The sequence below is a fragment of the Homo sapiens genome, chromosome 11 (assembly GCF_000001405.40).
Source record: "Homo sapiens chromosome 11, GRCh38.p14 Primary Assembly".
Taxonomy (NCBI): Eukaryota; Metazoa; Chordata; class Mammalia; order Primates; family Hominidae; genus Homo; species Homo sapiens.
The window spans coordinates 68,696,026-68,974,480 of record NC_000011.10 but is presented as its reverse complement, the minus strand read 5'-3'; the positions used below and the strand labels follow the sequence as shown (position 1 = coordinate 68,974,480).

The window sequence follows — 278,455 nt, the reverse complement described above, 5'->3', positions numbered from 1 at the left end:
CTGCGGAGGGTGTACTGGGTCCCCCAGCAGTGCTATCCCACTGGTGCTGCGCTCAATTTCTCGCTGGGCCTAGCTCAGGGATTGTAAACGCACCAATCAGTGCCCTGTCAAAACAGACCACTTGGCTCTACCAATCAGCAGGATGTGGGTGGTGCCAGATAGGAGAATAAAAGCAGGCTGCCGGAGCCAGCAGTGTCAATCCGCTCAGGTCCCCTTCCACACTGTGGAAGCTTTGTTCCTTCGCTCTTTGCAATACATCTTGCTACTGCTCACTCTTTGGGTCCACACTGCCTTTATGAGCTGTAACACTCACTGCGAAGGTCTGCAGCTTCACTCCTGAAGCCAGTGAGACCACGAACCCACTGGGAGGAACGAACAACTCCAGACATGCCGCCTTCAGAGCTGTAACACTCACCGCGAAGGTCCGCAGCTTCACTCCTGAGCCAGTGAGACCACGAACCCACCAGAAGGAAGAAACTCTGAACACATCCGAACATCAGAAGGAACAAACTCCAGACGCACCACCTTAAGAGCTGTAACGCTCACCGCAAGGGTCCACGGCTTCATTCTTGGAGTCAGTGAGACCAAGAACCCACCAATTCCAGACACACAGCCATGCACTCTGGTGGGCCAGGAGAGGTGATATAGGCAAGTTCTCACTGTCTCAACCAGAGCAGCTCCTGCCTTGTTTGCAAGAAAGGAAAGAAAGGGGCAGAAAAGGACTGCAGGAAAAGCAAGGCACAATCAATACGCCAAAGCATTGCCCCACGATGCAAATTCATGCTGTTTTCTTTTTCCCTAACTCTTCATGTTGCCATTTGTGATACTGTCTAGGAACTGATGCTCTGAAATTAACAGGATGTTAACATAACTTATTCATGCACTGAATAAACATTTCTCAGACCCCTATTATGTGCCTGTCTCTGTTGTGGACCCCAGGTGAATGTCTGAGCTTTTACTTTCTGTCCAGTCTTTGGGGCACACTGGCCAGTTGTCACGACCTGAGGCCTCCTCTCCCTCATCCGTGCACATGAGACAGAACATCATGGTCTGATTTAACCTTCAGGTCACTCCCTGAGGTAGGTGGGAACATTGTCTCCCTTAGATAGTGACAGCTGCCAAGTGGCAGAACCAGCCCTGGAATCAAATTCCTCTGGCCGCTCCTTGACTGTTGGCTCCAGCTCCTTCTGATTGAAGCGACCTTTGCAAAAATTATAACTGTGGAAATTATGACAGTGAAAGAAATCAGACCTAACCAACTCTGTCTTGCTTCGAACCTTTTAGCTGTCCTGTTCATTCCTGGGCATAGGCCCAACTAACTTTGGGAAGGAATTCAGTTCATGGTTTGACTCTGAAACAAAATTGATAACAGCCCTTTCCCAAAAAGACCCCCTTCTTGCCTGGGGACCAGTCTGCCTTTGCAGGACTAACAAATTAGCTACAAGATTAGAAATTACAGTTTAGGGGTCATGCAGTCTCTGGCTCCAAGAGTCTGAACCTCCCCAAATTGCTCCTGAGGATAATATCACTATTGTAAAACCTAAGATCAGTGCTTGAGATATTTTGCAGACCTTGCACTCGATGGACCAGTTGACACCACTCAGACCGGTAGTCTTGTTCAACCAGTTCTGCCATCCCACCCAGGAACAAAAGACGGCAAGAAAAACTTACTTTGATCCCCTGTGATTCCATCTCCAGCCTGACCAATCAGCACTCCCCACTTCCCAAGCCCCTACCCACCAAATGATCTTTAAAAACTCTGATCCCCAAATGCTCAGAGAGACTGATTTGAGAATTATTAAAACTCCAGTCTCCTGCACAGCCAGCTCTGCATGAATTACTCTTTCTCCATTGCAATTCCCGTCTTGATAAATGGGCTCTGTCTAAATGGGCTCTTGTCTAAATGGGCAAGGTGAACCCATTGGGCAGTTAGACTTCTACCATCTCAGGCTGAGAGGGTCAATAATAGGTGTCCACTATATGCTTGGCATGCGGCACAGCACAAGTGTGTCTCAGAGGAGGCATTAAAGTAAAGCCATCCAGCACATTCAACAGGTCATTGCTGCTGCTTTTTTTTATTTTTATTTTTATTTTTATTTTTATTTTTGAGATGGAGTCTTGCTCTGTCGCCCAGGCTGGAGTGCAGTGGAGCAATCTCGGCTCACTGCAGCCTCCACCTCCTGGGTTAAAGTGATTCTCCTGCCTCAGCCTCCCGAGTAGCTGGGATTACAGGCACCCACCATCATGCCCGGGTAATTTTTGTAGTTTTAGTGGAGACGGGTTTTGCCATATTGGCCAAGCTGGTCTCAAACTCCTGACCTTAAGTGATCCGCCCATCTTGACCTCCCAGAGTGCTGGGATTTCAGACGTGAGCCACCATGCCCAGCCATGCCTGCCAGTTTTAACTTGAGCGTGCCTCTTCCCTGTTTTCAGTCCACTGGGCTTAGGTGGGGTGGCTGTCACCCTTTGTTCCCTGTCCCTGCCTCCAGCTCTTATATTAAAAATATTTTTAATACAGGATTTTTAATGGAGATGTATTTTTAATGGAGATGGGGTTTCGCCATGTTGGCCAGGCTGGTTTCAAACTCCTGACCTCAGGTGATCTACCTGCCTCGGCCTCCCAAAGTGTTGGGATTACAGGCGTGAGCCACCGCGCCTGGCCAGGTCATTGCTTATTAAAGATGCACTGCATTTGCAGCAAAGGTGAAAAACAGAAACAGAAACCATGGTCCTAGTTGTCAAAGAGCTCACTGACTAGTTGGGCAGACAAAACCAATCCACTTAAAAAGACAGAACAGAGCTGGGTGTGTCGGTACAAGCCTGTAGTTCCAGCTACCCTGAAGGCTGAGTCAGGAGGATCACTTGAGCCCAGGAGTTCAAGGCTCCAGTGAGCTATGAGTGTGCCAATGCACTCCAGCCTGGGTGACAGAGGTGGACTCCATTTCTTAAAAATTAAAAAAGAACAGTAAGGGCTGTAGATGTGATAAGGGGAATGGAGAGTCTCAGGAGAAGGAAGTGAGGGCTTGAAAGTCTGGGGGACTTCCCGGAGGAGGCAGGCACTGCCTATGCCTTGAAGGATAATAAGGATACACTGGACAAAGAGGAAGGAGAAGGCATCCAGATCAGGGAATCAGATGTACTCCAAATGCCCCTCTCTCAGGGGTGGTCTGATTGCCACTCTTCCTCCAACAGAGTCAGCCTCCACCCTCCTGATCATGCTGCGGGTCCCTCTCCGGCCATGATCAAAGACCTGTATCTGATCTGGCCTACGAGACTGGGCACCAGTGCTCAGGGAGCTTGCCGATGAAATCAGGGAGCCCCAGGGCAGATTGGCTACTGGGTCTCCCTCTGGAAGGCACCAGAACCTTCCAGAAATGGCAGAGGCACAGGAACTCAGGACCACCCTGCCCCCTGCTCTCACCACTTGCCTCTCTGTACATCGGCTCCATCCTTCTGTCTTGCACACGGGCCACCTCTGCCCCTGCATCCTGGAGGAATAGCCAGTTCCAAAGCCCAAGTTCTCCTGCCTCGGATCCAGTCCCACAGAAGCTGCATTTGCCCCTCAGGTCCAATTCTGGATTTCAAGGAGAGAGAATTAGAGTGACAAGTTGAGAAATGAAGAGGACCTTATTTTGTTATCTTTAAATTTATTGATTTCTTAAAGAACTAAGAGAAAGTTCAGGTAAAAATTAACAGGATATGAAACAGATGGGATAAAAGATGAATATTGAAATCAACAGAAATCAGTTTGAAACTGAGAACTGAATTGTAACCAAAAGCAATTCATTAAGAGGAAAAGATCAATTTGGAATAGAAGAAATCAGTAGGCTCCTGGATTTTTGATCGTCCAATTCATGATGAGGAGTACATTTTATGAACATATTGGGAAATATTTAAATTTCTTGCTGGTTTGACATCAAGGAAGACAACTTACATCTTGAAAAACCACTGCAGCACGGACATTGACAATAATGAATTAACGAGTGTTATCGCTTCAAAGACTATTTCAGATTAATCACTGCACAAGAAAAGCTGAAATGCCCTGAAATCTCACCAATCATATATGAAAAACAACTTGAGAGGGGTCTTCAAAATTTGACAACAATCCGAAAAATGTACAGGACATTAGCAATAATCAGTTGTGAAGCTAAGAAACATCTAAAAACAATACAAAACACATTTTGATCACCCATGCTAAAACAAGATTGAATTAGCTTTTGATTCTCACTGTGGAAAATATTCAAAACCGTTGACATCTGAAAAGGATATCAAAGAGTGTCAGCCAAAAAAGGTAAAAAAATTATCACGACTGTTTTTCTGTATTATGTATTACTTGTGATATTTGTCAGCTTTTTAAAATCTGTAATTTGCTGTGATTTCTTTTCTCGTTTTAAATAAGTGTTCAATGTTGTCCCTAATTTTGTATTTATAAATTCATATTCCTTTTTTTTTTTTTTGAAATGGGGGGTCTCACTCTGTCACGCAGGCTGGAGTACAGTGGCACGATTACGGCTCACTGCAGCCTTGACCTCCTGGCCTCTAGTGATCCTTCCACCTCAAGCCTCCTGAGTAGCTGGGACTACAGGCGTGTGCCAGCATGCCAGGCTAATTTTTGTATTTTTTGTAGAGATGGGGTTTTGCCATGTTGCCCAGGCTGGTCTTGAACTCCTGGGCTCAAGCAATCCTCCCGCCTCAGCCTCCCAAAGTACTGGGGTTACAGGCGTGAGTCACCGCGCCCAGCCTGTATTCTTTTTCTTAATAAGCGCCACTCCTTGGATGGATAAGCTTTAGGTCCCACAAAATAATGTGCCCCCTGGATGGAAGGCAGAGAAGTTCCTTTCCAATTCCAGATGGTCAGGAGTTAACCGGGGACAGCTTGAGGGTCGATACTGGGCTTGCAGCTGCTGCCATACACGTTCATGAAAAGCAGGAGAATACTCAGGCCCTGGGCCAGGGTGGCGGCATCTGACTGCCCTGCATACCTTACTCAACATAGTGACAAGTCAGCCTCTAACTTCTTATTTTGAGATTCAGACTGAAGCTGAAGACTTTTTTTTTTTTTTTTTTTTTTTTTTTGAGAGAGAGAGAGAGAGAGTCTCATTCTGTCGCCCAGGCTGGAGTGCAATGGCGTGATCTCGGCTCACTGCAACCTCCACCTCCCAGGTTCAAGCAATTCTCTGCCTCAGCCTCCCGAGTAGCTGGGATTACAGGCACCTGCCACCACACCCTGCTAATTTTTTTTTTATTTTTAGTAGAGACGGGGTTTCACCATTTTGGCCAGGCTGTTCTTGAACTCCTGACTCCTTGATCCACCCGCCTCGGCCTCCTGAAGTGCAAGGACTACAGGCGTGAGCCACCACGCCCGGCCGAAACCTAAGACTTCCTATGCAGTGCTGGAAGAACCACCTCCTCTGCCTGTTTTTGTAGCCTGGGCGCTGATTGATTTGGGAAAAGCAACTCTCACGATGCACTTCTGCAGTTGGCTAGATCAGACGCCTGTGGAATTCACAGCTTCATGGGTCTGTTATTCACTCCACAAACATTTCTGAGCACTCACCATGAGCCAGGCATTCCTTGTAAGAGGCTGCACATCCATCCATGGAAAAGGAGACATTCGGAAATTCCCGGAAGACACAGGACAGATCCTGACCCCAACCAGCCAAACCGTGAAGAACCACCCAGGGGCTTCTTCTGCCTGAAGGAGGTCGTCCTCCCCGATCTGAGGAGGCGGTCCCAGCCTTCCTAGAAGAGTTGCTGCCCTCTCCAGGGAGCTGCTGCCCTCTCCAGGGAGCTGCATTACAGGAAACAAGATTCCCCCCGCCCTACCCTCACAGTCATCCTTACCTTGGATCAGATCCCTGCGTGACCCAGGGTGGCTGGAGAGGAACGCAGGAATTTCATACTCTGCTGTTCAACATCTGGGTGATTTCTGTGGGAATGACATTTTGGGAGCGCTTAACAGAGGAGGGAGTCCGTTATTGAAGATCGAATGGAATGCGTCGATATGCGTGCATTTATAGAGCCCCTGCGTCCCACGGCCAGGCCCACAGGGTTGGATGTGGCCTAAGAATCTGGTTAGCATGGATCTGAAACTCACCCAGGCCAGGGAAGTCAGAGGACAGAAAGCCCGCTGCATAGAATGTAGAGGGAAGAACTCAAATACGTCAGAAAAAAACAGGTGAATCTCCCACGGCAGCCACTCTGCCACTCACCACTCCCCACAGAGGACCCAGAGGATGCTGTCCCCCAGGACTGGGGACATATGTGGCGAAGGATGCGCCAGGACATTCTCGGATGCTCTGGCCATGGGGAGAGGGATATTTGGGAAGTGCATGCACTAGAGAAAGGACGTGTACAGATAGGTGGCCCTATTGCCTGCGGTGGGTCCAACGTCCAATCCCCTTTCTAAAGCATCCAGAACACCCTTGGTAGGAATGGCCACCCTGACTTGATGAGAGGGTAAATCCAGTACCTTGTGCCCTGGAAGCATAAGGAACCCCTTGCTGAAAATCCTCCTCATCGTCTCATACAACCAGGGACAGGCGTGGCCTGCACTGGGTGAAAGGGTGTATCCCAAAATGCCGCACTCACCAGAATCTCAGAATGTGGCCTGATTTGGAAATGGGGTCTTTGCAGATGTACTTAGCTAGGATGAGGTCATATGGAGAAGTGAGGGCCCCAATCCAATATGGCAGGTGTCCTTATCAGAAAGCCATGTGAACAGACAGAGATGGAAAGGAGAACACTGCCTGATGAAGGAGGCAGAGGCTGGAGTGAGGCAGTTACAAGGCAAGGAACGCCAGGGTTGTAGGAGCCACCAGAAGCTGGGAAAGGGGCAAAGAGCGGATCCTCCCCTAGAGCATCCAGAGGGAGCCAACCTGACCCTGCTTTCATCTCAGACTTCTGGCCTCCAACACTGTGAGAGAATGAATTCCAGTTGTGTTAAGCCACCAAGTTTCTGGTATTTATGGCAGCACGGAAAACCAATACACAGCCTAGGGCTGCCCACTGACACCTACACTCCCAGAGAACTGAAGCTCGACACAAGTAAACCAACAAGAGAAGGCGCCCTGGCCACTTCTGGCCCTTGAGTAGCTCCTGTACTTCTCCAGCCTGTTCTCTAGGCAACAGTCAATTCAGCAGCTCCTTCACAGGCTTCCAATGAATGTCTATCTTTTTTATTTTTTCCTTAAGTCAGACAGGGCTGATAATAGCTGTCTCAACCAAGGAACCCAGACACACTTAATTGTCATTTGGGTAACTGCATAAGTGGAGATGTTTTGGGCAGCAAGAGAATGAAACTGAGGTCAAACTGGATCAAAGGGAAAGGAATGTATTTGCTTTAGTAACTAAAAGCTCCAAAATATCACGGCTTCAGGCATGGGTCGATCCAGGTGACCTAACAGTGTCATCAGGAACCTGTTTCTCTCTCTCCATCAGCTCTGCTCTCCACTGTGACCTTTTTCTCAGGCAGGCACTCCCCCTTAGTTGGCATAATGGGTTCCCACTGTGCAGACTTCCTTCCGTCCCACCAGCTCCGTGACTCCAGAAGGAGGAGAGTTCCTTTTCCACAGTACTTCCCAGAAAACTTCTGGGACTGACTCTTGTTGGATAAATTGCAATTGAGTCTTCTTGGACTAGAGACTGATGTACTTTTCCCAAAACGAATTATGGAGCCAATGGGGTGGAATAGGCTGATTGTCCAAGTCTGGAGCATGTTAAACTCAAGTGAAGCCAGAAGTGAGGTCACAATCCCCCACCGAACAACATCGGGGCCATGGACGTCATGGCCATTGGCTGGCCAGGTTTGGGATTTGGCTGGCCTCCAACTCTCTTAAAAGCATGGTTGTCTTGTGGAATATGTGCGTCCCATCAACTCCCATAATCAAAGCCAAGGCCTTGCAGAGTCACGGTCCTTCAATTGGCACCAGGGCCAAGATGTTCCTCTGATTTTCCCCAGCTCTTCCTGGTCTGCAACCTGGCTCTGTCAGTCATGCAATATCTGCGGGGTTGGGGGGACACTGCAAGGAACTGAACTGAATTTAATCCTCCTGAAGAATGTCAAAAACTGTGACTATAGGAGCACTGCCAGGACAGCCATGGGAGGAACTGATAAAAGAGGTAGGAAAATCAGGACATCACCCCGCGTCAATGTAACTACCAACACAAGCTGGAATAACAGCCAACTGTAGCTTTCGTTCCATAGAAACAGAGCGCAGATCCACTGTAGCTTTGTAGCCATGTGGGGCTACCTCCCCACATCCTGGGCTGGGCTGTTGTTTGCTGTTGCTGCTCACTGATAAAATCTGCTACTTTTGTGTTTATGAGTCTGTGTGTTCCTTTAGGTCTTGATTTCTATTTCCCCAACATGGTTCATCTGCTCTGCCCCCATCCCCAGGTCACAGCTGAGGGGACAGATGGCTCTCACAGTTGGGATGACATCCAGCTTCTCAGGCAGGAAGCGTGCCCTGGAGGGACTTTCTCAGGTTGGCTGGCAGGACCCCTGCCTTTGCCGGGACTTCAGTGTGGAGTGGGGCATTCGTCGCTGCCTACAAGTTTAGCTCACTTGACTCTTGCTATAGTTTTGAGTGTATGTGTCCCTTCAAAATTCATATGTTAAAATTTAACCACCAGTGTGATAATATTAAGAGGTGAGAACTTTAGGAGGTGACTGGTGCCCTTATGAGAGGGATCGGGGAAACTAGCCAGCCCCTTTTGCCCTTCAGCCATGTGAGGACATAGGAAAAGGTGCCACTATGAAGGCAAGACTGGGCCTTCACCAGATACCAAGTCTGCTGGCACCTTGATCTTGGACTTCCCAGCCTCCAGAACTGAGAGAAATAAATTTCTTTCTTCTTCTTTTTTTTTTTTTTTTTTACTTTTTGAGACAGGGTCTCACTATGTTACCCAAGCTGGAGTACAGTGGCACAATCATAGCTCACTGCAGACTTGAACTCCTGGGCTCAAGTGATCCTCCTGCCTCAGCCTCCTGAGTAGCTGGGACTACAGGTGCAAGCCGCCACCCCTAGCTATTTTTTATTTTTTGTAGAGATGGGGTCTTGGTATGTTGCCCAGGCTGATCTTAAAGCCCTGGGCTCAAGCAATCCTCTTGCCTAGAAAGAAATTTCTACTCATCATAAGTATAAGTACCAGGTATAAGGTATTTTGTTATAGCAGCAGGAACTAACTATGACAACTGTCAACCTCCTTGAATTGCTAATCCCTGTTGGAAGGGACCTCTCTGCACAGATCAGTTATTCCCATTTTCAGGTAATTCAGCCCCCAGAATACTGATTTTGTTGGATAGGACCCCCTACATTCTTTAGGGGGGTGATTAAGTTAACATGAGGTCATTAGGGTAGACCCTAATCCCACATGACTGGTGTATTAGTCTGTTTTCATGTTGCTATGAATACATACCACACATTGGGTAATTTATAAAGAAAAGAGGTTTAACTGACTCACAGTTCTGCATGGCTAGGGAGGCCTCAGGAAACTTACAATCATGGAAGGCAAAACAGGCACGTCTTACCTGGTGGCAGGCAAGAGAAGTGTGTGCCAAGCAAAGGGGGAAGCCCCTTATAAAACCATCAGATCACACGAGTACCCACGCACTATCATGAGAACAGCATGAGCGTAACCACCCCCATGATTCAATTACCTCCTACCGAGTTCCTCCTGATGGGAACTACAATTCAAGATGAATTGTACACAGCCAAACGATATCAACTGGTGTCCTTATAAGAAGTGGAGATGAAGACACAGACACACACAGAAGGATAACCTTGTGACTCAGGGAGAAGGTAGCAGAGTCTGCCAGCCAAGGAGAGAGGCCTCAGGAGGAACCAGCCCTGCTGACACCTTGATCTCAGACCTCCACCCTCCAGGACTGTGGGAGAATCAATGTCTGTTGTGTAAGCCGCCTGGCCTGCAGCTTTGTAATAGCAGTCCCAGCAAATGCATGTCAGGCCTTCCTCAGCAGACACACACAGTCTGAGCACAACATCAGAGTTTACACAAAGTAGAACTTGCATAACAACTTGCCACCTTCCCGCCAGCATCACAAATGGCACAGCTGGGCATTGAGAAGAAGCTCACTGTCCCCCTCCATACCCCACGCAGACCCCACCAATCCCACACATTAGTTTGCCATATGCAACACCCCACTCCCCGCTTGCTGTTTCCCCATCAGCAAGGAATCCTGCAGTTTTGAGAGATGGAAACCTTGTAACCTACATTAAGCATGCTCCTTCTCAGAGGTTATGGCATGCACAATTAGAACATCCATGGCATGGTCTTGTGTCAGGCATGGCTGGATCCTGGTGTGATGTCGCATCAGACATAGCTGGATCCTGGTGTGATCCTTCCTCAGGCATGGCTGGATCCTGGTGTGATCCTGCCTCAGGCATGGCTGAATCCTGATGTGATCTCACCTCAGGCATGGCTGGATCCTGGTGTGATCCTGCCTCAGGCATGGCTGGATCCTGGTGTGATCCTTCATGAGGAATACCTGGATCCTGGTATGATCAGCAGCCTGGCTCTCCCCAGCTCCCAGCTTTGGCTTCCTTTGTTAAGTCCTTTTCAGGCCGGCTCCAGCCTGTGAGGGCAAGCGTGCTGCCAGCAAGACCTGCTGGTCCTCTCCTCTCCAGCTGAGAGCTCAACACTTCTCCAAAACCCCAGAAGAAGGTGGGCCAGGAGTGATGACAATTAGACCAGCTGGAGCCCTGTGCCCATTCCTGAAACAATGACCTTGGTCAGGAGGTAGACTATGCTGTGGCTGGCCTGGGCCAAATGTGAACCCACAGAACCCCACCTGGAACCCAGAGATAGGGGAAACCCAAGAGGTCTCCACAGAGGAAGAGCAAATTTGTTCTGTGCAGGAAAAATAACCATATTTCCCTACAGTGTCTGGGGTTGACTGAAGCACATTAGTCTCTGTATTAATTCATCCTCACACTGCTATAAAAGAATACCCAGTGGGGCACAGTGGCTCACGCCTGTAATCCCAGCACTTTGGGAGGCCGAGGCAGGTGGACTGCTGGAGCTCAGGAGTTCAACCCGAGCCTGGACAACATGGTAAAACCCCATCTCTCCAAAAATCAAAAAATTTGTTTTAAATTTGCCAAGTGTGGTGGTGTGTGCCTGTAGTCCCAGCTACTCAGGAGGCTGAGGTGGAAGGATGGCTTGAGCCTGGGAGGTGGAGGTTGCAGTGAACTGTGATCATGGCACCACACTCTACCCTGGATAACAAGAGAGCTCAGGCACTGTCTCAAAAAAAAAAAGAAAAAGAAAAAGAAACACCTGGGACTGGGTAATTGATAAAGAAAAAGGTTGAATTGGCTCACCGTTCTGCAGGCTGCACAGGAAGCGTGGCGGCGTCTGCTCAGCTTCCGGGGAGGCCTCCAGAAACAGTTACGGTGGAAGGCGAATGGGGAACAGGTACATCTCATCTGGTGGGAGCAGGAGGAAGAGAGAGACAGGGGCGGTGCCTCACACTGTCAACCCGATTCCGTGAGAACTCTATCACGAGAACAGCACCACGGGGGAAATCCACCCCCAGGATCCAATCACCTTCCACCAGGCCACACATCCTACAATGGGGATTACAATTCAACATGAGATTTAGGCAGGGACACAGATCCAAATCATATCAGTCTCCAAGCACATGGACTACCAGTATCTCGGTATCTGGAGTCCTGGCTCTTCCCTTTTCTGCCACCTGGTGCCAGCATGCTCCCTGCTCTCCCATGCCTGCCCTTCTCCAGCTGCGGGCCAGGACCGTGAGAACTCACATCCACAGCCTTCAAGATTCTCCATCACCAGCCAGCCCATGACATCAGGACTTTGAGCCTTTTATTCATTTCCTGTGGCTGCTGGAACAAATTGATGACATGCTTAGTGGCTAAGAAAGACACAATTTCTATTTTTTTTTTTTTTTTGAGACGGAATCTCTGTCACCCAGGCTGGAGTGCAGTGGTACGATCTCGGCTTACTGCAACCTCCGCCTCCCGGGTTCAAGCGATTCTCCTGTCTCAGCCTCCTGAGTAGCTGGGATTACAGGCACCTGCCACCACGCCCGTCTAATTTTTGCATTTTTAGTAGAGACGAGCTTTCACCATGTTGGTCAGGTTGGTCTCGAACTCCTAACCTCAAGTGATCCACCCACCTCAGCCTCCCAAAGTGCTGGGATTATAGGCGTGAGCCACTGCGCCCGGCCCACCCAATTTTTCATCTTACAGTTCTGGAGGTCAGAGGTCTCAAGCGGGGCTTTGGGGCTACAATCAAAGGCCGTGCTCCTTCCAGAGGCTGTAGGAGGGAACCCACTTCCCTGTCTTTCCCAGCTTCTAGAGGCAGCCCCTGTTCTGTGGCTCAGGGCCCTGCGTCCTTCCAACCTCCACTCTAACTCCACTTCCACGCTGACCCTCCTGCTTCCCCTTATAAGGACGCTGTGATTACATGCAGGGCCCACCCGGATCACCTCCCAGCTCAGGATCCTTTACTCAATCACTTCCACAGAGAACCTTTTGCCACATAAGGAATTAGAAATCAGGGCACTATATTTGTTGCCTGGGGCTGCCATAACAAAGTCCTACAATCTTCTTTGCTTAAAGAAGCAGTCATTTCGGCAGGGCGCGGTGGTTCACACCTGTAATCCCAGCACTTTGGGAGGCAGAGGTGGGTGGATCACCTGAGGTCAGAAGTTCAAGACCAGCCTGGCCAACATAGTGAAACCCCATCTCTACTAAAAACACAAAAATTAGCTGGGCATGGTGGCACGTGCCTGTAATCCCAGCTACTCAGGAGGCTGAGACAGAAGAATCACTTGAACCTGGGAGGCAGAGGTTGCAGTGAGCCAAGATTGTGCCACTGCACTCCAGAGCCTGGGCGACAGAGCAAGACTCCATCTCAAACAAACAAAAAAAAAGGAGTGGGCTCCAACTGGGGACAGCAATCCGGGGAGCCTCGCCCACCTGGCACTTGGCCACCAGGCACTTGGACACCCCTGTGGCCAGGAAGGGAAATGGGCCTGGCCTGCCCCAAAGGCCTGGGAGTGAAGGGAGTGGCCGGGGGTGGTCAGTGACAGCCCCAAGGAGAGAAGAGGAGTAGAACCCGATGGCATGGGGTGACGTCAGGGAGTGGTCTGGACAAGGAGCAGGGAGCCCCCGACCTCGCACCTGGGCTAGGAGGACTATGGTCAGAAAACTAAGCAATGTTCCAGAAGGGTCCTCAGCAGAGGGACCGGCTTAGTTAGGGCAAGAAGGGGTAGGGGCCACTCAGAGCAGAGGGCAGCATGAGAGGTTTTGCTGTTTGTCATCACCTCGGGATTAAAAGGATCCAGCCTGACTCTGGTGGAGGAGGAGGCAAATCTGCACATACCAGCTACCTAGAGGTGTCTTCACTCTCTGACCACACAAGGCTGTGCCCGAGCCCTTCCATCCTGGCGTCGTCACCCTGTGCATGCAGGATGCGGGAGACAGAGGCCGGTGCTCCTTGTGGGTGCCCTGACCCTCGGCGTCTCCAGGTTTGTCCTCTGCTGGGTGGACCTGCCCCAACAGACACAGACGCATTTCAGCAAGGCTGGGCACCTCAACTCGTCGGTCAGCAGCAGCACCAGCCGGTCACCTGCTTCCCTGTGGGCAGTCAGAGGAGGCAGAGGCTGCGGGAGCCCCTGGGGGCCCGGATCTGCCAGGCGGGGCAGAAAGAGTCCAAGCTGGAGGGGAGAGAAACACCCACCACAGGCACCAAGAAGATGGCGGTCTGTGAGCGGTGCCTCCGAAACCCCAGCCCTGAGCCGCCCACCCCTGCCTCCTGCCCAGGCCTGAGGCCGTGGCCAGCCATGCACAGCCCTGCCCCTGGCTCCCTGCTTTTCCTGACCCCAGCGTCCAGCGGTCACTTAACTGGCAGGTAGTTAGTGTGGGTCAGGCACGGAGGTGGATGAGAGCAAGACCTAGTGAGGAGAATGAGCTATGCAGGCCTGGCCATATGAAAATTCTAACCACCAGCAAGGCACAGGGACTGAGCAGCTGGCACAGACACCCATGGCCTCGGACAGCTGCTGGGGCCCTGCTGTGCCAGGTGCCCACCCTTTAGTTCCTGAGTCACTGAAAGAGAGGTCACAGGGGTCCTGGGGAAGAGGCTGGGGCAACGAGGGCCACGGGAAGGGGGATTCAGGGAGCTCAGGGAAGGGCTAGTTATCACCGGTACAGACATGGTCCCTATTCTAATGGTCTGCAGGGCCTTCCTGTACGTGTAGCCACTGAATAGCAGTGTGGGTGAAGCGTCCAGAGCTGGCAGCCTGTGCTCAGCCATCTGAGCAGCACAGATGGCCCTGGACAGGGGGCGTGTTGGAGGGGCCTGTGGGGGGCCGCGGGCAACAAGCAAAGCTGTACCAGCTGCCTCTCCCGGCCTTGAATGGCAGCCGGGGAGACAGGTCGAGATCTAGGAGACCCGGTCAGGAGGTGGGGCAGGTTGATAGCGGAGGGGCACTCAGGGGCCATGGGATCCATCGGGACCACAGGTCTCTGCCAGCCCTGTTCACCCAGAGGCCTGCAGACCAGGAACAGGGCAGCTGGGGTGGGCACCCCCCCCTCCCAGGTTACTGTCAGCCCACTGGCTCAGTGCCCCCCCAGGAGACATGCCCTAACCCCAGTGGGCCCCTAGCACCCTGCACAGAGCATGCGTACAGCAGGCCTTTAACACATGCTTGATGGAGTAAGAACGGCGCTCCCTCGTGTGGGGTCCGACGGCTCTCCGCGCACTTGCACACCCAGTGGTCCGTCAGGTCACCCTCGCCTTTGCGCCTTTTGCCTCCTGCGTGGATCTGGGACAGCAGTGGTCAAGCCATGTGATCAGCACCTTCAGGCCGCGGGCCCTCATCTCCCAACCACTCCTCACCCTCACTCCTGCCCGCCAGCCCTCATCTCCCAACCACTCCGCACCCTCACTCCAGGCCGCCGGCCCTCATCTCCCAACCACTCCGCACCCTCACTCCAGGCTGCCAAGCCTCAGGGCCTCCACACTTGCTCTTCCCTCTGCCCAGAGCACCCTGCTCCCGCTGTGTGCAGGGCTCTACCCCTCACTTTATTTTTTTATCCCCAAGACAGAGGCTCACTCTGTCTCCCCAGGATGGAGTGCAGTGGTGCAATCTCAGCTCACCGCAACCTCCACCTCCCGTGTTCAAGCAATTCTCCTGCCTCAGCCTCCCTAGTAGCTGGGACTACAGATGCCTGCCACCACGCCTGGCTAATTTTTGTATTTTTAGTAGAGATGGGGTTTCACCATGTTGGCCAGGATGGTCTCAAACTGACCTCAGGTGATCTGCCTGCCTCAGCCTCCCAAAGTGCTGGGATTATAGGTGTGAGCCACCGCACCCAGCCTCTACCCCTTCCTTTCTTCAGGTCACTGCTCAATGCCACCTCTTCAGAGAGGCCTTTGCCAACTACCTTTTATGAAATAATACAGCATGGCCAGGCGCAGTGGCCCAACCTGTAATCTCAGCACTTTGGGAGGCCGAGGCAGGTGGATCATGAGGTCAGGAGATCGAGACCGTCCTGGCTAACACAGTGAAACCCCGTCTCTACTAAAAGTACAAAAAATTAGCCAGGCGTGGTGGCGGGCACCTGTAGTCCCAGCTACTCGGGAGGCTGAGGCAGGAGAATGGTGTGAACCCGGGAGGCAGAGCTTGCAGTGAGCCAAGATCGCGCCACTGCACTCCAGCCTGGGTGACAGAGCGAGACTCCGTCTCAAAAAAAAAAAAAAAAAAAAAAAGAAAGAAAAAAAGAAAGAATGCAGCAGCACGCACCCCCTCCCTCAATCCCCCCACCTCGCTTCATTTCTCCCCGGTGCAGTTATCACTGTCTGATATGTGACATGCATACACATCCACCAGGAGGACAGGGACCATGTCTGCTTTGGTCACTGCTGTGCCCCAGGCCTGGGGCCTTGCCTGGCACAGAGACATTTGCGGAAGGATACGTTTGGGGAAGGCTCCCACTTGGCAGGCCAGCCCTGGGCATCCGGGCAAAGATGGGGGTGGCAGCCTCGAGGGTGGAGTGGGAGTGGTAAACCAGGCGGCTGAAGCTCACACTCATCTCCAAGAGAGCCCCCTTTGAACAACATAACCCCATGGTGACTCTCCCCCCAATCCGGGTGGGAGCACCAGTGTTCATGTGGACACGCATGTGTGTGACTGTATGAATGAATGAAGGCGGGTGATAGGTGCCTGCCTGCCAGTGTGAGTGCCTACAATACCCGACCCACACCCTCTTTGGCTGGTGCTGGCCACTGGTCCCCACTAGCTGTTTCCCGCATCCGTGGTTTTCTCTCCCTGCTGCAGGGAAAACTCCCTGAGAGGAAGGCCTGACTCTCTGACTTTGCCCAAGGCTGATGGCAAAGCTGACAGTCAGTCAACAAAATCTGACTTCGGAATAAAAAAAGGCAGGTTGTGCAGGAGCTGCTGCTTTGCTTTATTTATTTTGAGGCTATGTTATTAGGAGCATACAAACACATAAGTGTTATATCTTCCTGGGAACTGGAGCTTTCTTGATAACTTATGATATTATCCTCCTTAATCCTAGTCATGTTATTTTCCTAACGGTCTGTTTTTGTTTGTTTGTTTGTTTGTTTGTTTTTGAGATGGAGTCTCGCTCTGTCGCTCAGGTTGGAGTGCAGTGGCGCGATCTCAGCTCATTGCACCCTCCATGTCCCAGGTTCAAGTGATTCTCCTGCCTCAGCCTCCTGAGCAACTGGCACCCGCCACCATGCCCAGCTAGCTTTTGTATTTTTAGTAGAGACGGGGTTTCACCATCTCGGCCAGGCTGGTCTTGAACTCCTGACCTTGTGATCCACCAGCCTCGGCCTTCCAAAGTGCTGGGATTACAGGCGTGACCCACCGCGCCCAGCCAACAGTCTGTTTTGTCTGGTATTCGCAGAGCTCACCAGCTTTCAACTGGCTGGCGCTTGCACGGTTCATCTGCTCACCTCCTTTGACTTTGCTCTTTCTGTATCCTTATCTGTTAGACGCGTCACTTGTACACAATTTGGAATTGGGTTAAGCTGTGACTTCAAAAATTAAACCCACCATGGCAGTAAGCGGGTCTTTGGTGACTCCCCTGTTGCACCCTGGAGTCTACCCTCTGGTTGTGCAGGTGGGCAGGGGGAGGGTCAGCCCTCCCTGAGGGGCCACAGTGATTGAGGGAAAGGACCAGCTCAGGACTGGCTCTAGCTCCACCACTGCCTCCCATCAGGTGCCCTCCTTGAGCCTCTGTTTTCTCATCTGTGCAACAGGGATACATCCCCCTCCCACCTCCAGCTGCTGTGAAGAAGGGATGTGCAGGTCCTGGGTCCATCTGTCACTGTCACTGGGCAGTGTTATCCCTAAGGTGGAACCCTGGGCCCTTTCAGCAAGAGGGCTTGCAGTAGGTGAGAGCTATCTGGGCACACCCTGCGGGTCAGCATGTGGCCACAGCCACCCTTTCGGGACCCAGTCCAGCCCAGCCTAAGCGGTCCCCCTCTGTCTTGTCCCTGGGCCCACCGAGGGTCAGCTGAAAGATGTCAACCCCACGAGGTACTGCAGGCTCTCAGAGGATGAGCCTTCATCCCAAATAAGGCCATGGTGTATTTGGCTCTCGAACCTAACTACATTTCATTTCCCATAGCAGGACTACTCCTGGAGTCCACATCAAACTTGGAGCATCCAGGTCACCACATGCCAGAGACAACCAGGCACAGGAGCCAAGGGAGGTCCGGGTGACCGGGGGAGGCTGGGGTGATGGAGGAGGCTAGGGTGACAATGGCCCTGGCCTGGCAGCCTCCCCTGCTCTGCTGCAAGACCGCCCACCTCCACCCCCACCCCAGCAGCCCCTCTTGGCCCCTCTGCCGAGGGGAGTGCTGGCCTTTTCCAGACCCGCTCGCTGCAGTCTGACCTGGGGAGCCAGGAGCACACGGGAGAGGGAAGCATAGAGAGAAAACAGAAGTGGCTGTCACGGCTTCCTCCACCCCGAAATTCTTCTTTAAGCAGACATAGAGGAGGGGAAGGTGGGGGGCCACTAAGAGCCCAAGAGACACCACCATCGGGATGGATAAGCTGGCTGCCCCTCCCACTCACAGAGCAGGTGCATGGGCCGTCCCAACACCCCCCCCCCACCACAGCGACCCCCAGTGGCGTGCCAGGGGCTCTAAGAGTGACTCGAGGCTGGCCCTCCACCGGGCAGGCAGCTCCTCCAGCTCGTAAACAAAATGGGCCATCCGGAAGAGGCAGCAAAGCAGGACCTCGGGATACACCACCCCCACCCTGCCCCCACCCCACCCCCAGGCCCCTACCCTGCCCCCACCCCACCCCCAGGCCACCACCCTGCCCCCCAACCCCCAGCCCCCCACCCTACCCCACCCCAACCCTCCATCCTGCCCCCACCCTGCCCCGCCCCACCCCCAGACCCCTACTCTGCCCCAGCACCCCCATCCTGCCCCCGCCCCACCCCAGCCCCCCCACCCTACCCCCACCCTGGTCCCCACCCTCGCCAATTCCCAAAGAATTGCTCCCCAGCGAGGCCCTGTGCAGATGGGCTGTGTGTGGCTGGGAAGGAGGGGGCCATGTACTGAGGGCCCTGAAACTCAAAAGCCTCCCACGAGACCCCCTGCCCCAATCTCAGATCCCCCTCATGCAAATTGCTTCCAGCCATCATGTCCCCACCCAACCGGCTCCCACAGCCCCAGAGTGGCCTGAGACCGGGGGCCTCCACCATCCAGCCTGGACAGGGAGGCCCCTGCTGGATGAGGACCCCACTGCAGTAAGCAATTGGGGACCCCGGGCCATTGAAAGCTGCAGAAGTGAGCTGGCACTCCCTGTTCCCAGGAATTTCTCCCAGGGAAAAGATTTCACTGAAACGACCCCATAGAGCTGCCATGAAGATGAAAGGACACAGTGCAGGTGCAGGACTCGGCGTAACGCCCGGCACGCAACACAAACTCGAACGTGACTTCGCTAATAAAGACTTGGGTGCCGCCCTCCCTCAGGCCAGGGCGGTTCCTGGCGTCATAAGGAAGTTAATCATTCAGGCCCCCACAGCACCGGATACTACTGTTCCCAGCACTATCCTCGTTTTACAGGCGAGGCCACCGAGGTCTGGAGGGGTTTGAGTGGCTTGTCACAAAGCCAGGAGGCAGCAGAAGTGGACTCTGCAGCCAGATGTTGGGGCTCCAGAGCCGTGAGCGAGCATAACCAACGTGCTCTTCTCGCTCTCAGGGGTGGGTACTCGGGGGAAAGTGCGTCTCCTCCCCCGTCTCATGCTCTCCAGCCAACCCCAAGCCCAGCATGGAGCCTGCATCCAAAAACACGGGCGGATGCTTAGTATCCTCCATCGCCAACAAAGCTCAGGCCTGCAACCGGGGCACCAGGTGGGACCAGGACAGGGATGAGGCGCCATTCTGAACACTGGAGGAAAAATCAAAGCGCACACTGGTTGGGGGAGACCCCAGCTCCCTGGGCAGAAAGTTAGAGGATTCTTTACTGGGTGCATTAGTTACCTGGAGAGTAACTATGGCTGCTGGAACAAATGACTGCCAATTTCACGGCTTAAAACAACACAAATGTGTTATTTTACAGTTCTGGAGGCCCAAAGTCTAACACAGGTTGGCAGGGCTGCATTCCTTCTGTAGTCTGTAGGAGAGAATCTGTTCCTTGCCTTTTCTTTCTTTTCTTTCTTTCTTTTTTTTTTTTTTTTTTTTTTTGAGACAGAGTCTCACTCTGATGCCCAGGCTGGAGTGAAATGGCGTGACCTCAGCTCACCGCAACCTCCACCTCCCAGGTTCAAGCGATTCTCCTGCCTCAGCCTCCCAAGTAGCTGGGATTACAAGCACACGCCACCACGCCTGGATAATTTTTGTATTTTTAGTAGAGATGGTGTTTCACCATGTTGGCCAGGCTGGTCTCTAACTCCTGACCTCAGGTGATCTGCCCGCCTTGGCCTCCCAAAGTGCTCAGATTATAGGCGTGAGCCACCACACCCCGCCTGTTCCTTGCCTTTTCTAGCTTCTAGAGGCCACCTGTCAACCTTGGTTGGTGGGCCCTCCCCCATCGTCAAAGCCAGCAGGGTAGCATCTCCAATCTCTCTCTTCCATCACCACATCACCGTGTCTGTCTCTTACATTCATGCCTCTCTCTTTTCAGGACTCTTGTGATTTGATTACACTGGGCCCACCACGATAATTCAGAACAATTTCTTTTCTTTCTTTTCTGTTTTTTGAGACAGGGTCTTGTTCTGTCACCCAGGCTGGAGTGCAGTGGTGCAAGCACAGCTCACTGCAGCCTCCACCTCCTGGGCTCAAGCCATCCTCCCACCTCATCCTCCCAAGTAGCTGAGACTACAGGCATGCATCACCACACTCAGATAATTATTTATTTTTTGTAGAGACGGGGGTCTCACTATGTTGCCCTGGTTGTTCTCAGTTCTCCTGCTGCAGCTTCAGTGCTGGGATTACAGGCGCCAGCCACCACATCTGGCCTCCTAAGAGTTTCTGAGTCTCAAGATTCTTAATCATACCTGCAAAGTCTCCTTTGCCATTTAAGGTAACAAATTCACAGATCCTAGGGATTATGACATGGACAGACAACGCTGGGGAGCTATTATTCTACCACACTGGGGAAAATGGCCTGCCCAAGAGGCAAGAACTCCAGACAGTGATATGAAAGGTTTTCCCCAACGAAATCACTAATGTCCTTGTAAGCTGACAATGAAACCACTAATCAACTCACCCTTCCCCCATCCGCACACCTAGAGCTTTCTGTGAGCTATTAGTGCTGTACTCTTAAATAAAAAGGGAGTTGGTTGGGCGTGGTGGCTCACGCCTGTAATCCCAGCATTTTTCGAGGCCAAGGTGAGCAGATCACGAGGTCAAGAGATTGAGAGGATCCTGGCCAACATGGTGAAACCCTGTCTCTACTAAAAATACAAAAATTAGCTGGGCATGGTGGCATGTGCCTGTAGTCCCAGCTACTCCGGAGGCTGAGGCAGGAAAATCACTTGAACCTGGGAAGTGGAGGTTGCAGTGAGCCAAGATCACGCCACTGCACTCTAGCCTGGAGACAGAGCAAGACTCCGTCTCAAAAAAAAAAAAAAAAAAAAGAGTCTGGCCGGACGCAGTAGGTCATGCCTATAATCCCAGCACTTTGGTAGGCCGAGGCAGGCAGATCACCTGAGGTCAGTGTTCGAGACCAGCCTGGCCAACATGGTGAAATCCCGTCTCTACTAAAAATACAGAAATTAGCCAGGCGTGGTGGCTCATGCCTATAATCCCAGCACTTTGGGAGGCCGAGGCAGGCAGATCACCTGAGGTCAGGGTTCAAGAACAGCCTGGCCAACATGGTGAAACCCCGTCTCTACTAAAAATACAGAAATTAGCCAGGCGTGGTGGCTCATGCCTATAATCCCAGCACTTTGGGAGGCCGAGGCAGGCAGATCACCTGAGGTCAGGGTTCAAGAACAGCCTGGCCAACATGGTGAAACCCTGTCTCTACTAAAAATACAAAAATTAGCCAGGCGTGGTGGCTCATGCCTATAATCCCAACTATTCAGGAGGCTGAGACAGGAGAATCACTTGAACCCAGGAGGCGGAGGTTGCAGTGAGGGCCGGCAAGTCTCCCCGCTGCCCTGCACCTCTGTTTCCTCACCTGAAAACACAGACAGAACATCCACACCTCCCTCCCAGGGGGAGAGTGAGGGCCAAAGGAGACAGTTTTATAAAGAGTCTGGTTCAGAGGCTCGCTGCAAAGGCCTAAATCACTGCTGGCTTTTCAAGACATCCAGAGGACAGACTACCATGAAACCCCACATTTGCACTCCTAAGTAAGTAACCAGGAGAAGGAAAAAGACGTCCACATTAAAACTTGAACACAAATGTTCATAGCAGCATTATTCACAATAGCCAGAAAGTGGAAAAATCGAAATGCCTACCCTGATGAATGGATCAACAAAAAGTGGTGTGCCCACACAGCAGAATGTTATTCTGTCTTAAAAAGAAATGGCGAGGCCGGGCGCGGTGGCTCACGCCTGTGATCCCAGCACTTTGGGAGGCCAAGGTGGGTGGATCACCAGAGTTCAGGAGTTCAAGAGCAGCCCAGCCAACATGGTAAAACCCCGTCTCTACTAAAAATACAAAACAATTAGCTGGGCGTGGTGGTGCACACCTGTAGTCCCAGCTACTTGGGAGGCTGAGGCAGAAGAATCGCTTGAACCTGGGAGGCGGAGGTTGCAGTGAGCTGAGGTCACACCACTGCACTCCAGCCTGGGCGATAGAGCGAGACTCTATTAAAAAAAAAAAAAAAAGGAATGGTGAGCTGACACGCTGCAGCACCAATGAAGCCGAAAGACATGCTCAGTGAAGGAAGCCAGTCACAGAAGGCCGCATGTTGAACAACTCTATGACAGGAAATGTCCAGAAGTGGCAAATCCACTGAGATAAAGTAAATCAGGCCAGGTGTGGTGGTTCATGCCTGTAATCCCAGCACTTTGGGAGACCGAGGCGGGTGGGTTGCTTGAGCTCAGGAGTTTGAGACCAGCCTGGGCAACATGGTGAAACCCCATCTCTACAACAAATACAAAAATTAGCTGGGTGTATTTTTTAGCTGGGTGGCACATGCCTGCAGTCCCAGCTACTCAGGAGGGTGAGATGGGAGGATCACTTCAAGCCAGGAGGTGGAGGCTGCATGCAGTCAGCTGTGATTGTGCCACCGCACTCCAGCCTGGGTGACAGAGTGAAACCTTAAAAACAGAGCTGCCACGGTGGCTCACACCTGTAATCCCAGCACTTCAGGAGGCCAAGGCAGGTAAATTGCTTCAGCCCAGGAGTTTGAGCAGCCTGGGCAACATGGTGAAACCCCATTTCTACAAAAAATACAAAAATTAGCTAGATATTGGTGGCGCATGCCTGTAGTCTCAGCTACAGGGGAGAATGAGGTAGGAAGATCGCTTGAGCCCAGAAGGTTGAAGCTGCAGTGAGCCATGATTGCACCACTGTACTCCAGCCTGGGCAACAGAGCGAGACCCTGCCTCAAAAAAGAAAGAAAATGTAAATCAGATCTTTCCCAGAGGCCCCCAGCCTCTGGGGGCCTCTCTCCTCTGTCCTCCTCTCCGCTGTTCATTAAACAGAACCAGGTTCCCAGGTCCCCCTGGAATCAGGCTCCCAGGTCCACCTAGAATAGGCACAGGTCAAGGGGATAGGCTTGCCGTGACTGGCTGAAACCCCCAAAGGCCATTCCCTGGAGCCACACACCACACCTGGAACCACAGCTGGGTTCTCCTGGCCGGGCTGATGTCAGATGTCTCCCCCAGCAACCAAGGTGCAGAATGTACCAAGGTGTCATGACCTCTGTCAGAGAATCACACAGTTCTCCCAGCAGACAAGCGGGTACTGACACCTGTCATGAGACAGAGCGGGCCTGTGAGAGGAGGAGCTCGGCCCCTGTCCGGCTGACCCAAGTGACAGGAGGAACTCCGACCCTATCCGGCTGACTTTGAAAGGGCCAGGCTGAGAGCTGCATCCACCGCTGCTACAATGAGGACAAAGAGCTCCTACCCCAGGGGGGCTGCAGCCTTCCCTGCTTCTGCTCATGGCGAGGGGCCCCAGGTCTCAGTAGAACTGTCTGGTAGATGCCAATCAGCCTGACATCACTAGAAAACCCGGAATTCTGCATATACATGCATTTCCAGGAGTGTGGGACTTCTGGGTAGCATATGTGCATTAAACAAGAAAGAAATACAATTCTTATTATTAAGAACATTTGGACAGTGCTTTGTGAGCCATTAAAGTCACTCGTCCCCCAAGCCGGAAGCGTGGGGATCTTCCCAGCCCCTCACCCCTGCAGGAGGCCAGTCTGCAAGTTCTGATGACTGAGCCCATGCATAGTCAGCAGATGCGCCCCTGTGTACCCCACCTGACTCTGACTTCTCCAGACTATAGCTGCTGGCAGGTTTTCCACCTCAGACACCTCCTCAAGGCAGCCACCAGAGGGACTTTTCTAAGACACAAACTGGGCCAATTTCCCTCTCCTCACTGCCCAACTCTGGCTCACCCCAGCCCACAGCCACCGAGACCACACAGGCCTGGGATGGAGAAAGAATGTGGAGGACCCCAGACCCACTGGAAATCTGGCCTTTCCTTGGCACTTGCTGAAAAATGGGAGCAGCTGCGACCCCATCAGCTGCCTAACTGGAAAACCAGCAGGAATTGTCCTGTTCTGATTATAGAACCAACATTCATCATTGGAGAAACTTTTTTTTTTTTTAGCTATAAACGAGAGACCAAGAATCACACCAAATCCCAAAGATCAGAGGTGTTTACAATGGCCATATGCCTTTGTATCTTTTCTTTTTCTTTTTTTAATTTTAGAGCCAAGGTCTCACTATGTTTACCCAGGCTGGCCTGGGACTCCTGGGCTCAAGCGATCCTCCTGCCTTGGCTTCCTGAGTAGCTCGGACTACAGGTGTGCGCCACCACACCCAGCTCCATCTTTTCTATGCATATATGTGTGTTTGGCGTACGTTGAGCATGCTGATTTTGTAGTTTTATATCCAACTTTTGTCATTAAGCACTAACATTAAATGATTATGTAATATAATGTGATTATAAAATGATTCTACTGGTTGTTTACAAAGTATCTGCAAAGGGCCAGGTGTGGTGACTCACGCCTGTAACCCCAACACTTTGGGAGGCTGAGGTGAGAGAATCACTTAGCCCAGCAGACCAGTCTGGGCAACAAAGACCCTATCTCTACTAAAAATTTTTTTAAAAAATTATCTGGGCATGGTGGCATGTGTCTGTAGTCCCAGCTACTCAGGAAGCTGAGGTGGGAGGATCTCTGGAGCCCAGGAGGTCGAGGCTACAATGAACCGTGATTGTGCCACTGCACTCCAGCCTGGCCAACAGAGCAAGACCCTGTCTCAAAAAACAAAGTCTCTGCAAAAGATAACTTAAATATTATAGAGCAACAGTCTCCAGCCTTTTTGGCACCAGAGACCGGTTTCGTGGAAGATAATTTCTCCATGGGCCAGGCCGTGGGGCGGCAGGGGGAATGATTTCAGGATGACCCAAGCGCATGACATTTATTGCACACTTTATTTCTATTATTGACATTGTAATATATAATAAAATAATTCTACAATTCACCATAATGTAGAATCAGTGGGAGCCCTGAGCTTCTTTCCCTGCAACTAGACAGTCCCATCTTAGGGTGATGGGAGACAGTGACAGATCATCAGGCATCAGAGTCTCATAAAGGAGCACGCAGCCTGGATCCCTCGCATGCGCAGTTCACAATAGGGTTCGCGCTCCTATGAGAATCTAACGCCGCCGCTGATCTGACGGGAGGCGGAGCTCGGGCGGTGACGCGAGCAGTGAGGAGTGGCTGTAAATACAGATGAAGCTTCACGGGTGCACCCACCACTCACCTCCTGCTGTGAGGCCCAGTTCCTAACAGGTCATGGACCCGTACCCCTGGGACCCCCTGATCTAGAGAAACATCCATGTAAAGTTAGCGGATTGAACACACACATCTACATAAGGCCACTAAATAAATTGATGCCACAGAATCACCTAAAGGCTCAGGAACTGGGGGCCTTGGGAGCCCAAGAAGTGGGGTGGGAAGGAGCTAAAATAAGGCGGGTGGATGGAAGTCTTTAAAAGAAGCAATCAGTCATGGAGACAGAAAATGAACAGAGATTCCAGGGGCTGGGGGGTTGGTATTTGATGGGGATGGAGTTTCCATGTGGGAAGATGAGAAAGTTCTGGAGACAGATGGTGGTGATGGTTGCACAATGCTGGGAATGTAAGGGATGCCGCTGAGTTGTACACTTGCTTACACAATGGTTAAAATGTTAAATTTCATGTTATAGATATTTTACAATTTTTATGAAAGCAGCAGCAATCAGATCTTCTAATCCCATCTGCTACTCAGAGAAGCCTCCTCCTCTACTCTGAGAAAAGACCAAATACCCGACTAGGCTCTGCAGTGGGTAAAACAGAATGAGTCTGCCTGAGGGTCCCAAGGCATAGCTGGGCGGGGGAACCCCGTACTGAGTGGAGGGTGAGTAAGCAGGTGTATGAACAGAGACTGTGATTGCAACCTGGCACATCCAGGGGGAAAGACTTCTGGTCCCTGGCTCAACGGCCGGGCAGCTGATGCCTCAGTGAAGCCCACAGTCAGCGAGCCCTCCGCACGGTCTTGGAGAGTCAGTCCCTGGCTGATAGGAGGGGACAACTACCAGAATCTGCAGAAAGCCACGATGCGAAAGGCAGACGGAAGCCATTTGTAATCGAAACACTGCAGGAAAAAGAAAGCAGCAAACAATACAAAACCACACCCACAGACAGAAAAGAGAAGACGCAGCCCCACAGGGAGAGCACTGCAAAAAGGGACATGAGGGAAGGGCTCTTCGATGCTGAAAGGAAAATGGTGTGAATTTTTAAAACCTAAACAAAAATAAAATGGTTGGAAAATAAGGCTGAGGAACATCTCATTGTTTAAAAAAGGAAGAGATGGAGAGATAGAAAACAGGAAAAAAGATGTAAGAAGGCCAGAGGCAGTGGCGCACGCCTGTAATCCCAGCCCTTTGGAAGGCTGAGGCAGGTGGATCACTTGAACCCTGGAGGCTGAAGCTTCAGTGAGCTATAATCGCACCAGTGCACTCCAGCCTGGGTCACACACTGAGACCCTGACTCAAAAGCAGCGACGGCCTGGTGCGGTGGCTCACGCCTGTAATCCTAGCAGTTTGGGAGGCCGAGGCGGGTGGATCACTTGAGGTCAGGAGTTCGAAATTAGCCTGGCCACATGGCAAAAACCTGTCTCTACTAAAAGTATAAAAACATTAGCTGGGTGTGGTGGCGGGCACCTGTCATTCCAGGTGTAATTCCAGCTACTCGGGAGGCTGAGGCAGGAGAATCGCTTGAACCCAGGAGGCGGAGGTTGCAGTGAGCTGAGATTGCGACACTGCACTCCAGCCTGGGCAACAAGAGCAAAACTCCATCTCAAAAAACAGCAACAACAACAAACCCAGAAACTGATTCTCTCTCTTCAAGATAAAATCTCGAGGGGCGGCCCTGTCCTGCCACTTCCAGCTTCTGGGGGCTCCACGTTCCTTGGCCTGTGGCTGCACCACGCCAGCCTCTGCCTGTGTTTGCAGGCAGCCTCCTTCTCTTCTCACATGTCTCTTAGACGGACACCTGTCATTGGATTTAGGGACCATCCAGGTAACCCGGGATGATCTCCTCTCAAGAACCTTTACTTAATTACATCTGCGAAGACTCTTTTCCCAGATAAGGTCACATTCGCAGGTTTGGGGATTAGCATATGGATTTACCTGTGGGGAGGGAAGCGCTCAGTCCACTCCCCGGGGCAGACCAGGCACTGGATTCTGGAGGCGCTGCACTCACCTGCCTACTAAACATCCCAGGAGAAATGTGAGTGGTATTTGGAGTGTGGGGAGGGATCAAAGCTGGAGATAATCAGCACATGACTGGCACCTAGGGCTGCGAGGCTGGGGACTGACGCTCAAGTCCGGTGCCCAGAAGGCAGCCTGAGCCGGGGGCATGCGACTCACTGGGCGACTCTCAGGGTGGGTGCTGGGGAGCTAAGCAAACATGGGGTCTCAGCAGGGGACAAGGTCGGCCTGACCCTACCGCAGCCCCAGGGCCAAATTTCACCTCAGGGTCGGTGCCACCTTGAGACAAGCACCGGCCTCTCGAATCTCCATGTTCACTGTGCTCTGTCCAAATTCTTGAGCCACAGAACCCATGAATGTGATAAATGGCTGTTTTGGGTAGATGTGTTATGCAGCCATAGTAACTGGAACAGCTTTTTTTTTTTTTCCTCTGATGAATCAGAAAGCCTGCCTTACCATCTAGTTTCATAGTGAGAGCCTGGCTCAGATCCCACTTCGTAACTGGCCGTTTTTGTTCCTTTGGCCCACAGGAAAAAAGGCTCCAGGCCGCCCCTGCTCCTGACCAGACGAGGACCCTAGCAGGTCCACAGCGTCCCCTCCTCGGCCAGCTGTTTCTTTTTCTTTCTTTTTTTTTTTTTGAGACAGAGTCTCGCTCTGTCGCCCAGGTTGGAGTGCAGTGGCGCGATCTGGGCTCACTGCAACCTCCGCCTCCCAGGTTCAAGCAATTCTCCTGCCTCAGCCTCCCGAGTAGCTGGGATTACAGGCATGTGCCACCATGCCCGGCTAATTTTGTATTTTTAGTAGAGACGGGGTTTCACCATGTTGGGCCAGGCTGGTCTCAAATTCCTGACCTCAGGTGATCCGCCCGTCTCGGCCTCCCAAAGTGCTGGGATTACAGATGTGAACCATCGCACCCAGCCAGCCCTGTTTCTCTCTGTGGTCTGGAACACGGGGGTGTTTATCTTGAGTGTGGCTATATGTTTTCAAAACTCTTTCCATTTTCGCTGAGTCAGAGACGGGTTGTGGGGGCCGTGCCTCTAAGTGTAAACTTGCAATGTCTCCATGACCAGAAGGCTGCCCTCATGATGGGGACGGGAGGAGCCTGTGGTATTAGCGTAAGGATGGACAGATGAATGGCACAGAATTGAGAACCCAGAAATGAACCCCTCCATTTATGCTCAAACAATATTTAACACGATGCCAAGGAAATTCCGTGAAGAAACAGGAGTCTTTCAACAATTGCTGAGACAACTGGAGATCCGCATGCAACAACCAACCAACCAAACCAACCAACCTTTGGCCCTTGCCTTATACCAATACCATACATGAAAATGAACTCAAGATGGATCACAGACCTGAACAGAAGAACTAAATCTGTACAATGTCTAAAAGAAAACATAGGAAAAACCTCTGTGATCTCAATTTAGGTAAAGAGATGTTAGACATGACACAGAAAGCACAGCCATAAAAGAAAAAAAATCGATAAACTGGACTTTAAAAAATTAAAACTTTTGCACTTCCAAAGACAATATTAAGGAAATGTTGAAAGAATCCAAAGACTGGGAGATAATATTTGCATATCATACATCTGATAAAAGACTTCTATCCAGGCTATATAAAGTTTTGTTTTGTTTTGTTTTGTTTTTTTGAGACAGGGTCTCCCTCTGTCGCCCAGGCTGGAGTGCAGTGGCATGATCTGGGCTCACTACAACCTCTGCCTCCCAGGTTCAAGCGATTCTCCTGCCTCAGCCTCCTGAGTAGCTGGGATTACAGGTGCACACCACCATGCCCCCGCTAATTTTTGTATATTTAGTAGAGATGGCCTTTCACCATGTTGGCCAGGATGGTCTTGATCTCTTGACCTCGTGATCCGCCTGCCTTGGCCTCCCAAAGTGCTGGGATTACAGGCATGAGCCACCATGCCCGGCCTAAAGATATCTTATATCTCAATAATAGGACACTTCAATTTATCTTAAAAATGAGCAAAAGATTTGAACAGAAATTTCACCAAAGGGCCAGGCACGGTAACTCACACCTATAATCCCAGAGCTGCCCAGAGGGATCCCAGAGTGGGCTGAAGGGCACCACGCTGCTTTGGGAGGTTTTAGGCCCACATTATAGCCCTGGCACTTAAAAGGAATTGTGGTCACTGCTGGGAGCTTAGCAAAAGCTATATTCCCAGTATTTTGGGAGGCTGAGGCAGGAGGATGGCTTAAGCCCAGGAGTTCAAGACCAACCCAGGCAAAAAAGCAAGACCCTGTCTCTATGAAAATAATAATAATAAAAGAGGCCAGGTGTGGTGGCTCACGCCCGTAATCCCAGCACTTTGGGAGGCCAAGGTGGGCAAATCACTTGAGCCCAGGAGTTTGAGATCAGCCTGGGCAACATGGCGAAACCCCATCTTTACAAAAAAAAAAAATAGCCAGGTGTGGTGGCACGCGTCTGTAGTCCCAGTTACTCGGGGATGCTGAGGTTGGAGGATCCCTTGAGCCTGGAGATCCCTTGAGCCCAGGAGGTCGAGATTGTAGTGAGCCCTGTTTGTGCCACTGCACTCCAGCCTGAGCTACAAACTAAGACCTGTCTCAAAAAAAAAAAAAGAAAAAAAAAAGAAAAATTTACCAAAGGAGATATCTACATGTCCCGTAAGCGCAGGAAAAGGGTGCTCAGCTTCCTTAGTCTTTAAGAAAATGCAAATTAAAACTACAATGAGATCATAGTATATACCCACCAACATGGTGGTAATAGTAATAATAATCAGACAATACCAAATGTTGGCAAGAACAGAAAAACTAGAACCCGCATACATAGCTGGCAGGAATGTAAAATGGTGTAACCTCTCTGGAAAAGCCTGGTAGTTTCTTAAATGAATAAACTAACTTATGACCCAGCAATTCCACTTCTAAGAATCTACCCAAGAAAAATGAGAATGCATGTTTTCACAGAAGGACTTGAACGATGAATATTCATAGCAGCCTCATGGGTCAAAACAGCCAAAAAGTGGAAGCAATCTGAATATCCGATAGATGAGTGGATACACTAAATGGGTGTATCCATACAATGGGACATTGTTTGACAATAAAAAGAACTGAAACACTGATACACACCACCACATGGGCAAACCTCAAAAACATCAGGTGAAGTAAAAGAACGCAGATGCACGGGGCTGGATACGGATGTTCCTCGACTTATGATGGGAATATGTTCCCCACAAATCCATGGGGAATTGAAAACATTGCAGATTGAAAATGCTTTCAATACACCTGACCTCCTGGGCATCGTAGCTTAGCCTAGCCTACCCTACACATGCTCAGAACGCTTACTGAGCACACTTATCTAACACAGAACCTATTTGATAATATAAAGTGTTGAATTTCTCATGTCATTTACTGAATACTGTACTGAACATGAACACAGAATGGTGGTTTCTACTGAATGCATACAAGCCTTTGCACCATTGTAAAGTCAAAAAATCGTTACGTCAAAACCACGGGGAGTTGGGGACAGTCTATATTTATATGAAGTTTCCAGAAAAGGCAAATTTATAGGGACAGAAAGCTGACTGGTGACTGCCTGGGGCTGAGGGCAGGAGCAGAGATTAACTGCAGACCAGCACCCAGCAGTAGGGACGGGTAGGGGTATGTGGCCCAGCCCCATGTTTACTAACATCATCGAATCTGAATCGTATATTTACAACGAGTGCATTCTATGGCATGACAATTACACCTCAATAAAGCTGCACAACAGAACAGCTCATTGGCAGCTGAGGGCTGGGGGAGATTGTGAGCTGCAGCTTCAGTGGAGAAGGCCAGAAGCCAAAACCAGAGCCAAGTGAGGTAGCAAAGTAATTCATATCCCTGGGTAATGAAGAACTGGCCCCAATCTGCCCACCCACACGAGAGCCTGCTTCCCCATTCTGCTTTTCCTGCAAGCAAAGAAGTTTCCAGACCAAATAAGGCTGCAGCTTTTGCTATGCTCCCAGTGGTGACCACAATTCCTTTTAAGTGCCAGGGCTATAACGTGGGCCTAAAACCTCCCAAAGCAGCGTGGTGCCCTTCAGCCCACTCTGGGATCCCTCTGGGCAGCTCCAAACAAACCAAGGTAAACAGAGCAGGCCTGCCCTAGGCCCGCCCTTGGCCCACCCTTGGCCTGCTCGGCACAGGGCGGGGGCGAGCTGTGTTGGGTGCAAGGAAGCCAGGCAGACCCACACTGGGGGACCTGCGACTTCCACCAGCAGCTGACCGGTGGGCCCTTGGGACCTGGGCACTCTTGCCTCTGTCTCTGGTAGGAAAGGCCATTTGCTGAAACCCTTCTATAGCGGCATGTGCCGTCTCGTTCCTCTCCACTGCTGCTTTGCAAGATGACGAGGAGGAGGGCAATACATTTATTAGAAGCCAGGCGCCGTACCCAAGGCCTTGTGTGTTTGATCATTTCATCTTCACAGCTACCCTGAGACAGGTCTTGTTACTTCCCCATGTTACAGAGGAGGAAACTGAGGCCCCAAGGCACGCAGCACATCCCAAGTAAACTCAGGAGCAAAGCCCAGAGCTGGCAGGGGCTCCTGCCTGTGCCCACTGCCCTGCCCGGCACCCCCGGAAAGGAGCACATGGCAGGGCTACCTCAGGGGAGCCGCACGGGTGGAGGTGGGCAGTTCTCCTTAGAAGGGAGTCCTCTACTCTCTTCCACCCGGTTCCGGCCCGGGTGGGCTACAGCCTGCAGCTACTGTCAGCAAGACCACACTCCAGCTGGCCAGGGAGACGTTTGGCTTGGGAAATTTTTTTCCTTTTCTTGGGTTACCCTATCCAGGCCAAACTGTAGGGTACTTTTCAAACAACCAGCTACAAATATTTTCCTAACAAGGCCTCTCTGGGATGAGAAATGGAAACTTTTTATGTTGCAACCTTGGGTTCTGGCATTTTAACAATGCATCACCAAGGGCCGCGGTGGTCAGTGCTGAAGGGGAGAAGGCTCCATGCAGGAGGCTGGGGGGCACAGCCAGGGAGACGACAAACCCGGAGCCAGGTCCCGCAAGGACATGATGCTGCACTTCATGTCTTCCACTTAGCACAGCTGGCGCGGCAGCAACTGTTCCCGTCCTGCTTCATAGATGACAAACAGGCTCAGAGAGGAGAGGTGACTTGCTGAGGCCACACCTCAGTGGACGGTGGTGCTGGCTGGCGTTCAGACTCAGGTCCCTCCGATTCCAGAAGCTTCCACCCCCCACCCGCCCGGCCCGCCGCTGATGCTGGCTGCCTTCCTCTACTTCAAGCTCCTCCTGGTGGGACGGCCCACAGAAGAACACCTGGATAAAGGTACAGGGCTTGGATTCCAATCGTGCCTTCTCTAATGAGTGGGGCGACACTAATTCCATACTGCCTCCATGCTGGGAGGGGTATGCCCAATAAGATAAACAGATGTGGGCATGACTGGGTCAGCAAAGATTCTTTGGCAGCAAGTGACAAAAACCCAAGGCAGACTTCTTCAGCTAAAAAAGGGGATTTACTAGCTCAGGACACCAGGAAGAATGGGGTGGAGGTCAGGCATGGCTACATCCAGGTGCTCAAACAGTGTCATCAGGTCACTCTCCCACCCCCATTTTTGGGTCTGTTTCTCTTTGGCCTCCTTCTCTCCTGCAGACAGGCTACCTAGGAGGCAGGGAGTGTGGCTGTCGGCTGTCTCCCACCCAAGAGCCAACATCTTTCAGCATCCGTGTCAACCCCAGGGCAGGACTCTTATCAGCTGTTTGGATTCTGGGAAGTTGGGGAGCTTAAGCAGGCACCCCCGCCCCCGCCCCTGCAGGAAGAACACCTGTCCCTGTGTGCTGTGTCAACCGGGAGATGCTTCCAATGGTGCCCTCATCCCCCAAGAGCATCATTACACAAATGCCTCCCACAGCCACGGGTCCTCAAAGAGCATGAGAACTGCAGCCTTCTGTGCATGGTGCTCAGCACTTATGGAAGCAACCAGATTAACTCTGCCGCACTTGACACAAAATGCAGTAGAGTCCTGGTCCCCTTCCCAAACAATTCAGTCCAAAAGCCACTTGACGGGAACAGACAAGGACAGGACAGGGGGAGGAGGAGGGGCTCTAGTGGCCCAGGGTGGGGCGTCAGTCCGGGTAGGAAGGGAGAGTCGCCCAGGACCAGCAAGAACACGGCAGTCAAAGCGTGCAGGCCTGGCCTGAGGACACATTAGCCGAATGCGCTGCGTAAATGGCCTCTGGGGGACAGCCACCCTAGGTGCAGGTCAGGGAAGCTCAACCTCACTCAGAACCATCGGGGACATAAAAGGACATGAATGGGATTTAAGGAGAGAGGAGCCTGCACCGGGAGAGTCTGCCGCAGAGAGGTCAGAAGGAGAGGGGGCTTGAGAGACGCGGCGGGGAGGGCACAGCAGCTGAGCAGAACAGGCAAAGGGCGCGCCCCTTAGACCCGCAGCAGACACACTGGGGCAGTGTGCAACGTTTTCATTTAATTTTTAAATAATTTATATCCCTCTGAAACAAAACCCTGAGGCTCAGGTACATCATCTGAGGTTCTCTTAAATAGAAGAGTTGGTACAGGACACCGGAGAAGGCCGGGAGGCTCTGGATCGGTAAGTGCTGAAGATGCTGAGGCTGTGGGGCAGCTTTCCCGGGACAACCACGTGGGAGAGCCGGCTCACCTGGTCCCCACGGTGAGGCGCAACAAGGAGGGGCTGGCACAGGCCAGGCACCTTTATAAGCCAGAGAGAGGTGCACAGGCCAGAAAGAGGTGCCCCCCAGACTCACAGGAGCCCCGTGGTGAGGAGGAGGGGGAACACTGCAGTCACCAGCAGACAGAAGGAAAGTGGCCCCAGCATCTGGCCACATGGGAACGTGCAAGCCAAACGCCACTCCCTGCTCCCTGCCTGAGCGCCATTCGCAGTCTTGTTTCCTGTTTCCTCTCAGCACCCTCATCCTAACGGGCTGAGCTGGCAAGTCCCAGACATTGGAGGAGTGACTTCAAGTTTGAGGCCCTGGGTATTCTCCAGGGACTGGAACCTTCCCCAGGATCCAGAGGCTGGGATGTGGGTTTTGGCGGGGAGTAAGGGGAAGGGACGTGCATTTCCCAAGCCCCACCTGCACGAGCACTGTTGTCCCCCAGGTGCTTTCCTCCACATTGTGACATCGGAAAAGCTTATCCCTGGGGTCCAAAAACCCAACCTTCCCCAACAGGGCCCTCCGCTCCTCCCCCATAGGCCCCTCCGCTCCTCTGTGGCCCTGGTGGAGGCGGAGCATGGTCTGCCAGCGCCCTGGGCTACCATGGAGAGAGCTCCGCGGGGCGTGCAAGGATGCGGCCGGTCACGTCCCCCTCTCCTTCCTCCGGCTGGTCCTCTGGTTGCTGAGCTCACTCAGCTTCTTATCCAGCCTCCTCTGCAGCTGGGCCCTCTTGGCTGGGTCCAGGGATCCGTTCTTGGTCCCGCTGCCGGCATAGAGGACCCCTTCCCGGCTGATTCTCTGCCGGGCATGGGCGCGAGCCCTCTCACCGCAGCCATGGATCTGGGGAGGACACAAGAATCACTGCTGGGCTCACAGGGGCAAGGAGGCAGATCCTGCAGCTCTGCCTATCAAAGAGCTGGGGGGCCACAGGCGCCCCAACAGAGAAGGCCACTCCTCCCGCCATGTCAGTCCTTCACCCTGCAGGCTGCCTGGCGGGAGAGCGGCGGGGTGGTCTGCACCCTGGTGTGGCGGGAGCCCCCGAGTGTGCACACAGGAAATGGCACCACCCTGACTGACCACACGGTCCCTGCGGCCACTTCCCACTGCCTCCCAGCCTCCGCCTACCTAATCCACACTGCAGCCAAGACTGGTGACATCACAGCCCTGCTGACACCCTAGAGGGTACCCCACTGCCTTCAGATCAGGCCTGACTCCTCCAGGCAGCTCGCCAGGACATGCCCAGCCTCAACTCTAGCCATCTGCCTCACACTCTACTCCCAACTCTCTGACTGGGCCTGGGGCTTTATGCATGTTCTAAGGGTGGATAGCCTGCCTGCCCACCCGCCATCGGCCCTGTCCTTCCCAGCCCAGCTCCCACCTTCTGTCCCACAGGTCTCAGCTCCAGTGTTACTTCCTCCAGGAAGCCCACCCTGACTGCTGCATCTGGGTGGGTGACCCTGCTGCCACCCTGGCCCTGGGTTTTCTTCCTCAGAGCACTCAACACCTGGTACTGTATGCTGGTCTCTTACCCAGGTCCCCCACCAGGCCCAGCATCCTCCAGGGTAGAGACAAGGCTGGTTCAGACCTCGGCTTTCCACAGGCGCCCACACCTGGCCCAGGGGGTTCTCATCAACCCCGGCTCAAGGAATGAATGACACAGCAGCCGGGCCATGGCCAGCTCAGATGACGGGCTGGAGGCTCTGCCTCCCACCTCCCCTATGCCAAACAGACCAGATTAGGCCACTGACAGAACCCAAGGACACTGGGACAAAATTCCCTCTGCCCAGAATTCCCACTAACGTGGCTGCAGCTCAGCAAATAAGGCATTTTGTTTGCTTGTGCCCTGATGTGCTGAAAACCGATCATGAGTCAGTGTCTGATTTCTGTTTCTGAAGGTATCTGGAGATTGTAAGGAGCTAACTGTTCCGACTGGAACAAGTCTGCCCAGGGTCTGCTTCCTGGAGACGGAACCCACCACCCCTCCCCACTGTTTGATCGCAGGAGGGGAGGCCGACATACCTCGGGCAGGTGGTGGCTGAGGCAGTAGCGGCGGCTGCAGAGCTGGCAGAACTGGCCCAGGGTTGTGACGCCGGCTGTGCACTTGGCAAAGCCGCAGGTGTTATCAGCCTTAACGGCGGCAGAAACCAGGGCCTCAAAGTCCTCCTCCGTGGGCAGATCTGTGGCCGGATGTCCTGGAGAAGACCCGCGTCACTCAGGCAAACGGAAAGACAACACCTGGCCCCTCATTTAAGGTTTTAAAATCAATTCATGGCTAAGCACGGTGGCTCACACCTGTAATCCCAGCATTTTGGGAGGCTGAGGTAGGAGGACTGCTTGCGGCCAGGAGTTCAAAACTAGCCTGGGCAACATAGTGACAGAGTGAGACCCCGTCTCTATTAATTCTAAAAAAAATTAAAAAGCAGCTCATGTGTCTTCCCTCTGCTACCCTGTCAGTGCCTGGGGGCAGGGGTGGCATCAGTCCTGTCCTCTAGCACAAAGCGTGGCATACAGTAGCTGCTCAACAAAGGTTTGGGGAGTGAATTCCTCTGGAGCCCCAGGCTCTGGGAGGCCCCTTTCAAAGCCACCCATGTGCTGGTGTAGCTTCGCTTCAGGAATTCAATGAATCAATGCAAGCTGGAACTCCTGCATGCTCTTGCTGAGGAAAATGGCAGTAGCAGGAGTTCCCCAAGACCGCTACACGCTCTGCCAGCGTATGCCTGGCCAACTCCCACTGCACGCCTAGCCAGCTCCTGCGGGGTGGGCACAATGCAGGATGTGGCAAACGGGGCAGAGCCCACCCAGGGACTCCACATGGCCCAAGGGCAAGAATGGTTTTGCGCTCAGCCAGCCCCTGTGGTTCTGAGCATTTTGCCCAGGACAACTTCCAGGCAGAGTGCACCCTTTCGCTGTGCAAGACCTCCACCCTCCAGGGCCACATGTTGCATGGGACCCCGTGATCGCTCCATTCCCGAGGGGCTCCAGGGAGCCATCCATGTTTGCTCTTCCAGGCCCCTCCTGCTGCTGCAGACATGCTCTGAGTGCTGCCTACTTGCCGAGTCCCACACAGGGTCTGGGAAAAGAAGGTGCCCGTGACCTGATCACCGACCTAGGGGAGCCCAGACGGAGCTGGGAGTGGCATGACTGAAAATAAAGCTAAAATGACACGGGCACGGTGCCACCAGGAGGAAGCCCTTCCTTCTGTTGATGGTGGCAGGTGGGCTCCAAGTGGGGCCAGCACCCCAGTGAGGGGACACTGCCCCAAGTTCTTATTAGTTGACTTACCTTTGGCTTTTTTCTTTTTCTTTTCTGGAAGTTTCTGCTGCCCTGAGGCCTGCTGCTCCTTGCTGGCGGGCTGCCCCTGCGCGCTCCTGACCCTCTGCAGTCTCTCCAGGTGCAGCGTCCTCAGATCAGGCTGGTCTGGGCCACGCTGCTCCCTGGGAGGCTGCTCTGTCTGCGCAGGGGTAGGGGGCACTGGCTGGAGAGGGGCTGGGCCACCGGTCCCTGCTGGGGGTCCCAGGGCTGCTCGGGGTCGCGGGGCCCTCTTGCTCACAGTGATGAACCTCCTCTTCCCTTCCCCGGAACTGTCGTGCCTCAGCCCGTGCTCCTCGGCTATTTGGTGGACCCGCAGCCTGTCGTGGGAATTGAGGGAAGGAGGAAACTCCAACTGCATCTTCTTGCTGGCCATGAACTCCACTATCATGGCCCGGAAGTGGTCCACGCCATCTTGGCTCTCCACTCCCTCTGGGCTGCCTCCGTTGAGGCTGGGCTGAGATGGAGCTTCAGAGGCCAGAGACTTCCCAGCCGGCTTCTTCCGGCCCTGTCTGGCAGGTGCTGCAGCCTCCTGGCCTCCCTCCTGCCGCTGGCTTCCGGTCCTGGTGGACGTAGCAGGTCCCTGGGGCTTGGTGGCAGCGTGGCTGGAACCCTGGGAGTTCTCATGGGAATAGTTTTCTGGGACAATATCGTCAAGATACTCAAAGGCCGTGCGTACTTCCCCATGCTGTGTGAAATACTCCACCAGGGTCTTCAAAAATGCATGGTTGTTGACAGTACGGGAGTCACAGATGACCGCCACGTGGCGTCGGGCACGGGTGACAGCCACGTTGATCCTCCGGTCCTCAGCAAGAAAACCAACTTCACCTACAAAAGGCCAGAGGGGAGTGAGAAGCAGGTTTCAGACTAAGAAACACAGTCAGGCTCCTACGCCCTTATCAGTAACCACCACCAAAAGTGTAGTCCCCTGCGCGTGGCCCACCATCCACACGGGTGCCCGGCCACGCGTGGCACCGTGATGCCACACCTGCCCTGGCATCTGGCTGCCACGGCTGACTGAGTGGGGCTCTGGGGAACCCGACTGGGTTCTGTCGCTCCTTTCCTTCTAAGCCCAGCCTCAGGGGCCGCCTGGGGTGTGGCTGCAGCTGGCACCAGGGAGAAAGCACAAGAAACCTTCCAGGACCTTCCCTTCTTTCCCCCATAGCTTCTAGCCAGGCCTCACCTGCTTTCTGCCTTCTGAGAATGTCTCACAAAGCCCGTTCACTAAACCTGCTTCTGGGAACAATGCTCATCCCAAATGGGAAAGCCCACACACCACAGCAGCACAGAAACCACAGCCACGACCACCACACCCCGCGGCTCCGTGCATGGAGGCTAAAGGCCAGCTCTGGGCTGCAGGGGGCTTCACCTCCTCGGCAGGATGTCCTGATCATTCCCAGCCCACCCTGCGCCCCCAGCTGCCACCCCAGCCACCTGCTCCCTGACAGCACACTCACGCCTCTGAGCCTCTGCAGACTCTCTTGCCTGTGCTTTGCCTGACGTGAACTTACTAAGGACAGAAGGTGCACCATGAGCACACTGCCAGAAACCAGTGTGGCACCCAGCAGACACCCAATATGCCCCTCAATCAATAAATTCACTTCTGTGCTGTCCCCAAAGGACTCTGGCGAGGGCTCCGTACCTTTCCTGTTGGATCTGACGAAGGACAGTATCACGGCCTCCTTCTCTCGGCCTTGGAAGCCATCGACAGACTTGATTTCAAGCTCAGGGTGCCTGTGCACAAGGCTCTGTCTGAGCAGGTCCACCTGAAACACCAGCCGGGCTGTGGTTTCCTCACCCACCCATGCCAGCGCAGCAAGACCCTGCCCTTCAGCTCAGCAGAGGGCCTCACGCTGTGAAACAGCCAGGACCTGGGAAGCGGAGCCTGCAGGAGCCCCATGGGGAAAGGCTTCCCGTTCGCCCTCCTCACGGGCACGCATGCACGCCAATACCACACCCTGTCCCTGGCATTTGATCATTTCTTTTGGCTTATGACAGCCGCCAGCCTCAGACAGCCCTATGTGTGATGCCTGCACACCAGGAAGGTATGATGGCCACTTCCACAGATCCTCCCGATACTCCAGAAGGTACATTTTTCCTACCAAATGAGATACGCATGGGAACACGACCTGAGCCAGACCAGCAAGGCTCAAGGCTGAGACTCCTGTGGGAAATGCCAGAAAAGGACAGGCTGTTCCGCCAGGGCTGCCCGTGGAAGGACTGTGTCAGCCTGAGGCTGCCGGGGTCACCCAGCAAATCTGGCCAGAACACAAGCCAGTGCAGAAGGCTGGGGCACCGGGCAGGGCGGGGCAAGGTGGGGCGGGCAGACGAACACGCAGAGGGGCCCCTGACGACATCATTTGGGCCCTGGATCCAGTCACAATAAGGTCAGCCCTACCCCTGAACTTTTCGGTCACCACAGCCAACAAATCACCCTTTTTCTTTCACCCTCTAGGTTGTGTGAGCCCCAGCTGCTCTGTAGAGGGACAAAAGGAAACCCTCGTACCTGGAGGTTGTATGGCGAGACCACAGCAATGTCACGGGCTGGAACACCAGCGTCCACCAGAGCCTGGATGTGCAAACTGACGAGGCGGACTTCGCCTGGAGGGAAAGAAAGAACGGGTGAGCAGCACAAGGTCGCCCCAAGTGGGCATCCACCACCAACACGTGTTTCGGGCACGTTTCTGTCTATCATGGCCAGCTGATCCTCCACTCAGGTGGCTTCCTGGGAGCTAATCATCTGTGTCCCAGGGCCCCAGGACCAGCCATGCCCAGCTAACTTGAATTTCACATCAGCAATGAAGGCCTTTTGACTCCTATGGCCGTGCATCCTGTTCAACGTGGAACTGGGGAGATGGTGGTGTCAGCTGAGCAATGACAGTTCCCATCACCAGACCAGCCAGGCAGAGCTGGGCCACCATTCAGGAGAAGGCCGTAAAATGCTGCCAGGCCCATCTCACCCAGGAGCGGTCTGCTCACCCTGGAGAAAACGATGCTGCTCAGCCTCTTGCAGTGTGGGGCTCCGTTTTTTCACGGCCATCAACAACTGCTCTCAGCTCCTCCCGGAATTAGGCAATTAAAGTGCCTTTTATTTTTAAAGAGCTGGAGGTATGTTTAAACAAAAAAGCTGGCCATCTGCAAGCAAGCTCACCAGGGTTCCCTTTCGACTGTTCGTCCTCCTCCTCCAGCTCAAACAGCCCGCAGCCGGCGGTGTCCACCAAGAGCAGGGGCACACCCGTCTCTTCTGTGGCAGCCACACCTGGGAGGTCCCTGGCACACAGGCAGAGAGGGAGCACATCAGGGGGCCACAGTGCAGCACTGAGGCCCCACCCAACAGAACCGACCCCTCCCACGAGGAAAAGGCTTAGGTAGGGGAGGACAATGAGCACATCAGGACATCAGAAGGGAGGGAGCGGGCCTGACCCAGCTCTCCAGGGCAAGGCCACCCTCTCTTCCAAAAAGCTAGCCTCAGAGTCGACTTTCATGCAGAAAGCTTCACTTTAGCTTGCTGCGTAGAAACAGGTGACGCAGAGGATTAGCCAGGGCAGAAGGATGGGGCGGCGGGTGGTGCCGAGCTACTCACCTCAGGAGGTGCCTTGCCACGGAAGAGTGGGCTGTGAGCTGCCCAAGGTACATGGTGTCTGAGGCCCAGCGCATGATAGCCTGGTGCATGCGGTACTGCACCGTCAGTGTCCGCACCACCCTCGCGCCGTACTCCTCAGCCAGGCGTTCCATCAGGCTGAGTGACAGTCCTGCCAGCGCAGCCCTGCGCCCAGGAGGGAGAAAGGGGGAAGGCAGGCCTGAGCCCCAGAGTCCAGGTGTGAACCACAGCAAGTGAGGAGGACAGGCCCCAAACCTCAGGACCCAACTCTCCCCTGGATTCTGACCCAGAAGTAACCAAGGGGCGGGTTTGGCTGAATCACAGCCCCAAAGGCACCTACATCCAATCGCCAAGGCCCGTGAATGTTCCCTTACAGGACAACAGGGACGCTGCAGCTGAGATGAAGTTAAGGATCCTGGGATGGGGAGGCGACCCTGGATGACCCAGGTGATAACCCAAGGGTCTTATAAGGGGGCATGCGAGGGTCAGTCAGAGAAGGTCACCGAGGGGAGAGATTTGAAGACGTAACACGGCTGGCTTCATAGACAGAGGAAAGGGCAACAAGTCAAGCAGTGGCCTCTAGGAGCCGGAAAAGACCAGGAGATGGGTTTTCCCCTGGATCCTCCAGAAGAAGCAACCCCACCCACACCTTGATTTTAAGCCGGTGAGTCTGATTTTGGACATCTGACCCCCAGATTGTCGTTTCTGGAGGTCAGAAAATCTGTTGTTGTCAGCCACTAAGCTTGTGGTCATTTGTCACAGCCATAACAGGGAACGAACACACTCCAACATGCTCCAACTGTGAGCAGTCAAGTCCACTCCCACCAAGAACGGCTGCAGCGGCTGAGCACTGCCCAGGCGCCAGGCACTGCTGGGTGTGCCAGATGTGGATTAACTCCCTTCATCCTTATAACAACCTCATGAGGTGGCTACTGTTATGACTCCCATATTACATGTAAGAAGGGTGAGACAGAGGAGGCTGCCAGCCCACAGCTGCCCGGGTGAGCTGCAGAGCCAGGACCTGCCCGGGCCACCTGGTGCCAGAGCCCACCCTCTGCACCACTACGGCTCACCAACCCCACCAAAACCCTGGGGCAGTACCCAGCTCCACTTCAGAGACCTTCCCTCTGGAAACTTACCAGACCTCTGTGATTAACGTATTTTTAATTCCAACAAAATGAGGACAGGACGCGATGATCAGTACCAACTGCAAACCCAAAACACTCAGCGCAACGTCACCCAACGTCCTCCCCCAAAAACCATCCTACTCTCTGCAGGGAACGCCACCCAACGTCTTCCCCCGAAACCATTCTACTCTCTCCAGGGAATGCCACCCAACGTCTTCCCCCGAAACCATCCTACTCTCTCCAGGGAACGCCACCCAATGTTTTCCCCGAAACCATCCTACTGTCTCCAGGGAATGCCACCCAATGTTTTCCCCGAAACCATCCTACTCTCTCCAGGGAACACCACCCAACGTCTTCCCCCAAAACCATCCTACTCTCTCCAGGGAACGCCACCCAACGTCTTCCCCCAAAACCATCCTACTCTCTGCAGGGAACGCCACCCAACGTCTTCCCCCGAAACCATCCTACTCCCTCCTACACAACAGGGTCCCTGCTCAAGGGCACAGTTCCAAACTTCCTCCACCCAAAGGCTTTCCAGAGGATGAAGACCTCCTTTAAGGACATCTCGAGAACCTCTCCCTGGAAGAAGCCACTGAATAAGCGTCCTCCCACGCCTGTCCTCCCTGCTCCCAGGGAGGTTCTGATGGCAGTGGCTGCTGCCATCATGCCGGCTGCAGCAGGGAACCCTGGCTGTGGCTGCACACTCCATGAAGCCAGTGGGAGCCCCGCCCCTTCTGAGGTAGAGTGGCCGCTGCAGCCCAGACACAGGGTCACAGCTACAGACCCAGGCCTCCTGCTCCAGAAGGGCGGGGCTACAGCCGCCCAAACTGCAGCTGTGGATCTGCGTCTCCCGGTGCTCTTAGGGGAGCCGGGAACAGGTAGGATCTGCCTTTCCGCGTGCAGCTGCAGCCGCCAGATCTGTGGCTGCAGACCTGGGCTTCCTGCTCCACGAAGCAGGCAGGAGCCGGGAACAAGCAGGAGCCTGGCCTCTTCTGAGGTGGTGGGTCGGGAGCTCTTGGGTGCAGCTGTAGCTGCCCTCCCACTCTGCAGCCTGCACCCTCAGGCGCCCCAGGAAGGACAACCCCCACACCATCCCTGCAGGGTCATGGGTGTCTGCTTCCACTGCCTGGCCTCTCTCAGCTCCCAGCACCCACTCGGATCTCAGAGTGGGATTGGAGCCAAGCCCCAGGGCCATGAATGGCAGCGGGAGGCAGACAGAGTCCTGAGTGGAAGGGGACAGTGGAAGGCCAGGAAGGGCCTGAAGGCTGGCAGCTGGGCTGCCAGTCCTGTGGACCAGAGTGAGGACTCATGGTACCTATTCCAGGCCCGCCCATGGCCACCCATGGACCAATTGGCACATCCTTCCTTCCCTCTTGAGGTCCATAAAAGCCCTGGGCTCAGTCAGAGAAGGCGAGAGGACAGCCAGAGGACGGAGAGGGCAGAGAGGATCTATGCTCTCTGCTGAGAGCTTCAGAGACCTGCAGAGATGTCCAAGTGACTTGCCTGCAGAGAGGAGCCACCCTCTCCAGGGCCTCCTCTGCTGACAGCTGAACACTCGACGGATGACCTGCCTACAGAGAGGAGCTACCCACTACTCTGAGCTGTTCTAACACTAAATAAAACTGTTCTTCACCCTTCACTAATCTGCGTACCTCATTCTTCCTGGATGCAGGACAAGAACTGAGGCAAAGGTGCTGCGGCCGCAGAGGTTTCCAGCCAGAAAAATCAACACCCCAGAGATCCCGTAACATTTCCACTCTAGATCCCCATGTGTCTCCCACCAGGACGATCTTTCAGAGCACCTTTCCTCAGCACTCCTCTTTCTTCCACCATCTTTATTTCCAACATCTTCCTCCCAAAGCTCACTCTCAATTACTATTTTTGACACCTCTCTCTACATACCCGCCAACTCCTGGGCTGCCCACGCCCCTGTGATGAGATTCTACTCGACAGGATTTCTTGCACATCTTCTTCCGGTCCTCGGAAAACAACGAAAGTTCCGAGTTCATAGCTTCTACACACCCACAGTGAAACAGAGAAGTGTTTCAAAAGGCAACCGAAATCTGAAGAAATCAATCTTCCCCCGGTGGAAGTGAGGGCCAGGATGCAGGAGTCTCAGAAGTGTTTCATTCCTCAGGGACAACTTTCTGAACAGGGACTTGTCCAAGGACAGCCCACGTGCCAGGCCCTGTTCACAGGCCTCGTGTAAGGGCAGTCAAGGGATACCATGCAGAGGGTTCATCTGGAGAGAGGGCACGCCCGCCACACCCAGGCAGGAGTGGTCCAGGCAGAGGGGCCAGCGAGGCCTGTGTGGCTGAAGCAGTGAGTGCTGGGTAGTATGGGGAGAGGTGAGAGGGGGGCTGGGGGGGCGGGCAGCACTTTCTCCACCAAGACAGCCTGGGCCAGGCCACTGCATCAGGGCTCCAGTGTCTCCACCAGGACAGCCTGGGCCAGGCCACCGCATCAGGACTCCAGTGTCTCCACCAGGACAGCCTGGGCCAGGCCACTGCATCAGGGCTCCGGTGTCTCCGCACGGCAGAACCATGGTTTGCTGAGTCTCTGCCCAGTGCCCTCCATCCAGGGATGTGTCTACAGATTGAAGACTAAAGAACCCACATCCACCCAGAGGCCAGTTAGCCCAGCCCAAGGCTCTCACGGCACTCTACCATCAAACCTGCCTGGTTCATGAGGGGATATTCAACTCAACAAGCAGGGACGGAACACCAGAAACGTGCCAGGCCCTGTGTCCAGTTCTGAAGCTACAAAGATGAAGGTGATGCGACCCCACCCTCGGGGAGTACATGATCTCACAGATGCGACGTTGAGATGAATGAATGCTGTAAGACGGGGTAGGAGCTGTGCCGAGAAACCGAGGAGGCACCGCAGGGGCTCCTGGTGAGCCTGGGGCTCCTGGCTGAGCGTGGAAGGACCGCAGGAGGGCGGGGGCAGAGAAGGGCATGTGAGGCAAAGGGGTCTTACTTGTGAGAGACTGTGGTGGGGGGCAGCTGCTTGTGATCGCCCGCCAGGATGCACTTTCTGGCCTTCAGCAGGGGGATCCAGCAGCTCGCCTCGAGGGCCTGGGCACACTCGTCAATGACCACCACGTCGAAGTAGCTCTCGGGCAGCAACTTCAGGGGGCCATCGGCAGACGCACCTGGTGGAAACAGGGAGCCGGGAGTCTCCAGGGGCACAGCTGCTTCCCAACAGCGCAGCCACACCAGAGGAGACACCATCAAGCTGGGGTTTCATCAAGGCTTGCATTGCAACTGTGTGGGATAAATTTGTATCTTGTAATAAAAACTTGGCCAAGACATTTTAAAACTCATGGTTCCAGCTCACCTGTGTCTTAAGCAGTGGGTACTCTGGCCACAGGCCCCTCTGATCTTCAATTGGCAAAATTAATCACCCCTTCGGGGCTGTGACCCCAAGCCCAAGGGATGCTGTCTGAGTTCTAAATATTGTAACTCAATTATTTTCTAAATTTAGAACCTAATTCTTTTCTAAGGTGACTTTCTTGGACATACAGAACAATCAACTGCTGGGCACTCACCCAGAAAAAAGCCTCCATGTATTTGGCAACACAAACCCACTGCAGCAGCTTTTCCTTCCTGGGACGCGGAGCAGCAGAGTGCAGCGTTCAGGCTGTGAGCAAGACTCAGGCCCCACGCTGTCTCCAGCCAACAGTGTGGGGCCTCAGGCGAGCCTCCCACCCCTAAGCCTGTTTCCTCACCCACAAACATGGACAATGACTGCATGTCATGAGATTGCACCACAAAGGGAGATAACATATATAAAGTGCCCAGCACGAGAAGGCAGGTTTCCATAAATGTGATCAATGTTAGTTCCCACCCTTTCTGCCTTCCATCTGAGTGAATTATGCTAATGATATGTACATAATGCCATGATGAAGACATACTGAGAAATTTCTCAAGATTGACTCTTCAGAGATGGCTAGAAAAAGCACCCACAGAGGAGACAGAACTTGGCTGGGCTTTGGATAATTAAGAGACATGTTTAGGTCACAGATGTGACTTCACAGTACAGAGAGAAACCAGACTTCATGATGGAGAAGCACTTCCAGGAACTCACTCTAGTTCCCCAACAACCAGCAGGGAACAGAAAGGCCACAAAGGCCACAAGCTGACCTTGTGGGGCTCAGGGGATGCCTCCTGATTTCCAGCAAGTGCTGTCCTTGAAGCCAGAGAAGGATGTCAGCAAAGAGACTCTCACAAGCTCTGAGAATTCTCTCCTCCACGAAAGCAACAAGACATCGGCAAATGGTCAGAATCAACTTTCTCAGAACTCTGGAAACTCGCCAAAGGCTGCAGCAATCAGGGAAGTGTTCATTCCAGAAAAGCATCTGAATCCCCGTCAGCACGGGAGCTCGGTGGCACTGAAACCTGCCCTATTCCCAGCCATCCCTATGGCAGCCTTGAAACCCTCAGCCTGAAGTCAGGGTGAAAACCAGCACCTGCCAGCCCCGGGGGGTGCAGAACAGGGTTGGCATTCCTGAAAAGCCCCACTCCAGAAACTGTGCTTATCTCATCTGTCTGGGAATCCTCTGGTAGACCACACTCAAAAGACTTTATCTGAGCTCATGTAATACAAACAGCCTTTTCCCTGGTGGTGTCTGTCAAAAACAATCAGAGGTAATTGTTGAACATCACAGTTTTCTAAGACAGAGAATAATGGTCGGAGCAAATGATAGGATAACCAAAGTTTTAAGCTGGGGAATGAGATATCCTCAGGGGGCTTTGAAAAGCTCCAACATATTCCTGGGAATCTAGAAGGCCACACACATGTACAGGGCTCAGGAAAGACCTCGGGAGGCCCTCAGCTCTCATCTGTGGCTCAGCTCAACGCACTGCACAAACGGGAAGTGAAAGCTGAGAGTCACAAACAGCCTGGCTCTGTGTTGGAGGTGTGCCCAAGCACACACACAGAGCCACTCAGCAAAGACTGGGGCATTTATGGCTCCAGGAGTTCAGGGGGATTTCTGTCTAATCACTAGCTGGCCACTAAGTTGTATTAGACTTTAGTGGCCACGCAAGACAAAAAATACAGATTTTACAGAATTAGTCCAGAAAAGTCACTAAACAAACAACAAGTGGCAACAACAACAAACCCCGGGGTGGGAAGAGAACCTGACTTCCAGAGTTGCTACATTCTATTATTTAAAATCATCCATTTTCAACAAAAAACTACAAGGCACGTAGAGAGTCAGGAAAATATGGCCAATATTCAGGGGAAAAAAGGCAATCAACAGATACTTGAGGCCAGGAGCAGTGGCTTACGCCTGTAATCCCAACACTTTGGGAGGCCAAGGTTGGTAGATCACCTGAGTCAGGAGTTCGACACCTGCCTGGCCAACATGGTGACCCCATCTCTACTAAAAATACAAAAATCAGCCAGGCGTGGTGGTGGACGCCTGTAATCCCAGCTACTCAGGAGGCTAAGGCAGGAGAATCGCTTGAACCTAGGAGACGGAGGTTGCAGCAGGCCGAGATCACGCTACGGCACTCCAGCCTGAGCAACAGAGTGAGACTCCATCTCCAAAAAATTAAATAAATAAATAAATAAACTGGATACTAGAGAAAGCCCAGATGCTGATCTTACTAGACAAAGACTTGAAATATCAGCGATTCTAAGTATGTTCAAACAGCAAAAGGGAAACAAGTCTAAAGAAATAAAATATGAGAATAATGTCTCACCAAATAAGAGAATATCAATAAAGAGACAGGAATAATTTTTTAAAAAGTACCACACAGAGGCTGGCATGGTGGTTCATGCCTGTAATCCCAGCACTTTGGGAGGCTGAGGCAGGCAGATCATGAGGTCAAGAGATAGAGACCATCCTGGCTAACATGGTAAAACCCAGTCTCTACTAAAAATACAAAAATTAGCTGGGCGTGGTGGCAGACGCCTGTAGACCCAGCTACTCGGGAGGCTGAGGCAGGAGAATTGCTTGAACCTGGGAGGCAGAGGTCGCGGTGGGCCGAGATCACACCACTGCACTCCAGTCTGGCGATAGAGCGAGACTCCATCTAAAAAAAAAAAAAAAAAAAAAAAAGCACCACACAGAAATTCTGGAGTTGAAAAGTACAATAACTGAAATTCACTAGAAGGATTCAACAGGAGAGAATGATCAGCAAACTTGAAGAGAGGTCCATTGAGAAGATCCAGCCTGAAGATCAGAAAGAAAAAAATGGAGGAAAATGAACAGAGCTTCAGAGATCTGTGGGGCATTATCAAGTGAATCAACTGATTCATAATGGGAGTTGTAGATGGAGACGAGAGTAGAATAAGGGCAGAAAGAATACCTGAAAAAATAATGGCTGAAAACTCCCCAAATTTGATGAAAAACACGAATCTAAACATCCAAGAAGGTCCACAAACTCCATGTAATTTACTCACAGAGATCCACACCTAACACATGATAATCACACACTCAAAAGACAAAAGACGACACTTGAAAGCAGCAATAGAGTAGCAACTTGTCACATATAAGGAGCCCTCAATGAGATCAATAGCTGCTTTCCCATCAGAAAGTATGCAGGCAATGGAATGACACGTCCAAAGGGCTGAAAGACTGTCAACCAAGAATTCTATACCCAGCAAGACTATCCTTCAAAAAATGAAGGAGAAACTAAGACATGCCCAGATAAAGATGAGCTTAGAGAATCTGTCACAGCAAACCTGCCCTTCAAGAAATACCAAAGGGAGTCCTTTGGAGAGAGTAACTCAAATCTACATGAAGAAATAAAGGCAACTACATGGGTAGATATAAAAGACCCCATAAATGTATTTTCTGCTTGTGACCCTTTTTTTCTCCTGTCTGATTTAAAACACAACTGGATAAAGCAATAACTACAAAGCCAATTAGAATCTAGCCAGGTGTGGTGGCTCACTCCTGTAATCCTAGCACTTTGGGAGGCCAAGGTGGGCACATCATTTGAGGTCAGAAGTTCGAGACCAGCCTGGCCAACATGGTGAAATCCAGTCTCTACAAAATATACAAAAAAAATTAGCTGGGCCTGGTGGCATGCGCCTGCAATCCCAGCTACTCAGGAGGCTGAGGCACAAGAATCACTTGAACCCGGGAGGAGGAGGCTGCAGTGAATCAAGATTGTGCCACTGCACTACAGCCTGGGCAACAGAGTGAGATGCTGTCTCAAAAAAAAAAAAAAAAAAAAAGAACCTGGACTCTGTTCCTTAGAGCAGCCCACCAGCTGAGAGGTTGTGGCAAACAGACTCTAAGGCAGGGATGTGCAATCTTTTGGCTTCCCAGGGCCATATTAAAAGAAGAAGAATTGTCTTGGGCCACACATAAAATATGCTAACATTGACAATAGCTGATGAGCTTAAAAAAAAAACACAGAGACAAAAATCTCATAATGTTTTAAGAAAGTTTATAAATTTGTGTTGGGCCACATTCAAAGTATCCTGGGCTACATGTGGCCTGCAGGCCTTTAGTTAGACAAACTTGCTTTAAGGTATGCCCCAGGATCCTGGCCACTGGTATTCACATCTTGCATAATCCCTTCCCCTCAAATGTGGGTGGGGCCTGAGACTTGCTTCTAATCCACAGAACAGGGGAAAGGTGATGAGATGTGACACCCTTGATAACATTACATAAGACGATAACCCATTGTGCTAGGAGACTATGTCTCTTGCTGGCTTTTAGGAAGCAAGCAGCCATGTTGGCAAGGCCTAAGGGCAAACAGCTAAGAGCGGCCTCCAGCCAACACCCAGCAAGAACCCACAGGGAACTGAATGCTGCCAACAACCACGTGAGCCTGAAGAAAGATCCTTTCCAGGCAAGTTTCAGATGAGACTGCAGCCCCCACTGACACCTCGATCGCAGCCTTGTGAGATCCTGAGCACAGCACCTTGTTCAGCCGGGCCTGGGCTCTCCGCCCAGATAAACTGTAGAATAATAAACGTGGGTTGTTTTCAGCTGCTACCTTTGTGGTACTATTATCACACAGGAACAAACCAGAGGTCTCACAAACACATTCCTAAACCCCAAAAGAGTGGTTGACAAGATTCCCACAACAGTCACAAGGTACACAGCTCTGTAACGGGAGTGCTCTCTCCTGGCTACAAGAGAGAATGTGCGTCCTCCACCTCTGCCCAAGATGGAATAGCAGGGACTGCATTTACTCTCCCATCTCAAATAACAACCCCCCCAGCCAGTTATTTAAAATTTTTTTAAAATAACTGAAACCACACTCTTCAGGACACTAGACAACAGGTAACAAAGAAAAGTAACCCCTGAATAACGAGAGACAAAGGAGGTGAGCCCTGGGGTTACCCCAGCTTTCTGCCTTGAGAGTTTCCAGGAGAGAGTACAGAGAAGGGGCAGCCAGGTAGAACCTAGAAGGCTCCCTGAGTTGAGGAGACAAGGCTGAGAATCTGTGGCGACCAATGCAGGCAGAGTTTCCAGGACAAAATGCCAAAGAGACTGCTACACAGAGAGAAAAAACCCCAGAGATCTGCTGCGAGATTCCCTTGGGTATTGTGATTAGCACATGCTTAGGAGAAAACTACTCCAGGCCTGGGAAAAATACCATCCAAAACAATGAGAGAAAAGTGCCCAGTGCTCACACAAGGCCGGGAACAGCACCTAATCCCACCAGTCAAACTCAAAAATCTCATGATACAGGGTGCATTGGGTAGAAAGCTCAAAGGGTCTTACCTCAGTACAGGGGAATATTAACCCTGGACTAAGCACTGATCCAGACCCTAACACATCTCAAAAGCAAGACTCAAAAGGATTAAACTGTTTACAAGTAACTTTACTGCTTCCCAAAACCAAGCACAAGAATATTATAGGAGACTGGGCGTGGTGGCTCACACCAATCCCAGCACTCTGGGAGGCCGAGGCAGGCAGATCACTTGAGGTCAGGAGTTTGAGACCAGCCTGGCCAACATGGTGAAACCTCGCCTCTACTAAAAATACAAAAATTAGCCGGGCATGGTAGCGCATGCCTGTAGTCCCAGCTACTCGGGAGACTGAGTCAAAAGAATCACTTGAATCCAGGAGGCAGAGGTTGCAGTGAGCCAAGATCGCACCACTGCACTCCAGCATGGGTGACAGAGCAAGACGCTGTCTCAAAAAAACAAAACAAAAAAACAAAAAAAAAGATTATAGGAATACAAAAATATTCAATATTCAGCATGCAACAACGTAAAATCCTCAATGTCCGGTATCCAAACAAACATTAGCAGGCCTACAAAAAGGTAGGAAAACACAACCACTCAAGGGGAACAGTTCATCGAAAGAGACCAAAAATGACACAGGTGATAGAGAAATAATAGTCTAGAATATTCAAAACAGTTATTATAGTTGTATTCCAAATGTTAAAAAAATTAAATAAGAACATCAAAGATATAAAAAGACTCTTATTTCTGGATGTCAGATGAAAGTTACACTGGATGGGACAGATGTGAGATTAGGCATGAAAGAAGGAAATTAGTGAACTCAGCAATAAGCAAGTATAAAGGTTCAGCTGTGCAAGATAAATTCTATAGATCTGCTGCACAACACGACGTCTATAGTTAACAATATTATATAGTACACTTAAACATTTAAGAGGGTAGATCTCATGTTGTGTTCTCACCACAATGTTAAAAAACATGAGGCCGGGTGCGGTGGCTCACACCTGTAATCCCACCACTCTGGGAGGCCAAGGCAGGCGGATCACGAGGTCAGGAGTTCGAGAGCAGCCTGGCCAATGTGGTGAAACCCCGTCTCTACTAAAAATACAAAAATTAGCCAGGCGTGGTGGTGTGCATCTGTACTCCCAGCTATTCCAGAGGCTGAGACAGAAGAATCGCTTGAACCCAGGAGGCAGAGGTTGCAGTGAGCCAAGATTGCGCCACGGCACTCCAGTCTGGGTGACAGAGTGAGACTCTGTCTCAAAAAAAAACATGAAGCAAATAGCACCAGGGCAAATCATAGTCAAATTGCTTAAAACCAGTGATAAAGAAAGCATCATTTTCTTTCTTTTTTTTTTTGAGACGGAGTCTGGCTCTGTCGTCCAGGTTGGAGTACAGTGGTGCAATCTCAGCTCACTGCAATCTCCGCCTCCGGGTTCAAGCGAGTCTCCTGCCTCAGCCTCCTGAGCATCTGGGATTACAGGTGCCCACCACCACACCCTGCTAATTTTTTTGTATTTTTAGTACATGTGGGCCAGGCTGGTCTCGGACTCCTGACCTCAGGTGATCCACTCGCCTTAAGCCTCCCAAAGTGCTGAGATTACAGGCATGAGCCACCACACCTGGCTGAAAAAATCTTAAATGCAGACAGAAGAAAAAAGACACGTTACATACAAAGGAACAAGGATAAGGATGACCAATTTCTCTTCAGAAATACTCAGGCAGATGACAGTGGACAACATCTTTAAAATATTGCAAGGAAAAGTGTTAATCTAGAATTCTCACGCAGCAAAAATATCTTTCAAAACTGCAGGTGAAACAAGATATTTTCAGACATACAAAAGCTACTGGACTGCATCACCGGCTGACCCACACTACAAGAAATGATCATGGATGCCTTTCAGGTGGAAGGAAAATGATGCCACGTGGAAATACACGACCTAAACCAAAAGAAAACAAAGCGCCAAAAGTGGTAACTACACGGGCAAATACGAAGACATTTTTCTTATTATTTAGATCTCTTTAAAGATAATTCACCATTAAAACAAGAACAAGCATTGTAAGTCTTAGAATATGCGTATAAGAAAAATATATGACAAAAGCATAAATGCTAAGAGGAGAGAAATGTCAGCTTGCAATCATAAAGCCCTTATGCTATATGTGAGGTGGCATATGAACAGACTATGATGAGTTGAAGACACATACTGTAAGGCCTAAAGTAACCACTGAAAGAATCAAATACAGATATATAGCTAACAAGCCAACAAAAACAAAAATAGGCCAGGAGTGATGGTTCATGCCTATAATCCCAGCACCAAGGTGGCCAAGGTGGGAGGATCCCCTGAGTCCAGGAGTTCGAGACCAGCCTGGGCAAAACAGCAAGACCTTGTCTCTATAAATTATCTTTTAAAAATAAATAAATAAATAAAAATAAATTCCTAAGAAATCTTCAATCATGGGGCATAGTGAGAACTTATGTAAAAAAAAAAAGAAATGTTCAATTAATTAATTAAAAGAAAGCAGAAGAGGAGGAAAATATAACAAAGAACAAACGGCAGAAACTGTCAAACTGGATAATAAAGCAAGGCCCAGCTATATGCTATCTACAAAAAAATTCACTTTAGGCCAAAGTGGGAGGATCACTTGAGGCCAGGAGTTTGAGACCAGCCTGGGCAACATTGCAAGACCCCATCTCTAAAAGGAAAAAAGAAAAGAACATTTTTAAAATTAGCCAGGTGTAATGGCTCATGCCTACAGTACTAGCTACTCGGGAAGCTGAGGTGGGAGGATTACTTGAGCCAAAGAATGCAAGGCTACAGCAAGTTATGATCACGCCTCTGCACTCCAGTCTGAGCAACAGAGCAAGACTCTCTCTTTAAAAAGAAATAAACAGGCCAGGCACAGTGGCTTACACTTGTAATCCTAGCACTGTGGGAGGCAGAGGTGGAAGGACTACTTGAGTCCAGGAACTCCAGACCAGCCTGGGCAACACAGTGAGATCTTGTCTCTATTAAAAATCAAAAAAATGAGCAGGGTGTGATAGCACGTGTCTGTTGTCCCAGCTACTCAGGAGGCTGAGGTGGGAGAATCACTTCAGCCCAGGAGGTTGAGGCTGCAGGGAGCCATGATTGCACCACTGCAACTCCAGTTAGGGGTAACACAGTGAGACCGTGTCTCAAATATTTTTTAAAAGATCACTTTAAACATAAAGACACAAATAGGTTCTAAGAAAAAGGATAAAGATAGATCACACTAACACTAGTTGAAAGAAAGGTGGGGGCTGGGTGCAATGGCTCACGCCTGTTAATCCCAGCAACTCAGGAGGTCAATGTGGGAGGATTGCTGGAGGTCCCACATTCATGGTTAAGGCTGGAGTACAGCTTTGACCGCACCACTGTACTCCAGCCTAGGTGACAGATTGGGACCCTGTCTCTTAAAAATAAAAAGAAAGCTGGACAACATGGATGAACCATGAGGGCATTACACTAAATAAAACAAGCCAGTCACAAGACGACAAATCCTGCATGGTTCCACTTACTTGAGGTATGTAAAATAATAAAATTCTTAGAAACAGACAGGAGAATGGTGACTGCCAGGATCTGGGACAGGGAAAAAGGGAATTGCTGTTCAACAGATCCAGAGCTTCAGGTCTGCAAGATGAAAATGTTCTAGAGATCTGCTGTACAACAACATGCATACAATTAATGCTACTGTACTACAGACTTAAAAAGGGTTACGATGGTAAATTTTACAGGTTTTTGACCATAATGAAAAGAAAAGCAAGCTGAAATGCTGAAATGATTATTTTAATGTCAGACAAAGTAGATTTCAAAAAAAGAATATTATCAGGGATAAAGAAGGTCATTTCATAATGATAAATTTGTTAATTAATCAAGAAAACATAGCCCCACATTTATGACCCCAGTAAAAGAGTTTCCAAAGATATGAAGCAAAAACCAATAGAACTGCAGGAAAAACAGACATGTCCAGTTATATTCAGAGATTTCAACGTCCCTCTCTCAATACAGCAGACTTGAACCACATCATCAACCATCATGATCTGACTACTTACAGAACACTCAATAAAATCAGAACACACGTTCTATCAAGTGTGCATGGAACACTCACAAAGACAGAGACCAGATTCTGGACCATAAAGTAAGTCTCGATGAACTATCCAAGTCATGAGAGTATGTCCTCTGACCACATGGAACTAAATTAGAAACCAATAACAGAAAGTAAGCCAGGTGCAGTGGCACATGCAGGGAGCCCCAGCTCCTCAGGAGGCTGAGCTGGGAGAATCACCTGAGCCCAGGAGTTTGAGTCCAGCCTGGGCAACATAGTGAGATCCCATATGGGGATGGGGATAGGGAAGGCGACGGGGATGGGGATGGGGACAGGGATGAGGAGAGGAGAGAAGAAGAGAGGAGAGGAGAGGAGAGGAGCAACACAGTGAGATCCCACACAGGACGGGGACGGGGACGGGGAGGGGAGGGGAGAGGAGAGGAGAGATCAACAACAGAAAGATATCTGGACATTTCCCAACTATCTAGAAACTATATAACACTTCTAAAAAACCAAAAGGCAAATGAGATAGCATTTTGAAATGAATGAAATATAACAGATCAGAATTTGTGGGATGCCACAAAAGCAGTACTTAGGGAGACATTTATGGAGCTAAATGCTCGTATCAGAAAAAAAGAAAGGTCTCAAATCAATGATCTCAGCTTCTACATTAAGAAGCAAGAAAAAGAACAAGCCCAAGAAAACAGAAAACGATAAAGATCAATGTGGAAATACATGAAACAGAAAAACAATAGAGAAAAAGCAAAAGCTGGTTCTTTGGGAAGATCAATTGAAACCTGCAGCCAGGCCGGGCGCGGTGGGTCCACCTGTAATCCTAGCACTTTAGGAGGCTGAGGCAGGGGGATCCCTTGAGCCCAGGAGTTTGAGACCAGCCTGGGCAACATAGTGAGACCCTGTCTCTTTTTTTGTTTTGCTTTGTTTTTTTGGTTTTGGGGTTTTTATTTTTTTGAGGCGGAGTCTTGCTCTGTCACCCAGGCTGGAGTGCAGTGGCGCGATCTTGGTTCACTGCAACCTCCACCTCCAGGATTCAAGCAATTCTCCTACCTCAGCCTCCCAAGTAGCTGGAATTACAGGTGCATACCACAACTCCTGGCTAATTTTTGTATTTTTAGTAGAGATGGGGTTTCACCATGTTGGCTAGGCAGGTCTCAAACTCCTGACCTCAGGTGATCCACCCGCATTGGCATCCCAAAATGCTGGGATTACAGGTGTGAGCCACTGCGCCTGGCAGAGACCCTGTCTCTTAAAATATATATGTATGTATATATAAAATCTAAATTTAAAAAAAAAAACCCTCCAGCCAGAAGAGCAGGAAAAAAAAGAGCACACAAACCAGTATCAGGAATAATACAGGTTATATCATGACAGATCCTGCAGACAGTAAAAGAAGAATAAGGGCATATTAGGAACCACTTCATGCCTCTAAATTCAACCGTTTAGATAAAATGGACAAACTTCTTGAAAGCTACAAGCTCATGGAAGAAAAACAACCTGAACAGCCCTTTATCTATTGAAGAAGTTGAATTTGTAGTTCAAAACCTCTCCATGAAGAAAACTGCAGGTACGGAGGCCTTCCCTAGTGAACCCTACCCAACTTTTAAGAAAGAAATACCAATTCTAAACAAACTCTTCCAGAAAACAGAAGAGGGAACACACCCCAACTCCTTCTTCGAGGCCACACAGGCAGGATGGAGACGCCCCCTCACCTGTGTTTGTTGCAAGGACCACGTTTGCCGAAGTGAGGCTCTCGAGCATAGCTGCTTCTTCCCTCTCCTTCAGTTCTTTTCTTAACAGCTTAATTTCATTTCGAAAATTACTTTTCTCTCTCTTATCCTGGGTCTTTTTGTTTTTCACCTATAAAGAAAAACAAAGGAGATACACTTACTTCAGTCCAACTTTGTACTTCTTCAACTCTATTTATGAAGTGCTTCTATCATTCAGTCCAGTTCAATAAACTCCGTAAAAAACACTCAGAAATCTTCCTTGAAAGAGACACAGATACACACACGCAACTAAGCACCTTACATCCTCACTTGCCTTGAAGTCACAGGAAGAGACATTTTAAGTCCTGGAAAGAGACCACGTTTTTAACTCAGAGGAGACCAGAAATTGGACCAGCCCTGCCCTGCACACAGGCATTTGATCTTGGGGAAGAAAAAGCGCTTGCCCGCCCCAGGATTTGGGTTGTAGGAGCTTACGAATAGAGAGACTGAGCTTCACATATTATTCTACATTTTTCAAGAGATTAAAAAAAATTTTTTCAACCCATAATCAAAACCTCAACTTACTTTAATATCTCAAAAAGATGGAACTGGTCAGGCGCGGTGGCTCATGCCTGTAATCCCAGCACTTTGGGAGCCCGAGGCAGGCAGATCACGAGCTCAGGAAATCGAGACCAGCCTGGCCAACACAGTGAAACGCTGTCTCTACTAAAAATACAAAAAATTAGCTGGGCATGGTGTGTGCCTGTAATCCCAGCTACTCGGGAGGCTGAGGCAGGAGAATTGCTTGAACCCAGGAGGCGGAGGTTGCAGTGAGCCGAGATTGCACCACTGCACTCCAGCCTGGGCGACAGAGCAAGATTCTTTAAAAAAAAAAAAAAAAAAAAAAAAAAGATGTAACCTTTCCTTATTTGTGATTTCTACTTTGGGGGATGGAGTTTTAGCAGGGGTGACAGGAGGTATTTTACTGTGTATAATTTACAGAGAAAGAAAATCCTCAAAAGCACCAATTTCAACAGGAAATGAAATCACCCACATTTGTGATGAGCAAACATCATGCATATTCCTCCACCACCTCGAACCTGCATGACATGCATCTATCCTTCCTCCCCCTCCCAGCAGGCGGCCCATCCCCACGCTGCCATGCAAGCAGCCACGCAAGCAGCCTCGATGCCACGGGCCCATAGCAAAGACTGGCTCCCAGCACCCTCTCTGCTGCCGCCACTCCTCCGAGGTTAGGACACCGAGGGTGCAGGTGCTGACCGTAAGCACACAGGACAAGATGTGAGCACAGACATTAGAGCAAAGACTGGCTCCAGCACCCTCCCTGCTGCCATCACTCCTCTGAGACTAAGACACCAAGGAGTACCAGTACCGACAGTGAGCACACAGGACAGGACGTGAGCACAGACACTACAACAAAGCGTCCACGGGAGAACCAAAGAGCTCAAAAGTGTCGGAGTGTCGGGCTGGGGGGAAAAGGCCCTCTCAAATGGAAGAAACCTACCACCACCCTACTTCTCCAGCCGACTGGTGTCCTCTTTCACAAGGAGAAGGTGGAATGGACGGAAAGCTCTAGGAGGATGCCAATTTTTTCAATGTTTATGTTCAGGCTACTTTTCTCCCATTGCCACTACTAGCAAGACAACAGGACCAGACAGAAAGACACCCAGGAAAATGTTTGGTTTTTTTTTTGAGACGGAGTCTTGCTTTGTCACCGAGGCTGGAGTGCAGTGGAGTGACCATGGCTCACTGCAACCTCCACCTCCCAGGTTCAAGAGATTCTCCTGCCTCAGCCTCCCAAGTGGCTGGGAATACAGGTGCCCGCCACCATGCTCAGCTAATTTTTGTATTTTTAGTAGAGACGGGGTTTCACCATGTGGGCCAGGCTGGTCTCGAACTCCTGACCTCAACTGTTCCGCCCACCTCGGCCTCCCAAAGTGCTGGGATTGCACGTGTGAGCCACTGTATCCGGCCGGAAAATGTTTTCTTTACAATTCCTCACACCTACTAACCAAGTGCTCTGAAGACAGTTGAGACTCTGTTAAATGCTAAGTATAGTTCTCTATCAAAAATGGGCAGCCCTGGCTGGGTACAGTAGCTCACACCTGTAATCCAGCACTTTGGGAGGCTGAGGCGGGTGGATCACTTGAGGTTAGGAGTTCGAGACCAGCCTGGCCCACATGGCGAAACCCCCGTCTCTACTAAAAATAAAAAAATTGGTTGGGTGTGGTGGCACATGCCTGTAGTCCTAGCTACTTGGGAGGGTGAGGCACAAGAATCACTTGACCCCGGGAGGCGGAGCCTGCAGTGAGCCAAGACAGCAGCACTACACTCCGGCCTGGGTGACAGAGCGAGACTCCATCTCAAAAAAAAAAACAAAAACAAAGGCCAGGCATGGTGGCTCACGCCTGTAATCCCAGCACTTTGAGAGGCCGAGGCGGGCAGAGCACCTGAGGTCAGGAATTCAAGACCAGCCTGACCAGTATGATGAAACCCTGTCTCAACTAAAAATAGAAAAATTAGCCAGGCGTGGTGACACGCACCTGCAGTCCCAGCTACTAGGGAGGCTGAGGCAGGAGAATCGCTTGAACCCAGGAGGCAGAGGTTGCAGTGAGCCGAGATTGCACCACTGCACTCCAGCCTGAGCAATGAGAGCAAAACTCTGTCACAAAAAAAAAAAAAAAAAAAAAAAAAAAAAAGGGCAGCCCAATTTTTAAAATTATTAAAGGAATCGACAGAAGCAAGAGAAGGTCAAGAGGAATGCAGACAGATAAATTTGCTCCTTAAAAAGACTGCAGATCAGAAGCCCACGCCCCACATGGACACTGGCCATGACACCTACAAAGACCTGGTCGATGTCCTTCCTGATATCTGCAACAATCTGGGCACTGTCGCTCCGCGCTAAAACCGCATCCAGGGAGTGCTGCTGAATGGACTCCAGGAGGCGGGCAGGGTGTCCCAGGCGCAGAATCCGCTGCTTACACAGAGCCAGGCGCTCCACCAGATTGTCCACGGCGATGTTGGAGGGGGCGCAGCACAGAACCTGGGAACCGCAAGTTAGGATCTGGTCATTTACTTTGTAATCAAACCACTGAAGTTGACACTAAAACAACAAAAAGCCTTAAAGGTAGAAAGAAGCACAAGGCATGTACACACGTGCTCTCAATCAAATCTTGCATTCATTTTCCAAGCCCACGTGTGATCCGATTCTTCCGGTACCCCAAGGCAAGAACCCAGGATACAGAAAGCCCTCTGTCCTTGTGACAAGGAAGGGGATCTAATTGAGTTGGTTAACATAAGCCACCTATAGACGGCAAACTAAGAGAGCACCCTGTAACTCACAGAGCTGTAAACATTCACCCCTAGACACTGCCATGAGGTCAGAGCCCACAGCCTGCCCATCTGTATGCTCCCCTGCAGGTCTGAGCAGCAGGACACTGAAGAAGCGAGCCACTCCCCCATCCCACGCCCTGCGAGGGGGACAAGGGAACCCTTCCCGTTTCAAATGGACTCACAGTTGTCTCCCGAACACTGTAGCTCCACTATATTTTTCTTTCTTTCTTTTTTTTTTTTGAAACAAATTGCTCTATGGCCCAGGCTGGAGCGCAGTGGCAGGATCATGGAGAAACCGGCTCAATAGTCCCATGGACAGTTGTTTTTGGATAAAGAGAAATTGACCATCTGCTGTTAAAGCTTCAAACTTATTTATGTGAGTTTCTTCCTCAGAAAAGGACATTGAGGCCTCTCAAAAAAATATCAAAGATCTGAAAATCACCAGACCACTACAGGTGCCTCCTTGCCCTCCCTAGTTCCTGTTTTTTACACATTGCTACATTTCTTCCCTGTTATATAAACCCCTAGTTTTAGTCAGGGAGATGGGTTTGAGGATGAGCTCTCATCTCCTCGGCTGCACCATCTGATTATAAAGCCTCTTCCTTGGCAATACTTGTCCTCAGTAACTGGCTTTCTGTGTGGCGAGCAGCAAGACCTAGACCACACTCCTGGTGTTTCGTGACTTTCTGGGCTCAAGCTATCTTCCTGGCTCAGCCTCCCAAGTAGCTGAGACTGCAGGCATGCATCACCATGCCCAGCTAATTTCTTCTATTTTTTGTAGAGACTGGGTCTTGCTATGTTGCCCAGACTGACCTCAAACTCCTGGGTTCAAGTGATCCTCCCCCCTTGGCCTCCCAAAGCGCTAGGATAACAGACATGAGCCGCTGCACCCAGCCACAGCTCCACTATTAAAAGTGAGACGCTGGCCAAGTACGGTGGCTCATGCCTGTAATCCCAGCACTTTGGGAGGCCAAGGTGCGAGGTCAGGAGTTTAAGACCACCCTGGACAACATAGTGAGACCCCATCTCTGAGGAAAAAAAAAAGAGGAGGTGGCAACCAGCAGAGGAGGCAGAGTCTCTACAGGCCCTTAAGCTCAAAACAAACAGCAGCTCAGGAAGGAGGCTCAGCCACCCACTCTCTATGCCCAGCATCGCCTCCAACCCCACTGGCATGTCCAAAGGCATATCTCCACCAAAGCGTGCACACAGGTGTGTCTTGGCTCACTTTTAGTGAATAGTCGGCACCCAATTAAAACCACCAATCTGCTCCCTTCCAATAAGTCATCTTTTCTTACCAGTTTTCAAACATGTGCAAAGACACTCACACATTGGAAAACCGCTGGACGTAATCTTTTAAGCAAGTGACAGGCTTCCCTGCGCTCTGCCCGAGTTCCATTGCTGGCTCTGCCACTCTGAGTGCTGGGCATTTGACCTTGTTTCTCAGTTTCCTCGTGGTTTTTTTGGTTTTTTTTTTTTTTTTTTTTTTTTTGGAGATGGAGTTTTGCTCTTATTGCCCAGGCTGGAGTGCAATGGTGCGATCTCAGTTCACTGCAACCTCCACCTCCCAGGTTCAAGCAATTCTCCTGCCTCAGCCTCCCAAGTAGCTGGGATTGCAGGTGTGTGCCACCACACCCGGCTAATTGTTTTGTATTTTTAGTAGAGACGGGGTTTCACCATGTTAGCCAGGCTGGTCTCGAACTCCTGACCTCAGGTGACCCACCCGCCTCAGCCTCCCAAAGTACTGAGAATACAGGTGTGAGCCACCACACCCGGCTTCCTTGTCTACAAACTGGGGCCACTAACCACCTGCCTTGGCACAGGGTTTCAGTGAGGATTAAATGGGTGCTCAGAACGATGCCTGGTGGTAGGCAGCACCCAGTAAACATCAAACTACAAAACTGGCCATTATTCCAATTCTCATCATTATCCAACATTTTTATAAACCAGAAAGTTTTTTCAAAAAGCTCTAGAACTTAAAGTATAATTAAAAATAAATAAATAAATTAAAAAAAAAAAAACTCTCCATGTGCCAAGATCCACAATGACTCAAGCTGATGCAGATGATGATAAAAGATCCTTTTTCAGCCATTAAAAATGTAACTGGGCCGGGCACAGTGGCTCATGCCTGTAATCGTAGCACTTTGGGAGGCTGAGGCAGGCAGATCAACTGAAGTCAGGAGTGAGACCAGACTGGCCAATGTGGTGAAACTCCATCTCTACTAAAAATACAAAAATTAGCCAGGCATGGTGGCGCACGCCTATAATCCCAGCTGTTCGGGAGGCTGAGGTAGGAGAATCACTTAAACCCGGGAGGCGGAGGTTGCAGGGAGCCAAGATCCCGCCCCTGCACTCCAGACTCTAGCCTGGGTGACAGAGTGAGGCTCCGTCTCCAAAAAATAAAAATAAAAAAAATTTAAAATGTAAGTGAATAATAATGTACAATGTTATATTCCACATCTCAGAAAATCATTCATCTGTGCACTGGACATGTGCATCGTATCCATTAACCAGACTATCTGATTAGCTGTTAACACCTCAACCAGACGCTGAGCTCCTGACGGGCACAGACCGGGCCCAGGCCAACTCCAGGCCCCTGCACGGGCGTGCACACGGAGGAGCACGAGCACAGCAAGCGTGGTGAACAAATAAACCCTGACCCAGGGCCTGGCCGACACGAAGGCTGCCACGCCTCAAAGGGCTCCAGGAGCCTTCCTCAACAACCCAGGCTACGGCTCCTGCGCGTGCTCCCCAAGACTCACGGGGATGCTGGAAATCAAACAGGGGCAGTCCAAGGCTCAATCAATAAATGCTCAGTAATGTTCCTGACCCATCCCACCAGAACTGAGGCTGAAAGGTCGCTGAGCACCCACTGAACACAACAGACCAGGAGCGGACGGGCTCTGACAGGGAAGTGGCATGCACTGCCCACCTTTAAGCCTTGTTTCACAGCTTGAAGAATGATCTCAACCACAGTCGTGGTTTTCCCAGTGCCAGGAGGTCCATGGATGATGGCAAGTTCTTTCTGAGACAGCGCAAATAAAACCGCTTCTTTCTGGGAGGTGTCCAGGCAGGTGTTGAAGAATGTCAGCGGGTCTGTGGAAGAAGCAGCAGCGTGAGGCTCAGGTGCTCTGGGGAGCTCTGTGGGTGTTCCTCCTCAGAGAGTGTGTGCCCCGGGGGATGAGTGATGCCTGTCAGGAACACGCCGGACCTCCCCAGGGGCAACCCAATCAACACAAAATTAAGTCTGCTTTATTTTCACAAGGTTTCTCCTTGAACAGGAATCGGCAAACTGTGGGCCACATCCAGTCAGCTGCCGGTTTTGGTGAGTTTTACTGGAGCACAGCCACACCCATTGATTTACATACCGTCTACAGCAGGCAGCTGTAGACGGTACGTATGATATGGCCCACAGAGTCAAAACATTCACAATCCATCCCTTTACAGGAAAAACCCCTGCTCTAGAGTAACAGGAATGAAGGAAATGTTTCCTAGAGCATATTCCTTTCTAACATAATGTCCCTCTTTAAAGTGCCCATAAAATGATAAAGACAAATGACAAAAACAATGATTAACAAATTCTAGGATCGTGTTTCTATTTTGAATCTTCCACGACCAAGACTAAAGATCTGCTTCTTTTTTTTTTTTTTTTTTGAGATGGAGTCTTGCTTGTCACCCAGGCTGGAGTGCAATGGCATGATCTCAGCTCACTGCAACATCCGCCTCCTGGGTTCAAGCGATTCTCCTGCCTCAGCCTCCAGAGTAGCTGGGACTACAGGTGAGTGCCACCATGCCCAGCTAATTTTTTGTGTTGTTAGTAGAGACGGGGATTCACCGTGTTGGCCAGGATGGTCTTGATCTCCTGACCTCATGATCTGCCGGCCTCAGCCTCCCAAAGTGCTGGGACTAAAGGTGTGAGCCACCGCGCCTGGCCAAGACCTGCTTCTTATGCTGTGCTCTTGAGAGCAGGTGGTGCTGTGCTCAGCCCTGCAGCCATGGCATTCGCTACATGGTGCCCACTACACAGAGACGCCTATCGGATAAGGAGCAGCTCATAAGCAAAGGGTGTTTGCTGACCCTGACTTGTGAGACTGAAGCCAACATGGAAGACGGCAGGGTGTGCAGCTAGTAACAGGCCATTGAACCCCACGTTCCCGTGCTCTAGCCAAGCCATTCCAGAGTCCCTAAGACACAGTAAATACATTTCTAATTCAGTTTGTGACGCATAGGAGCCCTTCAGTAAATATTTCATAGAAATAAAGCATTACTGAAATGTGACTGCATTTAGAATTTCCAAAGGAAAATGCAGAAAGAAAATGAGTATTTAAAAACAACACATCTTGAGGGACTGCATGCTGAAAGAGTGCTACAAAGTCGTCCTGTGTGTTTGAAGCTAACACAACACTGGCTTGCCTAGCACAGTATGATAGAAAATAGCTGTGGGGTAACCCTTGCATGAGGCTTGGCCAAAGCCACCGCTTTACAAATGGGCCAAGTCCAATACTCACAGGACTGTTAAATCATGGGCAGTGACTGGATGAGACAACAAACTCCTCCCAAAAATGACGTTCTCCAAGAACAGCAAAGGACATAAAAAGTGCACAGACCGGGCACGGTGGCTCACGCCTGTAATCCCAGCACTTTGGGAGGCCGAGGCAGGTAGATCACCTGAGGTCAGGAGTTCAAGACCGGCCCGACCAACATGGTGAAACCATGTTGTCTCTACTAAAAAATACAAAAATTAGCCGGGCATGGTGGCGGGCACCTGTAATCCCAACTACTTGGGAGGCTGAGGCAGGAGAGTCACTTGAACCCAGGAGGCGGAGGTTGCAGTGAGCCGAGGTCGCACCACTGCACCCCACTCTTGGTGACAGAGCAAGTCTCCGTCTCAAAAAAAAAAAAAAAAGATTTTTCCAACCTAAAATTGCTATCAAGCATAAAGTATGATCAGCTTTCCTCTATTTTCACAAAGTACTAAGCTAAAAGAAATATCATTACATTTCAAAATAAAAGATTTATATACACTAAAAAGAACATTATTTTAAAACTCAATGGAGGCTAGGCACGGTAGCTCATGCCTGTAATCCCAACACTTTGGGAGGCTGAGGTGAGTAGATCACTTGAGATCAGGAGTTTGAGAACAGCCTGGCCAAGATGGCAAAACCCTGTCTCCACTAAAAATACAAAAATTAGCCAGGCGTGGTGGCGTGTGCCTGTAATCCCAGCTATTCAGGAGGCTGAGGCATGAGAATCACTTGAGCCCGGGAGGCGGAGGTTGCAGTGAGCCAAGATCATGCCACTATACTCCAGTCTGGGTGACAGAGCGAGACTCCATCCGCCCCCCCCCTCCACCCCCCCCGCCAAAAAAAAATTTTTTTAACTAAAAACTCAATGGGGCCAGGCGCACGGTGGCTCACGCCTGTAATCCCAGCACTTTGGGAGGCCAAGGCGGGTGGATCATGAGGTCAGGAGTTCGAGACCAGCCTGGTCAATATGGTGAAACCTCATCTCTACTAAAAGTACAGAAATTAGCCAGGCGTGGTGGTGCATGCCTGTAGTCCCAGCTACTTGGGAGGTTGAGGCAAAAGAATCACTTGAACCCGGGAGGCGGAGTTTGCAATGAGCTGAGATCGCGCCACTGCACTCCAGCCTGGGCAACAGAGCAAGATTCTGTCTCAAAAAAAAAAAAAAAACCTCAATGGAACGAGCCAGTTCATTAGGACTGAGTACAAGGAGGACGGTCCAGTTCATGCAAGGCCCTCCGAGACACTCCTACAAAGATGTTCAGGGAGACTTCTTCTAGTCATACTTTCTCAAACTCTTATTAAAACGGCCCAAGGTCACACTGTTCTCTATACTTTCAGTAGTGATTTCAACCAAAAAAGAAAACTCAGAAGTTCTTACGTATTTCACTGGCAGGACTGGGAGCAGATCTGCCAAAGAGCACTTCTATGAGTGAGGAGGCTGGGCCAGAATGATACTTCTTTAGAGCAATCAGGGCTCTGCCAAGGGAGAAAACTAAAATTAGAACACCTGCAATTCAGTGCCCGAGCCTCTGCCCCAATGCTGCCACCAACTCCCATGAGGGCCACACCCACACCATGACTTGTTGCTCTCTTTTGTGCGACAGGCATGTAAGAATGGATTAGCTGTGTTGAAGGAAGATGGTACTTAGGATTTCCAGTCCCATCCACTTACTTTTTCAGTCGCCTGTAAGTGACATCATTGGCAAGTTTTAACAGTCTGTAGGAATTCTCTCGGTCCAAGCTCAACTGGAAATCGTGGGACTCATCAAAGGCCACCGTGACCGACTTCTGGGTGACCCGGGTCAAGATCCCAGTGGCCAGCTGACTGCCCTCATTAGCAGCATCGTACAGGCCCACGATATCACCTGCAAAAACAAAGACTCAGTGACACAAGACACTGGGGAAAGCTTCAATATCATTTTCTGTAATAAAATCCACTATACTTCAAATATTTTATCTTTGTTACTTTCTTTAGTAAATGCAATCAGTAACAGTTAAAAAAAAAAAAAGAAAGTAAGTTAGGCCGGGCACGGTGGCTCACGCCTGTAATCCCAGTACTTTGGGAGGCAGAGGTGGGCAGATCACGAGGTCAGGAGATTGAGACCATCCTGGCTAACACAGTGAAAGCCCGTCTCTACTAAAAATACAAAAAATTAGCCAGGCGTGGTGGCGGGCACCTGTGGTCCCAGCTACTCGGGAGGCTGAGGCTGCAGTGAGCCAAGATTGCACCACTGCACTCCGGCCTGAGCGACAGAGTGAGACTCCATCTCAGAAAAAAAAAATCTCAAACTCTGCTCAGGTCTGACTCCAACCTACAGGTTCCCCTCCTGGCCCTCTCCTCTCTCAATACCCTCATCTCATCTTCTCCAAATCCAGCCAGTATTCCAGTAATTGTTGGGCTAAAGTCTACGAAATCAAAATATGAAATTTAAAACTCCGTCACCACCAAAACAAGGCAGAGACACTTCCATAGTAAAAAGTACAGCCCTGGCAACGCTGCTTCCTCCAGGCTTCCAAGGCTGTGGTTGTCTAACACAAGCATCCCAGGCGTGTGGTTAAGAAGCTTCTTCTAACTGTCCCTCCTTTCCAACCAGGCTGGCACAAGTTTAGCCAAAGCATGCTTGGCACAAGAAAGGGTTGGGAATACAGAAGTACACATCCTGCATGTTTACCAGCTGGACCAAGGCTGCCCATTACATAGAAACATAAAGAGAGTCACATGTAGTTTTTCTTTTGTTTTTGTCTGTTTTGAGAGAGGGTCTCACTTTGCCCCCAAGCTAGAGTGCAGTGGCGTGATTTCAGCTCACTGCAGCCTCAACCTCCCAGGTTCAAGCGATCCTCCTGCCTCAGCCCATCAAGTAGCAGGAACTACAGGCACACACCACCACATCTGGCTAATTTTTCTATTTTTTTGCAGAGATGGGGTTTTGCCACGTTGCCCAGGCTGGTCTCGAACTCCTGAGATCAAGTGATCCACCCACCTCGGCCTCCCAAAGTGCTAGGATTACAGGCACCCAGTCACGTGTAGTTTTAAGTTTTCTAGTAGCCATATTAAGAAATTTAAAAGAGGCTGGGTGCACTGGCTCACACCTGTAATCCCAGCACTTTGGGAGGCCAAAGCAGGCGGATCACCTGAAGTTGGGAGTTCGAGACCAGCCTGAACAACATGGAGAAACCCCGTCTCTACTAAAAATACAAAATTAGCCAGGCACGGTGGCGCATGCCTCTAATCCCAGCTACTCGGGAGGCTGAGGCAGGAGAATCACTTGAACCCCGGAGGCGGAGGTTGCAGTGAGCCGAGATCATGCCACTGCACTCCAGACTGGGCAATAAGAGCGAAACTCTGTCTCAAAAAAAAAAAAAAAAAAAGAAAAGAAATGGGTAAATTATTTTAATAAGATATTTTTTATTTAACCCAATATATGAAAAATATTATTTCAACATGTAATCAGTATTCAGAAAAATTACTCAAGATATTCCCAATTGTTTTTTTAACATAATCTTCCAAATTTGGTGTGTATTCTGTATCTGCGGCAATTACAAGCCACACTTCAAACATTTGATGACCACGCATGGCTAATGGCTACCATTTTGGACAACGCTGATCTAGACAACTAAAACCCACATCAATTGTTGGACTTCTGATTAAGAGTTCTTCATTGCAACGCTTTATTCTCCAACTGGTCATTTTAATCCAGTCTTTACGAGGGTACAAGTCACGGTCTGAATGCCAGTAAATTTCAATGTCTGTCTAGGTCAATACGCACACACCAGAAGTAAAGCTGTTACTGGGAAGAGCTGCCGCGGACCCGTATCGCCTGGGCTCAAAGGTGACCAGCAGCCGTCCGTACAGCCCAGTGCGCTGGCTGGATACCTGCAGCTTCAGCAAACACACGCCTCGGCTCTGGAGCTCTTTCAGAGAGATGTTCTCCTGCCAGGACCTGGAAGACACCCGGTATTGATGCTTCAGGATTTTTACTAGTTTCTACTTCCACCCACCCAGGAAAAGTAAAAGAGAAAGAAACATAGATAAAGATCTACTCACAGGCACTAAATATGTCCCAATGGAACTCCGAATTGGCTCCACTCCCAATCCCGCTCCTCCTACATCCCCCTAGGGCAGTTAATGCCACAACCCTTCTCTCAGTTACCTGAGACAGATCTTTCAATCAGCATTCCCCTCTCTCCTCCCATCTGTCACTAAGTCCTATCAGGCCCCTCCCATTTCTACCTGGACTTCTCTGCCTCTCATCCTGGCTGCCACAGCCCCGGTTCAAATCCACATCACTGCTCACCTGGACTAAACAGAGCCTCTCAACTACCTTACCTCTGGCCTCTCCACGTCCAATCAAAAGCAGGAGACCCAAGAAATCCTCCTAAAATGCAAAGCTATTCGCCTCCCTCACCTGCTTAACCCCGCTGATGGCCCATCCTTCATACACAGAACAGAAGACTAGCTCCTTAGCCAGGCCCTTCCCAGGCTCGCCCTGCCAGTCTGCTCAGCATCCTCAGAAAGAGCCACTGCCATGGGGGCTGACTCTGTCCTTGGCACCACGCTGAGCACCTGACTGACAGGGGATCGTTTCATTCTCAGAGCAAGCCTGTGAGGTGGGAATCATCCCAGTTTTACAGATGAAGTAAGTAAGGCTCAGAGACAGAACCTGCAAAGTCACACAGCCATAAATGAAACAGCTGGGATTCTAAGAAACTCAACATAACTGCAAAAGCTCTCCATTGCCATGATCAAAAGCATCTCAGACAAATCCTACCCACATATGGCTGACTGCAAACTCTGGAAGCAGACTGCCTGACAGCAAATCGGGCTACACTGTGTCACCCCGGGGCAAGTTACTTAACCCCTCTCTGTCTCCATCTCCTTAGACGGAAAATGACAGTAACAGAAACCTACACTGCGGCCGGGCACGGTGGCTCACGCCTGTAATCCCAACACTTTGGGAGGCCAAGGCGGGCAGACCACGAGGTCAGGAGATCGAGACCATCCTGGCCAACATGGTGAAACCCTGTCTCTACTAAAAATACAAAAAATTAGCAGGACGTGGTGGCGCGCCTGTAGTCCCAGCCACTCAGGAGGCTGAGGCAGGAGAATCGCTTGAACCCGGGAGATGGAAGCTGCAGTAAGCCGAGATCGTGCCACTGCACTCCAGCCTGGGCGACAGAGAGAGACTCTGTCTAAAAAAAAAAAAAAGAAAAAGAAAAAAAAGAAACTTACACTGTAGGGTTGGCATGGGATGAGGTGTAAAAGAATTAACGCATGGAAAGTACGTAAGTGTTAGCTCTGATTGTTTTGGACAAGTAAATAGTCCCATTCGGAAACAAGCCCGGCTCTCACATGGCTCCCCACACCTCTCAGGACGGCTCCCCACCCTACTCCGCACCCACCAGCTTAACTCCAATTTTCCTTCAGGCACCACTCCCTCCTTGAAGCCACCATGACCCTCCCCAGGGAAGGGCCTTCCTCCTCCAGGCTCTTTCCCCGCGACACGCACGCAGCCGGCCCTGGACGCACTGGAGGGGAAGGGACTCTCTGCTTATGCCCAGCCCGCCGCTGGCCGGATCGGGGGCAGCCAGTGCACCTGACTCATGCTGCCGGGGCCTGACTGAGAATGGGCGCAAACCATGTTTACTGAATGAATAAGGGAAAGGGCTGCTAACTCGCTGCGGGTGGAACTGGGGTCGGGGCCAGGGCCCAGGAGTGTAAGCTTAGTGGGGGGTCTCGGGTCGGGAAATCAAAGTGCTTCTTAAGGGTCCCCAAACGGAACGCGCTGCCCAGGAAGTGATGAGACTGACAACTCGGGAGGTGGCCAAGCAGGGGACGGACGATCCCTGCCCCTGACTCGAAGGGTCGGAGACGAAATTCCCGCCCCAGACTATGAGGCCGAGCCCCTCGGAGACTCTGCCCGGGACACGGCGGGACCGACCGCGAGGGAGCGGCGCCGGCGGCCTCCCGTACCTGCGCTCCTCCACCTCCGCGTCTCTCTCAAGCTCCAGCAGGTCCAGTTGCTTGGTCACGAAGCTCTCCACAGCTGCCGAGGCCATCGCCGCCGCCGGCCTGGGCCCCTAGAAGCCGACGTCCCGCTTCTGCGCCGGGCCGGTGTTACAGCGGACCGGTGTTCCCCGCCGGGCCCGTGCGTTACGCACGCGGTTCGCGTCGTTTCCGTTTCCGGCCGAGGCTGCGGCCATGGCAGCATCTTCCCTGACGGTCACCTTAGGGCGGCTGGCGTCCGCGTGCAGCCACAGCATCCTGAGACCTTCGGGGCCCGGAGCAGGTGAGACCTGGGATATGGGAGGAAGGGAGGACGCAGAGCGAGCGCTGCTCCCTGCGGTCTCGCCACGTATGTGCCTGGGTCCGACCTGGTGCCTTGTGTGTTGATCGCATTTGTGGTGAATATAGCACGGGTTTTGGAGTCGGGGGAACCCAGGTTCAGATTTTGATTCCTTCAGTTAGTAGCCTGAATACTGACAATAGCCCTTGAACTTTGGTATAGGCCCTATGTTATGGGGGAGAAGAGTGAGGCTCAGAGGAGCTAGGTAACGTGCCCAGGGTCACACAGCGGGGAAGTGGAAGAAGAGTACTTCAGGCGCAGTCATTTCGGCTCCAAAGCCTGTGCTTGAACCACTGCCCCCAGGCTGCGAGCTGGTCTGAAAAATGGTGATGGATATCCTCGCCTAATCTGAACTCATTCTGCAAAAGAAACAGCCGTATTTAAGGCGCTGGGCTGATACGAGGCTCCAAAAAGGTTATGTCCGTTAAAAACTCTATAAATCTCTGCTTGAAAATGGTTGGAGTGTGTATTTGTGTGCATGAGTGTTTATGTATGTTTTAAACCTGGGTTTCATGTCTCACCATGACCCCCAAAAATGGAAAACTGGATCTAACTCTATATTGGACGATATTAAAAGAATAGTACCATAATTCCCAAAACTTGGAAGCAACCCAGATGTCCTTCAGGAGATGAATGGTTACATAAACTGTAGGACATCCATACAGTAGAATATTATGCAGCAATAAAAAGAAATGAGTCATGAAGAGACATGGAGGAAACTTACATACATGTTACTAAGTAAAAGAAGCCAACCTGAAAAGGGGACATCTTGTATGTTTCCCACTATGACATTCTGGAAAAGGCAAATCTAAGGAGACAGTAAAAAGTTACATGGGGGGTAAGAGGATTGGGGGAGAAAAGGATAAATAGGTGGAGCTCAGAGGATTTTTAGGGCAGTGAAACTATTCTGTATGATATAATGGTAGATACATGTCATTATAAGTTTGTCCAAATCCATAGAATGTACACTACCAAGGGTGAACCCCTAATGTAGACTATGGACTTTGGATAACAATGATGTGTCAATGTAGGTTCATCAATTGTAAAGATTGTACCACTCTGGTGAGGGATGTTGATAGGAAGCTGTGGGCACATGGACAGGGGACATATGGGAACTCTCTGTACCTTCCACTCAATTTTGGTGTGAAACTAAAACTGTGCTAAAAAATAAAGTCTATTAAGAAATTAATAATAATCACAGAGTTGGGCCAGAGGCAATGTAGATGCCAAAATTGGCCATGAGTTGGTAACTGTTGAACCTGGAAAGGGATAATTGAGAGAGTTCACTATTCTGTTCTCTTTACTTTTGTATGCTTGACATTTTCCATAATAAAACTTAGGTTTAAGTAGGCAGGAAAGTTTTTACAAAAGCAGTGGGACTTACTCCATTCTACCTACCTACATGAAACCACCCCTCCAATGCTATGTTCAAGTACAGACTCACGCATTAGGAGAGAAAGACACACAGTGAAGCGAGTAGAGACAAGGTGACCAAAACAGTGAGCAGCTGGGGCCTTGAAGAGTGAGCAAAGGAGACGTGATGGAAGTACACAGTCACAGTCTCTAGGACTACCTAAAGGAAATCCTGTGGGAGAGGAAGGAGACTGTTTGTTCCCTGGGGACCCAAAAACAAAGCTAGAAGCAAATTAGGTACAGAAGCCTGCTAAGTTTTTAATAGTGGGATGGATTTGCCAATGGGTTGACTGAGTAGTGTGCGAGAGAAGAGTCAAAACTGATGGAGGTTTGGGGCCTGAGCAACTGGGAGGATGAAGTTGCCCTCATGTGAGAGGGAGGAGTGTGGGAGAAGCAGGCATGGGAAGAAATGAGGAGCCTCTGGAGGTGTGAGGTGCTCGTCAGACACGAGTGGCTAAGGCAGATAGATAGGTGGGTATGCAAAACCAGGAGAGAAGCCCTGGCTGGAGGTGTAAACTTGGGAGTCACCAGCACATTGGGGGTGTTTAAATCCATCGGACTGGATGCAGTCACCAGAGGAATGGCCATGGGCGGAGAGGAGGTCAAGGCCAAGGGTTGAGCCCCGGATGCCCAAATGGGAGAGGAGAGGAGAAAGCAGCCGAGGAGATGCAAATGGGGAGCTGGTGCTAATGGGTGAACTTTAAAAAGGTGGTTTTTATGGTGTGTAAATTATAGCTGAGTTTCTTTAAAAGTGGTTATTGAGAAACTGTTCTCTGCTTTTTACACCTAAGCACTTATTTTGATCCCCTGTCTTCTCAGTAGATTGAATGTCTTTGTTTCCTGGTGTATTCCTGGTGTATGCGTTATCTACGGTTACATCAGAAATTACCCCAAAACTTAGCAGCTTAAAACATTTATTAACTCACACCAGTTCTGAGAGCCAGGAACACAGAAGCAGCTTAAGTGGCTGGTTCTGGCTCAGGGTCTTAGCTTGCAGCAAGCAAGTCTGCAGGGGCTGTAGTTATCTCAAGACTCCACTGCGCCAGCGGCTGGAGAATCTACCTGCAAGGTCGTTCCCATGGGTGTTGGCGATAGGCCTAGTTCCCCGCCATGTGGACCTCTAGGTAGGGCTGCTCACAGCAGGGCAGCCCTAAGGCCAGAGATCAGAAAGGGTGAGCACAGGCATCCAAGATGGAAGTCCCAGTTGGTTATCACCTCATCCCAGAAGCCACGTGCTAGCATGTCTGTCACTAGCTGTTGGACACACAGGCCACTCCCAGGGGGCTAACAGGGGTAAGAATAGCAGGAGGCGGGGCCCAGCAGGGCCATCTTGGAGGCTGCTCCCACGCTTGGGCACAGATCAGAGTCTGAACCTACCAGGCACTTAGTCAAGGCATGAGTTAGTGGACGGGTGGTTCTGGTCTCAGGCGCTTGTAGATGATGTGGCTAACTGATCTCAACACATATAACCAGTAGCTGTAAGTGACGTTCTTGTAGTTTTGCTCACCTAGGTGTTTCTGTGGGCAGGCTGTCATGCAGTGGTTCATACCATGTACCAGGAGCAGCAGCTGTGCATTTAGCATCATAAAGGGCAGTTTGCATTTGTAGTATTAATGGTAATGATCTGTGTTTCTCTTCTTCCCTCAGCCTCCCTTTGGTCTGCTTCTCGAAGGTTCAATTCACAGAGCACTTCATATCTACCAGGGTAATATCAAAATGTGGGTTTTGGTGCCTCTTTTCCTTTCATTTGTAGAACCATCTTTCTAAAGTCAAAACTTCCTACCTTTTGGTTCTCAATAATATTTAAATTTCCTCTTTTGTTTTTAAGAGACAGAGTTTCACTATGTTTCCCAGACTGGTTTTGAACTCCTGGCCTAAAGTGGTCCTCCCGCCTCAGCCTCCTGAGTAGCTGGGATTACAGGCATGCACCACCACTTTCAGCTTTAACTTTTTTGACGGTATTTTTCTGAGACCCTTAAAAGAAGACGTAACTGCAAGAGACCAAAGAGAAATTCTGTATGTGTTTGCTCTCTTTTATTATGGAGGAGCTTGAAGTCTTAACTCAAGATTTCTGATGAGGAAGTTTGTATCAGAGTCTCTAAGAGAAACTCATTATTTGAAAAAGCACATTCAGTGTTAAAATTTTATACTTGAGAAAACATTTTTAGGTATCATAAACTGCAGAAAACATTCGACAAAGTTCCACTCACTGGTGGGAGACACAGGAGCAGTGCAGGGATAGCAGTTACTGTAGGGACCCCCCCGGGGTGCAGTTCCGGCTGCCCCTCACAGCCTGGGACGCCAGGCTTCTGCAAGATGGAAGTAATGTTCATTTCTATCTGCATGGGTGTTGGAGAGGATTAAGTAAATGTATACATTTAAAGCTCTTAGAACAGTGCCTGGCATACAGTCAGCACTCACAAAACATTGGCTGCTGGAACTGCTGCTGGGACTCCAGGGATCCTCTGCAGTGGGGAGATGTGGGAGTCTTTCTTGCTTCTCAAAGAAGCGGCAAAACATTCTGAGCATAGGAAGAAGTTGTAAGTGAGCATGTGGGTAGGTTGTGCCTACTACCCCTGTGTCCTGTGTGAGAGGTTAGCACCTTCCTGCCAGCGTGTTCTTCTCACACTGGGCACTGCTGAACCCGTATGGGGAGACTAGACATCAAACAGGTCAAAGACGTTTTGTAGAGAGCAGCACCTTCCTTGTCCTCCTTGTCTCTCAAGGTCATTGACCAACCACAGATCACGGAGTTCATGTCTCTAGGAGCTCCAAGCCCTACCCCACTGGGAAAGCATTCATTCCTCTCCCAGATTGGTGTGGAGCCCCTCCTGCGCGCCAGCCAACAGGACGGGTGGGCCTGGTCTTTGGTGTGGAGGCCGGTGCATTTTGCATATGGAGCAAGTCGTTTTCTTCCTCCTAATGCAACCCTGGAGTAGAAAGACTGAAATTTTACTTTGCAGTGGCAGCAGCAATAAAAGCTTAAAAACGGTTCTGAATAATTCGGTTTGGGATCTACCTACCCTCCCTCTTTGTAGACTACAGAAAGAAAGACCCCACCTCCTTTTGAATCTAGGCCCCCCTCTTTCTTTCCTCCCTTCCTCTCCCCTCCACCTACCTGAGGCTGAGCAGGCAGGGGAGAGTTAGGAAATGAAGAAGATCTTGGGCTGGGCACGGTGGCTCATGCCTGTAATCCCAGAATTTTGGGAGGCCGAGGTGGGCGGATCACTTGAGGCCAGGAGTTCGAGACCAGCCTGGCCAATGTGGCGAAACCCCATCTCTACTAAAAATACAAAAATTAGCCAGATGTGGTGGCATGTGCCTGTAATCCCAGCTACTAAGGTGACTGAGGCAGGAGAATCGCTGGAACCCTGGAGGCAGAGGTTGCAGTGAGCTGAGATCATGCCACCGCACTCTAGCCTGGGTGACAGAGCGAGACTCCGTCTCAAAAAAAAAAGGCATTGCCCGCACCAAGCTTGGCATCCTGAGGGTGGGGAGGGGAAGTGGCTGGGGACCGCAGTGCTATAGCTGCTGAGACTGAGCACTCCTAACACCCGACCCTCACTGGCCATGCTGGGACCGGCTGTGAACAGTAGCCATCTAATACCTAACACAGCCCTTTCAGGCGGGTGCTTGTTTTCCCATTTGCTCAGTTGTAGACACCAGGACACAGAATTGTCTGGGGTTCCGAGCCAGTTCTGCCTGGCACTCACCTGGGTGTGAAGGAAGAGCAGGCACCTACCTAGGAGGAGGTGGAGGTGGAGCAGGGAACGTCATGGTCCTGTTTGAGCAGGATGTGGTGAAGGGTCATTGGAGCTGCCATTCCAGGGCCACTGGATGCCAAGGGAGGCGGGAGAGCTGCTGGCCCTGTGTCCTGGGTTGTGGGGAAAGTAGAGGCAGCCTGTGCCTCCAAGATAAATGTGCCCCAAGACACCACAAGCCCAGCCTTCTTGGATGGGCACCCTTCCAGCACTGAGAAGTACCCAAGTGAGGGCTCTTTTGCAGAACAATGAGAGTTCCTGCTTTGATTATTGAATGATGAGCCATTGTTCCCTGTGGTTCTAAAAGGATACAGGGAGCCTGTCCTCGGGGTTACCCCAGAGGGGCGGGGCCTGTCCGAAAGAGCGAGCCTTTTGTTGCCGGGGATCCCTTCCTAACATTTGTGTGTGGCCATTTCTTAGAGGATTTGAGCTGCCTTTTCAGGTGCTTGTGACATTTGTCTACGAAATGTGTTTTACAGATATGTTCCTAAAACATCCCTGAGTTCACCACCTTGGCCAGAAGTTGTTCTGCCAGACCCAGTTGAGGAGACCAGACACCATGCAGGTAAGACCTCCCTGGGAGACAGAAGCTAGAGGGCACCACCTAGACCCTGCTCCAGTCAGCCACAGAGGTTGTCACCAGGCCACAGAACGAGGCTTCATGTTTCCAGATGCTCCCAGACACAGCACAGTGCCAGCACTCATGTCCATTTTCACCAGTTAACACCAGAATTTCAGATGTTTTTCATTAACTACTCCTTGAACACCTGCCACACTGCAGGCAGGTGGCATAATTGAGGGCAGGGGGCCCCTGCTCCATCTCGTCTGCTTCTGTTGGTGGGTGCAGCGACAGCTCTCCCCAGTTAGCACAGTTAAGCACAATTACTGGAAGCCGGTGCCACCCGGGCTGTTGGAGAAACATGCAGAGGTATCAGGACTCATGTCGACCTGGAGCCCGTGTCAGAAGGGACAGGATCATTAGCCACTCTTGCCATGATCCTCGCTTTCCAGAACACTGGAAATCAAGATCCTCGAGTGGAATCTTCTTATATGTTAAATACCGTTTGAGATTCCGTGCGAGTGAAACAAGTCTGCCAAGAGTTTCACCCTCGGTGCTGGTGCTTCTGGTGTTGACAGTGTTTCCAGGGCAGGCACTCTGTCGTCCCTTCTGTGTGTCTCGCCCTCGGTCAGGCCGGGGGGTCGGTGCCCATTAAATGCTTGTTCAGAGTAAACGGTGCAGAAGAGAGGGGACTGTGACCTGGGTCAGAGCAGAGATAACAGGAACTGAGCACGGAGCCCCTCTGGGCACAGGCGTGCAGGGGGAACGCGTCCTGCCCCAGGGGTGGGATATGGGGTTGGGATACGGGGGGCTCCTCATTGCAAAGTCCTCTCCTTTCGCTTCCTGGGGTTTGCACACTTCTGGTCTGCTGGCTCCTCATTCTCATGAGAATGAACCAGGTGGAGGGTTTCGCCCACCCTAGAGTTGTAGAAACCTAGCCAGGCGTGCCGAGTGCTTAGGCGAGGGAGTTGCATGAGGCGGTTTGGGCGTTCTCTGCAGTCTTGGGGAGCTTCCTTCTGTGAAAGCCCCATGTGCCACAGTGCTGGTGCTCCTGAAGCAGCAGACTGACCCTGTGCCTGCCCTTGTGCCTGCAGGGGGTGGAGCAGGGGCTGGGCCGCCAGCAGTGAGGTGCTCACAAGGGGTGCTGGCTGTCAGGTCCACCCTAGGGCCCCACCACCAGGAGCTGCACATCACACTGCAGCGCGTGGGGGAGCAGGTGAGGGTGACTGCCCACCCACCCGCCTTCCCCTGCAGAGGTCGTGAAGAAGGTGAATGAGATGATCGTCACGGGGCAGTATGGCAGGCTCTTTGCCGTGGTGCACTTTGCCAGCCGCCAGTGGAAGGTGACCTCTGAAGACCTGATCTTAATTGGAAATGAACTAGACCTTGCGTGTGGAGAGAGAATTCGACTGGAGAAGGTGAGACCACCGAGCTTCTCTGGATATTCAGGGACTCAGCCACCAAGTATGTAATCTCCACGCCCCAGCTCACACGGAGGAGGGACCCTCGCCGACCCCGTCTCAGGTGGAGGCCAACAAAGCTGAGGCTCAGAAGGGACTTTGGGGGGCGCCCACGGCGGGGCTGGGGTCCAAGGGCAGGGCAGGCTTCCACTGCTCTGAGGGCGGTGCCTGGCCCAGCAGGTCTGCTCCCTGGAGGAAGGGAGACAGCACATAAAACAGTGCTGAGGGCAGAAACATGTCTTTATTGTGTTCCAGTCTTATTAGTATATTCCCATAGAAAAATGCTTGATTGCAAAGATAATAAAAATCCCGGTTAAGGATGTAGTGCACTTTATAGCCCCTGTCTATGAGGAAAAAACTGTTAAGTTTCTGCTAAGACAGTACTCTGTCATTAGCTTTGACAGCTGCTGCTGTTTTTAAATAGTAAACACTGGTTGACAGGCATTTCCCTGGGTGCTAATTTACCTCACCGACCATTCAAAACTGCATGGTCTAGGCCAGGCATGGTGGCTCACACTGGTGACCCACCACATTGGGAGGCCAAGGTGGGGGATTGCTTGAACTCAGGAGTTCAAGACTAGCCTGGGCAACATGGTGAGACCTCAGAGACCTCATCTCTACTAAAATTCCAAACAATTAGGTGGGCATGGTGGCACACACATGTAGTCCCAGCTATTTGTGGGGCTGAAGTAGAAGGATCATTTGAGCCTGGGAAGTTGAGGCTGCAGTGAGCCGTGATTGGCCACTGCACTCGAGCCTGGGCAACACAGCGAGACCCTGTCTCAAAAAAAACTGCATGGTTTGTCTGTTTATTATTATTTTTCAGACTCAGTCTCGCTCTGTCACCCAGGCTGGAGTGCAATGGCGCAGTCTTGGCTCACTGCAACCCCCACCTCCTGGGTTCAAGTGATTCTCCTGCCTCAGCCTCCCGAGTAGCTAGGATTACAGGTGCATGCCACCACGCCCTGCTAATTTTTATATTTTTAGTTGAGATGGGGTTTCACCATATTGGTCAGGCTGGTCTCGAACTCCTGACCTCAGGTGATCCACCTGCCTTGGCCTCCCAAAGCGCTGGGATTATAGGCATGAGCCAACGTGCCTGGCCAGTCTGTTTATTTAGCTAGGCATTTCTAGCCTTCAGCTATGATTCTATTTGCTGGGGGCGTCTATTTGATTTTTGCCTACTCTTTTTTTTTGTTTGTTTGTTTGAGAAGGAGTTTTGCTCTTGTTGTCCAGGCTGGAGTACAGTGGCACAATCTCGGCTCACTGCAACCTCTGCCTTCCGGGTTCAAGTGATTCTCCTGCCTCAGCCTCCTGAGTAGCTGGGATTACAGGCATGCACTACCATGCCTGGCTAATTTTGTATTTTTAGTAGAGATGGGGTTTCTCCATGTTGGTCAGGCTGGTCTTGAACTCCCAACCTCAGGCAGTCTGCCCGCCTCGGCCTCCCACAGTGTTGGGATTACAGGCGTGAGCCACCACGCCCGGCCTGCCCACTCTTTTTATAAAATTATAATTACCTCTGCAACAGGTAATTTTTCTGGGATGCTTAATTATCAATATAAGTTACATGGTTTTCTTTATGAATTAAAGCTCCTCCTCTGAAGGCAGATGTTTGCATATTTGAAACATTTCACATTAACAAAAAATTCTAGAAAGCCCCTCCTAAGCAGATTGTTTTTTATAACAGGAAACCCAGTGGGAGTGCACATGTCATGCTGAAACAAACTCTAAAAATACTTATTTTATTATTTGTCACTATCTAACATGCGTGTCCGCTGAGTTTGTTATATGATATACTTTGTCTCTAGACATTTAAGTTGAGTATGATTGGATTTTTTCTTATCAGTAAAATTTAAGATGATCTCCAACATCTAATAAAAACACTGTAGGCCGTGCGTGGTGGCTCACGCCTGTTATCCCAGCACTTTGGGAAGCCGAGGCGGGCAGATCACCTGAGGTCAGTTTGAGACCAGCCTAGCCAACATGGTGAAACCCCATCTCTAATAAAAATACCAAAAAAAATTAGCCGGGGTTTGTGGTGGGCGCCTGTAGTCCCAGCTACTCAGGGGGCTGAGGCAGGAGAATCACTTGAACCTGGGAGGCAGAGGTTGCAGCAAGCCAAGATCACGCCACTGCACTCCAGCCTGGGTGACAGAGCGAGACTCTGGGTCACAAAAAGAAGAAAGAACACTGTTGCATTTGGAAGCAAAGATGTCTTCATCTGCAGCCACACTTGGTGTCGTGATTTCCCGGCATTGAGAATGGTTGCCTGGCTCTTGAGAATTTTGCAGTCGTTAAAAGAATACAGGAGAGCCTCAATCATTGCAATATTAGTAGAACTGTAAACTGCGCCAAGAGACACAATGGTATGATTTGTGCTTTTTCTCTCTATGTTATGCTTTGATAGAAAGGGTTTTGTTTTTTTTTGTTTATTTGTTTTCTTTGAGACAGAGTCTCGCTCTGTCGCCCAGGCTGGAGTGCAGTGGTGCAATCTCAGCCTCCTGAGTAGCTGGGACTACAGGTGCATGCCGCCACGCCCAGCTAAGTTTTTGTATTTTTTTAGTAGAGACTAATTTCACCGTGTTAGCCAGGATGGTCTCCATCTCCTGACCTTGTGATCCACCCACCTCGGCCTCCCAAAGTGCTGGGATTACAGGCATGAGCCACCGCACCTGGCCGGAGATAGAAAGGGTTTTTGAAGTCACCGTTGGTATGAGGATTACAGCAGCTATCTGGATGCATATCCATGGTATCTAATAATCAAATTGTGCGTCTCCTCTGAGGGTTGGAGCATTTCCCTTAGGCAGCCCCACGGCTGTGCAGTGCTGCCACTTGTCAGCTCACAGCCCCGGTTGTAGATATTAAAGAGATCATTAGACAGCAGATGAAATTCATGTCACAATGTTTTCAGTCTTTCTCATTTTGTGTGGTGTTGACATCACTACCTGTTATTAGCAACTGTTCTTACTCATCGTAATGAGCCACTGATGAAACACACCTGTTGAATTTTTCAGGTCCTGCTGGTTGGGGCAGACAACTTCACGCTGCTTGGCAAGCCACTCCTCGGGTAATGGCTGTGAAGTGCTGGGCTTTGTCTGGGGCTCCAGGGCTGGACATGCAGACAGTGGTCACAGTGCAATTAGGCCAGGTGGGGAGTTGCATTCATATTCTTTGTTGACACCAAACACAACATTTATACTTAATAATAGTGGACATTTAGGGCCCATGAGAACATCCAGACCAAATTATTGGTCTCTTGCTGTTTCATGACAGTGTGGTCCTCTGAAGATTTGTTCAGACTCCCTGGAACTGTTCTTTGTGGTCCTTTTTCGTGGTTTTCAAAATGTTTCCATTGAGGGCGTATTACTTTTATAATCAACAAAAGAGAAAGTATAACTTCATTTTAGAAATTCTCACCTAAGGCATTTGAAAAATAATCCAAAAGGTACATTATTGTTGATTTTTCTTCCTTCTAGAAAGGATCTTGTTCGAGTAGAAGCCACAGTCATTGAAAAGACAGAATCATGGCCAAGAATCATTATGAGATTCAGGAAAAGGAAAAACTTCAAGAAGAAAAGAAGTAAGTTAGAGAAAGTACCGCTGGGCCCTGTTGCACGGTGCTGGTTGCCCAGGCGCATGCGGACGGAGGGTGTGGGGCACGTGGGTCTCGGGACAGGAAGCCCAGGCAGGTCTCAACCTGGCTGCCACTGCCCACTTGCCACCCTCATCCTAGAGGGAGCACCCAGAGGGTCCAGCCTCGCTCCCCTTCTCCTCCACGCTCCACGCGTGACCCCACCTCGCTCCCCTTCTCCTCCACGCTCCGCACGTGACCCCACCTCGCTCCCCTTCTCCTCCACCCTCCGCGCGTGACCCCACCTCGCTCCCCTTCTCCTCCACCCTCCGCGCATGACCCCACCTCGCTCCCCTTCTCCTCCACCCTCCGCGCGTGACCCCACCTCGCTCCCCTTCTCCTCCACCCTCCGCGCGTGACCCCACCTCGCTCCCCTTCTCCTCCACCCTCCGCGCGTGACCCCACCTCGCTCCCCTTCTCCTCCACCCTCCGCGCGTGACCCCACCTCGCTCCCCTTCTCCTCCACCCTCCGCGCGTGACCCCACCTCGCTCCCCTTCTCCTCCACCCTCCGCGCGTGACCCCACCTCGCTCCCCTTCTCCTCCACCCTCCGCGCGTGACCCCACCTCGCTCCCCTTCTCCTCCACCCTCCGCGCGTGACCCCACCTCGCTCCCCTTCTCCTCCACCCTCCGCGCGTGACCCACCTCGCTCCCCTTCTCCTCCACCCTCCGCGCGTGAACCCACCTCGCTCCCCTTCTCCTCCACCCTCCGCGCGTGAACCCACCTCGCTCCCCTTCTCCACCCTCCACGCGTGACCCCACCTCGCTCCCCTTCTCCTCCACCCTCCACGCATGACCCCACTTTGTTCCAACCCATGACGCCTAGCACTGTCCCCAAAGCAGCAGTGAATCCGCAAGCAGGTGTAGGGCTGTCCTAGCAGGTCTGCACTGAGGACATCCCCCATAGTGGGCATCCTGAGGGATGGCACCCACGGGGCATGGGCCACATAGCTGAGCGGCTGCAGAATTCTGTCCCTCACAGCTCTTGCTATAACTGCAGTTGCCGGCCTAAACCACCAACAGTGGGCATAGTTAAATATACCCAGAATACTGGTATTGGCTGTCACCTTAGAGTCATCTGGGTAGGGGAGCCTCTCATGTACCTTCTGACACTTCCAGGTAGCCTCAAGGTCACTCAGGTGGGGCCATCCTCCCACGCACTCCAGAAGTCACAGCATAGACAGTGTGGGAGGAGAGGTGAGGTGCCAGCGCAGGGCACTCCTGGCCATGAGGCGTCTGGTGTCCCAGCCTCTGCACCTGCCAACAGAGTGAACGAACAAGCTAGCGAGGCAGTCAGTGCACACCTGGAGATAAACACGGCCATGTGCAGCAGGGGACGTTGCCGGGGTCGCGCTGGCTGGGGAGGGCTGTGTGCAGAGCCCCTGCTGTAACTGATGACAACAGTCAGGGTCTGTGGTCAAGCCTGTGACATCCTTTCTTTCAGTCGTCACGACCCCGCAGACTGTCCTCCGGATAAACAGCATTGAGATTGCTCCGTGTTTGTTGTGATTACCGAGTTAATACTTACAAAAGGATAAAAATAAACTCCTGCTTCCCAAGGAGACCAGGTTTCTGTGTTCTGGTTTAAAGCCGTGCATGCCTGTTGTAGATAGTTTAACTGGAGCAGCATGTCTGTAAGCACCAGGCCCCCGAGCCAGAGAAAACAGGAACTCGGGGAGAATGACAAGCATGGCCCTCCCAGGGCTGGATAAATAGTATTCTTGGCAGCCCTCCACCCCATGTGGCGGCGGCAGGGCCCAGGGGAGTGGGGCGGGGACGCAGCTGGGACTTGGAGCTGACATCAAGAGAGGCGCAACCTAGATTCCACGAGATGGACAAGAACAGCAAATTCCATCTGAGTAATCGAAACAGATCTGTCGCCAGCGGGGCTTTTGTAAGGCTGGGGTTCAGAGCAGGTGGCCTCGGGTCCCTGCTCCTGGCCCTTCTGCCTCACACAGTCGAGCAGGGGCAGGGATCACAGTGCAGGGGGAGTGACACAGCGCAGCAGGGATCCAGGAGGGCTGGGCAGGACAGGAGGAGGGACAGCTGGGGAGTGGGCACAGCACATTCTGGGAGCTGACAACAGCAGGGACAGAGCAGAGGCCCAGGCTGTGCTGAACTCAGTCTTGGAAGTAGCAGGCAGACCCAGAGGGCTTGGGCTGCTGGGATCGATAGGGGTGGCTGAGGCAGGCAGCAGGGCCTGCTGGGAGCTACCCAGGTGAGAAGGGACAGGGTCCTGGAGCCAGAGTAGCGAAGGAACCAGCAAAGGGAAGGGCCTGGGCGTGGGGATGAGGGGCTCTCAGATGATGCCAGGCCCCTGGTTTGGTTCATTCACAAAGACAGAGCCATCCTCCAAAAGAAGAGTTAGGGCTTCAAGTGACAAGATACAAACCTGTAATCCGACCCGGCTAAGTATTTTCCCCAGGAGTCCTACAGGGAGTCGCTCTGAGATCTGGAGATAAGAAAACCCCTCAGGTGCCCAGCGCCCTGGTAGGTGCTGGCCCAGCTCCCCCATCGTGTTCTCCGCGTGCAGCAGGGGGCGCCAGCCCAGTGGGCTGAGCGCTCCTGGTCCCGCCCATCCCGGGCATCCTGAATTTGGAGACGTGAGAACCCAGAGAGTCAGGCCTCCAGGGCTCCACATGGGTTGGAGCGAAGCTGGGGGTGGTGGGAGGGACCTGGGGCTGTGGTGTGCTTGCGTCTTTAATGCAGCCACATCTGGAAGTAATAAATTTCTAAATGCGGTAGCTCATGCTATCTCCATCTGAAAGTGATGTCTCTAGAATCATGAGGCCTCGCATCCTTTCCCCTTACCCACCCCCTCTCTAGGTTCTCTCCCAGCCAGCCCAGCAGCGTCTCGTGTGGTCTCTGTTCTATGTGGAGGTTATAGGATGTTTAAGACGGGAATCGTTGGCCTATTCCATATTCTTTGACATAAGCACATCTCCATTTCTTACTATGCTTGAAATAAAAAACAGGTTCTGGAGACTCCTGCTGCAGTCAGGCAGTTCAGCTTGGTGGTGGGGTGGGGTGTAAGCATGGGTTCTGCAGCTAGAGAGCTGAGTGTGAATCCCAGACCCACCGCAGTGAGCTGGGTGTGATCTTGAGCAAGTTACCCAGCCCCTGTCTCATCTGTCAAATGGGGGTCATCCTAGCACCAAACCTAATGCGTTGCTGTGAGGAATCCAGCAGTTAGCAAGCCACCCACAGCAAGTGCTCAGTCAGTGTTCACTATTTGTATTACCTACAGCCACTGCCGTCTGGGGAACTGTTTGGTGACATGCCTATAAAATATTACCAATATTGGCTGGGTGTGGTGGCTCACGCCTATAATCCCAGCACTTTGGGAGGCTGAGGCGGGCAGATCACTTGAAGTCAGGAGTTTGAGACCAGCCTGGCCAACATGGTGAAACCCTGTCTCTACTAAAAATACAAAAATTAGCCAGGTATGGTGGCGTGCACCTGAAATCCCAGCTACTGGGGAGGCTGAGGCAAGAGAATCGCTTGAGCCCCAGAGGCAAAGGCTGCAGTGAGCAGAGATAACGCCACTGCACTCCAGCCTGGGAGACAGAGTGAGACTCTGTCTCAATAAATAAATAAATATATATATATATAAATATATAAAATATTATCAATATCAAACTGGTGAAAGTTAACTCCTTTTAAAAACTAGACAAGTTTCCTCAAATTATCACACGATCCAGCAGTTCCACTTCTGGGGCTATACACAAAGGAATTGACAACAGGGTCTTTTTTTTTTAAGATGGAATTTTGCTCTTGTTGCCCAGGCTGGAGTGCAGTGGTGTGATCTCGACCCACTGCAACCTCCACCTCCTGGGTTCAAGTGATTGTCGTGCCTCAGCCTCCTGAGTAGCTGGGATTACAGGCGTGCACCACCACACCCGGCTAATTTTTTGTATTTTTAGTAGAGACGGGTTTTCACCATGTTGGCCAGGCTGGTCTCAAACTCCTGGCCTTAAGCAATCCTCCCACCTTGGCCTCTCAAAGTGCTGGAATTACAGGCATGAGCCACCGTGCCTGGCCACAAGTTAACTATATAAATGCAATAGTCTCTATAAAATCCTGTAGTGAAATCCTATGATTTTGTGTTATCTTGGCATTCATTTTTAATCTTCCTCTAACACACCTGAGCTCCTTTTAAAATGCTTACTTTCTCTCGTTGTGCTTTGAATGAAATATAAATTTGCTACCCTGGTTTCTCAAAAACTCTGTAAGGGCTTCAGCTATAACTTGTTCCATTTACAGTGGCATAATTTAGTCTAACTGTCCTTTTAAACCAGTGAGTTTTGCCTATCTTGTGGCTAAAATTTAAAAATCAAAGCTATAAGATTTGTATTTATGTTTGTTTGTATTTGTATTAATACATGTGTATACATGTCTGTTGGTATACTGTCTACTTGGTACCAAACTGACTTACAAATAAGCAAGTCCTCATTATTAATAAGCCAAAGGCTGGGCGTGGTGGCTCATGCCTGTAATCCCAGCACTTTGGGAGGCCGAGGCATGTGGATCAGCCAAGGTCAGGAGTTCGTGACCAGCCTGACCAACATGGTGAAACCCCATCTCTACTAAATACAAAAAATTAGCCAGGCGTGGTGGCATGCGCCTGTAATCCCAGCTACTTGGGAGGCTGAGGTAGGAGAATCGCTTGAACCTGAGAGGCGGGGGTTGCAGTGAGCCAAGATCACGCCATTGTTACACTCCAGCCTGGGTGACGAGCGAAACTCCGTCTCAAAAAAAAAAAAAAAAAAAAAAAAAAAAAAGCCTAAATGCTTTTCAAGTTCACATGACTTTAGTAATCTTTGATAAATGAAACTAGTTTTAAAACTGTTGGTGCCCAGGCATGGTGGTTCACACCTGTAATCCCAGCACTTTGGGAGGCCGAAGTGGGAGGATCGCTTGAAGCCAGGAGTTTGAGACCAGCCTGGGCAACACAAGACCCTACCTCTATTTAAAATTTTAAAAACTCACAGAAAGTAGTTAGATGAAAAATAAAAGGCTAAAAAATAAAATGAAATAAACTTAATAACTTCTGGTAAAATAAGATAAAAATATCTGCAGAATTTCAAACATTTCTGCCTGGGTCTATAGGTCAGAGTAATTTATACAATCTTGGTTAGATGTTTTAAGGTCATAAAACTGTTGCTTCTGTGATTTTTGTTTCTTGTTTTTTTTTCTTTTTGTGAGAGAGTCTTGTTCTGTCGCCCAGGCTGGAGTGCAGTGGCAGGATCTCAGCTCACTGCAACCTCTGCCTCCCAGGTGCAAGCAATTCTCCTGTCTCCGCCTCCCAAGTAGCTGGGATTACAGGTGTGCACCACCATGCCAGTTAATTTTTTTTTTTTTTTTTTTTGTATTTTTAGTAGAGATGGGGTTTCACCATATTGGTCAGGCTGGTCCCAAACTCCTGATCTCAGGTGATCCACCCACCTCAGCCTCCCAAAGTGCTGGGATTACAGGTGTGAGCCACCATGCGTGGCCACTTCTGTGATATTTTTAATACTTGTTTGTCTGTGACGTCATGTCTTTGGTTTTGAGCTTTTAGATTCTAGGCTTTAGGCAGGTGGCCATGGTAAGTCCTGGTGACATATGCGTGTCCTCAGTGCCTAGGCCAGCAGCTGCTGAGCAGAGCTAAGCCCAATATCGTCCCATCCTCCCTGGCCCAGCTCTGCCTCCTGACCATGCTGGGAGGGGTTGGACCCTCCAGCCATGTCCTCACAGCTCTGTCTCTGTCTTGGGCTATGAACCTGGTACATAACAATTAAAATTGCTTACCCCCTAGGTTTTTCACTGGAAATCAGAGTTACTAAGAGTTAAAACTATAGTTAATACATGTAATTAAAACTACTGGCAGGGCATAGTGGCTCATGCCTGTGATCCTAGCACTTTGGGAGGCTGAGGCAGGCGGATTTCTTGAGCCCAGGAGTTCAAGACCAGCCTGTGCAACATGGCAAAATCCCATCTCTACAAAAAAATACAAAAATTAGATGGGTGTAGTGGTGCATACCTGTAGTCCTAGCTAGTAGGGAGACTGAGGCAAGAGGATGGCTTGAGCCTGAGAGGTTGAGGCTGAGGTGAGCTGTGATTATACCACTGCACTCCAGCCTGGGCAGCAGAGTAAGACCCTGTTAAAAAAACACACACACAACCCAATAAGAAAAACCAGATAAAAGAAAAACAAATTCTGTATGCAAAGTGTACAGAGAAAATAGGGTGTGTTTTTGGTAAGGAGGGTTACAAAAAAACATGAGAATGCAGTTTTGTTAAAGGAAAAGTAATTTTGTCTAGTTTACAGGTTATTTAAAGGTTGTTTTAAATTGAAAAAGTGAAAAATAAAACAATAGATATAGAAAGTTGGAGAAACAGACTCAAAAAGGTTTTTGTAAGAGGTTATAAAAGGTTTGTGGAAATCTTGTGTGGTCAAAGCTGATTAAGATTGGATGAATCTATTTTTGTTTTGTTTTGTTTTGTTTGAGACGGAATCTCGTTCTGTCACCCAGGCTGGAATGCAGTGGCACAATCTCAGCTCACTGCAACTTCTGCCTCCTGGGTTCAAGTGATTCTCCTGCCTCAGCCTCCCGGGTAGCTGGGACTACAGGTGTGCACCACCTTGTTCAGCTGATTTTTTGTATTTTTAGGAGAGACAGGGTTTTGCCATGTTGGCCAGGCTGGTCTTGAACTCCCAGCCTCAAGTGATCTGCCAGCCTCAGCCTCCCAAAGTGCTAGGATTACAGGCATGAGCCACCGTGCCTGGCCTGGACAGATCTATTTTTAAGCTGTTATTAAAATTAGCTTTAGGCCGGGAGCTGTGGCTCACGCCTGTAATCCCAGCACTTTGGCAACAAGAGTGAAACTCTGTGTCAAAAAAATAAAATAAAATGCAATAAAATAAAATCAGCTTTAACATACAGTAATATACCGATGCAAGGATAGAACTTGTTTTCTTTTGAACAAGATTTTCATGTGGTATTAATAAGAAATAGTAAATTTTGTCTTCACCTTTTGAGTAAACCGACAAAAAAAAAGGCAGGGGGGTCAGCATGTCCCTCTTGCTGTCTTTGTTAGGTCTTTTGATTGTTTAGAAAACTCAATCTCCTCTCTATCAAAAAGTAAAGATTTTGCTTTCTGACATCTTTTAATTGTCATTTTGGCTAAATGAATGACTATTGTTTTACCATGACCCGTAATCCTATTTTGATCAAGTGTTTTTTTGTTTTTTGTTTTGTTTTGTTTTGTTTTTTGAGACGGAGTCTTGCTCTGTCACCCAGGCTGGAGTGCAGTGGCGCAGTCTCGGCTCACTGCAAGCTCCGCCTCCCGGGTTCACGCCATTCTCCTGCCTCAGCCTCCCGAGTAGCTGGGACTACAGGCGCCCGCCACCACACCCAGCTAATTTTTTGTATTTTTAGTAGAGACGGGCTTTCACCGTGTTAGCCAGGATTGTCTCCATCTCCTGACCTTGTGATCCGCCCGCCTCAGCCTCCCAAAGTGCTGGGATTACAGGCGTGAGCCACTGCGCCCGGCCTGATCAAGTGTTTTAAACCTTTCTTATTTTGATATCAAGTGTTTCAAACCTTTTATACGTAACAAACTTCCCAAAATCAAATTTCAAATTCTAAATGCAGTCTGGTTTTGACCTCAAACTAACTTTTGGACGTTCCAAATAGGGCCCCTCCTACCCCCTCCCTGTTAAGTCATTGTGACAGACGAGGTCTGAAGATGCAACCGCACTTAGAAAGTCTTTTCCCCCAGATCGGCCGGGCGCAGTGGCTCATGCCTATAATCCCAGCATTTTGGGAGGCCGAGGCTGGTGGATCACGGGTCAGGAGTTCAAGACCATCCTGGGCAACATGGTGAAACCCTATCTCTATTAAAAATACAAAAAATTAGCCAGGCGCGGTGGCGCATGCCTGTAATCCCAGCTACTTGGGAGGCTGAGGCGGGAGAATCACTTGAACTCGAAGGGCAGAGGTTGCAGTGAGCTGAGATCGCGCCACTGCACTCCAGCCTGGGGGACAGAGTAAGACTCTGTCTCAGAAAAAAAAAAAAAAAGATTTTTCCCCCAGATCATGCCTGCCTCTTGGGCTCGTTCAGACTCCAGAGAGAATCATTTACAAGTTAATTTCTGTCTCCTGGGTCCGTTCTTTTTCCCTAATAACCATTTGCTGCCCCTCAGAAGAATCGTCCATATTCCCCATCTCCTCCCTCCTCTAGGAAAAGAGGGGGTATAATCTCCTATACCCCATTGCGGGGTTATGGTAATCATGGCATGAGTCTCCCTCACCCACATAATAAATTTGTATGCCTTTTCTCCTATTAATCTGTCTTTTGACATTTGATTTTCAGCAAATCTTCAGAGGGTGGAAGGCAGTCTTCCCCTTCCAAAGGGACATTCAAAGCATAGCAAGTCTTCATGGGATAAGATGCGTCCTGTGGTCCCAGCCACTCAGGAGGCTACGGCAGCAGGATCACTTGAGCCCAGGAGTTTTGAGTCCAGCTGGGGCAACACTGCAAGACCCTGTCTCTAAAAATAATAATAATAAAATTAAGTTAGAGGCCGGGTGTGGTAGCACACGCCTGTAATCCCAGCACTTTGGGAAGCTGAGGCAGGCAGATCACCTGAGGTCAGGAGTTCAAGACCAGCCTGGCCAACATGGCAAAACCCCATCTCTACTAAAAATACAAAAAAAAAAAAAAAAAAAGCTGGGCATGCTGGTGTGTGCCTGTAATCTCAGCTACTCAGGAGGCTGAGGCAAAAGAATTGCTTAAACCTGGGAGATGGAAGTTGCAGTAAGCTGAGATGGTGCCACTGCACTCCAGAGCAGGACTCCGTCTCAAAAAAATAAATAAAATTAATTAATTAAGTTAGAATATTTTTTTGAATATGAAATAAGTGTTTTGGTTTTTTTTGACAGAATCTCGCTCTGTTGCTCAGGCTGGAGTGCGATCTCAGCTCACTGAAATGTCTGCCTCCTGGGTTCAAGCAATTCTCATACCTAAGCCTCCCAAGTAGCTGGGATTACAGGCATGCGCCACCATGCCCAGCTAATTTTTGTGGTTTTAGTAGAGATGGGGTTTCACCATATTGCCCAGACTGGTCTCGAACTCCTGGCCTCAAGTGATCCGCCCACCTCGGCCTCCCAAAGTTCTGGGATTACAGGCGTGAGCCACCACGCCCTGCTGAAATAAGTGTGTAGCTGCTATAGATCCTCCTCTCTAGCTTGGATGGGGCCCAGACCATTCCATCTCAGTAGGTGCCTCCCCAGGTCACTGTCTGCTCGCTGTCTGTCCCTTCCTGGGTCAGCAAATGTTATTCATATGTTCACAGGCTTCCCATCTTCCTCCCTGCCCTGCTAGGCTGTCAGCTCTGGCAGGGGGCATCTATCCATTTTATTCACTCCTGTTTGCTCAGCATCAACTACCACCCTGGGTATGCAGTTAGCACTCTGTGAATGAATGAATTCTCTCTCAGAATCCCTAATTCCTCGCAGCTGATGAGCCAGAGGTTGGTTCCCAAGGTGGGCTGGTATTGCCTCTTCAGTGAGGTGCAGATGTCGGTGGGATCCTGGGCCAACTCAGGAAGGTCAGTGTCAGGCAAGACTGATGCCCCAGGAGCTTTGCAGAAGAGACCAAGTCCCAGACAGGCCAGACATAGCTCTGGAGGCATCAAGCATGTCATTGTACTGCAATGCGTGCGGGGGGCTTGGTGTTATCTAAAAGATCCAGGAAGGGGCTGCATCAGGGGCCCAGGAGGGACAGCAGCTGCTTGTGATTCTCTCCCAGCATCTCCACACCCTGGGGGCCTCAGACTCCTGGGGCCTTAGCCACTTCCAAGGCAGGCCACAAGCTTGTGGTGGCTCACAGAGATAAGAGAAGCACACCTGGGGCTGGGAGCGGGGGCTCATGCCTGTAATCCCAGAACTTTAGGAGGCCAAGGTGGGTGGATCACCTGAGGTCAGGAGTTCGAGACCAGCCTGGCCAACGTGGTGAAACCCCATCTCTACTAAAAATACAAAAAATTAGCTGGGTGTGGTGGTGGGCGCCTGTAATCCCAGCTGCTCGGGAGGCTGAGGCAGGAGAATCGCTTGAACTCAGGAGCGCAGGTTGCAGTGAGCCAAGATCGCACCATTGCACTCCAGCCTGAGCAACAAGAGCGAGACTCTGTCTCAAAAAAAAAAAAGAGAGAGAAGCACACCTGGAAGGCTGGGTGCTCTCCGACCCACTTCCTGCACGGACACCTCTTCCCGTGACTGGGCTCTGCAGAGTCGAGGCCCTGGCTCCCGGGGCATAGACCAGGAATGGTGCAGAAACCCTGGCTGACTTGTGTTCCTGAAAGGCGCCATCTTGCTTCCTTCTTTTCTTCTTCCGGGTGATGCTACCAGGAGACACAGAGGTCCTCCCTCCAGAACCAACACTCAAAGGAACTGATGGATGGAATACAGTTGTGTAAAATAAAATCATATGGCACGAGGGCTGCCATGACTCAGCAGGACAAAGAAGAAATGGACAAAGGGTGAGAAGATGCAGTCCTTTCCCTGAGTAGACAAAGGAACATGGAAAGCCGGGCACAGTGGCTCACACCTGTAATCCCAGCACTTCAGGAGGCCGAGATGGGTGGATTGCTTCAGCTGAGGGGTTCAAGACCAGCCTGGGCAACATGAAGAAACCCCATATCTACAAAAAATATGAAAGTTAGCCTGGCATGGTGGCACATGCCTGTAGTCCCAGCTACTTGGGAGGCTGAGGAGGGAGGATCGCTTGAGCCAGGGAGGTCGAGGCTGCAATGAGCTTGTGTTCACCCCACTGCACTCCAGCCTGGGAGACAAAGTAAGAACTTGTTTGTTTCAAAAAATAAAAGAGAAACAGGCCAGGCACGGTGGCTTACACCTGTAATCCCAGCACTTTAGGAGGCTGAGGCATGTGGATCTCTTGAGCTCAGGAGTTCGAGACTAGCCTGAACAACTTAGGGAGACTTCTTCTCTAAAAAAAAAAAAATTAACTAGCCAGGTGTGGTGGTGCACACGTGTAGTTCCATCTACTTGGGAGGCTGAGGAGGGAGGATCCCTTGAGCCTCGGGGATGGAGTGAACCAAGATTGCACCACTGCACTCCAGCCTGGGTGACAGAGTGAGACACTGTCCAAAAAAAAAAAAAAAAAGAAAGAAAGAAAGAAAGAAAAAGAAAGAAGAAAGGAAAAAATAAAAGAGGAACAGAGAGTGTGGTGCCCAGTGCTTCTGGGTCCAGTGGAGTAGGAAGGTCCCTGACTGCTGAAGGAGCTCACAGTGATGTTTGTTGAGCGTTTCTATGTGCAGAGCACTGGACCAGGCACAACCTGTGCAATTCACCTAACCCCCTTCCTAGGAAGGGCCTTGTGACAGAGGCTCTGGGACTTTTCACATCTTACACATGAAGAAACTGAACGGCACAGAGGTTCTGGTGAGTCTCACCCCTGGCTGCACTTTATTTTTATTTATTTTATTTTAGAGATGGGGTCTTGCTCTGTCACCCAGGCTGGAGTGCAGTGGCACAATCATAGCTCACCGTTAACCTCCAACTCCTGGGCTCAAGTGACCCTCTCACCTCAGCCTCCCGAGTAGCTGGGACCACAGGTGTGTGCCACCAGGCCCAGCTAATTTTTGTATTTTTTTTGTAGAGATGGGTCCTTACTATGTTGCCCAGGCTTGTCTCAAACTCCTAGCCTCAAGCAGTCCTCCCTCCTGGGCCACCTAAAGTGCTGGGATGACAGGCATGGGCCACCACACCAGGTCCCTGACGGCGCTTTAGAATCCCCTGGTGTGTTTGTCAGCACAGGGTACATTCTGCAACCATAACAAATAAGCCCTAGCCCTTGGGGGCTTTACTCTAAGATTTTATCACTTGCTCACAAAAATAAAACCGGCTCACATCAGACAACCGTGGAATACTGTGAAATATACTGGGTCTTTGTCCCCTGTTCTGGGCATAGAACACCTAAAACCCTTGGAATTTCCAGAGTCATGGGATTGTCTTTTGTGATTCATACGTGCCCTTTTGATCACAGCTGAGTTTATGCTAATGAGATAAATTAGGGTAGGGCCCCCAAATAACCTCAGATTGGGGAGGGTTTGCAGTCACCAGAAAGACCAAAGGACTCCAGGGCTGGAACTTTCAACACCTCCTGCTAACCTCCAGGAAGGAGGGACGTGGTGACTAGAGATTAACCTCTTTGAAAACTTTTTTTTGGCCGAGTACGGTGGCTCAAGCCTGTAACCCCAGCACTTTGGAGGCCGAGGCGGGTGGGTCACCTGAGGTCAGCCTGGACAACATGGTGAAACCCCATCTCTAGTAATAACACAAAAAAATTAGCTGGGCGTGGTGGCAGGCACCTGTAATCCCAGCTACTCAGGAGGCTGAGGCAGGAGAATCGCTTGAACCCGGGAGGCAGAGGTTGCAATGAGCAAATTCGGCACCATTGCACTCCAGTCTGGGCAACAGAGCGAGACCCTGTCTCATTTTTTTTTTTTTTTAATTTTTGTCACCCAGGCCCACCACCTCACCTGACTAATTTTTAAATTTTTTGTAGAGAAGAGGTCTCCCTGCGCTGTCCAGGCTGGTTTGGAACTCCTGAATTGAAGGGATCTTCCTGCCTTGGCCTCTTCCAAAGTGCTGGGATTGCAGGCGTGAGCCACTGCCCTCAGCACTAAAAAACCTCTTGAACAACTAGATCTGATGAGCTTCCAGGATGCTGAACAGGTGGAGATGCTGGGCAGGTGGCATGTTCAGAAAGGGGATGGAAGCTCCGTCCCAGCCCCACCCCAGCACACCCTGCCCTGTGCATCTCTTCCATGTGCCTGTTCCTGAGTTTGTGTCCTTTCTAATAAATCGGTGAAGTGTTTCCAAGTTCTGTGAGCTGCTCTAGCAAATAACGGACCGTTAGGAGAGTGTCGTGAGAACCCCCAACTGACAGGCAATGGGTTAGAAGTGCTGGAGGCCTGAGCTTGGACTTGGGATTGACATCCGAACTGGAGGCAGTCTGTGGGACTGGGCGCTTAACCTGTGGGGTCTGTGCCAACACCAGGTCGACAGAGGCAGCATTGGATTACATTGCAGGACTGCCCAGCTGGTATTTGGAGAACTGCTTGGTGTGGAAAAAAACACCCACATCTGGTGTCAGAAGTAGAAAAACACAGTGTGTTTTCCCCCAGTTGGTGTCAGAATTGTGAAAGGAAAATAAAATCTGGAGACCCCAAACCTGCTATGCCAAAGGGAAGGGCTAAGCTGGGAAGCCAAGTGACACAAATCCTGCCTTTCCTTTTGTTCCTAAACACAGAGCAACAAGATAAGAGGCCACCCGTGAAGAGAGGCCACCCTGACAATGTCAATTAACAGCTTATCTTCACAGGCATGGAACAAGAGGAGACTAGAAATGGTTCCCACTGGCCGGGCGCAGTGGCTCACGCCTGTAATCCCAGCACTTTGGGAGGCTGAGGCAGGCAGATCACCTGAGGTTGGAGTTCGAAACCAGCCTGACTAACATGGAGAAACCCCATCTCTACTAAAAGTACAAAATTAGCCAGGCGTGGTGGCACATGCCTGTAATCCCAGCTACTCAGGAGGCTGAGGCAGAAGAATCGCTTGAACCCGGGAGGCAGAGGTTGCGGTGAGTCGAGATTGGAAAGAAAGAGAGAGAGAGAGAGGGAGGGAGGAGGGGAGGAAGGGAAGGGAAGGAAAGAAAGGAAAGAAGGAAGGAAGGAAGGAAAGAAAGAAAAGATACCTGCCATCACCACCCACCTCAATGCATATTTGACTTCTTTCTCATAAAAATGTAGTTTTATTGAGCTCGAGAAGAATACATAATGGACTGTTCCTCTGCCTCCTTTTCACATGCAACGTGTGGATTCAGTAGGTTTAACCAAGACCTCAAAACAATGTGACTGTACCCTCCCTCTTTTTTTGTTTTGTTTTGTTTCGTTTTGTTTCGTTTCATTTTGTTTCTGAGATGGTGGCTCTGTGGGCCAGGCTGGAGGGCCATGGCATGATCTTGGCTCACTGCAAGCTCCACCTCCCAGGTTCAAGCTATTCTCCTGCCTCAGCCTCCTGAGGAGCTGGGACTACAGGTGCCCACCACCACACCCAGCTAATTTTTGTATTTTTAGTAGAAATGGGGCTTCACCATGTTGGCCAGGCTGGTGTCAAACTCCCAACCTCAAATGATCTGCCCACCTTGGCCTCCCAAAGTGTTGGGATTACAGACATGAGCCACCGTGCCCAGCCCTGCCCTTTTTCTTTTTAATTTTTTTAATTTTTTTTTTGTAGAGACAGGGTTTTGTTATGTTGCCCAGGTCGGTCTTGAACTCCTGGCCTCAAGCAGTCCTCCCACCTCAGCCTTCCAAAGTGTTGGAATTACAGGCGTGAGCCACCACACCCAGCCTTATAGCTCACATTTTGATGAAAAGAGCCACATTCCACCTCATTTTAAAGCCAGAGCCCCACCCCAAAGTGAACATGGAATGTATGTTACATGCATGTTTACCCATCGCACGTGCACTCAACCCCCATTATGAACAAATATAGCTTTTCCTCCAAACCTGCTGAATACGTGTGACTCTGCTGTGTGATACGGGCCCTGTGAGTCATCAACCTCACCTGCCCTTTCCCTCTTGGAAGACAGCAAACCTTCAGTCCACACCGGAGATGACCTCTCCCTGATTTGCAAGCTGAAATCACCAGTCCAGCTCTTTCTACTATCTGGCCATCCTGGTGGCCTTTTGGACGACAGGCTGCTAGCCTCAGAGCTGACTCCCAAGGGCAAAATGACGCAGGAATAACAGAAAGTGCCTCTGAGAACTCTGGTCACCAACAAGGTGGTCCACAGCAGGGAGGACAGAACCAAGCGACTGCCAAAGCCAGGCCGTGGAGTGTGACGGAAGGGTTTCATTTTGTAGCTCCATGTTTTCTGCTTCCTGGGGCGCCTTTAGGAAAATGGATTCTGGCAGTAGCTGATTTAGGATCAGTGTCTTCAGTTTTAAATGCTGCAGGGTGGAAGAGTGTGTTTGGGTTGACACAGCACCCGCAGCTCACCATGGGACAATCACGGGGAGCTGTCCCTGATTCAGACACGCAGGAGGTGACTCCCAAGGGGACAGCTGGACTGCTGGACTGGGTAAAAGTCACTGTAGGGTCTGTGTACCCTGAGAAAGGTCCCTGTTCCTTTCCTCGTCTACATGCCAAGTCAAATGTCTCAGACGGAGCAGCTCATCAGATTTGAACACAAGCCATTTGATGTTGGCTTTGTGATGAACAGAATGTGTTTCTACTGGACATGCCCATTACCCAGGTCATGGAAAACGCTGTGTGTAAGGGTGCTTGTTTGTTTGTTTTGTTTTGTTTTGTTTTGTTTTGTTTGAGACAGAGTCTCTCTCTGTTGCCCAGGCTAGAGTGCAGTGGCATGATCTCAGCTCACTGCAACCTCTGCCTCCCGGGTTCTAGCGATTCTCCTGCCTCAGCCTCCTGAGTAGCTGGGACTACAGGCACACACCACCATGCCCAGCTAATTTTTGTATTTGTAGTAGAGATAGGGTTTAATCATATTGCCCAGGCTGGTCTCAAACTCCTAGACTCAGGCAATCCTCTCACTATGGCCTCCCAAAGTGCTGGGATTACAGGCATGAGCCATCACACCCAGTCTACCTGGGACTTTGGACTAGAAAATTTCCATTGGAGGGGCATTTACTAACTTGCTGTTAGACATTAATTGAAGCTACCTCATGACTGAAGGACATAAAATAATCTTGAAACCTGAAATACCTACAATACCTTGGGTGACATCACAGAAACCCTCTAATGGAGATGACAGCGCCAAGAAAAGTTCCGTAACAACACGAAAATGGTTCATATAGGATGGTGAACCATCCTATATGAAGGCAAGGATGGGGACTCCTTGCTGGGGAAGGCAAGGAGGAGACTCACAAGCAGGGAGAATCCCCTGGGACTGACTCTGGAACTGTGTGAGGAGCTGCTGGATGTTTTTTTTAACTTTTATTTTAGGTTCAGGGATACATGTGAAGGTTTGTTACATAGATAAACTCATGTCGCAGGGGTTTGTTGTACAGATTTTTTTTTTTTTTGAGACAGAGTCTCGTTCTATCCCCCAGGCCAGAGTTCAGTGGCATGATCTTGGTTCACTGCAACCTCTGCCTCCTAGGTTCAAGTGATTCTCCTGCCTCAGCCTCCCAGGTAGCTGGAATTACAGGCACCTGTCACCGCGCCCAGCTAATTTTTGTATTTTTAGTAGAGATGGGGTCTTGTCATGTTGGCCAGACTGGTCTTGAACTCCTGACCTCAGGTGATCCTCCCACCTCCGCCTCTCAAAGTGCTGGGATTACAGGCTTGAGCCACCACATCCGGCCTGTTGTACAGATTATTTTATCACCCAGGTATTAAGCCCAGTACCCATGTATCTCACGTTGCTAATAAAGACATACCCCAGACTGGGTTATTTATTTATTTATTTAGAGATGAAGTCTCACTCTGTCACCCAGGCTGGAGTGCAGTGACATGATCTCAGCTCACTGCAACCTCTACCTCCTAGGGTCAAGTGAGTCTCATGCCTCAGCCTCCCGAGTAGCTGGGATTATGGGCATGTGCCACCACATCTGGCTACTTTTTGTATTTTTAGTAGAGATGGGGTTTCACCATGTTGGACCGGCTGGTCTTGAACTCCTGACCTCATGTGATCCACCTGCCTCAGCCTCCTAAAGTGCTGGGATTACAGGCTTGAGCCACCGTGTCCCAGGAGACTGAGTACTTTATTTTAAAAAGAGGTTTAATTGACTCACAGTTCAGCATGGCTGGGGAGGCCTCAGGAAACTTACAATCATGGCGGAAGGGGAAGCAAGCATGTTCTTCTTCTTATGGCATCAGATAGGAGAAGTGCCAAGCAAAAGGGAGAAAAGCTTTTTATAAAACCATCAGATCTTGTGAGAACTCACTCACTATCATGAGAACAGCAGCATGGGGACAACCTGCCCCATGATTCAATTACCTCCCACTGGGTCCCTTCCACAACACGTGGGGATTGTGGGAACTACAATTCAAGATGAGATTTGGGTGGGGACACACCCAAACCGCATTAACCCGATAGTTATCTTTTCTGCTCCTCTCCCTCCTCCCACCCTCCACCCTCAAGTAGACCACCCTCAAGTAGGTCTGTTGTTTGCTTCTTTGTGTTCATAAATTCTCATTTGAGCTGCCGGATTTTATCATCGCTTGGGGAATGCCCCATACACAGCTGTCAACTGGCCAGGAAAGAGCTGCCTGGTTAGTGGTGAATAGGAAACATCCGGTCTGGAGGGATGCCACTGTGATCAAAGAAGGGTGGAAACAAATCAGCTTGGTGGGCTGAACTGCACACTGTTTTCCTGGCAGTGGTGGAAGAATTGAAAGGTAGGCCGGGCCCAGTGGCTCACGCCTGTAATCCCAGCACTTTGGGAGGCCAAAGTGGGCAGATCACTGGAGGTCAGGAGCTTGACAGCAGCCTGGGCAACACGGCGAAACCCCATCTCTACTAAAAAATACAAAAATTAGGCAGGCGTGGTGGCAGGTGCCTGTAATCCCAGCTACTCGGGAGGCTGAGGCAGGAGAATTGCTTGAACCTGGGAGGCAGAGGTTGCAGTGAGCCGAGATTTCACCACTCCACCCCACTCCCTGGGTGACAGAGCAAAACTCCATCTCAAAAATAAAATAAATAACATAACATAACATAACATAACATAACATAACAAAACAAAATAAAATTGAACAGTGGTGGGAGCCCCTGTGTTTAGGTTTTTACTGGCTCCTGGGCAGCGGCCGCATGGTCAGGCAGGAGGGTGGTAGAAACCTGGCTTATTGAAGGGGTGGCCACGTGGGGCGCGGCCCTGTGGAAATGTGGGGGTTCCTTCAAGTAGGACACATCGATGCCCATCAGAAGAACTTGTGCGTACTGGCTTAACGTGGCCACCACTTGGGACCGCGAAATGAATGGGTGTGGGGGGAACTGCCGCAGTGCAGGGATGGGCTGAACTGAACCCTGCTGATGAGTAGGTTTCCTTCCCCAGGTGGCACCATCCTGTACAAACCATTTCCATGTTGTTAGGAAACTCTTCTTGGCACTGCCATCCCCACTAGGGGGTTTCTCTGATGGCACCCAAGATATTTGTAGGTATTTCAGGTTTCAAGATGATTTTATGTCCTTCAGTCATGGGGTAGCTTCAATCAATGTATGACTGTTGCGATAAACTGAGGAACAGAGGAACCAATACAGAGTACAGGAGGATTTGTTTATTTTAGGTACGCACCGGCTCAGAGGATTCACATCCGAAAGCTGAGCCCTGAACAAAGAGCAGGGTTTTTATAAGCGGTCTTACAGAAGCAAAATAAAAACAGTAGCAAAATAAAAGCAGTTAATCATACAGTAACAGGTCACGTAATCTATAGCATAACATAATTTGTGACCTAGCCAGTGGCCTTGTAGCTGCATTAAAAGAAAAATAAGAACTGGCTAAATACAGACATTTGTAAAACATAATCATGCTAATCATGCTTAAGAAGCCTGGGAAAAGAGTAACAGTAAAAGAACCTGTCTTTCTTTTTTTTCTTTCAAGCTTGCTCTGGAAGGGAGGGGGGTGTCTGGAGCCCATTCCTTTGGCCTTGGCTATTTGGACAGCGTTATCTTCTAACTTTCCTTAAAGTGAGCTGCTAGGCAAGAGGAAAACTTGTTCTTTTCTTTTTAGCCTTTGCCTTGCCATATTCTGGGCCTTAGCTTTTACTTTTCTTGGAGTGAAGAAATGCAGTATTTATTATTATTATTATTTAAATTTCTGCCTCAGTTTCTCCCCTTTGATGCCTTTTATGAAATAAGTTTAATAAAAGGCATCACTATTACTTAGTTCTGCCTGAAGAGACAAGTTTTCTTCTTTAGACAAAGGTTGATATTTACACAGAGCTATTAGCTGAGTTGTAGTTTGCCTGGCTACTATTGCCTCTATAGTTGATTGAATACTTCTAACAAGGAAAGGTAAGAGACAATGGAGTATTATGCAGCTTCCCAGTGTGGCCAGCACTACTCCTATTAAAGTCTTGAACTCTCCAAAAAATGAAAACCAGTCTCCAAAGAGAGAATCTGGGGATCACCTTTTCTAAGTTTGAACTGGAACACTGGCTAATTTTCTCATTCTTGCAGTTATTTCTATAATTGCTTTTCCGCTGTCATCGATGTCCAGGCAACAATTAGTTAGACTGAACTTTCCACATACTCCTCCTTCCTGGGCTAGGAGGTAGTCTAAAGCTAATCTGTTCTGATAGGTAGCGTTTCTCAATGTTGTGGTTTGCTGGGCCAGTACATCTAATGCATTTGTTGTTTCATTGGTGATGATTTCAAGTTCTGCCTGCAATCTTATGATACGGTTAAGCATGTAGATAGGAGTGCGGTCTCCCTATGACCTATCTTGTGCCCAGGTAGCTGGCCTATAGTATGGAATTATTTTTTCAGGGGGCTAATTTGTGCCTTTTCAATCTCTTATTTTTATACCTCTTTGTGTCTGCATCTCTTTTGTTTCTTCTTCTAACTTCATCATAGACAGGGTACCTTGAAGTTTTTCCCTGTTGCAGTGGGAGTAGGAAGAAAGATGGTCTAATCGTTCTAAGCACACCTCTGTCCATTTAACTGGCAACTGTCAATATGCCTGTAGCCTACAGATCCAATAAAGACGGGGGGTGCTTGCCAAGTATTTGGAGCTTCAAGTTGATACCAAGTGTGGTTTAGAGAAGAGAAACAGGAGAACAGATTTGGATGAGGTGCTTTGTAGTCATCTCTGCCCTGCCACAAAGTTTTCCTTAATGTTTCATTATAATATTGCTGTCTTAAGCAGGTTAGTTCTCCTACTGGGTCTGTAAAAACTTTTCCCTAGGGAGCAACACAGTATCTGCTAATAATAGAAGTTTTTAAGAGCTAGACGCTTGAACTTGTGCGTGTCTGTTTGGGGAAAGAGAGAGTCAGAGTAAAGTTATCTTGAGGCATTAACTCTTTTGCTTCCTGAGGCTATTAGTCTCCCATGTTAGTCCTTCTACAAACATAACATGAGGAAATGCCTAGGCTGCATGCAATGTTTTTAGCCAGCTGAGCAAATAGGTTTTTGGCTAAAGGAGGAGGCTCTGGTAACTTTTGGTTTATATGCTCAAAGAATGACTTAAAGACTCGGAATTGCTGCTGAGCTGACCGCTTGGTTTGAGTCCTCTTTAGAATATACAAAGTTATTTTAGTTTTTTGACTGTAGCTTTGTAATGCCATGGAGTAACCTGCAGTCTATATAGGTAGATCTGGCTTTAAGATAGTAAGATTTACAGGATTGCAAGTGCTTGTCTTACAATCCGGTTTTGCTGGCACTTTGATGAGCAAGATTGGCTTTAGCCTCGGTGATGATCGGTCAGTGAACTGCGTTGTGCGGTTCCAGCAAGCTATCGCTAGGGCCTCGGAGGGGCAAACGGGGTGCACATGCAATTTTGTACTGGCAGTTTGTATAGTACCCTGTAGGACCAGAGATTGTGAGATAGTTCACAATCTCTGGTTCATGGATGTTAACTGACAAATATCAAAGTATATGGATATAGCCACCCCACCCCCCGCCCCCGGGAAGAGAGGCTTGGGTTCAACTTACAAAACTTCCTCCCTTTGACTCGGTATGAATCTCAAACCAAGTCCCAGGTAAACACTTAGGGTCATAGCATATATAAGGCTGGCCATTTCCTGGGTCACAGGTTGAATAGGTGGTTTGATTATAAGTACAAGTTCCTAAGCGAGTCCCTGTACACTCATAATAAGTATAGTGCAATAGGGTTCTAGTTATACTGTTCCCTGACCAAGTAGTATGTGTACAGTGGGGACACCTTCTGTAGGTGTTTCTTCTACATGGTTAAGGGGGGTAACAACAAAACAATGTACAGCATATTCATATCCAGCAAGGACAAAAAAGGTCCTTACCTGGGAAAAAGGTTGAGCACAGCGACAGAACAATAGTAAAACAGTTAGTGTACACGAAAACCACTAGTCTTAAGATTTTAGCTACATTACTTGCTTGACAAGTCCTCAAGTTTCAGCCGTGCGTAGACTAGTCAGCCTCCAGAGTGACTAGAGCAGGGCTGTTGTCCTCAGCAGCAACTCGGTCTCATCTAAGGATCAGCCAGGTTGGATGATCTGGGTCCTGCTGGCTGGTTCACTTGTCCTGAGCTGCCAGTGTTAGCCGACTGTGGTGGATCCAAGACATAACACCTGCAAGTTAAACAGCAGTGGGAATGGACAAGATTACGATATAGGACCCATCCTATATGGATCCTAGAGAAATTAGGTTTTACTTTCTAACCTAAACAGCGTCACTAGATTTAAAAGGGTGTCGGGCTTATAGGCATTTTCATGTACCTAATTATGAACACTTTGGCTGTTTCAAAAACCTGCATTTGCTTTCTTAAAGTTAATTCCCCTAGTTCCTGGAGGTCACCTTTAATTTGACCTATGATGTAGGAGTGGCCGACCAAAAAAAATCTTATAGGGCAAATACCCAGTTTGTTTGGTGGGGGTGCACCTGACTCAGAGGAGGACCATAGCCAAAAACCTGATTCTATCTTAAATGAATTTCCTGGCAATATTTCTTCAGTAGCTGCTCGAGTGTCCGGTTCACGCCTTCCACCTTCTCCTGAACTTTGCAGCCAGTAGGCCGTGTGTAACTTCCATTTTATTTTTAACAGTCTTGTTAAATCTCGCACTATTTCAGCTACAAATGCTGGCCTATTGTCTGACTTTAAAGTTAGAGGCAGTCTAAACCTGGGAATAATGTCTTTTAACAGTACTTTAGTCACTTCTTGTACTTTTTCTGTCCTGGTGGGGAAAGCTTTAACTTACCCTGAAAAGGTGCAAACAAGCACTAGCATGAACCAATAACCTCCGGCACGGGGAGGTTCTGTGAAGTCTATAAGCAAGTTTTCACCAGGCAGGGCTCCTTCTCCTGCTGTTTCCCAGAGGAGGGGTTCTTTTTCTTCCCCTTTTGTAACTCCATCTAGTGGCTTAGCCATCAGTGAGAAATTGGAATCCAGATACAGCAGAATCCTGCTGCCTTTAACTTCTAATGTGACCATGGGCCCCTGGGTGCCTAATGAGAAGGTTCCCGGTCTGTCCTGTTCCTTACGTCCTTCGGCTCCTGCCAGCCTGATCAGATCAGTATTTGGTTCCCCAAGGTGCGGCAGCCCTTGGCCGATGGCCTCTTTGTCTCGTGGTCTTGGCTATTTCCCTCATTGCCTTCTGAACACTCATCCTTCCAGTGTCCTTTCTTTTTGCATCGCGCACATTAATCTCTTTCTTTTTCTTTTTCTTTTCTTTTTTTTTTTTTTGAGACGGAGTCTCGCTGTGTCTCCCAGGCTGGAGTGCAGTGGCGCGATCTCGGCTCACTGCAAACTCCGCCTCCCGGGTTCACGCCATTCCCCTGCCTCAGCCTCCCGAGTAGCTGGGATCACAGGCGCCCACCTTGTCTGGCTCTTGAATCCATTCCTAACTTGACTTTTTTCCACGTCTACGTCCGCATCCACGTCCTCTCACATTGCTAATCTCCCTTTCCATAAGAGCTGTTGACAACAGATTGGCCTTTTTCTTAAGCCTTCAATTTACTTTCCTTTTTCTTTCCTGAGTTCTGCTCTTGCGGCCAGCCGGTGGGGCCGGACAACGGCACGGGCCCCGCCCCCGTGCACTGCCGCCTGTCTCTCCTGTTTTTTTCTGATTTCCTTTTTACTTTCTTCTTTCCCTTCTCACACTTACTGTTACTTTCTCCTTTCCTTTTCCTTTGCTCTTCTCCTGGCGCCAAGTCCCTGGCCCCTTCTTTTTCCAGATAGAGCCGGGCTGGGGAGAGGAACTTAATGGTGGGCGTGCTTAGCTGCCGCGCTTGTGGCTTTTGCTCTTTCCCGTTTTGTTCCTTGGTCACAGTTAACATACACCGTGGTGGCCACTTTTATGGACTGGGTGGTATTCATGCCTGCAGCTTCCACTTGATGTCACCCTGGGCTTGCCCTACGAATGAAGTATTCCCCATAGGCTGATGTTCAGCAGCCTCACAGTTAAATGGGGTACAAAGCCGGAATGCTTCACAGAGTCTCTTATAAAACTGACTTAGGCTCTCATCAGCTCCTTGAAGCACTTCTGAAATCTTCTTTATATTCATTGCTTTCCTTCTACCAACTCGTAGCCCCTGCAGAAGTGCCTCTTGGTACCTCTGCAAACGCTGAAGCTGAGTTTCATCCTCTGGGTCCTAGTTGGGATCCTGGTCATCATAATAGATAGGTCCTCGTGTCCCCCTGAGAGGCATTTGCATAGCTCCAGCACGGCCAGATCTGAGATGGCCCACTTGACTATCTTGACCTCCTTCCTGGCCTCTCAAGGCTCTGATCCTCCCCTTCGAGGTGAGACCTGGGGCATGTTAGCTCCTGAATCTGGTTCCTGGGGGGGCTGTCGGCCTCGGTAAAGCGGGGGTAGGCTGGGATATATGGAGGAAGAATTTCTGTTACCTTTGGTGGCTCCTGTAAAACTGGCTTCTCTTGCTGTCTCTGGGATTCCCTTTTAACTCTGTGTCTGCCGGCAAAGCTGCTCTTATTTTCACTTTTGGTTTTTTTTGCAATAAGCTGTTAAACAGGCCTGGATCAATGCTGGGTTTGGCTATATTATATTTAACTATGAGTCAATATAAAGAAATTGATCCAGGTACACTGGCTGTTCTCCAACCCTTGTCACCACCTTAAATACATGGCCAATTGTTCCCTGTCTGTAGTTCCTTCGGTCAGCCATCCAACACCAGAAGAGGGCAATTCTAATTCACCCAGAGTTCTCAACCTCTGAGGGGGTTAACTCTATAATCCCCTGCAAAACCTTTCTTAAGGTTCCGTAACATGCACTCCCACAGAGTAAGTTTTGATGTTTTGATGACTTTCCTCCCATTCCTCCCTTTACAACGCAGCACATTCACTCTTGCCTACTCACTCTTCCTCTCGTTTCGACCAACCACACTGTCTCCTATTATGGGGGTTTTCAGATGCTGCTTGGCTTTGGAGAGGTCCTTATTCCTGCTGCAACTCTGAGCTGTAGGGCAGCTCCTATTAGCCATATGCAGATCACCACTAGTCTTAGTCGGCCCCACCCTTTCTCGGAGCACACAGTCTACACTAAGGGATCTGTGACTCTTCACTTCGCAGCTGATGCGCCTAATGAGGCCTTTTCATTCACACACTTCCACACACCTTCAGTTCCCATGTTTGTAACTGGGGTGGCAAGCCACTCTCGCCCCCTCTAGTTCCCAGTTGGGGTGGCGAGCCACTCTTGCCACCTCCAGTTCCCTAGCCGACTTGGCGAGCCACTCTTGCATCCTGTGTCGGCGGGGTGTGAGTTTCATCCAAATTGACAAGCCACTCCAGTCACCCCCAGCCCCTCTGGTTCGGACTATTTGGCACACCCCGGGAGATGATCAGGCTCCCTTCTGTCCAAGGGACGGGTCCTGCCTTGAGCCCCCAAAACCTTACTGTGGTTCCTGAAGCGCGTTGTTTCTGAAATCATCCTGTAGTCCCTCTTTAGGTTCCGTTTCGCTGCTGGGTAGGGGTGCCAGGTCACAGGAGAGCTGATCTCCCCCCCAGGCTGAAGTTCTCCCGGTGGCACCTGGGGTCACAGGTTTCCTGAGACCCTCGCTCCAGCCCCCAGAGGCAAAGGAGACAGTAAGCCTGCCGTCTCCAGTCCCTTCGTGGTTGCCAAAAATGTTGCGGTAAACTGAGGAACGGAAAAACCAATTTGCAGTACAGAAGGATTTGTTTATTTTAGGTACGCACCGGCTCAGAGGATTCACATCCAAAAGCTGAGCCCTGAACAAAGAGCAGTGTTTTTATAAACAGCCTTACAGGAGCAAAATAAAAGCAGTAGCAAAATAAAAGCAGTTAATCATACAGTAACAGGTCACGTAATCTATAGCATAACATAATTTGTGACCTAGCCAGTGGCCTTGTAGCTGCATTGAAAGAAAAACAAGAACTGGCTAAATACAGACATTTGTAAAACATAATCATGCTAATCATGCTTAAGAAGCCTGGGAAAAGAGTAACAGTAAAAGAACCTGTCTTTCTTTTTTTTCTTTCAAGCTTGCTCTGGAAGGGAGGGGGGTGTCTGGAGCCCATTCCTTTGGCCTTGGCTATTTGGACAGCGTTATCTTCTAACTGTCCTTAAAGTGAGCTGCTAGGCAAGAGGAAAACTTGTTCTTTTCTTTTTAGCCTTTGCCTTGCCATATTCTGGGCCTTAGCTTTTACTTTTCTTGGCGTGAATAAATGCAGTACTGATTATTATTATTATTATTATTTAAATTTCTGCCTCATGATAGCAAGTGAGTAAATGCCCCTAGTCAGTGTCTCTCTTGCACCGTCTGAGGCATAAAATGCCAATAAGGACAGTGCTGTCAGCCAGCAACAGAGACAGACATTGCTGCTGGCTGTGTGGCCAATTCCCTGGGGTAGGCCCTGGACACAGCTGCAAGTCAGGCTGATGCCGGAGCCCTGGGTGTCGGCTCGGGACTGGGCTTGGCTTGCCTGGTGGTGGATGCAAATGCTCAGAGTGCATAAAAGAAGGAGAACAGAAGACACTGCACCAATTTGGATGGTGGGGTCACATTTCCTCAGCCCGAGGAACATCCTGTGCACCCCATCATGTCCAACGATGGGCAGAGAGTTATCCTCAGGGGAATAGTTGGGCAAAAAATTGGAATGGGCAATTGAACTGAAACATGGGTTGTCTAAAACACGGGGAGATAGGCCAGGCGCAGTGGCTCATGCCTGTAATCCCAGCACTTTGGGAGGCCAAGGCAGGCAGATCATGAGGTCAGGAGATTGAGACCGTCTTGGTTAATGCAGTGAAACCCCGTCTCTACTAAAAATACAAAAAACAAATTAGCCATGCGTGGTGGCAGGTGCCTGTAGTCCCAGCTACTCGGGAGGCTGAGGCAGGAGAATCGCGTGAACCCGGGAGGCAGAGCTTGCAGTGAGCCGAGATTGGGCCACTGCACTCCAGCCTGGGAGACAGAGCGAAACTCTGTCTCAAAAACAAAAAAACAAAAAACACACACACAAAAAAAAACACGGGGAGATAAAGCCATAAAGGGCTGGCCTACATGCCTTCACGGGTGTGTGTGTGCCTGTGCGTGTGTGCGCATGTGTGTGCATATGTGTGCATGCGTGTGCTCACACTCAACATGAATGGGGCTAGAGGAGAGTCCCCACTAGACATTCCTCTAGTGGAATCTGGGGAGGAGAAGGCAGGGGCGATGCTGGAATGATGACTCTCTCTTTATATATATATATATATATATATATTTTTTTTTTTTTTTTTTTTTTTTTTTTTTTTGAGACGAAGTTTTGTTCTCGTTGCCCAGGCTGGAGTGCAATGGCACGATCTCGGCACACAGCAACCTCCGCCTCCCGGGTTCAAGCCATTCCCCTGCCTCAGCCTCCGGAGTAGCTGGGATTACAGGCATGCGCCACCACGCCCAGCTAATTTTGTATTTTTAGTAGAGGCAGGGTTTCTCCGTGTTGGTCAGGCTGGTCTCCAACTCCGGACCTCAGGTGATCCACCCACCTCGGTCTCCCAAAGTGCTGGGATTACAGGCGTGAGCCACTGCACCCGGCTACTTTTTTTCTTTTAAAGAGTAAGAAATCAAAATGAAAATAGGGCCCAATGGTGTGAGAACAGCAACAAAAAGGTAGAGAGTAACTGACCAAATGCAGACAGAAGGGAAGGAAGGAAGGAGAGGAGAGGAGAGGAGAGGAGAGGAGAGGAGAGGAGAGGAGAAGGGGAGGAGAAGGGGAGGAGAAGGGGAGGAAAGGAAAGAGGAAAGGAGGGAGGGGAAAGGGGAGGGACAGAGGGAAGGTAGGAAAGGAGGGAAGATAGGAAAGGAGGGAAAGAAGGAAGCAAAAGGCATGGGAATTGTGGTACAGGATGTACAGTGTAGAACAGGCGAAAGGAAACTACCGTATTGGTAATCCTCCGGAGCAGTTTACAGGTAAAGCAGCCTGGCGGGCTGTTGGCAGTGCCCAGTGCCGGTAGCAGTGGGAGGCTTTCGGGAAGGCCCAGAGCTCCCACAGGCCAGGGTGGTCAGAAGGCTGGGGCCGAGGAGGGCCTGCTGGTGTTGCTGTGACAAGGCACGGGCCCGGAGTCCTGTCCTTCATCCTGGCATCCTCTCAAGACAAAGCCCACCAGTGTTGACCCACCTGGACGTGGGGGATAGAGCACCTAAGGGCCTCTAAACACCCTGTCACCCCTAGAGACTCCTCCCCAGCCCTGCCTCCTTCTTGTCACGTCCCCAGCCTTCCACGTGGCCACGTGCACCTGGCACCTGGGACCAGTGGTCATTATCTTTCCCTGGAGCGTGGGGAGAAGCTCAGGTCAGGTGTAGGGCTGGAGAGGAGGCCTGTTTTGCGGCCTCTGCAGTGTGTGCCCCTGCATGCGTATGCGCGTGTGTGAGGATGGGGCACCTGCAAGCCCAGGACTGCCACCTGCAGCCACCCATCTTACCTGGTGTCTTTGCAAGGGGGAAGGGCTTGCCCGAGTCAAGGTGGAGCAGTGAGGCCCCTGCCTATTTTCACTGTTTCTGGACTCTTTTGCGGTAGCCTATGACCACGGGTGTGATCATTTCACACTTCTTTCATTTCTTTCACTTTTTTTTTTTTCGAGATGGAGTCTCACTCTGTGCCCCAGGGTGGAGTGCAGTGGTGCGATCTCGGCTCACTGCAACCTTTGCCACCCAGGTTCAAGCGATTCTCCTGCCTCAGCCTTCCGAGTAGCTGGGATTACTGCATGCCCAGCTAATTTTTGTATTTTTTTTTTTTTAGACGGAGTCTTGCTCTGTCGCTAGGCTGCAGTGGCGCAATCTCGGCTCATTGCAACCTCCACCTCCCAGGTTCAAGTGATTCCCCTGCCTCAGCCTCCCAAGTAGCTGGGACTACAGGCATGTGCCACCACACCTGGCTAATTTTTTGTATTTTAGTAGAGACAGGGTTTCACCACGTTGGCCAGGATGGTCTTGATCTCCTGACCTCATGATCCTTCTGCCTTGGTCTCCCAAAGTGCTGGGATCACAGGTGTGAGCCACCACACCCGGCCTTTGTATTTTTTTAGTAGAGACAGGGTTGCACCATGTCGGCCAAGCTGGTCTCTAACTCCTGACCTCAGGGGATCCACCCGCCTTGGCCTCCCAAAGTGCTAGGATTAGAGGTGTGAACCCAGCCTCATTTCTTTCACTTTTTAGCTTAAATCCCTCCTTTAACCTTGTCATACATCACTGCAGCTGTGAAATCGTAGCCTCGATGTCACAGCTACTTATTGATACACATTAAAATAAATACCTGGCTGTGGATATAAAGCCCATGTGTTCATATCTCACCTGAGTCACATCTGGTGTCCCCAGCACCACTCAGACCACCTGCTGGGCTGTTGTGGCCGTCAGAGTGGAGCAGAGCTGGGTTGGGTTCCAGTTCTGTTGCTCATCTGCTATGGGATTTTTCAGCCAGTCCTCACCCTTCTCTAAGCCTCAGTTTCCACACCTGGGAAGTGGAGGGCCCCTGGCAGGTAAGGTTACAGAGAGGCCAGTTCTCCCACTCCGCCTGCCTTGGAACTACTGTCAGTCACTCTGGAGGTCCCTGCCTCCACCAGAGAAGCCTGCAGAGTTGAAGGGGGTTGAACTATCCTTGCTGCAGAAGCCTCCTGAATTCTGCAGGAAGGGAAATGGCTGAGGGCAGGCTATTGGGTGCTCCCACAGCAAACTCCACAAAGGTACTGAGTACTTTAGGATCTGAAGGAAGAGGGAATATTTGTTTCCTTCACAGCCACAAAAGGACCTTTCCAAAAATAGCCACCTCTTAGGTCCAAGCAGAAATATCTGAGCCACGCTTGGAGGGTTAGTATTTTTTTTTTGGCATTATGATGATTCAACTTTTCAGAAAGAAAATCAAATGGAAAGTGCATGTCATACCTAGCAAGCCTTGTGAACAAGATTGGGCAAATTGCTTCCAAATTCTTAACATTCATAACCTTTGGTCTGGAGATACCAGTTCTAGAATTTGTTGTAAGGAAATAGTCAAGTATATGAAGATATCTGTATGTATGAGAATGCTCTTCCTAGCCGAAGTAGCAAAAATGGGATAAACATGGATGTCTAACAGTAGAGGAATGCTCAAATAATTACAAGGCAGCCATATGGTGAGAAGCACCAGGCAATCATTACCAAAAAGCAGAAGGGCTGCTGCCTGGGGAGGGGGTGGCAGGAGGGAAACACCCCAATGGGGTACGAGGAACTTTTGGGGGCGATGGATGTGTTCACTATGTTGGTTGTGGTCATGGTTTCCCAGGTATATACAGATGTCAAAACTTATCAAACTGTACACTCTAAATATGTATAGTTTACTATATATCAACTATATCTCAATAAATATGTTTTTTAAGAAACCATGCAGTTATTAAAAACCATGCTTCAGAAATATTTAATAAAATAGCAAATGATACGGAAATAACATCAAGTGAAAGGTGAGGGAAAATAATACAGGTTTTTGGAGAACAATTCGTCAATTTGCAGCAAATTTTTTTTTTTTTTGAGATGGAGTTTCACTCTGTCACCAGGCTGGAGTACAGTCCCACGATATTGGCTCACTGCAACCTCCACCACCTGGGTTCAAGTGATTCTCCTGCCTCAGCCTCCCAAGTAGCTGGGATTATAGGTGCCCGCCACCACACCTGGCTAATTTTTGTATTTTTAGTAGAGACTGGGTTTCACCATGTTGGTCAGGCTGGTCTCAAACTCCTGACCTCAGGTGATCCACATGCCTCAGCCTCCCAAAGTGCTGGGATTATAGGTGTGAGCCACCACGCCCAGCCAATTTGCAGCAAAATTTGAACTGTCCATAACCTTAGGCCCCCCAGTTTCCCGTCTGGGTCTTATCTTATCAAGTGAACAGTTTTAAAGATCTTGCCTGCAGCTCCTCGGTACCATTAGAGCCCAAATCCAAGCCAGACTCCACAGTTACCTACTAGGTCCTACCTGGGCTGGCCCCTCCAGGAACCCATCCCTGTCCTCCTTGCTTCCCCAGCACCTACAGCCGCACTGGCCTTGCTGTTCTGGGAATGAGCCAAGCTTCCTCCCACCTTGAGACCTTTGCACATGCAGCTCTCTCCGTCTGTGGTCTCTGTGTATGGAGGAGACTGTGCCTCCTGTCTTCAGTCTCTGCAAATGTCACCTCCCCACACTGGGCTAACTGCCCGACCAAATCCTTTCCTCCAGGTTGCCAGGGACACACACGGCACAACCTTGGGAAAAATCGAAGAAAGTTATGCATATTTCACGTCCGACACCAGAATAAAATCCACGTGGATCCAAGTTTTCTTTTTCTTCTTTCTTTTTATTTATTTATTTATTTTTTATTGATCATTCTTGGGTGTTTCTCGCAGAGGGGGATTTGGCAGGGTCATAGGACAATAATGGAGGGAAGGTCAGCAGATAAACAAGTGAACAAAGGTCTCTGGTTTTCCTAGGCAGAGGACCCTGAGGCCTTCCGCAGTGTTTGTGTCCCTGGGTACTTGAGATTAGGGAGTGGTGATGACTCTTAACGAGCATGCTGCCTTCAAGCATCTGTTTAACAAAGCACATCTTGCACCGCCCTTAATCCATTTAACCCTGAGTGGACACAGCACTCGTTTCAGAGAGCACAGGGTTGGGGGTAAGGTCACAGATCAACAGGATCCCAGGGCATAAGAATTTTTCTTAGTACAGAACAAAATGAAAAGTCTCCCATGTATACTTCTTTATACACAGACACGGCAACCATCCGATTTCTCAATCTTTTCCCCACCTTTCCCCCTTTTCTATTCCACAAAACCGCCATCGTCATCATGGCCCATTCTCAATGAGCTGTTGGGTACACCTCCCAGACGGGGTGGTGGCCTGGCAGAGGGGCTCCTCACTTCCCAGTAGGGGCGGCCGGGCAGAGGCGCCCCTCACCTCCCGGACGGGGCGGCTGGCCGGGCGGGGGGCTGACCCCGCCACCTCCCTCCCGGACGGGGTGGCTGCCCGGCGGAGAGGCTCCTCACTTCCCAAACGGGGTGGCTGCCGGGCGGAGGGGCTCCTCACTTCTCAGACGGGGCGGTTGCCAGGCAGAGGGTCTCCTCACTTCTCAGACGGGGCGGCCGGGCAGAGACGCTCCTCACCTCCCAGACGGGGTCGCGGCCGGGCAGAGGCGCTCCTCACATCCCAGATGGGGCGGCGGGGCAGAGGCGGTCCCCACATCTCAGACGATGGGCGGCCGGGCAGAGACGCTCTTCACTTCCTAGATGTGATGGCGGCCGGGAAGAGGTGTTCCTCACTTCCTAGATGGGATGGCGGCCGGGCTGAGACGCTCCTCACTTTCCAGACTGGGCAGCCAGGCAGAGGGGCTCCTCACATCCCAGACGATGGGCGGCCAGGCAGAGACGCTCCTCACTTCCCAGATGGGGTGGCGGCCGGGCAGAGGCTGCAATCTCCGCATTTTGGGAGGCCAAGGCAGGCGGCTGGGAGGTGGAGGTTGTAGCGAGCCGAGATCACGCCACTGCACTCCAGCCTGGGCACCATTGAGCACTGAGTGAACGAGACTCCCGTCTGCAATCCCGGCACCTCGGGAGGCCGAGGCTGGCGGATCACTCGCGGTTAGGAGCTGGAGACCGGCCCGGCCAACACAGCGAAATCCCGTCTCCACCAAAAAAAATACGAAAACCAGTCAGGCGTGCAGCGCGTGCCTGCAATCGCAGGCACTCGGCAGGCTGAGGCAGGAGAATCAGGCAGGGAGGTTGCAGTGAGCAGAGATGGCAGCAGTACAGTCCAGCTTCAGCTCAGCATCAGAGGGAGACCGTGGAAAGAGAGGCAGAGGGAGACCGTGGGGAGAGGGAGATGGGAGACGGGAGACGGGAGACGGGAGACGGGAGACGGGAGACGGGAGAGGGACTTTTTTTTTTTTTTTTGAGACAGAGTTTCACTCTTGTTTGCCCAGGCGGGAGTGCAATGGCATGATCTTGGCTCATGGCAACCTCCGCCTACCTGGTTCAAGCAATTCTCCTGCCTCAGCCTCCTGCGTAGCTGGGATTACAGGCATGTTCTACCATGCCTGGCTAATTTTGGGTTTTTTTTTTTTTTTTTTTTTTGTCTCGCTCTGTCCCCCATGCTGGAGTGCAATGGCGCAATCTCGGCTCACTGCAAGCTCCGCCTCCCGGGTTCACGTCATTCTCCTGCCTCAGCCTCCCGAGTAGCTGGGACTACAGGTGCCCACCACCACGCCCGGCTAATTTTCTGTATTTTTAGTAGAGACGGGGTTTCACTGTGTTAGCCAGGATGGTCTCGATCTCCTGACCTCGTGATATGCCCATCTCGGCCTCCCAAAGTGCTGGGATTACAGGCGTGAGCCACCGCGCCCGGCCTAGTTTTGTATTTTTAAGAGATGGGGTTTCTCCATGTTGGTCAGGCTGGTCTTGAACTCCCGACCTCAGTTGATCCACCCACCTCGGCCTCCCAAAGTGTTGGGATTACAGGCGTGAGCCACTGCACCTGGCCGGATCCAAGTTTTCAATGGAAAGCCTGAAAGCATAACAGTCCTAGAAGAGAATATGGGGAAGTTTGTTTTGAATCTTAGAGCAGGGACAATTTTATCTATGACTCAAAACTCAGACACCATAAAAGAATAAAGTGTTTGACTACAGAAAAAGTCTACATTAAAAAAAGCAAATGGGCTGAGCGTGGTGGCTCACACCTGTAATCTCAGCATTTTGGGAGGCTGAGGTGGATGGATCACTTGAGGTCAGGAGTTTGAGACCAGTCTGGCCAACATGGTGAAACCCGTCTCTACTAAAAATAACAAAAATTAGACAGGCGTGGTGGTGCATGCTTGTAGTTCCAGCCACTCAGGAGGCTGAGGCAGGAGAATCGCTTGAACCTGGGAAGTGGAGGTTACAGTGAGCTGAGATAATACCGCTGCACTCCAGCCTAGGTGACAAGAGTGAGACTCCATCTCAAAAAATAAATTAAATAATTTTAGAAAAAGCAAATAAAAAGACAAACTGGTTAGTTATTGGGGAAATGCAACTTGAAAGCATAATGAAACCCCCTTCACACCCACGAGGGTGGCTATAATCAAAGTTCCAGGTAATAAGTGTTGGTGAGGACGTGGAGGAAGTGGGGCCCTCATAGTGGCCCTGCTTTTGCTGGCGGGAATGTAAAATAGTACAGCCACTTTGGAAAACACTCTGGCAATTCCTGAAACAGGTTCCAGCAATTCCATTCCAAGAGAATTGGAAACACATGTCCCACAAAAAAACGTGTGCACAGACGTGTACAGCATCATTACTCATAATAACCAGAGTGGAAACAACCCAAACATCCATCCATAGCTGAAAGGAGACCTGAAATGTGGTCCGTCCACACAGTGGAATATTATTCAGCCATGAAAAGGAATGAAGTTCCGATACATACCACAACCTGGACGGAAGCATTACGCAGAGAAACCAGACACAAAAGATCCCATACTGTATGATTCCATCTGTATGAAATGTCCAGAATAGACAAATCGTTAGAGACTGAAAGTATATTAGTGGTTGCCCGGGGCTGGGAGAGTTGGGGGAAATGAGAAGTGATTTTGCTAATGGTACAGGGTTTCTTTTGGGGTAAGGAAAATTTTCTAAAATTGATTGTGATCATGTTGCACAATTATTTGAATATACTAAAAACAATTGAAATATACTTTAGAGGGTGAACTGTATCTCAATACTGTTGTTTTTAGGACACACTGGTAATAAATTTTTTTTAGCTCAATCTATAAAAAGAGCAACAGCCTAATAGAAAACTGGGCAAAGCATATGAGCAGTATACTGAAAAAGAAATACAAATGGCCCCCACATTTGTAAAAAGATGCTCAGTGATTGAGCCACTGCAATCCAGCCTGGCAACAGAGCAAGACTCCGTCTAAAAAAAAAAAAAAAGAAGATGCTCACCTTATTTATTTATTTATTTTTTTTGAGACAAGTTCTTGCTCTGTTGCCCAGGCTGGAGTGCAGTGGCACGATCACGGCTCACTGCAGCTTCAACCTCCAGGGCTCAGGTGATTCTCCTACCTCAGCCTCCCAGGTAGCTGAGACTACAAGTGCACACCACCACACCCAGCTAATTTTCGTAGAGATGGGGTCTTGCTATGTTGCCCAGGCTGGTCTCAAACTCCTGGGCTCAAGAGGACCTCCCGCCTCACCCACCCAAAGTGCTGGGATTACAGGTGAGAGCCACCGCGCCCGGCCTCAGGTTTACTTACAATGAAAATAATGCGCGTGCAAACTGCCCCCAAGATACCACTTTTCACTTCTCAGACAGAGGAATGTCCACATTTCGGCAGGCACTCTGGTCAGGCCTGTGCAAACCCTCACACCTGGGCAAGGGGACTACGGAACAGGACAATCCCCACGAGGAGATGTGATGGTTACTCTGATGTGTCAGCCTGATGGGGCGACAGGGTGCCGAGATATTTGGTCAAACATGATCCTGGGTGTGCCTGTGAGGCTGTTTCTGAATGAGATGAACATTGAAATCCACAGACTGAGGAGAGCAGAGGGCCCTGCTACCTCGGATGGGCTCCATCCAGTCAGTTGACGGTCTAAGTGGAACCAAAGGCTGATCTTCCCCCAAGCAAGAGGGAATTCCTGCTGCCTGACTGCTTTGGAAGGGGGACATGGCTCTTTCCCTGCATCTGCTCTCCTGGGTTTCTAGCAGCCAACTGCAGATCTTGGGACTGTCAGCCTGCATAATTTAGGGAGTCATTTCTCAATTCCTTACCATAAATCTCAGTCTCTCTCTCCCCACCTTCCCATCTCGTGTGTGTGTGTGTGTGTGTGTGTGTGTGTGTGTGTGTGTGTGCATATGTACACATATATCCCATAGGATTTGTTTCTCTTGAGGTCTTCACTAATACAGAGGGCAACTCGGTGAAGGACGTCAACACTGTCTGTACACATGGCCTTGACTCAGCAATCACAATTCTGGGAATCCACCCAAGGGATGAGGCCTACAGGTGAAAACATGACCTTTGTACAGTTATTCATTGCAACAATGTTTATAGGAGCAAAAGACTGGGAAGACTCTTGTGTCACAGGGAACAAATGATTGTGGTAAGATAAATCCTTATGATGGAGCACTTTGTCCCTTTAGGCAGCATATATAAATAAAGTTAATGAACCTTAATGGAAATGAGCACCCAGACACAGAAGTAGATTCTAAAATGCAAGCACAGAGCACGGGTGATAGCGTGCTCCCTTTACCATAAGAAAAGAAGCAAACACATACAGGCACTCGTTTTTGCTTATATTTTCATAAGTAAATTCTGATGGATACACGAGAGACCATGTGTCATACAGGCCAGGGATGGGAGTAAGACTTTTCTCTAGATACTTTTTTCTTTCTTTTTTCTTTTTGAGACAGACTTGCTCTGCCACCCAGGCTGGAGTATAATAGCGCCACCTCGCCTTACTGCAACCTCTGCTGCCTGAGTTCAAGCTATCCTCACACCTCATCCTCCTGAGTAGTTAGGACTACAGGACTACAGGCGAGCACCACTACGCCCAGCTAACTTTTGTAATTTTTTGTGGAGATGGGGTTTTGCCATGTTGCCCAGGCTGGTATCCAACTGCTGCTCAAGTGATCTGTCCACCTTGGTGTCCCAAAGTGCTGGGATTACAGACGTGAGCCACCGCACGTGGCCTCTAGATACTTTTTAATTTTGATCTGGTATTTGAACCATAGTAATGATCCCAATATATCCTCTTCTCAGAAAATAAAATATCCCCTCCTCACCCACCTCCGGTGTATTGGTTCATTGCCCTTGCAGGCCCAAGCCCCGCGATGGTGGAATGTGTCTGTTTGTTCCCGACTGCACACACTCCCTGCACCTAGGAGAGGCCTGGAGTTTAGCAGGTGCACACAGGGGCTGAAGGGTTGGATAGAGAAAAGCTGGAATCAAACTAAAAACAACAGAGAATGCTTGAAATAAACGAAGGCGCATTCCAGCTGTGAGTGGTACATCTATTATGCAGTCAGGAAGGAAGCAGGTCCCTTCCAGGCGCGGTGGCTTACGCCTGTAATCCCAGCACTTTGGGAGGCCAAGGTGGGCGGATTACGTGAGGTCGGGAGTTCAAGACCAGCCTGACTAACATGGCGAAACCCCATCTCTACTAAAAATACGAAATTAGCCGGGTGTGGTGGCGCATGCCTGTACTCCCAGCTACTTGGGAGGCTGAGGCAGGAGAATCGTTTGAACCTGGGAGGCGGAGGTTTCAGTGAGCTGAGATCGTGCCACTGCACTCTAGCCTGGGCAACAAGAGACTCCGTCTCAAGAAAAAAAAAAAAAAAAAGAAACAAGCAGGTCTAGGCCAAGCAATTTCCAAACTCACTGTTAAGTGGGGGAAAGCCCGTTCTAGAACTGTATCTACAACCCCATCTGCTTTACATTAAAGCGACTCCTAAATAAAACTATGTATTTCTAGATATATATACGGTACATAAAATGCGAAAAAGACTGGGAGAATACACAGCCGACTCACAACTGTGCTTACTTCCAGAGGGGGAGTGGAAGGGTGTGGGAGGGAGAGGGGCCACGGGGCTTCGCTGTTCAGTTTCGGTGTCTTCTCAAGAGATTGTATTTATTACTCGAGGAAAACAACGTTTATAAATATAAATGTTAAAAAATAACGAGCAGAAACGCTTATATACCAAGTGACTTCCATTTTGTTAGCGCGCACAAAAAGAGTTGAGAAAACTATATGGAAAGTAGCACAGACCAAAAACAGGAAGCAGAGCGGCATGCTAATCAGGCAACAAGATTCCAGGCGATTTTAATAAGCGTTTTGTTTTACAGGTCAGTGTTTCCTGTTTTTCCACAAGGAATGCTTCTAATAAAGGGGGCTTGGAGCAGTCAGCCCGGGGAGTGAACTCTCGCTCCAGAACGGACGGGGTGGGCCGGGAGCCCCTGGGGACGCTGGGCCGGGCCGGGGGCGGGTCCGCCGGGGCTGGGCTGCAGGGTGGACCGAGAACACCCGGAGCAGGAAAAAGTGCTCGGTGCTGAGCGCCGGCAGGCGACCGGGGGTGCTCGCGCAGCGCGCTCGGTCCTCCCTCCGGGTCTCGGGGCTCTGCGCAGCTCCGGGAAGCGCACCGGGCAGCGGGCGGCCATCCCTGCTCCGTCTCTCCCCACCCCCAGTCCCAGCCCGGCGTCGGGCAAAGAGGCAATTTCACACTCTGGAGGGGCGACTGAGGGGTTCACGCCAATGCCCGCTGGTCCCTCCTGCAGTCTAACTTCTTCCACCCGGGCGCAGCCTGGGTCAACCTCCACCTTCAGCTATCGCCCCGGCCGTGGGGGGCCTCTCCTGCCAGCCGCCGCCGACCCAGCTGACTCAGGAGGGTATTCGCGCGCTCACCGAGGACGCCCTCCCCACTCGCCCCTGCGCCTCCTCGTCTGCAAAAGAGGAGCCGAGGATCCCAGCACTTTGGGAAGCCGAGGCGGGCGGATCACGAGGTCAGGAGTTCGAGACCAGCCTGGCCAATATGGTGAAACCCCGTCTCTACTAAAAATACAAACATTAGCCGGGTGTAGTGGCGAGCGTCTGTAATCCCAGCTACTCAGGAGGCTGAGGCAGGAGATTCGCTTGAACCGGGGAGGCAGAGGTTGCAGTGAGCCGAGATCATGCCATTGTGCTCCAGCCTGGGCGACAGAGCGAGACTCCATCATAAATAAATAAACAAACAAACAAATAAATAAATAAATAAAAAGAGGAGCCGAGGGAGAGCCTGGGACGGAACTGGGGCTCTCCATGGGCGCTTAGAGGAGCTGAGGAAGGCGGGGGACACCCGCACGCCCCCTCCCTAGCCTCCGCCAGCTCCTTCCCAGAGGGAAGGACCCGCGGCTGCGCGGGCGCCCTGGAACTAGACTGCGCCCTGGACCCCCAGCCCCTCTGCGGTCCTGCGCGGGCGCCGGGGCCGGCAGGGGAGGGGGCTGCAGCGCCTGGACTGGCCATGGAATTATGTTGCATGAAAAACAAAGAAAGCAGCGCTATTCGGCCGGTCGGCCGCTCCCTCCCCACCTCCCCCGACCCTGGGCCTTAGAGGAGGGTCACTTCCTCCTCCCCACCGGTCCCTACCGCCAGAATACCCCAACTCTTCTTTCCTCCGTCCGAAACCTGTGACTTCAAGGAAACAATTAGCTTCTCCGGCAGCCAATGAGCGCCCAGCCAATTCCCCATTTTTCCAATGCACAAACGTTTTGGGGGGTTGGAGACGCCCAGGACCCCAGAAACAGGACAATCGCAGTTTCGGACTGGAGCGGCGAGGGGGGAGAGACGGGTGGGTCTTAGACAAGGAAGAAGCCTCACTGCAAGCACAGCGGAGGAAGGCATTATGTCTATTTGGGGTAATGGGGGGACGCAAGTGACCTCCGAGTGGACCTTGAAGGCTGAGTGGGAATCTTCCAGAAGGGAAAGGAGACAGCCATTGGGTTATATTTCAGGATCAAGGTCAGCGTGGGAGGTCCGGGCACCCACACCCACCTCCCAGGCAGACTGAAAGTGCTGTACTGTGCGCATCTGTCCTATCATGAATGGACGCATCCAATGTGGTCTGTCCGGACAAACAGAGTACTATTCAGCTATACAAAGGAGTGAAACACCGACCCAGGCTACAACATTGGTGAACCCTGAAGACATGATACTCAGTGAAAAAAGGCAGTCACCAACGACCACATGTTGTAGGATCCCATTCCTATGAAATGTGCAAAATAGGCAAATCCATATGTGAATTTGACAAAAAGTGGACTGGTGGCTGCCCCGGGTGGGGAACATGGGGAGAAAGGCTGCTAATGGGTTGAGTGTTTTGTTTAGGGGAAAATGTTTAGGAAATTAGATTGTGGTGGTGGTTGCACAACCCTGTGTATATACCAAAATCGATTGAATTGTACACTTGAAAACAGTGAACTTTATGGTATGTGAGTCAAATCTCAGTAGATTAAAAAAAAGAGAGCTTAGCAGGGCCAGGCGCAGTGGCTCACACCTGCAATCCCAGCACTTTGGGAGGCCGAGGCGGGTGGATCACCTGAGGTCAGGAGTTCGAGACCAGCTTAGCTAAAATGGCAAAACCTCATCTCCACTAAAAATACACAAATGGCCAGACACAGTGGCTCACACCTGTAATCCCAGCACTTTAGGAGGCCAAGGTGGGTGGATCACCTGAGGTTGGGAGTTCGAGACCAGCCTGACCAACATGGAGAAACCCCTTCTCTACTAAAAATACAAAATTAGCCAGGCATGGTGATACATACCTGTTATCCCAGTTACTCGGGAGGCTGAGGCAGAAGAATCACTTGAACCCGGGAGGCAGAGGTGGCCGTGAGCCAAGATCGCACCATTGCACTCCAGCCTGGGCAACAAGAGCAAAAACTCCATCTCAAAAAACAAAACAAAACAAAACAAAAAAAACAAAACAACAACAAAAATTAGCAGGACGTGGTGGCGCCCACCTGTAATCCAGCTACTTGGGAGGCTGAGGCAGGAGAATCGCTTGAACCCGGGAGGCGGAGTTGCAGTGAGCCGAGATCTCAACACTGCACTCCAGTCTGTGCGACAGAGCAAGAGATCAAGACTTCATCTAAAAAAAAAAAAAAAAGACAGAGAGCTTAGCAGAGTTGCACCTCAGATCCTGCATCGTGGTTCTTATGGCTGCTCCATTTTGCAGCAGAGGAAGCTTCTGCTTGAGCCTTGCAGTGGAGCAAGGCTGCAGCTGCCCTCTGAGAGTGTCTTCTCTGGAGAGCTGACTGGCCCTGCTTTGCCTCCGTCTCCTCTCCTGGCACCTGATCCATGGCTGTGCACAAAAACAAGAAGAAGTGAGTGGAAAGGCACGCTGGGCAGAGGGAACAGCGAGAACAGATGCTCAGAGGCAGGAGGTGGGGTGAGGTTTTCAGTGGAGAGAGCACAGAGCCCAGTGAGGTTTGTGAGCCCAGGTTGGAAAGGTCGTTTGGGCACAGATCTCTAGGAGGTCTTTCCGGCCTGCCTGAGAGGAAGGGCCAGCTTCCGGGAAATGCAACTCGCACAGTCACACAAGGGGAGAACTTAACAGGGCTTCGTGGTTAGTTTCATGCTCTGCAGTCACTGGCTTGAAATTCCTTTCTTGTTTTTTAAAATTTTTTTCAATTTTATGTATTTATTTATTTTGGAGACTGAGTCTCGAGAGCTCTGTCACCCAGGCTGGAGTGCAGTGGTGCGATCATAGCTCACTGCAGCCTCGAACTCCTGGGCTCAAGCTGAAGCCATTCTCTTACCTCAGCCTCTCAAGTAGCTGGGACTACAGGCACACCACCAGGTAATTTTTTATTTTTGGTAGAGACAAGGTCTGGCTTTGTTGCCCAGGCTGGTCTCAAACTCCTGGTTTCAAGCGATCTTCCCACCTCAGCTTGAAATTCTTCATAGTTTTTGATCAAAGGTCTCAGCCTTCATTTCACTTTGCTTGACAAATTTTGAAGCCTGTTCTGCCTGGAGGCCACAGATTGCCTCAAAGATGTTGGGGCACAGAAGGTGACCGCGAAGAAGGGCACACATGGGGACAGTTTAGAGGTTCCTGTGGGAGACATGGAAATGGGGTGAGGGCCTGGAAGGGAAGGGCCAGATGGAGGGGCACCAGGCAGCTAAGCCTGCAGAGCCCCAACCCTCCACCCGTCCATCCCAACCATCACTCAGTCATTCAGCTAACATTTCTGAAACCCAAGTTATGTATCTGGTTCTGGTTTCCAGGGTTTCCAGCCCTAGGGGGCTTATGGTCTATCAAATCTGTAAGCTAGTCCCCACCCACCCCATGCCAGAGCCACACTCTGCCCGACTCCCTGGTTTGTTTTTCTCCTTTGCTTTTTATTTTTTTATTTTTTATTTTTATTTTTATTTTTAGATGGAGTCTTGCTCTTGTCGCCCAGGCTGGAGTGCAATGGCACGATCTCAGCTCACTGCACCCTCCGCCTCCCAGGTTCAAGCGATTCTCCTGCTTCAGGGTCCCGAGTAGTTGGGATTACAGGCACCTGCCATCATGCCTGGCTAATTTTTGTATTTTTAGTAGAGACAGGGGTTTCGCCATGTTGGCCAGGCTGGTCTCGAACTCCTGACCTCGTGGTCCACCCACCTCTGTCTCCCAAAGTATTGGGATTACAGGCTTAAGCCACCGCATCTGGCCTCCTTTGCACTTTTCACATGAATCTGTTTCTTGACCACCTCTCTCACTAGAATTTGTAGCTTGGTTAAAATGCTCTGTTCACTCCCTGAGAGTCCCAGTGTCTAGAATAGTGCTGGCACAAGTATGGGGGCTCAATACATATTTGCAGAATGCATGAATGCATGATCCAATGAGTGAATATGGGTAAGACCAGGGCCAGATTTAGATCTTTCCTCTTTCCAGGACCTACAGACTGGGCAACATGGTGAAATCCTGTCTCTACTAAAAATATAAAACTTAGCCAGGTGTGGCATTCACCTATAGTCCCAGCTACTGGGGAGGCTGAGGCAGGAGGATCACTTGAGCCCAGGAAGTCGAGGCTGCAGGGAACTGAGATTGTGCCACTGCACCACTGCACTCCAGCCTGGGTGACAAAGGGAGACCCTGTCTCAAAAAACAAACAACAAAAAATCGTTCCAGGTCCTAACTGCTAAAAGGATTATGGCAACCTCTTCATATGTAATTTGAAAGGTGTCGACTAAAGAAAAAAAAAATCAAGCTTTTGAAGCTTTAGTTTATTCAGAGATCTTGCTGAGGACTATTGACTGAGGCCTCTAGCCCAGAAGCAGTTCCATCATATTGCTCCGCCACGGTGTTTCAGGTCACACCTTATATACCTGTGGTGGAGGTTCCCTGTGTGCAAAATCACATCAAGCTTTCTCAGAAGTTACATTGACGCAGAATCACATCAGAAGTTGGGTTTGGCTATATTTGGTTATAGATTACAGAGGCATAATCACTAACCTTGTTAAATGTTATTTATTTTTATTTCTTTTGAGACAGAGTTTCGGTCTTATTGCCCAGGCTGGAGTGCAATGGCGTGATCTCGACTCACTGCAACCTCCGCCTCCCGGGTTCAAGCAATTCTCCTGCCTCAGCCTCCCGAGTAGCAGGGATTACAGGCGTTCGCCACCACGCCCGGCTAACTTTGTATTTTTAGTAGAGATAGGGTTTCTCCATGTTGGCCAGGCTGGTCTCCAACTTCCGACCTCAGATGATCGGCTGGCCTCGGCCTCCCAAATTGCTGGGATTACAGGCCTGAGCCACTGCGCCCAGCTGACGTCATCTTATGTGCAGGAAAAGGCAAGAAGTAGGGTCACTTATCGTTTAAGAAATATAGTAACTCAGGCAAGAGGCATGGGGGCCATGGACTCTGTCCTGTTTTGTCTTCAAAGCATCCTTCTGGAGAGCTGCAAGTCAGAATCAGGGTCTTTGTGAAATGACGCTGCAAACAGAAATGAGTAAACGCGGTTTCTTACATTTGCTGCTTTGTCTCATAAAGATGTGTGCTAAACTGTTAAATAAGCATAAGAAAGTCCATTGGCCAGGTGCGGTGGCTCACGCCTGTAATCCCAGCACTTTGGGAGGCCGAGGCGGGCAGATCACGAGGTCAGGAGATCGAGACCATCCTGGCTAACACGGTGAAACTCCGTCTCTACTAAAAATACAAAAAAAATTAGCTGGGCATGACGGCGGGAGCCTGTAGTCCCAGCTACTCGGGAGGCTGAGGCAGGAGAATGGCGTGAACCCGGGAGGCGGAGCTTGCAGTGAGCCGAGATTGCGCCACTGCACTCCAGCCTGGGTGACAGAGCGAGACTCCGCCTCAAAAAAAAAAGAGGTCCACCGAGGTTCTGATAGGTATTTGCTGCTTTCTTTTTTTTTCTTTTTTCTCTTTTCTTTTTTCTTTCTTTTTTTCTTTTTTCTTTTTTTTTTTTTTTTTTTTGAGACAGATTCTCACTCTTGCCCAGGCTGGAGTGCAGTGGCATGATCTCGGCTCACTGCAACCTCTGCCTCCCAGGTTCAAGCGATTCTCCTGCCTCAGCCTCCCAGGTAGCTAGGACTACAGGTGTGTGCCACCACACCCAGCTATTTTTTTTTTTTTTTTGTAATTTTGGTAGAGATGGGGTTTCATCATGTTGGCCAGGCTGGCCTTGAACTCCTGACCTCAAGTGATCCACCCACATCAACCTCCCAAAGTGCTGGGATTATAGGCTTCAGCCACCGTGCCCTATTTGCTGCTTTGACATAGAAAACACATACACACACACACCCACACACCCTAATTTTTCTTTTCTTTGTGGTCCTGCTTTGCTGGCAACCGAGACTTGACTTCTCCCGGTGGGTAACTTGGCCCCAGGGAACAAGTGAATGAAGTCATTTCTCTGGGGGTGGCAGTAGGGATGGGGGGTAAGGGTGGGCTCTAGTGAGGATTTAAGGGGATCAGAAAGGTGATGCCAGAGTGGCAGGGTGGGAGCTCAAAGGAGAGCCAGGCTGGAGACAGAGCCACTGAGCAGGCGGGCACCTGTAGTCCCAGCTACTCAGGAGGCTGAGGCAGGAAAAATGCTTGAACCCAGGAGGTGGAGGTTGTAGTGAGCCCAGATCACACCACTGCACTCCATTCTGGGTGACAGAGTGAAACTCCATCTTAAGAATAAAAGGGAAAGAAAACAAAGCTGCCATAAGATTGCTACAAAACTGGTTAATGTCCTGCAGGCAATAAAATCATAACCTTGGGGAATTCTTTTTTCTATCAACTGGAAATCCTTTGAATTTCTGTTGGGCAAAAATCTACCAGCTCACATGTAACTTCACAGACTCTGGGGCCTTGTCCAAGTTACTGTTCCCTAGAAAATAAGCGAATCCTTGAATGGGACGGTTAGGCAATGATCAAGTGTGACACTGAAATCACATTCAGACATGCTTTTGCCTCATTTCCAAGTTTTGGATATTTTTTCTTAACCTGTGTGGGGCAGGAGGCTATAGACACGTCTTGGAAGGGTCACGACTGGAGTGATTTACTGTATGTGTGTGCATGTGTGTGCGCGTGTGTGCGTGTGCGTGTGTGCGTGCGCGTGTGTGCGTGCATGCATGTGTGCGTGTGTGTGCATGTGTGCATGTGTGTGTTTCCAGGGATAGCATTTGTAGCCATCATCAGGTTTTCCAAGGGTCAGTGACTCCCCGTTTCAAATTTTTTTTTTGAGACGGAATTTTGTTCTTGTCGCCCAGGCTGAAGTGCAATGGCACAATCTCAGCTCACTGCAACCTCTGCCTCCCAGGTTCAAGCAATTCTCCTGCCTCAGCCTCCGAAGTAGCTGGAACTATAGGCGTCTGCCATTATGCCTGGCTAATTTTTGTATTTTTAGTAGAGACAGGATTTCACCATGTTGGCCAGGCTAGTCTCGAACTCCTGAACTCAGGTGATCCACCCACCTTAGCCTGCCAAAGTGCTGGGTTTACAGGCGTGAGCCACTGTGCCCGGCTCTTCCAAATTTAAAAACTATAAAGACTCAAGTTATTACCTGCCTCTCTCGTTCTCCTTCTACCTCTACCTCCACCTCCAAAGGGGAGGATTTATGTCCTTAACATAGAAGACCTTTTGCCAATGCTCTCATTTAAAAACTCAGGTGTCTGCTAAAATGAGCTACAGGAGGGTCACCTCCTCCCTGTGCATGAAGTCCCAGTGTCTGGGCTGCCAGCACAGCGGTCAGGAGCAAGACTGCCCTGGCCCTGGTGTTGGGCAAGTCGAGATACCAACTTCGATAGCATCCATTAAGGCATTGCCTGCACTGGGCCCAGCACGCTGCTCTGATCCCATGAAGAAGCTCAGGTCCTGGCCTGAACGCATACTCTCTAAGTAGGCTAGGTAGATGGGGGCCTCAGAGATGACTGGGGAAACTGAGGAGGGAGTAATAGTGACCTTTGAACTATTCTGACCACTTCAAATGGCCTTAAAGAGGCCCCTCATCTATCTGAAATTAACCTGTATAGATCAAAATGCCCAGCTTTTTGGTTCTTGGCTGGCAGTACACGGTGTCCTGGCAGCCACTGTGCTTATTGATAAGCATCTTTTAAAGGAATGAGCAAATTTTATGCTGGTTGTAGGCTCCAGGTGGCAGTTTTGCATATTTCTGCTGTATGCTCAGGGAAATTATTTATTCCCCCATTAAACGTACTGTTTATAGGCAACAGTGTTTTTGTTTATTCGTTTAGACATTTTTTCCTTTTTTTCCAGCATTCTCTGATCTGGGAGGGCAACAGCTTTTAAAACATGGACTCATGACAGGATGCGGGGGAATAATAATCACAGCTAAAGCTTATGTGGCACCTACTGTGTACCAGGGAATGCTCTAAGCACTCCCGGCAGTTACTCATCTTCATTACAACTCTCCAAGGCAGCTTCCATTTCTTTCCCATGTTACAGATGAGGAAACTGAGGTGCAGGGAGGTTTAAGATCACTCGGCTAGTAAGTGGCAGAGACAGGATTTGAACCCAGGCTGAGTGGTTCTGGAGTTCACACTCCCAACACCAGAATATGACTGCTTCTCCAAATAAATGAACTAATCAGAATAATATTAGAAAGAAAAGAGTGATGAAAAGGTTGCTTATTAGTGCCCAGGGTCAATGTCCTCTCTTTTTTTTGAGATGGATTCTCACTCTGTTGCCCAGGCTGGAGTGCAGTGGTACAATCTTGGCTCACTGCAACCTCTGCCTTTTGGGTTCAAGTGATTCTCCCACCTCAGCCTCCCAAGTAGCTGGGATTACAGGCGCCAACCACTATGCCTGGCAAATTTTTTTTTTTTGTATTTTTAGTAGAGATGGGGTTTCACCATGTTGGCCAGGCTGGTCTCGAACTCCTGACCTCAAGAGGTCCACCCGCCTCAGCCTCTCAAAGTGCTAGGATTAAGGTGTGAGCCACCGCACCTGGCCATCCTCTTTTTTTGAAGTGAGGAAACTGAGGCCAGATGAGCAGTGAGGCACCCATGCAGCCAGCCAGACTCAGCTCTGTGCCCTGTGGCCTGCTGCACCCTCTCCTGACCTCCATTCTTGCTTCTTCACTGTGCTGCCTCCCCACAAGGCAACCCCCTGCCGACCTTCCTTGTGCCTCAATGGGCCAACCAGGTGCCAGGGACTGAGAGGTGCAGAAGAAACAGAGCGGAGTCCGGCTCTGAAGGGACGACGGAGAGTGGTGAAAGGTTTGCTCATTAGTGCCCTGGGTCAAGGTCCTCTTTTTTGTTGTTGTTTTGTTTTTTTGTTTTTAGACTGAGTTTCAATCTTGTTGCCCAGGCTGGAGTGCAGTGACGCGATCTCGGCTCACTGCGACCTCTGCCTCCCAGGTTCAAGCGATTCTCCTGCCTCAGCCTCCAGAGTAGCTGGGATTATAGGCACCTGCCACCACGCCCAGCTAATTATTGTATTTTTTGTAGAGATGGGGTTTCACCACGTTGGTCAGGCTGGTCTCCAACTCCTGACCTCAGGTGATCCACCCGCCTCAGCCCCGAAGTGCTAGGTTTACAGGCGTGAGCCTCTGCACCCAGCTGGTCCTCTTTTAAGTGAGGAAACTGAGGCACAGATGGGCAGCAAAGCGTCCAGGAGCAGTGGGATAGAACGTGTTCTGGGCTGGGTGCAGTGGCTCATGTTTGTAATCCCAGCACTTTGAAAGGCTGAGGCGGGCAGATCACTTGAGGTCAGGAGTTTGAGATCAGCCTGGCCAACCTGGTGAAACCCTGTCTCTAGTAAAAATACAAAAATCAGCCGTGGTGGCACGTGCCTGTAATCCCAGCTACTCGGGAGGCAGAGGCAGGAGAATCGCTTGAACCTGGGAGGCAGACGTTGCAGTGAGCCGAGATCACGCCATTGCACTCCAGACTGGGTGACGAAGAGAGACTCTATCTCAAACAAACAACAACAAAAGAATGTGTTCTGATCCCGTGTTCAGAGCAGACGTGTTCCATTAAGAAAACAGTGCACTTGTTGCTCTGAGTCCTTTCCGTGCACGTCCTCTTGCTGCGTGCAGGTGCTTTCGTCTGCATCACCCTGTTCTGTCCTCATGAAACCCTGGTGATGCAGGCTCAGCAAAGTGGAACTGACCATATTTACTCAACACCTAGAGGCCCAAGGTGCAAGGTCAGAGGGACTACAGGCTTCGGAGAGGAGAGGGAAGCACACCACACTGAGATTTCAACACTGTTTCCTATGGGGATACCAGAGCTGAGTTCCAAAAAAGTCGTACACACTTCTGGATCAGAATCTGCTGGGAGCTGCCAGCAAGAAATGAGGCTGGCGAGATCGAGTGGGGACTCAGCTGTGCTCTTGGCAGGCAACAGGGTTTACCATTTTCTGTAACAATTGTTCATCTATTTTAGGTGGGACAATGATAGTATGGTCATATTTTTTAGTTAAGAATATTTATCTTTTAGAGGTTTGTACTCGAGAATTTGAGGGCTGGGCGCAGTGGCTCACACCCGTAATCCCAGCACTTTGGGAGGCTGAGGCAGATGGATCACCAGAGATCAGGAGTTGGAGACTAGCCTGGCCCAACATGGTGAAACCCTGTCTCTACTAAAAATACAAAAATTACCGAGCATGGTGATGCACGTCTGTAATCTCAGCTACTCGGGAGGCTGAGGTATGAGAATCGCTTGAGCCCTGGAGGCAGAGGTTGCAGTGAGGTGAGATTGCGCCACTGCACTCCAACCTGGGGGACAGAGCAAGACTCCATGTCAAAAAAAAAAAAAGGAATTTGTGGACATAACGGTAGGATTTCTGAATTTGCTTTAAAATAAACAGTAGGACTGGGCAGGAGTGGGTAGGAACACAGGCATACACCTTGGCCCTAGCTCCATAATGGTTGATGTTGAGTTTTGGTTGTATAGGCCTTTATTATACTATTCTGGTTAATTTTTTTCAAAGGTTTGGATTTTTCAAAATATTAGCCAGGCATGGCGGGACTTGCCTGTGGTCCCAGCTACTCAGGAAGCTGGGGTAGGAGGATTGCTTGAGCCTAGGATGTCAACACTGCAGTGAGCTGTCATTTTGCTACTGCCCTGCAGCATGGGCAACAGAGAGAGATCCTGTTTCAAAAATGAATGAATGAATGAACGAATGAATAAAAAGGTTTGGATTTTTCCATAAAAAAGTATTTTTTGAGTAAAAAGAGAAATCTTAGCGGTAAATAAAAACATTACCTGCATTAAAAAGAAAATTTTTCTTGTAGCTATGGTAGGCAATTGCTACAGTATTCAAACTGGGGCAGAATCTGTAAAAAACAAGGCTTGAGAAAGATTACTCTAGTTTCAGAGGCAGACATGGAGACGTTTTTGGCCCCAGGGAACTGAGGCTCAGGCCCGGAGCTCCCCGGGAGGCCTCGTTCTCTGCTTCTTTATTAATAGACTCAGCTACGCAGCCGCGGGAGCCGCAGACCCGGGCAGGAGAGCTGCAGCGTGGTCGGCGGGAGGGGAATAAGGCCTCCCCAGTGCGGCTGCAGTTGCAGGCCGGCGCGGGCTCGTTGCAGCTGCCGAGAGCCCGGCCACCATGGCACAGGTGAGCGTGGCGCCTCGGCGTCCCCACAGACTGGGTCCCTGTCCCTGCCCCGCCCGGCCTGCAGGTGGCACCTAGGCGGCGCGCAGGGAAGGGCGCACGGTCAAGGCCGAAGAGCCCTGGGAACAGACAGGGCGCGGGGCCAATCCCAGCTGGGCGCGCACCGGGGCGCTGAGCGAGGGAGGAAATGACCTTGGAGCGGGGACCTGTCGGTGGCTGAGGTTCCAGGGAAAGGAGGGAAGGGCATTTGCGGTGAGAATGACAGTCCAGCTTCCGTAGTGCAAACCGCGAAGGCCCACGTGCAAGGAGAGCCTCACGCGCGAGAGCCGCCCGGGCTCGTGGGGTGCAGCCGCGCGTCAGGAACGTGTGCCCTGGCCCAGCCCACTGGCCTCTTGGGGCGGTGAAATCTGCGGGGGTCGAGTGCCTGGGCTCACTGGTGGTCCAGACAAGCGCAAGCAGGGGGACAAACCCCCAACTTCTAACCTCAAAGAAATGCAAATTAAAAGGAGAGATGAGAGATTCTTCCCTCCCCCACCCCTCCTTTTAGGATTGGCAAAGATTAAAATAATCCATAATCGGAGACAGGGCCCCGCTTGCACGCGCGGGTGGCAGTGGAAGTTGGTAAACTTTTCGGCATGGTAGCTTGGCCTGTGTCACCAAAATGTCGCACGTGCCTGGTTGCTTCCCCTCCAGGGATCTATCCTACAGGATAATCAGGAGCTCCAGGAGGTACATCGACGGCCAACGCAGCTTTTATTTATACCTGCAATGGTGGGGTGGGGGGCGGGGAGGAGGCCCTAATTGTCCAATGGGGGCCGCGTAAATGGATCACAGCATAGTCAAAGGAAATCTTATGCAGCCTTGGGAAGGCCGGTGGTCATCTCCGTCCCCCAGCAGAGACCTGTCTACGACGTAAGCCAAGTGAAAACAAAACAGCCTTACAGACAGCTTGCATCCTAGCCTTCCTTTAAAACAGCGAGCCCGGGAACCGCAGGGAGAGTTAACTGCAGCGGTGGTGGGGGGCGGGATCAAAGGAGAACTTTCATTTTCTCTTCTAAATTCTTCTGCGGTAACAACTAAATGATACAGAAAGAAGGATGGTTGCAAACATGGATTTTTTCATAACTAGAAGAAGTGGTCGAACTTAAAAAGAGCAGGGTTCATAAAAGAGGTTTAAAAGAGTCTTTGTTCATAACATCGGTGCATTTATGGAGCACCTGCTGTATGCAGAGCCGCCAGCTCGCGCCTGGAAGCATTGCGGGCAAAGATAGGGGAGGGGTGGCTCCCGGTCAGGAAGACCCCCTTGGCCCTCCTGTTACGCTTGGGGCCCCTCTCCCTCCCCCTCAACCCCCTGGGTCCCCTGCAGCTGCGCTCGCCCTAGACTCCTGGGACCGGTGGATGTTCAGTTCCCGCTCCCGGCCCCTCTCCCGAGCTCCAGCACAAGGGTCTCTCGGTCGCTCTGCCCTGGCCTCCAGCTACTCCTCTCCCAGCACCTATTATGTTCTTGACGCTGGAAGAATTATTTTAGTAAATCTCACCAAAGCCCCCCAAGTGAGGCATTTTTATCCTAGCTAGATGAGGAGGAGCCACGCTGCCTCTGGATCGCGATGACTGCCACTCGTGGTATAAGGTCTGATTTGGGGCATGGGCTGTGGAATCAGATCTGGACCCAATGTCCGATCTATCACTTCCCCGCGCTTTTTTTTTTAGAGACGGGGTCTCGCTACGTTGCCCAGGCTGGCCTCGAACTCCTGGCTTCAAGCGACTTCCCGCCTCCCGAGTAGCTGGGATTACAGGCGCGCCCCACCACTCCCTGTGGATCGGTTGCTTCTCAGCTCGGTGATGTGGGGTAACTTATTTCCTGGCCCGCGACCCTTGTCTGCATGAAAGAGTCAGGGGTGAATACCATCAGGGGGTGCCTGGAGCATTACACGGGGCAATGCCGATAGATAAGTCGCGAGGATCAGCCAGGCACGGAGCTAAGCGATTTTATGCGCACGGCCTCCACGAGATGGCTCGTTTTACGGATGAGGAAACTGAGGCTCGGAGGGTGAGGAATCTCGTCCTAGACCCCATTCCGGCAGAGGTCGAGGACGCGAGCACCCGCTCGAGCCTCAGTTTCCCTCCCCTCCTAGCCCCGCGGACGCCCCGCCCCGCCGAGGCCCCGGGCCCGCCCTCCGCGCGCCGGGAGTCACCCGCCTGCAGGCGCCGCAGCCGGACCCGCCTCAGCCAATCCGCTGCTGCCGGCGTCGGGTGCGCTCGGCCTCGCCCGCGGCCCTCCTTCCCCGGCTCCCGCTCGCCGCTCGTTCACTCCACCGCCGCCGCCGCCGCCGCCGCTGCCGCTGCCGCTGCCGCACCTCCGTAGCTGACTCGGTGAGGCCCGGTCGCCCGCGGTGGGGAGGGTGGCGGGGCGGCCCTGCGGGCTGCGGGGGCCGGGGACGGGCGGGGCGCGGGGCTGCCGGGAACCGGACCGGGTGGGGGACGCCGCCGGAACCGGGGCGCCGAGAGGAACCCCGGTATTCCCCCCGGACGGCGGGGTTGTGGAGATCCTGAACCCAGAAAGAGGCCGGGGCTCCCCATGTTCCCCAGGGGATTGGGTCTGAGGGTCCACCGGGGGTCGGTCCATCCGCAGGCGGGTCCCGTGCGGCCGCGGGAGGGATGCTCGGCCCTCCGGACTTGGCTGGACGCCTCCGGCCCGGGGCCAGCGGGGCCACCGGCTCCCTTGTCTCCCACTCCTTAATCCGCCCTGGACTGGATTGAGTCTGAGGGTCTGCCCAGGGGTCGGTCAGCCTGCGGGTGGCCGCGGGAGGGATGCTGGACGCTCTGGATGCTTTCCAGGATGCCTTCGCCCGGGGCCAGTAGGGCCTCCGGCTCCTGTCCCTGCCCATCCCACCCTGGCTCTGGAGAGGATTGGGTCTGGGGGTCCGCCCGTGGGTTGGTCACCTACGGGCAGGTGCAGTGCGGCTGAGGGAGGGGTGCTCGGCCCTCGGGATTCGGCAGGGCGCCGCTGACCCCATCCCAGCGTCCGTCTCCCCGGTCCCCCTCCCCATGCCCGCCCTCGCGGTGCAGCCGTCGGGACACGCCCTTGGCGCAGGGACTCCAGGCGCGGTCCGAGCGCTGCCGTGAGCAGGATGAGGGTGCCGGGCCCAGTGCCTGCTTGGGAGCGCCCCGCAGCCTCTCCCGTGCAGCGCTGGGTCAAGGGCGGGTGGGCGCGGAGCATGTGCCCAAGGTCGTGCCGGGCTGGGAGCGGCGGGGCCGCGGGAGGGTGGGGGTGTCACGTGGCCGTGCCCTGGCGAACTTGGCCTGCGAGCCCGACGGTGCGGTCAGGGCCACGCGGGGCAGCCCCTTCTCGGAGCCACCGCCGCGGCCAGCCAACAGCCGGCTTCTTTCGGTTTGTCAGGAGAGGCCATGGGTCAGCGTCTTTATAATGTAAATCCGCCCTTGGCTTTCGTTAAAGCCGCAGAACTCAAAGATGAGGGCCGATCTTACTTTAAAAAAAGAAAACAACTCAGAGAGTTAAAAATCCCAACTACCTACCAGGTTAAATACATAACAAAGTTAATATTCCCAACTCGGCACAGGCTTTCGGTTCCTCTCGGCTCCGTGTGTTATAAAATATTTAAGGGCAGATTTTAGTAGGAAGCTGGTAACTTTGTAAGTTACCGAATAAAATGAAAATCGGTTTTACCTTTTGCAACGTTGTATTTTGTTACACCATTTTCTTCCACAGGTGTCCGGTTTCTGGTCATTCCAGATATGCAAGCATGTTTATTTCATTCTAAGCCACAAACCAAGTGAATAAAAAATGGCTGAGCACTGGTCTTCTATTTATGCCAGGAAGCACCCCCACCCCCGGGCCTTTCCAAATTCTTTAAGGCGACTCTGACCGAGTGAACGTAGCAATAAATTGAGGACATAAGTGTCGCTGAGAATGCACACCGCTGAGGCCAGCGAACATCCAGCTGTCAGTTGGTCTGGGGACTATCAGCATTCGCAGCTGGTTCTTTGGATTGGTTTTGCCTCAATACCAAGAGCCTGTGGACTGCTTTTCGCATGTAAATTACTGGTTTCCTTCCTGTGAAGCATTGCTAGCCTAGACCTTGCACTTGAACCCTATCTTAACAGTTGGAATCAAACAATAAAAAGGGCCAGGTTTGGGAGTGCACACACTTTGTTTCAAAGTGGCAGAAGTTGGCATCATGCACAGGCCAAAATAACGTTTCGAGTTGGTACTAAAAACAAGCCGCCTACCCTGGAGGGGAAGAGAATTAAACTGGGTCCCTTCCGATACTGCTGCGGCTGCTGCGTTTGGCCCCGGCCCCGGACCAGTGGTCACCGAGCGGTCAAGTTGGGCCTCCGGGGAGCCCTGGAACGAGGGCCTGCCCTTACCCAACCCTGGCCCCGAGTGCTCATTCATAAAAACACCGTCAGTTTTCACTGAGGCTTCACAGTGAGCCCCTTTTAGACGCGCCCTGGGCTCTTGAGCGCGGTGCCTGCGTTTCTGGCTCGTTGGATGCAGCATCTGTCATCAGAAGCACTGAGCACCGAGCTGTCCCCACAGCTGGGCACCGCAGGGCTCGACCTTCCCACGGAGAGGTGCGTTGCATTTCTCCCGCTGTCGCTGGGGTGGCCACAGGGACGCGCGCCAACTCGCTCCGGAAGGTCTCTGTGGGCACGGCGGGTGGAACAGGATCCGAGCGCCTGGGACGCGCCAGCCTGGGGGCGGGGCTGCTGCTGACCTTTCCCCTACTTTTCTCAGCCGTCACGTGACGCCGCCCGGGGCTTGGGGGAAGGGGCGGGGCGCGAAGCCGCAGTTGCTGGCGGTGCCCTTCCGAGGACGCTTTCCAAGCGAGCAATTAAACTTGCTGCCCGAAATCTAAAGGCGCAGGGGCGGTGGCAGCGGCGGCGGGAGGCGGAAACCGGAGCCTGCGCGGGCCAAGGGCTGCTTCTGCACTTTGATCGTTTGCATTTTTTCCTTTGTTGGAAAAAATGTTTAGTCACTCTGCATGGTTATTATTGGCAGGCCAGAATTCTGTTGCTGGTGGAAGCCTGAACTTGAATTCCGGAAGAATTGGTGCTTTAAGAATTAAAATGGCTGTTCGAGATTGTTTGTTTAAAGTGTGTTGGAGAGAATCTCTCGAGAATCTCTCCAACACACTTTAAAGAGGCCTCACTTGTCTTCTGCCAGTCTTGAGCTTTTCTTGTGAAGACTTTTGTTTTGTTTTGTTTTTACAAATAAGCGATATAAGCATACGATGCAAAGTTAAAGAGGCACAGATGGGCCCGGCCCCGTGGCTCACGCCTGTAATCTCAATGCTTTGGGAGGCCAAGGTGGGAGGATTGCTTTGAGGCCAGGAATTCGAGACCAACCTGGGCAACAGAGCCAGACCCCTGTCTCTACAAACAATTAGTAGGGCCTGGTGGAGTGCATCTGTGGTCCCAGCTACTCAGGAGGCTGAGGTGGGAGGATGGCTTCAGCCCAGGAGGTGGAGACTGCAGTGAGCTATGATTGCACCACTGCGCTCCAGCCTCGGTGACAGCCAGACCCTGTCTCTGTTTTTTTTTTTTTTTTTTTAAAAAGGTGCAGATACAGAGTAGAGTCCTTCTCACTTGGTTCCCCTCTCCAGATGCCACCACTATTACCAGTTTCTTTGACGACATGTACAGGATATGTTTTTTAAACAAATTGATTGCTTAACACAAGTAAGGACTTTTTTCTGCTTGCTAGCTTCAAATATTTGTTACCTTGTGTAAATTTCAACTTTTACCCCATCCAAATGTCAGGTGAAGGTTGGATCTCCAGCAGGCCCTGGGCTGAGGCCAGCTACCCTATTTGGGTATCTTGACGGCCTCAGAAGTGTCTGCCTTTGCCTTTTTTTTGGTGAGGATTGTTCTTCGGTCCAGGAACGTCTTTGGAAGTTAACAGTGAAAGAAATCATGCTGCTGAGTGAGGCGTGCCCTCTCCAGGGTGTGCAGGAGGGTCACCGTCACCTTGGAGGGTTGGGCAGTAGGGTGGGTACCGCTCTGCTTCCTGAGGGATATAGGTTAGGCATTGGACACCAAGTCCTTTATGTTAAGAAAGGAAGGCTTCATACTCCTGATGCGGGTGGTTTGTGGTACCCAGCCCAGGAGCCGGAGAGCCAGCCTGCATTCTTCCTGTTCCCTAAGCCCCCACATGCAGCCGGGGCTAAGTGCTGCTACTTCTTCCTAACTCACCCTTACATTCACCTTCCTCATTATTTCAGTGGCCCAGAGCAGACATTCAGATATGTGTTGAAGGAATGACAGAACATTTGAGACATCCTTTCTTTTTTTTTCTTTAGTGACAAGGTCTTGCTCTGTTGTCCAGGCTGGAGTGCCGTGGCGCAATCATAGTGCACTCTTGGCCTCAAGCGATCCTCCCACCTCAGCCTCCCAAAGCACTGGGATTACAGGCATAAGCCCCCTCGCCCTGCCCGAAGCACCCTTTTTCCACTCTGGATTGCCATAACCGCCTGACGAGGGGCACTGTTATTCCTGTTTGTGTTATGGGAAGTTCCTGTGAGGGAGGCAGGGAGCAGAGGAGCATTTGGGTCCCCCCTCAATGCACCTTCCTTCATGCTGCTACTGTGGCTGAGGACATCTGGACCCGAGACCACGTCCCTATTCTCTCCCCACAGCAAGCTGCTAGCTCTCTGCAGTGATGTCTGCTTCGCCCACCAGCCCTGGCTCACTCAGGGGGTCCTGTGGTCATCAGGTCACATTGAGTCACCACAGACAGCTTTCCTAACGCTGTGTTCTGATGCCCTGGAGAAACTGTCAGCTAAGCGCAGTGGCTCACGCCTGTAATCCCAGCACTTCTGGAGGCCACGATGGGCGGAACATGAGGTCAGGAGATCGAGACCAGCCTGGCCAACACAGTGAAACCTCGTCTTTACTAAAATACAAAAAGGTAGCTGGGCATGGTGATGCACGCCTGTAATCCCAGCTACTCGGGAGGCTGAGGCAGGGGAATCGCTTGAACCCAGGAGTTGGAGGTTGCAGTGAGCTGAGATCACACCACTGCACTCCAGCCTGGTTGACAGAGCAAGACTCCGTCTCAAAAAAGAAAAGAAAAGAGAAGAGAAGAGACAAAACTGTCATATGCTATCACTGAAATTTGACTTTTTATAAAATGATTCTTCATTTATAAAAGCATTTATCCCTGATTTGCCAACTGTCATCTCCTCTGGTGCCCTGAAAAAGATTTAATACATGGAGGTTTGCTTTCCTTTTTCTTTATTTCCTTCATTCCTTCCTTCCTTCCTTCCTTCCTTCCCTTTCTTTTCTTGGAGATTTTGTTTCATTTTTCTTTCTTTCTCTCTTTTCTTTTCTTATTTTCTTTTCTTTTCTTTCTTTTGAGGAAATCTCACTCTGTTGCCCAGGCTGGAGTGTAGCGGTATGATCTCGGCTCACTGCAGCCTCTGCCTTCTGGGTTCAAGTGATTCTCCTGCCTCAGCCTCCCAAGCAGCTGGGACTACAGGGGCATGCCACCATGCCTGCCTAATTTTTGTATTTTTAGTAGAGATGAGTTTCACCATGTTGGCCAGGCTGGTCTTGAATTCCTGACCTCAGGTGATCTGCCTGACTCACCCTCCCAAAGTGCGGGGATTACAGGCATGAGCCACTGCGCCAGGAGTTTTTTTTTCCGAGGCAGGATCTTGCCTTGGTGCCCAAGCTGGAGTGCAGTGCCGTGGTGCCATCATAGCTCAACGTAATCTCCCATTTGGGCTCAAGGGATCCTCCTTCTTCAGCCTCTTACATAGCTAGGACCACAGGCATATGCCACCACACCTAGCTAATTTTTTATATTTTTTTGTAGAGACAGGCCTCACTATGTTGCCCAGGCTGGTCTTGAACTCCTGGCCTTAAGTGACCCTTTCACCTTGGCCTTGCAAAGCGTTGGGATTCCAGGCATGAGCCACCACGCCGGGCTTCCTGGTTTCTTTATACTTCTTCAAATACACACAGTGGCTCAATGTGATGTCCAGTACAGTTTGCACAAAATACAACCACAGATTGCTAAAAGGTATACATCGAAGTCAGAAGGTATCAAATGCTGGCATTGAGATTTGGCATGGGGTGGGGGTGCAACAGGTAGGAAGAGAAATCCACATTCCTAGAGGGTTTGCATTGGCACCACAGGGCTACAGTTGGAAAGGGACAAAGAACGTGTTCCTGCAGTAAAGACCTAACAGGTGTCAGAGCTGGCTGCCACGTCCTCCTGCAGTTTGCCGGAGGAGGTAAGGGCATCCTGCATACTTTATGTGAGGCAAATACTTGCTCAAGGTCACAGGTCTGAGTAATTGGTAGAGCTGGGATTTGAACCCAGATCTGTGTGTTTTCTTTCCCTTTCCCAGGCTGCTTCCCAGACCACTGGGCAGCCAGAGGGCCTGGGTTTTGGAGGCCCCCACTCCCTACCCCATGCAGACTGGGTGTGGCACTGAATCCGCCTCTAGGGTTTCTGGGTTTCCATTTCCTCATCTGTAAGGTGGTGGGTCTGAACCTGTCATTCCATGTCACACGAGTTTTGTGAGGATCCAATCAGAGGTCAGATGTGAAGAGAGTTTTGAGTGTGTAAAGTAAATACAGGCTCTAGCAAACAATGTCCTGGCTGCAGGCGGCATTTAGGGACACCAATGTATTTTGCAGTCCCCACATTAGAAGTTCAGTTCAAGTTCAGTTTGAATTAGAAGTTCAAGTTGTTATATTCTGTGCAAAGGTGAAGAATATGCATGGGAGATACAGGGGACACCGCTCCTGTTGTCTTAGGGACATTTGTGGGAACAATATACTGGTACGAAGAGGAGGTTTAGGATGTCCTTTGGGCAGGTGCAGGTCTCCTCCTTGCAGTCTGAGCTCCTGCCCGAGTGCCGATGCTGGCTAGAGGCAGGGCAGGCACAGTGGGAAAGAAGTAGCAGCTGTTAAACTTCTGGTGGGCTTCTGAATAGCTAGGTCAGATAACTGGGTCTGTCAATACGTTGGCTATCTTCTTTATAAAATTGTGAATCTTTGTGGCTTTTCCAAATTTTTTTTCTAAGATCATATTTGTCTGTATTTATCTAACCATTACTTATTGACGTGGTGCACTATAAGGTCTAAATTTGAATTGGCTTAATTTTTTTTTTTTTGAGATGGAGTCTCGCCCTATCGCCCGGGCTGGAGTGCAGTGGCGCAATCATGGCTCACTGCAACCTCCGCCTCCCCAGTTCAAGCAATTCTCCTGCCTCAGCCTCCCGAGTAGCTGAGATTACAGGCATGCACCACCATGCCCAGGTAGTTTTTGTTTGTTAGTAGAGACAGGGTTTCATCATGTTGGCCAGGCTGGTCTCAAACTCCTGACCTCAAGTGATCCACCCAGAATTGGCTTAATTTTTACAGTACTTGGTAAGACAGGGTCTCGCTCTGTCATCCAGGCTAGAGTGCAGTGGCGTGATCATAGCTCACTATAACCTCAAACTCCTGGGCTCGAGTGATACTCGCAAGTAGCTGGGACCACAGGCATGCACTACCCACACCTTGGCTAATTTTTGTATTTTTTGTAGAGATGGGGTCTTGCTACATTGCCCAGATTGGTCTCAAATACCTGGGCTCAAGCGAACTTCCTGCCTTCGCCTGCCAAAGTATTGGGATTACAGGCATGAGCCACCATACCCAGTCCAGAATTCCTTTTATTTTATTATTTTTATTTTTTGAGACGAAGTCTCCCTCTGTCACCCAGGCTGGGGTGCAGTGGCATGATCTCGGCTCACTGCAACCTCTGCCTCCCGGGTTCAAGCGATTCTCCTGCCTCAGCCTCCCGAATAGCTGGATTACAAGTGCCCACCACCACACCTGGCTAATTTTTGTATTTTTACTAGAGATGAGGTTTTGCCACGTTGGCCAGGCTGGTCTTGAACTCCTGACCTCAGGTGATCCACACGCCTCAGCCTCCCAAAGTGCTGGGATTATAGGCATGAGCCACCGTGCCCAGCCCAGAATTCCTTTTATAACCTGACGACCCATTATATTGACCCCATAAATGTGAATAGTCCATTATGATAAACTTCAGTACAGGAAATCCACTGTGTGGCCAATTTAAATAATGTGAATATTGAATGATCAGTCATGAATTCAAGACGCAACCTTTCATAATGAAAGCTCCAGGCTGGGTGTAGTGGAGCACACCTGTAGTCCCAGCTTAGGCTGAGGCAAGATGATCTCTTGAGCCAGGAGTTCAAGGTCACGCTCGGCAACAGAACAAGACCCTGTCTTATAAAAAAAAAATAATAATGAAAATCCTTCACCTTTCTTGTACATGAAACCCTCCGAAAAACATAAGGTGAGTCTTACATTCTCACTTCTAAGGTGCTTCCATCAGGTTTGGGAAACAATTTCTTTTTTTTTTTCTTTTTTGAGATGGAGTTTCGCTCTTGTTGCCCAGGCTGGAGTGCGGTGGTGGGACCTTGGCTCACTGCAACCTCCACCAACCAGGTTCAAGCAATTCTCCTGCTACAGGTGCCCACCACCACACCCAGCTAATGTTTTGTATTTTTAGTAGAGATGGGGTTTCACCATGTTGGCCAGGCTGGTTTTGAACTCCTGGCCTCAGGTGATCCGCCCACCTTGGCCTCCCAAAGTGCTGGGATTACAGGCGTGAGCCAACACGCCCAGCCAAGTTTGGGAAACAACTTCTGTTTGTGTGTATACACATTTACTGGAAAAGTACAAGGGCACCATTACAGATGTGCATATCTGCAATTGAATAACGATGTGGCTCATACAGTGCAGAGAGCGCACACCCACACTTGCCTGGAGAAGAGGAGCTGCTGCTTTTCTTCCTTCCCATTATTGCTAATTTTTGCCTGCATCTCAGTTCAGAAGAGCCATGAACTTTACTGCACATGTGTGCTAGTTCTAGGGAACCCCCTGGGCTGCTGCTGTCCTTCCAGAGCCTTCCTGGTACTTCCCTTGAAGTTCTTTGGGCAGCAGTGAGGAGGCCAGGCCAGATTTTTGCCACCTTGGACATCATGCATGTTGTGAAGGTGGTTTCCCCGAGCTGGAGCCAGTCCCGGAGGCTGGCACTAGCTTTCTAGCGAAGCAGAATCTTCCCAGGCATTGGTCACCCGGGCATCCAAGAATGTGTTGTAGATGATGAGATAACTGCCCTGCCCTTCGCCAGAGACACTGCTTCTGACCCTGCCTACAGCGCCTTCTCCAGTTTTTCCAGGGATGAGGCCCATGTCATCCAGCCTCACACTTTCTCTGTTCCTAGAGGCCCTGCCTGGTATTCCTGCTGAGCTAAGCTGTCGCTTCCCATGGGTAACATTTTCTCAGAGGATTTCCAACATAGTTGTTTACCGCTGGAGGAGATGGGCAGCTGTTAGCTAGGTTTGAATAGAAAGCAGAGCCTGCTCCTGTGTGCATGGGCACTGTGCAATGCTAGTGGGAAGACTGCAGCATGTGAATAATTTTACAGTTGGCACTGATGGTGTTTATACTTACTGGAGTTTTATTGCTGGCTGCAATCTCATCATTTTGGTTACAACAGTGACCTAATTTTATATCTGTGTTGTAACTTTAGGAATCCTAAGTAGAACTTTTTGTGTAGTACCTACCACTTTACTTTGGGAGTTAAGAGTATAAGTTTTGGAGTTGGACCTGGGTTTTTGTTTGTTTGTTTGTTTGTTTGTTTGTTTTTGAGACAGAGTCTCGCTCTGTCACCCAGGCTGGAGTGCAGTGGTGCAATCTTGGCTCACTGCAACCTCCACCTGCCAGGTTCAAGAAATTCTCCTGTCTCAGTTTCCCTAGTATCTGGGACTACGGGTGCATGCCACCAAGCCCAGCTAATTTTTTGTATTTTTAGTAGAGACAGGGTTTCACCATATTGGTCAGGCTGGTCTCGAACTCTTGAGCTCAGGTGATCTGTCCGCCTTGGCCTGCCAAAGTGCTGGGATTAGAGGCGTGAGCCACCGCACCTGGCCTGGGCCTGGGTTTGATTTCCAGCCCTGCTATTTGCTGGCTGTGACACTGGGCAAGTTTCTTGACATCTAAGCCCTGGTTTTCTCATTAGTACATGGAGATAGCCCTAGTACCCATTTCCTAGGGTGCTAGTGGGAATTAAATGATCTAATGCTAGTCAAATACATCAATATAAAAATATATATGGGTCACATTGTCTAGCATATGCCAAAGGGTTTGGTAAAAAGAATGTTCTGGGTCGGGCACAGTGGCTCATGCCTGTAATCCCAGCACTTTAGGAGGCCAAGGCAGACGGATCGCTTGGGGTCAGGAGTTCGAGACCAGCCTGGTCAACATGGTAAAAACCCATCTCTACTAAAAATACAAAATTAGCCAGGCGTGGTGGTGCGTGCCTGTAATTCCAGCTCCTGGGAAGGCTGAGGCAGGAGAATCACTTGAACCCAGGAGGCAGAGGTTGCTGTGAGCCGAGATCATGTCATTGCACTCCAGCCTGGGTGATGGAGCAAAACTTCGTCTCAAAAAAAAAAAAAAGGAATGTGCTGTAACTTCATTATTAAAAGCACAAAAAGGAATCTTTATGTCTTACCTACCTACCTTCCCACACACCTATCTATTAGTATCTCCATACGTGTTGATTGCAAGGCTGTGTTGAAAGACTTCTGCCCCACTCAGAAATTATTTACATATTTCAGTTGCTATAAAGACCATTTTCTTGGAAGTCCGTTGTCACGTATCAAGTTTTATTGTTTGTTTTATATTACAGAGGCAAGTCCCATATCTCCATTTTCCTTGGGCGTGTTTTGAAACCTGGCAATGCACGGTGCATCAAGCTGACCTTTCACCTGCTTTCCTCAGCCACCTGCCTGTCTCAGCTCTGCAGGACTGGGGGTGCAGGAGTGGGGAGGTTTGCTCAAAGGGCATAGGGACCTGTGTTGAGTGTCTTCTTGATTACATGGCCAGTGTTAGGATTCATAGGCCAATGACTTCGAAAGAGGTGAAAGGTTTTGGTTAAAAGGAATTGATTATGGAGAAAGGGAACAAAGTGAACACTTTCAAAAAACAAAGTACCAGAGCAGTTTATTGGCCAAGGATTTGGGGGATATTGAGCAAAGTTGTTAAAATGAAGTTAATCGTAAGCAAAATTGAAGATGTGTTATCACCTTCCCCCCCACGATTGTTGATGTAGCATTCAGCGTTGGAGAACTGTCCATAGTCTTCAGGATTCAATTCGGATGACACAAGGATTCATGTCCTTGAGAAGTGTATTTGGAAGACTGGACACATAACTCACAAGTGAAGGTCATTTGCCAGCTGGTGCAGGTGACATTGCTAAATGTCTCTTGTAGAATTTCTTGGGGAGTTTGGATTCGTGGGCTGCCCCCTAAAGTGCTGGGAGCTTTAAGCTAAGTATGAAGAAAGGAGAAAACAGAAATGGAAAAAGAGCTGAAGACTTCCCAGCTGCGAGCCAGTTAGTGGCATAGGTCAAGGCTGGTGGGCCTGGCGGAGGGGCAGGTGACAGGGAGAGCTGAGCTTGGAAGGTGGTAGGAACAACCATGGAATAGGTGAGCTGGAGACGGGACAGCGGATTTGTGACAATTGTGATGAAGGGGTTGCAGCCTTGGCTGGGGCCTCTTATTCTGCATCTCTGTGTGGTTCCGAGAGCAGATTAGCATAAGGTGCTTAAGTGCTATGGCACAGACCTCAGTGATGAGTCCCATCATAGCCTCCAGGATGGCATGTGGCCTGGCTCCCATGCTCCACCTGGGAGTTGGTGGGCACCCCGTGTGCTCCGGGCAAGGAGGTCTGTGTGAGCTCCCAGCAGGTGGGCTCCAGGTGGGCGATCTCCACCCCCAATCCCCCAACCCCACTCAGCCTTTCTTTTATTTTTTTTGAGACAGGGTCTCACTCTGTTGCCCAGGCTGGAGTGCAGTGGCACAGTCCGGGCTTGCTGCAGCCTCGACCTCCCAGACACAAGAAATCTTCCCACCTCAGCCCCCAGAATGGCTAGGACCACCGGTGTGCGCCACCACATCCAGCTAATTTTTTGTATTTTTGGCAGAGAAGGAGTTTTGCCACGTTGGCCAGGCTGGTCTTGAACTCCTGGACTCAAGCAATCTTCCCATCTTGCCCTCCCAAAGTGCTGGGATTTCAGGTGTGAGCCACTGCACCTGGCCTCCCACTCAGCCTTTCAGGGCTCGTGTCCACTTGGGGCAGAGGTACAGGCCAGGCCCCAGCCACCATGCCAGCTTCTCAGAAGTGATTTCTGTACTTTCAGTGAAAATAGACACATCCGCGGCCCCATGACAATGCCAGACGATGTGTTGTTTTTGGTGTGGTGGAGGCCGCCGGGGTGTTGCCGCCACCTCCGATTTACTCCATAGCTGGCCCAGGGGCACACAGCAAGGAGGGGTCTTAGCTCAGGAACAGCACCCAAGGGTCCTCCTGTTTTACTTACCCAGAGCTGCCTCCTCCACGAGTCCATTCCCAGGGCTAGTTCGGGATTCCCGTCCGAGGGCTCCGCGATGATTTGTGGGAACGAGTGAGTGACAGGGGAGAGGTTAAGTTCCCTTTTCATCCATCTGTATTTTTCTGTATTTTCTCATTTCTTCCTTTTAACTTTTCTTCCTCCTCTTTTCTGCCTTTCCAGTAAAAGCGTTCTCTCCTCTAGCCATCCTTGAACTTGGGGCACAGGTGCACGCCCTGCTGTGCAGCTTGGATCCCAATGGTCACGCTGTGTAAACTTTGTCCCCCGGGACACCACCTTTTCCCACCAGGGCTGTGATATGTCTCCGATACCTGGGCATGGAAGAAAATCACAGAAGGAGAGGGGCTGCAGATAGGCCGGCCCCTGGGGTGACGTGGATTAAAGAGCCGTTGGGCAGGTCTCTCTGGGAAGTCTCTGTATGGGGGTGGCTTGGAGAAAGGAAGGCTGGGCTGTAGAGCAGACGTGTTGCTGGTGGGACACGCGGCCCGGGGACCTTCACATCAGCAGGTTCTGGGGACTGGAGTGAACACCCCTAGTCCATCCCTGCTTCTTCCCAGGCAGGGCAGGTGCCGGCGTTCTCAGTAAGAGAAACCCTGGGGAGGATGCGGGCACGTGGACAGGTGGTGAGATTCATTGTCAGCTGGTGAAGTTTTGGCTGGGTGAAGACGTGCTTGGAAGGTCAGGTGCAGTGTGCTCAGGTTGAAGCTAAAGTCCTGGGGGGCTGGCTGACTCCCAGGGTGCAGGGGGAGCCACCTACTAGTTCAGAAGCCAGAGGGGCCCAAGGCAGCAGCAGATGGACCGGGGCCAGCTTGCGTGCCTGGTGGCCTCCCCCAGGAGGAAGAAGGAACGGGAAGTGGGGCTGGCCCACAGAGACTAACGGTTTAGTTGTACACCGTGAGTGGGATGTGGCAGAGCCCCCACCAGCCAGAGGAGGCGGACGCTTGCCCAAGCCTCAGGCCATGCCATGCCCCTGCCACCCTCCTCACTACAGCCTCAGGAAGGCTGAAGGGGTGAGCAAAGAGGCTGCCCAGTGTTGGTGGCCTGGATCCAGACGCAGGCCTGGCTGCCAGCTGGCCTAAGGGCCCTTCTCCCAGCGTGCTGGGGCTCCCAGCCACAGTGCCCAGTCTGGCAGGGTGTGCCCAAGACCCCAGGGAAGGCTTCCGGGAAGGGGAGTTGTAACACATGGGTGCCCTGGCCTCCTGCCCTCGATGAAAGGTGCTGGGGAGGGGAAGACGCAGTGAGCCTGGTGAGGGACTCCCACGCAGGTGGGAGGTGGGGGGCCCTGACCCAGGCCTGGCTGTAGCGGACAGGTGGCCCATTCTGGACACACAGAAGCGGAAGGAACACAGGCTGCAAAGTGGTGGAGTATGCCCCCCTCTCCAAGAAGCCCCTGGCTGGGGCCGATGTGGCAGCGATGGCGAGGTGGGCAGGGCACTCAGACGCCTTGGGAAAGCTGACTTGGGAGACACAGGGAGATGGGGTGTCGAGCAGCTGGTGGGACTTCAGCAAGGGCAAAGAGGGCAGGATGACCACATCAAGAAGGAGCTGGAACTTTGGTAGAGCAGGCAGGGCAGGGCAGGCATAAGGAAGTCTGCCCCAGAGGCCAGGGGTGCCCACGAACACTATGCTCTTTTTCTACTCCCATTAAAATACGATGCTGCAACATGGACAAGGCCACTGTCTGCTTCTTTGTTTGCAACAGTGAAAAAGTGAACAGAGAAGTTCCCTGAGCCCCAGCAGGGACACAAGAGCAGACTGGTTCCTGCCAGCAGGGGGGTGCAGGACAGCAGGGCCAGGGCTGTGTAGGTGGGCATGGGGCAGCTTGGAACTCAATGTGGACGAGAAGCAAGTTGCAGGACCGCGCACAGAGTAGGCAGCATTTGTGTGTGCCTCGCACGTGTATGGTGGCACTGTATGCACTTGTAGATACTCAAATACGTAGGGAAAGATGAGCCCCGCATTCTGGGGACAGGGAGAGGAGGTTGTATCTATTGCATCTTAGAAATTTTTGCAGGGCTGGGCACCTGTAATCTCAGCAGCTTGGGAGGCCAAAGAGGAAGGACTGCTTGAGTCCAGGAGTTCAAGACCAGCCTGGGCAACATAGTGAGATCCCATCTCTACAAAAACAAAAATAAACAAACAAACTGGTGGGGGTGGGGTGGGGTAGGGGGGACATTCTAAATCAATACAGCAAAATGTTAAATTTGTTGATTCCAGGAGGGTACACAGGTGTTATTCTCTGCTTGCCTGTGTGTTTGCGGTTATCTTATGATTTAAAGCATTTAAGACAGAAAACAGTCTTGCTGTATAATATAGTAAAGTTCACTGGAGCTTGTGTATGTGTATGTTTTGAGACAAGATCTCGTTCTGTCGCCCAGGCTGGAGTGCAGTGGTGTGATCATGGCTCACTGTAGCCTCAACCTCCCGGGCTTGTGTGAGCCTCGCCCTTCAGCCTCCCAAGTAGCTGGGACTACAGGTGCTCACCACCGCGCCTGGTTTATTTTTGTATTTTTAGTAGAGATGAGATTTTCCACATTGCTCAGGCTGGTCTCAAACTCCTGGGCTCAAGCGATCTGCCCGCCTTGGCCTCCCAAAGTTTTTGTGAGGCTTATCTGAGGTCCAGGAATTTATTAGTGACTGGCGTTCTTCCACCTGGACACCCCACCTCACCCCCACTCCTCCTCCCTAAGCACCAGGTCCTTGGAAGAGCTTTGCGCCCTTGGCCCTGGGCTTGTCGTCTGCCCATCCCAGTCTCAGCTGCTCACCTGCCTCACCTGGCTGCTGTCTGTTTCCAGGAAGGTGAGGTTAGCCACCTGTAGTCCCAGTCCTGTTTATGCCAGTGTGGTGAGGCCGCAGACCCGATTTACTTTGAGGAATCCCGTTTGTGCTAAGTAAAGTATGTTACAGAAAGTCACGCTGAGGGCCAGGTTGGTTTTCTTTTTTTTTTTTTGACAGGGAGTCTCACTCTCTCACCCAGTAGTGCAGTAGCCTGATCTCAGCTCACTGCAAGCTCCGGCTCCCGGGTTCACGCCATTCTCCTCCCTCAGCCTCCCGAGTAGCTGGGACTACAGGCGCCCGCCACCACGCCCGGCTAATTTTTTTTTTGTATTTTTAGTAGAGATGGGGTTTCACCGTGTTAGCGACGATGGTCTCTACCTCCTGACCTCATGATCTGCCCCCCTCGGCCTCCCAAAGTGCTGGGATTACAGGCGTGAGCCACCGCGCCTGACCTTTTTTTTTTTGAGACGGAGTCTCACTCTCTCACCTAGGAGTGCAGTGGCCTGGTCTCGGCTCACTGCAACCTCTGCCTCCCGGGTTCAAGCAATTCTCCTGCCTCAGCCTCCCAGTTAGCTGGGAATACAGGCGTGCACCACCAGATCCGGCTAATTTTTGTATTTTTAGTAGTGACAGGGTTTCACCATGTTGGCCAGGCTGGTCTCGAACTCCTGACCTACAGTGATCCTCCCACCTTGGCCTCCCAAAGTGCTGGGATTACAGGCCTGAGCCACAGTGCCCGGCCTCAGGTTGGCTTTCAGTGCGGGGGTACATCAAGGCAGGAAACGTGCTGACCACTCTCAGACTCTGGTCTGGGGCCCTCTACTCTCCAGGGCCAGGGAGGGAAGGCGGGTGTGGTGCGAATGGCTTTATCTGGTTACCATTCTTATGAGTTCCTCGGTTTTAGAGACATTAGGAACCCTCTGCCCTGTGTCTGGAGTGAGTGAGGCTGGCCCAGGAGCTGGGTGGCACTCACTGGGGTGGGTTGGCCTCTGTGAAGCCATGGTGCCCGTGTCTTCTGCAGTCCCCCGGCTTTGTTTCCGGTGACTCAGAGGTGGGAGAAGCTGCCACTCTGCATCCACTCCCAGCTGGGTGAAAGGCAGGGAGCAGGTGTGCCCTCTTCTGGGGAGAGGTGAAGTCCCTGCGTGGGCCAGGAGTGTGGCCTCCTGCCTGAAGAGGAAGCACCTGGAAGAGGCTGGCTGGGTGAGGTGGGGGGCAGGCACTGGAGGGAGGCGGGCACTCGGGGAGGCGGGCACTGGGGGGAGGCCCTGCTTTTCCTTTCTCATCCTTTTTACACCAGGGTCATAAAAATCCTGTTGGGTTGGGCAAGCAGGTGGTGACTGTTCAGGTATTTCCAGATTGTGGGTAGTGGGGACGGGGTAAGGGGGCTTGGGCATGGCCAACTTTCCACATGCTCTGGCCCCGGAAACCTTTGCTCCTCCTGGTTTTATCTTCCCTGGCTCCGGATGGGTTACGCCGTTTCTCTGCTGCCAGCCCTGTTGTATTGGGTGGGCTATGGGGTGAGAAGTGTGTGCTTCCCTTCCTGGGAGGTGGGCACCTGGGGCACTTGGAGTATCTGAGGAGCTCTCCAAACATGAGATTTTTGAGCTCCAATTGCAGCAGATGAATGTTTCATTTCATTCAACACATTCTAAAACATCAGGAGATCTCAAATGTGCGTAGAAGAGACACTTACCTACCGGGCTTGCACAGCCCTGCCCTTCACCCGTTCTCACACATGGCTCCTTCCTACCCGTCCCTCCATTTTTCCCACCCCAAGTGATTTTGAAGCAAGTCCCAGATATGATAAAAGATAAAATTAGGCTGGGCACAGTGGCTCACAGCACTTTGGGAGGCCGAGTTGGGCAGATCACCTGAGGTCAGGAGTTCAAGACCAGCCTGGCCAACACGGTGTAATCTGGGCTATATTGAAAATACAAAAATCAGCTGGGTGCAGTGTCGGGTGTCTGTAGTCTCAGCTACTGGGGAGGCTGAGGCAGGAGAATTGCTTGAACCCGGGAGGCAAAGGTTAACGTGAGCCTAGATCGTGCTACTGCATTCCAGCCTAGGCGACAGAGCAAGACTCAACAGTCTCAAAAAAAAAAAAAAAAAAAGATACAATTGCATGTAGCAATATGTTAGGATGTATCAATAAAAGATGGGAACCCTTTTTAAAAATAACCACTGCCTGAGTGCCATGGCTCACACCCACGGTCTCAACTACTCAGGAGGCTGAGGCAGGAGGATTGCTTGAACCCAGAGCTGCAGTGAGCTGTGATTGTGCCACTGCACTCCAGCCTGGGCAGCAGAGCGAGACTCTGTCTCTTAAAAAACATAACCACAATATCTTGTAATACCTAAAAGATAATTCACAGAAATTCCTTAATGCCATGAGGTAACAGTTGTTTTGAATGAGTCTTTTTTTAAATTTAATTTAATTTTAGATTTGGGGGTACACGTGCCTGTTTGTTACACAGGCATTTTGCATACTGGTGGGGTTGGGTTTCTGGTGTACCCAGAGTGCCCTCCATGAAAGGGAAGAGAGTGAACATTGTACCTGATAGGTAATTTTTCAGCCCTTGCCCTGCTGCCTCCCTTCCCTTTTGGAATCCCCAATGTCTGTTATTTCCATCTTTTTTCTCTTTTTTTTTTTTTTTTTTGAGATGGAGCTTTGCTCTTGTCCCCCAGGCTGGAGTGCAGTGGCCCGATCTCAGCTCACTGCAACCTCCGCCTCCCAGGTTCAAGCGATTCTCCTGCTTCAGCCTCCCAAGTAGCTGGGATTACAGGCGTCTGCCACCGCGCCTGGCTAATTTTTGGTATTTTTAGTAGAGATGGGGTTTCACCATGTTGTCCAGGCTGGTCTCAAACTCCTGACCTCAGGTGATCTGCCCACCTCGGCCTCCCAAAGTGCTGGGATTACAGGCGTGAGCCACCGCACCCGGCCTGTCACTTCCATCTTTATGTCTATGGGTACCCATTGTTTAGCTGCCACTTATAGGTGAGAACATGCGGTATTTGGTTTTCTGTTTCTGAGTGAGTTCACTTAGGATAAAGGCCTCCAGTTGCATCCATATTACTGCAAGGGACATGATTTCTTTCTTTCTTTCTTTCTTTCTTTTGAGACAGAGTTTTGTTCTTGTTGCCCAGGCTGGAGTGCAATGGCATGATCTCAGCTCACTGCAACCTCTGCCTCCTGGGTTCAAGTGATTCTCCTGCCTTGGCCTCCCGAGTAGCTGGGATTACAGGCATGCACCACCATGCCCGGCTAATTTTGTATTTTTTAGGAGAGATGGGGTTTCTCCATGTCGGTCAGGCTGTTCTCGAACTCCTGACCTCAGTTGATCCTCCCGCCTCGGCCTCCCAAAGTGCTGGGATTACAGGCGTGAACCACCGTGCCCGGCCAATTTCATTCTTTTTTATGGCTGCTGAATGAGTCCTTAATGTGACCAGAGCATTATGGTGGACAGGATATGGAAGAAAATAATAACATATCCACCCCCACCATCATATATTTGAGGAGAGAATGGTTAGGTGCATAGACATTAAATAGATAACACTTCTTCAGACAGTATTTTTTGGTAACAGCTTTATTGAGAGATTCATATACCATAAAATTCACCCATCTAAAATGTACACTTCGGTGAGTTTGGGTTTTTTTTGAGACAGGGTCTTGCTCTGTTGCCCAGGCTGGAATGCAGTGGTGCAGTCACGGCTCACTGCAGCTTCGAACTTCCAGGCTCAAGTGATCCTCCCACCTCAGCCTCCTTAGTAGCTGGGACTACAGGCACACATCACCGCACCCATCTAATTTTTGTAGTTTTTGCAGAGACAGGGTTTCGCCATGTTGCCCAGGCTTTCAGTGGTTTTTAGTATATTCACAGAGTTGTGCAACTATCACCACAATCAATTTTGGAATGTTTTCATCACCCTAAGAAGATACCCCCAACTCCTTACCCATGACCTCCCTATCTTCCCATCTGCTCCAAGCCCCCGGCAACCACTAGTGTACTTTCTGTCTCTGTAGATTTGCTTGTTCCAGACATTTAGAATAAATAGAATCAGCAATATATGACCTTCTGTATGGCTTCTTTCACTCAGCATCACGTCTTCAGGGTCCATCCATGTTGCAGCAGGTGTCGGAGGTCCATTCCTTTTCATTGCTGAATACTATTCCACAGTATGGATGGACCACATTATATTTATCCATTCATCAGCAGAATGTATTGCCACTTTTTGGCTATCATGAATGATGTTGTGAGTGTTCGTGTGCAGACTTTTGTATGGACATGTTTTCAGTTCTCTTGGGTATATATGTAGAAATGGAATTGCTGGGTCGTATGGTAAGTCTATTTTTCTACAATTTTCTTTTTTTTTTTTAAGACAGGATCTCCCCTGTTGCCCAGGCTGGAGTGCAGTGGTGCAATCACAGCTCATTGCAGCCTCCACTTCCTGGGCTCAAGCGATCCTCCTGCCTCAGCCTCCCAAGTTGCTAGGGTTACAGCAATGCACTACCATGCCTGGGTAATTTCTTTGATTTTTAATAGAGATGAGGTCTTGCCATGTTCCCCAGGCTGGTCTCGAACTCCTGAGCCAAAGCAATCCTCCTGTCTTGGCCTTGCGAAGTGCTGGGATTACAGGGGTGAGCCACTGCACCTGGCCCAATTTTTATTTTTTTTTTTATTTTTGTTTATTATACAGAGACAGGGGCTTGCCATGTTGCGCAGGCTGGTCTGGAACTCCTGGCCTAAAGCAGTCTTTCTGCTTTGGCCTCCCAAAATGCTGGGATTGCAGGTGTGAGCCACGGTGCCAGGCCAGTAACTCTGTATTTAAGCTTTTGAGGAACGGACAGACTGTTTGCCAACGTGGCTGCACCATTTGACCAGCCATGCATGAGAATTCTGATTTCTCCACATCCTCACCAACACTTGCTATCATCCATCTTTGTGATACTAGCCATCCTCCTGAGTGTGAAGTGGTGTTTTCCTATGGTTTAGATCTGCACTCCCTATTGGCCACAGGAGGCAGTCTTACACTTGCAGTGGTCCCCCCTTATCCTTGGGGGGATACATTCCAAGACCCCTGGTGGGTGCCTGAATTTGCGGACAGAACCAAACCTATACGGTCAGCTTTGTATCCTCAGGCTCTGCTTCTGTGGATTTAACCAACCAAGGATTGAAAACATTTGGGGAAAAAGAAAAAACCTAAATAATAACAAAAAATAATACAAAATAAAAATACAGCATAACAACTGTTTACATAGCATTTATAAGGTATTCATTATTGTAAGTAATCTAGAGATGACTTAAAGTATACAGGAGGGTTGGGCGCGGTGGCTCACACCTGTTAATCCCAGCACTTTGGGAGGCCGAGGTGGGTGGATCACCTAAAGTCAGGAGTTTGAGACCAGCCTGGCCAACGTGGGGAAACCAGGTCTCTACTCAAAATACAAAAATGTAGGCCGGGCGCGGTGGCTCACGCCTGTAATCCCAGCACTTTGGGAGGCTGAGGCGGGTGGATCACCTGAGGTCAGGAGTTCAAGGCCAGCCTGGCCAACGTACTGAAACCCTGTCTCTACTAAAAATACAAAAATTAGCCAGTCGTGGTGGTGGGGGCCTGTAATCCCAGCTACTCAGGAGGCTGAGGCAGGAGAATCACTTGAACCCAGGAGGCAGAGGGTGCAGTGAGCCGAGACTGTGCCATTGCACTCCAACCTGGGCAACAAGAGCAAAACTCCGTCTCAAAAATAAATAAATAAAATAAAAATACAAAAATTAGCCAGACATGGTGGCACATGCCTGTAGTCCCAGCTACTCTAGAGGTTAAGGCAGGAGAATCACTTGAACCCGAGATTGCACCACTGAACTCCCACCTGGGGGACAGAGCGAGACTGTGTCTCAAAAAAATATATATACAGGAGGATGTGTGTAGGTTATTTGCAAATACTACACTATTTTCTATAAGGGACTGCACATTCATGGGTTTTGGTAAGCATGGGGGTCCTGCAACTAGTCCCCCTCAGATTCCGGGGGACAGATGTGTATACGAGGTGTTTTCCTGTGTAGTACTACTGTGTAGTAACTCCCTGTAGGCAGGGAGTGTTGACAGCATGGGTAGCCTGGGCAAAGGGGTGATTCACGTCCCTGGAAGGAGGGAGTGGGACGGTGGGAGTTTTCATCATACTGCTCAGAATGCTGCACAATCGAAAACTATGATTTTTTTTCTTTTTTGAGATGGAGTCTCACTCTGTACCCCAGGCTGAAGTGCAGTGGTGCAATCTCAGCTCACTGAAACCTCTGCCTCCCAGTTCAGGCAATTCTCCTGCCTCAGCTTCCCAAGTAGCTGGGATTACAGGCATGCACCACCATGCCCAGCTAATTTTTGTATTTTTAGTAAAGACAGGGTTTCGCCATGTTGGCCAGGCTGGTCTCGAACCCCTGACCTCAAGTGATCCACCCACCTGGGCCTCCCAAAGTGCTGGGATTACAGGCATGAGCCACCGCACCAAGCCTGGAGTTTTCCATTTAATATTTTCAGATGGTGGTTGACCATGGATAACTGAGACTTCAAAAAGCAAAATCACTAGACATGGTGGCTCACACCTGTAATCCCGGTACTTTGGGAGGCTGAGATGGGTGGATCACTTGAGTCCAGGAGTTCGAGACCAGTCTGGGCAAGGTGGTGAAACGCTGTCTCTACAAAAAAATACATAAATTAGCTGAGCATGGTGGTGCATGCCTATTAGTCCCAGCTACTCAGGAGGCTGAGGTGGGAGGATCACCTGAGCTTGGGGAGTAGAGGCTGCAGTGAGCCATGATCGTGCCACTGCACTCCAGCCTGGGCAATACAGCGAGACCCTGTCTCAAACAAACAAACAAACAAACAAACAAACAAACGTGCAAACTGTAGCTGAGAGGGGACTGCTGTAGGTGCGGCTATATCAGTGTTTTTAAGCATAAGGCCACTGATCCAGGCCAGAACCCAGGGTGGGATTTGCGCTCATTACATTTGCACAGGGAGCTCCTCTGGCCCTTGTTGGATTCACTCATTTCTGCTCATGGCTCAAAGAGGGAGAGGCTAGGTCAGGACAGCCCATCTCAGCTCCTGCAGAAGTAGAAAAACAAATTGTGCACCTTAGGGGCATTTAGAACTCTTAGGGTTACCCTGAACCAGTCCAAATAAACAAGTCCTTCATTAAACTCAGATCGCTCTGCGAGGGCGTTTCACTCCTAGAAAGGACACTATAATTACCTCCAGTCTGACTCTTCCTATCAGAGGTTAGATTTCTGAGCAAGTGTTGGATACATAACTTTGGAGGGACTTGGCTACAGACGCTATATTTAATCCACTGCCATGAATAATGCCTTTGTGTTCTGTATGAAGCCCAGGAGATCTTATCAATCGTGCAGAGGTAGCCAGTCACGTCACTTTATTTGCCACGGTGCATGCTTTGCAGAGTCCTCTTCTGGGATGCCTTCCTCATGGTTACTGCGAAGGCTTTGATGGGGAAGGGGGCTAAGAGTTAACCTTGAGGCGGGGCGTGGTGGCTCATAGCAGTAATCCCGGCACTTTGGGAGGCCGAGGTGGGCGGATCATTTGAGCTCAGCAGTTCGGGAACAGCCTGGCCAACATGGTGAAACCCTGTCTCCACTAAAAATAGAAAAAATTAGCCAGGCGTGGTGGCAGGCACTTGTAAGCCCAGCTACTCGGGAGGCTGAAGCATGAGAATCGCTTGAACCCGGGAGGTGGAAGTTGCAGTGAGCTGAGATGGCGCCGCTGCACTCCAGCCTGGGCGACAGAGTGAGACTCCGTCTCAAAAAAAAAGTTAACCTTGAGACTCCACGGGAGTCTTACAGCTGCTTAGATAGCTTTTTGAGAAATGGTTCAGAGCTGCTTGCTTTGATGCCCTCTTCAACCCATGGCAAACATCTGCTTGGTGATCTTGCTGCTTTCAAAAATGGGATCCATTCCTTTAAAACTGGCCAGGCCGTGGGAGTTGGCTGCGTGCCTACTAAATAATATGTAAATACTGTTGTTTTGTTGTTGTTGTTGTTGAGATAGGGTCTCACTCTGTCGCCCTGGCTGGAGTATAATGGCGTGATCATGGCTCACTGTAGCCTCTACCTCCTGAGCTCAAGGGATCCTCCTGCCTCAGCTTCCCAAGTAGCTGGGACTACAGGCCCATGCCACCACACCTGGCTAATTTTTTATTTTTTTCAGAGACGGGGTTTCGCCATGTTGCCCAGGCTGGTCTTGAGTTCCTGGACTCAAGCGATCCTCCCACGTCAGCCTCCCAAAGTGCTGGGATTACAGGTATGAGCCATCGTGCCTGGCCCATACATATTGTCGATTGCTTTGCAAATTGCTCTAAGCTGAAGTTATAGCTGGTGGAAGGTAGTTTTGCCAAATTACTCTTTCCGAGTCATTGAGGCAGAGCTGGCAGGTTCTGTGCTGATACCTCCCGGGTGTGTCGTCTTGCCCAGCTCCTCCCTTGCTCTGGCGATGTGGGGCATCTCCACCCGGATGTCCTGGTGACATTTCACATGTGGCAGGTCCAGGCATGAATTCTCAGCTTCTGCCCCAGCCTGCCTCCTTCCCTCCCTGAGACTGTCCCTTGTCAGTACCTGGCTTCACTGAGTGGGTGGCTCAAGACAGGAGCCCGAGGGCCCATTTCACCAGCAAGTGCAGCTCAAGGTGCCTCTGCAGACTGTCTTGTGTGGGTCATTGTCCACACTGTCACTGTCCCTGTCACTGACAGAGTGGGCCAGGCCCATGCACCTTCCTGGAAGACAGCCTCAGCTTCTTAACTGGTCCTGCTTCCCCATCCCCATCCATACTCCATACAGCAGCCAGAGTGGTCTTTAGAAAAGAAACAGTGGCAGGTTCCCCTTTCTCTGGGCCCTTGGATGCTTCTCCATTGCTAGCACAAAACCCTGCCACCTCCCACCGGCTGCCTCTGCCTTCCTCTCCAAACTAGGCCCCCTGTCCTTGAACCCAGACACCCTGTCGACCCCAGCCACCTGTGCTTGACCCCAGACACCCTACCCTTGACCCCAGCTACCCTGCCTTTGACCCCAGACACCTGCTTTTGACCCGACACCCTGCCCTTGACCCCGCTGGCCTGCTCTTGACCTTAGCTGTCCCGCCACTGACCCCCCCCCAACAGCCTGTCCTTGACCCCCAGCCACCCTGCCCTTGACCCCAGCCACCTGCCCTTGACCCCAGACACCTGCCCTTGACCCCCAGCCTCCTGCCCTTGACCCCAGCTTCCTGCCCTTGACCCCATCCTCCTGCCCTTCCTGCCTCCAGCTCTTGCCTGCTCTTCCCATGGTTGCTCCTTCTCCTGGCTTCCCTGTCTCCTGAGAGGTCCCCTCGGCTTCTCCCCTTCCTGCACCAGAGCACTGCTCCTGCGTTGCTTGTTAGCCCGGTCTAAGCTGTGGGAGGGCAGAGGGACCTTTTCTGCTGGTGTGCAGCTCTTCTCCTCGGCTGGCACGTTGGAGGCAGTCAACAAATATTTGTAATATGGACAGATGTCTGAAGTCGGGTGCCTTTCTAGGGCCTGCCAGCGGATGGTTCTGTGTTTTGGCTGGTGGAGGACTGAGTCAGGCTGATTTCTGTAACAGGGGATCTTTGAAACTGTGATAGCCACTGATTTTGATCTCACCTTCAGAGGGCATCAGTGGGCGAAAACAGGAAAATCATCCTGTGGTGAGAACACGCACACACACCCACACACACACACCACACACACACACACAGACACACACACCCCCACACAACCACACATCACCACACACCCACACACACACACCACACACACACAACCACACACACGCACCCACACACACCCACCCCCCACACAACCACACATCACCACACACCCACACACACACCCACCCCCCACACATACCACACACACACCCACGCACCCCCCCACACCACACACACACCATACACACCACACACACTCACCCCACACACACACCCACACACACACCACACACACACCCACACACACCACACACACATATACACATGTACACCACACACACACACCACACACGCACACACCACACACATACACCACACACACCACACACACATACCACACACACGTATACACACACACACCACACACACACACACACACACACACGAGTTTTTGGATTTTTATTATGGTCCTTGAAAGTTTTTTCCTCTTAGCTTCTCTTTTATCCATTTAGTACTTTGTGGCAGGCAGCTTGGGAGGAGGTGGAGGAGGCACCGTGAGAAGGGCAGGAGCCACCACCCCGGGGGGTCCAGGAGGGGATGGGGGTGGGCTGTGTTGTGCTGAGCGGCTGTGCCAAGGAGCCTGAAGGAAGGCGGCCGGAGCCAGGATGAAGGGTACAGGAAGAATGTAGCAGATCCGGAAGCAGTTTTCTGCAGCCGGCCAGGGGATGCTCTCCCCAGGGGCTGTGCTTGGGTCTGGACTGCAGCGCCCCGGGATCCGTTTAGCCCGTGGGGCCGCCAAGGCACGTTCCGTTTCAGCCGCTGCCTCCAAGGAAGAAGGCCCGCTCCGTCTGTGGACACCCATTCTTGAGGTGTCTGCGCATATGACTCATGGAGTCTTCGTGGGTCTCTCCGAAACCCTAGAACAGTTTCTCGAAAGAGCAGCCACACAGACACCAGAGGCAGAGGCATTTGGGATTGATCTGCGCTCGAAGTTCAGAGTCTAGGGCTGTCGTGGGCTCCTTCGTGGACTCCTGCGTGGACACTCTGGGCCTCTTCTAATGCCAGCCTCCAAGGGCCTGGCTGCAAGATTGAGATTTGTCTGTGCTGTGCGAGTTGCTGAAGCGCCGTGGGCTTTACGTCAGTAGGTGTGGCCTGGATGCTGGCTTGGAGGCGTGGTTCCGGGGGACGTCCAGGGCCAGGGTTGGGGTACCACGGGCCTGGATGCTGGCTTGGAGGCGTGGTTCCCGGGAATGTCCAGGGCCAGGGTTGGGGTACCACGGGCCTGGATGCTGGCTTGGAGGCATGGTTCCGGGGGACGTCCAGGGCCAGGGTTGGGGTACCACGGGCCTGGATGCTGGCTTGGAGGCGTGGTTCTGGGGGACGTCCAGGGCCAGAGTTGAGGTACCACGGGCCTGGATGCTGGCTTGGAGGCGTGGTTCCAGGGAATGTCCAGGGCCAGGGTTGGGGTACCACGGGCCTGACTCCTGATGATCATCTTGGGGCTCTAAGCAGAGGTGGCGACTGTCTTTGTAGCGGTGGACAGGCAAGGGGGTGCCAGCTGTGGTGATGGAATTGGTCTGTTGATGAAAAGTATTAAATCTGTTAAGTGGCGAGGAAGAACTTAAGTTCAGAAGGAATGGCACTTCTGTATGAGGGTTTTTTAGTGTCTGGTCACACGTTCCACTGTGTTACATTTTCTCCTTCTCCTTCCAGGTACTCTCTGAAGATGGCAGAAGCTCACCAAGCTGTGGCCTTTCAGTTCACGGTCACTCCGGACGGGATTGACCTGCGGCTGAGCCATGAAGCTCTTAGACAAATCTATCTCTCTGGACTTCATTCCTGGAAAAAGAAGTTCATCAGATTCAAGGTTTTCTGAGATTTGTTGAAATCTACACAGTATGCCTTTTAATATCTAAGAACGGGGCTCTGGCTGCTATTGAGGTCTACGTGTTTCAGACTGGCGACTGCATATCACTTACCTGTTTCCATGGTACTTAAGGCTTGGGGACACCGTCACATAGACTTTAGCTCACTGGATGCTTGGAGCAGTTCCATTAGGCAGGTGGAGGGACTTGGCATGCGTTAAAGCAGGCTGGGAAATCGAGGCTTAAAGGGCCAGCGACCTACTTAATAGGAGGCAGAGTAAAGACTAGAATTCACATCTTCTGCTCTGAGTCAGAATCCTTTACACCTTGTTCAAATAGGATTTTTCCAGGCCAGGTGCAGTGGCTCACACCTATAATCCCTGCACTTTGGGAAGCTGAGGTGGGCGGATTGCTTGAGCTCAGGAGTTTAAGACCAGCCTGGGTGACACGACAAAACCCCATCTCTACAAAAAATAGAAAAATTAGGCAGGTATGTTGGCATGCACCTGTAGTCCCAGCTACTCAGGAGGCTGAGGTGGGAGGATCACTTGAACCTGGGAGGCAGAGACTGCAGTGAGCCATGATTGAGCCACCACACTCCAGCCTGGGCAACAGAGCGAGACTTTGTCTCAAAAAAACAAAAAAATATTTTTTCCAAACTTCAGCAAGTGGATGTAATAACTACTTTGTTTATAAAACATTCACACATTAGAAACTCTCTGCATAAGGTCCGGGTGCAGTGGCTCACACCTGTAATCCCAGCACTTTGGGAGGCCGAGGCGGGTGGATCACGAGGTCAGGAGATCGAGACCATCCTGGCTAACATGGTGAAACCCCCGTCTCTACTAAAAAATACAAAAAATTAGCCGGGCGTGGTGGCGGGCGCCTGCAGTCCCAGCTACTCGGGAGGCTGAGGCAGGAGAATGGCACGAACCCGGGAGGCGGAGCTTGCAGTGAGCCGAGATCGCGCCACTGCACTCCAGCCTGGGTGAGAGAGCGAGACTCTGTCTCAAAAAAAACAAACAAAAAAAAAGAAACTCTCCACAAGTTCAAATACAGTTGAGTCCACATGTTCTCAATTCTGTTTATCTAAAGAAGTAGAACTTTGTTCTTTTTTAAGTAAGTGTCTTGTTTTTCCATGTATTTTAATTTATTTTAAACATCATAGAAGGAACAAGTGCATGTTTGAAAACATGCAAACTAGGTGAAAGTTCATCAAGTCAAAAGTGGAAATCCCCCCCCGCTGACCCCCCTGCCAGCCCCAGCGGTAACTCAGTTCAGTTTGTGCACTTCCCGGTGCTCCTTCTCCGAGGGCGGCACTGAAGTGGGCCACTGAGAAAGGCCTAAGCTCAAGAGCAGGTGGCAGCAGGGACAGCATGGCGGGCAAGCCCCTGGGAGCCAGTACAGCTGCACGGGTGTCCCTGGGGCTCAGCCTGTGGGTTCTTGGGCCCAGATAAATAACCCACCAAGGTGACATCCGAGATTTCACTGAGGCACTAGCTCGGCTCGCCGAGAGCTGCTCTTTTTCACCTTGGAATCTGGGAAAATAGAAACTTGGATGCAGAGGCTTGGCCATCATATTCAACCCAGTGGGAATGTTGTTCTCCCTCTCCCCTCCCCTCCCCTCTTTTTTTTTTTTGAGACAGGGTCTTGCTCTGTTGCTCAGGGTGGAGTGCAGTGGTGCGATCACGGCTCACTGTAGCCTCACTGGGCTCAGGCAATCCTCCTGTCTCATCCACCCAAGTAGTTGGGACCATAGGTGCACACCACAATGCCCGGCTAATTTTTTTTTTTTTTTTTTTTTTTGGACAGAGCCTCACTCTGTTGCCCAGGTTGGAGTGCAATGGCACAACCTTGGCTCACTGCAACCTCCGCCTCCTGGGCTCAGTGATTCTTCTGCTTCAGCCTCCTGAGTAGCTGGGACTATAGGCGCCCACCACCACACCTGGCTAATTTTTTGTATTTTTAGTAGAAACAGGATTTCACCATGTTGGTCAGGCTGGTTTCAAACTCCTTACCTCAAGTGATCGGCCTGCCTCAGCCTCCCAAAGTGCTGGGGTTACAGGTGTGAGCCACCGCACCTGGCCTGCTTTGGTCATTTTTAATCCATTATCTTGGTGAAATCAATATCTTATTAGGATGGTTTAGGAAGAATTTTTTTTAATTGGAGTTGTCAAACATACACAAGAGTGAAGAGGACTGATTAAAGATCCCCACCATTCCCTTCCTTGTTTCAACAATTTTGCCAATTTTGTTTGATATAATCCTTTTTTTTTTTTGGCTGGAGTATTTTACAGCAAATTCTCGACATGGGGTGAGGTCTCCCATGAAATCTTCAGGGTTAAGCAGCCCTTCTGACACAGGGGCGGCAAGAGGAGCAGTTTTGGAACCGGGGTCTCGGGGCATTCTAGACAGTAGCAGGCTGGGGACAGGACGTCATGGTGGCTCAGTGACGTCCTTCACCAGCTAAACTAGTGCCTGGGCTGATTATCATGGCCCGGGGCGTCGACTCTTGGGGAAGCTTTCAGGGTGGGTTTTGGCTCGGAAGTAGTGGAAGGGAGGAAACTGGAATCACTGCAGGCTGTAAACTCTGGGGAGAGTCCCAGCTAGTGGGGTGTGGTTTCTCAGTGCACGCACGCTGTCCACACCCTCTTCTCACTGCCTGCTGTCCCAGCAGCCCTGCTGCCAGGGGCCATGAAGCGTCATTGCCCTGTGGGTTGTGGGAGGACACCGCTCACGGCCCGGGTGTCTGTCTTTAGAACGGCATCATCACTGGCGTGTACCCGGCAAGCCCCTCCAGTTGGCTTATCGTGGTGGTGGGCGTGATGACAACGATGTACGCCAAGATCGACCCCTCGTTAGGAATAATTGCAAAAATCAATCGGACTCTGGAAACGGCGTAAGTAATCCTGTGAAATCTCCAATTGTCTGGGAAGTTACCGATTTTATTGCTGTTTTTATGTCTCTTCAAATGTGATGATTGTCACTGTTCTGGATTCCATATGAAGCTCCTGATGCTGTTCTCACGTCAGCTTTCTTCCTGTCTCCTGGGTGCTGTTAAGGTCCCCCTAGGAGTTTGCGGTCCCCTGCGGCCTTTCCTCTGTAGACCAGGGTGAGAAGAGTGGTAGTGGCCCTGGGGCACCCCTTGGAAGGTGTCAGGGCCCGAGGGTTTGGTCAATAATGACAGTGCCCTTAGCCTGGCCAATAGGGCTCTGAAATGGAATTTCTGCTCAAAGGGCTGATTCCCCATGTAGTCATTTCTTTGCACTTGGAGTCTGTTCATTCCAGAGTTCTGTGACCCTTGAACTGACTGCTGTGGGGTCCTCTGCAGGGACCTCACCCACTTAACTCTGTCAGAATGGTTTAGAAATCTCCAGGGACCCCCCCGTCCCTCCTACCTCTAGGGTTTTGGATTTTCCTGGGGCTTATTTCTTGCTACCAAGAGATAAGCCCAGAGACACCTTAGGTAACATTCAGCACATGTTCATTTTATTTTTTTTTTCTAACCACCTGCCGCCTGTTGATAGCACATGTTTATTGCACACCTGTGATGTCTGTTATTCCATCCAGTTCTGGAGATGGCCCAGACTCCCATCTAGGAAGGTCAGAGCCTGCACTGCAGTGACCTCTCATTAGGGTCCCTTTTACCAGTGAGAAAGCATTCAGACAGGTGCAGGTGTCTGCCCAAGTCACAGGAAGAGGGAGCGGGGAAGCTAGAGTTCAAACCCAGCTCTGCGCAGCTCTGAAATCTGTGCTTTCTTCAGTGTAGCACTGAGGTCCCCCCACCCCCTGCCCCAGAAGCTTCTGTGAGACAAATGCGAGTGAACACCGCTGCTTTACCACCATTTGAACGTCCAGACAGTGGAACGCAGGGCAACTCAGCTTCCTCGTGCAGCCGTGACCCTTGGGCTTGGACACACATTTTACTTTCGGGTCTGAAAGCTCCACAGTGTCTCGGAAGTGTCCCTGCTGCCCCGTGCCAGACGTTTGATTCGATTTCTGTGCTGCTTGTTTACACCAATGGCATTTTTGCCATTTGGACACGGTGGTTCACACCTGTAATCCCAGGACTTTGGGAGACCGAGGTGGGTCGATCACCTGAGGTCAATAATAGCCACCAACTCCTCATAATTGGGCTTTGTTTTGGGGCCAGGAATTGCAGGTGGAAGGCACAATGCCGGGTCTGGGCTAAGCTAAAAAACGAAGCTCTGGATCTTTATAGTCACGCCTTCCAGGTTGTTTGCATATAAATATTGTTTAATCAGAAAGAAATAAGAAAATAAACCGGCAGAAAAAGAGACGTAAACGAAAACTCACTCACAGTTAACGGCTGAATTTGATTTTTTTTTGGAAATGGAGTTTTTGCTCCGTTGCCCAGGCTGGAGTGCGATGGTGCGATCTCGGCTCACTGCAACCTCCGCCTCCCGGGTTCAAGCAATTCTCCTGCCTCAGCCTCCTGAGTAGCTGGGATTACAGGTGTCCGCCACCATGCCTGGCTAATTTTTGTATGTTTTGTAGAGATGAGGTTTCACCATGTTGGCCAGGCTGATCTCGAACTATTGACCTCAGGTGGTCCACTCGCCTCGGCCTCCCAAAGTCCTGGGATTACAGGTGTGAGCCACCATGCCCAGCCTTGATTCTGATGACTAGAAATAAAAGATTAAGCAGATTAATGGTCTGAGTCTCCTGATGACAGCTTGAGCAAGTGCCCTGATTCCTGAACCTCTTTTTGCGAAGGGTCTGCAGAGGACCCCTCCACATCCTGTTCCTTCTCCAGGAAGCCCCTGGACCCTCCAGAGTCATCGAGCGTCCAGCTGAGTTGCTTGCAACCTTGAGGTAGCTCAGGAACGCTGGCTCAGGCCTCTATAAGAGTCTGCAAGAAACATAATAAAAGTTCCCAGTCATTTTAGCAGAAGCATGCCTGGCTGGGACGCCTGCCAGGTTCCTTGTCTGCCTGGGTACTGCTGTCATTGCTGTCACTCAGAAAGCAGCTGGCAGACCTGGGTGCTCAGGGCAGGCCTGGCTGCTCTCTTCCTTGAGGTCCCAGGACCCACAGGCCTGCGGTGGGTAGCTGCCTCCGAGCCTTGTGTCTGGAGCTGTTCCTACGTACTTTTCATTCTCTCATGGGGCTAATGAATATCTTCTTTTTTTTCTTTTTGAGATAGAGTCTCACTCTGTCACCCAGGCTGGAGTGCAGTGGTGCGATCTCGGCACACTGCAAGCTCCGCTTCCCAGGTTCAAGTGATTCTCCTGCCTCAGCCTCTTGAGTACCTGGGACTGCAGGCACATGCCACCATGCCCAACCAATTTTTGTATTTTTGATAGAGATGGGGTTTCGCCGTGTTGGCCAGGCTGGTCTTGAACTCCTGACCTCAAGTGATCCACCCGCCTTGTCCTCCCAAAGTGCTGGGATTACAGGCGTGAGCCACTGCACCCAGGCCAGTTCTTTAATTTACTCTCTAGTGTAGGCGCTCTCTTAAAACTGGATTATATATAGAAGTGTTGACTGTTTAAAGCCCTTAATAATCTGGGTCTTTGTAAGATTTGTTTCTTTGTACCTCTTAAACCTATTTTGGTAAACTGGGCCATCCCTGGCCTAAATTTAGAAAGGCCGGGTTAAGGGCCAACGTCTTCCAGCCTCATGGGCCATTTCCTGTCCTGGAGGGGATCTGCAGTATCTCTGGGCTGCTGCCTTCAAAAGTGGAGTCAGGCTGGGTGCGGTGGCCTGTAATTCCAGCACTTTGGGAGGCCGAGGCAGGAGGATTGCTTGAGCCCAGGAGTTCAAGATCAGCCTGAGCAACATAGTGAGACCCTATCTCTTAAAAAAAAGAAAGAATAAAAAAGTGGAGTCATCCGTGTCATGTGAGGTTTGTCTCTGAGTTTGTCCCCGACAGCCTTGTAAGGAGCATGTCCTTTCAAAGAAAGCTTTTTGCTAACGTTTTTTATCTGAGTGCCTCTATGTCTATACTTTTAAAAATCTTGAATGTGTCATTTATTTGTTTATGCTAAAATATTTTTATTTTTGCAAATCAAGTAAGTATATAGGTCTTTTTCTTTCAGTAATCTAAAATGTAGATTATCTAAAAGATAGCTTCTTAAATCCCTAAACCCAAGTTTGTTTATAGGTTAGATGACCAGAAAAGAGTGTATAGGTTTAAAGAAGAGACTACAGTGAAACTCCAGTGCTAGATTTCACGGGTTATAGAAAGATATACATTTTGGAGCAAAGAGTATATAACCTTGAAGATAATTTGTTTTTGTCCACTTAAATATTATGCAGTGTTAAATTAGTGGTTTTCTTTTTTTATTTCTTATTTTGAAGAAATATTTATTATTTTTTATTTTTATTATTTTTTATTTCTTATTTTATTTTCTTTTTTAAATTTTATTTTTGTATTGATGGGGTTTTGCCATGTTGTCCAGGCTGGTCTCGAACTCCTGGACCCAAGTGATCCACCCATCTCAGCCTCCCAAAGTGCTGGGATTATAGACTTGAGCCACTGCACCTGGCCAAATTAGTGCTTTTCAAATATTAGGGACACCTTTAGGTTATATATATTGGTGTTTTAATCATTTGAAGCATGCTTAAATAGTTTTCATTTAAAAAATATTTTGCAGTTCCCAAAACAACCAAAACTAAAACAAACCACAAAATAGCTGCATTTCTGGCCAGGCACAGTGGCACACACCTATAATCCCAGCACTTTGGGAGGCCGAGGCGGGTGGATCACCTGACAGGAGTTTGAAACCAGCCTGGGCAACATGGCAAGACCCCATCTCTACAAAAAATACAAAAATTAGTTGGATGTGGTGGTGCGCACCTGTAATCCCAGCTACTCAGGAGGCTGAGATGGGAGAATCATTTAAACCTGGGAGGCGGAGGTTGCAGTGAACCAAGGTCACACCATTGCACTCCAGCCTGGGCAGCAGAGCGAGACTCTTGTCTCGAAAAAAAAAAAAAAGCTGAATTTCATCTCATTTTTAAAGTCCCATCTTTACCATAATATATACTACCTTCCTTCACAAACAAAAACATTTCCTGTATTTAAGTTGAATATTTACATGACCGTTTTACACAGTCCGTTTCTTTATTTGTGTTAAATACACCTAAGTCAAAAACAAGCTCTTTTGATATAAATACTGGAGGTAACAGTTGTAACAAATAATTTGAGATTACGATTACATCTAAAAGTAAGTTTGAGAGAAAAAAATTCATCAAGAGCTGAAGAAAGTGGCCCAGAATCTCCTGCGCACCTGCCGGGGACGCACAGGTCGGCAGGGCATGGCTCTCACGGTGGCCAGGTCCTGGCCTCACAGCATCCCCTCTGCCGTTGGTCCTGAGGTCCTGGAGGAAGCTGTATCTTTTTCCAGAAGACACAAATTAGCCCTGGTTGGTTTCGAGGCCACCCGAGCAGATCGGGCTGAAGGGACCTCTGGGAAGAGAGCAAACAGGCCCGCCCCGGGCGCCTGGGTCTGCCAGCTACTTTCGGCGTGATTGGTTTTGGGGTGAGGAGGAGAGTGCCCGTGAGTGTTTTAAGAGCTCAGTTCCTGCAAGTGCTCTCCCTCTGACTTTCCCGGCTGTACCTGGGGCAGGCTGCTGGACCCTGCAGCACGTGGTGTCTGTGGCGTCACCGGTGGTGTTGGTGGCACCGTGTGGCCTCACGCACAGCCTCCCTTGTCTGGGTCTGTCTCCACAGCAACTGCATGTCCAGCCAGACGAAGAACGTGGTCAGCGGCGTGCTGTTTGGCACCGGCCTGTGGGTGGCCCTCATCGTCACCATGCGCTACTCCCTGAAAGTGCTGCTCTCCTACCACGGGTGGATGTTCACTGAGCACGGCAAGATGAGTCGTGCCACCAAGATCTGGATGGTAATTGCGTGTCCCTCTGGCTGTGGAGGGGGTGGACAGTTTGGGCTTTGGGAAGAAGGACACCCCTGCGGAAGGACACCCCTGCGACCTTTTCTCCCTCTATGCTTGGTTGGTGACTTGGGCCTCAACCTTGAATGGCTGGAGAGGTTTGAGTCACCATGACACAAAAGCAGGGGCCAAAGAGTGCTTCTCTTTTGTGACATTAGTGAGACCTGCAGCATTTTATATTGAGGTCTGCTCGGTTTGTAGTTCAGGTCATTCATCAAATAAAAGTGCTGTCCATCCGGTTCTTTGTAGTGTTCTTGACTCACTTGTTGTCAGGCATTAAATGGTTACCTTAGCTGACCCCTCAGACAGGCTCCCGTGACTCAGACTTAGCTTCTGGAATGTTCCTCCAGCTTGCTTTGGCCCTCAGCCCAAGGGTCCCTTATTTAAGGTAATGGCTTTGCCATATATGTGGATGCTTGTCCAAATTTCATGATTTAAATGTTTTTCTTTTTTATTTATATTTATATTTTTTCATTTTAGTTTTTTTTGAGATGGAGTTTCACTCTTGTTGCCCAGACTGGAGTGCAGTGGTGTGATCTCAGCTCACTGCAAACTCTGCCCTTCCAGGTTCAAGCAATTCTTTTGCCTCAGCCTCCCAAGTTTCTGGGATTACAGGCATGCACCACCATGCCTGGCTAGTTTTGTATTTTTAGTAGAGACGGGGTTTTACCATGTTGGTCAGGCTGGTCTTGAACTCCTGACATCAGGTGATCCTGCCTTGGCCTCTCAAAGTGCTGGGATTACAGGTGTGAACCACTGTACCCAGCTTTTTTTTTTTTTTTTTTCTTTTTGAGACAGGGTCTTGTTCCATTGCCCAGGCTGGAGTATAGTGGCACCATCACGGCTCACTGCAGCCTCGACTTCCTAGGCTCAAGTGATTTTCCCACCTGAGCATCCTGAGTAGCTGGAACTATAGGTGTACACCACCATGGCTGACTAATTTTTATATTTTTAATAGAGACGGGGTTTTGTTGGCCAGGCTGGTCTCAAACTTTTGAGCTCAAGTGATCGGCCCACCTTGACCTCCCAAAGTGTTGGGATTACAGGCATGAGCCATCACACCCGGTCTCAATTTAAATGTTTTTATGGGGGCTGGGCATGGCTACTCATGGCTGTAATCCCAGCACTTTGGGAGGCCAAGCCCAGTGAACCACCTGAGCTCAGGAGTTTGAGACCAGCCTGGGGAACATGGCAAAAAGACGTCTCTACTAAAAATACAAAAATTAGCCAGGCAAATTAGCCAGGCGTGGTGGTGCATGCCTGTAATCCTAGCTACTTGAGAGGCTGAGGTGGGAGGAATGCTTGAGCCCAGGAGGTCAAGGCTGCAGTGAGCTGTGGTTGTGTCACTGCACTCCTAGGGGACAGAGCCAGACCCTGTCTCAAAAAAAAAAAAAAAAAAATTTATGGGCTTAGTTTTTCTGAAAATCAACCCTCCAAGATGGGCATCGTCTCTGGACTTTCGAGGCCTCCGTCTGGGGGGCTGGGGCCCCTGTGACCCCCTGCAGGCGGGTGTGTGCCCCGTGTACCATCTGCCCATTGTAGTCATGGCCCTGGGCCTTGGGCTTTGCTCGGCACCTCAAGCCCAACCTGGGTTTCTGGGGCCAGATGTGTGTAAAGAAACATCTGCTTTATTCACCCCTGTCTTGCCAAGTGGCCTAAATGGTTGTAATGGACCAGGTCATCATGGAAACATTTTCTGCAGAATCTTTCTCGAATGGGGCTGATCCGTGGGTCTGCCGGTGTATACGAAGCCGTGGGTCTGCTTTGGTTTCTTGTCTGCCCCGACCTTGGCCCCGGTGCCCTTCTGCTTGGTCGCCTCGGGATGGCCCCCACAGTGGTGCCTGCCTGGACTGGGCTGCTGTCCCAACCTCTGGGGGAGCCTGCTTGTGAGAGAAGCATGGGAGTCACTGCAGTGCCCACCACACACCGGGACTCCACTCTTTGCCAAACAAATTTTTTTTTTTTTTTGAGACAGCATCTTGCTCTGTCACCCAGGCTGGAGTGCAGTGGTGCAATCTCGGCTCATTACAACCTCCGCCTCCCGGGCTCAAGCGATTCTCTCACCTCAGCCTCCACAGTAGCTGGGACCACAGGCACACACCACCACGCCCAGCTAATTTTTTGTATTTTTAATAGAGACAGGGTTTCGCCATGTTGGCCAGGTGGTCTCGAGCTCCTGGGCTCAAACGATCCACCCTCCTCGGCCTCCCAAAGTGCTGGGATCAACAGGCGTGAGCCACCACACCCAGCCAAACCAATTTTTTCTCTCAAATCAATTTTCTACCATTTGGATATAAAATTTCTGATTTCTAGAGAAGCAGAATTTAACACCTAGAAGAGACTCAGGGGTGGCTCCCACACTTGGCAAAGCAGGCTAAAGGGCACTCCCTCCAGTGGGTTCACAGCTGAGGTTCAGCTGAGTCCCAATGCCCTGCAGTACCAAGACTCCCCGCCTGGGCCCAAGGACTGCCTTTGTTTTGGTTGCCATTGAGGTGACTGGTTATTATACAGGCTTGATCATCCAGCCTAAAACCAAGGGCCACAGATGTGTCCTTTGGGAGACTTGGCAATGACTGAAGGAAAGAAACTGCTTCCCCTCGGCTTGGCTCAGGGCCAGGCACGTTGACCCTCCTCACTGTTCCTAGAGCCTGGAGCCCATCCCGAAACTAAGGGCCTTGCGGAAGGAGGTGGGGTGAGACTCACCCTAGGTGCAGAAGCACGGTCAGGGTCCTGGCCAGTCACGACGCTGGCAGCGACATCTCACGGCCTCTGTCAGGCTTGGCTTTGATTCTACCTGGTTTTTTGGTTTGTTTGTTTTTGTTTTGCTTTTTGACATAGGGTCTCACTATGTTGCCCAGGCTGGAGTGCAGTGGTATGATCATGGCTCACTGCAGCATCACCCTCCCAGGCTCAATCAATCCTTTCACCTCAGCCTCCCAAGTAGCTGAGACAACAGGCACATGCCACCATGCCTGGCTAATTTTTTGTAGAGGTGGGGTTTTGCCATGTTGCCCAGGCTTTTATTGGCATGGAGGGCAGGGTTATATGCTTATTTGCTAGAACCTGTAAGTATGGGGCGGGTAAAAGATGGACCAGATGAAAAATAAATCGACACAGAAAATCAGTAAGTGGTTGGCACATTGTGCGCACGGGAAAAGTGGCTTCGGATCTTTAACATAGCCTTGTCTTTGAAATGGTCATTCTCCCATCCAAGTACTAACCAGGACTGACCCTGCTTAGCTTCACGAGATCAGACGAGAACAGGTGCCTTCAGAGTAGTATGGCAGTAGTCTGAAAATATAATTCTCTCTCTTCAGGGTATGGTCAAGATCTTTTCAGGCCGAAAACCCATGTTGTACAGCTTCCAGACATCGCTGCCTCGCCTGCCGGTCCCGGCTGTCAAAGACACTGTGAACAGGGTAGGTGTGGCTTAGGCCTCACACTGAAATGCCAGCCATCTGTGGATTAAGGCTTAGGTCTTAATTATGATGAACTAGGTCACCGCCATTTGGCTCAAGTAGCCTTCAGCGGTGTGCCTGGTAGGGTTCTCATAGGAACTCTTTTTTTTTTTTTTCTCCAATGCATCACTGCTGCATCTTAGGTGTTTTTTAAAAAGTGTCAGGTTTCATAGAGAAACTGCTTGTGAATTTTTTAAAGCTTTATTTTATTTTATTTTATTTTATTTTATTTTATTTTATTTTATTTTTTGTGATGGACTCTCCCTCTGTCACCCAGGCTAGAATGCAGTGGTGCAATCTCAGCTCACTGCAACCTCCGCCTCCCAGGTTCAAGTGATTCTCCTGCCCCAGCCTCCCGAGTAGCTGGGATTACAGGCACCTGCCACCACGCCCGGCTAATTTTTGTATTTTTAGTAGAGACAGGGTTTCACCATGTTGGCCAGGCTGGTCTCGAACTCCTGACCTCAAGTGATCCACCCGCCTCAGCCTCCCAAAGTTCTGGGATTACAGGCATGAGCCACTGCACCAGGCCAGTTTTTGCTACTTTACATAATTACTAAATACAACATTGTATTAAATGATTGCAGTCATTCCCCATTCTTCCCTCCCCCCACCTAGTAACTTCTCTTCTACTTTCTGCCTCTGGATTTGCCAATCTGAGGGACCTCATATAAGTGGCATCATATCATATTTGTCCTTTTGTGACTGGCTTCTTTCACTCAGCAAAATGTCTTCAAAGTTCATACACATAGCAGCCTGTGTCAGAATTTCCCTCCTTCTTATGGCTGAATAGTATTCCATTGCATGGCTAGACCATATTTTATTTATCCGTTCATCTGTTGCTGGGTGGCGAATGTTTTTGATCTGATTGGTGAGGGTCACCAGCTGAGGGTGGGGTGATAGTCAGCTTCTAGCCGGTCTGAGGACAGGGTGCTTCTTGACACAGCAGCCGCACTTCAAAGCCAGGCCCCCAGGGGCAAGGCACTACCTAGAAAGCCTGTCATTTCATCCTCAAAGCTACTCATTTCTTTTTCATTTTCTTTTTTTTTTTTTTTTTTTTTTTTGAGACAGGGTCTCACCCTGTTGTTCAGGCTAGAGTGCAGTGGCGCGATCTTGGCTCACCACAGCCTCAACTTCCTGGGCTCAAATGATCCTCCCACTTCAGCCTCCTGAGTAGCTGGGACTACAGGTGCATGCCACTACATATGGCAATATTTTTTTTTTTTTGAGACAGAATCTCGCTCTGTCACCCAGGCTGGAGTGCAGTGGCGTGATCTTGGCTCACTGCAAGCTCCACCTCCTGGGTTCACACCATTCTCCTGCCTCAGCCTCCTGAGTAGCTAAGACTACAGGCCCCTGCCACCACGCCTGGCTAATATTTTTTTTTTGTATTTTTAGTGGAGACGGGGTTTCACTGTAGCCAGGATGGTCTCCATCGCCTGACCTCGTGATCTGCCTGCCTCGGCCTCCGAAAGTACTGGGATTACAGGTGTGAGCCACCACGCCTGGCCCTATTTTTTTTTTTTTTTTCCAGAGACGGAGTTTCACTGTCTTGTCCAGGCTCGTGTTGAACCCCTGAGCTCAAGTGATCTACCTGCTTCGGTCTTTTTTTTTCTTTAATTGAACAAAAGGAGAGGGAGCAGCTCCATTTCTTTGTTTTTAAAAAAATTATGGTAAAATGTACACAACATGAATTGTACTGTTAACCATTTTCAAGTGTACAGTTCAGGGGCACTAAGTACATTTATAATGTTGCGCAGCCCTCACTGCTGTCTCGTTCCAGGACATTTCATCCCCCAAAAGCTCATAGCCACTAAGCAGTCACTCCCCATCCTTCTACCTCCCTCTCCCAGCCCCTCAGAACCACTAATCTCCTGTCTGTCTGTATGGATTTGCCTCTTCTGGACATTTCGCATAAATGGAATCACGTGGCCTTTTGTGACTAGCATGTCTTTAGAGTTCACCCGTGTTGTAGGATGGATGAACTTCATCCCTTTTTGTGGCTGAATAGTGTTCCATTGTATGGAAGGACCACAGTTTATCCACCTGTTCATCCGCTGTTGGGGACGTATCCAGGAGTGGAATTGCTGGCTCATGGGAATTCCGTGGTAACTCATTGAGGAACCATGAGACTCTCACGCAGCTGCACCATTTTGCATTCTAACCAGCAGTGCATGGGTGCTTTAGTTTTTCCACATCCTGGGACTCCAATTTTAAAACTATAATAATAAGCAAAAACTTCTCGGGTTAAGGGTTTGAATCCAGGCTTGGTTACTGAGTCCCTGTTGGCCTTGGTAAGGTCTTCCCATCTCTGCTCTTTTTTTTTTTTTTCAGACAGAGTCTTGCTCTGTCACCCAGGCTAGGGTGCAGTGGCATGATCTCAGCTCACTGCAGCCTCTATCTCCCAAGTTCAAACAATTATCTTGCCTCAGCCTCCTGAGTAGCTGGGATTACAGATGTGCACCACCACACCCGGCTAATTTTTGTATTTTTAGTAGAGACAGGATTTTACTATGTTGGCCAGGCTGGTCTCGAGCTCCTGACCTCAAGTGATCTGCCCACCTTGGCCTCCCAAAGTACTGGGATTACAGGCACAAGCTACCATACCTGGCCCACCCCATCTCTCCTCTTCTGTGCCCACGCTTGCAAATCAGGGCTGATGACGGCCCCTGTTCCACTGGCAGGATGGGGTGAGCAAGAGATGCTTGACCTTCAGTGACCTCTGTCTGTGTTGCGTAGCTCGGGGTTCCACTTCAGCTCATTCAGGGCATGATTTTCTGTCTCATTCACGGGCATTTTACTTTGAATAAGCCTCAAGATGCTTGACACCTGCCCCCTCCCCCTTTTTTTTGGAGACAGAGTCTCACTCTCTTGCCCAGGCTGGAATGCAGTGGCACCGTCCTAGCTCACTGCAACCTTGAATTCCTGGGCCCGAGTGATCCTCCTGCCTTAGCCTCCCAAGTAGTTGGGGCCACAGGTGTGCACCACTATGCCTGCAAATACTTTCTTGTAGAGACAGGGTCTTGCCATGTTGCCCAGGCTGGTCTTGAACTCCTGGGCTCAAGCAGTCCTCCTGATTCAGCCTCCCAAAGTGCTGGGGTTACAGGCATAAGCCACCGTGCCCAGCTACAGCTGGCCCTTTTAAGGGAGTGGGGTCTTACTTTTCAATGTACAGGGAGGGACTATAGAGAGATTACTGTTGCACCAAGCTTTGTTTTTTACAGCAGACAAACAACTTGTCGGATTAAAATATGTCATGACAAATTGTGGGGTTAGCAACAGTTTTACTTTTTGTTGCTGGGGGAAACAGCATCTCACCCAGGCTGGAATGCAGTGGTGTGATCATGGCTCACTGCAGCTTTGAACTCCTGGGCCCAAGTGATCCTCACACCTCAACCTTCCAAGTAGCTGGGATCACAGGCACATGCCACCGCACCCAGCTAATTTTTGTATTTTTTTTTTTTTTTTTTGCAGAGATGGGGGGTCTCACTCTGTTGCCCAGGGTGGTCTTGAACTGGTCAAGATTGCTTGGGCTCAAGCACTCTTCATACCTCAGCCTCTCAAAGTGCTGGGATTACAGGTGTGAGCTACCACACCTGACCACTGTTACTTTCTGTAAGAGCTTGCTTAGGTGTGTAGCAGAAGCTTTTGAGTGTCTTTTTAAACAATTGCTCTCTGTGTTTCCACCTCTGAGCATTTGTTCAACCAAAGTAGCACATGTAAAAGGACGAGGCGGGGTGGGGGCTGGAAACCCTGAACCTGGGGCACTGGCCTTAGCCTGGTTCCGTGACCTATTCCAGCCCCTCGTTCCCATCCTGCTGCCTGAGCACCTGCCCAGCCCCAGCACCCAGCTCTCAGCATGACTCTGCCCCATCTCATGGTCACCATCGCAGGTCATCAAAACTTACTTAGGTCAGAACAGATCTTTTATTAAGGGCCAAATAATAGATAAGAGACATTCTTGAAATTTCCTTGTTAACTTTTCTTGTCAACTCTAGAATTTATTTTAAATTCTAAAAATTTAATGGTGATTTTCTGGTGATGCAGGATTTGGGACACTTTTAAAGCTAATAAAGGAAGAAAAAGTTTAATTGTTAAATTATCATTACCCTATGACACCATTTAGCATTGAAGGGAGTTTACCTGTCTAAGGACTGCCAAGACCAACTTGGGGGAAGAGTCTAAACTTTTTCTTTTTTTTTTTTGAGATAGGGTCTCACTCTGTTGCCCAGGCTGGGTTGCAGTGGCATGATCATGGCTCACTGCAGCCGCAACCTTCTGGGCTCAAGCGATCCTCCCAACCTCAGCCCCCCAGGTAGCTGGGACCACAGACATGCACCACCATGTCCAGCTAATTTTTGTCTTGTTTTTTTTTGTAGAGATGGGGTTTCACCATGTTGTTTAGGCTGGTCTTGAACTCCTGAGCTCAAGCAATCCACTGGCCTTGACCTCCCAAAGTGCTGGGATTACAAGCATGAGCCACCATGCCCAGCCTAAAACCTTTTCAATGTGTTAGAACTTTTCCTAAGGCACAAGTGAGGCAAACATAGGCTTTGATTAATATGTTTTAACTTGGGTGATTTTTTTTTCCCCCAATAATCCCAGTATCTACAGTCGGTGAGGCCTCTTATGAAGGAAGAAGACTTCAAACGGATGACAGCACTTGCTCAAGATTTTGCTGTCGGTCTTGGACCAAGATTACAGTGGTATTTGAAGTTAAAATCCTGGTGGGCTACAAATTACGTAAGTCTGTATACACAGTTTTTCTTGATGAAATTTTTCCGTATGAAGACGCTAATTTTGAGGGGCAGGGATAACAGGGCTGAAATGACAGTTTGGATTAGCCAAAATCACACCCTAGGAAGTTCCAGCTATAGTTTTACCTCTGTGCAGAGTGGAGTGTGTGTGTGTTAGGACTGACGTGTAGTTACAGTGACAGTTTCTTGGTTTTTGGATTTTTTTGTAGAGACAGAGTCTCACTATGTTGACCAGGCTGGTCTCAAACTCCTGGGCTCAAGTGATCCTCCCACCTCGGCCTCCCAAAGTGCTGGGATCATAGGCATGAGCCACCACACCCAGCCTACAGTGACAGTTTTACCCTGAGTGCAGGTACACCAGCACGATGCTGTGTTTTGCACGCAGGAGGCTTCTCCCTCTCCCTCTTCCCCGGAGAGTCCTCCCGTGAGCTGTTTCTCCTGCAGCAGTGCCATGCTGCCCCAGAGACCTGCTCCCATCCTCCTCTTTGGTTTATCTTGATTCCAAGGGCATCCTTCCCGAGCTCGCTGGTGGATGCAGGGATGGTGTGGGATAGGGCGGTGCTGATCGCCCCTCCCTGGGGTTGAGTGTGGCTCGGTGGTCCCAGGAGCATCTCCTCCAACGAAGCGTCTTAGCTGGCACCCTGTGTGCGGGGAGCTGGCTGGGCTTCCACGTACTGGGAGGGCAAGAGCAGGCCTCCGGCAGACAAAGCAAGGGAGGGAGTCTAGCTTTGAGGAACAACTAACACGGAAGAGAAGGTGTCCAAAGCGACCCTGACAGAACCAGCAGGTGGCGCTAGACGTGGCATGGTGGGTGGATGGGCAGTGCCTGGAGGGGTCTCTCTAGCCTCAGGGGGCCGGGCATATTCGCTGGCTGCACCGGTGTGCTGGACTGGTAAACGTCAGCTCTCTGCACAGCTCTCCGCACACGAGGCCCTTGCATGGGCACTGTTCTGTAGGTACGTGTGTTTCAGCACAAAGCTGAAAGGAAGCGATCCCTGGGTCCAGCAGGCTGTGAAGGGACAGCAGCTGTGAGGTGGTTGGGGGGCACTGCCTCTGGGTGGCCTCAGGACACATGTGCCAGGGAATAGAGACAACACCTGCGGAACACCAGGTTAGTGCCACGGACTGGGACGGTGGCTTCTTCAGGCAGACCTGGGAAGCAGTCTGTGGAGCAATTTTGCATAACATTGGTTTTTTCTTTGTTTTCTTTTATTTTCTTTAGTTTCTGAGACAAAGTCTCGCTCGTCACCCAGGCTGGAGTGCAGTGGAGCGATCTCGGCTCACTGCAAGCTCTGCCTCCCAGGTTCAAGCAATTCTCCTGCCTCAGCCTCCTGAGTAGCTGGGATTACAGGCACCCGCCACCACACCCGGCTAATTTTTGCATTTTTAGTACAGACGGGGTTTCATCATGTTGGCCAGGCAGGTCCGGAACTCCTAACCTCAAGTGATCAGCCCGCCTCAGTCTCCCAAAGTGCTGGGATGACAGGCGTGAGCCACCGCTCCTGGCCTTTGTTTCTGTTTTCTTTTATTTGAGAAAGGGTCTTGCTCTGTTGCCCAGGTGGGAATGCAGTGGCACGATCATAGCTCACTGTTGCCTGGAACCCCTGGGCTCAAGTAACCCTCCTGTCTTAGCCTCCCAAGTAGCTGAGACTACAGGCGTGAGCCACCACACCTGGCTAATTTCTTAAAATTTTTTGGAGAGATGGAACCTTGCTATGTTGCCCAGGCTGGCTTCAAACTCCTGGCATCAAGCGATCTTCCTGTCTCAACCTCCCAAAGTGCTGAGATTACAGGTGTGAGCCACCATGGCCAGCCCATAGTTTTGGTTTTTAAAACATGTTAGCAGTCAGACATTTATGATTTACTTTCCATTTGGTCTCTTAAACATTTTTAAATTTTTATTTTATTTATTATTTTTATTTTTAATGTAGGGCTAGAGCCTTGCTATGTTGCCTAGCCTGGTCTCGAACTCCTGGTCTCAAGCAATCCTCCCACTTCGGCTTTTTATTTCCCTTTTGAACCATCTACAAAATGAAGGTGATGTACCTTCTTTCTGCCTGTCTCAACTTAAAAAGAACACTTTTCATTTCCCACGGTGTCGCATTCCATCTAGTTAGGACTGCGTTCCCTGTTCTGGAATGGCCCCTGTTAGACGCCGAAATGTCTGCCAAAAGCACTGCCTGCCCTTCCCCGCGGCTCTGGGCTGCTGCCAGGGAGCCTGCCTGGCCCCTGCTGAGCCTGCGGGTTTGTCTGGTGTTTGCGCCCACTAGGTGAGCGACTGGTGGGAGGAGTACATCTACCTCCGAGGACGAGGGCCGCTCATGGTGAACAGCAACTATTATGCCATGGTGAGTCCACCCGCCCGGGCTGCTGTCTGACGAGGACGGTGGGGCGGCGGGTCTGTCCACAGAGGTGGCGTCTTCACAGGCCTGTGGACGGCCTGGGAAAACTCTGGGGATTGGCTCATGCTCCTCTCTGTCCTGCTTCCAGGCCGGAGAACCCTATGAGTACCCTTCAGTGTTAGCCTAGTAGCCCAGGGTGCTCTGCTACTGCAGGGGGATTTGGGTTGCAAAAATAAGTTTCTGGCAAACAGGAATTCCTCACTGTGCTGTACCTGTCCTGCTGTTTTTTTGTTTTGTTTTGTTTTGAGATGGAGCTTTGCTCTTGTCCCCCAGGCTGGAGTGCAATGGCACGATCTCGGCTCACTGCAGCCTCCGCCTCCCAGGTTCAAGTGATTCTCCTGCCTCAGCCTCCAAAGTAGCTGGGATTACAGGTGCCCACCACCACGCCCAGCTAATTTTTGTATTTTAGTAGAGACGGGGTTTGACCATGTTATCCAGGCTGGTCTCGAACTCCTGACCTCAGGTGATCCACTTGCCTCAGCCTCCCTAAGTGCTGGGATTACAGGTGTGAGCCACCGTGCCCGGCCTGTCCTGCTGTTTTTATGGCTTAGCACTGGAACTTGGTGCCACAGCGGCCTTAAGATCCCTGCAGAACCCCTAGAGCTCAGGGACAGTGGGTTGGCCAAGATCCTGCCACCAGTGCGCTGCGCTTCACCCTACTGTTTTCTGAGACGCCAGAGGGGTGTGCATCGACGGTAGTTTCTGGTTTCCTGGGCTTTGTCTTTCAAAGCATGGATGGTTAGAAGGCCTCTCAGTTTGTGTTCTTGACCACTGCTTTAATAACTGGCAAATAGAACTCTTCTCTTTCCTTTTCCTTCCATTCCTTCACTTCCTTTTATTTTTTTCCCTCGTTTATTTTTTAATCATTTACTTTTTCTTTTCTTTTTTTTTTTGAGATAGAGTCTTGCTCTGTCGCTGAGGCTGGAGTGCACTGGTGCAATTCATCTCACTGCAGCCTCTGCCTCCTGGGTTCCAGCAATTCTCCTGCCTCAGCCTCCCGAGTAGCTGGGATTACAGGCACCTGCCACAACGCCCGGCTAATTTTTGTATTTTTAGTAGAAACGGGGTTTCACCATGTTGGCCAGGCTAGTCTCAAACTCCTGACTTCAGGTGATCCGTGCGCCTCGGTCTCCCAAAGTGCTGGATTACAGACATGAGCACCTGGCCTATCATTTGCTTTTTCTTTCTGTTTTTCTTCGTTTCAAAATTGTCCTTTCTTTTTCTCTTAACTTTTTTTTTCCCATCTGAAATAATCTCAAACTGAAAGAAAAACCGTTAGTGTAGTCCATAGAACTTCTTTTCCTGCTCTATTTGGAAGTGAGCTATTTATCTGATGCCCTTCCCGCCAGGAGACCTTTGTTTATTTCCCACAAACAGAGGCACTTTCTACATCAATGGGGACATGGTGTGTACATAGACTCTTCCAAAATGTAGGTTAGACCTGTGTTCCTTGGCCTTTTCTTCCAATTGTGGAAAATGCAGACATTTGGAACAGGGTCTCAAAATTTAGAAAGCTGCAGGCACAGCTCTATATAAACAACTATTTTAACCTTTCATTGTGTCTCATCCAGAAAACTTCCTGATTGTCTAATTGCTCCCCGACTAATTTTTGCTTTCCTTTCTCTGTGTTACGTGAGGGTATTTGGTGCAAATAGTTATCTTTAATAGCGCAGAAGTTTTAGAGGACTTATGTTCTCATAAAACATTTACAAAGTCAAAGTGGAGAAAATCAAATTACCATTTATTTTGTAGCATTGCAGATGTAACCGAATATGTATGTATATTGATGCATCTCTAGAAATATTGTGACAGTGTGCAGGATGTGCTGTGATTATTTAAATTTGCTTATCTTTCCCTATGCAAATTCTCTCCACCTTTGTCGCTTTTCAGGATCTGCTGTATATCCTTCCAACTCACATTCAGGCAGCAAGAGCCGGCAACGCCATCCATGCCATCCTGCTTTACAGGCGCAAACTGGACCGGGAGGAAATCAAACCAGTAGGCAAACAAATTGCTTTAAAAAAATTATTTTCAAACAGCTTTACAGAGGTATAATTGACATATTGCACATGTTTAAAATATACAGTTTGTGGCCGGGCACAGGGTCTCACGCCTGTAATCTTGGCACTTTGGGAGGCCAAAGCAGGCGGATCATCTGAGGTTAGCAGTTCAAGACCAGCCTGGCCAACATAGTGAAACCCTGTCTCTACTAAAAATAGAAAAATTAGCTGGGCGTGCTGGCACGCGCCTGTAATCCCAGCTACTCGGGAGGCCGATGCAGGAGAATCACTTGAACCCAGGAGGTGGAGGTTGCAGCGAGCCAAGATAACACCATTGCACTCTAGCCTGGGTTATAAGAGCAAAACTCCATCTCAAAAAAAAAAATTAAAAAATAAAGTGTAGAGTTTGCTAACTTCTGATGTGTATATATTGATGCATCTGAGAAACCATCATCACTGCAGTCAGGATGGTGAATACATCAGTCAACCCGAAAACCCCTCTGCCCTTTGTCATCTCTCCCTCCCACCTGGTCCTGGACCCCCTGGTCTACTATCTGTCACTCTAGATTAGTTTGCAATTTTTAAAGCTTTGTGTAAGTGGAATCATAACAGTATGCACTCTTTTTTTCGGAATTCTAGTTTCTTTCACCCAGCCTAATTATTCTGAGATGTAATTCTCCTTGTGTCTCCTAAATGAATATACATCTGTTGTACTTTAATTCTGTAATCTGCCCTTTGGAGAAGCCCTTGATGTTTTTGAACTAATACTAGCTGCTTAGTTGCTCATAAGAAACAAGACTTTTCTTCCTGGAATATTTCTTTGGTTGTAAGTGTCAGTTATCAATAATCAATTAGAATGTGTTATTTAGGATTTAACTGTGCAGGAAGTTGCACCCTGGCATGGTTTAATGAGTCCCCCAACGAATCATTCCAGTGAGCCACTGGAAAAGAGGAAGTCAAACGAAGCAATTCGCACAGAAAACACATTCAGCATTTCCATGTGGTCTTAACTTGCTTGCTGCTTGCTGCTTTTGTTTTCTTTTTTTTTTTTTTTTTGAGACAGAGTCTCGCTCTGTTGCCGAGGCTGGAGTGTAGTGGCACGATCTCAGCTCACTGCAGGCTCTGCCTCCCGGGTTCATGCCATTCTCCTGCCTCAACCTCCCAAGTAGCTGGGACTACAGGCACCCGACACCATGCCCGGCTAATTTTTTTGTATTTTTAGTAGAGACGGGGTTTCACTGTGTTAGCCAGGATGGTCTCCATCTACTGACCTCGTGATCCGCCCGCCTCAGCCTCCCAAAGTGTTGGGATTACAGGCGTGAGCCACCGCACCCGGCCAACTTGCTGCTTTTCTTCTGTGGGATTTTCGTTGTTGGTTTGAAATATATTTTTGTTACAGATTCGTCTTTTGGGATCCACGATTCCACTCTGCTCCGCTCAGTGGGAGCGGATGTTTAATACTTCCCGGATCCCAGGAGAGGAGACAGGTGAGTCAAGCTTCTTCAGGGCCCCCTGGAGAATCGGCACTTTCCATCCCTATGCTCAGAATTAGGAAGTGTCAAAGGGGCCAAATTGATTTTTGCTGACCCTTCCTGAGATTGTAGGCTGGTGAACATTCCTTCTGCTGAATTTCCTTTGTCTGTCTTAGGCCTGGACACTGTTGTTGACTTATTTCCAGATTTTAATTTCTCTTTGGTTGAAGACTGCCAACTGTCTCATAGAGTGTTTGATTTATTTATTTATTTATTTATTTTGACATGAGGTCTCTCTCTGCCACCCAGGCTGGAGTGCAGTGACATGATCACGGCTCACTTCAGCCTCCACCTCCTGAGCTCAAGGAATCCTCCCATCTTAGCCTCCCCAGTAGCTGAGACCACAGGCACATGCATCATGCCTGGCTAATTTTTGCATTTTTTATAGAGATGAGGTTTTGCCGTGTTGCCCAGGCTGATCTCAAACTCCTGGACTCAAGTGATCCGCCCGCTTCGGCCTCCCGAAGTGCTGGGATTACAGGCGTGAGTCACACACAGCTGAGTGTTTTTTTCCTGAGTCTGGATTCCTCAGGGGCATTTTACTCCGGCTCACAGTCAGCGTTTGTGATGGAACGCACACTGGGTCGTGCTCGGAAAGGTGGATTTGTGTTCCAGCCACTCCTTTATCAGCTGCCTGACCTGGGCAGGGTGGCCACGTAAGCCACCGTCCAAACCAGGACGTCCTTGAGAATGACAGGGAGGGAGAACAGGCACCGTGGGGAACATCCAGGCCAGGCCCAGGCCCAGGCTGTGCTGTCCATGGCCTCCATTTCCCCAGGTGCCTGTGGATGGGGAACTACCCAGAGACACTTGGTGAGCTAGAGCCCAAGACCATCATGGCAGGCCTGTATGACGGGCGGGCCTCGGGGCTGCTTGGGAAGCTGGCTGGAAAGGGCCAGAGCTGACCTGCAATTTTATTTATTTATTTTTTTTTAGAGGGAGTCTCGCTCTGTTGCCCAGGCTGGAGTGCAGTGGCGCGATCTCGGCTCACTGCAACCTCCACCTCCCGAGTTCACGCCATTCTCCTGCCTCAGCCTCCCGAGTAGCTGGGACTATAGGTGTCTGCCACCACGCCCGGCTAATTTTTTATATTTTTAGTAGAGACGGAGTTTCACCGTGTTAGCCAGGATGGTCTCATCTCCTGACCTCGTGATCGTCCCACCTCGGCCTTCCAAAGTGCTGGAATTACAGATGTGAGCCACCATGCCTGGCCTGACCTGCAGTTTTGAGTGTCTTGTTGCAGCCCGGTCCTTCCAGACCAAGCCCTAGTCAATATTCCAGACCAAGCCCTAGTCAGTAGTGTGCACTGTGGTGGTCATTGGGGAGCCTTTGCTGTATCCTTGCACAAAAGCTGGCCTCTGAGTGGGCTTTCCTAAGCAGATTCTCCCCTTTCCTCTGATCCTGCCTTCAGAGGTTCTCTAAAAACCCATTCTGGCCAGGCGCGGTGGCTCACGCCTGTAATCCCAGCATTTTGGGAGGCCGAAGTGGGCAGATCACCTGAGGTCAGGAGTTCAAGACCAGCCTACTACTGGTCTACAAAACCCCATCTCTACTAAAAATACAAAATTAGCCAGGTATGGTGGTGGGCACCCGTAATCCCAGCTACTTGGGAGGCTAAGGCAGACGAATCACTTGAACATGGGAGGTGGAGGTTGCAGTGAACTGAGATTGTGCCACTGCACTCCAGCCCGGGCAACAAGAGTGAAACTTCATCTCAAAAAAACAAAAAAGAACCCACTCCATGTGTGTTCACGGATTTCACAGTGTTTCTGGCTAAACCCCTCCTCTCTTCCTGCCACACACTGTCGTCCATTGTACTGTAGCTCAACATGTGAAAAACAGATGTGTTGGCCAACAGCAGTCCTGGGGCAGTTGGGCAACGAGGTGGAGGAAAGTGAAGTTGGTTCTCTCCATCCTCTCACAGTGTCTCCCTGATTGGAGGGGCAGTTGCCCCTTCACTGACCAGGGCAGGCAGTGTCCCCAAAGGGAAGTGGGTCAGGGTGTCCTGGGGAGGCTGTCACCTGCTGTCAGTCAGCACCGTGGTATGGGGACATCCTTAAGATCATTTAAGTTTGAGACATGCGGCCTACACTGACAGTGATTCCAGGAGGTAAATATGTATGTGTTTAAAAAAATAAACAAGGGAGGCCAGGCACAAAGGCTCATTCCTGTAATCCCAGCACTTTGGGAGGCCAAGGCAGGTGGATCACCTGAGGTCAGGAGTTCGACACCAGCCTGGCCAACATGGTGAAACCCCATCTCTACTGAAAATACAAAAATTAGCCAGGTGTGGTGGTGCATACCTGTAATCCCGGCTACTCAGGAGGCAGAGGTAGGAGGATTGCTTGAACCTGGGAGGTGGAGGTTGCAGTGAGCCAAGATCATGCCACTGCACTCCAGCTTGAGTGACAGAGTGAGACTCCATCTCAAAAAAATATGTATATGAAATAAAAATAAAATAAATCAATAAACAAGGGAAATGCTGGGATAAAACCTAGTTACTTAGTGTACCTGGACAGCCATTCTGAGCATGATACCTGAGTCAGTTTCCTGGGGCTGCTGGAATAAATGACCACAAACTGGATGTCTTAAGACAAAAGAAGTTTCTTCTGCCACAGCTCTGGAGGCCAGAGTCCGAGATCAAGGTGTCAGCAGGGCCGTGCTCTTTTCAAAGGCTCTGGGGGAGGCCTTTATGCCTCTTCCAGCTTCTGGGGGGGTCCAGGTGCTCCTTGGCTTGTAGGCATATCACTCTGATCTCTGCCTCCATGTCACCTTGGCTCTCACCTCTGTGTGTGTGTGTCTCTCTTACAAGGACAACAGTCATTGGATTTGGGGTCCACCCTAGTCCAGTATGACCTCATCTTAATATTGAATTATATCAGCAAAGACCCTATTTCCAGGCCAGATGTGGTGGCTCATGCCTGTAATCCCAGCACATTGGGAGGCTGAGGTGGGTGGATCACCTGAGCCCAGGAGTTTGAGAGCAGCCTGGGCAACATGGCAAAACCCCATCTCTACAAAAAATACAAAAATTAGTCGGACATAGTGGTGTGTACCTGTGGTCCCAGCTACTCAGGAGGCTGAGGAGGGAGGATCACTTGAGCCTGGGAGGTGGAGACTGTAGTGAGCTGAGCTGTGATCACACCACTGCACTTAGCCTGGGTGACAGAATGAGACCCTGTCTCAAAAAAAGAAAAAAAAGACCCTACTTCCGATTAAGAAATAAGGTTTTCACAGGTACCAGGGCTAGAACATGGACATATCTTTTGGGTAGAAACAGCTCAACTCATTACAACAACGGAAAAATCCAAATATTGTCATGTAAAGATTTTAGTTTTCTATATTTCAAAAATACTTCAAACTGTTTTAAAAGGTAGATAACAAATTGAGGGTAAGTGCTCACAACAGAGAACAGGGTTAATATGTAAAGAGTTCTTATAAATCTGCCAGAAAACCATGAAGATCCTAATTGGAAAGGAAATGATGGGCACCCCTGGAAGGAGAAATGTTTAAGGAGTTATAGAAAAGCATTCAACATCACTGGGAATGAAAGAAATGTAAATACAAAGCCTGGGAGTGGTGGCTCACGCCTGTAATCCCAGCACTTTGGGAGGCCGAGGCGGGTGGATCACTTGAGGTCAGGAGTTCGAGACCATCCTGGCCAACATGGTGAAACCCCACCTCTACTAAAAGAAACCCACAAAAATTAACCAGGCGTGATAGCAGATGTCTGTAATCCCTGCTACTCAGGAGGCTGAGGCAGGAGAATCACTTGAACCTGGGAGGAGGAGCTTGCAGTAAGCTGAGATCGCACCACTGCACTCCAGCCTGGGTGACAGAGCAAGACCCTGTCAAAAAAAAAAAATAAAGAAAGGTAAATGTATATGAGCACGTGCAATGCCATTCGTTGGTGATCATCGGGCAAAGCCCCACCCACTTTCTCAGACATCCCCACCGGAGGATCCCATCAGTCACAATCCTCACTAATTAGACCATTCAAATTCCCCAAAATAAAAAAAGGGAAAGAGGTATAGACTTATCTTAAGGGTCTTAAGTTCTGGCATTTTTCTATTTAATAATATATATTGCTATAAAATGGAATTACTACCAAAATTTAGAAAATCTTTTAGCAGAAGATACAGCCCTAATCTTACCACTCCAGTACAATCATTATTGACATTTATGATGTACTTCGTTATAGTATCAAAACAATTCCAGTATGTGAACGCTTTTCTTTCTTTCCTGTTTTCCTTTCTAAGTGACGCTCAGTGAATTCTGTGTATGTTTCTCCCCTGCATGCATTGGTCAAACAGTCTGTAGAGCAGGCACCTAGAATTGGCTTGCCGGCTGCCCTGGTTGACATTTCCAGTCTTACTGGCATGGACAAATTACCCTCAAAGTGATTTTACCAACTTTCACGTCCCCAGCAATCTATAAAATACCCTTTTCCCTTCATTTTTGCCAAAAGGGTTAGCAACTTTTAAAATGTTAACTGGACATTTGGGTTTCTTCTGTTGAGAATATTGTTCTTATATTTTGTATATTTTTTAAAAATGGATGTGTATCTTTTCCTTATTGATTTGTAGAAAGTATTTATATATTCCAGACATTCTGCTTTTTTTTTTTTTTTTTTTTTTTTACTTTTGTTTGTTTGTTTGTTTTTGTTTTTTTGAAACTGAGTCTCACTCTGTTGCCGAGGCTGGAGTGCAGTGGTGCAATCTTGGCTCACTGCAAACCGCACCTTCCAGTTTCAAGCGATTGTCCTGCCTCAGCCTCCCTAGTAGCTGGGATTACAGGCATGCACCACCACACCCAGCTTACTTTTGTATTTTTAATAGAGACGGGGTTTTGCCATGTTGGCCAGGCTGATCTCAAACTCTTGGCCTCAAGTGATCCGCCCGCCTCGGCCTCCCAAAGTGCTGGGATTACAGGCATGAGCCACTGTGCCTGGCCCCTTTTTTGTTTTTTAGGCGATTTTAATAAAATGTCATACTTTTCTCCATGAAGTCCTTGCAGCACATCATTTGTTCGAGCTGTTTCTAAGCACTTTTATTGTTTTGTTCCTTTTCAAGAATATTTTCAAGGTGTTGGTTATGCAGCGTGTAAGTTTGCCCAGGCCACCATAACAAATACCACAGACTGCACGGCTTAAGCAAGACAGCGATTTTCTCACAATTCTGCAGGCTGGAACTCCAACATCAAGGTGTTGGCAGAGGTGGTTCCTTCTGTAGGCCCCTCTCCTTGGATAACCATCTCTTCCCTGTGTCCTTACGTGGTCATCCCTCTGTGCGTGTCCTAAAGTCTCCCTTTTTTTTTTTTTTTTTTTTGAGACTGAGTCTCATTCTGTCACCCAGGCTGGAATGCAGTGCACAATCTCGGCTCACTGCAACCTCCACCTCCTGGGTTCAAGTGATTCTCCTGCTCCAGACTCCCAAGTAGCTGGGACTACAGGTGTCCGCCACCACGCCTGGCTAATTTTTGTAATTTTTTAGTAGAGACGAGTTTTCACCATGTAGGCCAGGCTGGCCTCGAACTCCTGACCTCAGGCGATCTGCCCACCTCGGCCTCCCAAAGTGCTGGGATTATAGACGTGAGCCACCGCACCCAACCCTAAACTCCTCTTCTTAAAAGGACACAGTCACATAGGATTAGGGCCCACCCTAATGACCTCATTAAAGACCCCATCTCCAAATGAGGCCACATTCTGAGGTGCTGGGGGTTAGGATTTCAATATATGAATGGGGGGACACAGTTCAGCCTGTGCCCTGGGGTATAGGAACATGAAAGGTTTTTATAAACTGTGTTTCTACCCAGCTGTATTCTTTTTTTTTTTTTTTTGAGACAGAGTCTTGCTGTCGCCCAGGCTGGAGTGCAGTGGCAGGATCTCAGCTTACTGCAACCTCTGCCTCCCGGGTTCAAGCTTCTCCTGCCTCAGCATCCTGAGTAGCTGGGACTACAGGCACATGCCACCATGCCCGGCTAATTTTTTGTATTTTTAGTAGAGATGGGGTTTCACCATATTAGCTAGGATGGTCTTGATCTCCTGACCTCGTGATCCGCCTTCCTCGGCCTCCCAAAGTGCTGGGTTTACAGGTGTGAGTCACTGCACCCAGCCACTACCCAGCTGTATTCTTATTGGCTTAAACAGCTGATAGGTTTTCTTGGATTTTCCACATGCTAATCATAGCTGCAAATGACACCTTTGATATTTCCCTTTCAATCCTTTATCTTTTACTTGTTTCTTATTTTATTGCCCGGCCAGCATCCTGAGTGTAATGTGGAATATACATAGTCATGGTGTGCATTCTTGTCTTGTTTGTGACTTTAAAGCGAAGGCTTCAAATGCCGTTTGGTCCAAGTTTCTGGTAGGAACCCTTCAGCAAACCAAAGCAGGTCTCCTGCATCCTTGGTTTGGTAAACATTTTAAAAATCAGAGCAGGAGGCCAGGTGCAGTGTCTCATGCCTGTAATCCCAGCACTTTGGGAGGCCGAGGCGGGTGGATCACCTGAGGTCAGGAGTTTGAGACCAGCCTGGCCAACACGGTGAAACCCCATCTCTACTAAAAGTACAAAAATTAGCCAGGTGTGGTGGCAGGTGCCTGTAATGCCACCTACTTAGGAAGCTGAGGCAGGAGAAGCTTGAACCCGGGAGGCGGAGGTTGCAGTGAGCCGAGATCGCGCCACTGCACTCCAGCCTGGGCAATAAGAGCGAGACTCCGTCTCAAAAAAAACATGAGATCGGGCATAATATTGATTAATTCTGTTCTTCATCTGGCCGGGTTCTTCTTAAACATCACTTCCTTAGTGGGGGTGGAAGGGCTTTCTCACATCTCCAGGCTAGGTTGGTCCTAGTCCTACACTTTCTAGCCTTTTGTGACACTTGTCCTATTTTGTTTTTGTTTGTTTGTTTGAGATAGGATCTTGCTCTGTCACCCAGGCTGGAGTGCAGTGGTGCAATTTCAGTTCACTGCAGCCTCTGCTCCCCAGGCTCAAGTGATCCTCCCATCTCAGCTCCAGAATAACTGGGACTACAGGTGCACACCACCACACCCAGCTAATTTTTGTATTTTTTGTAGAGATAGGGTTTTGCCATGTTGCCCAGGCTGATCCCAAACTCCTGGGCTCAAGCAATCCTCCCTCCTTGGCCTCCTGAAGTGCTGGGAATACAGGGTGAGCCACTGCTCCTGGTAGCTTGTCCTATTTTTAATCATGCATTTATTTGTCTTCCTCACTAGACGATCTGCCTTGATCAGCTGTCACTGTGCATCCCCACTGAGCAGTGCTTAAGAGGACTTGATAAATATTCGTGGAGTGAACGTACTTCATCACATTTCTGTGATGTTTAAGCTTACTGAGGAGCTTAAATTACTCTGTTTTAGTAGTTTTTACGGAATGGCTTGGTTTCGTAATTTTCCACTTTCTTTCTCAGAACATTTCTCGGGTTCTCAGAAACAATTATCGGAATGTTTCTCAGCATATTTTCTAAGTTGCCCTATTGTCATTAATTAATAAAAAGTTACTATACGGATCGAATGCCTATTTACATGGGCTTTACGGATATCGTCTCTTAATTCTTGCACAGTGCATATGGGGAACATATGACCTCCATTTTACTGAGGAGAGGCTTAGGGAGGGTTGGGTAATTTGTTTTTTTTTTTTTAATGATAATATTCCATTTTGCTAAGCATGCTTTTTTTTTTTTTTTTTCCTGAGATGGAGTATCACTCTGTTACCCAGGCTGGAGTGCAGTGGGGTGATCTCGGCTCACTGCAACCTCCACCTCCTGGTTTCAAGCGATTCTCCTGCCTCAGCCTCCCGAGTAGCTGGGACTAGAGGTGCATGTCACCACACCTGGCTAATTTTTGTATTTTTAGTAGAGGCAAGATTTCACCATGTTGACCAGGCTGGTCTCGAACTCCTGACCTCAAACGATCCTCTCACCTCACCCAATGTGCTGGGATTACAGGCGTGAGCCACCACTCCCAGCCTCCCACTGCGCCTGGCCTCGGGTAATTTGTTTGAGGTCATAATCTAATGAGTGACTAAGCTGAGCTCAGAAGTCAGGCCTCTCCGATCCAGAGCTTTAACTCCAAGCTGTCCTTAATCATTTAAAACGTCTTGAGGAATAGGTTCCTGAGGCTGCCTGGAGAGACGCAGAGCAGGGACTCCCATGCCCTTTGCAGAGTCAGGGTACGGTCGTCTCAGCACGTGCTGAACTTGGGACTCTTGGTTTTGTGTCTCCAACCTGCGGCCGGCTCAGACACCATCCAGCACATGAGAGACAGCAAGCACATCGTCGTGTACCATCGAGGACGCTACTTCAAGGTCTGGCTCTACCATGATGGGCGGCTGCTGAAGCCCCGGGAGATGGAGCAGCAGATGCAGAGGATCCTGGACAATACCTCGGAGCCTCAGCCCGGGGAGGCCAGGCTGGCAGCCCTCACCGCAGGAGACAGGTGCGCAGCCTAGGTCCCTTGTCCTGTTTTGGGGGGTGGTGGAGGCGCTCTTCCTCACTGGGGCCCATCCCCACCAGGGCCTGTGGGAATCCTGGCACGGGACTCCCCACCTCGGCTCTGTTTTTCTCTGGGGTCTCCCGGCTTGGCAGGTCTCAAGAGCAATGGGGACATGGTGGGGGGTCCCTGGCCACCCCTGTGTGTGTGTCAGGCAAATGTGTGTGGAAACACTCCAGAGTCCAGGACAGGGAGAAGTGAGGATTAGAATTAGGCTTTTTTTTTTTGAGACGAAGTCTCGCTCTGTCACCCAGGCTGGAATGCAATGGCACTGTCTCAGCTCACAGCAACCTCCGCCTCCCAGGTTCAAGCAGTTCTCCTGCCTCAACCTCTCCAGTAGCTGGGAGTGCGCCACCATGCCTAGTAGAGACAGGGTTTCACCATGTTGGCCAGGCTGGTCTCAAACTCCTGACCTCAAGTGATCCACCCACCTTGGCCTCCCAAAGTTCTGGGATTACAGGCATGAACCATATGCCTGGCCAGGATTAGCCTTTCTTACGGGGCTGTGGGCATATTTATTAATTTAGGAAACAGAACAAATGGAAACCAAGGCCCCTGTGTTAGGGTTACATTTCCTTGCCTCAGTGAAAAAGAATCAGGCCGGGCGCAGTGGCTCACGCCTATAATTCCATTGCTTTAGGAGACCAAGGCAGGAGGGTCACTTGAGCCTAGGGGTTTGAGATGTGCCTGGGCAACAGAGTGAGACCCCATCTCTACCAAAAAATTAGCCAGGCTTGGTGGTGCGTGCCTGTAGTCCAAGCTATTCAGGAGGCTAAGGCAGGAGGATTGCTTGAGCCCAGGAAGTTGAGGTTGCAGTAAGCCATGATCAAGGCACTGCACTCCAGCCTGGGTGACAGAGTGAGACTGTGTCTCAAAACATAAAAAAGAAAGCGAATCAGCCCGAGCTTGGTTTTCTCGCAGGTGTGGTGTGTATTGTATAGGAGGGTTTCTCACCTCAGAGCTGTGCACACTCAGGGCCGGGTACCTCTTTGTGGGGGGCACTGCCCTGTGTAGCGTTGGATGCTGAGCAGCAGCCCTGGCCTCTGCCCACCGACTGCCAGCAGCAACCTGTGTGACAACCAGAAGTGTCGCAGACATTGCCCAGCATCAGGGGGACACTGTTGTCCCCAGCTGAGAGCTGCTGCGTTCCAGCAGTGTGACAACTGCTACGCTATCGCTGGGAGTAAGGCGGGAGGGGCAGGTGTTGGGGCCCCTTCTGCAAAGATCAGGAGAGGTTCTGTGCTGCGTGGAGGGGCCGCAGGTGGGCTGTGTCTTGCAGAGGGTGGGAGCAGACCAGGAGGACAGTGGGTGTCCAGGGGGTGGAGCCGCATGCCCCGGGGTAGCAGAGCAGGCAGGAGCCGTGGAGTGGGCTGGGCAGCTGGGCCACGGTGCCAAGCTGGGGAGGGTCCCAGGCACCCAATCATATTTGAGCTTGATTCTGCAACTGGGTGCCGCTTCAGGTGGTGTAGGGTGGGGTGGGGCCGGGGGTGCATGAGTAGGTTAATGTGGGAGATTCTTCTGGTTGGGCAGGGAGGAGGGGCCCTGGACACAGGGATGCTTTTCGGTGGCCCAAGTAGTGAGGGCCTGAAAGAGGGCCAGGCCTGGGAGCAGGAGCGGGATGGAGGAGGATGTGTGCGGGCAAGCCGGCGTTGTTCGGTATCTGCTGTGGTGTTGACAAGGCTGGAAAGAGCGGCGGCAGGAGATGCATCTCGGGTGAAGATGCGCTCATCCGATGCCCTCCTCTCAGAGCCTGGAATCCCCAGCGGAGGAGACGTGGGGAGCCTGAGCCGGCGCCGCGGGGCCTGGGCTCCCTGTGGGTCTGTAGGCGCCTCGGTCCCGATGCCCCCTCTGGATAGGGCCAGATCAGCATCTTACCCATGGGAGTCATTCACAGGAAGGGCTCCGTACGTGCCGGCCACCGTCAGCGTCACCTTTGTTCCCCGAGCGGGGTGCACTGAGGCCTAGCGTGTTTCTAGGCTTATTCGCCCTGCGGGCCGCCATAGCCAAGCACTCCTAGAGAGAAGAAGGTGGGGAGAGAGCCAGATGGCCCCGATCTGGAAGGGTGGGCAGTGGCAGAGGGTCCTGGAGGAGCTGGAGTGAGAGGGACCCGGGAGCACTCGAGGAAGCCCAGCTGGTGGGTCTTCCAAGAAGGAAGTGGGCATCACACCAGTTCTGTGTATTCAAATAAGACGGGCACGGAGACCTCCTTGTGGAGGGGTCACATGGGCATCTGTGGAATGCACCTGGGGGCTGATGGCCTGGGTTCCGACTCTGCCTCAAAATAGCTGTGACCTAATCTTTCCGTGCTTCAGTTTTCTCATCTGAAAAATAGGTACAGTAGCATTGAGAAGATCAGTAAGTTGGTACACAGAAAAGGTTTGGAGCAGAGCCTGGCATGAGGGACGCACTCTTACGCACTTACTGTGACCTGGGCTGCCGGAACTTACCTAGGGTGGTTCCTGTAGAGGGGAGGGAGGGTGTGTCAGGGAGCGTGGAACAGGGTGATCTGGGTCTGCTGCTTCCTGGCGGCTTTGCCCACGGGGCCAGCCTGCAATCTGGCCGTTCATTTAGTCAGCATTTATTGAACAAAAAATACCCACCGCTCCCCATGCTGTGGTCTGGAGACCAGGAGCAGGTGAGAGTCCTTCCAGCAAACAGTCTCAGATGGGGAACATCATCAACATGGAGTTTTCCTTCGAGAAATTCTGAAAAACTGCAAAGGTTTGATTGTGTCATTTCAAACATCACGCTCCATCGCTGCAGGTCGGGCTGCCTTTAATCGTATTTCATCTTCACTGCAGAGTTCCCTGGGCCAGGTGTCGTCAGGCCTATTTTGGACGTGGGAAAAATAAGCAGTCTCTTGATGCTGTGGAGAAAGCAGCGTTCTTTGTGACGTTAGATGAAACTGAAGAAGGATACAGAAGTGAAGACCCGGATACGTCAATGGACAGCTACGCCAAATCTCTACTACACGGCCGATGTTACGACAGGTACCGTCCTTACCTTCTGAGAGACAGGAGTTTGCCCATGAGCTTGGAAGAAATACCCTGTGTGCCTGACACTCACCCCTAAGTATCTATAATGCTAAGAAAGAAGGTGGCATAAAAATATAACCTTCAGTTTTATTTTATTTTATTTTTTGAAATGGAGTCTTGCTCTGTCACCCAGGCTGGAGTGCAGTGGCTTGATCTCGGCTCACTGCAACCTCCACCTCCCAGGTTCAAGCGATTCTCCTCCTTCAGCCTCCCAAGTAGCTGGGATTACAGGCGTGTGCCACCACGCCTGGCTAATTTTTGTATTTTTAGTAGAGACAGGATTTCACCATGTTGGCCAGGCTGGTTATGAACTCCTGATCTCAAGTGATCCACCCACCTCAGCCTCTCAAAGTGCTGAGATTACAGATGTGAGCCACTGCGCCTGGCCAACCTTCAGTTTTCTTCCCTCTGCCAAAACTATCACACATACACAGCCTGAGCTGCAAATCTGAGATTCTTCCCTCCTCTGTGCATGACCACCTTTGTTTGGAGATGCTCATGAGATGCAGGGCTGCCAGGTCCCTGGACTCAGGCAGGGGAGAGTGGCAAACAGGGCTAGGCACAGGGTTAGGCCAGGGTGTTGGCATGTGGCTATCTCAAGTCCTCTTTTTCTTATCTGTAAAGTGTTGGCCAGCCCCGCCCCCTGCAGGGTGGAGCCAAGGATTGGCTGATGAAGGGGTCATGTGCCCACGGGAAGAGCCTCCCACCTCTCCCCAGTTGCCTTGCGATAACAACAGGTCCTGACTTCAGGCTGCCAGGATATAAGCGCTCATCTTTGTGTCTGGGACAGGGAAGAAATGAGTGATTCAGTGTCCTGTTTGTACTTTCACCCTCACTCCACAGAGACTGAGTGTCTGCTCACTGTTAGAGGGACAGGTGCAAAGTGAATTAGTCCATCCAGGATGAAGCAGAGAGGTGCAATGTCTCCTCATTGTTGCCTCTTTAAACACTTAAGTTCCACACATGTGTGTTTCACGTAGGTGGTTTGACAAGTCGTTCACGTTTGTTGTCTTCAAAAACGGGAAGATGGGCCTCAACGCTGAACACTCCTGGGCAGATGCGCCGATCGTGGCCCACCTTTGGGAGGTGAGTTTTCACACTTTTCACTTGAATGTGGAAGTTGCTTTTGAAAATCCAAACCTGGCCAGGCGCAGTGGCGCACACCTGTAATCCCAGCACTTTGGGAGGCCGAGGCGGGCAGATCACCTGAGGTCAGGAGTTCAAGACCAGCCTGGCCAACATGGTGAAACCCCGTCTCTACTAAAAATACAAAAATTAGCCGGGCATGGTGGTGCATGCCTGTAGCCCCAGCTACTTGGGAGGCTGAGGCAGAAGAAATCGATTGAACCCGGGAGACAGAGGTTGCAGTGAGCCGAGATCGTGCCACTGCACTCCGGCCTGGGCGACAGAGCGAGACTCTGTCTCAAAAAGAAAAAACAAAAAAGATAATCCAAACCCCACAGTCAATTTAGTTTTGTAATATTTGCGTGATTATAGAATATGAATTTTTCACTTGTACTAGTAATGCACATGAAGTTAAATCACTAGATTAAAGGCATCCCTGTCTTCCTTTCCCATAACTTAGGTCCCTTGAACAGCAGTGCATCTCCTGCCATCTCCTTAGGGAACAAAAGAGTGAAATGGCAGTTGACTCTCAGGCCGCAGCTTCACAGCAGAAGTGAAGCTCGGTTTTTCCTGGAATAAACTATCCCTTATGTGCTGGATTTCCTAGTGTTTCCTACCTACCGCATTTTTTAGGCCAAATAGAAGCAAGCATGTGAAAATCTGGGTTTATAAACATGCAGCGTGTCTTTTACCTAAGACATCATTTTAATTCTTAAAATTACCAGGTTATTTGAAAACCACAAACCCCTGTCCCCCTGCCTGCACCTGTGGATTGGCCTCTACCATTGTTTTTTTTTTTTTTTTTGAGACAGGGTCTTACTCTGTCACCCAGACTGGAGTGCAGTGGCACAATCATAGCTCACTGTAGCCTTGACCGCCCAGGCTCAAGACATTCTCCCACCCCAGCCTCCCAAGTAGCTGGGACTACAGGTGTGTGCCACCATGCCCAGCTAATTTTTGTATTTTTTGTAGAAACAAGGTTTCCCCATGTTGCCCAGGCTGGTCTTGAACTCCTGGGCACAGGGGATCTGCCTGCCTGGGCCTCCCAAAGTGCTGGGATTACAGATGGGAGCCACCACACTCAGCCTTTTTTTTTTTTTTTTTTTTTTAATAATTCGTTACTCTGAACTGTTTGACCTGTTCCGTGTTTGGCATGAGAAATTAAATGAAAGTTTTGTTTCCTTAACTCACCGGTCAGGTTCTTGTTTAAAGTTGCTAAATTCTAGGATCATCATCCGTAGACTTGACACAGAAAATACTGTGGTCACTTGTTGTGATGAGACTTGAGATCTTTTTCTTTTAAAGCAACAAGCCCCTTTGAGATTCACATTGACTATAAAGACCATCTTTTTGCAGTGTTTTAAATTTTCCTGCTGGCCTAATAAATGAAGTGGAATAAAATGACCTGAAAGTCACGGCGTGTGTGGGAGACAGGGCCCAGCTGCAGGCTGAGCACCTCGCTGTTCTTGATAGGGCATGGAGCCGGGTTTGTGTGTCTGAAATTAGAAATTAGTAGTGGCCAGGCGCGGTGGCTCACGCCTGTAATCCCAGCCCTTTGGGAGGCCGAGGCAGGCGGATCACGAGGTCAGGAGAACGAGACCATCCTGGCTAACACGGTGAAACCCCGTCTCTACTAAAAATACAAAAATTAGCCGGGCGTGGTGGCTGGCACCTGTAGTCCCAGCTACTCAGGAGGCTGAGGCAGGAGAATGGCGTGAACCCGGGAGGCAGAGCTTGCAGTGAGCCGAGATCACGCCACTGCACTCCAGCCTGGACGAAAGAGTGAGACTCCATCTCAAAAAAAAAAGAAAGAAATTAGTAGTAAACTTGTGAAGACATCATAATGTATGACCTTCTTTTTTCTTTAAACTTCTGTGAATGTTTTGAATTTTGACTTTTTTTTTTGAGATGGCGTCTTGTTCTGTCACCCAGGCTGGTGTGCAGTGGTGCGATTTCAGCTCACTGCCACCTCTGCCTCCCCGGTTCAAGTGATTCTCCTGCCTCAGCCTCCCGAGTAGCTGGGATTATAGGCACATGCCACCATGCCCGGATAATTTTTATATATATATAAACCTGACCTCAAGTGATCCACCCGCCTTGGCCTCTCAAAGTGCTGGGATTATGGCATGAGCCACCACGCCTGGCCTTGACGTTTCTTTTTATAATATTGTGTCTGTCTATTTTTCCCCCAAGAGATAAACAAATTCTGGTGCCAGTTTTTTCTTGCAAAGTCTTCGCACTCACTCTCCTCTCTGCCTGGAAGGCTTTTCCCCCTGGCTTCCCCTGGCTCCTGGCCCCGTCAGGTCTTCCTTAGGTCTCAGCTGACCTCACTTCCCCTAGGAATGGCACTGCCCTGCTACCCTCTCCCAAGACTAGGTTAGGGGCTCCTGTCTCATCTTCCTCTACCTCTTTTAATTGTCTTACTTCTGGTTGGAGTCTTGGCAAAACCTCCAGCCACTCCTTCAGCCAAGGGAGGTTTTCTATGTAGGAAAAAGGATAAAAAGGAAAAAAAAAAACATAGTGCTCTAGGCTTTAAGACACCAGTATGACCCTAGGACATTAATACCTGATAAAAAGCAGCCAATATTAAAAGGGCTTTTCACCACCACCAGGGTTCTTTGGCGATGTCGACAAAAGCTGAGAGAGCCTTTTAGCTACAGAGCGCATTGAAGATCAAGCTGCCTTCAGTGTCTCTGGACGTAGCAAGAAGGCACGCTTTAATAAATCTCTGCACAGCATAATAGCCCGGGCTTGTTATACCCCAGGCCAAGGACTTCCCGAGTCCTATATGCCTAAGAGCTGTTGTTTGGCAAAAGAAAAAGAGTCGGGACCATAGGCAGCTGGATCACACAGGGTACATTTATCAAGTAGAGAAATCTACTGGATATTTACAAGATCAGGCTTGTTTTTTAAAGTTCTCTGGATAAGGATAAAGGGATTTTATCTTAGACCAGGGTGGGCACGTAGAAGTAGTGGTGTTTAGTTGTTAGCGTCCAGCAGACAGGATGGCCTGACTCCAGGGACCCCTGGCTGGGGGCTTATGTGATCCATACACAGATGGGGACTGACCTAGTCTCACATGGGGGCCCAGTGCAGTCCCTTAAAGACAGATCTAGTCAAACTTGAGTCTGTTTGTTCTTGTTCTTGTTCTATTTTTATTTTTTATTTTTTGAGACAGGGTCTTGCTCTGCCACCCAGGCTGGAGGGCAGTGGTGCAATCTCAGCTCACTGCAACCTCCAACTCCTGGGTTCAAGTAATTTTCCCACCTCAGCCTCCCGAGTAGCTGGGACCACAGGTGTGCGCCACCACGCCCAGCTGATTTTTGTATTTTTTGTAGAGACGGGGTTTTGCCACATTGCCCAGGCTGGTCTCGAACTCCTGGCTTCAAACAATCTGCCTGCCTCAGCCTCCCAACATGCTGGGATTACTAACATGAGCCACCACACCCGGTCTTGCTCTTGATTTATTTCTGATGTTTCTGTGTCAGGCTCTTCTGGAGCTCTGACCCAGAGCAGGTGGAACCTGATCAAGTCTGTTCGTTCGCTGGCTCAGGTCAGCCTGGATTGTGACCCCCACGTATTAGCGGCACCTTCCACCCGCCCCGCCGCCTCGCCAGCCGACAGTCACCCCGACCTTGTGTTGTTGTTTTTACCTCCCTCACTAGAATGTAAGCTTCCTGAGCACAGGGATTCCTCTTTTAAAAAAACTTAATTTTTTTAGTTGAGATATAAGTCACATACCTTAAAATCCACCCTTTAAAAGTGTACAATTCAGTGGTTTTTAGTATATTCACGAGGTGCTTGTGCAACAGTCACTGCTTAGCCTCCCGAGTAGCTGGGATTACAGGCGTGCATCGCCACACCCACCTAATTTTTGTATTTTTGGTAGAGGCGGGGTTTCCCCTTGTTGGCCAGCTTGGTCTCGAACTCCTGACCTAAAGTGATCTACCCGCCTTGGCCTCCCAAAGTGCTAGGATTACAGTCGTGAGTCACAGAGCCCAGCCTAATTCTGTACTATTTTTATCACCTCCAAAAGAAATCCCTCATTCCTTTCTCCCCCAGGTTCCTGATGACCACTAATCTTTCTGTGTGTATGTATGTGCCTATTTTGGACATCTTATATAGATAGAATCATACAATATGTGGTCTTCTATGTCTGGCTTCTTTTTTCTTTTCTTTCGCTTTCTTTTCTTTCTTTTCTAGAGACAGGGTCTTGCTCTGTCGCTCAGGCTGGAGTGCAGTGGCACAGTCATGACTCATTGAAACCATGACCTCCTGGGCTCAGGTGATCTTCCCACCTCAGCCTCCTCAGTAACTGGGACTACAGCCATGTGCCACCACACCTGGCTAATTTTTAAAATTTCTTGTAGAGATAAGATCTCACTATGTTGCCCAGCTGGTTTGGAACTCCTGGCCTCCAGCAATCCTCCCACCTTGGCCTCCCAAAGTGCTGGGATTACTGAAGTGAGGCACCGCGCCTGCCTGCTTCTTTTCACTCAGCATAATGTTTTCAAGGTTCAGTACGTTGTAACACATACCTGGAATTCATTCCTTTCTAGGGCTGGATAATATCTCATTGTATGGATTGACCACACTTTGTTTATCTCTTCATCAGTTGATGGGCATTTGTGTTGTTTCCACTCTTTGGCTATTATGAATAATGCTGCTCTGAACATTCTGTACAAGTTTTTGTGTGAGCATCTATTCATTTCATTTCAGTGAGTATGTACCTAGGAGTGGAACTGCTGGGTCATACAGGTATATTTCACTTTTTAAGGAAGGGCAAGAATTCTTGTCTGTTTTGTTCACAAAACACAGTTCTTGTCTGCGCTGTCACCAGGGCTTGGATGCCGCTGATGCTACAGTGGTTCCAACCCATAGTAGGTGCCCAATAAACACCGTTGAATAAATTGGCTTAGGTTTACTTGCCAGTGAAAGGAGAGCGTCACAAACTTGAGCAAGCCCTTAGCCCTCGTCTGTCCTCTCTCTGTCACATCTGACATGGAGATCAGATCCACCTCATTAGGTGCTGAGCATACTGGAAGCCTTAACAGCTGTGATTCAAACTTTGTAACATCTCTGCAAAGAACAACCCTCTCTTCATGTTGGAGGTTAATGTGTTTTATGTACCACTGTTAGTTTTAATAATTTTGTTCTATTTTTGACAGTACGTCATGTCCATTGACAGCCTCCAGCTGGGCTATGCGGAGGATGGGCACTGCAAAGGCGACATCAATCCGAACATTCCGTACCCCACCAGGCTGCAGTGGGACATCCCGGGGGAAGTAAGTCCGGATTATCCAACCATTGTTACTTACCTGGGATGGGAAACACATTTGAAGTCTTACAGATGAATTTTCCAACCGTAGTTCCTGCCCTATCATGAGCTCAGTTGAAGACCACTGAGGCTGAAAGTTGTTTGCTCAGGGAGTTCCGTGGGTCTGCGGGGCTGTCACAGCTCCTGTTGCCTCGGAAGCCTCGGTAAATATTTCTTCTTCTGTTTGAAGCTCCTGGCTAAGACTGTCAGCGCTATTTCCAGCTTAAACTTAACTAGACATCTACAGAATGCTCATAATCAAAAACTAAAAGCCAAAATCACATAGGTTAGAGCTGAAAGCCTCTAAATTGCTCATTTATACTTCTCAAAGTTTAATTCATTTTGGCACCTCTTAAACATGCTCAGAGGCAGCCCATTCACAGGAGCCCTTTTGGGAAGGAATTTTAGGGTTGCAAATACCAAATCCTAGTTCACTTAATCCAAGGAGAAATTCCCTGGAGTCCAAGATACCATTTTCTTTTTCTTTTTTTTTTTTTTTTTTGAGATGTAGTCTCGCACTGTCACCCAGGCTGGAGTGCAATGGCGCGATCTCAGCTCACTGCAACCTCTGCCTCCCAGGTTCAAACGATTCTCCTGCTTCAGCCTCCCAAGTAGCTAGGATTACAGGTGCCTGCCACCATGGTGAAACCCCGTCTCTACTAAAAATACAAAAATTAGCCGGGCATAGTGGTAAGTGCCTGTAGTCCCAGCTACTCCGGAGGCTGAGGCAGGAGAATGGCTTGAACCAGGGAGGCAGAAGGTGCAGTGAGCAGCGATGGTGCCACTGCACTCCAGCCTGGGCAACAGAGGGACACCCTATCTCAAATAAATAAAAATTAATAATAAAAAGTAAAAAAATGTGTTTCTTGATTGCCACTGTGTGATGACGTCATCATAAGATGACGTGTGACTATTTGAAACACCCTTTGGGGTCTCACTGGAAGCCAGGGTGCCCCCGTCCCCTACCCATGTTCCTGTTAGCGTCAGAACATATCTGTACGGGTCTGCAGCAACCTCAATTCTTGCCTTCTCAGAACGAATTTGACTGTGGGGCAGAAGGCAGGAGAGACCAAGTTTAAAAGCGGGAAAGTTTATTTTAAAAACTTTAGGAACGAAAGGAAGGAAAGTACATTTGGAAGAGGGCCAAGCGGCCAACTTGGGAGATTAAGTGCGAGGTTTGACCTCTTGACTTGAGGTTTTATACATTGGCATGCGTCCAGGGTCTTGTGTTACTTCTCCCAATTCCTCCCTTGTTGTGGGCTGTCCGCATGCACAGTGGCTCCAGCGCTTGGGAAGGGAGCATGCGCAGTATGTTTACTGGAGTTGTGCGCATGCTCACTTGAGGTGTTCTGCCCTTGCCTGTCTAGCACTGCTGGAGGAAGCTCATAGTCCAGTTAGACGCCGCCATTTTGCCTCTCAGTGCGCATGCTTCAGCCCACTCGCCCAACGCTTGAGATCTTATCGGGAAGCTGCTGGTCACCAGCTCCATTTCTATCTACTGAGAGACTGCCTTTCCCTGGCACCGGCTGTGACCTATTATTATTTTAGAGAGACAGTTCACAACCACCTGACCATCACTGATGGTCGCGTGATATTCCCAGTGTGTGTCGGAGGAAGCCCTCTCCTGGCCTGCTCATGTCAGACCCGCTACCTGCTATAACATTGCAGCTGCTCCTCCGGGGTCAGGGAGCCATGCCCCTAACTTACTAGGGCTTCTGGGTCAGGAAAACGTTTGTGTACTTCCCAGTACCGAGTTTATAGCTGCACTAAAAACCAGCCTCCAATTTCCTTCTGGGTGTGCGTCAGTACTTTTCTCCCCTCGTTCCGTAAAACCTTTTTCTTCTTTCTCTCAAGTGTCAAGAGGTTATAGAGACCTCCCTGAACACCGCAAATCTTCTGGCAAACGACGTGGATTTCCATTCCTTCCCATTCGTAGCCTTTGGTAAAGGAATCATCAAGAAATGTCGCACGAGCCCAGACGCCTTTGTGCAGCTGGCCCTCCAGCTGGCGCACTACAAGGTAAGAACTGACCGCCTAGGGTTTTGTCGTGAGCACTTTGGGGGTTCCTACACCTGCCCAAGACTGTTCACCCAGTGGGGAGGGAAGGCCCGAAACCCGGCATAGGAGAAGCACAGCTCCCCCCGACCCCGGTCTCCGGGGGCCGGGTGGCGTTGGGTGTTTCACCACGCACGCGGGCAAAGTTCGCAAATCCCCCTCCAGCAGGCGTAGATTCCCAGCTGACACGGGAGAGGGAGAGTCTGGGGGATGAGGACAAAGTGAGATCTCATCACTCTACAGAGGGAGAGTTAAGCCCCATAATAAGCCCCGAATCCTAGCATTTGCTAAAGTGGAAATAGTGTGGGCAGGTAGGGGAATAGTCAGTTACGTATTCGTCTGGCGCTCGGTAAATCTGCACTTCACACAGGTCAGGTGAACATGGTCCACGTTTCATCTGTCGCTCTCTGCTTGGGAACAAAATAAAAAGCTTCTTGCATGACTTAGCTTTCAGCTTAATCCTTTCCTTTTGGCAGAGTAAATCTTCCTTTCACCATACTAAATTAAATTTTGGTATTTTCATACAGTGGAATATTATATAGCTATTAAGTGATGTCTTTGGGCAAATTACTTAACGTCTCTGGCCTTTGACATCTCCTTCCATAAAAGGAGAAACTCCAGCCACTTGGAGGTGCCATGGGCTGGATCCCCTGTATACACATGGCATTTCCATCTCCCTTTTCTGAGCACTGGCCATATTTTGGCTTGCACCTGGCAACCCCTGTTGGAGGAGCAGCCTGCACCCCTAGCAGGGACATAAATGGGTCTTCTTGTCCATTGGAGGGAGCATTCCATCCCAGACAGGGGGCCCTTGGTTTCTGGGGGCAGCACAAGTCATCGTGGCATTGGCTTGAGATATTCCCAACTTTTTTTTTGAGACAGAATCTCACTCTTGTTACCCAGGCTGGAGTGTAATGGCATGATCTCGGCTCACTGCAACCTCCACCTCCCGGGTTCAAGCAGTTCTCCTGCCTCAGCCTCCCGAGTAGCTGGGATTACAGGTGTGCGCCCCCATGCCCAGCTAATTTTTTGTATTTTTAGTAGAGATGGGGTTTCACCATGTTGAGCAGGCTGGTCTCGAGCTCCTGGCTTCAGGTGATCCACCCGCCTTGGCCTCCCAAAGTGCTGGGATTATAGGCGTGAGCCACCGTGCCCAGCCTTGTATTAAAACTTGAGTGCTGTACACATATGCAGCGTGTGGCACTGCCCCCCCAACCTTGGTAACGATTGTGCCATTGTTGAATTTTGCTTGGTGCATCATGTACCTCATGCTTCACTGTCTCTGCACCTGGGAGGCACTCTTGTTATCCCATTTTTAAAAATTTACAAGTCCCCATTATGCCTCAGAAAATCTTGTTTTCCCATTTTACAGGTGAGGAAACAGGTGCAGAGAGGCCAGGTGCTTGCCAGGGTGGCACTAGGCAGGGATAAAGCGGGCCAGCGGCTCCAGAGTCTATGCTCTCTCCACCTAAAGTTAAGAAAACAGTTACAGAGAAGTAAGAGGCAGTGTTAATATCAGATGAACTGGAATGAATGGGCCAAAATCGTATTTAAAATGCATGCTAATACAGTCTGTAAAGACTGTCACAGTTATGAAGCCTTGCTTTCCCAAGTAACATGCTCACTATGCGTAAACCAGAAGCAGCTGGGCAGAGTACCAGGAGCACAGTGACAAGCTCCTGTCTGTGACAGATCATTGACTAAAGATCATGTGATTAAAAGGTGACATGGAATAGAGGCATCGCATCTCAGAATCAGTGAGCTGGATTTTGAGAATTGATGAGCAGATTTTGCCCGTAAACGTGCAGTATGAGGGCATGCAAGCAGTTGATACCTTACCTACAGAAAGGATGTTATTTTATCTTTTTAAATTTTTTTCTTTTTTAAAAGAATTCCCTGCAAGTAAGCGCAGGACTTAGGAGTTTAGTAAGGAAATGCCACGCTCCAGTTTAGTACATTTTGAAACATGCTGAAATGACTATTCTGCAAGCAGTACAAATTGGTGACGTTGACTCAAGGTAGAAAACCTGAAAAGGCCTCTGGTCCAGGGACCAAAGTGAGAGGTTGTCAGGGAGCCACCCTTGTGACTCCAAAGAGCTTGCAGCTCAGAGACTCCACAAAGGAAGCCACCCCATCTGCTCCCCAGAACCCACGTGGCCCAGGTGTGGGAATGAGCTGCAAGGGGCACCAGCCACTGTGCCATGTACTTGGCAGGAGCGAGCGAAACTTCAGGACGGCCCCGAGGAAGGCATCTCTTCATCTCTGCCCTCCACACTCGGAGGTGAAGCATCTTGCCTGAGGGCTCCAGCTCGTACGCAGCAGGACTGAGATCGGAAGCAGGCAGGCTTGTTCGAGAACCTGTGGCTCTCATCACTGTGCTGCAGCTAAACGCAGAAAAAGGAAGCACAGACCAGCTTCCCGCATGAATGGAAGTGCAGAGACCCTCCATAAAATCTTAGCAACTAGAATCCAGCACTGTAGGAAAAGAATAGTCACCCACAGTGGCGTACACCAGCGGTGAGAGGCTGGTTTTGTGTCAGTAAATCCAGTCATACACTAAACCATACTGTTGGGTCAGAGAAGAGCCTAGATAGTGAGTTTCACAGATCCTAAGAAGACGTTTCACGTTTAACATCCATTCCTGATAAGAGCTCTTGGTCAAGGGGCTTAGTAATAGGGCTCTTTCCTTAACAGGATAAGTGGCATCGTGTATTAATAGCTAGCTACTGCTTCAAAGTAAAAGTGTGGGAGGCAGTCCCCTTAAAACAAGAAAGATGAGGATGCCTCTAGCAGATGACAGGGTAATTGGGCAGGAAGAACATTTATGTCTGTTCAGGAGATGGAACAGCAGAAAGGCTTTGACGATTAAGAGGCACACCCAGTGAGCCGGCCCAGCGCAGAGTTGCACAAAGACCACCAGCTTTCTTGCACAAGGATGATGGCCAAGTGGGAAATATAATAAGAGAATGTAATAGAAACGAGAATCTGGGGCCCCACCTTCCAGGCATACGTGTATAAAGCAGACTGGACTCTGGGAAGAAGGCCGAGGAGCACTCGCCCCCCAACTCCTCCCCAGGGAGAGGGAGAAAAAGCCATGATTTTGGATGAAAAAAAACTTCAGAACCATAGAGGAAGGGATGTTCCCAGTTCACACTGTTTTTTTTTTTTTGAGACGGAGCCTTACTCTGTTGCCCAGGCTGGAGTGCAGTGGCACGATCTCGGCTCACTGCAGCCTCGGCTGCTCACTCGGCTCCCAGGTTCAAGTGATTCTCCTGCCTCAGCCCCTCGAGTAGCTGAAACTACAGGTGCCTGCCACCACACCTGGCTAATTTTTGTATCTTTAGTAGAGACGGAGTTTCACCACGTTGGCCAGGCTGGTCTCGAGCTCCTGACCTCAAGTGATCCGCCTGCCTCAGCCTCCCAAAGTGCTGGGATTACAAGCCTGAGCCACCATGCCTGGCTTAGTTCACACATTTAATATGAACACAGTGAGAGGTCAGGCAGGGGCTTCAGGAGAGGAGCTTGCCCAGTTGATCTTGAGGCTTGAAAAGGCTAACATTTGAGAGTCACCTGTAACATTTTTGAAAAGAAAAGCAATCAGGCGGAGGCAGGACACGGGGAGGTGGACATGTACTTTTTCAAATCCTAAAACTTAAAGTGTAGGAGTTAGAAGACTGTTGTGATTAAAGTGGTCTCAGTCCTATAATCCTAGCACTTTGGGTGGCTGAGGCAGGTGGATCACTTGAGTCCAGGAGTTTGAGACCAGACTGGGCAATATGGGGAGACTCTATCTGTACAAAAAATACAAAAAAAAAAAAAAAAAAATTAGCCCAGCATGGTGGCGCATGCCTGTAGTCCAAGGTACTCCGGAGGCTAAGGTGGGAGGATCACTTGAGCCCCGGAGGTGGAGGCTGCAGTGAGCCGTGATCGTGCCACTGCACTACAGCCTGGATGACAGTGAGACCCTATCTTTAAAAAAATTGTTTTTAATAAAAATAAAATGCTGCAGTCCTCGTACAAAAGCAGGCCTGGGAAATAACGTGTAATGGAGGGAGCATTTGACATCAGTAGGGGACGGGGAGCTGGTGAGTAAATGGAGCTGGGAAATCTGGCTAAGTGGTTGCCTTTGGAAAAAAATAATCCAAGAGAAATAAGGAGTCAGACCAGAAACTGTGGTTCACAAGAGAGGAAAAATACGGTCAATGAGTGTAGGTAATAAGCTTAATCTTACCAAGAATCTAACAAGTACAACTTAAACAAGACTAGATTTTTGCCTACGGGGTTGGTAAAGGCTTTTTTTCATGTTGGTGAGGGTGGACTGAGGCAGGGATGTTCATAGAGCAGCTGGGAATAGTTTTAATAAATTTAGGGGCCCCATGGCAGGACTGGGAGCAGCACAGACCACACAGTTGGAAACATGCATCGGGGAAGAATAACTTTGACCCTGCACATGATCCATGAAAAAGGGTAGGTACACAAAAAACACGTGTGAGCAAGCTTACTGTAAAAATGTGAGGAAATCTGGCCAGGCGCAGTGGCTCGTGCCTGTAAACCCAGCACTTTGGGAGGCCTAGGCAGGTGGATCACTTGAGGTCAGGAGTTCGAGACCAGCCTGGACAACATGGTAAAACCCCATCTCTGCTAAAAATACAAGATTAGCTGGGTGGTGGTGCACACCTGTAATCCCAGCTACTTGAGAGGCTGAGGCGGGAGAATCACTTGAACGTGGGAGGTGGAGGTTGCAGTGAGCCGCCAAGACCACGCCACTGCACTCCAACCTGAGCAATAAGAACAAAACTCCGTCTCAAAAAATAAAAAAAGAAGAAGAAGAAATCTTAAAAGTTAATGCTGGCAGGCCGGGCACAGTGGGTCATGCCTGTAATCCCAGCACTTTGGGAGGCTGAGGTGGGCGGATCATGAGGTCAGAAGATCGAGACCATCCTGGCTAACACGATGAAACCCCGTCTCTACTAAAAATACAAAAAATTAGCCGGGCGCGGTGGCGGGCGCCTGTACTCCCAGCTACTCGGGAGGCTGAGGCAGGAGAATGGCGTGAACCCGGGAGGCGGAGCTTCCAGTGAGCCGAGATCGCACCACTGCACTCCAGCCTGGGTGACAGTGCGAGACTCCCTCTCAAAAAAAAAAAAAAAAAAAAAAAAAAAGACTGGAAACTAGAAAGTGTCTGAGACAGGTCTCAATTTATTTAGAAGTTGATTTTGCCAAGGTTAAAGATGCGTGCCTGGGAGACAGGCCTGTGCCTTCCTCCAAAGGTGGTTTTGAGGGCTTCAGTATTTAAAAGGAAAAGCAGGCAGGAGGGGAAGGAAGGGAGGGCGTGGCCACGTTACGGAATTCCCATGATGCAAGAGAAAAGGGGCGGTAGGGGAATCGTCAGTTACATATTTGTTACACAAAACCCGGTGAACCCAGAGTGGAGACATTTCGCCTTTTATCCGTCACTCTGTGCTTGGGAACAAAAGAAAAAGGCAGCTTCTTGCACGAAGCTTTCAGTGTAATCCTTTCCTTTCGGCAGAGTGAATCTTCCTTTCATGATACTAAATTAAAATAGGGTATTTTCACACAGCGGAATATTATATAGCTATTAAGTGATGTCTAAGGCATATATATGTGTATATATATTTTTGAGACAGGGTCTTACTCTTGCCCAGGCTGGAATGCAGTAGCACAATCACGGCTTACTGCATCCTCGACCTCCCTGGGTGCTGGCGATCCTCCCACCTCAGTCTCCCAGGTAGCTGGGACTATAGGCATTTACCACCAGGCCCGTCTAATTTTTATGTTTTTTGTAGAGATGGGGTTTCACCTTGTTTCCCAGGCTGGTCTCAAACTCCTAGGCTCAAGCAATCCTTGGCCTCCCAAAGTGCTGGGATTACAGGTGTGAGCCACCACGCCCAGCCATCTATGGCATATTATACGGAAAAATATTTAGTCATAAAACAGTTTGTGAAAGTCAGGTGTTTCTTACAATGATCTGCAGACTGTGGCTCATAGGCCAAACCTGGCCCTTCAATGTTTTTGTTTTCATTTTTGTTTTCATGGCTTAGAAAGCTAAGAATGGCTTCACATATTTAGTAGTTGAAAAGCAGTCAACAGGCGACCAATACTTTGTGACATGTGAAAATTACGTGAAGTCTCAGTGTTCATCAGTGAAGCGTTCTGGGCACGGCCATGCCCGGCTTTCACATGTTGTCTGTGCTGTTCTCACTCCAGTGGGAGAGCGGAGTAGTCGCCACAGAGAGCACCTGGCCCGCACAGCCTGTTCTGCATTTTACAGAAGTTTCCCAACTCTTGCTTTGTTACATGCAAAGTCTAGAAAGGATAAATGCAAAATATTAGCAGGTGATGTTGTGAAGTTTCCTTTTTCTTTTCTTTTTTTTTTTTTTTCCTCCTTGATAGAGTGTCACTCTGTCACCCAGGCTGGAGTGCCGGGCGTGGTAGTTGACGCCTGTAATCCCAGCAGTTTGGGAGGCCGAGGCGGATGGATCACCTGAGGTCAGAAGTTCGAAACCAGCCTGGCCATCATGGTGAAACCCTGCCTCTACCAAAAAATGCAAAAAATTAGCTGGGCGTGGTGGCAGGTACCTGTAATCCCAGCTGCTTGGGAGGCTGAGGCAGGAGAATCCCTTGAACCTGGGAGGCGGAGGTTATAGTGAGCTGAGATCGCACCACTGCACTCCGGCATGGGCGATAGAGTGAGACTCTGTCTCAAAAAAATAAAAAATAAAATAAAAATGACAGATCCATTAAAGTGATCTATTAAAAGTATACATCAGATTTATTCATTCAAAAATTAACATTCAGACCGATCTCAACCCAGCTGGGAGCTGCAGAGCCTCCCTGTGGTTTTACATAAATCCAGAACCTTGCTGTGGCCCTGTGGGTCTCTTCTAAGCTTCTGAACCTTTTTTCTGCCCTGGACCCCTTGGGCAGCCTAGGAGAGCCTGGGGACCCCTTCTCAGGGGTCCTTCAAGGTTATACACAATATAACCTTGTGTTATATTGACCCCTTGAAGGGGTCCTTCAAGGTTATGCACAATAACCTTGTGTATTTCATTTTATAAAGCATAACCCCAGCACTTTGGGAGGCTGAGACAGGTGGATCACTTGAGGTCAGGAGTTTGTGACCAGCCTGGCCAACATGGGGAAACGCGTCTCTACTAAAAATACAAAAATTATCCAGGTATGGCAGCACGCATCTCTAATCCCAGCTACTCAGGAGGCTGAGGCATGAGAATTGCTTGAACCCGGTAGGCAGAGGTTGCAGTAAGCCAAGATCACACCACTGCACTCCAGCCTGGGCGACAGAGTGAGACTGTCTCCAAAAAAAAAAAAAGGTAGCCCCTCCCGCATTGTTCTGTTCCCTAGTTCCCTGTTCCTGTGTTATTTCTATTCAGTGGCCTGACTTGATGTGATAGAATTTTTTTGTTCATCCCTGTCTCCTGCTAGAATGTTTGCTCATTGAGGGCAAAGGCATGATCTGTCTTACAACAGTATTGCCTGTGCCGGGAGCATCAGTAAATCAGTATTGAATATTGAATATGGATTGAATGCTGACACTAGACAGTGGTATTAATTCTAGTCTGCAGCAGTTATTTGCCTCCTGCTTTGGAAGCCCTACCAACCTGAATCATTAGCCCCATAGTAACAGTGCTAGTGTGTGATGCCATATATGTCAGTATATCTATAGACTGTCTTTGAATCCTGCTTCTTAGAAACTGGAGATGTTTTGGTGGCAGCGAAGGGCCATCCTCCTGATGGCGGCTGGTCACAGTGGGTCAAGGGTGCTGCAGTTGTAACCTGGTTTGGCTCTTTGATGGCGTCTGAGCTCCAGTGGGGCTTGCACACTAATATTCAATGCATTTGCCAAGAAGTTTTTTAGATGGCTGTCTTTTAAACTGTGGGCACAAGGCATGACTGTTCTCATAACTTACACAATTAAAGTTTGATATTGGAACATTGATTTCAAATGAATCATTGCATCATATAGTTCAAGTTTACCTTTATTAAATAACTAAAATGCCACATTTCCGCTTTCCCTTTTATCTGCTTCTCTCCCTCTCCCCACTTCTTCATTGTGAGCGCCTATGAAGTGCTCTGTAGTGAGGAGATGCGGGAAGGGCTCTGAAAGGCGCGTTTGCTATCAGCATGGGAAGCAGGAGGCCCCGTGGCCTCATGGCAGGCCCCAGGCCTGTGACCCCCGCTCCCAAGGGAATCTTGAGTGTCGTGTCATGCCACCAGGGTTGGTGGCATCTGTGGGTTGGGGAAGAGAGCTCCCCAAGGCGGCCAGCTACGTTGGGGGGATCCTGGGGGCTCAGCCAGGTCCTCACTGCAAGTGCTGCTTAGCGCTGGTGTCCAGCGTGCTCCCACGGTCTCTAGACGCTTCCCTCTGCAAAGCCGCTGCTCTTGTCGACGCCTTCAGTTTCCTTTTTCTGCTGGCTGATGCACTCTCATTTCACTGGTTCTGGACGCTTCCTTCTGCCTTTCAGGGGCCCTGGTCCTGGACGCTACCTTCTGCCTTTCAGGGGCCTCCTCTCCTCCAGAGATCTTGGCTGCACTGTGAGGAGCCTGACTTCAGCTGGGCCTGTGTGCAGGTGCCAGGCCTTCCCCGGCTGAGCGGGTCCTGTGCTCTGTCTGACTCTCCGTTCCCCAGCTGAGTGGGTCCTGTGCTCTGTCCGGCTCCCCGTTCCCCAGCTGAGTGGGTCCTGTGCTCTGTCCGGCTTCCCCTTCCCCAGGCTGAGCAGGCCCTGTGCTCAGCCCAGCCTTGCCTCTGGCACCCTCTTCTGGGTTCATTTGACAGTATCAGCCTGCCACATGGTGTCCTTTGCAGATGGGTGGGTCTGCCACCCTGGGGCCACCAGGGCCTGTGCCAGGGTGCACACTAATGTGCAGGGATGTGTCTGGTCAGGAATCATTTGGGTCCATAAACTGCTGCTTATCACCTTCTCGTCCCCACTTGGAACCTGGTCCTCTTTGAGCTGGCCTGGTGGCCCCGGGCCCCTTCTTGGGGCAGCACGCAGATGCTGTTCCTCCCACAGCCGCGTGCTGCCTTGGACTCAGTCTCTGTCCTTATCCACCATCTGCTATTCCCAGCAGGGGCCCTTGCTGCACTATCCCGTCATCTCCACCAAGGCTCAGCCTCAGGGGCATCAGCCCCTCCTGCCGTGCTGTCCTCTCTAGGCCCAGATGCCCACGTTCCTTGACCCCATCCCCTTGTCCCTCCCTGCCCTCCCTTTTCTATTCTCTGGGTGTGGGTTCCATGGTTCTTTGGGATCATCCCTTACCTTGACTCCCTGGTCCCCCTGAACTTACCTGGGGAGCCTGCAGAGGCTCCCGGGTTCAGCCCAGCTCTCCAGCTGCTGTGATTCTGTTCCCAAGGCACCAGCCTAGCTGGAAAAAAAGCATTCAACAGCTGGCTCGTCTCCCCTCCCCACGAGTGAGCGCTGACCGCAGTGGGCCAGGCACCATGTTTCCATGCCCCTGAATGCCACATCACACCCCTCTCCCGCTGCCAGCACCTCCTCTCCAGCCTGGCCCTCAGCAGGCCCGCTTTCTTCTGCTTCACCCAGAAAACAGGAGCTTTTGGAAGAGACCTTCCCTGTGCATCTGCCAGCCCACCCGAGGCTTCCTGTCTAATGGGGCAGTGGCTGTGCTTCAGGCTCCGGCCCCACCCACTTCCCGCCCTCCTGCTAGACATTCTTCCTGCACCCCAGCACAGTCTCTCCCAGATCATTCTCACCATCTTCCAGACGCAGTGGAATTGCTCCAGGCAATACGTTGTGTCTTTAAATCATTTCAAACACAGATCCCCTGCTGTGCACGGCATTCCTTCTGTACACTGCTGCAGGCTGCACCTTAGCCTGAAGGGAATGCAGCAGAGGTGTGTTGGACTCGGGGGTGGGGGGGGTGTCATAGTATCAGTTGCATCTTGAAACAGAAACCTGGTTAACCTAGAAACTGACCCACCTCCACCAGGCCCTTCCTGAAGCCAGTGACACCTGTCTGCTGCCACGTCACTACCCACATGTAAAAGCGGCCAGAGACTGAAAATATGATTCGACAATAGGCTGGGCACAGTGGCTCACACCTGTAATCCCAGCACTTTGGGAAGCCAAGGCGGGTGGATCGCTTGAGCCAGGAGTTTAAGACCAGCCTGGGCAATGTGGTGAAACCCTGTCTCTACAAAAAAAATTTTAAAAAAATTAGCATGCACCTGTAGTCCCAGCTACTCAGGAGGCTGAGGTGGGGGGATCACCGGAGCAGGGGGAGGTTGAAGCTGCAGTGAGCTGTGATCATGCTACTGCATGCCAGCCTGGGCAACAGCAAGACCCCGTCTCAAAAAAATGTTGACAATGAAGTCCACGTCTCCTTGCCAATCTTACCCAATCCTTCCTTACGTTTTAGACATATCAGCATGCCCTGCCGTGCACTGAAGTACTTCTCTTTCCCCAGGACATGGGCAAGTTTTGCCTCACATACGAGGCCTCCATGACCCGGCTCTTCCGAGAGGGGAGGACGGAGACCGTGCGCTCCTGCACCACTGAGTCATGCGACTTCGTGCGGGCCATGGTGGACCCGGCCCAGACGGTAATGTGCCATCAGGCTGAGGACACAACGTGCTTGTCACACTTCCCTAAAAGGCTTCTGGAGGCCATCACTCCAGCTTCTCTGATCTCATCATTCCTGTACCTTCTTCTTTAGGGGTGCTCAATTCAGCTTCTTTCCTCTGCCCCTTTCAAGGGTACAGAAGGTATTAAAATATTAAAAGGTAAAGGTAGGGACAAGGACAGAGACGCATGTTACAAATGATACTTCTCCAAATCATATTCTACTTCCTGAGAGTCTTTAAATTAGGCCAGGACACACAATGAGGAAAGGCATAGCAGGTGGCTGCTTTGGAACTGAACAGGTGGTTGGTGTCAGGGTAGGTGAGCTGTGACTGTCGCACGGGACCTTCCATTGGTTATTAGAGCCATTGCCACGCTGGGCCCCAAGTGCCAGGCTGGGGCCTGGGGGTTTTCTGTACATTGTCCTTTAAATTTTCTTAGCAGTGGTCCTGAGAAGTGTCATCAGTTCATTTCCATAGATAAAGAAACAGAGGCCTAGATGAATTCAGCAGCTGCTGGGCCATTCTGCTCACTAATGGCCGAGGTCAGACCCAGGCCACTGGGTCCGCCTGACTCCAGCGTGCAGGTGCTTTCTGCTGATCCCCAGAGCGTGCAGGTGCTTTCCGCTGATCCCCAGAGGAGACACTGGCCAGGGCTCTTTTTTCCGAGACAAACTTCATTCTGGAAAGGCTGTCAGACCGGGCGCGGTGACTCACGCCTGTAATCCCAGTACTTTGGGAGGATGAGGTGGGCGGATTGCCTGAGCTCAGGAGTTCGAAACCACCCTGGGCAACATGTTGAAACCCCGTCTCTACTAAAAATAACAAAAAATATTAGCCGGGTGCGGTGGCTAACTTAGATCCGTAACTGCTCAACTTGAGACATGCAACATATGTCCTTCCCACCTTTTGTCACTCAGGTGGAACAGAGGCTGAAGTTGTTCAAGTTGGCGTCTGAGAAGCATCAGCATATGTATCGCCTCGCCATGACCGGCTCTGGGATCGATCGTCACCTCTTCTGCCTTTACGTGGTGTCTAAATATCTCGCTGTGGAGTCCCCTTTCCTTAAGGAAGTAAGTCTCTTCCACTTCTTCCGTCAGTTGTATTGGCTAGACCAAAACTTAGTAAATTACTACAGCCTTGCATGAACATATTTTAATGTCAGAATGGGCATTTGAAAAAAACGGGTCTGTGGGTGTAGCTGTCATAAAATGGAAAATGTGAGCAGCGCGTTTAGTACTGCATTTCTTCAAAAACTTCGCTGTCACATGTAGCCCCTGACTTAATAGACCCGAAGACCTCGAGAGCTTACGTCACAGTAAGACGCACGGAAGTAACTAGGGAGTGATGAGCTGTGAGCGCGTACCACCTTTGTTTTAAAAATCCTTTATTTTATTGTAAGTTTATGAAATATATTATTATTGTTTTTTGAGACAGGGTCTTACAGTGTTGCCCAGGCTGGGCTCAAACTCCTAGACACAAGCAATTCTTCGTCCTTAGCCTGCTGAGTAGCTGATGTGCACCACTGTGCCCAGCTCAAATTTAATTTAAGTTTTATTTATTTATTTATTTATTTTTTATTTTTTGGAGATGGAGTCTCGCTCTGTCACCCAGGCTGGAGTGCAGTGGCGCCATCTTGGCTCACTGAAACCTCCGCCTCCCGGGTTCAAGCTATTCTCCTGCCTCAGCCTCCCAAGTAGCTGGGATTACAGGCACACGCTGCCATGCCTGGCTAATTTTTTTTGTTGTTGTATTTTAGTAGAGACGGGGTTTCACCGTGTTGCCCAGGCTGGTCTCGAACTCCTGAGCTCAGGCAATCCACCCGCGTCGGGTTCCCAAAGTGCTGAGATTACAGACATGAACCATTGCGCCTGGCAAATTTAATTTTTAATAGTGGCTGTATTTAATAGCCAGCTTGAAAATTCTCTGAAAATATGGCAGCTGGCTCGTGGGAGTTGGTACAAGTCTGACACCTCTGTCCCCGTTCCGAATCTTACTCCATATATCTGTTACCTTCACTGTCTGAGATGCTATTTGCTGGTATGCCCCCACCCCCACCCTGCACTCCCTGCCCCAGTCTGGGGGCCCCACCCACCCCGCATGCTCTCTGCAGATACGCTGCCCAAGCCAGTGAGGCCTTTGGAGACATAGACTTGTGGTGTGTGGAACAATCAAAAGACCAAGCCAGGCTTTTCTCGTCTTCCCAAAGCGACTCCTGAGGGACGGTAGAGGAGGGGATTAGGAAACATTTCCCTGTTTCACTCAATAGGTTTTATCTGAGCCTTGGAGATTATCAACAAGCCAGACCCCTCAGCAGCAAGTGGAGCTGTTTGACTTGGAGAATAACCCAGAGTACGTGTCCAGCGGAGGGGGCTTTGGACCGGTGAGTGCGGCGGGGCTGGGCGAGGCGCAGTGGGGCGTGGTGATGGGATGGGTAATGGGGTGTGATGGGCCCATCTCCGTGCTGGGTGCCCCCGTTACCTTGCGGTTCTACCGCCGTAAAGGAATTACTGCTGATCATTGCTATGGATGTCCTTGGCAGTCTTGCACTTATTTTTTATTTTTTTGAGACAAGGTCTCGCTCTGTCACCCAGGCTGGAGTGCAGTAAGCATGATCATGGCTCATGGCAGCCTGAATCTCCCCCATCTCAGGTGATCCTCCCACCTCCACCTCCTGAGTAGCTGGGACTACAGATGCATGCCACCATGCCCAGCTAATTTGTGTGTGTGTGTGTATTTTTTTGTAGAGACAGGGTTTCACCATGTTGTCCGGGCTGGTCTCGAACCCCTGGGCTCAAGTGACCCGCCTGCCTCAGCCTCCCAAAATGCTGGGATTACAAGGAGAAGCCACCGAGCCCCGCCAGTGTTGCATTTAGAACATTAGAAAGTCCCTTTTTCACGTTGTCTCATTTCCCAGCAACAAATTCAAATTCCCTTGTCCTCCAGGTTGCTGATGACGGCTATGGTGTGTCGTACATCCTTGTGGGAGAGAACCTCATCAATTTCCACATTTCTTCCAAGTTCTCTTGCCCTGAGACGGTATGTATGAAAAGAAGTTCCTTTTTCTGAAGATGGGGTATTTTTGCTTTATTCTTTTTAAGGAAACACATCTTTAATTTGACAGAAAAAGTCAATTCAACTGCCTGCTTTTACTTGATTTCGGGAATTTTCACATAAATGGACTGCTTTTAAAAAAAAATTTTTTTTTTTTTGGAGACACAGTCTCACTCTGTCGCCCAGGCTGGAGTGCAGGGGCGAGATCTTGGCTCACTGTAACCTCTGCCTCCCGGGCTCAAGTGATTCTCCTGCCTCAGCCTCCCAAGTAGCTGGGACTACAGGCACCCGCCACTACCCCGGCTAATTTTTTTGTATTTTTAGTAGAGACAGGGTTTCACCATGTTGGGCAGGCTGGTCTCAAACTCCTGACCTCAGATGATCCACCTGCCTCGACCTCCCAAAGTGCTGAGATTACAGGCATGAGCCACCGCGCCTGGCCTAAATTTTTTTAATTAAAAAATTGTTTGTACAGACAGGGTCTCCCCACATTTCCCAGGCAAGTCTTGAACTCCTGGGCTCACGCGATCCTCTTACCTCAGCCTCCCAGTGTTGGGATTACAGGCTTCAGCCACTGTGCCCAGCCATAAGTGAATTTCAAAATTCTCTTTACCTAGTTTTAAACAAATGTATCTCAGCCAGGCACGGTGGCTCACACCTATAATCTCAGCACTTTGGGAGGCTGAGGCTGGCCAATCACTTGAGGTGAGGAGTTTGAAACCATCCTGGCCAACATGGTGAAACCCCGCCTCTACTAAAAATACAAAACTTAGCTGGTGTGGTGGCACACGCCTGTAATCCCAGCTACTCAGGAGGCTGAGGTAGGAGAATCGCTTGAACCCGGGAGGTGGAGGTTGTAGTGAGCCAGGATCATGCCACTGCACTCCAGCCTGGGTGATGGAGTGAGACTCCGTCTCAGAAAAAAAAAAAAAAAAAAGGAAATGTATCTAATTTGGTTTAACATGTTTACCTCTGTTGGCAGCAATGGTTTTGAAGCTTAACGTTGGAGTGCTGCTGTAACTTTCAGACTCTTTAGCACTTGGAAGATGAACTAAAAATAATGGGTACACACTAAGAAATCTGCATACAGAGCAGGGGACCCCCGGCTTCCTCTGTGGATGGAACAAGGGACCTCCTCCCTAGCATGGCACATTGCCCTTATTTATATTCTGCTTTCCTTGTCGTACATAGCCTGGCAACCCATGCCACTGTCGCTGTTAACAGAGGAAGTTGGGGTTTATTTGTTCACTGCGGTTTTCTTTTGTTGTTTGTTTGTTTGTTTGTTTTAGACAGGGTCTCACTCTGCCACCCAGGCTAGAGTGCAGTGGTGTGATCTCGGCTCACTGCAGCTTCAGCCTCCTGGGCTCAGGGGATCCTCCTACTTCAGCCTCCTGAGTAGCTGGGACTATAGGGGAGTGCCACCACACCTGGCTGATTTTTGTATTTTTTGTAGAAATGTGGTTTCACCATGTTTCCCAGGCTGGTCTTGAACTCCTGGGCTCAAGCGATTCCAAAGTGCTGGGATTACAGGCATGAGCCACCATGCTCAGGATGGTCATTGTGTTTTCCGTGGGATAAACGCATTGGCATTAGGGGAAGGCTTAGATCGACAACACACCCGCACAAACACATCAGCTGTCATCTCTTTACCCTCAGCATTTCTCTGGAATGTCTAAGTTAAGCTTTAAGACGTTGGTCAGATCTTAGAGAACTGGCAGAAAGGAATTTCAATGAAACATTGGGTCAGATTGCAAATGAAAAAGCTTGAAATGTGGGGATGGCCACGTTTTAATAGGTTTTTGGTTTTTGTTTTTACATGAAAGGATTCTCATCGCTTTGGAAGGCACCTGAAAGAAGCAATGACTGACATCATCACTTTGTTTGGTCTCAGTTCTAATTCCAAAAAGTAATTCCACTGGAGCTGCTGGGAAGGAAAACGAGCTCTTCTGATGCAAACCAAATGAAAAATAGGCATTAATCCTGACCTTAGCTCGGGATGAAACACTGCTCTTAAAAAAACTCAGTTTTCCTTCCAGAAAATGTGGGTGTTTTTTTTTCCTAGAACAGTATCTCTCCCCTGTGAAGCATAACCCCACTACTTCCAGACTTGCCCTCCCTTGGGGGACATCTGATAAAGTCTCCCCTGATGTCTCCGCATCGGCTTGGATTTATTAAGGGATGCAAATCTTGTTGAGTTAATGAAGGAATTAGTAGGGTTGTGGCTTCACACACAGTGGAATGGAAATGGTGTGCTTTCTCAGTGGCAACCGAAGGCCTAGTGCTTAAGGGCATTTAGCATCATCCAAGCAGGGTAAACTTTTGTTTTGTTAAAAGAAAAATGTGTTATTCAAGTTGGTGTCCCCAGTTGTAGCTAACACATCTGGAATGCACTAACCAAAATGCTGTGCTTTGGAGACCTGCTTTTGTCACCGTGGGTAACCGTTCCCGTCTGGTCCAGTAGCCTGTGTTTGCCTCTCCACATTTGAAGCAAGCAGGATGCAAGGTCTTCAGTTTTACTGACCTTGTATGTCTTCAAGTCTTCACAACCCAGTGCCTTAAAAATGAAAGGCCCTAAATGTAAGGGAGATGGAGAGAAAGATTTATTTTGTAGAGTCTTTGGGTGGAATTGTGGGTATACTGTTCCCTTCACAATTGACTGAGTATGGATAACCGTACATAAGCATTTGCTACACCCCACCAGCCCCCTCCCCCTCAGAAACACCAGTTCCTTCCCAAGGGCAGCTGTGCCAGACTCCCCTCCCGGGACTGCCTTCTTGTCATCATAAGCAACAAAAGAAATAACAGGCACATGTCATAAAAGGGGAGCAAGGGCCGTGATGGTCAGATAATTCACTCAAGAATAAAACATGACACGTGCCTCAGGAGGATCTCTTTCCCAAAGTGACAGCAAGGAGGGCAGGGCATCGGCCACCAAGCGGGGACTAGCAAGTGAGGAAGGGGAGGGCAGCCCACCGTGGTGAGGAGAGAGTGGCTCCACGACCCCAAGGGATGGCCTTCTCCTCCCACCCGGTGAGGGGAAAGACTCACCAGAGGGTGATGGAGACAGTATGCCGGCTCACCTTGGTGACCAGCCAAGATGTCTCAAGTGACAGTGCTAGGTGTTCACCCAGCCTGTCCTTCAGATAGGAGTGCCTTCACGAAAGCGTCTCATGGACCACAAAGCAATTATGCACTGAGTCATCTTCAGTATTTAATGCAAAAATGAAGCATCATGGAATGAAATTCCCACTGTCTGTCATGACAAGCTTAGCTGTCCATTGTTTTAAATTGTGTATTTATTTTTTTGACCACTTGGTTCTAGTTGGGCCTGACTCCTTCAGAGTGCTGCACCCCGATAGTACAACAGCGATGGCTGAACTGTTGGAGTCGATGGAAGGTGCTTGCCGGAGAACACGTGCCTTTTTTTTTTTTTTTTTTTTTGAGATGGAGTTTCACTCTTGTTGCCCAGGCTGGAGTGCAGTGGTGCAATCTCGGCTCACTGCAGCATCTGCCTTGCAGGTTCAAGCGATTCTCCTGTCTCAGCCTCCCAAGTAGCTGGGATTACACGCCCAACACCATGCCCTGCTAATTTTTGTATTTTTAGTAGAGACGGGGTTTCATCATATTGGTCAGGCTGGTCTCGAACTCCTGACCTCAGGTGATCCACCTGCCTCAGCCTCCCAAAGTGCTGGGATTACAGGCATGAGCCACCATGCGCGGCCCACATGCATGTTTTATGTATGTATACTTCATGATGTAAAAATCCCACCTTTATGGGCCAAAGATTTTTTTTCTCCTGAAAGCAAGAAAAAATGAAAACAAAAGACAAAAAAAAAAAAAAAAGCGTCCAGGCGCGGTGGCTCATGCGTGTAATCCCAGCACTTTGGGAGGCCAAGGCGGGCGGATCACGAGGTCAGGAGATGGAGACCATCCTGGCTAACACGGTGAAACCCCGTCTCTACTAAAAATTCAAAAAATGAGCCGGGCGTGGTGGCGGGCGCCTGTAGTCCCAGCTACTCAGGAGGCTGAGGCAGGAGAATGGCGTGAACCCGGGAGGCGGAGCTTGCAGTGAGCCGAGATCGCTCCACTGCACTCCAGCCTGGGCGACAGAGCGAGACTCCGTCTAAAAAAAAAAGCAAAAACAAACCAACAACAAAAGCCCCTGACTGTCCGTCAAGCAGGCAGCGGGGATGTAGCTCTCTCTGCCCTGGGCAAGAATAGCACTTCCCGTTAAAAGCCAGCAGCCGGCGTCAGTCCCTATCAGAGCCAGCTAGATCATGCACTGTTGACCACTGAGCAATCTGTGTTACACTAGAGTTCACAGGGCATTTTGAGTGTAGACGTGAGTGCTTAAACATATTTGGGTTTCTCTCTCAGGTTTTAAATGTTTCAAATGTAATTGTTGCTCATCAGTGCAGTTATCAATGCAATTTTATATTCCTTGAGGGGAGAAAGAGGGGTCTTATTGTACATGTCCAAGGGGGGTGATAAGAGTATTATCTGTTTAATTTAATTGGAACAAACCATTGTCTTAACGCAGCCATGGTTTGAATTTGTTATCTTGGGCTGACCGGTGCATGTAAATACAGTATGCTCTTTGGATGTAAATCTTAGAAATGCAGTGTGAATGTAGGTTATCATTAATAAAACATTAACCCCAGTCTACTACAAGATTTGTTTCTGTCTCTTTTGTTATATTAAGGGGATTATAAGTCAAGGACCAAGTTCAGATACTTGAGACAAAGTGGAAAGTCTCAGCATATGGAAACAAGGCCTTGGAGGAGACCATGGACATCACCAAGTTCATGTGCTGGGCTGGAAAGAAAAGCCTGTTGATTTTCACTTGCTGTGCATTTATTCATCCATTCCATTGCCTCAATGCTGAGAACAGTGCCTGACACATAAAAGATGCTCAATAAATATGTTAAAAGTAATGCATGAATTCCATTTTTCTGTTTTTCTTGAGCACCTGTATTAGGCCATTCTCACATTGCTGTAAAGAAATAGCTGAGACTGGGTAATTTATAAGAGGTTTAATTGGCTCTCAGTTCTGCAGGCTATACAGGAAGCATGGAGGCATCTGCTTCTGGGGAGGCCTCAAACAGCTTTTTACTCATGGTGGAAGGCAAAGGGGGAGCAGGCATTCTACATGGTGAAAGGAGACAGAGAGAGAAAGAGAGGAGGTGCTCTCTTACACATTTGCAAACAACCAGATCTGAGAGAGAGAGAGGAGGTGCTCTCTTACACACTTGCGAACAACCAGATCTCACAGGAACTCACGCACTCTATGGTGAGGACAGTAGCAAGAGGGATGGTGCTGTTCATGAGAAATGCACGCCCATGATCCAGTCACTTCCCATCAGGCCCCACCTCCAACATTAGGGATTACCACTGAACCTGAGATTTGGGTGGGGACACACATCCAAACCATATCAGCGCCTGTTCTAGGCACTGGGGAGACAGCAGTGACCCCACCAGGTTCTGGCTGTCTCATTAGTCCATTTTTACATTGCTGTAAAGAACTTCTTGAGACTGGGTAAGTATAAAGGAAAGACAGTCAATTGACTCACAGTTCAGCATGGCTGGGGAGGCCTCAGGAAACTTATAATCATGGCAGAAGGTGAAGGGGAAGCAAGAAACCTGTTACATGGCAGCAGAGGAGAGAGAGTGAGGGGGAATTGCCGAACACTTTTAAGCCATCAGATCTTGTGAGAACTCACTTCTTATTGCAAGAACAGCGTAGGGGAACCGCCTCCTTGATCCAATCACCTCCCACCAGGCCCCTCCCTTGACACAGAGGGATTACAATTCAAGATGAGATTTGGGTGGGGACACAGAGCCAAACCATATCACAGAGGAAAAAGAGAACAAGCCAACCAGTTGAAGGATTTTAAGTGTTCTGAGGCAACTAAGAGGATCATTGGGAGGGGGTGGTAGCTGGCAGGGAGGTTGACCCACTTAGAGTGGGTTGAGCTGAGACCTGAGAGACTCGACGGAGCCAGCCCGGCCAGTGCAGCAGGGCAGCAAGCATCTAGGAGCAGCAGGTGCAGAGCCTCCAGGCTTGATTGCAACCCGTGGGTGACCCCCACAGGTGGCTGTGTATGCCTGGCATGATGCTACTCAGTAGACGTCTGATTCTGATTAGTAAACGAATGAACGGTGCAACCTTGTGGGTTACTCTCTCGCTTGGGCCACTCAAGCTATGCATAATTCTTGGGCTCTTCGATTTATTATTTTTATTATTTTTTCTGCTTCTGTGAGTGTTTTTTGTTGTTGTTGTTTTTGTTTGTTTGATTTTTGAGATGGAGTTTCAATCTTTTTGCCCAGGCTAAAGTACAATGGTGCAATCTCAGCTCACTGCAACCTCCGCCTCCCAGGTTCAAGCAATTCTCCTGCCTCAGCCTCACAAATAGCTGGGATTGCAGGTGTGCACCACCATGCCTAGCTAATTTTGTATTTTTAGTAGAGACAGGGTTTCACCATGTTAGTCAGGCTGGTCTTGAACTCCTGACTTTAAGTGATCTGACCACCTTGGCCTCCCAGAGTGCTGGGATTACAGGCATGAGCCACCACGCCCAGCCCCAGGCAAAATTTTCTTGATTTTTGAATGTTAAATGTACAACTAAATAGTACACGGTGTTGCTGTGCCTTGGGTACTACCCTTTAAAAATTTAGAAAAGTATTTAATTTTTAAAAGTGAGATTAGAAAGCTGATGTTTTACATTCTTTATTTTTACCAAAACAGTACCTGAGTAGACAGTACCTGAGGCTGTCTCCCCAGCACCCACTCCCACCAGTCCCTCTACACCCTTTGCAGTTTTCGCCATCACTTGAATTAAACTTTCACCTCCTCTTGATTAAACAGTGATATCTATTGACTCCTTAAAGATGAAATAGCTCATTCCCCACCCAAAATTTGAGACTTTCATTGTATTTGTGAGTTTTTTTTTTTTTTTCTGAGAGGGAGCCTTTCTCTGTTGGTCAGGCTGGAGTACAGTGACACAATCTCAGCTCACTGCAACCCCCATCTCCCAGGTTCAAGCCTCAGCCTTCTATGTAGCTGGGACTACAGGCGTGCGCCACTACGCCCAGCTAGTTTTTGTATTTTTTAGTAGAGACGGAGTTTCACTATATGTTGGCCAGGCTGGTCTCGAACTCCTGACCTCAGGTGATCCACCCGCCTCGGCCTCCCAAAGTGCTGGGATTACAGACGTGAGCCACCACGCCCAGCCGTATTTGTTACTTCTATTTCGGGACCAACTCCATCAGTTGCACCTGTAAGCTGCGTCACCAAGGACCGGGAGTGGGTGCAAGGCTGGGAACGTGCGGTGCAAGCCCCTGCCCTCTGTCCACCCGCAGCGTCCCAGGCCGGGATCTGTCTTGAGAGCTCGAGTGTAGAAAAATGTTTTATTTTATTTTATTTATTTTTTTGAGACGGAGTCTAGCTCTGTGGCACAGGCTGGAGTGCAGTGGCGGGATCTCGGCTCACTGCAACCTCCACCTCCCGGGCTCAAGCGATTCTCCTGCCTCAGCCTTCCAAGTAGCTGGGATTACAGGCGCGTGCCACCACGGCCAGCTAATTTTTGTATTTTTAGTAGAGACGGGGTTTCACCATGTTGCCCAGGCTGGTTTTGAACTCCTGACCTCAAGTAATCCGCCTGCCTCGGCCTCCCAAAGTGCTGGGACTACAGGCGTGAGCAACCACGCCTGGCCAGAAAAATATAACTGAAGCCCAAGGTCAGAAGCCAAGCTAGGCAGTCCCACTTAGCGCTGCCCGAGTTGATGGGGACCTCAGTTTCCCCACCTGAGCCTGGATCGGCTGAACCTGGGAGTGCCTCCCCTGACCCGCTCTGGCAACAGCGGCAGTCCAGGCCCCGCCCCTCGCGACTCTGTCTCCTCCCGCCCCAGACCACGCCCACCACACCTCCCTGGCCCCGCCTTTACCTCCCCGCCCCGACCTCGACTCCGCCCCACGCCCAGGCCCCGCCCACTGCCCGGGCGCCTCTTCCCCTCCCCCCAGGTTCCTGTCCCTCACCCTTCCCCCTTCTCCAACCGCCAACGGCCGCCTGCGCCTGAGGCCCGGCCCACGCCCCATCCCGCTCGCTCCACGCTGCGGCAGCCCCGGCGGCCCCAGGTGCGTCCCTCCGAGGAGGAATGACGGGGCGGTCCCCGGGCTGGGCCTCGGCTCTGCAGGCGGGGATGGGGGCTGCCGGGCCGGGTCGGGCCCCTGCGGGTGGGCGGAGGGCGGCGGGCCGTGGGCGAGGCCGCCCCTCACCTGGTCGCACCTCACCTGGCCCCCCCTCCCCTGGCTGCTCCTCACCTGACCCCCTCCTCGGCCGCCCCTCACCTGGCCCCCTCCCCTGGGCGCCCCTCACCTGACCCCCACCCCGGCCGGCCCCTCTCCTGGCCGCCCCTTACCTGGTCGCCCCTCCCCTGACTCCCTCCCCTGGTCGCTCCTCACCTGGCCGCCCCTCACCTGGCCCCCTCCCCTGGCCGCCCCTCCCCTGGTCGCCCCTCCCGTGACCCCCTCCCCGGCCGCCCCTCCCCTGGTCGCCGCTCACCTGACCGCCTCCCCTGGTCGCTCCTCACCTGGCCGCCCCTCACCTGGCCGCCCCTCACCTAATCGCCCCTCATCTGGTCGCCCCTCCCCTGACCCCCTCACCTGGTCGCCCTTCCCCGGGCCCCTCACCTGGCCCTCCCTCACCAGGCCGCCCCCTCCCCTAGCCGCCCCTCACCTGGTCCCCTCCCCTGGCCGCCCCTCCCTTGGCTGCCCCTCCCTTGGCTGTCCCCTTTCCTGGCCGCCCCTCCCCTCGTCCTCTCCTCTGGCTGCCTCTCACCTGGCCGCGTGTTGCAGGTGCGCGGCCCCCGCCATCCCGCCCCGCCGCCCTGCGCCATGGAGGAGGGCCCTCTGCCGGGCGGGCTGCCCAGCCCCGAGGATGCGATGGTGACGGAGCTCTTAAGCCCCGAGGGTCCGTTCGCTTCGGAGAACATCGGCCTGAAGGCCCCCGTGAAGTACGAGGAGGACGAGTTCCACGTCTTCAAAGAAGCGTACCTGGGCCCGGCGGACCCCAAGGAACCCGTCCTGCACGCGTTCAACCCCGCGCTGGGCGCCGACTGCAAGGGCCAGGTCAAGGCGAAGCTCGCGGGGGGCGACAGCGACGGCGGGGAGCTCCTCGGGGAGTACCCCGGGATCCCAGAGCTCAGCGCGCTGGAGGACGTCGCGCTCCTGCAGGCCCCGCAGCCGCCCGCCTGCAACGTGCACTTCCTGTCCTCGCTGCTACCCGCGCACCGCAGCCCGGCGGTGTTGCCCCTGGGCGCCTGGGTCCTGGAAGGAGCCTCCCACCCGGGCGTCCGCATGATCCCAGTAAGAACCGCCTGGGGAATGGGCACAGCTCCCCCTCCATCCCTTCCCCAACCCATCTGAGGCTGCTAGTGTACCCCAGGATTTCCCTCTACAAGCATTTTCCCTGGTGACACCACACACAGCCCACCGGAGTCACTGATTCTCGGTAGAGCGTATACTCTTTGTCGTCTTCCTAATCCAACATGCATCGGCCCAGCCAAGCCCTTTCCCCTGGAGGGAATTCTGCCCTGCACCAGTCGTCCAAAGCTGACCTAACCATGCAGACGGCGGACAACAAAAAAAGGGGGAAAGCTAGGACGTAGGTTCCCTTGGGCCCTGTTGCTATCCTTGGCTTAAGGAGAGAGGCCCGCTGTCTGCTGGTAACTATTGTCTGTGAAAACAAACGCAATGTGGTGGAGGGTTGGCGTGTTTGCATCTTGCATTTTTTTTTTCCTTTAACTTTACCAGGCTTGGAATCCACAGCAAGGACTCAGAGTTAATACTTGGATTTTCCGGGCCTTGAAGTCAAGATGTGAGATCTTCCCTTTGCTAATGAGTAATAGCTCTTCAAGCATATGCAATGTAAATCAGAGCCTAAAGAAATGCTTGCCAGCTCTCAGCCGACTGCCCTCTCTAGCTGTAGATGACCGCTGATAATTTTCCGCTTTGTTCTTGCCAAAACTAATGAGTTTTCAAAGGAAACAAAGGGTCCCAGGAAAATGTGTTCTCGACCCCTCAAAAAGGACCCAGCTCAGAAAACGAGACCACTCATCCATGAGGTCATTTTAGTAAGTTGTAGATGAAGCGTTTGTGGGACACAATGCTTGAGTCAGTATTGAGATGGCTGGAGCCTGACCCTGTATCATAAGCCAGAGCAGCAGGAGCTTGGATTTCTGCTCTTCCGGTTTTCTGTTATGGTAATTGCCAGTCCTTAGTGTACAGGAAAAGGATGGGCAGAGGCTGGGGCCTCCACTGACCTCTGTTTGTCCTCAGAGGAGCCATAGAGCTCACCAGTTCCCCCAGCCGTTTCCCAGGACAGAGGTCTTTCTCACAGCCTTTCTCAGAGGGCTTGAAATGTTAAGAACTGCATTTTGCTGCCCAGCCGGATTGGTGTCCAGCGCCTCCTGCCCGTAGGTCCTAGCTCGGCTCATTTCCTCACAGAGTGGAGTCAGAAAGCATTAATCAGAACAGGGAAGATAATACAAAAATTAACCGGGTGTGGTGGCGCACACCTGTAATCCCAGCTACTCGGGAGGCTGAGGCAGGAGAATTGCTTGAACCTGGGAGGCGAAGGCTGCAGTGAGCCGAGATTGCACCACTGCACTCCAGCCTGAGCGACAGAGTGAGACCCTGTCTTAAAAAACAAACAAAACACACACAAGAGAATTCTCTGATGTTAAAGATAGTAAAATTCTCTTTAATCCAATTTTAAGAGATTGCTGGTCTGACAAACTAAAGGAGAGACTTTGCTTTTTAAATTTTTATTGACTGCTTTCTGATTCATTAATAAAATGGACCAGATACAGCACAGACATGTTTATCGTTTAAACAGAATGGAATTATTTTCAGTAAATATTCAGGATCAGTTGCTAATTTCCTTCTTCTAGAAATTCATTCCCACATGTTGACCTTTGTTTTGAAAGGTCAGAAATGGAATTTTAGTATAAGTAGTTCAGATATTAGTTGCATAGGTCTGAGGAAATGATATATTTATTATAGTAGTATTTGTTGATTACAGGGAGATAAGTTAAATCTAAACTGGGATGACGTGCATAGCACATCCCCCAAAGCAGCAAGTAGAAGAAAATTTTATGTGTATTTATATGAAATTTAAAATTTCTAAATAAAGCTACTTAAAATATAGCTAAACTTTATCTCTTTTAAGATTTATACCTAGATGCTAGTCTGCTGTGCTGAGTGATTTGCCCATACATGGGAAATATGATTTGTTTGGGCCTCTGATTTTATTGGGCTGGACAAGCTCCAATTTGAGTCACTATCTGCATTTTGAAAGATACCTGCTCTGTGATTTTTATTTGAGGTCTTCAGTATGTTACCTTAGAGCCACCATCTTTTTGGAAGGGCTCTGTGGCCTGCCTCCTGGCCTTTGGGGAGCCCCACTGTCCTCTGGTCCAGGCAGCTCGGGCAAGTGTAGGTGGAGGAGGAGGGGAGGGGAGGATGCAAAGCGTGGGTTTCCCAGTCCTCCTCACATTCCTACAGATTGTAAAAAGCAGCATCCCAATGTTGAAACAATCCTGATTGTAATTTTTTTTTAACCACGAGGATTCTTACTTTTAAAAATTCTATTGATTTTCAGTATTATCCCTGTATTTCTCCATATCTTTGGTAATTTTGTCATCGGGTTGACAGTTGTTACAGAAGACAGCTTGAACACAAAGCTGGCAGCCACTCCCTACTCTCCACCATTTCATGTTTGTTGTCCTACTATTAAGGCAGGAAAGGGCTACTACCTAATTACAAATCTTCCTATAAACACATCATAAATAATATTAAAACGTTACCAAGGATTTGGGGCTTTTTGAGGAAAAAACAATTGACTAGAACATCTAATTCAAACTACTGAGCATGCTGGAAGAATGTGTGATGGGGCTGGGCTGGAATGCAATGGCACTGTCTCAGCTCACAGCAACCTCCGCCTCCCAGGTTCAAGCAGTTCTCCTGCCTCAACCTCTCCGGTAGCTGGGAGTGTGCCACCATGCCTAGTAGAGACAGGGTTTCACCATAACTTCTACTTATCACTGAGATTTCAATTTTCTAAATTATGCAACTGCAAGAGCCAGTGTCCACCATGTGTTCTCTAAAATAATTATTGCTTTTTTCTAGGTTGAAATCAAGGAAGCAGGTGGTACTACTACAAGTAATAATCCGGAAGAAGCAACTTTGCAGAATCTTCTTGCTCAGGAATCCTGTTGCAAGTTCCCATCGTCCCAGGAACTAGAGGATGCCTCCTGCTGTTCTCTTAAGAAAGATTCCAACCCAATGGTAATTATGCTAAAGAAGATGTGTAGGACTAACATTATACTAAATGCTGGACCCCATCATTACTAAGTCGACTGATCATTTCACTCGTTTTTCATTTCACGTATGTATTGTATCAGGATTTTTGGTTGTCTCATTAGCAAAACAGGGACATGAGCCTTTCACATCTCACCTCTAAGATTCTCATTTCTACTCCATCTTAGCAAATTGAACAAAGATGAGGACATTGCTGTATTCATTAAGGAGAGCAAGCACAAATCACATCAGTTAGTGCAGTGCTGGGGTCAGGGACTGCAGCTGAGCCTCATGGTTTGGCATATTGGTGTGGGGCACGGTCCTGTGGCTTCAGGGCAGAGCCTGCTTCCTTCGTGTCCCAATCTCTCATGATAACAGGTAACGCTTGTATAGGGTACGTAATCAGTCACAGCTGTGGTTTATGTCATATTTTTGCACCTTTATTTAATCCTCCTAACAACTCTGTAGGATAGGCATTCTTTTTATCCCCACTTTATGGGTAAGAAACAGAGATGTTACATCATCTACATTGGTCTTCATAATTAAGTGGTGCATCTGGGACTCCAGATCTCACGTGGCAAGGACTAGGAATGGGGAGAGTGTCGCCCACAGCATTCCCTTAGCAAAGCACCCAGAGTCCAAGAACCGATCATTGCCTTTCCCCCAGCAATTCTTTATTCCTAGAAATGAGGCCCTTGCTGTAAGGCATAGACGTTAACAAGCAAATACTTGAAAATGAGCCTGTCATGAGTTTGGTTTAGCTGTGGTGTACACTAACATTAGCCTCTCCATCGGTGGTTCTATTTGGGGCTGTGGGTTCTGATAGCAGTTTTTCTAGGACCCTAAAAGCAGGTCAGCAGGATGAGAACTCTCCGACTCCCCAAGACTGCAGAGTGATGTTAGCACATTTCCCCAGAGGGCAGAGCCAAGGCTCCCATGTGGATAGGGCCCAGGAGTGTGCAGTAGAGGCAGGTCTGCAGAGTTCACTCTGAGCCTTTCCTGTGTGTGTGTGTGTGTGTGTGTGTAGCTATAACTTTATCCTCCAAATACAAATACAACTCCAATTGAACATGAATGCTGGCCTCTCATCAGATGTCAGGATGATGTGGAATATTGATCCAATGACCATAGTAGGTCCAATGTGTATTACTTTGATAACATTGGTCCTTTATGGTTCTTTGGGTTCTCTTATCTAGATTATAAGCAACTTAAGTGTATAAAGCACAGCTGCTCTGTGTAGTTGTGGTTCTGCCAGCAGAATTGGAAGCTGTGTCCAGGCAGAAGCCACAGCATCTCTCGCCTTTCTATCCCCACATGCCACAGCCTGAAGCAGGGCTGGGCACACAGTTCCCTCAGTGCTTTTGCTTGACTGATGGGATGGACTGGCAGACCCACCCGGCTTGCGACCATTTATTTATGGTCAGTATCCAAGGGGGGTCTGACAGTGCTGCTCAGGCCCAAGCAGATCAGTGTGGCTTCTTAGAACTTTATAGTTCTTGGACTAACCTTTCTAAGCTGTACTTGTAGGAAATAAAATAGATGTGTTTTTAAAACCCCATGTGTTAAATAATGACATGTGTGTGGCAGGAAAGGACAGTTGGAGTAAAATTAGAGAGGATTTTAAGTGCGTGCCCAGGGACTCAGGGACATGCCGCCAGGGCCTCAGTGCCCACTGGGGCTGAATGGGCTGGGGCTTAGCGGAGCAGCACCCTCTTCTGCTCATGTCAATGGTGGAGTGAGGACAGGACAAAGGAAGCTCTGGGGCATGGCTACCTGATCCCCAACTAAATCAGACACCTGTGGAGAAAGCCAGGCACAGGAACTTTTTTCTGTTCACACACTGGACGCATCTCAGGAAACATTTCTGGGTTTTTCTTTTTTTTTTTTTTTTTTTTGCCCTTTGGTGTCTCCAAAGAGCATGTTAGTGTAGAGTAAGAAATCGAAAACAGATCTATAGTTTTCTATCTTCCATTAAAATGTAACTTCTGGATTAAAGCTATTTTCTCAGATTTAAGTTTATTTAGGTTCATTATTACTGGAATTATGTTTCAAAAATGAAACCTGATTGTTCTTTTTCATTTTAGGTGATATGCCAATTGAAAGGGGGCACACAAATGCTATGTATAGACAATTCTAGAACAAGAGAACTAAAAGCACTCCATTTGGTTCCTCAGTATCAAGATCAAAATAATTATCTACAGTCAGGTACAAAGTTAATTAATAAAAAAAACTATGTCATATATGTAAGTTGGTAAATGAATATGTTTGGCTTTGTATATAAAGTGAAATGGCAACCAGGATATTAAATAGGAAATTTGGCAAACCTCGTAGTCCATATTAGTAAGCTAAGAATATAAAAATGTATATCTATAGACTAATTTTTGTACCCTGTACTGACTGTCTCAAATTCTTGGATAGCTGTCCCTCATGTCACCTAGCTGCTGAGAGCTTTGTGATCCTAACAGGTGATGACTCAGACCGACACTGCATTGGTAGGAATTCCACAAATAGGTGCCTCGATGTGCCTAGATTGAAATATCAGCCTTTCCCAGACTGACCTGATGGGTTGACTTCAGGTGTGGTGTAAACACCTACATTTTAATGTAAACATTTCAGTGTAATCAATGAGAACTATCATTCTGCTTTAATCACCATGAGTTCTGAAATAACAAAGGATTTGTCTGACATTCATTCTAAGAAATTCATTCTTACCTGACTAAGAAACTTTTTTAACCTGGCACAATAATAAGAAATGACCTGTAAGTACTTGATTGTTCTGAAATTCCTTATGCATGATTAGAGAAAGAGTAAATGACGTATTTTAGGATTGTGTTTAACAAAAGTGAGATGCTAATTCTTGAAAATTAGGCCTCTCTATGGGGACTGCACGTAATCACATTACCCTAGATCTTGAGTTAACGAGAGAATATTCACTGTCAGGTGATTCACTGACCTTGCCTATAACTTGAAACTAATAGCAAATCCAGATGTAGTTTCACTGGCCTTTGAAGTCCAGGGCAAAAAGACAAAGCGTGACTCCCTGTCTCCCCATTGCATCCTGATTGTCTCCCTGTCCAGGGACAGAATAAATATCCTCAAGACATTGACTCTTTTCACAGTGAAGAAGCTGAGGTTGGAGCTTTGGCCTCATCTCCTATAGGTTCATGCTGCATCTCTGATCTCTACAGGCAGGGAGAAGGTCTTTCCTGCTCCCCTTCCTCCTGGCACATGACAAAATCCTAGTGCCTTAAGGTCTGCAGGAGGAGAGAGTTTATATAGTGTTTTCCAGTTCAAGTTCCTTATCATATAATCATACTCCCCCCACCTGCATCTCCTTTGTTACACTGTGCACATATTAAACATCACAATAAAGTACGTGCATCCTGCTGCCTGCGTCTGAGATTCCTCACTCAAAGGATGCCTAGGCCTGGAGGAGAAAAAGTGTTCAGGTGCTTCTACTTGAACTCATGAGCACAGAGGCTTACACACCCTTAGTGTCTCAAGAATGTTTTTCATGGCACTTGTAGACCAAATAAGTACCTATCAGTTCCAGTACTAAGTAGTTTAGTCTAAATAGCTTAGTAAGTATTTATATCCAAACAACTTAGTAACCACTTGAAAAAAAAATACACATAAATCGAAAGTAGTGCTGGCTGCCGTGGCTCACGCCTATAATCCTAGCACTTTGGGAGGCTGAGGCAGGTGAATCACTTGAGCTCAGGAGTTCAAGACCAGCCTGGGTACCATGGCGAAACCCTGTCTCTACAAGAAATACAAAAAAAAATGAGCTGGGCTTGGTGGTGTGCACCTGTTGTCCCAGTTGACTGGGGGGCTGAGGTGAGAGAATTGCTTGAGGCCAGAAGGTTGAGGCTGAGGCTGCAGTGAGCCAACATCGCACTACTGCACTCTAGCCTGGGTGACAAAGTGAGACCCTGTCTCAAAAAAAAAAAAAAAAAAAAAAGTAGTTCCTGTGGTATCCAATAGATGTCCCTGGGCTTTCTTTAAAATCATAAAATACCAGCCTGGAGTGCTGGCTCACGCCTGTAATCTCAGCACTTTGTGAGGCCAGGCCGGAGGATTGCTCGAGCCCAGTAGTTGAAGACCAGTCTGGTCAATGTGGCAAGATCCTGTCTCTACAAAAAATGAAAACATTAGCCAGGCATGGTGGCACAGGCCTGTAGTCTCAGCTACGTGGGAGGGTGAGGCAGGAGGATCACTTGAGCCTAGGGGGGTCAAGGCTGCAGTGAACCGTGGTAGTGCCACTGCACTCCAGCCTGGGCAACAGAGCAAGATCCTATCTCAAAAAAGCAAAAAGAAAAAAAAAAAAGAAAACATAAAATATCCAGCGAAGCTGGGTATGCCTATAGGCTCAGCTACTTAGGAGGCTGAGGCAGGAGGATTGCTTGAGCCCGGGAGTTTGAAGCCAGCCTCGCAACATAGCGAGACCCTATCTCAAACATTTTTTTTCCTAGTGAGTTTGCTGTGGCTATGCAGGGCACCTTGGCACACAATTTGGGAACCAGAGCACTAACAACATTGTTTTAGCCTAGTAGAGCAACCCTGGAAGCTCAGATCAAGTAGCTTTATGACCATCTCCCCAAAAAAGAAAAGAAAAATGAGTATATTAAGTAAAATACTGACTTGAAAGGTTTTAGAGAATAAAATGCGTAACTAGCATCAAGATAAGTTGAAATAACTTTGCACAGGACATGTCCATAACAGACTTTTGTACTTTCATCCACGTGTAAGTGGAAGAGGAACGATAGATGCTACAATTAATTTTTAATTATCTTCCTTACAGATGTCCCTAAACCAATGACTGCTTTAGTAGGGAGATTTTTGCCAGCATCAACAAAATTAAATCTCATTACACAACAAGTGAGTCATTGTTTTAATTTAAAAAATACAATTTTGCATTATTGTCTCTTAAAATTTTGATTGTTATGGTTGGAATTACTCAGGAAATATAATTTATTTTCCATTTAAAAGTCAAAGTGAAATACTTACCAAGTGTTCAGTCCCTGCCCCACTGTGTCAGACACTGTGGGCTGGAGTCAGTCTCGGACACAGTTATTCTTCACCAACTTGATGAAGCCCTTTTGCCCTTTCCTGCAGCCTCCAGACCGGCATTCTGCCACGCTTGCTAACTTGTCCTCTGTGACCCCACCAACAGCATATTCCACCTCCTCGGTCCAGAACGCTCCTCACCCTCCTCAGTGTTATGGAAATACTTTTTTAAAGTTTGCTTTTATGATTACACCATGATATGTGTATATTACATAAAAGTAGAGGACAAATACGCTCTTTTTCCCGAGTTTTGGTATGAAGTGTCACCTCCCCGGAAGAGCCTTCCCTAACTCCCCAGCGTAGACGTCCAGCCACAGTCACAGTGCTGTCTCCTGCTCTGCATGGCACTCTCACTGGCTTGCGTTTTGTGGTTGGTTGGTTTGTCTGCATCCACCCACAAGAATGCAGGCTCCATAGGGGCAGAGGCCATATGTGTCTCGTTCATCTCTGTAAAATGAGAATCAGCACAAAGCCTGGCCCATGTAGGGCACCCACTCACCCTTCAATAAGGGCAGGCACTGATCTGTGAGGTAAGTGAACCTCAGAAAACAAAACACACAACTCCGCCCTCCTGCAGCTTACATTTTACTGCAGGAGATAGACAATTAGCAAATCTAATAGGAAGCCAATTACATCATCTGTTAGGAGAGCAGAGGAAGCGGATTGGGGGGATGGGGATTTGATGGGGAAAAAGCCTAGTTGCAGGTTTAAAAAAGGTGATCATGGCTCCGTTGTGAAGGTGACATTTGAGCAAAGCCTTTAAAGAGATGAGGGAATGAGCTCTGTGAAGCAAGCTGTGGAACATCCCAGGCGGGCCTTGGATAGGGTCATGCCTGCTGTGGTGGCAGCGAGGAGGCCACTGGGCCTGGGATAGTGTGAGCTAGGGGAGCAGGGCAGGGAGGAAGTCAAGGCACTGGGAGGATTATGGCTTCCACTCTAAAGAGGGGCTGGTGGGGAGGAGGGGTCAAGGAGAACGGTGAGCCTGTTATGGCAATAATCTCGGGGAGAGATGATCGCTCAGATCAGGTGGTGGCAGTGGAGGTGGCAAGAAATAGCTTCTAGGGATACTTTGAAGGTTGAGTCAACAGGATTTGCTGATGGATTGGATGTGGGATGTGAGAGAAAGAGAGGAGTCAAGGATGCGCCCAAGGTTTTCAGCCTGGATGATTGGAGAGATGGAGTTTCCATCAACAAAGATGAGATGGTACAAGTTTTTCAAAGGCGTCCAGGAGTTCCGTTTGGATATATTAAATTTGGGATGCCTCAGAAGATGTTGCGTAGGAGTTTAGAGTGAGGAAGGGCTGGGCAGGAGGGATGAGATTGGGAGTCCTAGTGTATAGATGGCGTTGAAAGCCATATGAATAGATGAGATCTCAAAGGAAGTGAGTGTAAATTGAATTAGATATTTGTTGAATGAGTGAGTAAATACTTCTCAAGTGATACATTGGCCAAGATAAAAGAGAGTGTTATCAGTGCAGGAGGTGAGTGTAAGTCGGGATCTGGCGAGCACGCAGATGCAGTCTGTGTTGGAACCTCATAGAATCCTCCTACCGTCTGGCCCCCTCCACGCTGCTGGCCTTCCTTTCTCTGCTGTTTCAGCCACCAGTCCAGAAGGCACACATTGTACTTGCTCTTTCACCTCTAAGATCTTCCATGAGAAACACCCATTTGGCCACAACTTGCTGTCTCCCCACCTTCCCCCACCTTTCCTTGACTGTTTATTATCGTCCCCATTTTGGCCCCTTATCCAGCATGGACCTCAAGGACAATTCTTTTAGCAATGCATTTGCTGCTTCTCGAGAATCGTTTGCTTCCTTGCCAGACCCCAGTTCTGTATATTCTTTGGAGTGTTACCACCCAAAGTGTGGTCCATGGACCAGAACTGTTGGGATCACCTGGGAGCTTGTTAAGAAGTGCAGAACCTCAGGTTCCACCCCAAACCTGGGATTCAGACCCCCTGAATCAGATTTGCATTTTCATAAAGGCCCCAGGTGACTTGTGCACACAGCAGAGTCTGAGAAGCCCTGCCTCCGAGTTGACTTCCTTCACTCCAAGAGGACCAAACATTGCTGAAGAAACTCGTGGATTCCAGCATAAAGTTGCCCTGGATTTACAACCTATGGAGTACATAAGAGATGTCTCTGCTTTACTTTGGGGCTAAATAAGCAAAGGGGGAAAAAAAGTAATTTTACCTGGTTTATGCGAATAATTGCCTCAATCCTGAGAACTATGACATCCTTTCTCCAAAAGAATGCAAAACTCTTCAGACTGACATTTGAAGACAGGGGCCTAACAATTAGGTGTCCAGGTGAGGGCAAAAGGGACACCTGTCTCAGGGCCTTGTGAGCACTCCCTTCTGTGCACGAGCAAGAGGAGAGCAGGAAGGGGTTTCCCGGGAAGAAGCCTGGGGACTTAAGACTGATTGTAAATGAGGCAGTGGGACCCAGGAGGCTTTCTCAGTGTCTTCCAGCCGTAATGGATGGTGATGACACACAGTTTAAACTGGGCACAGAATGGAGGAAGTGCAGAGGATGAATACAAGACGCATTTTTTTTCTAAGACTATACTTCTTAAAGCTTTAAAAATAAATTTATTTAAAGATACATTTCCATTTTTGGACAGAGGAAGGGACAAGGATATGAGGTTTAATTGTGATATATGCAAATAATCTGAAAACCTAATTGTATTTAGTACTGTTAATTTCTTCAAGCTACTGAGTAGAAGAGAAGTAGGCCAGTGATGGCTTTGCTGCCTGTTCCTTTCCCTGTGAACAGCCTCCACAGGCCATGCTAATGAGTAACATAAAGAAAGATGAGACCTGGGAAAGCAAAGAACATGGACAATGCAGAGATGATGACATTGCTTTTGAATTTGTTAAAACTGGTTACAAAATATTTTTTTGAATACATGAAAAATCATGGTTGCCAACAAGACTTCAAATGTCAAGATCTGTATAAGAACATTTCTAGTTTATGGAAATTTGTCATTAAATTTATTTCATAATTGATAGTCTATAAAAATGAAAAGGAGTTCCATGACAATACCCCTGGCCAGCTGAGTGACAGCTATGGACGGCCTCCAGCCCGTGGAGGCCAGCCCTGCATCTTTGCACACTTCCAGACATCTTTGCACACTTCCAGACAGGCTGTGACACACCTCAGCACTAGACCTTCCGAATGTCAGTGGATTCCTTGTGGTAATAAGGCCAGACATGGTTATAAAGGGATGGTGATGTAAACCTTTAGGGAAAAAAAGAATCATTTTTATCTAGGGGGCTGGCTGACTGGAACTTTAAAAATCCTTGCTAATTCAAAATATCCTTGCCTTTGACTTTGAACAGCTTGAGGGAGCCTTACCATCGGTAGTCAACGGGTCTGCTTTCCCCTCGGGATCAACTCTTCCAGGACCACCAAAAATAACTTTGGCTGGGTAAGGATTAGAAGCAATACATTGTCACTCTAATGTAATAATTTAAGAGACTCTTGGATACGTTCACGATTTTCTTCTATACTATAAAATGAGCTTCACTGCACACCTTCATGACTTCTGAGAAATGTTTTTACCATCAGCAATGCCACTAACGGTGTTGCTGTCTGTGTCTGGTTTCACTGGGGCTGCAAAGGCTGCTGGAAAGTCTGGCCCATAACCTGCATCTGTCCCTGTCCTCCTGTCCGCTGTCCTATGTTGGTGTTTCTGAGGCTTGTTGCCATTTATAGCTCTTTGTCTTCATTCCATGTTGATTCAAACTGTACTGGCCTCTCTTTTTTGCTGTCGTCCGTGGAAATAATGGTGTGGCAGCCATGCAGCATGAACGGGGGGCTGCAGAGTGCCCTCCAGCTGCCTCCGCCCGCTGCCTTCCATGCTGAGTTGGCTCGAGCTCTATGGCAGGTGCTAATGCATGATCTGTCTTCACATCTCCAGGTGGACATAGGCTGCACTTATCTGGGACCTCATCTTGCTATTTCTTGCCTGTCTTGTGTTTATAATCTTGCTATTTCTTGCCTGTCTTGTGTTTATAATTGTTGCTAATTAAACTAATCAGCTGGTTGAAATTATCAGGTTAACATTTATGTATTAACAGTGGTTTGGGCAACCCTCTCCATTCGTTGAGCCCTGTAGTTGATTATGGAGATCAGCATATTCCTGCCTCCAAGAGGTGTTTGTTTGTTTGTTTGTTTTTTCTTGTTTTTTGTTTGTTTGTTTGTTTTGTTTTTTTGAGACGGACTCTTGCTCTGTCACCCAGGCTGGAATACAATGGCATGATCTCTGCTCACTGCAACCTCCGCCTCCTGGGTTCAAGCAATTCTCCTTCCTCAGCCTCCCGAGTAGCTGGGACCACAGGCGCATACCACTATACCAGGCTAATTTTTGTATTTTTTAGTAGAGACTGGGTTTTACCATGTTGGCCAGGCTGGTCTTGAAATACTGACCTCAGATGATCCGCCCATCTCAGCCTCCCAAAGTGCTGGGATTACAGGCGTGCCCGGCCTGCCTGCAGGAGTTCTTTGGGCCCACAGTCTAAGGCAAACACATACCCTGGGCCTGAGAGACAGCAGTCAAACACCTTACAGGATACAGCCCGCAGCCTCCAGTGCTTTCCAGGCTCCTGCAGAGTTCTGCCATCGGGCATGGCTTCGTGATGGCCTTGGTAAGTGTGAGGAGAGTGGTTTGGGGCTGGAATGAAAGGCCGTGAATCTGGAAACACACTGGAACCGATCAACGCTATCAGCCCTCATGGTCGCTGAAGGGCGTTGGTTGCTCCTGGGCACCGCTGCTTCAGTTTCTGCAGTGGCTCTTTCAGCTGTTGTAATTCTGTGCCTAGGCTGTTGACAACTTTTGCTGAGTTGGACAGAATAAGACTGTGGGCCATGCTGCTTGCTTCACTCTCTGGGTGTGATGGATCGGTGAGGGTGCAGTTGCTATGATTGTAATTGGTCATCTCATCATGGCTGTTAACATTTCTGGACCAAACAAAAATGACTTCAGCTACTTCCAGATTCTGCTGATACATTACACAGGATGATCTAAAAGGCTACAGTTCTGAAGATACTCATCTTTCTTGTAATCTGGGGGCATCTGGTCAATAGTATTGCCTCTGTGCTGTATTGTGTCTAGAACATTCAAGGACATTTGATACTTCTCATACTTTAATTGCGTGCTCTCCCAGTTGCAGCACCCTCTGAGGCTTCTATGTGTTGCAGCCGATGGGCATTTGCACAGAGCAGCAGTCATGACAGCGTTTTCAGGGCAGCTATTTCTCCTTTTCCCCCTTTTCCTCTCCCCCGGCTTCCCATTCTCCTCCTCCTCCTTCCTCTTCTCGTCCCCTCCTCCTCCTCTTTGTTCTCCTCCCCCTGCTCTTCTTCCTCTCTCCTTTTCCTCCTTCTGTGTCTATACTAGATTATTTTCAATCAGTCACATGTTTTTCTTTATTTTGAATGTTACAAAATATTTCTCTATTGTAAACGGTGTGCCAGGAAAAACATGAGATGTGTATTTGTATTTTTTATGCACATAATTACTTAATCCAATGCCTCTCCACTTAATTGGGCCTGATGATTTTTATCTCGACATCTGCAATACTGATGATATACTGGAATCTCTACCAATTTATTTTTGGTGGTAAGAAAGCAGTCAGAGAACGTTTTGCTGGTTATTTCATTCCGTGTGAGTTCCCAACCAAGACTGTCAGCCCAGTGTGGTTCAGCCATATCTAACCTATAGAGGCCATAGAAGCAGTTCAGCTTAGGCTGGAGGCCAGCAGGCTGAGTGTGCGAGCTGACCCGATGGTCATTTGTTAGGGTTGGGGGGTGAACTGGCTAACTTATTAACTAGCTTATCATATTAATAAAAACTCTTTAATACAAATCCTTGTCCTGACACTCTGTAGCTTTAATAATCCTATTACCAATCTGGTAATAAATGTGAATTCTGACACATTGTTGATGCTACTGGTTTTAGTAACATAATGAACATCATAATAAAGAATATTCAAGAGTCCGCTTCTCTGGAAATTTTTTTCCTAAAGATGAGGTTATCTTGTTGTGGTGTAGTTTGTTTAGAATGCTTTTCTGAGGCAGAGTTGTCCACATCTCTTCTAACTCTTTAATTTTTAGATGGGCACTGAGAGAGCAGTCCATCTGGAGCCATGGAAGTGAGTTTCCACTTAGTGTCCACTGCAGTCAGAGGCCCTCACTGCCCCTGCACTCCGTGCTCATTCCTGATGGGTGTCTTTACTGGCGCTGTTATTTCAACTGGGTCATCCTGTTGAGTAATAGTGAAGAAACCTTGCCGCCTTAAAAGTTGATGTCAAGTTCCACCTCCTTCAAAAGCATTTGGTTTTCACTTCTTCCATCTGTGCCGAACTATGCTGCCTCTGAGTTCCTGCAGTGTTTACAGTCGGTGTAGCACAGTGTGCTGGTTGATTATTCTGAGTTCCTGTGGCATTTACAGTCAATATGGCACCATGTGCACAGTCCGTATAGGACAGTGTGCTGGTTGATTATTCTCTTCTGTGCTCTAATGTTTCCATTGCCTATGTCTCATGTCCCTGCTGACTTGGTGGACTCCTCCAGGACAGGCACTGTATATTAAACAGATAGTTATCCTTGGTGTCCCCTGAAGCACTGACCACAGTCCTGGCCACACAGTGATTTATAGTAAATGCCTGCCGGCCTCCTCCTGACTCTGTAGATACTCGTGGGCCTGTCACCCTCCCTCCACAGTTACAGTGGGTCCCCACTGGACTGCCTCCGCAAGCCCCCACACCACTTCCTCAACAGAACAGTTTTCGTTCCTCTGGACAGGAAGTGCCGGGCCACCCTGTGCCCCAGCTCAGGGCAGGTCTGAGAGGGCCGAGGGCAAGAGCAGTGAAGTAGCTGTCAGAGCCCCCCCTCTGAACAGGCCCAGGTCTGACCCACAGGTGGACAGGCCAGGTGGCAGGATAGCTAGACCTGCCACCTCTAGGCACCCATGAGGGCAAAAAGCTGTAACTGTTCTGTCTCTAAAGGAAAAACAAAACTAGATGAATTCTCAATTAATACAGCATTCAGCAACATTGTCTTTACCTCTAAAATGGGAGCTCTCTCCAGAAGCAGTCAAAGTTAGCAGCTTGCCCCCATGTCAGGTGCCATGAGCTGTTTCCCATGGGGAGTGGGATGGGTCACTAAACAGATGCACAGGTGGTGAGAGCAGGGGCGGAAGACCAGAGCAGTGAGGTGAGGGCAGGCCAAGTGGGGGAGGATTTGGAACTGACCTCAGCCCCGACAGCCAGCCAAGACTGCTGAGCGTGCGGGCGCTCGGAGCACAGAGGACAGGGCGAAGACTTTGCCTCTCTTTAGGGCGTTTGTATTAGTTACCAACCCCTATGTTCCATGAGATGGCGCGAGGCTGACAGCAAGCACGGACTGTGTGCCAGGTGCTGTTCTAGCTCTGGGGGAAAACCCAAGACTAAGATGCAGCCTTGCTCAGAAGTGGCCAGTGCGTTGCAGAGATGAGGCCTGTGTACATGACCTCAAAGAGCACACTGACAGAGATGCATGCCCCCACTGGGCACAGGGACAGCCCTGTCACAGAATTCTAAATTAAATGCTATATTCGTTTAGAATTCATCTAGTTTGGTTTTTGTCACATGGTGTTTTGTACACGTGCCCCTCCTTGTCATCACAGCCTATTGAACCACTTCCATTGCAAATGTTCTGAGCTCCTTGGTGAGTGTCTCTTCTGAGCAATGCTTGGGAACTTCTCCCGATGGTTTAATGTGCAGCTGCCCTCACATTTAGCAACACCCAGAGACACGTTAGAGGAAGAGTTTGTTTCTTCTCTAATGCCCCTGAAGATGACTTCTGAGCTAATCGCCAAATGCAGTTAGGAGGGAGTTGTAATAATCCCTTCCTAAAATGAGGAAAGTCCCCAATGATCACATGGCACACTTAAGTGATTACTAACATGCTTTGATATTGTTAGTAATATTACAGCGTGGACTGCTTTAGCACTGGTATATCTGAAGATGAACGACGCTTCATCTATTGTTCTTTAATTTGTACTTCCCATTAGCATTCAGATTTTGGCGGGGAAAGAGCTGTTCAGTGGGGAGAGGAGCACAAAAAATAGAGATTTAAATAGGTCAGGGGGAGAAGAACTCCAGGAAGACATCTTGGGAAGGGTGAAGAGCCTTAGGACCCTGCTCCGCATGCACACTGGCTCCCTGGGCATGTGTGGCTGTGTTTGGTGGTGCTAGTTCCATCACATTGGAAACTCCCACTTCATGATTAGGCATCTGTCAATAATACCTATAACGATCTGGTGTTGAGATTCTCACAATGTGTTGAAAAACACCAGATGCTTAGCTAATTCTCTATATAAGGAGTAACCAGCTGAATACATTTTCTTTTTTAATCTTTATAGAGTAACTCTTAGTTCATGGGACACAAAGTCTAAAAAGCCATGTAACTGTACCAAATCCCAGTGTCTGAAATTGTAAGTAATCACAAATCCTTCATTATTAAATATGAAATAAGGTTACTTAGAAGTCAGTAAGTGGAGCATAGTCTAGAGAAACCGGAACGGCTAGCACTGCACGTGTTACAGTTACTTCTCAGCAACCTTGTCCTAATGCTCGTTGTCAACCAAAACAGCGAGAAGCAGCCACTTTTGCATGAAGCTGGTACGAATTTTTGGTATTATCTTGGCCAACTAATTTAGTCAAGATACTGGTGGCTCACACTTCAAGGGGCGTAATTTTTCTTGGGTTTTGGTTTGCATCCTCTAGCCCCTCAGACAAGTGCTAACGATGTCATTGTTGAGCGTTAACTGTAATATTTCCACATCCCATTTTTAAAAAGTTTTATGAATTGGTTTATTCTACATTGAAATTTTCTCAGAAAGTTCTCCCCCAGCCAGGAGGTGTGGTCAAGGGATGGTAGGGCCAATTGTCACGTGGAGTCGGGGGCTGGAAGTAGACGATGTGGCTGAAGTAGGAGGCAGACCTCATTGCCATGCTTGACAGCACTAGGGGCATCAGTTTCCTCGGCCACCCTGCCAAAGCTGGCATCTGGTGTCTGTGCTGTCTGTCCTCCCTCAGCTCTTGCTGTGGGCTGCTCACTTTCTGCTCTTATGTCTGCCTAGCCTTAAGTTACACGTTGAAAAGGGAGAACATGTCCTAGTCCCAATGTCTAACGACCCTAACCACAGTCTTCACGTGATTTTTCCATTACAGAGCTCCTGCTGAAGTCACTGAGAGCCCCAGTGATGGGACAGTGATGTGGGGGTGCACCAGTGGGTAGAAATCCAGAAGTCCGTGAAACTTAGTTCACACAACCAAAGTGGAAAAACAAATTGATTTTTAAAAAGTAATTGCAGACAGTCTAGGGTTGACTGTCTGAAAATGTTTGAGCTCTCATTGGTTTAGTCTACGAGGCCATATACTTCTCTGAACATTGGAAACGCCATGACATGACTGATGGGGAAGCTAAAGACGCAGCTCTGGGTAAGGAGGAGGAAGGACAGTGGGAGAAAGCCTGGACCCTGTGACGCTGTCAAGCCAGAGCAGGCCTTCCCAGATGGAGATGTCAGATGTGGAGGAGGACCAGGTGGTGGCATCCAGAGGACAGAGCTGTGCAGGGTGGTGGGCTCCTGGGGATGGGAGCTGCTCAGCTGCTGGCTGGGTGTGGGGACCAGGCAGGTCAAATGACCATGAAGCCTAAAGCAGGGTGTAGACTGTAACTGGGGACAAAATGAGGTAACTCCTAAGGACTTGGAAACGAGATGACTCTAAGAAAGGCTTAACTTGAATTACGTCAGAATGGAAGGCCAAAGAAACAGCTTCTTGTCTAGAAGCAGCTTCCTAGCTTAATTGGTGACCGACACATGTAAGAAAGAATGTACCATCACGAGGGCACTCGGTCAGCATTGGAACAGAGGAAAGGAGGCCCAGAGTGTGTCCAGTGCTGGCAGGCGACAGAGCACTGTCTGTAAGGGCACGGAGATGCCTTCTCCACGAAGTGCTGTGTGCAGTGGGCAAGAGACTTAGAGCCCTCCCAATCTACTCGATGTCTACACACCTCGAATTCTGTGCTCAACATGCAACTGTCTGGCCATTGACTTAGCTTCCTAGTAGCTCCATACTGAGAAATGAGAGGCCTTGGAGAGACAACGTGAACATTTTGGGCACTGGAAAAGGATGTTATTTCCATCATGAATTGACGCATGGCATTCTGATCATGCATTGTGATTTGGCTGGAATCAATCCATCACTGAGAAACCAGTTATCTCTGGAAATACTAATAAAGTTTGTGTTCTGTTTTTGGAAAAGCTAAGGAATAGGTAAATTCACCCAAGCAGTGAGGTCTGTTGGTGGCAGACCCCTGACCTCGTGCTGGTGTCTCTCCATACATGCCACCTGTCCTCATGTGGAGACACTTGGTTCAGGTGAAGGAACATAAGCTGGGGATCCTCCGTTGCTTGCTTCACTCACACTTGTGGCATCATCGCCATCAATAGCTTTCCATTTCTTTTACCTTTTTATTCCCCGCAACTAAGTCATGAGCGCAAGGCAATGGAATGTAATTTTCTTAGCGTGAGTTAGTCCTACTCTCATGGGAGTCTCTGCTGTATACAGGCTATGAGGGATTATTATTATAATTGCCATCAATAGAGATAAAAACACATGACAGTATTTTTTTTTTTATTTTATAACTCTTTTTTCAGACAGGGTCTCACTGTGTCACCCAGGCTGGTGTGCAGTGGCTCAATCGTAGCTTACTGCAGCCTTGACCCCCTGGGCTCAGGTGATCCTCCCAGCTCAGCCTCCAAAGTAGCTGGAATTACAGGCATGCGCCCTCATGCCCAGCTAATTTTTTGTATTTGTTTTTAGCGATGGCATGGGTAAAAATCGATTACCACAGTCAAGGCTCCATGGAAAGTGATAGTACCCTGCTCCACTTCTCCCATAGTCTGTCTCCCTCCAAGAAGCTTCCACTCTTAGCAACTTCTGCTTTCAGGTTTCCTGGGGGAACCTCCACACCTGTAAAGATTGTCTCCTGCCCTCTTCCTGTGGTAGACAAGCGTTTTACTCGTTCATCTTCCTCCTCCACATAGAGCTGGAACTACCCTTTTTAGTTCCTCTCTTAGTTCCTTACCCCTGAAACTTGAAACAATGTACCCCAACCTTTTGTTGCTATTGTTTCAGTAGCCATAAAAAGTTGGGAATTATTTTTAACTGATAAATTAATCTGGATGATTAAAATGGTGTTGATGTAAACTGAAGAGGTAGTTAAATGCTTTCTATTTTATTGGAAACTTACTGATGGATTTTAAATTTTTTTTTTTTTTTTTTGAGACAAAGTCTGGCTGTTGTCGGCCCAGGCTGGAGTGCAATGGTGTGATCTCGGCTCACTGCAACCTCCACCTCCCAGGTTCCAGCAGTTCTACTGCTTCAGCCTCCTGAGTAGCTGAGATTATAGGTGCCCGCCACCATGCCCAGCTAATTTTTGCATTTTTAATAGAGACGAGGTTTCACCATGTTGGCCAGGCTGGTCTCAAACTCCTGACCTCAGGTGATCTGCCCGCCATGGCATCCCAAAGTGCTGGGATTACAGGCATGAGTCACTGCGCCCAGCCAGATTTTTAAAGTAATTAACATCTACCTTTCCAGCACTGTTACAAATGTCTTTCTTAATCATTTTTGTATATGTTAAACATTGATTTGCTACATCATTTTTTAAAGCAACTGTAAAATATACAACTTAAAAATTTAACGTAAAATATAAAATATAAAAACGTTTATAACAGGCCTATTTTGGTATAGGCAACAACATACAGGCTTGCGTTGGAGGTACTGCAGCTTCAGCTCCACAGCCACAACAGAGCAAATCACAATAAAGCAAGTCACACAAGGTTTTTGGTTTCCTAATGCATGTAGAAGTTATGTTTATATAACTATAAACATGCTGTAGTACAATCAGTGTGCAATAGCATTCTATCTAAAAAGTACATACCTTAATTTAAAAACACTGTTTCTAGGAAATGCTAACAATCATCTGAGCCTTCAGCGAGTTGTCATCTTCTAGCTGGTGGAGGGAGGGTCTTGCCTTAATGTCGTGGCTATTGACTGTTGAGGGTGGTGGAGGACTGAAGGCTGGGGTTGCGGTGGCAGTTTCTGAAAATAAGACAACAATGCAGTTTGGCACATCAACTGACTCTTCCTTTCAGGAAAGATTTCTCTATAGTATGTGATGCTGTTTGATAGCATTTCACCCACAGTAGAACTTTCAAAATTGGAGTTAATCCTCTCAAGCCCTGCACTGCTTTATCCACTCAGTTTATGGAATATTCTAGATCCTGTATTGTCATTTCAGCAGTGTTCAAAGCATCTTCACCAGGAGCAGATTCCATCTCAAGAAACTGCTTTCTCTGCTCATCTGTAAGAGGCAATTCCTCATTCATTACAGTTTTATCATGGTAATGAAACAATTCAGTCACATCTTCAGGTTCCATTTCTAATTCTAATTCTCTTGCTATTTCTACATCTGCAGTGACTTCCTCCACTGAAGTCTTGAACCCCACAAAGCCATCCATGAGGGTTGAAATCAACTTTTTTTTTTTTTTTTGAGACAGAGTCTTCCTCTGTCACCAGGCTAGAGTGCAGTGGCATGATCTTGGCTCACTGTAACCTCCACCTCCCAGGTTCAAGCCATTCTCCTGGCTCAGCCTCCCAAGTAGCTGGGATTACAGGCGCCCACCACCACGCCCAGCTAATTTTTTGTATTTTTAGTAGAGACAGGGTTTCACCATGTTGGCCAGGATGGTCTCAATCTCCTGACCTCATGATCCGCCTGCCTCAGCCTCCCAAAGTACTGGGATTACAGGCGTGAGCCACCACGCCCAGCTGGTTAGAATCAACTTCTAACCTCCTTTCAATGTTGATATTTTTACTTCCTCCCATGAATCATGAATATTCTTAATGGCACACAGAATGGAATAATTTCCAGAAGGTTTTCAATTGACTTTGCCCAGATCCATCAGAAGAATCACTATCAATAGCAGCTATAGATTTATGAAATGTATTTCTTAAATAATGAGACTTGAAAGTCAAAATGACACCTTGATCCATGGGCTACAGGATGGATATTGTGTTTGCAGGCATGAGAACAATATTAATCTCCTTGCACAGCTCCATCAGAGCTCTTGGGGGGCCAGGTACCTGGTCAATGAGCAGTAATATTTTGAAAGGAATCTTTTTCTGAGTAGTAGGTCTTCACGGTGGACTTAAAATATTCAGTAAATCATGCTGTAAACAGATGTGCTGTCATTCAGGCTTTGTTGTTCCATTTGTAAAGCACAAGGCAGAGTAGTTTTAGCAACATTCTTAAAGGGTCTAGGATTTGCAGAATGGGAAATGAGCATTAGCTTCAACTTAAGGTCACCAACTGCACCATATCCCAATAAGAGAGCCAGCCTGTCCTTTGAGGCGTTGAAGCCAGGCATTGACTTCTCTTCTCTAGCTGCAAAAGTTCTAGGTGGCATCTTCTTCTAGTAGAAGGCTGCTTCATCTACACTGAAAACCTGTTGTTCAGTGTAGCCACCTTTATCAGTGATCTCAGCTAGATCTTCTGGAGAACTTGCTGCAGCTTCTCCATCAGAACTTGCTGCTTCACCTTGTACTTTTCCGTTATGGAGATGGCTTCTTTCCTTCAACCTCATGAACCAGCCTCTGCTAGCTTCCAATTTTTGATGTACAGCTTCCTCACCTCTCTCAGCCTTAACGGAATTGACAAGCATTAGGGCCTTGCTCTGGATTAGGCTTTGTCCGGTTTCATCTTCTCTCCAGACCTCTCAGGCTTGCTTCATGTCAGCAGTGTTTTGCTTTCTTATAATTTGTGTGTTCACTGGAGTAACACTTTTAATTTCCTCCGAAAGCTTTTCCTTTGATTCACAGCCTATCTTGGCTTTCGACATGCCTTCCTCACTAAGCTTAATCTTTTGATTTAAAGTGAGAGACGTGGGACTCTTCTTTTCTCTTGAACACTTAGAGGCCATTGTAGAGTTGTTAACTGGCCTAATTTCAATATTGTTGTGTCTCAGGGAATATGGAGGCCTGAGGACAGGGAGAGAGACAGGGAACCGCCAGTTGGTGGAGAAGTCAGAACACACTCAGCATTCATCAGTTAAGTTCATGTTCTTACATGGACATGGCTCGTGGTACTCCAAAACAATTGCACTTAAGTTCGTGCTCTTATATGGATGTGGCTTGTGGTACTCCAAAACAATTACACTTAGTGACATCAAAGAACGAGGATTGCAGATCACTATAACAGACATAACAGTAATGAAAAGGTTTGAAACATTACAAGAATTACAGGAATATGATAAAGAGACATGAAGTGAGCACATACTGTTGGAAAAATGGAGCCGTAGACTTGCTTGATGCAGAGTTGACACAAACCTTCAATTTGTTTTATTAAAAAAGCATTACCTGTGAAGCCCAATAGAACAAAGTGCAATAAAATGAGGTTTGCCTATAAGTGTTAAATTATACATTTTTGGACAATTATTTCATAGAGTGAGAAGGAGCACTGTCCACTAGGATGGAGAGAGGTCTCTTCCTCTCAGAAAAGCAGGAATTGGTTTTATACCATGAGTGTAGATATTTTTTAGGACAGTTTTTTTGTTTTTTTGTTTTGTTTTTGTTTTTGACACAAAGTCTGGCTCTGTTGCCCAGGCTGGAGTACAGTGGTGTGATCTTGGCTCACTGCAGCCTTCACCTCCCAGGTTCAAGCAATTCTCGTGCCTCAGCCCCCTGAGTAGCTGGGATTACAGGCATGCATCACCATGCCCAGCTAATTTTTGTATTTTTAGTAGGATGGGTTTTCGCCATGTTGGCAAGGCTGGTCTTGAACTCCTGGCCTCAAGAGATCCGCCCACCTTGGCCTCCCAAAGTGCTGGGATTACAGACATGAGCCACTGCACTCAGCCTTTTAGGACAGTTTTAATTAGCCCTTTCATATATTGATTGACTTTAAGAAAATCCAGACTCAGTTTCATTTCATTATTTTTTTTTTTTTTGAGACAGGATCTCACTCTGTCACCCAGGCTGGATGAATTGATATGCAAAGGTGGTATGATCATAGCTCAATGCAGCCTTGACCTCCTGGGGTCCAGCAATCCTCCTGCCTCAACCTCCTGCTATCACAAGCCAGCTTTTTTATTTTTATTTTTTTTAGAAATAGGGTCTCATTATGTTGCCCAGGCTGGTCTCAAACTCCTGAGCTCAAGGAATCCTCCCACCTCAGCATCCCAAAGTGCTGGGATTACAGGTGTAAGCCACTGCACCCAGCCCAAACCCTAAAATTTCAGGCATAGATTGTACAGTCTGTGATATTGTTTCTTCACGTGGCCTTTTGTCTCTAATTAACTAGATTAATTATTGCCACCAGAATTCTGTGGAGTAGAAGGTGAAATCTGGATGGTCATTTTTTTTGGTAGTCTCTTGTTGCTTACTCACACTTTTGATTTCTTATTTTAAATTTAAAAATATGAAATAATTATCTTCTCTGTAGCTCATAACTATAGTAAAGTCTCTGTCTCATTCTGTGTTTGTTTCATCTCTTGAATTTTTCTCCTTATGGCTTGGAACCTCACATATTTTGTGATTTTTTTAAACTGCGAATTATAATCACTGGGGCTTTCCCTGTGGGAGTTCTTTGAGGCTTGTTTTGAGAATGTGCTCTTCAGAGAAGGTTTGTTTGCTTCCACTTGGAGCTTGGTGGCACTTCCAACTTGGATGACTAACAATTTTTGGCTAATTTTTTTTTTATTAGGCTGCACAGTATGAATTCAGATTTCAACCTGAAGTGAGCCTCCTCCCCTCCCACCAGCCAGGATCACACACACATTTCCTTGCCATTTGTTTTCAGGGCATTTGTTCCCAGAGTAGATAGAGCCCTCCGCAGTTCTGGTCCATGTGTGGATCCTGCAGCAGACCTTCTACCCTGAGTGTGCCTTCGACTGGGGTTAATATACGTAAAGCACCTAGAGCACAGCCCAGCAGATCACACATGTCCTTGTAAGTGTTTGCCACAGTTAGGGTTGCCATAGTTCCCCCTTTCTCCTCCACGCAGCAGTTAAAACCAGCGCCTTTGGTTGCTGGGATCAGCAGATGCTTCAGAGGTCACTTCAGGCTTCAGTTTTAGCTTGGCCCTCTGAATTTTGCCCTCTGTTGGGTTTCCTTAATTTTTTACCAGCTCAAGTAGCCATCTAAAAGGTTTTAAATATTTAATTCAATGTTATTAAGTGTTTTATAGCAAGCAATATGTCAGGATGGCCAATGAATTAAGAATGAGTTTAGAATATATGTCATTGAGCTGGGCATGGTAGCTCACACCTGTAGTCCCAGCACTTTGGGAGGCTGAAGCAGGAGGATTGTTTGAACCGAGGAGTTCGAGACCAGCCTGGACAACATAGTGAGAACCCGTTTCCAACAACAACAACAACAAAAAACTGTCATTTTAGGTCTTTTCAACCACCAAGACTAAAATTTCATGATTCAATATGCCTGTGGGAAGTGAATCTGACAGAGGGTATCATGAGTATTTCCTTGAACAGTATCATCACCCTCTCAGCAAGCCACAGGGCAGGATGACCCAAAAAGTGTTGCAGTGTTGCCAGTGTGCCAGCATTGAGGCAGTCTGCACCTCCAGGACAGCGTCTTTAATGGAATGATGCTCACTGCAACCTAGATCAAGGTGGGATAAATGTGATGTTAGAATTTCTACTAAAAGTTTTACATTTCTGCTTTTGTCATTGAGCTTTAAATCACCTGGAATTGATTTTCGTGATTGGCATTAGGTAGGGATTCAATTTTATTTTTTTCCATACGGACAATTAATTGTCTAGCACCATGTATGGCAAAACACAGATATAGTCCACGATATCTGCAGTGCAGCCCCGTCAGCTCTCAGGGTTTGATTACACATGGGTCTGATTTGGGGTTCTCAATCCCGCTCCAGACATGAATTCTGCTTCTTATTTGTAATGATTTGTCTGTGGATTTCCTTCAACTTTCTATTTAAACAATGATCTTATCACAGATATTGGACCGTGATACCTTCCCCATCTTTGTACTCTTTTCCCTTTTCCTTGCCTTATTATACTGGCTAGAACCTCATAGTGATGAATGGAAGTTCTGGTCTGGGGCACTGTTGAATTCCTCCTAAATTCTAAATATTTCTAAAATTCCCTTGCCTTGCCCTAAATAAGATAGTTGCTGTAGGTTTTTGAGAGATGCCCTTATTAGGTAGAATACATACTCAGATGCTATAACAAAGACTCAAAACTACAACCATTTCAGGACTAATATGGTGGCTAATCAATGTTATTGTCTCAGATTTCTGTCTTAGTTGCCCTGACATCTTCAATGGAGGGCTTGCATTTTGTGGTCTAAGAAGGCTGCACCAGCCCCTACCCTTATGTTCATCTTCCAGACACTGGGGAAGAGAAAACAGGAGGGCAAGTGCACACTCCTTAACCTTTCATGGCAAGACCGGCATTGTCATAATCACTTCCACTGATAGCCCTTTGGCCACAGCCTAGTCATGTGGTCGGGCCAACTAAATAGGAAGCTGGGAAATGCACTCTTGAGGTGAGCCAACCATATGCTCCACTACAATTGCTGCCACTGTAGGATAAGGGGAAGTGGCTGTTGCAGGACTGACTGGCTTCTCTGCTACGTGCCCTTCTCAGGTTAAGGATGCTTCCTTCTATTCCTAGTTTCCTAAGGGATTTGCTATTATTATAATTATCGGAATTATAATAAAGGACTGGTGAATTTTATTGAGTGCCTTTTTATGTATTTGTTGAAATGATCAGATTGTTTTCCTCTTTTAATCTCATAATATATCTATGACAACAAACTTTCCAATGTTAATCTGCCTTTGCATTCCAGGGATTAAGCCCAATTTGATTATTATGTACTGTAAGATTTCGCTCTTTAGGATTTTTGAATCTTTGTTCACAAGTGAGATAGACCTGTAATTTTTCTTTCTCATATATTCTTTCATTTTGGTATCAATATTGTATTGCCTAATAAAATGCGTTAGTTAGGCTTCCCCATCCCCACCCCACTGGCTTCTTTTTCTCTAGCCTCTAAAAAAGTTTGGGTAAGGTAGGATTTATTTGTTCATTGAACGTTTGAAAAAACTTGTCTGAAAAACTGTCTGGGTCTGATGTCTATTGGAGTTGGAGTGGTGAAGGTGATAGGTTACTCATTCACTTTCTTTTGTAGTTTGTTTTCTTTTTTATGTTTTTTCTTGAGTCAATTTTGATATTTTATATTTTTCTTAAAAAGTATTGAATCCTCAAAACTTTCAAATTTATTCATATATTCGTATTCATATATTCTATATTTAAAGATGACCTCTGTATCTATAATTATGGCCTTTGACCTTTTCTAGACTTTCTCGATCAGTTCTAGGAGAGGTTGTCTATTTTGTCAGCCTTCTCAGAGCACCAGCTTTTGGTTTTATTGATTTTCTTGGTTGTGGTTCATGAAGTACATTAATTTCTGCTTTTTACTGCTGTCTTTATTATTTCCTTCTCTTGTTTTGCTAGCTTTTTGTGTTAACTGCTTACCTTATTATTTTCAGTCTTTAAATTTTTTTTTTTTTTTTTTTTAGGAAATGCACTTAAAGCTGTAAATTACCCCTATGGACTACTTTACTGCATCCTACAAGAGTTGATATGCAGTACTTTCACTATCATCCGCTTGAAATAGCTTGTCGTTTTTATTGTAATGTTCTCTTTACCTCATGAGTTATTTAGATGTACATTTCATAGTGTCCACATTTGTATTATATATACATATATGTGTATGTATATGTATATATTTTTAAATGATATTTTAGTTAATTCTTTTCATTTAATTACTCTGTAGTTAGATAATGTAGTCTGTACGTCAATTCTTTGAAATTAATGAAGACTTCCTTTAATGAAGACTTAATACAATCAATTTTGAAAATATTCTATATTAATTTGAAAAACATGTATATTCTCTATTTGTTAGGGGCAGTTATCTATCCATTCACTGGCTTATTTTGTTGTTTAAATCTGCTAATTGCTTATTCAATTTTGTGTGATTTTTATGTTTTTGCTAAAAATGTGTTGAGATCCCTCACTTAAGATTATGAATTCGTCTCCTTTTTCCTTATAATTCTATTTTGCTTTATATATTTCAGATCTATAGCATGAAGGTCATACAAATTCATGATTGCTACATCTTTTTGGTGAATTATTCCATCAGTTGTTAATGACTATGCCTCTGTATCTTGGCGCATTTTGCCTTCAGTTGTTTTTCTGTCCGACGGTAATGTTGCTGCACCATGTTTTCTTTCTCTAGTGCAGTATTAGTGAGTTATGCTTTATAACATTCCTTTAGTTTTGCACTTTCTGTGTGGCAGTTTTGTTTTAGGTGTGTCTTCTGTAGGTTAAATATAGCTGAATTTTTCAAAAAAGCAAATCTAATAACCCATGTTCAATAGCTTTCTTTAATCTATTTGCATTCTTTGTCTGATTATTGACACATAGGGACTTATTTGTAACAACTTTTTTTTTTTGAAGTTTTAAGTTTTATTTAGGTTCCTTTTTCCCATTCAGATGGCAGCATTCCATACATTCTGCTCTGTGCCTTGTCTTTTAAGATAGTGGCAAAATATGCATAACATAAAATTTACTGTTTTAAACTTTTAAAATATACAATTCAGTGGCATGAAATATATTCACAGTGTTGCGCAACCACCATCACTGAATTTTTCCAGAACTTTTTCATCATCCCAAACAGAAATTCTATACCCATCAAACTCTCCATCATCCCCTTTCCCCAATCTCTGGTAACCCCTATTTTACTTTCTTTCTTTTGACTATTCTAAGTCCTTCACATAAATGGACTCATACAATATCTGTCCCTTTGTATCTGGCTTAGTTCACTTAGCATAGTGTTTCTAAAGTGCCATCCATGTTGTAGCATGTGTCAGAATGTCCTCTCTTCTTATGACTGCATAATATTCCATTGTATGGATGAATCACGTTTTGTTTACCCTGATGCTGCAATGGACACTGATGTAGCAGGTATCTGGTTGAGTCCCTGCTTTCACTCCTTTTGCGTACATACCCAGAAGTGGAATTGCTGGATCATATAGTAACTTTCTGAGGAACTGCCGTATCTTTCCATAGTGGCCATACCATTTTATACCCCCACTAGGAATATACAATACCATCTTATTTTGCATTTTCTGATTACTGCTTTTTCGCTTGCTTATTTTTGCCTGATTTATGTTTTGGAAAATTAGTGCTAATGGCAAAGTGGAGGAAGTTGAAAGCGAGGTTAATTAGGAGGCCACTGCAGCAGCACAGACCTGAACCCGGGCAGGGGTGGTGACAATGAAGGAAAAAACACAGATTCCAGAGACTTTTCCAACATATGCATTGTATCATTTTTTCACTCATTTATTCATTCATTCCATAAATATTTTTGAATGCCCATGATCTCAGGAACAGGGAAGACAGAGTGAGCAAGAGAGTTACGGTCCCTGCCCTCCCAGCACTCACAGTCTAAAGTGACTATTCCCATATGAATCATCATGTAATTAAAGGTCGGAGTGGAACCATGGAAAATGTGGCAAAGGAGCAGTAATGGGCTGAGGGGGTGGGACGTGTTGAGCAAGCATGGCAGTCGGGGAAGGCTTCCCTGAGGAGGTGTGTTTGGATTAGGGGGAGTTCATTGGGTGGAAGTAGATTGAAGGTGGATGCTAAGAGTGTTGTAGGCAGAGGAAACAGCAGGTGCAAAGGCCCTGTGGCAAGAGAGGGAGGGTGGATGGTTCTAGGAACAGAAAGAAGACCAACACCACTACTATAGTATTGTTTATATTTCCAAGATATATAAAACATCTACATGCTCAGTATAAAGTGAATTATTAAATAAATCAAGGTGCTGCTATAGTATGGGGTATGTACAGCAATTAAAATGGTATGTAAATCTATTTACATGGGAAACATTCATAACATACTGATGAGTAATAAAAGAAAGATGTTATCTTTATTACTTCTATTGATAAGTAATAAAAGCACACTGAAGCAGTTTGTAGAATATGATCTTATTTTTGTTTACATATAATCTGTAACCAAACAACATATACTTATTTCAGTATGTATAGTTTTACAGAAAAAGTCTGAAATATATTCATCAAATGATCATCTCTAGGGAATGAGATTCAGATTGGATGTAATTTGTTTCTTTTTACTTATTTGTATTTTTAAAAATTCCACAATAAATATGATTTACATTTATCAAAAATAAAATTAATAAAAGACATTTCTGAGCCAGAATCAGTAGATTTGGCAACCCTTGGATGTGGGGAAACAGAGCAAGGTAATTGTCAGAACCAACACAGGGGCTGTGTTACTGGGCAGATGGTAACACCATGGATGGAGAGCAAGCACAGGAGGAGAGAGTGGCTGGAGCAGCACGAGGGGTGCAGATGAAGACCGTGGGTGAAGGGGTGGACACGCTGAATTGAAGATAGAGATTTCTGACTGGAAGCTGGGATGTGGTTCTGGAACACAGTAGGGTCTAAAGCTCTCAAGAACAGTGAAGAGAGCCCTGGGTTTTCCAGGAGCTGGTTGATTGCCTTTGAGAGTCTGTGGGCAGGAGGAGGAAATCTGAACGCAAAGGTTAAAGAATGAATGGGAGATGAGGAATGATAAGAGCACATGTGGACAGCCCACCCTTTCATTATGTTTGGGAAATAAAACAATAAGGATTTTAGGGTCTGGAGTGTGGGAGAGAGAGCAGGTTTGGTGAAAACAGATTTTAAAATCTTCAAAAGATTAAAAGGGCAAGAGTTAATAAAATCAGTCAGCAAAAGAGTGTACGGTGAAAAAAAGAAGTGTGCCTAGCCTGGACCTCGGTGAGTAAACATACTTTTACTGGGTATGCAATTCTAGGTTGTCAGGTTTTTTCTGCCAATGCTTTGAAAACAGTCTGCTGTTTCCCATTATTTCTAACAAGCAGTCAGATGCAAGTCTAGGTAATGTATCTTTCTACTCTAGTGCATTTGAGATTTTCTTTTTGTCTTTGGTTTTTCTTTTTGTTTGTCTTTCTTAGAGTTCATTAGGTTTCCTAAATCTGAGCATCCACAGTTATCATCAGTTCCGGAAAACTCACAGATATCCTCACTCCAAAGATGCCTCTCCCCCATTTTCTCTCCTCTCTCCTTCCGTAATGCTCACCAGACAGACACGTTAGCCTCTCTAACTCTTGACTGTTTCTCTTAACCTCTCTTGTATATTTGCAATCTGTCTTCTGTGCTGCATCTAGACTAATTTCTTTATCTTTTATTCTGTCTTACTCTCAGTTTATTATTTTTATCCAAATCACATACACATATAATTTAGAGAGCCACATAATTGTACCAGGCTCATGACAAAACATAGTAGTACCCTGACAATTGTTCCTTATTTTCTGACCCCCAGGAACTTTCAACTCTTTTAACTGAATCTTCTAATATTTGCTTCCATAAGTCTAAATAACAGGTCTGAATTACTCCTCGGCTTTTCAGTTTGGTGTGATCTATTGTTTTTGTACTGTGGGAAATGTGGATTTAGCTTTATTTCCTCTCCCACTCACACACCAACCCCTACCAACACACACATTTCCCACACCCAGACATGAGATAGACTTGGTTAGATTAGCATTGAGTCTTTACATTTTTATGACGATGAAAACTCTGGTCCCTGCTGAGCCTTCATGAATTATCCTTTCCTGAACTTCTTTACCTTTCCCTTTCTGTTCATACCCAGTACTTAGTCTTCTATGCACACAACACTAACATAACACTAACCTCTCCTCTGGTTGTGTAACGGTCTTCTCAACATGCCCAGAAGTGGGGGCACTGTCAGTCCTGTCGTGAAGGCTTTTCCTGAGCTGCCTGGCCTGGCCTGCCATGGAGGGGCTGGTTTCCAGGCCTGTGTGCAGCTCTCGTCTTGGACCCCCCTCTACTATCATGCTAAGGGGTTCACCAGCTTCTTTGTCATGTTTGGGCTCCTGACTCCTGGAGCCCGCATCTTCCTTGTGGGATTCACAGCCTCATTTTGGTGCAGTGCCTTCTCCAGTAGCTTCCATGAGGAAGAGTACATGGGATGTAATTTCTTCAGACCTTACGTGTCTAAAAATGTCTTAGTCTATCCTCATGCTTAGATGATAATTTAGATTGGGAGTATAACTTCAGGTTGGAAATGGTTTTTCTTTGGACTTTTGAAGGCCTTACTGCATTTCTTCTAGCTTCCAATGTTGCTAGTGGAATTTTAACATCATTGTTTTTCTTGATCCTCTGTATGAAAACTGTTTTATACTTTCTAGAACCATAGAGGATCATCTCTTATTCCCAGTGCTGCAGAATGTGCTCATGCTGTCTTGGTTCCAGTCTCTTTCCTAGCTACTGTGCAGAGCCCAAGGCAGGTCCTTTCCCTTCAGAAACTCATGGCCTTTAGTTCTGGGAAATGTTCTGGAATTATTGTATCCCCTTCATTCTTAATATTCAGTATTTCTGAAATTCTTACTATATAAATGTTGGATTTTCTAGTCTGGCCCACTGTTGCTTTCTCCTCTGATTAGTTCTAGTTTTCATACCTTCTAGGTCTTTCATCACTGTGATTACTTTTTTGCTTCCTAAAATATCTTTTTTCATATCCTGAGATTTTTAATAAGAATTATTTTCCTGTTTCATCGATCAATAACTTTTCTTAGTCTCTCTAAGGCTGTTGATACCACTTTCCTCCTAGTTTTCTTTTCCATGCATGGTCCGTTTCTCTGGGCCCCTGTCTTTCATACTCTGGAAGATTTCCTAACATGTCTGTGGATCCCTGGGCGTCACTCTGCTCATACTTAAGAATGAGGTGTGGGCTGACTGGGGGCTGCAGGTGAGGGGTGGGCTGACCGGGGGGCTGTAGCTGAGGAGTGGGCTGTCTGGGGGCTGTAGCTGAGGTGTGGGCTGACTGGGCCTGCAGGTGCACTGCTGAGGGCTTGGTCACTGTAGCTTCACCACAGGGTGGTCACTTAGCTATTTTATTGGGAAAGCTCAATGTCAAATTCTAGATATTTTCTCCTGGGCTGGTCAGAGTCCTCAGAGGAGGCTTTTCTAGTCTCCTGCTAGAATGCTAGAAGCTGAGTAGAAGAAACCTAGGGGTCTCAACAATCACTTTTCTTGGATTTGTTCATTATCATATCCCACGCCCAATGGTTTTGCTCCAAGAGAGTCACTTTTAGTCTCTGCCACGGTGGCAGGGGGGTCCCAGCTGCTTAGGAAGGAGGAGTCATCTGGGGACTCATGCCTTCCTGCAGAGAATCCCCCTGGTTCTCTTCTTATCTCACCTGGCTTTGCTCTCCCTTGGAGGAACCTGGTGCTGCCCATTCCAGAGCCTTCCGAAGCTCCTTCCCAGCTCTTTCCTGCTGACTTCAGGTTCAGCATTCTTGAGTCTGCCACGCCAGTTCTCTCGCCCCTCTGCTATCTGGTGTCCAAATCTTCTGTCACTGTCCCCTTTCCCTTCTTTCCATCTGCGTGGCTTGCAGGTTCAGGAGAGACCTCTATAGTTCCCCTTTCTCCCTGCAGGGGATGTGTCTCTCCTCTCCCCTGTTGTGGAGTGGAGTTGTCTCTAATAATTCACTCCTTGGGGAGCTCGCCTTTCAGGGATCCACACTTTATGAGGGGTCTCTGGTCTGATGCCCAGACTTTGTCTCCTGTCTGCTGCACATTGGAACCCAAGCTCCGGGTCCCTAGGGACTGGCAGATGCCCCAGGGCAGCACTTAGCTGCTGCAGAACTCGCCTCTCTGGGTTCACAATTTCTTGTCTTTTTGGCCTCTAATGATCCTCTTTACTTTCCTGTTGACTTGACATTAAAATATTATTTTAAAATATGAAAATAATAATTATGAAAAGAATTGTGTTTGGGAATTCTGCCCCAGAGAGGTTTCTGCAGACCTCTGGTCTCCTGCACGGCCCTCGCCGTGTTCCTGCAGCACTATGGGAAGCTTCACACGCCCAGGGTTTCCCTCAGCAGCGCTTTGGGACTGGGAGGCTGAGCACCACGATTCCCACTCTACAGCTTGCAAAGCTGACTGGCACATGGGGAGAAGGCGGCAGAGCCGATGTGGAAAACGAGTTGGAAGCTCTTTTCGATGAACCATGCTCACAGAAGACAGTGACAGGGGTCTTCTCTGGTCACAGGTGGAAGCCATGGGGTGGCTCTCTGGGGCGCGGGTCATAGGTGGCACAGTAGGAGTCCTTGCCTTGATGCTACATTTTCACATGAGTTAAGGAGAGCGTCGCCCTTGCCCATCCCAGTAAGGGTAAAGCGCGTGCCTGTAAACACCTCTCTGCCTTACAATGCAGGAGCAGGCGTCTTACAAGACCTTGGGAGGGAGACTGGCTGCCAGCACTGGCGGCTCTCCCAGGAAGCCCTCAGAGCCAATCCACAGCACTGCCACCCACCTGTGTGGCCCCAGGAGTCACAGGGCATGGTGGTGTCCACTCCAAGGGCCTCACTAGACTCAGGATTCTCGAACAACCCTCGCATTACAACCAAGAGGTGTGACTGCAGCCGCCTCATCCATTCCTTTCCTCTGCCATTCACTTCCCCCTCACAGAATGAAAGCGAGTTAAGGCCTAGGCCAGGTTCCACCTCTGGGTCCCATTAGTTTTCACTCAAAGTCAAGGTCTGGTGAAGAAGTGAACACACCTTCAGTCATGTTGGATGGACTGGGGAAGTTGATGGGGACAGCTCTTCATTACTTGATGTTTCTGCCCACCAAACTTATTGCGCTCCTGGGAAAATGGCGGAGGGCAATTAGGGGCCAGGGAGGATTGATTGATGCAATGGATTTGACAGGAAATTGTTTTGCTTTGCAAAATCCTATATTATGAAACAAATGGTTTTAACTAGTTTTACTCCCTTCTGTGTTAGTCACTGGTGAGCATTATCCTAGTTGATCTAGTTCTCATATAAAAGGAGTCTGAGCCGTCTATGAAAGTGTTCAGTGTTCTGACTGCAGCACACTGCCCGCTCTTTCCTTACACGTGTGTGCTCTTCTTTTCACTACTCACTGTGCCGTCTGTGCCTGCCACTCACTCTGTCCTTTCCTTCACAGGTACTGTGACTGCTTTGCCAGTGGGGACTTTTGCAACAACTGCAATTGTAATAATTGTTGCAACAACTTGCATCATGATATTGAACGGTTTAAAGCCATTAAGGTAATAAATGTCCATTAAATGTATGCATTTTAAAAGCATTTCAAACTGTTTGAGATGTTCATAAAATCACCTTCAGAGATTCCTCATTGGAAAAAACCCACAGTTTTGAAGAATTTACATTGAATACAACTTGATTCCTGCCGGTGGGGGTATTGAACCACGACAAGCGGCTGTTGTAAAAGTGGTAGGCAGAGAAAGGCCTTTTCCCTTTTATTATGTGGGAAGGCTTCAGAGATGCAGCAGTCTAGGAAGGTTCTGATTCAAGAACATGCGAATGTCCACTTTATCTTGGAGTTTAGACATTTGGGGTCATCTTACATAGCAGATAAGCATGAGCTGGAGCAGTGTAGCCGCAAAGGTGTAGACAGTCCACTGCGTGAGAAGGCTAGGGGAAAGTGATCAGGCAGCCTACATTTTCAATTGTAAAATTTAACAATTTAAATTTCACCCCTCAGCTTCCAGAAAAAGAGAAGAATCTAGGTTTTCCCAGAGACGCAAAAGGTTACTTTGATGCCCCCGATGGCCACTCTGCTGAAGGCTAAACACAGGAGCTTGCAGCTTTTATCCCTTTCTTTAGGCACAAAAGATAATCAGGGATAAAGGAGGGACAGTTAGGCTCAAGGCTGTCAACCTACTCCAGGGAGACACTTCCGGTGCCCACTCATTCACGAAGGGAAATTGAGAGCCATTGACTGTAGACCTGAGAATGTCCTGTGCAAATAGAACACAATTATAAGGGTGTGGCTGCTCTCTGCATTGTTTTCTAAAATAATTTAATTCTCCTCTTGAATTATGGATAAATGACTTGAAATATCTAACCAATTTTGATATAGCCAGAGCCATAGGACAGAAGAAAATTGTCACGCATGTAAACTTTAGTACATTTTATTTAGGGATAAAGAATACTATCTACAGTTAAAACTGTAAAAACAAAAAGGGTTGGAATTTTCATACATTGCTGATAGGCATATAAAGGGGCACAACCACTTCGGGAAACTGTTTGACAATAGCTACCAAAACTAAACCTTTGTGTATGCTATGATCCAGCCATTTCCTTCCTACAAATATAGCCAATAGAAGCAAGCGCCAATGTCCACTGGGAGATTTGTACGGGAATGTTCACAGCAGCTTCATTCAGAGTAGCCAGGCACTGGAAACAGCCCAAATGTCCATCCGTGGTAGAATGGATGAATTGATGCATTGATGAAAAGCAGGAGCTACAGCTAAGCGCAGCAGTGCGGACGGACCTCCTAGTTGTTATCTGAGGGAGGCAGCCGACACGGGAGTACAAGCTGTGGGATTCCACTTACCTGAGGCACCAGCATAGGCAAACCTAAAGCCCTCTATGTCTGAAGAGCATTCCCCGCGGGGGTGCACCGCTGAGGAGGAGTCACAAGGCAACCTGTGGGGCCGCCTGTCCTCTAACTTGACCTTGGTAGCAGGTACACAGGTGTGCACAGGTACACAGGTGTGCACACATGCACAAGATCATCATGCCACAGCTGCAGATGTGTGCCTCCACTGCCTGTCACACTTCAGTGATCCGTGAAAATGCCTAAAGCCGCGCACCGCAGGCTGGGGCTGTCCAGCAGCACATTCTGTAGCGATGGCCCTGTGCTAGGGGCCGTGCTGCTGGACAGCACCGATTCCAAATGTCAACCCCAGGAAGCGGAACGGAGGCCACAGACTTCCACTGTGACCTCTGTATTTGAATTTTTACAAAGAGCGTTGAATTGTTTTGTATGTAAAGATATGTATGTATTTGTGTGTATAGATAGATTAAAAAGGGACAACAAATAGACCTGGATAACATATCGTGTGTATTGCTTGGGAAAGGCATGGCCCAGCGGTTGAGACCTGCTTTGAAGTCAGCACAGGGACTTTGAATCAGGATCTCGCCACTTACCAGCAGTTATTTAACCTCTCGGTGCCTGGGTTTCTCCGGGTATAAAACAATCATACGTTAGTTGCTGAGGATTAAATGAGAGGGCATGTATATATAAATCCCATGGAAAGAAGCCTGGCACATGGTGTGTTGAGTTGTGATCAGGCAGTGTGAGCTGCTAGTATGGTCCACGGTCTCAACCATCTTAGGAAAGAGGGCCCCAGAAATGCTGGATGGAAATGTGTCCACACGGAAATAATGATTTTCTTTGCATCTTTACCATCTATTATTTTTTTACAGTAAATATGTAAGACTTGGAAACTCAGAAAACAAAACATGAAGAAACCTTAGCTACAATATATCTTTTTGTGTATGGAAACAAATGGAAATCAAACAAGAAGGGGCTGCACCTTCTGAACCATGTCAAGAGACTCTGTTTATTGTGGCATCTTTTACAACAATCAGATTCAAATGAGATGCCCTTCATTGAGCTGAGTTTTAAATGATAAAATCCATCCTGATGGAGCTTCCCATTCTACCCTAGGCATGTCTTGGTAGAAATCCAGAAGCTTTCCAGCCAAAAATTGGGAAGGGCCAATTGGGCAATGTCAAGCCCCAGCACAACAAAGGGTGCAACTGCAGGAGGTCAGGCTGCCTGAAGAATTACTGCGAGTGCTATGAGGTTAGTGCCCAGCTCCCTAACTCACTAACAAAAAACACAGGTAAATATGTTGAGTAACTTTTGTGGTTAAAAAAACTTTGCTGTAATTTAAAAAGATAAATATAATTATTTTTTTCTTCCAGAGTTTCTAGAAGGACACTTACATCAATCTGAATTAATTTCCCAAATACAGCTGAGCTTTGTGAACCGGGTCAATTTGCTGAGGGCTCCTTTTGGAGCATGTTGCTTCCCCTGAGCCCAGCCCTGAGTACCCAGTGAGGGTGCCCTCTGCGTGGCTTTGTCCCTCTGTGGCCACTGATCCACGCTGGTCCTCCAACAGGGTGGAAGCTCCCGGAGGGCAGCCGCGCCTCTTCCTCCCTGAGCAAAGCCCAGGTGCTCTAGGTGGGGCCGTGGGGGACAGTTTGGCCTCAAAGTCTCAGTCAGTTCCAAGTCCCTGTGGCGCTTGTCCCCAGACATCCATTCACCTGGTGCTTTGACCAAGGGTAGCTCCTCCCTGGCTCACAGCCCCATCAGAGACCAGAATGGACAGCCAGCCTAAGCCAATGGAGAGAGGCTAACAAAGCAAGCTGCAGATCACGGCCTGGACAAAAGCTTTTTCTTTTCCCAAAGATTAATGAGGACCCACTTTCCCCTTCAGTGCTGTCGCAGTTTCACCTCTCTTTGCTATTTCTCTTTTCCTTTGTGTTGAGGGAAAGGAGGAAAGAGAAAGTGAGGGAACCCTTAGGCCCTATCAGGGGAACAGCCGAGCAAACCTTCCTTACAAACCTCTGTTTTGGTTTGCTTGAGGTCTTTTGGGGGTTCCTGTGAATTATACTTTTCAAAGGCTGTCTGTCACAGAGGGTTGGGCTTGAGAACAGTCCACCTGATTCTGGAGACATGCACTGAAAGACCTGGGAAGGTGGACCCCACACTCCCCAGCTCGGATGTGGAAAACACAGTCAAAACACGACAGAGATGCACAGTTGAAATGGGACTGACATCACCCCCGAGGAACCACTTCCAATCGCACCCACAGCAGCTCCTCTGTCCTGCAAAACACCTTCACTGGCTGCCATGGAACTGTGGCTCAGCCCACTTCCCCAAGGCAGAGCCTATGCTGGGCACAGCCCACAGAATGTGCAGGCTCAGAGGAAAGGGATAGCACTGCCCTTTAGTCTCTGGCATTCGTGTAGACTAGAAACTCTATAAAGCCTCCTGCTTCAAAACACCCAGAGGTGCAGATGAAACAGAACGCATCCCCCTGAAGATGCATCTCTCAGCTGGAAAGAACAGAGGGAAATCCCCGGGGGGCTGAAGGAAAGAGAAAGCCAAAAACCATAGTGATTGGCAGTGCCAGCTCTTGGTCAGCCCCTGGGGCCCACATGAGCAAGAATTTGGCATGAGGGGGCAAGAGGGGGCTTGCTGGGTACAGATGGGACATGCCGGCCCCCTCAGCATCACATTGCCAGGAAAAGCTTGAAACAAAATCCACCCACAAGGCAGCAGGAGAGGTCTCCCCTGACAGCTCCCAGCCACAGGCCTGCTCTCAGGCAGATTTCGAATTCTACTCTCTTGTACATTCTCTGCACCCATAGAACCAGCATAATAGCCTCACATGCTGAAAGAGAACCATAAGCTAGAGTTTTATAATCAGCTAAGGCAGGCTTTCTTCAAAACAAGTCAAAGAAGCAGCCTGCTGGCTCCCGGGTAGAGAAGGGAGAGCAACACCCTCTCTCTGCTTGGGACTCACACCCATACACTCGGCCTCCACTCTGTCAGCAGCAGGACTATGGCATCTCCACAACAGCAGCACTTGATGAAAACTGCAGGTCACACACACACACACACTCTCAAACGCACACATTCAAACACACACAGTCACACACACATTCACATTCACTCACACATATACACACACATACCCAAACCCCACATACACTCATGCACACACACGCACACTCGACACACACACACCCCACACACACTCATATACACGCTCAACACACACACACTCTTACACATTCACACTCAACACACACACACCCCACACACACTCATACACACACTCACGTTCAACACACGCTCTCACCCACACATTCACACTCAACACACACAGACACACACACACTCTCTGTCATGGGCAAATATACGCGAAGAATTATTTAAGGTCCAAATAGAATTTGTCAGTTTTTGATGACTTGTGAGACAACCTAATTTTATTGAAGCATTTTATATTACCAGGCCCAAATTATGTGTTCTTCTATTTGCAAATGCATTGGTTGCAAAAATTATGAAGAAAGCCCAGAACGAAAGACACTAATGAGCATGCCAAACTACATGCAGACTGGAGGTTTGGAAGGCAGCCATTACCTGCCACCAACGAAATTTTCAGGACTTCCAAGATTCAGTCACGATAGGTAGGTACTTTGAACTAACCTCTGCTAATAGAGGGAACAGAGGTTAATTTGAGAGGAGAATTAACGACAATTTATACACTGGAAAGAATGTGTGAGCCTGCAGGGGCGGGCGTGTGTTTGGGGGCAGAGGGAAGTCGTTCCTCCCTCCATGGGCTAATCCTGGGTGGCCACTGTGTTTCCTTAGAGGCCCCGCTGCAGAAACCTGTTTTGTCCTCTTTGTCTTCTCATCCTCACTGTCTGAGTTACTCCCGTTTTGTACCAGACAAAAGAGCCCTGCTGCCAGGATCACCAGCAGGGCTAGCAGAGTTCTGACACTGCCTTTGCGTTAATATAGAGCCACAACGACCCAGCGCAGCAAAGACAGTGCGTACCTCCCTATCCTTTATCGTGGGAAGTGGCAGCAAAGAGCTGTACTTGGTCCAGATTGTTTTCCTTACTAAGCAGTTGTGGATCCGGATTAGTTGGATAATTTTGCATTTATCAGTTTTGAAGCCACATTGTAATCCTAGTAGTTCTCAAAGTTGAGTCATAGTTTTACTATCTATTAGATTCCATTCATTTGTTTAAAAAAAACTTCGAGTTCAATGTAATGGTCATATCATGATAAACTACCAGATGTCATTAATTAATATTTTGCAAAGCCAAATTCATGCTTATTTGGTTAGAGAGATATCAGAAATACTCATGATTGTGACCTACAGGGGTCTTTTTTTTGAGACCAGGGCTTTCACTCAGTTGCTCAGGCTGGAGTGCAGTGGTGCGATCACAGCTCACGCAGCCTCAACCTCCCCAGGTTCAGGTGATCCTCCCACCTCAGCCTCCTGAGTAGCTGGGACTACAGGCACGCACCACCACATCCGGCTGATTTTTCTACTTTTTGTAGAGATGGGGTCTCGCCATATTGGTCTCGAACTCCTGAACTGTGATTCATCCACCTCTGAGTCCCAAACTGCTGAGATTACAGGCGTAAGCCACCGCACCCAGCTGACCCACAGAGGTCTTTATCAGTAAAAATTTACCAAAACCTGGCTGCATTGTCTGTGAAGTGATGTGTGAAAATGTCATCGCCTGCAGCAGGATGTGTGTTCTGTGGAGTCCGGTGGGGGCCTGTACATTGGAGCCTCGTCTTGCAGTGTTAGCAGCCCTTCTTTTCCCAAGGGCAGCCCTATCTTTTCTTCTTCAACCAAAGTCATCGTGTATTGTCTTTATAGAGAGACTTTAATCCAACATTTTGCTTTATTTTTATAATCCAACACTTTTTAATGTTTTATAAAGCTTTCCTGAAAATTTTTCGACTTAGCGCCACCTGGGTTGCTATCTAGCTAAGCCACAGTTGCCCCCTGAGCTCAGTGGGGAGAATAGCTGGCGCTATGTGATGCGGTTCAACTTGTCTTCCAGAACCTCTTTCACAGCTCCAAGCGGCATTGATGGGGAAGGCTGTCCTGACAGCAGGACCCCAAGGTTTGACAGGCGAGTCCTCAGAACCTTGGCCTTCTCTGGCTGCACGTGGGCCTGCGGGGAGGACAGGCAGACACCCAGCGTGGACAGGACTCAGAGCAAAGCTGCTCGGCTTGTCCCCGTGCCCTGCCTCAGCCAAGAGTCCTGCTTCTGCAATTTCCTGCCTGGCCCACGTGCTTGACACTGTAGCCCGGGATCCTCTGGGTTCGTCAGTGAATCTAATTTTGAGGAAATTTCAAACCCGCCATGAGAGGCATGTCAAAAACGGACAGATTTACTTGTCCTCTGTGTTATTCTTCTAAAACCAGTTAATCCTTTCTTTCTTTTCTTTTCTTTCTTTTTTTTTTTTTTTAAGACAGGGTCTCCGCCGGGTGTGGTGGCTCACGCCTGTAATCCTAACACTTTGAGAGGCCGAGGAGGGCAGATCATGAGGTCAGGAGATCGAGACCATCCTGGCCAACATGGCAAAACCCTGTCTCTACTAAAAATACAAAAATTAGCCAGGTGTGGTGGTGCATGCCTGTGATCCCAGCTACTCAGGAGGCTGAGGCAGGAGAATCACTTGAACCAGGGAGTTGGAGGTTGCAGTGAGCCGAGATCGTGCCATTGCACTCCAGCCTGGCAACAGAGCAGGACTCAGTATCAAAAAAAAAAAAAGGGTCTCACTTTGTTGCCCAGGCTGGTCTCAAACTCCTGGCTTCAGACCATCCTCCTGCCTTGGCCTCCCAAGGTGCTGGGATTACAGACCACTGTGCCCAGCCTAATAGTTTCCAGTATGAGGAAGACAACGTTAGATTTTAGTGGATGATGTTCTTTAAAATAGCATGGACAAGCAATGTTCTGTTGAATATAAATAGTACTGTAGGTAGAAATGGTGCACTGTTGAGCGGCCTTTAACTGCTCTGTTTCTGACAGGCGGCCTTCCTCATGCATCTCCTGGGAGGTGGTGGAGGCCACATGCGCCTGCCTGCTTGCTCAGGGAGAAGAGGCCGAGAAAGAACACTGCTCCAAGTGCCTGGCAGAGCAGATGATCCTGGAGGAATTTGGAAGGTGCTTATCACAGATTCTCCACACTGAGTTTAAATCTAAGGGATTGAAAATGGAGTAGAGTATAAAGTGTGAATGCATGTTGATTTTGTCTTAGTCTAGAAATCTCTAGTTTAGAAAGGATGTTTAGGGGAACATGAGGCTGGCTCTGCAGCAACAACCAGGCTCCCCTGCATCCCTGGGCCCAGGGAGTTTACTCAGAGCTCTCTGAAGATGTGGCAACCCATGCCCCCTTTTCTGAGGAGGTGCATGGCCTGAGCATTGTTTGTCTGGCCCAGAGGAGAGAGCTTGGGTTCCCATAGTCCTGGGAGAGTGTCTGCAGGGCGGCGGAGGGCAGAGCAGGGCAGGGGAGGGCACAGCAGGCCCTGCGAAGGGCAGAGCGGGGCAGGGGAGGGCAGAGCAGGCCCTGCGGAGAGCTCACTCTGGTCGACTCTTCCTCTCAGAGAATGTTGCTCTGGAGGCTGCTCTGCATGAAAACCCTAATGGTTTCTTGTTTGTTTTTCAAATTATTTAGAAATAAGTTCTCCGGATGGGCTGTTGTGATACCACTTAAAATCTCTAGAGAACTACTGAACACCTAAAGATTTTCTGTAGCGTAGATATTTCCCCAGAGGCACGCGAACTGTCAGTCTTTCCTAAGGCCCCCGGGAGACGCAGGCAATGGGGCCTCGCAGGCCAGGCTTGCACCAGCATGTCTTGAGTTAGAGGACTTAAAATTATCCAGTTTCTTCTGTGTTTCTACTTGAATTGTGGAAAAGCTCTATTATCCAATTAACTTCTCCATAATTATTGTTGTAATATTATTATTGTTTGTAAAACATGGTTCACATAACTAGCTTGTGGAAACCAGCAGGTAAAATGAATTCTTAAGTTGACGCTTTTGGTTCTGTTGTAAAGCAAAGATGAATAAAAATTTCCAATGTCTTCAATTGTTGTCATTAACTTAGTAACTGAAAATGTGTTCATCTGATGAGTACCCACCCTGAAATGTATTGAGAGAATATTCTTTCATGTTTCTGCATTCATTACTAGTGTTGGCCACTTAGAGGGTGTTCAGGAAACTCAAGTACAAATGCAGCAGAGACAGAAGTGTGGCTGCCGGGCCCAGGCACTGGGCACATAAGTGAGCAAGCAACCAGGGAGGAAGCTGTCTTTTGTGGAGCTGTCTGGAACAGTCTAGTTGCAAACACAGCCACAGGAAGCCACAGAGGAGAAAAGGAAGACTGAATTCTTCCCCTTTGCAATTCCCTTTGGACCCCTGGGATCCAGAGTCTGTGGCAGAAAACCAGAGGTAAAGACATGCATTGTGAGACGTGGAACCCTCAGCCAGCCGTACACCCCACTTGCTGTGTGTGCTTTCAGTCCTGTCAGCATCGCGGCGAACAGGGAGGCGCACTGCTGGGGGAGCCACCTGGCCTCCTTCACCCTTGGGAGCTGGAAGGTGACCTGGAAATGGGGACTTTGGGAGCTGCCTCTGGGGGGGCTGCCTCCATCCTGCTGTCCCTCTCGGCAACACTGCCAACAGCAAGATCTGCCAGCCACATGAGTACTGTTAAAGTTTCTAGTAGCTACATGTAAAACTTTGAAAAGGAGCAGGTAAAATTAGTTTTAATAATCTTTTATTTATCCCAATGTATCCAAAATACTATCGTTTCAATGTGTAATCAGAATGAAAATGATTGAGATTTCACATTCCTTTATGTGTACCCAATATTTGAAATGCAGGGTGTCTTGTACTCACAGCAGGTCTCAGTTGGCACCAGCCACACCTTAAGGGTTCGGGCGCCTCAGCACAGCCCTGGGGCACCGAGTGGAGGGAGGAAAAGGGAACAATGTCCTCCAGCATTCTCCTGAGGCAACGGCTGCCTAGGGAGATCCTGAACCAGGTGTGGCCCACCCGCGGAGCCCAGAGGAAGTGTGAGCAGGGAACTCAGTGTGGGGCTGGGGATACAGGCCCCCCACTTTGCACAGGAGCCTGCGCTGGCCAAGGATGCTCTGACTGTGGCCAGGTGTACTGAGCTAACGCCTGGAGGTGAGGGAAGAGCCAACCTGGGCAGGCACGAGCCCTGCAGGGTCTTCCGGCAGAGAAGAATTCACTGAGTAGGTGCCACTTGCAGGGAATCCCGTCTGAGAAGTGAAAGCCGAGATACAGACGTGCATAAAGCCACTATGCTGACCAGAGACAGTACAGAAGATGACTACAAAGCTAGAAAATCCCATCTCTTATGTGTTTGGCGGAGAGCCAGTGCTATTTTAAAACGATATACAAATTAACATATCATGTTCTTATTTGAGAGTGTAGCTGTGCAAATTTAACCATATCTTTTTTTTTTTTTTTTTTTTTTTGAGACGGAGTCTCACTCTGTTGCCCAGGCTGAAGTGCAATGGCGCGATCTCGGCTCACTGCAACCTCCGCCTTCTGGGTTCAAGTGATTCTCCTGCCTCAGCCTCCTGAGTAGCTGAGATTACAGGCGCGCACCACCACGCCCGGCTAATTTTTGTATTTTTAGTAGAGGTGGGGTTTCACCATGTTGGCCAGGCTGGTCTTGAACTCCTGATCTCAGGTGATCCGCCCCCCTGGGCCTCCCAAAGAGCTGGGATTACAGGCGTGAGCCACCGCGCCCAGCCTTAACCATATCTTTCTACTCTGTACCTACTAAATAACTCGGACCACCTTTGTGATTAAGGTTAGATTATCTGTTGGTTTTGGGTTTTTGTTTTGTTTATCCGAAAGAAAAAAAAACCTTGTTTTTTCATAGACACGGAGAAGAAATCATTGTTTAGAATGACACGCGCTGAAATCGCTCTTTCCTGTCAGTGAACACAGGCTGCGCACTGCACAGAAAGTCTGGCGGCCAGGGAGCATCCTTAGGAGAGAAGGTGCTGTTGGCGGCGGAAGGTCAGCAGAAGGCTTGGTGTATTTTTCATCTCGGCTTGGATGCTCCTATCCCTTTACAAACCTCTCACCAGTACCTGAAGTTCTGCCAGCACTGGTCCCCTTTCAGTGTGGGCGCGGTTTCAAACCATAATAAACAAGTTATCGTAAGGAGTCAGTTAAAATACTGTCTTAGGGAATTCAAAGGTTGAACCCTCATCCAAGATAAAATGATCAGAGCAGCCAGAGGATCCAGAGAGCAGGAGGGGGCGCAGAAGACGAAGCAGGGAGGAGGCCTCCCGTTCTGCAGGCGGCGCGCTCTTTAGGAAGGCACCGGGCACAGCTTTGTGCATGGGGCCGGCTGTGCGGTCTCCGTGCTGCACTCTCTCCCCAGGAGTCCTTAGCCTCAGAGGAGGGAGGAAGCACGACAGGAGGGATCACCGTGAGGCATCTTCCCCCAGCCCTGCCTCCATCCTGCTCCCAACCCCCGGCCCCCGGCAGAGACTGGAGAGCCACAGGGAGCACTGCCCGGCCCCAGCCACCGATAAAACTGGAATTGAAGACTGTCATTGCATGGATGTTCTCTTCATATATTTAAAAATGACTATCAGGAAAAAGTTTGAGCCTCCTAAAAATGGTAGCTGGTTTGTTTTTCAACAACAAACTTTAATAAAAACTTTAATGTTTGATATTTTAAATTTTGCCTTGACTTTCAGGAAATTCAAAAGTAAATCTATTCAATACCAGAAATCACATTAGCCCAGGTTTAGGATTAACTGTCCCTCTCTTTTTTCCATAAAGCTTTACTTTTTTAAACATGCTTTTTATTTGTACTATTACATACATCTTTTACTGTAAACCATTTCATATGTTTGTTGGAAATAGATGGACTATAGAAACATTATTACCGAATTATGAAGACAGAGTCTGCAGTGACAACCTTTTTAATGATGATTCCCTAGAAATATATATATTTTAATAGAGGCAGAGTCTCACTCTGTTGCCTATGCTGTAGTGCTGTGGTGCGATCATAGCTCACTGCAGCCTCAAACTCCTGGCTTCAAGCAATGCTCCCAGGTAGCTAGAACTACAGGCTCACACCATCATACTCAGCTAAGTTTCTGTATTTTTATTTTTTGTAGAGACAGGGTCTTGCTATATTGCCCAGGCCTCAAACTCCTAGCCTCAAATGATCTTCCCTCCTTGACCTCCTGAAGCACTGAGATTACAGGTGTGAGCCACCATGCTGGGTCTCTATTTATTTATTTTTTTTACTAGAGTATTTTTTAGGGTAGTTTTAGGTTCACAGCAAAACTGAGCAGAAAGTGCAGAGATTTCCCATATAATCCATGCCCCCCAACACCGCAGCCTCCCCACTACCAACATTCCTCACCAGAGCCGTCCTTTTGTTACAACTGATGAACCTACAGTGATACACCATCATCCAAAGTGATACACCACAAACCCAAAGCCCATGCTGACGTTAGGATTCCCTCTCGTTATTCCACATGCTATGGGTTTTGACAAATGTACAATGGCACATATCCAGGGTTACAGCACACAGAACAGTCTCACTGCCCTAAACCACCCCTGTGCTCTGCCTGTTCATCCTTCCCTCCCCACAACTCCTGGCAATCACTGATATTTTCACTCTCTCCACAGTTTTACCTTTCCCAGAATGTCACTTAAGTGGGATCATACAGTAGGTCGCCTCTTCAGACTAGCTTCTTTCACTTAGTAATATGCATTTATGTCCTTCATATCTTTTCATGGCTTGATAGCTCATCTCCTTTTAGCACTGAATAATATTCCATTGTCTGGATATACCACTGTTCATCCCTTCCCCTCCTGAAGAACATCTGAGTTGCTTCCAAGTTTGGGCAACTCGGAATAAAGCTGCTGTAAATATCTGTATGTAGGTTTCTGTGTGGATGCAAGTTTTTAATGCCTTTGGGTAAACATCAATGGATTTACCCAATGATTCTGGATCATGTAATAAGAATATATTTAGTTTTGCATGAAACCACTATCTTCTTCCAAAGAAGCTGTTTCATTGAGTATTCCCACCAGCAGTGAATGAGAGTTTCTGTGGCTCCGCCTCCTCACCAACACATAGCGTTGTCAGTGTTTGGGATTTTGCCGGTTCTAATAGGTGTGTACTGGTATCTCATTGCCATTTTAATTTGCAGTTCCCCAGTGACATATGATGTTGAGCATATGTCCATATGCATACTTGCCAACTGCATATCTTCTTTGGTGAGATGTCAGTTGAGGTCTTTTGCTCATTGTTTAATTGGGTTGTTTCTTTTCTTATTGTTGGGTTTTAAGAATTCTTTGTATATTTTGGATAACAGTCCTTTATTAGATACGTCCTTTGCAAATATTTTCTCCCAGTCTGTGGCTTGTCTCCTCACTCTCCTGACAGTGTATTTTGCAGAACGGAAGTTTTTAATAAAGTCCAGCTCATCAATTTTTTTTTTCGTGGATCATGCCTTTGGCATAGTGTCTAAAAAATCATTGCCATATCCAGACCATCCATACTTTCTCCTGTGTTATCTTCTAGGGATTTTATTTTATTTTATTTTATTTTTGAGATGGAGTCTCTCTCTGTCCCCCAGGATGGAGTGCAGTGGGGCAATCTCAGCTCACTGCAACCTCCGCCTCCTGAGTTCAAGTGAGGCGACCCTCCTGCCTCAGCCTCCTGAGTAGCTGGGATTACAGGCGCCTGCTACCACACCTGGCTAAGTTTTGTATTTTTAGTAGAGACGGGGTTTCACCATGTTGGCCAGGCTGGTCTCGAACTCCTGACCTCAAGCAATCCTCCCACCTTGGCCTCCCAAAGTGCTAGGATTACACGTGTGAGTCACTGCACCTGGCCAATCTTCTAGGAATTTTATAGTTTACAACTTACATTTAGGTCTATGATCTATTTTGAATGAATTTTTGTGAGAGGGATAAGAGGCTTTATCTAGTCTTTTTTTGCATATGAATGTTCAGTTGTTTTGGCACCTTCTGTCAGAAAGGCTGTCTTTTCTCCATGGTATTGCTTTTGTTCCTTTGTCAGATATCAGTTGGCTCTATTTGTATGAGTCTGGGCCCTCTATTCTGTTCCATTGATCTATTTTTCTATTCTTTTACTAACACCACACCATCTTGATTACTGTAGCTTTATAGTAGCCTTCCAACTTTGTTCTTTTCTTTCCATTTTTTTTTTTTTGGCTATTCTGGGTCTTTAGGCTCTCCACATAAACTTTAGAATCAGGTTTTTTGTTTGTTTGTTTGTTTGTTTGTTGTTTTTGAGACAAGATCTCACTATGTTGTCCAAGTTGGAGTGCAGTGGCATGTGATCATAGCTCATTGCAGCATTGACCTCCCAGACTCAACTGATCCTCCTGCCTCAGCCTCCTGAGCAGCTGGGACCACAGGTGTACATCACCATGCCTGGCTAATTTTTTTTATTATTTATAGAGACAAGGTCTCACTATGTTGCCCAGGGTGGTCTCAAACTCCTGGGCTCAAGCGATCCTCCTGCCTTGGCCTCACAGAGTGCTGGGATTATAGGCATGAGCCACCATGCCTGGCCCAGGAATCAGTTTTTTGCTATCCACAAAATAACTTGCCAGAATTGTTATTGGAATTGTGTTGAATTTATACATCAGATTTGGAAGAACTAATATTTGACAATATTGAGTCTTCCTATCCACAAGCATGGAATATTTCTCCATTTATTTAGCTCTGTATTTATTTCTTTCATCAGAGTTATATAGTTTTCCTCATATAGGTTTTGGTAAATGCATGCCTAAGTATTACATTTTTGGGAGGTGCTAACGTAAGTGGTATTGCATTTTTAATTTCAAATTTTACTTGTTCATTGCTGGTATATAGGAAAGCTATTGACTTTTGTTTATTAACCTTGTATCCTGCAACTTTGCTATAATTGCTTATTAATTCCAGGACATTTGTTGTTGTTGTTGATGATACTTTTAGAGTTCTACATAGATGATCATGACGTCTGCAAACAAAGCTTTATTTATTCCTTCCCAATCTGTAAACTTCGTATATCCTTTTCTTATCTTATTGCATTAACTAGGCATTCCAGTACAATGTTTAAAAGAGTGATGAGAGGGGACATCTTTGGCTTCTTTTCTCACTATTAATTATGATATTAGCTGTAGGTTTTCAGTAGGTGTTCTTTACCATGTTGACAAAATTCGCCTCTATTTCTAGTTCTTATTAGGAATGGGTGTTAGACTTTGTAAAATGCTATTTCTGTGTGCATTGATATAATTAATGGATCTTTCTTCTTTAGCTTGTTGATTTGATTAATTACATCAATTGATTTTTGAATGTTAAACCAGCTTTGCATACCTGTGATAAATTCCACTTACTCATGGCATATAATTTTCTTTACACATTGTTGGATTTAACTTGCTAGTATTTTGTTGAGGATTTTTGCTTGTATGTTCATGAGAGATATTGGTCTATAGTTTTCTTTTAATGTCTTTGTCTGGTTTGGGTATTAGAGTTATGCTGGCCTCATAGAATGAGTCAGGAAATATTCCCTTCAGTTCTATCTTCTGGAAGAGATTATAGAGAATTTAAAACAATTTATTTCCTAAATGTTTGCTAGAATTCAACAATGAACACATCAGGGCTTCCAAAAATATTTTAACTTGTTTCTTTAAAAATTAAAGTTTTCCTTTTGCGATAACTATAGATTCACATGCAGTTTTTGTTTGTTTGTTTGTTTGTTTGTTTGTTTGTTTGTTTTTGTGACTGAGTCTCACTCTTTCACCCAGGCTGGAGTGCAGTGGCACTATCTCGGCTCACTGCAAGCTCCGCCTCCCGGGTTCACACCTTTCTCCTGCCTCAGCCTCCAGAGTAGCTGGGACTACAGGCGCCCGCCACCAAACCCGGCTAAATTTTTATATTTTTAGTAGAGACGGGGTTTCACTGTGTTAGCCAGGATGGTCTCCATCTCCCAACCTCGTGATCCGCCTGCCTCAGCCTCCCAAAGTGCTGGGATTACAGGTGTGAGACACCGCACCCAGCCCACATGCAGTTTTAAGAAATAATAGAGAGAGACCGGGAACAGTGGCTCACGCCTGTAATCCCAACACTTTGGGAGGCCGAGGCTGGTGGATCACGAGATCAGATCGAGACCATTCTGGCTAACACGGTGAAACTCTGTCTCTACTGAAAATACAAAAACAAAATTAGCCGGGCGTGGTGGCGGGTGCCTGTAGTCCCAGCTACTGGGGAGGCTGAGGCAGGAGAATGGTGTGAACCCGGGAGGCAGAGCTTGCAGTGAGCTGAGATCGTACCACTGCACTCCAGCCTCGGCGTCAGAGTGAGACTCCATCTCAAAAAAAAAAGAAGAAGAAGAAAGAAAGAAGGAAGGAAGGAAGGAAAGAAGGAAGGAAGGAAGAAAGAAAGAAGAAATGATACAGAGAAATGCAATGTACCCTTTATCCAGTTTTCCTAATGATAATAACATCTTACAAATCTATAGGACAATATCACAACCAGGATAGCGACATTGATACTGTCAAGAGACAGAACATTTCTGTCACCTCAAAGGTCTCTCAAGTTCAAGTTGCCCGCACACGTTTTCCTACCATCCCCATCACCTCCCTAGCCCCTGGTAACCACTAATCTCTTCTCCATTTCTGTAATATTGTCATCTCAAGAATGTTGGATACATGGAATTATATAGTATGTAACTTTTGGGAACTTTTTTTTTAAAGACAGAGTCTTGCTGTCTCGCCCAGGCTGAAGTACAGTTGTGTGATCATAGCTCACTGTAACCTTGAACTCCAGGGCTGAAGAGATCCTCCTCTGCCTTAGCCTCCCAAGTAGCTAAGACTACAGGCACTGCACCACCATGCTTGGCTAATTATTTTTATGTTTTATTTTTTGTAGAGACAAGGTCTTGCTACATTGTCCGGGCTGGTCTTGAACTCCTGGCCTCAAGAAATCCTCCCACCTCAGCTTCTCAAAGTGCTGAGATTACAGGCATGAACCACCACTCTCAGCCTGTTTTTTGTTTTTTCCCTTTTTTCCATTCAGCATAATTCTCTGGAGACTCATCCAAGTTGCTATGTGTTTCAACAACTCATTTCTGGCTGGGTGTGGCAGCTCACACCTGTAATCCCATGGCTTCAAGGGGCCAAGTCAGGAGCCTGGGCAACTGAGTAAGACCTTTTCTCTAAAAAAATAAAAAATAAAAATAAAATAAATAAACAAAAAACCACACAATTTATTCTTTTTTATTGCTGAGTAGTAGTCCATGGCGTAGATGTACCACAGTTTAACCATTTACCCATTGAAGGACATATGGGTGGTTTCTAGTTTGGGGCTATGATGAATAAAGTTACTATGAACATTTGTGTACAGGCTTACGTGTAAAGCTAAGTCTTCATTCTTTGTAATAAATACCCAGGAGTGCAATTGGTGGGTTGTGTGGTAGTTGCATATTTATTTTTATTTTTAAAATTTAATTGTTTTGAAATTTGTGTGGGTGCATAGTGGGTATATATATTTACGGGGTCCTTGAGATGTTTGGATACAGGCATGCAGTGTGAAATCAGCACGTCCTGGGTTATGGGGTATCCATCCTGCAAACATTCTTTGAGTTACAAAAAATCCAGTTACACTTGTTAACTCATTTTTAAATGTACAATTAGGTTATTATCATCTATAGTCACCTTACTGTGCTATCAAATAGTAGGTCTTATTCATTCTTTCTATTTTTGGTACCCATTAACCAAGTTGTATATTTAGTTTTTAAAGAAACTGCCAAAATGTTTTCCAAACGCACTGTACCATTTTGCATTTCCACAAGCGGTACGTGAGCAACACATTTTCTCTGCATTTTTGCCAGCATTTAATGCTGTCACTGTTTTTTCTTTTAGTCATTCCGATAGGTGGTTAGCAACACCTCATTGTGGATTTAATGTGCATTTCCCTAATGACCAATGATGTTAACATGATTTCATGTGCTTATTTTCCATGTATATCTCCTCTTTGGTGAAATATCTGTTTATGCATTTGCCCATTTTTAATTTGACTTATTTTTCTTTTTTTTTTTCTCTTTACGGTTGAATTTTCAGAGTTGTTTTTTTGTTTTGTTTTGTTTGTTTGTTTTTTTTGAGACAGAGTCTTGCTCTGTTGCCCAGACTGGAGTGTAGTGATGCGATCTCGACTCACTGCAACCTCCACCTCCTGGGTTCAAGCAATTGTCCTGCCTCAGCCTCCGGAGCAGCTGGCATTACAGGTGCCCACGACCACACCTGGCTAATTTTTGTATTTTTATTGGAGAAGTCTAATATATCTTTATATATAACTTTCATGGATCATGCTTTTGGTGTCAAGTCTGAGAACTCTTTATTTGCCATAGATCCTAAGGATTTTCTAAAAGTTTATAGTTTTACATTTTGCATTTAAATCTATCATCCATTTTGAGTTAATTTTAAGAATAAGGTGTGAAGCCAGGTGCAGTGTTGCATGGCTATAGTTCCAGCTACTCAGGAGGCTGAGGCAGAAGGATTCCTTGAGCCTAGGGGTTTGAGTCCAGCCTGGGGTTTGAGTCCAGCCTGGGCAACATAGTGAGATCCCATCTCTAAAATTAAAAAAACAATGTATGAGGTTTAGGTCACAATTCTTCTTCAACTTTGATTTTATTTTTTGCCTATAGATACTCAATTGCTTCAGCACCATTTGTTGAAAAGGCTATCCTTTCTTCATTGATTTCTTTCACGCCATTGTCAAAAACCGATGGATGTATTTGGGTGGGTTTATTTCTGGATTCTCTGTTCTGTTGATCTATGTATCTATACACACAGTCTTGATTACTGTAGCTTTTAACTCAGGTAGACTCTTCATTATTTTTCTTTTGCAAAACGTTGCTTTAGCTGTTCTACTTTCTTTGCCTCTCCATATAAATTTTAGAATAAGCTGGCCAGGTGCGGTGACTCATGCCTGTAATGCAGCACTTTGGGAGGCCAAGTCGGGCAGATCATGAGGTCAGGAGATCAAGACCATCCTGGTTAACACGGTGAAACCCTGTCTCTACTAAAACCACAAAAAATTAGCCAGGCGTGGTGGTGGGCGCCTGTGGTCCCAGCTGCTCAGGAGGCTGAGGCAGGAGAATGGCATGAACCCAGGAGGCCGAGCTTGCAGTGAGCCGAGATTGCACCACTGCACTCCAGCCTGGGAGACAGAGCGAGACTCTGTCTCAAAAAAAAAAAAAATTTTAGAATAAGCTTATCTATTTCTTCAAAAAATCTTGCTGGGATTTGATAGGAATTGTGTTAAACTTGTATATGAACTTGGAGAAAACTGACATATTTACTGTGTTGAGTCTTTCAATCCATGAACATGAACATGAACATGGTATGTCTCTACATTTATTTAAAACTCCTTTGGTTTCTTTCATCAGTGTTGTATAGTTTTTAGTATATAATGATAACATGTTTTATTATATTTACATATTTACACATACTTTTTTTTTTTTTTTTTGAGATAGTGTTGCTCTGTTGCCCAGGCTGGAGTACAATGGTGAGATCTGTAATCCCAGCTACCCATTAGGCTGAGTCAGGAGAGTTACTTGAACCTCAGTGGTGGAGGTTGCAGGAAGCCAAGATCACACCAGTGCACTCCAGCCTGGGCAGCAGAGCAAGACTCTGTCTCAAAACAAAAAACACACAAACAAACAAAACCAAGTTCACAGGTTCTTTCCTCTGCCCTCTACATTCTGCTATTTAGTCCATCCACTGGAATTTCTATTTCAATTATTGTATTTTTTAGTTCTAAAAGTTCCATTTGGTTCTTCTTTCCAATTTCTGTTTCTTTGCTGAAACTTTGTATTTTTACTGTTTAAAGTATGTTTGAAATAGTTTGTTGAAGCATTTCTTTTTTATGATGTCTGCTTTAAAATCTTTGTCAGATAACTCTAATACTCACTATGTCAGTGTTGACATCTATTGATGGTCTTTTATCAGTTTGAGATCTTCTGGATTCTTGGTATGATAAGTGATCTTTGAAACCTGGACTCTTAGGGTGCTATGGTATGAAACTCTGGATTTTATTTGAACCTTCTCTTTTAGCTGGCTTGTTCTGATATTGCCCTGGAGGGGAAAGGCTGGGGGTGCCACCTCATTACTGCCAGGTGGGGACAGAAGTCCAGGCTTCCCACTCAGTCTCCACTGACACCTGGGCATGGGTGGGCTGCTCCTCATTATGGCTGGGCAGGAGTGGGAGTTCCAGCTCCCCACTAATACCTCCCTTGCTGGGAGGGGTAGGAGCGCTTTCTTACTGCACCCCTCTGCATGGTCTCTGCTAACACCACAGGAGAAGGGGGTGGCCTTGTCACACTGGGAGGCGGTAAAAGTGCTGATTCTCCACTAACCTTCCTCTGACACCACCCCAATGCATGGAGAGAAGTATGCCTATTACTGTGTGGGAGGA

At 49.0% G+C, this 278,455-nt stretch overlaps 4 protein-coding genes and 3 long non-coding RNA genes across 35 annotated transcripts, besides 29 other annotated features; 3 read left to right on the top strand and 4 right to left on the bottom strand.

Annotated features, from left to right (window-relative positions):
- Positions 11,361-11,550: an enhancer, noted in NCBI's record as "active region_5149". NCBI's record gives its function as "activates an Ori minimal core promoter by ATAC-STARR-seq in GM12878 lymphoblastoid cells {active_cell/tissue: GM12878}" and the evidence as "EXISTENCE:reporter gene assay evidence [ECO:0000049][PMID:35858748]".
- Positions 18,063-18,112: a silencer, noted in NCBI's record as "silent region_3686". NCBI's record gives its function as "represses an Ori minimal core promoter by ATAC-STARR-seq in GM12878 lymphoblastoid cells {active_cell/tissue: GM12878}" and the evidence as "EXISTENCE:reporter gene assay evidence [ECO:0000049][PMID:35858748]".
- Positions 26,982-27,845: an enhancer, noted in NCBI's record as "H3K27ac-H3K4me1 hESC enhancer chr11:68714105-68714968 (GRCh37/hg19 assembly coordinates)". NCBI's record gives its function as "activates a minimal SCP1, AML or CMV promoter by ChIP-STARR-seq in naive and primed H9 embryonic stem cells {active_cell/tissue: H9 hESC(naive and primed)}" and the evidence as "EXISTENCE:reporter gene assay evidence [ECO:0000049][PMID:30033119]".
- Positions 33,880-70,590, bottom strand: IGHMBP2 (immunoglobulin mu DNA binding protein 2). Of its 7 annotated transcripts, none has more exons than NM_002180.3 (15): positions 70,443-70,590; positions 68,243-68,412; positions 66,144-66,336; positions 65,850-65,947; positions 62,878-63,041; positions 59,458-59,658; positions 56,598-56,745; positions 45,124-45,298; positions 41,000-41,182; positions 40,568-40,686; positions 39,923-40,017; positions 39,059-39,182; positions 37,390-38,244; positions 36,127-36,299; positions 33,880-34,947 (listed from the first exon to the last, which is right to left on the bottom strand). In NM_002180.3, the coding sequence occupies exons 1-15, from the start codon at positions 70,526-70,528 to the stop codon at positions 34,750-34,752; spliced, it is 2,982 nt and encodes a 993-aa protein (NP_002171.2). In that variant the 5' UTR covers positions 70,529-70,590; the 3' UTR covers positions 33,880-34,749. The 7 variants fall into 7 exon arrangements, with proteins under 7 accessions (NP_002171.2, XP_016873159.1, XP_005274032.1 ...); XM_047426881.1 differs by lacking the exon at positions 33,880-34,947 and adding an exon at positions 35,655-35,823; XM_017017671.3 differs by lacking the exons at positions 33,880-34,947; positions 36,127-36,299; positions 37,390-38,244 and having other exon boundaries at positions 39,065-39,150.
- Positions 39,271-40,470: an enhancer, noted in NCBI's record as "CDK7 strongly-dependent group 2 enhancer chr11:68701479-68702678 (GRCh37/hg19 assembly coordinates)". NCBI's record gives its function as "activates an origin of replication core promoter dependent on BRD2, BRD4, P300/CBP, MED14 and CDK7 cofactors, with strong dependence on CDK7, by STARR-seq in HCT116 cells {active_cell/tissue: HCT116}" and the evidence as "EXISTENCE:reporter gene assay evidence [ECO:0000049][PMID:35650434]".
- Positions 46,717-46,766: an enhancer, noted in NCBI's record as "active region_5148". NCBI's record gives its function as "activates an Ori minimal core promoter by ATAC-STARR-seq in GM12878 lymphoblastoid cells {active_cell/tissue: GM12878}" and the evidence as "EXISTENCE:reporter gene assay evidence [ECO:0000049][PMID:35858748]".
- Positions 47,187-47,306: an enhancer, noted in NCBI's record as "active region_5147". NCBI's record gives its function as "activates an Ori minimal core promoter by ATAC-STARR-seq in GM12878 lymphoblastoid cells {active_cell/tissue: GM12878}" and the evidence as "EXISTENCE:reporter gene assay evidence [ECO:0000049][PMID:35858748]".
- Positions 70,049-70,776: an enhancer, noted in NCBI's record as "H3K27ac hESC enhancer chr11:68671173-68671900 (GRCh37/hg19 assembly coordinates)". NCBI's record gives its function as "activates a minimal SCP1, AML or CMV promoter by ChIP-STARR-seq in primed H9 embryonic stem cells {active_cell/tissue: H9 hESC(primed)}" and the evidence as "EXISTENCE:reporter gene assay evidence [ECO:0000049][PMID:30033119]".
- Positions 70,108-70,167: an enhancer, noted in NCBI's record as "active region_5146". NCBI's record gives its function as "activates an Ori minimal core promoter by ATAC-STARR-seq in GM12878 lymphoblastoid cells {active_cell/tissue: GM12878}" and the evidence as "EXISTENCE:reporter gene assay evidence [ECO:0000049][PMID:35858748]".
- Positions 70,498-70,617: an enhancer, noted in NCBI's record as "active region_5145". NCBI's record gives its function as "activates an Ori minimal core promoter by ATAC-STARR-seq in GM12878 lymphoblastoid cells {active_cell/tissue: GM12878}" and the evidence as "EXISTENCE:reporter gene assay evidence [ECO:0000049][PMID:35858748]".
- MRPL21 (mitochondrial ribosomal protein L21) lies at positions 70,649-83,203 on the top strand. 4 transcript variants are annotated; one of them, NM_181514.2, is made up of 7 exons: positions 70,649-70,758; positions 73,876-73,933; positions 76,469-76,554; positions 77,803-77,966; positions 81,026-81,078; positions 81,488-81,591; positions 83,086-83,203. In NM_181514.2, the coding sequence occupies exons 1-7, from the start codon at positions 70,671-70,673 to the stop codon at positions 83,148-83,150; spliced, it is 618 nt and encodes a 205-aa protein (NP_852615.1). In that variant the 5' UTR covers positions 70,649-70,670; the 3' UTR covers positions 83,151-83,203. The 4 variants fall into 4 exon arrangements, 3 of the variants coding, with proteins under 3 accessions (NP_852615.1, NP_852616.1, XP_005273880.1); NM_181515.2 differs by having other exon boundaries at positions 73,876-73,946; XR_247190.5 differs by lacking the exon at positions 83,086-83,203 and having other exon boundaries at positions 81,026-81,159; positions 81,488-81,583.
- A 16,729-nt stretch (positions 83,204-99,932) lies between these two features.
- LINC02701 (long intergenic non-protein coding RNA 2701) lies at positions 99,933-106,121 on the bottom strand. Its single transcript, XR_950253.3, has 2 exons — positions 103,566-106,121; positions 99,933-102,938 (listed from the first exon to the last, which is right to left on the bottom strand). It is a non-coding gene; the product is annotated as a long intergenic non-protein coding RNA 2701 (long non-coding RNA).
- Positions 106,122-114,232: 8,111 nt separating this feature from the next.
- LOC124902700 (uncharacterized) lies at positions 114,233-121,115 on the bottom strand. The gene is made up of 3 exons (XR_007062752.1): positions 121,082-121,115; positions 115,213-115,279; positions 114,233-114,338 (listed from the first exon to the last, which is right to left on the bottom strand). It is a non-coding gene; the product is annotated as an uncharacterized LOC124902700 (long non-coding RNA).
- Positions 118,832-118,891: a silencer, noted in NCBI's record as "silent region_3685". NCBI's record gives its function as "represses an Ori minimal core promoter by ATAC-STARR-seq in GM12878 lymphoblastoid cells {active_cell/tissue: GM12878}" and the evidence as "EXISTENCE:reporter gene assay evidence [ECO:0000049][PMID:35858748]".
- Positions 130,204-219,861, top strand: CPT1A (carnitine palmitoyltransferase 1A). Of its 10 annotated transcripts, none has more exons than NM_001440360.1 (20): positions 132,565-132,706; positions 134,064-134,929; positions 158,994-159,147; positions 161,905-162,044; positions 166,843-167,014; positions 170,380-170,481; positions 175,126-175,263; positions 177,548-177,625; positions 179,570-179,677; positions 181,079-181,166; positions 189,471-189,666; positions 192,522-192,710; positions 193,736-193,841; positions 199,049-199,165; positions 201,052-201,216; positions 211,720-211,854; positions 212,794-212,946; positions 214,143-214,256; positions 214,820-214,912; positions 219,630-219,861. In NM_001440360.1, exons 3-20 carry the CDS (start codon positions 159,007-159,009, stop codon positions 219,663-219,665), a joined length of 2,271 nt encoding a protein of 756 aa, NP_001427289.1. In that variant the 5' UTR covers positions 132,565-132,706; positions 134,064-134,929; positions 158,994-159,006; the 3' UTR covers positions 219,666-219,861. The 10 variants fall into 10 exon arrangements, with proteins under 10 accessions (NP_001427287.1, NP_001427292.1, NP_001427289.1 ...); NM_001440359.1 differs by lacking the exon at positions 219,630-219,861 and adding an exon at positions 216,751-219,598; NM_001440358.1 differs by lacking the exons at positions 132,565-132,706; positions 134,064-134,929; positions 219,630-219,861 and adding exons at positions 130,204-130,336; positions 216,751-219,598.
- Positions 130,534-130,743: an enhancer, noted in NCBI's record as "active region_5144". NCBI's record gives its function as "activates an Ori minimal core promoter by ATAC-STARR-seq in GM12878 lymphoblastoid cells {active_cell/tissue: GM12878}" and the evidence as "EXISTENCE:reporter gene assay evidence [ECO:0000049][PMID:35858748]".
- Positions 130,784-130,923: an enhancer, noted in NCBI's record as "active region_5143". NCBI's record gives its function as "activates an Ori minimal core promoter by ATAC-STARR-seq in GM12878 lymphoblastoid cells {active_cell/tissue: GM12878}" and the evidence as "EXISTENCE:reporter gene assay evidence [ECO:0000049][PMID:35858748]".
- Positions 131,646-132,171: an enhancer, noted in NCBI's record as "H3K4me1 hESC enhancer chr11:68609778-68610303 (GRCh37/hg19 assembly coordinates)". NCBI's record gives its function as "activates a minimal SCP1, AML or CMV promoter by ChIP-STARR-seq in naive H9 embryonic stem cells {active_cell/tissue: H9 hESC(naive)}" and the evidence as "EXISTENCE:reporter gene assay evidence [ECO:0000049][PMID:30033119]".
- Positions 132,317-132,676: a silencer, noted in NCBI's record as "silent region_3684". NCBI's record gives its function as "represses an Ori minimal core promoter by ATAC-STARR-seq in GM12878 lymphoblastoid cells {active_cell/tissue: GM12878}" and the evidence as "EXISTENCE:reporter gene assay evidence [ECO:0000049][PMID:35858748]".
- Positions 132,697-132,746: a silencer, noted in NCBI's record as "silent region_3683". NCBI's record gives its function as "represses an Ori minimal core promoter by ATAC-STARR-seq in GM12878 lymphoblastoid cells {active_cell/tissue: GM12878}" and the evidence as "EXISTENCE:reporter gene assay evidence [ECO:0000049][PMID:35858748]".
- Positions 132,957-133,036: a silencer, noted in NCBI's record as "silent region_3682". NCBI's record gives its function as "represses an Ori minimal core promoter by ATAC-STARR-seq in GM12878 lymphoblastoid cells {active_cell/tissue: GM12878}" and the evidence as "EXISTENCE:reporter gene assay evidence [ECO:0000049][PMID:35858748]".
- Positions 133,297-133,396: a silencer, noted in NCBI's record as "silent region_3681". NCBI's record gives its function as "represses an Ori minimal core promoter by ATAC-STARR-seq in GM12878 lymphoblastoid cells {active_cell/tissue: GM12878}" and the evidence as "EXISTENCE:reporter gene assay evidence [ECO:0000049][PMID:35858748]".
- Positions 133,447-133,726: a silencer, noted in NCBI's record as "silent region_3680". NCBI's record gives its function as "represses an Ori minimal core promoter by ATAC-STARR-seq in GM12878 lymphoblastoid cells {active_cell/tissue: GM12878}" and the evidence as "EXISTENCE:reporter gene assay evidence [ECO:0000049][PMID:35858748]".
- Positions 134,380-134,539: an enhancer, noted in NCBI's record as "active region_5142". NCBI's record gives its function as "activates an Ori minimal core promoter by ATAC-STARR-seq in GM12878 lymphoblastoid cells {active_cell/tissue: GM12878}" and the evidence as "EXISTENCE:reporter gene assay evidence [ECO:0000049][PMID:35858748]".
- Positions 135,780-135,859: a silencer, noted in NCBI's record as "silent region_3679". NCBI's record gives its function as "represses an Ori minimal core promoter by ATAC-STARR-seq in GM12878 lymphoblastoid cells {active_cell/tissue: GM12878}" and the evidence as "EXISTENCE:reporter gene assay evidence [ECO:0000049][PMID:35858748]".
- Positions 148,446-148,505: an enhancer, noted in NCBI's record as "active region_5141". NCBI's record gives its function as "activates an Ori minimal core promoter by ATAC-STARR-seq in GM12878 lymphoblastoid cells {active_cell/tissue: GM12878}" and the evidence as "EXISTENCE:reporter gene assay evidence [ECO:0000049][PMID:35858748]".
- Positions 175,569-176,068: an enhancer, noted in NCBI's record as "H3K4me1 hESC enhancer chr11:68565881-68566380 (GRCh37/hg19 assembly coordinates)". NCBI's record gives its function as "activates a minimal SCP1, AML or CMV promoter by ChIP-STARR-seq in primed H9 embryonic stem cells {active_cell/tissue: H9 hESC(primed)}" and the evidence as "EXISTENCE:reporter gene assay evidence [ECO:0000049][PMID:30033119]".
- Positions 191,715-192,914: an enhancer, noted in NCBI's record as "BRD4-independent group 4 enhancer chr11:68549035-68550234 (GRCh37/hg19 assembly coordinates)". NCBI's record gives its function as "activates an origin of replication core promoter dependent on BRD2, P300/CBP, MED14 and CDK7 cofactors, and independent of BRD4, by STARR-seq in HCT116 cells {active_cell/tissue: HCT116}" and the evidence as "EXISTENCE:reporter gene assay evidence [ECO:0000049][PMID:35650434]".
- LOC124902699 (uncharacterized) lies at positions 209,253-211,150 on the bottom strand. 2 transcript variants are annotated; one of them, XR_007062751.1, is made up of 3 exons: positions 211,007-211,150; positions 210,580-210,657; positions 209,253-209,824 (listed from the first exon to the last, which is right to left on the bottom strand). It is a non-coding gene; the product is annotated as an uncharacterized LOC124902699 (long non-coding RNA). The 2 variants fall into 2 exon arrangements; XR_007062750.1 differs by lacking the exon at positions 211,007-211,150 and having other exon boundaries at positions 210,580-210,734.
- Positions 210,139-210,941: an enhancer, noted in NCBI's record as "H3K4me1 hESC enhancer chr11:68531008-68531810 (GRCh37/hg19 assembly coordinates)". NCBI's record gives its function as "activates a minimal SCP1, AML or CMV promoter by ChIP-STARR-seq in naive H9 embryonic stem cells {active_cell/tissue: H9 hESC(naive)}" and the evidence as "EXISTENCE:reporter gene assay evidence [ECO:0000049][PMID:30033119]".
- Positions 222,729-222,848: a silencer, noted in NCBI's record as "silent region_3678". NCBI's record gives its function as "represses an Ori minimal core promoter by ATAC-STARR-seq in GM12878 lymphoblastoid cells {active_cell/tissue: GM12878}" and the evidence as "EXISTENCE:reporter gene assay evidence [ECO:0000049][PMID:35858748]".
- Positions 222,849-223,834: an enhancer, noted in NCBI's record as "H3K27ac-H3K4me1 hESC enhancer chr11:68518115-68519100 (GRCh37/hg19 assembly coordinates)". NCBI's record gives its function as "activates a minimal SCP1, AML or CMV promoter by ChIP-STARR-seq in primed H9 embryonic stem cells {active_cell/tissue: H9 hESC(primed)}" and the evidence as "EXISTENCE:reporter gene assay evidence [ECO:0000049][PMID:30033119]".
- Positions 222,859-223,148: a silencer, noted in NCBI's record as "silent region_3677". NCBI's record gives its function as "represses an Ori minimal core promoter by ATAC-STARR-seq in GM12878 lymphoblastoid cells {active_cell/tissue: GM12878}" and the evidence as "EXISTENCE:reporter gene assay evidence [ECO:0000049][PMID:35858748]".
- TESMIN (testis expressed metallothionein like protein) lies at positions 222,961-269,685 on the top strand. Of its 10 annotated transcripts, XM_011545402.2 has the most exons (11): positions 222,961-223,061; positions 223,782-224,291; positions 227,115-227,273; positions 229,370-229,490; positions 232,087-232,163; positions 235,693-235,781; positions 258,542-258,644; positions 261,074-261,211; positions 263,432-263,607; positions 265,981-266,115; positions 267,145-269,685. In XM_011545402.2, exons 2-11 carry the CDS (start codon positions 223,821-223,823, stop codon positions 267,233-267,235), a joined length of 1,560 nt encoding a protein of 519 aa, XP_011543704.1. In that variant the 5' UTR covers positions 222,961-223,061; positions 223,782-223,820; the 3' UTR covers positions 267,236-269,685. The 10 variants fall into 10 exon arrangements, 8 of the variants coding, with proteins under 8 accessions (XP_011543704.1, NP_004914.2, XP_016874077.1 ...); NM_004923.3 differs by lacking the exon at positions 267,145-269,685 and having other exon boundaries at positions 265,981-267,041; XM_017018588.2 differs by lacking the exons at positions 229,370-229,490; positions 232,087-232,163.
- Positions 261,691-262,191: an enhancer, noted in NCBI's record as "H3K27ac hESC enhancer chr11:68479758-68480258 (GRCh37/hg19 assembly coordinates)". NCBI's record gives its function as "activates a minimal SCP1, AML or CMV promoter by ChIP-STARR-seq in naive H9 embryonic stem cells {active_cell/tissue: H9 hESC(naive)}" and the evidence as "EXISTENCE:reporter gene assay evidence [ECO:0000049][PMID:30033119]".
- Positions 267,004-267,762: an enhancer, noted in NCBI's record as "H3K27ac-H3K4me1 hESC enhancer chr11:68474187-68474945 (GRCh37/hg19 assembly coordinates)". NCBI's record gives its function as "activates a minimal SCP1, AML or CMV promoter by ChIP-STARR-seq in naive and primed H9 embryonic stem cells {active_cell/tissue: H9 hESC(naive and primed)}" and the evidence as "EXISTENCE:reporter gene assay evidence [ECO:0000049][PMID:30033119]".
- Positions 269,686-278,455: the final 8,770 nt, after the last annotated feature.

What these genes read in the sequence shown, in the direction of transcription:
- IGHMBP2 (NM_002180.3), bottom strand. Translation starts at nt 70,528, where the DNA reads ATGGCCTCGGCAGCTGTGGAGAGCTTCGTGACCAAGCAACTGGACCTG. An exon ending in AGGACATCGACCAGGTCTTT is followed by an intron (nt 56,746 to 59,457) that starts GTAGGTGTCATG and finishes TTTTCTTTATAG; the next exon opens with GTGAAAAACAAAAAGACCCA. An exon ending in ACAGTCGAAAGGGAACCCTG is followed by an intron (nt 40,018 to 40,567) that starts GTGAGCTTGCTT and finishes CTTTCCCTCCAG; the next exon opens with GCGAAGTCCGCCTCGTCAGT.
- TESMIN (XM_011545402.2), top strand. Translation starts at nt 223,821, where the DNA reads ATGGAGGAGGGCCCTCTGCCGGGCGGGCTGCCCAGCCCCGAGGATGCG. An exon ending in CGGGCGTCCGCATGATCCCA is followed by an intron (nt 224,292 to 227,114) that starts GTAAGAACCGCC and finishes GCTTTTTTCTAG; the next exon opens with GTTGAAATCAAGGAAGCAGG. An exon ending in ATCCTGGAGGAATTTGGAAG is followed by an intron (nt 266,116 to 267,144) that starts GTGCTTATCACA and finishes ATTCATTACTAG; the next exon opens with TGTTGGCCACTTAGAGGGTG.
- MRPL21 (XM_005273823.5), top strand. Translation starts at nt 70,671, where the DNA reads ATGGCAGCATCTTCCCTGACGGTCACCTTAGGGCGGCTGGCGTCCGCG. An exon ending in ACCTTCGGGGCCCGGAGCAG is followed by an intron (nt 70,759 to 73,875) that starts GTGAGACCTGGG and finishes TTCTTCCCTCAG; the next exon opens with CCTCCCTTTGGTCTGCTTCT. An exon ending in CTTGGCAAGCCACTCCTCGG is followed by an intron (nt 81,079 to 81,487) that starts GTAATGGCTGTG and finishes TCTTCCTTCTAG; the next exon opens with AAAGGATCTTGTTCGAGTAG.
- CPT1A (NM_001440358.1), top strand. Translation starts at nt 159,007, where the DNA reads ATGGCAGAAGCTCACCAAGCTGTGGCCTTTCAGTTCACGGTCACTCCG. An exon ending in ACAGCAACTATTATGCCATG is followed by an intron (nt 177,626 to 179,569) that starts GTGAGTCCACCC and finishes GTCGCTTTTCAG; the next exon opens with GATCTGCTGTATATCCTTCC. An exon ending in TCGTGGCCCACCTTTGGGAG is followed by an intron (nt 193,842 to 199,048) that starts GTGAGTTTTCAC and finishes TATTTTTGACAG; the next exon opens with TACGTCATGTCCATTGACAG.